General features: G+C 35.0%; 14 protein-coding genes across 16 annotated transcripts in view; 4 read left to right on the top strand and 10 right to left on the bottom strand.

The window, feature by feature from the left end:
* Positions 1–9,866, bottom strand: part of LOC137400216 (monocarboxylate transporter 12-B-like) — a 58,219-nt gene extending 48,353 nt beyond the window's left edge. The window contains exons 1-3 of one of the 2 annotated variants that reach the window (XM_068086544.1): positions 9,584–9,866; positions 9,319–9,483; positions 4,224–4,491 (exon numbers count right to left, since the gene is read on the bottom strand). In XM_068086544.1, coding sequence (XP_067942645.1) covers positions 4,337–4,491; positions 9,319–9,483; positions 9,584–9,719 — 456 coding nt within the window. In that variant the 5' untranslated portion in view covers positions 9,720–9,866 and the 3' untranslated portion in view covers positions 4,224–4,336. Of the gene's footprint in view, positions 1–4,223; positions 4,492–9,318; positions 9,484–9,583 lie in introns of those variants that run through there. The other variant, XM_068086545.1, reaches the window with a different exon arrangement.
* Positions 9,867–10,244: 378 nt separating this feature from the next.
* On the bottom strand, positions 10,245–16,174 carry LOC137400545 (monocarboxylate transporter 9-like). Its single transcript, XM_068086870.1, has 5 exons — positions 16,051–16,174; positions 15,310–15,453; positions 14,857–15,039; positions 13,402–13,544; positions 10,245–10,697 (listed from the first exon to the last, which is right to left on the bottom strand). The coding sequence occupies exons 1-5, from the start codon at positions 16,172–16,174 to the stop codon at positions 10,245–10,247; spliced, it is 1,047 nt and encodes a 348-aa protein (XP_067942971.1).
* Positions 16,175–30,308: 14,134 nt separating this feature from the next.
* Positions 30,309–33,406, bottom strand: LOC137400544 (ATP-dependent DNA helicase PIF1-like). The gene is made up of 4 exons (XM_068086869.1): positions 33,161–33,406; positions 32,826–33,016; positions 31,995–32,543; positions 30,309–31,827 (listed from the first exon to the last, which is right to left on the bottom strand). Exons 1-4 carry the CDS (start codon positions 33,404–33,406, stop codon positions 30,309–30,311), a joined length of 2,505 nt encoding a protein of 834 aa, XP_067942970.1.
* Positions 33,407–38,638: 5,232 nt separating this feature from the next.
* Positions 38,639–53,379, bottom strand: LOC137399880 (monocarboxylate transporter 12-B-like). Its single transcript, XM_068086134.1, has 9 exons — positions 53,170–53,379; positions 51,617–51,763; positions 50,066–50,209; positions 48,053–48,235; positions 45,968–46,122; positions 43,058–43,418; positions 41,863–42,045; positions 40,617–40,781; positions 38,639–39,351 (listed from the first exon to the last, which is right to left on the bottom strand). The coding sequence occupies exons 1-9, from the start codon at positions 53,231–53,233 to the stop codon at positions 39,179–39,181; spliced, it is 1,575 nt and encodes a 524-aa protein (XP_067942235.1). The 5' UTR covers positions 53,234–53,379; the 3' UTR covers positions 38,639–39,178.
* Positions 53,380–59,614: 6,235 nt separating this feature from the next.
* LOC137400080 (monocarboxylate transporter 12-B-like) lies at positions 59,615–84,438 on the bottom strand. Its single transcript, XM_068086391.1, has 9 exons — positions 84,365–84,438; positions 82,852–82,998; positions 80,520–80,663; positions 77,118–77,300; positions 69,158–69,306; positions 67,510–67,852; positions 66,555–66,737; positions 64,717–64,881; positions 59,615–60,577 (listed from the first exon to the last, which is right to left on the bottom strand). The coding sequence occupies exons 1-9, from the start codon at positions 84,417–84,419 to the stop codon at positions 60,420–60,422; spliced, it is 1,527 nt and encodes a 508-aa protein (XP_067942492.1). The 5' UTR covers positions 84,420–84,438; the 3' UTR covers positions 59,615–60,419.
* Positions 84,439–88,265: 3,827 nt separating this feature from the next.
* Positions 88,266–88,833, top strand: LOC137400543 (uncharacterized). The gene is made up of 2 exons (XM_068086867.1): positions 88,266–88,461; positions 88,646–88,833. The coding sequence occupies exons 1-2, from the start codon at positions 88,266–88,268 to the stop codon at positions 88,831–88,833; spliced, it is 384 nt and encodes a 127-aa protein (XP_067942968.1).
* An 8,067-nt stretch (positions 88,834–96,900) lies between these two features.
* Positions 96,901–110,079, bottom strand: LOC137399893 (large ribosomal subunit protein uL11m-like). The gene is made up of 5 exons (XM_068086153.1): positions 109,917–110,079; positions 108,325–108,420; positions 104,153–104,246; positions 100,043–100,217; positions 96,901–97,431 (listed from the first exon to the last, which is right to left on the bottom strand). Exons 1-5 carry the CDS (start codon positions 110,049–110,051, stop codon positions 97,344–97,346), a joined length of 588 nt encoding a protein of 195 aa, XP_067942254.1. The 5' UTR covers positions 110,052–110,079; the 3' UTR covers positions 96,901–97,343.
* A 518-nt stretch (positions 110,080–110,597) lies between these two features.
* LOC137399919 (CAAX prenyl protease 2-like) lies at positions 110,598–125,416 on the top strand. The gene is made up of 9 exons (XM_068086180.1): positions 110,598–110,840; positions 112,326–112,428; positions 114,431–114,511; positions 115,628–115,688; positions 115,974–116,032; positions 120,874–120,982; positions 121,307–121,378; positions 122,567–122,629; positions 124,577–125,416. Exons 1-9 carry the CDS (start codon positions 110,719–110,721, stop codon positions 124,783–124,785), a joined length of 879 nt encoding a protein of 292 aa, XP_067942281.1. The 5' UTR covers positions 110,598–110,718; the 3' UTR covers positions 124,786–125,416.
* Positions 125,417–125,557: 141 nt separating this feature from the next.
* On the bottom strand, positions 125,558–153,111 carry LOC137399918 (neuroendocrine convertase 2-like). Its single transcript, XM_068086179.1, has 13 exons — positions 153,075–153,111; positions 151,008–151,112; positions 150,052–150,204; positions 149,220–149,366; positions 148,803–148,879; positions 145,781–145,866; positions 144,931–145,106; positions 138,381–138,596; positions 136,502–136,602; positions 135,538–135,771; positions 128,850–128,974; positions 126,665–126,805; positions 125,558–125,762 (listed from the first exon to the last, which is right to left on the bottom strand). Exons 4-13 carry the CDS (start codon positions 149,265–149,267, stop codon positions 125,584–125,586), a joined length of 1,383 nt encoding a protein of 460 aa, XP_067942280.1. The 5' UTR covers positions 149,268–149,366; positions 150,052–150,204; positions 151,008–151,112; positions 153,075–153,111; the 3' UTR covers positions 125,558–125,583.
* A 446-nt stretch (positions 153,112–153,557) lies between these two features.
* Positions 153,558–157,256, bottom strand: LOC137399537 (mediator of RNA polymerase II transcription subunit 31-like). 2 transcript variants are annotated; one of them, XM_068085699.1, is made up of 5 exons: positions 157,167–157,256; positions 156,720–156,803; positions 155,510–155,606; positions 154,284–154,495; positions 153,558–153,711 (listed from the first exon to the last, which is right to left on the bottom strand). In XM_068085699.1, the coding sequence occupies exons 1-5, from the start codon at positions 157,249–157,251 to the stop codon at positions 153,701–153,703; spliced, it is 489 nt and encodes a 162-aa protein (XP_067941800.1). In that variant the 5' UTR covers positions 157,252–157,256; the 3' UTR covers positions 153,558–153,700. The 2 variants fall into 2 exon arrangements, with proteins under 2 accessions (XP_067941800.1, XP_067941799.1); XM_068085698.1 differs by having other exon boundaries at positions 153,558–154,495.
* A 6,480-nt stretch (positions 157,257–163,736) lies between these two features.
* Positions 163,737–188,067, top strand: LOC137399470 (phospholipase DDHD1-like). The gene is made up of 17 exons (XM_068085600.1): positions 163,737–163,872; positions 169,150–169,392; positions 171,025–171,236; positions 175,954–176,118; positions 177,191–177,319; positions 178,562–178,706; positions 179,645–179,760; positions 182,525–182,631; positions 183,129–183,317; positions 183,896–183,975; positions 185,433–185,493; positions 185,653–185,802; positions 186,055–186,199; positions 186,316–186,468; positions 186,743–186,895; positions 187,015–187,173; positions 187,624–188,067. The coding sequence occupies exons 2-16, from the start codon at positions 169,157–169,159 to the stop codon at positions 187,167–187,169; spliced, it is 2,196 nt and encodes a 731-aa protein (XP_067941701.1). The 5' UTR covers positions 163,737–163,872; positions 169,150–169,156; the 3' UTR covers positions 187,170–187,173; positions 187,624–188,067.
* A 5,938-nt stretch (positions 188,068–194,005) lies between these two features.
* On the bottom strand, positions 194,006–200,367 carry LOC137400075 (protein phosphatase 1 regulatory subunit 27-like). The gene is made up of 4 exons (XM_068086386.1): positions 200,344–200,367; positions 199,713–199,910; positions 198,396–198,546; positions 194,006–194,851 (listed from the first exon to the last, which is right to left on the bottom strand). Exons 2-4 carry the CDS (start codon positions 199,882–199,884, stop codon positions 194,659–194,661), a joined length of 516 nt encoding a protein of 171 aa, XP_067942487.1. The 5' UTR covers positions 199,885–199,910; positions 200,344–200,367; the 3' UTR covers positions 194,006–194,658.
* A 560-nt stretch (positions 200,368–200,927) lies between these two features.
* LOC137399602 (Golgi resident protein GCP60-like) lies at positions 200,928–241,449 on the bottom strand. The gene is made up of 9 exons (XM_068085780.1): positions 241,278–241,449; positions 235,475–235,616; positions 232,839–232,979; positions 230,519–230,702; positions 226,903–227,037; positions 221,207–221,366; positions 210,699–210,832; positions 206,575–206,743; positions 200,928–201,610 (listed from the first exon to the last, which is right to left on the bottom strand). Exons 1-9 carry the CDS (start codon positions 241,423–241,425, stop codon positions 201,402–201,404), a joined length of 1,422 nt encoding a protein of 473 aa, XP_067941881.1. The 5' UTR covers positions 241,426–241,449; the 3' UTR covers positions 200,928–201,401.
* A 5,012-nt stretch (positions 241,450–246,461) lies between these two features.
* On the top strand, positions 246,462–251,586 carry LOC137400542 (uncharacterized). The gene is made up of 5 exons (XM_068086866.1): positions 246,462–246,469; positions 246,552–246,732; positions 246,821–247,049; positions 249,387–249,572; positions 251,351–251,586. Exons 1-5 carry the CDS (start codon positions 246,462–246,464, stop codon positions 251,584–251,586), a joined length of 840 nt encoding a protein of 279 aa, XP_067942967.1.
* Positions 251,587–288,358: the final 36,772 nt, after the last annotated feature.

Below are 288,358 nucleotides of genomic sequence, written 5' to 3'. Positions count from 1 at the left end.
TTAGAAATTTTTAACCAATTAATGTTAATCCCTAATTAGTAAATTTAATAAATTAATGTAGTAATTAGTAAAGTTAAGTCTCATTGTAAAGTAAACTTAAATATACTAATTACTTTACTTTAGTGTAAATGAGACCATTGCAGTTCTCCTATTGCACTGCAGTGCCATTTGACTGCTAATATTGCATTTTTCAACCAGCAGTATACCCTTTCTTTTTCCATTATCATTTTGGTCGTGGGCTGTATGACAGGAAAATTTCTAGTATAGTATAATTTGGAAATTGCACAGAATGGTAGTTGGTAATGGTCGGAAAGTATAAGCGCGCCAGAAAGTTGTTTCAGCATTTCAAAGGGAACATTATCTATGTTGATGTGAGTTAGTCTCACTAACTCTGGACTGCTTTCAGCAGATGATTGTTGTTACAAAATTAGCTGAGCATCTAGATTGGTACTAAAATTATCTATCTTACGTTTGTAATAAAGTAGGTCTAGTTTTGCCTTCAACTGTTCTAGCCTTTAAAATATGGTAGTGCTACATTTTATTCTACTAGTTAGTTTCAGCAATGATATAAACCCCCCCCCCCCCCCTTACAGGATAGGCGACGGCTATCATCTGGGCGGGGTTTAATGATCGGGCTCTGTTGGTGTGATACCCGAACATGGCACCAGAACAATGAAATATGCTAAATAAAGCCACTTGTAAATTTACAAATATTATGAACAATAGTGGTTATTTTACTGATCTGTTGGTTGCATTTTGTTGTAAAATAAATATAGTTGCCCAATATTGTCATCGTTATGATCAGTCAGTTGCCATTCACAAGCCTTTGTAATATTAATAATCACCATCGTGAAATAGCCCAAATTTAAATTTTAAATTTAGATTTTGAGTCTGAAAACTACACCGCACAGCTTTGCTTGCTGTCCTATCTTATTGGCCAAGTCAAACAATGTGACAACGATGAAAGACTGTCATTTTATATCAGGGGTGGCAACTGATTAATCAAAAACTAGGAAAAAAAGGACGTTATTCGGGTGATTTCGGGTAAATTATATTTAACTTTAAGCATATACTACGACCTCTACCAATCTCAAAATTGGTCCAAATAAATAATTTAAAATGTTTTATTTTCCCTGGATCCTAGTATATTGCTAAAATTGAAGAGGGAAAGAGAGAATTATGTGTTTGCTCGTCACAGGTTTTGTTGTTTTGTACTACTAACCGGAAATCAGGTATTATCCGCCATCGATGCATATAGACGATAAAAATTTAGACCCAAAAACCTAACAAGGCAACGTGATTGCCCTGCGAGAACTGTGTTAGTTCCAAAGGCCAGGCTAGCACAATCCTAACAGAGCTCGATCATTAAACCCCGCCCATATGGCAGCCGTCGCCTATCCTTTGGGGGGTTTATATCATTGATTTCAGGTATAAATAGCTTTACTTTTCCCAGGACCAAACACGAGCGAAGCAATTGTTTGAGAGCCTTATGATAAATTCATATGTGCACACAACTCACAAAAATTATTCATCAATGGCCGTCACAAACCCTTGTACTGAAATCTCATCAACAAATTTAACCATTTTTCAGTGGAGTCGTTTAAGTATAATAAAGATACAAAACACATACTCGTATAAACCTATTTAAATATGTTACCAAGTCTTTGAAATTTGTAGACAATATCCTAAACCTTATCCATCTGATCAGATTATACATAGACAGATTAATTTGACCTAAAATCACTATTAAAACTTTGACAAGCCTTTTTTAATCAAAATTTAGATCGGCCAACGAAATGCCGATAAGGCCGTGCGACAGAAAGTAGAACCATCAAGTCGTGCGCATTTCACGAGAAAAACGTGCACATTTCACCAGTCTATGGCATTGTCCAATTGCCGAAGGATTCTGTAATTAACGTAGAAGTACTGAAAAGTAATCGTTTCTTTTTTGCCGATTTCAAAGTAACTGACATTTCGGACACTTATAACGAGTACTTTGGTATTCCAACTGATGTCCAAAGCAGTGAAAGTAAAGGGAATGACGATGATATTTTTTAGCGATTCTTATAAGATTATTACGTTGTTTAATTATAAGGATAATTATTCGATTTTATAAGATTTAATTATAAGAATAGTCATTCAAATTTACAAGATCAAAGTATATAGTGACCGATGTTGGGTAATATATGTTACTGTTATTATTTTTTTAAATAATTTTGTTAAATAGATTTTCTAAAAATCTAGATAAATAGCACAACTTCTTAATATCAGTTGCTATGACGTTTTGAAATGTAAACAAAATTGTGCATTGGTTTTCTATTATTACTGTATTAGTATATTAATAATATTGGTTATTCTAATAATATCAGTGCATTTTACTTCTAATATTGCATTTCTCCTATTGCAGGGGGAAGATATAAACATATAATCTTTTCCTTTCATTATTGCTGTTTGTTGTACATAATAACACCCAGTACATTACAGCTACCATTGCAGCAACCATTGCATTGCAGTTATCCTATTGCACTGCAGTGCCATTTGACTGCTAATATTGCATTTCTCAACTATCAGTACCCTTTCTTTTTTCCAATATCATTTCGGTCATGGGCTGTATGACAGGAGAATTTCTAGTTACTAGCATAGTCACATTTGTGGTTAGTTGGCAACCTACAACCTGTGTTGAGTCAGTGAAACAGCATCCTCTCTCATTCTAAACAACCTACATATTATTAGCAGCTGTGTTAGCTGCTTGGAATGCCAAATGGCCAATCTGTAGTTGGAGTCCTGCTTGCCTGCTCTTTTGTGGAAGACAACTCTGACAGGTAGCAATGCCCAGTAGTGTATCACTGTAGCGCCCTTCCAACAGCGGGTGGAAAAGCTCAGAACATATCTAACTAAATACTAACTCACATGGGTATGAGATAGTTGAACCAGAGTACAATTAGAAGTACCAGTCAAAATCAGACCAATGGTTAAAATATGAGGGGAAATTTAGATAAATGGTTAAGTGTGCTCACTCAATTAGGCGGCAGAAAATATGAACTTGACTAAGGAATGTTTATCTCACTTTGCAGTCCCATTTGTTCTCACCACTTGTAGCCAAAGTCACGGCGTTGTATGTTAGAGTTAACGGCTACAGGTGCTCAGAGTATACTTGAAACTTAACCTTTTGTAGTATGACAGATGTACATGTAGTTGGTGAATAAAGTGAGTATTTTATTTTATTGATTAAACACCAACCACATAATTCATTGGGACATTCAGTTCAGAACTGAGTACATACAGTAAATAATAACTTAATAAACAATTATATGATAAGGTGTAAAATAATTATATAATATGTAATAATACAAAAAGTGACGATATGATAAAGAATTAAATCTTTAAAGCCATGAAACTTATTCGCCATCAGAGTTTTCTGCTCTTGTAACCTAACAAGGTCTACATAATCTCTGGGCAGCACCCAACAACCTGAATATGCAGGCATCTTTGAGGTGAAGGTAAACACTTGCAGTCTGGTTGATCTTTGCTAGACAAAGGTTCATCCAACTTTTAGACATAAGAACATAACAGCGAATTTATATTCCACATGTTTGCTGTCACCTATAATCAAGTTGCTGTCATTATTAATACAGCAGATAAGCAAGGGTTTAATTTGCTATGACAACTATACTGCAACCAACTCAAGTTCAGGTTGCACAACTGGGCAGTGTGATGAGGCCGTGAATCTAAATTTATTTTATGCAGCATTGCACTTTATTGGAGATGTCATGAGATGGTGAGTTTGACCTATGAACAACAGCCTTGAATATAATCTCTGGAAAGGCCCCTCGTAGTGGCAAGAAGAATGTCCTATCTTTAACTTTTGAATCATCAATTATCAAGATTTGTGAGTGGTCTCTACTGTCATACACCTAGCCCAATAGAAACAAATCCTTAGAGACATCTTATGATCAGCACCAACCAATGTGTAGGAGTAGGTCTACATGCAATCAGTCAACTCACTCAGGCTTTTTTTAGATCATAGAGCACCAACATTGGCAGAGGACGAAAATATTTCCTGCTTCATCAAAAATAACCATAGCCATTACCGATGTTTATTAATATAATTTCTTCGGCTGTAAATACAATATTAAAATAGATTTATATTACATGTGAACTTTTTTGAAAGAAGCAGAAACATTATACAAAAGTAGCAGCATTTCCCACAATTCTCGCTGATAGAATTATATTAATATTAATAATTTGAAAACCTTAATATAGTCAAGCACTAACCTCTACAGCTCTGTTAAACTAACAGTAATTTATAAAGCATACTAGTGATGATAATAGACATCTAGTCAGCACTTTGTGAGAGCTCATTGCTAGGTTTATGAGCCTTTCTTCTGACAGCGAAGGCGATTACAAACATGAGAGCACTTCCTGATATTGCACATGTGGCTATGTAGTAGTAGACATTTCTCCAGTGTAGTGTATACTCATATATGCCACCTAAAATATCATAGATAATTACAAATATATAAATATTACATTAATATATACATCTCAAACAAGGAAGCACAGTTGCACATGAGTATCAAAATATGATAGATATATACAACTCTTTACTATAGCAAAAGCCATGTCTGTCTGCCTGTCTGTCTGCCTGTCTGTCTGTCTGTCCGACACCTAAGGGTTAGCAAAAGAGATTGATTTCAACAGGGTTCAATATCACAACTTTTAGCAATTGGTAGACTGACACTCAGTGAAGTTGCTAGACTGATATTCAGTGCAGGTGGTAGACTGACACTCAGTGCAAGTGGTAGACTGCCACACAGTGCAGGTGGTAGACTGACACTCAGTGCAGTTGGTAGACTGACACTTTACCAACTGCACTGATTGACCACCTTGAAACTTTGCAGACTTATTGTGCAGGTAGTTATTACACTTGAGAATCTTTCATGATATACCAGGCTGTCAGAGTGCTAGCACAGATATGAATATTACATTAATATACCTATAGTATATATTATATGTATTACATATTACTATATATATGCGTATATATAATATATACCATACGTATTATATATACAAATATAGATATAACATATACTATACATATACTATACATATATCTATATATATATATATATATATACAGTCAAACATGGATAACTCGAACTTCACGGAACCGAGCGCAAGTGTTCGAGTTATCAGAGCGTTCAAGTTATCAGAGCACTGTCACAGGTCCATGTATTTATTTATTTATTTTTTAGTAGATACATGTACATATACAAACTATAATATAAATCAAAAGCATAAATGGTTGGTTTCAAATTAAATGCTTCTAATGTAAAGTTTAAAACTTTTTTATCAAAAAGTATAGAAATTTTTCTATCACTTGAGATTGGTTTGTTGTTTGAGGTGATGTTATTGCCAGGACGTGTTTTAGATTAAAATTGGCAAAACTTGATCGTTGTTGAAATGCTCAGAAGAAAAGACATCTTTTTCTTTTGAGCGTTTTAACCGAGATCAATTTTGCCAATTTTTCTTGAAGTTTATGCAAAGGTTACCTCACTTTTCCTTGCTTCCAAAGGGCCATCGCTAAGCGGATGTTTGGTAAAAATTAAATTTCACCAAACCTTTAAAAAGTCGTTGACAAAAATATTTAACCAATGGTAGTAATAACGACCCCTATGAATTATGAAAAGTTGAGGTTTACCTCTCTAGCTTGGAAAAAAGTGATTTCTAAAGCGATAACAACCGTCTCGGTAGCCATTGGGCAAAAAACTGTTCAAATTAACCGAGTTGAGGTCGAGTTATCTAAAGCAATTTATCATTACGTGGGAACAGACCAAAGAAACCGTTCGAGTTAACCATGTGTTCGAGCTATCCGAGGGCGAGTTATCCATGTTTAACTGTATATATATATACAGACATATTTTTTAAAGTATGTCTGTCGTCGTCGTATCTAGATCTGTCTGCATTCTGGCTATAAATCTTAAAATCTTGATATTAAGATTAAAATTAGGTGTACTGATGGGATTGAACTCACGACGAATGCATCACCGAATATCTAATTCGGTTGCTCTATCACTGAGCTAGACCACCATGATAGTGATCAGATAGTTTTTCATATAATGAATACATCATCGACGTGCTAATTATTTTAGCCCTGTGTCCACAAGTTGCGATTCTCCTGTTCAAAAATGTTTTGGCACCTAAGTATATGCAGCACGATGCTTATTCATTTTTTTTTTGTTAGGGCTAATTTATTCAGCCTCGCGATATCGACAATAATTTACCTCAAACTTAAAGTTTAGCTATTTGTGTACTGATTATATACAATGGTACTTCGGTTCTCAAACGTTTCGGTTCTCGACCATCTCGGTTTTCGACCAAAGATTTTGATTTTGTTCGTCTCAGAGCTCGAACATAAATTCGGTTCTCAACCAAACTGGAGCATGCATATTGGAATTAGAACAGCTTCAGAAACAACATGGAAACATTTGTTAAAGCCAATCAATTATATCAGTACTTTTATTTTGTATTTCAGTACTTCAGAGTTTTGACTTTCGAATGTGCCTATATTCAATACACAAAGAGTAATAGAACTATGAAAAACAGGGTATCAAAAGTATGTCCTGCAATAAAAAAATACTTGATTGTGGTTCCCACAATGTGATGTTATAATTATCATTTAGCCTTAGGCCGTCGATCCCTTTCACTGCCATTGAGGTTGCGCTTTTCTGTAACAATCGGTGCTCTTAAACCCAGAGTGCTAATAATAAACTAGGATTCTAGATAATTAGATTTCGGGTGATTGTTAGAGTTAGCTTTTTTTATCCTTTTGTTCATTTTAAACATTTACAGTAATTATTATCACATCGTTTTATATGATGGCATTGTTTGTCCTCTACAGAAATGCAGTAGTAGTAGTAGTATTATTATCTGAAGAATTCGTATCACTTTCCATTTGCTTTCTAAATATGATTACGCTTCAATAAATATACTGTTGTTGATAAAGGAAATGAAATCACATCGATTAAATTGTGACCTGCAGTGGCGTGGCCCTAGGACTATATGTAAATTGCACTCTTGTGAGATCACGCAATGCTTGAAATTAGTTAGCCTCAGTCGTGCCCCTCAACATCACAACAAAAAGAAAGAGCTAGTGCATAATATCATCCGGAAAGTATAGTATGGTGCTTGGAATCTGAGCTACTTATCATAGAAATAATCTGTATATGGAAAGCTAATGACACTGATTCCTTTGTCATTTTCATTGGTTCTCTGGAGTTGTCCTACCTTCACCTACCACTATCGTCATTATCGTAGTAGATAAGTAAGCGGTAAGAGCACACAACACCGAATATGAAAATTGTGATGTCATAATTTGCGAGCCTATACCATTGAACATTTCTGTGATAGAGCTCTGGGAAAATCCAATAGACACCAACCAATGTCTGTCTCGCCATGTCAAACAATGGCTAATTTAAAATCTAAGATATTGAAGAACCTGAATAAGCTGAATCAGTACTGATATAATTGATGGGCTTTAGCAAAAGGAGAAGCATTTTACGCTTCATAAATTCTTTACAAAAAAGGAGGAACCACCTGGGACGACATCTCCTCTACCGAAGAAATTTGCTAGGGAGATAACCTTTCCAGTCGAGTTACCCTAAATTGTTTTGGAGGATTTTCCTTTAAAGATGTGAAGTAAACATACCATTGCTGTTTATATTTTTTTTCCTACAATTTTTGATGTAACTGCTCTGTTGCATTTTTTGCTGTTTCTTTATCAATTTCTTCAATTTTTAGTATTGTATCTTAACCTTTAATGTTTTCGATGTTTTAAGAGCCAAACATACAAAATGTTTACTTTTGTTTTCTTTTACCATCATCATAAATAGAAAAACTTTTATTAAAATTAAACACAATTTATATCTATCGTGTTTATTTATAGTATGCACTATTCAGTACAGTTTATGGTGTAAAATGTTGAAAAAATGCTTTACCGAAGTTGTTTTCTCGACTTGGAACAGATTAAAATTTACATAAATTTATGTAAATTTATTTAAATTTATTCTAATGAGAAAAATTGTTTCAGAACTCGAACAACTTGGTTTTTAAACAACCTTCTGGAACAGATTATGTTCGAGAACCAAGGTTCCACTGTACGTTATTAAAAGATATACATCGCTGAAAGTTATGAAATTTTAAATTTACAGTTGTTTGAAAACTTTTACAGATGTTTTATTTATTTTTAATTTAGTTGTCTTGCACAAAACCTTTTCCTCGTGATATGTAGTTTGAAAGTTAGAATGGCGAATGTCGTTATATGTTAAATACGAATCAATTTTCTGTCCAAAGACTTTTTTATTCTTCGGGCCACGCCGGGTGGCACAGTAGTATATATATATATATATATATATACATGTATATACATGCATATTTAAATTTGTTAAGAACTTATTAAAACTTGACTAAGCATAAAAATTACTAAAAATTTCACATTACACAAAAGGTGTGTGACACTCATCAGATAAAATTCTTAGTGAGGACTATACAAGAAATTCTACACAAGCTGGTAAACTGAAATAGAAGCTCAGGTATCAAAAGCTATTAAAAGCTAGATGGATGTAGTCTATAATAGACTTCATCCATTAAATCATTCTTCATTGTAATCATAGCAAAACAGACTTTGTTTAGCCATTACTTGCTAATTATTTCACATTTACATTTAAATACTTTTACAGTTGTTTTATTTTTTCTCTTAATTTATTTGAACTGCACAAAACACTTTTCTCATGATTTGAAGTTGGAAAGTTAGAATGGTACTTGCTGCTATGTGTTAAAAAAAGAATTTTGTGCAAAGACTTTTTTTTACTTGGGCAAGACCAGATACTCACCTAGTACATGTATATACATATAAATAACTCAGACACAGAATCTATGCTATCATAAATTTACTTAAAAACAAACATTAAACATTCATAAAGTTTTTGTAGATCACCAAAAAATCTGAACTATAAATGACACAAGTTTTACCCACTATTTGTCTAATACCGATCAATATGTTAGTTTGGGCCATGTTCATTGTAATTGTAGCATTCGCCAATTAATTATGCAAGTGATTTGTGGTTACTGAATTACTAAAAATACATTTTTGTATATGTAATGCCTAGTGCACAAAATTTTAACCTAATTTAGATGAAAGTGCTTGAAATTATAATTGTCAGTTTGTTCTAAATTTTTATGTTGCAAACGACTGCATGGCAGGCTATAAAATACTACCCGAAGCAAACGAATGCATAGCAGGCTATAAATTACTACCTGAGGCAAATGTAGATATAATGTTGGATAACCCCATGCAAACGAAATTCATAGCCATTGCACTTTCCACATAGTCGATACCAAAAAGCTCCCTGGCTATGATCGGCATCAAGCCAAACACTGATGTACCAGTTGAACCCATTCCTATCACTGCAGCCACCATTCCTAAAAGAGAAGACAACTTTTAAAATGAGTAATCTGTCAATCTATTGAAGGTTTTTGTCAATAAGCGTGAAGACTGAAAAAAATAACTGCTGAAATTTACCTGCTGTATTGTTGAGCAAGCCACACAGTAATGCCATAAGTCCAGTGAAAGCCATACATAGCCCAACATGAACAGCAACAGGTAAAAGCTTTCTATCGGCTAACCATCCATGAAAGATTCTCATTGGTATCTCCATCACTCCACAGAGTGATAGCACTATACTAACAAACTCCTTACTGATACCTAAAATGACATATTCACTTACATGAACTACTCTTCAAACCAGATAATCAGACAGGGATAGTAACAAATACACATGAGTTACTAGCTAGTGATATAATTCTAGTCTTTCAAGCGTTCTAGACCTGGTTTTACCGCTCGATTTTAGTTTTTTCAAGTACTAGTATATTTCCAAACTGCTGCAAGATGTAAACAACCCTTGAAATCAAAACATACGTGGTGCTACTCTATAGATATAGTGTCCTGACTAGCTATTCTCAGTTGCTCAGGAAAACATATTTCAAAAAGAGAAACTGATTCACTATTCACTTAAGTATTTTATTGTGCAGTAAAATGTCTTTTACCTCCGATTCAAGGCTGCCAATGACTTGTGACAAGCTAGTATTTTGCTAGTAGACATCTGGCATAGTAGCTCCAACGGTCAATATTTATATACCCACTGTCTTAGCTCCCAACCACATGAGCTCCATGTATAACTTGACTATATGTATGTTAAATGTTCATTTACTGAAAGGGCATTAGCTATAAATGAAACCTGTACTCTCTTACCTATCTGTTTGCCCAATGGAGGAATGCACTGCAAAATCATGCCGGTTCCAGAGGAATACGCTAGAACAGAAAACCCCAATATTAAGCACCAAGGGTTGTAAACAATCTTCCATTTAAATGACTTTTTCTTCTTTTTGTTATCTTGAGACGGAATCTCCGATGTATTAGGTGCAGCAATTATTCTGGAACCTTCTAGATGTTGCACACTAATGGCGAGTATCTGAAGAGAAGAAAGGTGATGGTTCTCTTGTTTTCTTACTGCCTGGCGCAAGCTGAGACTATCAATCTTATCGGGAGTTGAAAGGAACATGCTTTTAGAATTATCTATGTCATTCTCCTGCAGGCATTTGGCTCCAAGAGACTGGCTTCTTTTTCGAAATTCATTCTAAATAATTAAATAAATAATATAGTTGAAAATAGTCATATCTGTGCTGAATAAACTCTAAAGGTTGTTTACAAGCCTAACAAACTTTAGAGGTTCACATCACATATTACATTCTGTCCCATTTTGCTTTTTTGGGCAGTGTTTTATTATTCAATAGAATTTTATGCTATATAATTAGAAATTCCCCTGTCATACAGCCCACAACCTGATAATGGAATAAGTGATAATGGAAAAAAGAAAGGGTAGTGCTGGTTGTTGGAAAAGTAGTTGTCAGCAGGAATTGACAGAGTGTATATGGTAGTTGTTCGAGATGATATAAAATAAATTTGAGGGAGCCCGACTTCAAAAAGGAAATTCTAGTAATCTAGGAATTTGACAGGGGAACTTGTTGGCATGTATGACATAGTTGTATTTAAGCATTGTATGTAATGAAATGTTTTTCATTACATCCAGTACACTTGAGCTGTGATATGCTGTTCTCAAGTCTGCCTAGAAAGTTGTTACGCAGTTCTTGAAAATCAGGACAATCTAAAGATTGAAAATGAGGAATGTGATGAAGGGGGGCAGTATTGGGAGAAGCAATATTGTTTTGTGCAATATTTTCATGGTCAATGATGTCCATAAAATCATGATCATCATCTAGAAAAAAAGGGGCTGCCAAGTCCATGTCATTTACATGGACTTGGACATTTACATGGCCTACAACATCTACTAAAGAATCCTCTGAATCAGATGAGTTGTTGTTATTAATTTGAGTCGGGTGTTGTTGAACATTAGCATTTGATGTTGATGGTTGCTGTGAGGACCTTGTATTTATCCTCCTATTGATCTGTAATAATTGAGAGACACGTGGACGGCCAATGCGTCGGCCATGACATGGTGTTCTGGGAAGTTATATGGTAGTTGTCAAGTTGTTTTGAAATTAAATTCAAAAAGTCGATTATGCAAAACAAAAGGTTGTAAAAAATTCACACCTAATCTACTACTATCTCAAACCTATGTTTTACAACAATAAAATGAATATTAATTAAAGCTGTAGGCCTAACCTACTGTAACGTATGTAGTTTAACAACAGCAATAAGGAAATATGTTTATTATATCTTTGAAATGCAAAATTAGAAGTAAATTGGCAAGCTGCTGTGTAATATACACAGTTTGAAAGTTGGTTGTGTTGAATTTAGAATGGTTTTGATAGCGATCTAGCAGAAAGCAAGTATGAGCGTTCACATGTCTGTAAGTTTCTTGCAAACTGGGGCAAAATAAAAAGATGTTTTCGTCATAAAGGGGTGTCGTAGTTTGGCTCTAGCTTGTACATAAGACGTAAAGAATTTTGGCTCACATTTTAAATAATTTAATGAAACCTTCGGTAATTGGGAAAAAACATAGGCTGATAGACTGTGTGCCACAATTTCGCACCTGTAAATCGGTCTATGCCTCAAACGGTCTACGTTTATTACAGAAACCTTCGGACAAATAAATTCGCATAGTTATTCTTATGATAATTTCATAAAATCAAATAATTATTTTTATAATTAAATATTGTTGCAAGATATTAAAAACGGAAAAATGTTAGAAACCTTTGGCAATTGGACAATGCCATAGACTGGTGAAATGAGCACGTTTTTCTCATGAAATGCGCCCTTCCTAATAGTTCTACTATCTGTCACACCGCTTTATTGGCGTATCGTTGGCCGGTCTTAATTTTGATTTAAAACGTTTGTCAAAGTTTTTTATTGTGAATTTCGACCAAATTAATCTGTCTATTTGTGTATAATCCGATCAGATGGGTAAGTTTTAGGATATTATCGACAATTTTCAAAGACTTGGTAACATATTTAAATAGGTTTATATGTGTTATGTATCGCTATTATACTTAACCGACTCCATTGAAAAATGGTTAAATTTGTTGATGAGATTGTGGTACAAGAGTTTGCGACGGTGTTGATGAATAATTTTCATGAGTTGTGTGCACATGCATTTATCATAAAGCTCTCAAACAATCGCTCCGCTCGTGTTTGATCGTGGGATAATGTTTGCTACCTCATATCACTCATATTGTATGATAGTACAGCCTATTATTTTGTACTATGTTTTGTATCGCCCTGCAAAACACTACAACGTGAAGTAGTGTATTGGATTCTGATTTAAAAAACAAAAACTTGGTAATATTTTAGCATATATAGTGTTTTATATTATGTTATATGTACTACTTTACTTTGCTTTATTGTAGTATATTATGTTAAGTTATATTAAAAAATATAGTATGATATTGTATGGTATTGAATGATATTGTAATTGAATTATATTATAATAAAATATAGCATTATATTAAAATTCATGGCATTATATAATGATAAATCACACTATACTGTGTCGTTTTATATAGTTTTGCATGGTATTTTTTATTATGTTGTAAAAATCTATATTATTAAATTCAGTTCATCTATTTTAAAAGGTTATTATTTTACTGTATAAGATGTTTGCGAAGAATGTCTATACATACGTGACACAGTTATGGCACTACTTCATCCAGAGAACATTTTATGGAAACTTTCCAAGCGCACCGAAACATGCTAACTATGCCTTACTAACTACAGAGACCAGCATACGCAACTAACAATAAAAATATCTGTAATAACGAAATGCAGACCGCATGAATACATTTCAAAAAATCATCTTCTTTTCATATTGATTGCAACTTTACCTGATACACAGAATGACTGTTGGAGTTATCTTCCTCTTCTGAAACTTCACCGCCTGATTCGCTGCTTGATTTTACCCATCTAGAGTAATAGCTTAAGGGACGGAGGAGGGCTGCGAGAACCATGGTTTGTATACAGAGCCCAGCTGCAACACAAGCAACTCTCAATATCATTGTTAGAACATCGAAAATCAGTATTTCTGGCTTTCACCTTATATTCTAGGCCAAAAAACTTTGCCAGTAATTGTGTGATTAGTTTTTCCAAGGGAACTTACACATAAAAAACTTTAGTTCTAATATTTTTCGTCTGTTTTATAATCACTTATGTTTTACATAATAAGGATACAAAAATCTGTCTTTAATTTATTTGTAAAAACATAAATTTACAAGTTTATTTTTACATTGAAAGATGCTATTAATATAGTAAAATCCATTTTTGTGCCCGACATCCTAAATGACTAACAGGTGCACTGTTATTAGAAAAACACTCAACACCTAACTTTTATAGTGAATGCTATCAATTATTATTTATAGTATTTTGACACAAAAAGTGTTCTATCAAAATACTAGCTTCTCAACTCAGGCACAGATAACGCTGAGCACTTGAGTTATACTAATAATGTGAGGTTAAAGGTCATGTTGAGAGCAAAATTAGCAGCACGCTGACACAGAATGACAAGTCGGCTATTCAGTGTCAGCTGTTCTTGCACAGTTTAGGTTACGCTTTTGAATTTGAGTGAAATTATAACGTTAATAACCTCCTTTCAACTTTACTATTTTACTAGTTGCAGTGCACCAAGAAACATGCTTAGTTGAAGGAACTTTTACTGTAGTGTATCACAGGCGATTATAACACCCCAGAGTAGCTTATGATTGCTATGAGTTACTATATCCTTAGAGACTAGCATTATATAAATTAGAATCAGTTTTATTACATTTGCACAAAGTTTTAAGATCTTCCACTTTTATTGCTTTCAGATATCAAGTCTTTTATAATCACTTGATGGTCTCTCTCCGCCTTTTCCCTCTCCCCCTCTCTCCCTCTTTCCCTCTCCCCTTTTCTCCCTCTCCTCCTCTCCCCCTCTCTCCTCTTCCCTTCTCTCCCTTTCTCCTTCTCTCCCTCTCTTTTTCTCTCCCTCTCCCCCTCTTTCCCTCTTCCCCTCTGTCCTTCTCTCCCTCTCCCCCTTCTCCCCTCTTCCACTCTCCCCGACTTTCTGTCTCTTTTTCTCACTCGCTCTCCCCTTTTCTCGCTCTCACTGTCTCCCTCTCACTCTCTCTCTCTCTCTCGCCTCTTTTCCGCTCTTTCTCCCTCTCTCTCTCTCTCTCTCTTTCTCTCTCTCTCTCTCACTCTTCAATAATGACATGGGAATTCAAAAACTATGTTCACCTATTCAATCAGCAACCTTTTTTAAAGTTATGGCGGTGTGAAGCCCAAGTAGCACAGCTCATTGTACTTACTGTAGAGCGTTAAGGCACCAGAGAAAGAATAGTTATCAAAAAGTTTTTGAAGAGTTATGGCTGTGACCAGAACTCCGAAACCAGAGCACGCCGTTGTTAGCCCAAGTGATAAGCCTTTTCTTTTATCAAAATAAGGAGCAGAGGCTGTGTATACTATGAGTACCACCATACCATTTCCAATACCTGTAACAAAGAACAATTCATCTAAAGTTTAGGGCTGTCAGATGCAAAAGTTTTACATCTTCCAGTCACAGAATAAAAAAACTTATCAGAACAAATTATTAAGTGTACAAAAAATAAATTTTTTGAAGAAATATTCTATTAAAAGACTTTGCAAGCCAATACCAACAACCATTTTCTAGACTATGCTGCAAAATCCTTTAAAAAAACACAACTATACTTTGTCAAGTGTAAATCTGACACTATATTATGTAACTATAGAAAAGCACTTACCAAGTATGACTCCCCTTGTAAGGTACATACACTCTATAGAAGGTGAGTAAGCGAACGATATCATGCCGATTGTGGATATACCAACTCCTAACATACCAACAAACCTCGCAGATGTTTTCGCTAACAGCAAACCAATAATTGGTGCTGTAAATAGAGATGATATTATTAGGAAACTGCTGTTGATGTGCTGACATTGAATAACAATTATCTAACATCTAACATAATCTTTATTTAATGATTTTGTAACTGATTACCCAGTTGGATGTCTTGCATACCTTTTAACAGAAACGATCAAACTATAATTGCGTCCTAGTGTAAGAATTTTTTTCAAGAGTGTTTACACACATTTATGGTTCAAATAATGTTTTATAAAATTTCTACTGACTAATCAGTTAAAATTAATTAATTAAAATAGATTAATCGCATTTTAGCAGCTAAAATAAAGATGAGGGCTGCTGCTGTTTTTCAATCACAACCTGGAGTATTTCACACTAGAAACATTAAAATGTATATTTACTAGCTTATGTTAATAACACAATAAAATTGTATAAATAGCGCCAGCTACAAAGTAAGATAAATCTAAAAACTAGAGCAAAAAATAATAATTTGCTTCATTGCCCCAGCTTGTCAGAGCTTCTACTGACAAGTAACGGCAGAAATAAGACTTCAAGTAGCTGTCCTATTTTCTTTCAATGTAAATATTTATATTAAATTGACAGGTGAAGCAAGTGATTAACTAACCTGACATATCGCCAACTAGAGTGCTAATATTAAATATCCAAAGAGCAGAAGTGGCTGATTTCTCTGGAAACATTTCCATCACTTCCACTAGAACGATCCCTCGGTTTTTCTCATTTCCAGCCATCCAGAAAAAGAGTCCTCCACAAGCTATGTGTAACACTTGGCATGTTAGCGTCAGATTGCATTTCAAAGTAACATCAACTGAGCACTTCAAACCATTCAAGCAGCTCTATAGTAAAAGCTAAAGGTAATTAAACTACAGGCTAAAGTACACTAGAGACCAGATCTGTTCTTTGCTTTGACACAGCAACTGACAATGAGGGTAACAGCTAGAGTTATGTTATGAGTACTTGATAATTATACTAGCAGCTATATTGTGACTAAATCGATGATCGGCAGCAAAAATGACTTGCTATGTTTATGTTTCTGTGCGTTAGATGATGTACAAGCTTAATTAGAGGAAAATTACAGTTTAAACTGCATTAGAACTTGATCTGTATTTTATTACAATAAAGAGTTCCAGTAAAATAGGAGTGGTGGTTGATAGCAACAACAAATAGAAATAAGGGTAGTAAAAGTTATATAATAAGATGTGTCTCTCCCACCAACCCAAGAAAAAAATAACAGTAAAAACATACGTTTTAGTTTCTGGCGTTACCCCCCTTCTTCTCCCGCCAGTTTCATAAGACCTTTATTTTTCTGGCAACTTAGGCAGTATAGCATTCTTATTTGTGAGTATTATTTGCCTGCAGGTGTGATATTCCTTATAAGGAGATGCTGAATTGCACAGTTCACTTATTTAGGCTTTGGGGAGCGGAGGTTACCGCCTCCGAAGTTCAGCAACCAGAAATCAATTGGCCGCAGAGCCAGTGTACAAATTTTGTTATAGCTGTATATCAGGACTTGACAAAGTTTTAAATTTCTCACAAGCAGCAGCTTTTGTATATCTGCTAAGATGACAAAAATCCTTTCAAAGGTATGTAGTTGAAATTGACCAATAATTGGTCAATTTCAACTACCCTTGATAGGATTTTTGTCGTATTTTGTATTGTAATTATTACAATCCAACCTCAGAAACATATGGCTCAGTGATAAATCTTTTAAAGTTGTCTTCCCATTTGTGAGTATTATTTGCCTGCAGGTGTGGTATTCCTTATAAGGAGATGCTGAATTGCACAGTTCACTTATTTAGGCTTTGGGGAGCGGAGGTTACCACCTTCAAAGTTCAGCAACCAAAAATCAATTGCCCGCAGAGCTAATGTAAAAATGTTGTTATAGTTTTATATTTGTACTTGACAAAATTTTAAATTTTCACAAATAGCAGCTATTATATATTGGCTGAGACGACATACATAATATCAAGGGTAGTTGAAATTGACCAATTACAATCCACTGTCACAGACATATGGCTCAGTGACAAATTCTCAAATTTGTCCTGTATTCTCCTAATGAACCTTCTCAAGACTAAACACTTTATCAAAGACCTGTTAGCTTTATATATTTAAAAATGCAGTGAAAGAAACTATTTTATTCGTAATAAAATCAGAGAATAAAAATTCAAAAGAAGTTTCCTTTTAAATACAGCAACTAAAGGTAAATATTAACAATACGCAGATTTATATTGCAAGTACCATAATTAAAATGGATACGTACGCATTAAAAAATGTGTTCACTTGAAAGCTGACACTAGTACTGGTGATTCAAAACCTCCCTTATTTTGCCCCAGTGTGCTTCAATCTTAAAATTTTCTTTATGTAAATTGTTTTAGTTTTCTTTATGGGTGCTTTCAGACATCTTACGAGTATTAGTATGAGATAAAGTATATCTAAGGTGTTTCATTTCTAGTCATGTACTTTGATTGAGGTAATATGAACGGGTATTTTGAGAGTTTTTTTAGATAGCCCTTCTGGCTAGCCTATGAATTATGACACTTAACAATAGAAAACTAGACAGTATTAATTACAAATATCATAACCTGACGTAAGGCAGAAATATAGATCTTAATTTCTACTTACCAAATGTGATGACCCATGCCCAGCCGCGGTCAATTGGAAGAGCCATTATCAATGATTGCTAGAAACCTGTAATAATCTGTTATTTAGACACCTGTCACCTTCTGTCATAAGGAAGTTGTTCTAGTTTACAAATGTCATCCAAATATCTGCAAAGATGGCTATGTTTTTGAAGATATATTTTTTATAGGACTATTTATTTTGAACAGATAATAGTAGTAGAGCAGGAACATGAACTTATCTTTCAGCTTATTCCTTCAAAGGGTGGGCTACTCAAACAAAGATGTTTCATAGTCAGAAATTTATGCTGAATTTAATTATAATGTTTCTACACCTATGTGTTTGCACATTTCTGAGCTAGAGAGCACTTTCGAAATGGGAGGGGGCAACTCCAAGTTTGCTTGGAAAACCTTACATACCAGACAAAGAAAACTATTTTATAATCTCGAAAATTAATAAATGTTTTTATTTGAGATTAGTTGAGTCAACTCTCAGCACTTCTTAACCCATGCCAAGGATGCAGCAAGACTGCTTGTTTCACTGTCTCGATCAGTTTGTGAATGAAGCCCTAGTCAGAGTGACTAAACTTCAATATGAGACAGCCAAACAGTATTCAAACAGTATTCAAACAGATTGGAAGAAGAGAGCGTTCAATGTGAAATTGCTCAAAAAATGCTAAGCTTTAAGAACTTTGATGAGAGTTCAGACTTGTGATGTCATTACGTCTGTTATAAAAAGTATTGTAACAAACTCATTATGGAAAGAGCTGAGAAAAGACATGAGAAGAGACAGAAAGAATGTGATACAGCAGAAGAGGTGAGACTAGATATTTATTACTTTACAAATTCATGATGATTACTCCATGATGATGGTACTTTGGTGGGAGAAAAAGAAAACATTTTTATTTATGTCTGCACATTTTGTGAGCAGCAAAACTAACTTTTTGCAGTTTCCATGATGTGTTATAGCCTACAATTTGGACATAAATTGATAGATAAATCACATGTATGATCCTTCCTTGGTTTTTTGCATATGATCACACAAACTATGCTAGATATGGCACGCTGTACTATGCAGAGATGACTAATCTGAAAGTATCGCATAGCAAGGTGTATGAGGCTCTTATGAAGAAGGGGTATTTTACTTATCAATCACGACATCACTGTCCATTCAGCTCTATTGCTTATGATCAATCTATTGAGCAAACAGTTAAAAGAGACTCAAAGTCTTACGGTGGAATCATAGGGATTACCAGGAAGTCATTGGCCTCTCAACGCTGAACTCCATCTCACTCGGAACGAACAGCTGTACATACAGACATGAAGGAGATGCCAGTGCTTGGTGATTCGGATGCAGCAAGTTATGAGATGCATGAAAAGGCATGGAAGGCTGATGAGGAAATGAGGGAAGCCATGAAAGACTTAGAACAGCAATAATAAATCCGTTGACGTTTCAAACCACCAAGCTAGTACATATTACCAGTGGTGTAAAAGCCTCCATTGAAGTGAAGCAGGATCTTGAAATGGCAAATGTGATAGGGGAGAAACAGCTATCAGAATTAGTCCAGAAGAGGTTAAGCACCCAAGAGATTGATTTCAATGTATATATCAAGTCAAACAAGCTCAAAACCTTCACCACATTACCATCAACTAAGAAGAAATCAAAATAAAAAGTCCTAGTGTGTTTGCCCAGACTGTTTGAGAGTCATCAGCCAACAGCTTAACTTGGATTTGAGAAAAGTGTTATCATTCTCTTTTGGCAACATCAGCTGGTCTCTGGCTAACTCTGATGGCTCTATATTGAAGACTGCTAAGCTGGCTCTTATGGCTGCTGTTGAGAAAGATGTTGCTGATCAACCATCAATCTATGTTAACCAGGATCAGCTACCAGTCTTTGACGCGGTTGTGGTTGATGCTATGGTCGAAATTCAGACCCTGAAAGCTCCTCCAGCTTTTGCAACAGATAGTTAGTATTGCAAGCGTGTATCACACCTGTGGTGTGAATTTTGTTTGTGACACATATCCTGTTATCAGCATTAAGGGAGGTGAGAGAAGACGTAGAAGTGTGAAAGGAAGGCAAAAGGTTGCTGTGTTTAGTCCCAACTAATCATTGCCAAAATGGTCTGAATTTTTAGCAGATGGCTCAAACAAGACTGCCCTAGAGAGATTTTTGAAGGATACATGAAGCAAGTCAACTGTGAAGCAGAAACTAGGTCTTGTAACAGCTTTTTCTCAAAAATGCCACATGATCAGCTATGACCTTGATGGATCAATCGCTGTAAGCCAAATAGATAATTTGACCGCGAGGAGGCAGATACTCGCATGTTATCACTTATCGCAAAGATAATGGAAGACAAACCCAGCTCAAAAGCTCTAGTCAAGTGCCAGGACACAGGTGTTTTCCTAAGCTGTCTATCTCTATTGGATGAGCTGCTATCACGGAAACTCATTTACTGCTGTGGTAAGGAGCAGTGGAGATATGTAAACATAGGCTGTCTGTCTACTGTCCTCGCACCCGAACGATGCAAAGCACTGCTCGGGCTCCATGCTCTAAGTGGATGCGACAGTGTACGCACATTCTGTTCCAAAGGAAAGATAACTTTCTTCAAGCTGCTAAAGAACCATCCGGAATTCTGTAACACACTGAAATCATTGGGAACAGATTTTTTGAAGTTGATGGTGCAATCAGAGAATCTATTGAGACATTCATATGCAGATTATATGGTGAAGAGACAAATTCCATCAATGAAGCACAGTATAAGATCTTCTGCTCACCGTCTCGCACATCATAATCAAACCTACCACCCACACTAGATGAGTTAAATCTCCATATATCTAGGGCTGCCTATCAGGCCGCGATATGGAGAAGAGCCAACAAACCATCATCAATGTCCCATCCCCCCCAGCAACATGGTTGGTTTATGGAAGGTGGATAGCTTAAAGCTAGATGGATGACACAACAACCAGCACCTCCTGATGTGCTCATGGACATGTTTTGTCGATGCAAAACTGGATGCCAGTCTCGTCGCTGTCAGTGCAACAACACAGAACTCAAGTGTACGGACATGTGCAGATGCAGCTGCTGTAGCAATAAAAATAAAGAGGAAGAAGATGAAAGTAGTGATGCAGAAGACTCAGATGACTGTGAATTAAAAGGTTATTATTTGAGTGGTATTGTAACCAGAGGTGTGCTTCATGTTTGATTAGAATGCATAAGTGTCATACCGTATAAAAGACTGACTAATTGCGATTTCACTTGCATAATAAAGTACACGGTTCAACATAATAAGCATTAATGATGAATATATGTATACTAAAATATTATATATACATGGTCTGAGTCTTTAATAATACTTTTCATTTTGTTTTGTAGATCTGTAATGATATAGGAGTTGCGGAATAACAAGGACAAACTGTAAAGCTGCCACAATGTCAACCAAACTGGGAATACATAATATTATATAATACACTTCTAATATTATTCTAATATTAGAATAATAAATATTTTAGTGTTATTAGAATTGATTTCAACTTAGGTTATTGCTAATTATTTAGTATTTATATGCCATTTTCATAATCACATTGTTGGCAGAAGCACATAAAACGTTACAGACATTTATTTAATTAAAATAATATTATATTAATTATATTGCTCAAAATGAACAATCTGAGAGGTGTAGAAAGTAGATAATTGAAATCAGCTTGCAATTTTGATCTAGATGCCACTCTTATCACATAGCCCACCTTCAAAAGGCATAAATCACTTTTTTGACAGCTTTTTGATGCCCTCCTGCTCTACTATAGTGCTTCAACTGATTATCACTCTGTCTTCATTAATCTTTCATAACCTGTACTCAAGCAACAGCAACATGGAACTTACTACAATGAAAAGAAGAATGATTATTTTAATAACAGTAAAAATATTACAAACATGTACTAAATGATATTACAGAAGGATGAGACTACAGATCCACAAAATAAAAAACACTGCAAAGGAACTGAGAAGAGTATGATAAGGTTGTCACATTTAAAGGGTTAGTAGTTTGTTACCTAAACTATCATCTTCAAAGCTTTTAAGGTGTAAATTAATAAACTCATTGACTGGCTATCCTAAACAGCTTTGTGAGAGTTATAGTCACTACTAACATTTTTAATAGTAGGCTACATTGCGTCATGCAAATTAGTTTGCAGATGAATCTTTATAATAAAGACTTCAGGGTTTTTTTAGAGTTGGGAGTAAAAATAGCCAACAATAATAAGGTTTTAAGATCAGTGAGTATTCTGGTAGATTTCACAAGACAGAAGAGATTGCAAAATTTTTTCATTGCTTTCTCAGTCTCAACTGTGCTAGCTAAATTATACAGTTTTACTTTCAAAGCGTAACTCATCTGCAACACCCAGTTCGGATCTATCAGTGACATGAAGTTGGAGTGTTTTCTGTCTGTTACAAGAAGATCAGATAGGTTTGGCTACTATTAACAGTATAAAGCAGCACAAAAGTACTTCAACCTTCTGCTATGCACTAGCAGAATTGGGTGATTATCTCAACTTACTAAAGCTGTCTCTAGCTACTTTTGTAGTGATAACCTAGAGCCTGGCTAGCTTCCTCCTATGGAGAGAGTTATGTTCTCTTTTCATTGCTTGCTAGTCCCTGCATACATCAAATAAAACTATCCAATGCAGTGTGAAGTATTGTGCCTTGAATATTGCTGATAATAGAGTAGTTTTAACTTGCTCTAGTTCTGGCCTATCAAAGTTGAGTATATCAGCTGATGAGTGATCAATATACTGATTCAACTCTATTTATAGAGGGAAAACCAGTTGAATCTGAAGCAATGTTGAAAATGTATAGTAAAAGTTAACCTTCTTTTTCTCTGTTGGTTGTCTTAAATCCTTAATATGAGAACATCCAAAACAAGTTAAACTGAACAGAACACAACAGTGTAGTTATGTAAGGCAAAAAGAGCATATATTAAAATGTTTCTGGTAGACATTTCTCTTTGATGTCTCTATAAGACTACTAATCTGAGAGAGAACTAAAAATGCTCCAGCTTCTATTATACCTAATCCTATGAAAGTACTAAAAAGCAAGGTGCATGAATTGAATGCCTGAGATCTCCCACTCACTCTCCCATTCCTATGTTCTATTAGAATATGCAAGATAGCAATTAGCAGATGCATTTAAACATTTCCTAACAGTTATATAACTTACACATTGCTCTAGAGGTGTACTTCAAGCCTATTTGATTCACTTTCTAACCCAGCTGTGAATGAACTAAGCTGCATCATATCTCAATGATGGGCTGAACACAGTACGGTAGCTGCTCTTTGATTGGATAATAATCATAAGATTTCCACCAATACTTGCATACGTGTACTTTACCTTTGTGTTTGGGTTTGAATTAGAGCTGTAAGTCATAAGTATGCAATAGTATGATGCTCAGTTAATACTGGTAACCTCAAACTTGTATTGAGAATAATTTTATTGTTGCAATAGCAAATCATAATAAATAATGTTATTTACATTCCTTGTCTCTACTTTGCTTGTTACCCCTCCTGTAACCTTAAAATTTACTGTTTTATGATAGTCAAAATAGTTGTCAATAGTAGTCTACAGATTTTGTCTAAATTAGTGGTTTTTAACCTAAGTTCCAACAAGGGTTCAGGGAGTCAGTCTCAGTGATTTAGTGGAGGTCTCTCAAAGGCAACAACAGAAGTTACAATGATTTGCAAGCCCCTGTCTTTACAAGAATTTATGCAATTTTTGGTAAGTCTACGCATTGCACTAATTTTGTGCTTTGCACACAGTGATGTTAATGCACAGATTATTTTGTGCACCAGTAAAACACATACATATGTATGTATGTATTGTATGTGAAAACAACCATATTTTATTTTTCAGTAAAGAAGAGATTAGTGAAAGCGCATATGGAGCTGGTGGGGTTCAGGACACTCAACAAGGTTAAGAATGGCTGGTCTAAGTTGATGTGTGAGCTGCTATAACTTTAGTTGAAGAGCCCTACTACTTTGATTGACTGCCGAACAGGCTATGACAAAGAACAAAGAGAGTGTAGCTACTATATTACTAGAGTTTGCTTATAAATATTGTGGTTTTCAGCTTACTAAATAATTGTGTTTGAATAACAATATAACTGCCTCATAGAATAGGCACTTACACGTAGTCTACCGCTTAATCAAGATAACACAACTGCTAAAGAAGAAGCCAATTGTAATGTAACTCTTGTATTACCTGCAACCCTAAACAAGCTAGAAATAACATATATGTTTATCACTTTTCTCACTAACAAGTAACAAATATTTTTAAATTCGCAGCTCCATGTTTATTGCCATTATTTTCATGAACACGGTATTATTAATTCACACCAACCAGTCCGAGTCATTTCTTGATTGTTAAAGTAGCACTTTCCATTCCTTAAATGTCTAAAAATTTACCTAGTATTTAATGTCGACAACTGATTTCACCAGTATAACAGACATCTTCATTTTATAGGTTTTGCTTGGTTAGTGCTAGCAAATGTTTGCTTTTGTGTCCTTTTTTCAATTATGTTCTTTGCACATTCTGTAACATAGAGAGCTGCATGCTAAAACCTAAAAACTCTGTCAAAGCCTGCAGCTGGTTACAGCAGAGAGACAGCTTGACTCTTGAGACTCTAGAGACTTGCAACCACTAGCTCTGGTTTACTGCAGAAGTTGTCTTCACCTAGTGTTCCCACAGTGCCTTATGGGACATATATGTAATGAAAGTTGGGTAGAGTTGACATACCATAAATATCTACTTGAGAAAAAGACTTTTACTTAAAGCAGAAAGGGTAATTCTTTAGCTAAATTATGATATCAAATTTAAATGGTTTACAATAAGTTATGTGGTCTCCATTTTTATTGCGTCCATTTTAAATTTCAAGTAATTTTTTAAGCTCACCATAACTATGAGACTCAAAACATCATAATAGGTAATTTAATAATGTAAACTAGTGAAATAATATAAAAAACTAATTTTGTTATTATGTTGTAAAATATAACTGCCAACTGATGTAGATTGAAACAATACATAACAACTGCAGGGTTAACGGCAGCTTTCTTATAGATATTCGGTAGCATGTATCGTCTGCTCTACTACTGAGGATAGCAGTTAAAACTCTCTTTTTTTTACACCTTCCACCTGTTGACTGTTCACATTGCAATGACTTGGCATTTGAAAATGAGGATATTGAAAGTAGAGAATATTTCCTCTTGGCAATGGATAACTCCTGTCATACCAGGCAGTCATTTTAGTTGAGCCGCTCCCTGCTCAGCAATAGAAAGTATGTTACTGCTTTTCGTCATGTAAATAAATAGAGCCAGAGAAAGGGAAGCTGGTGAAGAGCTTTTAAAGCAGATAAAATGAAAAGATGACATAGCTAGATGCCAAGGTCTGGACGAAAGGTTGTTTTCTTGTCAACTGCTGGTCTTATAATTTGTGACTTCAAACAAGTATAATTAATTTGATAGCAATAACAAAACTAAGATTTAAAAAATGATTTTTTTAAAAATACTCAACGGATCTTTTATCAAGTCGTTGCTATATAGCATTGTCGTTGCTATATAGCATTGTCGTTGCTATATAGCATTGTCGTAGCATGGCTTTTTAGTAGAGGCTTTCGGTGATTTAAAGTTCCAAATATCTTTTATATTTTTTGAGTGCAGCTTTTTCAGATGGGATAACTAATATATTTTTAAAGCCTTGACTCTTTTCATTTCATAGCAAAAACAAGTTTGAGTTTTTGGTTCAGCACTGAGCTAAAAAAGACAGCAACAATGGTATGTATTTGCATAAATTAACCTACATCAAGAACTGGATGCAAGTCTTTTAGTGGTAGTGGGCAAAGGCCACCAGACAAAGTGGTTTTTCTAATAGCATTTCTTTCATAGATTCTGAACACAAAAATAAGTTCCATATTTGTAGTTATATAAAAAATAACTTTTTTATGACGAGCGGGTGTCATGCTGATATTTCTTATAGCGGGTGTCATGCTGTTATTGATATAAACAGGATAAATCTAAGTAAAAGAGTTTAAGAAAAAACCCTGTTTTCTTTGTTGTGCTCTTCAATACTAACTTTAGCCAGTAGAAGGTTGTCGAGTCACCAAACAATTAGATTATAATCAACAAACTCTATTTTGGTAGGTAGTAAATTTTAGATTAAAAAAGTACAGTTTGACAGGCTCGTCAGTTTGTCAAACTTGCGTACATCAAAAGTCTATGCTAGTTACCTGAGGAGTTCAATCATAAGGAAAAAACTGTTAATTAAGATGGTCGACACTATAAATTTATCTCAGCATCTTAGCTGCTAACAGTGGTTTTTCAAAAGATGCAATGATGGGATATAAACATTTTAAAGAAAGTTTTCCGAGATGAGATCAGACTATGTATTGAGTGACCATCTATCATTAGCCTCAAGTTAACTAATTGTCCAAGTCCATTACACATAGTAGTATAAAACCAAAGCACTTCATTTCTATTTACTTGCATGCTTGAACATTTTTTAACATTTTAGCCTATTTTAAGCCATTGGTGATGGCTAGCCAATCAGCTACTCAGTTTTCAACTACTTTTTGTTGATTGGTTCAACTTCATGTTTAAAGAATATTCAGCAAACTGCTGCAAATAATCTAAAGGCTGTAGGAATAGCCATGCGCATCCACAAAAAAGTGTCAACTTTTCTCCTTCTGAACTTCAACAGATTGTATAAAATTTATAAAGCATATTTTAGGACTAAAAGTTGAAAGAAAATAGTACTGAAACATTTAGAACCTGAGATCCTGAAGTTAGACTTCGTAAGATCTAAAAAACTTTAAAGACCTTTGATTGAATCAAGATTGTTGATCATGCATATGCTGGTGTGCTTTTATTGACTGCGATGATGTAGGAGTCACCCATGATGATGATGGAGGAGTTATCAATGTTAATCAATCGGACTTTGATTTGCTCAGAACTGTTACATCCTTTGATCTATGGCAATTTGACAAATGCTGTCAAACTGTTTTTCTATTTAAAAATCCATTACTTACCAAAATAGATTTCATTGTTTGCCATCTGAATGATTGGCAACTCAGCAACCCTCTACTGACTAAAACATTTATTGAGGGCACATCAAAGCAAACAGCTTTTCTTTCTTGAATGCCTATGCTGAGATTTATCAGCTCTTGTTTATATCAAAATCAACTGGTGCAGTTTTTGTCCTGTCAGTAAAGAGAGGTGTGATGTAGCATTTACATGACACCGTAGATTGTTTTGCTTTGAAAATCTAAATTTTGTTAAATTTTAACCCCTGTTCATATATCACTTGAGTATGAATGTTATGGATATGAATATTATACTGTATTTAATATATATTATAATTAATATTATGTTATAGTTATAATATAATATCATATAATAACTGTAATTATATTAAAACTATAATATATATAGTTATAAGATATATACATATATTATATAATACTATAGTACCAGTATGTACTTTTAAATTAAGGTTATGTACAAGTATGACCTCTACAAACATTTCTTTTTTCTGTTTTTTTTAGCTTTCTGAATTGTTTTATACTAACAGCGTGCTGATTGTTTGGTTGTGACACGCTAGTACTATGGTCTGCTCTTTTTTAACTAGATAAAGAAGAGCTGTCGACACTTCAGGAAAACTTCACTCCGACGCACAAAGAGAAAGTTTTAGGATGAACATTGCAAAACCATTGAACTTCGTTTACAAGTGTTTGTCTAGCATTAGGTCTACATTTAAAGTAGGGAAGAATTGTGATGTGCTCAGAAGGTGCTTATAAACACGCACTAAACTCTTTAACATTGGTCATGTGACAAATGCAATGAAAATAGATGCTACTTATGAGGGCTTATCTAATGTCATGTCTGCTTTCTGCTGCTGCAGGAAATGTCACTGCCTGCTATTTTGGCTTGACAGCACTTGAAAGTATCAATCAGATCATTCATCAGTTTTCAAATGATAGAGAAATTTTGGACATCAGTAAATGGATGTAATGCATTACCATTGCTTCAACCACAAATAATTAACCCAATACACCAAGTATTATAATAAATACATGCCATGAAACTGCCAGAAGCTGGAGATGAATGAAAAAGATAAGCGCGGTTTTATACTTAACTACTCATATATTACTGCTCTAGAAACTTTTAGAACTGTTCTAGCTCATATATTATATATAATGTATATCTTGGTCAATCAGCCAGACGTTGTGATAGTGGACCAGGAAAGCAAGAGGACTATCTATTATAATAGATATAGCGGGACTCAATGATTGCAACATAGCTAGCAAAGAAAATGAAAAAATATCTCTGACTCGGAGAGGGAATTGGAAAGTACTAGCATAATACTACTGCATAAAACTACTGTATAATCAGTAATCATTGAAGCATTCGGTGCAATAGAACCTGCGCATCAAATATGGCTTGCCAATTTATCTGCAACAAGCAACACAAATTAGTTGCAGAAAAGCATCTTTTCTGCAACTTCTCCAACTTCTGCAACTGCAATATCTTGAGGAGCTCAAACTCTTAGGTTTTTGGTAGGAGACCCGAGCTCGAGTAGACATTACCATCAGTCATGCGAAAGTGCAGATGCACGAAGCAGAACTGTAGTGATTTCAGAAAAGTACATCAAACCGAAAATAGATAAATACAGTTAGTCTATTGCAATACCCGGCTTATTTATAACCGGGCTATTATAAATAGGCAGTGTATTGCAATCGGTAATGGGTATTTATAATGCATTTATTTATAACAGGGTGATAAATAACCCACACTTTTCAGAATGTAGAGTGCTGTTAAGAGTAGACTTGACTACTTGTCAATTATATATATATACTAGATGAATGCCTGGCATTGCCTGGGTAATAAAAAGTCTGCGCAGAAAACCTATTTTTATTTAACATATACAACATATTTACTATTTTAACTCTTAAACTTCATATCATGAGAAAAGTGTTTTTATGCAGTTCAAATAAATTAAGAAAAAAATAAGCAATGTGATTATGGAAGCAAAAGCTCATAGTATTCGATGATGACCATACAAATATATATATATATATATATATATATATATATATATATATATATATATATATATATATATATATATATATATATATATATATATATATATATATATATATATATATATATATATATATACTAGCTGTACTACTCGGCATTGCTCGAGAAACGAAATTTTTTTTTAATATTTTTGAACATAAGTCATTTCCATACCACCCAGGAGGTAGACAAATAGCGCATTACCCATTTTTTAAGGTGGCGGGTTCCCCAGTAGGCATATAAACCACCACAAATGTATACATTTTTATGGTAGCTTTATGAATCTTCATATGCAGCACATAGATGCTACCTAGATGTTGTCTCAGTGATTAGAAATCACTTTTTGCATATTTGACTTTTTATCTAACATGCTTCTGAGTCAATCTTGCTCATAGTGTTCTATTGTTGTATTAATATTTTCCCTTCAATATTACCTTTTCCCTTCACAATTAGGACTTTGTTTTATTTGTTTTTTTATCCGTTATAATAAAAAAGTGTTCGCAAACAGATAAGTGATAAAATTAGAGTTAAAATATGTTAAAACAAAGAGTTAAAAAACATTAACAAAGTTTTAAAATATTCATATAAACAAAGAGAACTTCTTTAAATAGAAATTATTGAAGAAGTAATTTAAATTCAAAGAACTAACGTAAAAACCATGAATGAAATAAAAGTTTTGTAATATTTGTGGACATGTCATTTCCACACCACCCAAGAGGTAGACAAATGGCACATTACCCATTTTTGTAAGGTGGTGGGTTCCCCAGTAGGCATATAGACCACCGAACATGTATACAATGTTTAATATCTCAAGAATTTTATTGTTGAAGTTTATTACACGACCATGGAAATATAAATTCGAAACATATCATGAGCAAGGCAGTTTGTGCTAATCTAAACAATTTAAAGTAAAAATAAGACATCAGTAAAGGTGTTTAAACGTGAAATAATTAGCAAGCAATTGTTAAATGTAGTCTGTTCTACCACAATGATTGCAAAAAAATATGAGTTGATAGAAATATGATATACAAAATGAAAAACCAAAATATCATGAATAATAACAATGGAAAGTTGCTGTTGCTGAGGAAGATATCTTTGAAAATTTGCCGAGCATAATGCTAGTGTATCACTGAAGCGCTCGAGGGTAAACAATGTTCTTTGTCTGACCGAATGGCGAGAGAATGTATAGACCATTTTTACTGCCTACTCGGGATAGCGCAACATACAACTGTCTATGAGAAAAGCATGGTGTAAGGAGGTGAATGCCGACAGTTTTTAGTGTTTGACCTTGGGATTGGTTGATAGTCAAAGCAAATGACAGTCTAACAGGAAACTGAATACGTTTAAATTGAAATGGCACATTTGTCGGAATTAGTGGTATTCTAGGGATAAAAACTTTTTCACCTATCGCAGCTCCGGTAAGCACAGTAGCACAAATAAGATTTGGAGATAGATTTTCGATGATCAATCTTGTTCCATTACAAAGTCTAGGTAAATCCAAATTTTGAAGAAGCATAACTGGGGCACTAACGCATAGTTGAAGATTATGAGGAGGCATACTGGCAGGCTGTAAGGAGTTCAAGAATTCTGTAAGATAATTGACAGAGTCATTCTTTTCAACAACACAGTCTATGCTGAGGAATGAAGTCGTAGTCCCAGGAATTTTTTCAAGAAGTAGTTGATTGATGTGGTCAGCAGTGTCATTTTTAGGTGACAGAATTACCCTTTCTTTCAGCCATTGGTGCTGAAGATAGTTTTCGTGAATATTTGGGTACACTTTTTGTAGTAAATTGTCTTCAGCGTCTACAATAAATCCGCAATTATCAGGTAGAGATATTAGCCCATTGTTAACTGGTAGCTTTCCCTCACCGATATTTAAAAGTTGTGCAGAAAACTCCCCCAAAGCGTCATCCCCTCCCAGATGCACTCTCATATTTGTCGTTAGTTTACAAACTTCTACACAGTGCCATATATAAGAATCCTTTAAGCAAGCTTTGAGTTCATCAGCTGGAGTTCCTCTAAGTAGGGCCGGTAGGATTTGACGAAAATCGCCAGCAAGAAGTACACATACACCACCCATAAGTTTGTCACTGTTATAAAGGTCTTTAAGCGTGCGATCCAGAGCTTCCAATGTTGCTTTATGTGCCATGGTGCATTCATCCCAAACAATTAATTTTGTGGTCTGTAACAATTGAGCCAATCCAGTACCTTTACGGATGTTGCAAACAGGAGTCTCCAGGCATCCTATATCTAATGGTAGTTTAAACATGGAATGAGACGTTCTTCCACCTTCCAGCAACGTAGTGGCTATACCTGAAGATGCGACTGCCAGTGCGACTTGTTGGTTAGATCTGATTTTAGCAAGCAAAAGATTGAGCAAGAAAGTTTTACCAGTTCCACCGGGAGCGTCCAAGAAAAAGATCGCTTCACGCTCATCATCCACAGCTTTTAAAATTTTTCCATAAACTAAATTCTGATCAAATGTGAGGTTTGGTTCGGTGCTGCTAATAAATCTATCTAACTTTGCCATGTCATAGTTGGTTTCTCGTAGCAATTCTGTCTGTGGAAGCAAGTCTAAATCTCTGCATGGCGATGTGAATCCGAGTTGCTCTAGTCTCTTACCAGAAATGTTAATGACTTTTCTTCTAATAAAATCAAAGCTTTGTTGAAAATTTCAGCTGTGAAATCTAAAGAGATTTGTGGTTGAAGTTGATTCAATTGTCTGTGTACATCATCACTCATGCTTTCTCTATGATCTAGCCATAATTGTTTAGGATTAGAAGGATTACAGCTAATAAAAATAACAGCAAACAGATTACGCAACCGAGAAGGTGAATCTGAAACTGAAGCTTCCTGAAGAGTGTTGTGCCACTGTCTGTCATCTTCTAGTAATCCTCGTTTGAGACATGCCTCCTTAAATGTTGAGCAAATGATTCCATCGACAGTTCGAAGCTGCTGAAACGAAGTAGGTCCTGCAACTTTGTGTAGTAAAATGCGCAAGTGAAAACATTCTACATTTGTTGGATGAACGGTATATACTCTTCCCAGTGCATCTGATGCACTTATGTGAGGCCAGTTTTCAACAACTTTTCCTTGTTTTCTAGATTGCCACTTTTTCTGTGCTGTCCATTTGTAGTAAGTAGGCATTTGATGATATAGTAGAGTTTGAGCAAACTCATCGTTTTGGCATGCTTTAAAAAATTCTGTTAAAGTAGTCCTTGGTGGTTCCTGTGCACGTTGTTCGATGTTCTCCTCATTGAAGTATACTCGCTGTCCATTTTCCAGATGTACACTAAGGTGTGTTACTGCAGGATGTCTCTGATGAACTGGCAAATCTAAAATCTTCCAAACAGCCTCATTGCTGGAAATATATCTACCAGTTTAAAAAGTAGTAACTTCATCCCTGTTATTTTCTATAACAAAAGCTGCTTGATCACTACCTTTGTGAATGTATTTGCAAATGTATTTTATGGATTTAACCAAATGACAATATTCCACATTGAGATGGGTGTTGAAAATCTTCGATAGAAGAGGGCAGTATGGCACAATCCATCTGTTGTCAATTTCTATTTCTGTACCACCACGTTGAATTATTGCAAAATGTCCTCCCATCCCTGGCATTCGTCTTCTATACTGTGGATACCCATCATCAGCAGTCAGAGTGTCATGAATTAGCGCTCGCGGATATTGTTTGGTGCATTTTCCGTCTTTCATACAGGGAGAAAGGCGATTGAGGTTGCCACATGGTCCATGTATCATTTGCTTGGTAACGATGCTGTACAGAGTTGGGTCCTCCTCGTTATCTGGAATTTCTGCAGATATTATTGAGTCGACCTGAAATGAGCGTATTTTTTCTACCAGCCATAGAAGAAGATGACAATGAGGCAGACCTCGTTTTTGCTATTCAATTGAATAAAGGAAACATTGAGCATCGCCAAAAAATTTTCCCTTGGTTAGCAAGTTGAGCAGTAGTTTCACTTTCAGCCCAAACACTCTAGCTACAATGTCATGTCTGTCATGAGCTGCTTGCCCATCTAAGAGAGCTTCTTTGATATCCGTCCATTTAGGATTGCACGTTAATGTTATAAATAGGTCTGGCCTTCCATGTTGTCTGACATAGGTCATAGCATCTTGGACATACTCATGCATGTATCGAGGGCTTCCAGTAAAGGAAGAAGGAAGAATGACTAATTGGCCGATATTCTGTGCATCATCGTTTAGCATAGCGTCTCTTAGGTGAATGTAACTGTCAGCTCTAAGTCTTCTTTGGTTATGTCTAATATAAGCCAATCTTTCACTTTCAATTTTTGCGTACATGTCTGTCAGAAATTGATGGAGCAGATGTCTGCATCTGAGTAAGTGGTTTGATCCTGTGTTTCGTATCATTATCCTAAAAGCATAAAAATCCATGGCAGATACTGTCTTCCTTTGTGCTTCATTACATGTGTTTGGGTCCACCTGCCTAATTGTAAGATGATATCCATCTTGTCATTACCAGTATATGATTGGGTACTGTAGCGCATCATAGGATATATGCAATTCAGAAACTCTTGTAAGTCCTGATTGTCGTTTGTGCAACACGATATCTCTCTTATCAAAGTCCTGTCCTACAATAACAATCGCTGGTTTGTCTAATTCGGGTGCATTATATCTTCGTTCATGTTCTCCAGCTGGCCGCCTATCTGCACGAATTACAACTTTCAAACTGTCATCTGTTAGATTTTTCATGGATGTTTTAAATTCCTGAACTGCAGTTATTGTAGCGGTGAAAAAAGTCTTGCAAATCATGGACGATGCTACGCCTGACACCTGAGACATTTTCACATCTTTGATTTACTCCGTCATCAGAATTGCCCATGAAGAAAATTTGCAAGAACTTGTTGTTTTCGTTTTCAGCTGGCAAAAGCGATCCGTGCAAATGATAAATCTGTCCTTGCACTTTGAAAGTGGGCATAAAACCTTGCTCGCGAATTTCTCTTGAAGCTCCAAAAGATGTCATCTGAAAACAATTGTTATATTTGCAAATGTTAGATAGAAAGTGGTGAGAATATGCATTATCTCCAATCATTAAACTTTGCAATGGTTCAGGAGGTGCAGTAATGACTGGTATTTTGACTTTTCCATTAGCGCAACACATGCCTGGAGTTTCATCCTTCCACTTGAGTGCTTGACAATGGTGACAAATTTTATTCATATTTCCTATTAAACAAAAAGAATCACTCTCATAATTAAAAGAGCAGCCGTACAAAAATGCTGCATTAAACTTTTCTCTCCAAGATGTGCATCTTCTTGCAGCAATCCTCTCTCGATCACACGCTTGTCTTTGTGCACGTTGTTTGTCAGTCTTCAAAGATCTTAAAGTTGCAATTCTCTCTCGATCACACGCTTGTCTTTGTGCACGTTGTTTGTCAGTCTTCAAAGATCTTACAGTTTCAATCCTTCCTCGATTACACGCTTGTCTTTGTGCACGTTGTTCGTCAGTCTCCAACGATCTTACAGTTGCAATCCTCTCTCGATCACACGCTTGTCTTTTTGCATGTTGTTCGTCGGTCTCCAAAGATCTTACAGTTGCAATTCGGTCTCGATCATACGCTTGTTTTCGTGCGCGTTGTTCTTCAGTCTGTGATGCTCTCTTTTGTCTAGCCTTTGCTAAGCGTTCATTTCTTTGCTGCTCAGTTTCCAAGGCTTTAGCAGCCGCTTTTCTCAGTCTGTCTTTTCTAAATCTTTCTTCTCTTTCCTGTGATGACTCACTGCAGGTTCTTTTCTTTGGAGGCATTAGACAATGTGTAATTTTTGAGAAAACATGTAATGAATAGATTATTAGAAAACGTAAAGAATGTAATAGGAGAATATAAATCTAGATATATATTTCTCAAAATATATATCTAGATTTACAAATGCGTGTGTAAATATAAAATAGTGAGAAATAACTGATACTTATAATGTTACACGATAAATCTTACAGTAAATCTTACAGATAATCTAACAGATAATCTTACAGTAATCTTACGAATGTTTGTTGTAAAATTAATTACGAATTACTAATATTAATAATAAAAATTGGAAACTCACTAAGTAACAATAGCGGTGTTTGAAAATGAATAATGTTAAAACTTCAAACACGATACTCAATATACGTTTTAAAAAATGCAAGGTGAAATAATAACAATAATGAAACAAACTCTAAAAACTAATATTATAAACTTCAAAAGTTATAAGAAGTTTAAGAATGTAATAGGAGAATGTAAATCTAGATATATATTCCTCAAAATATGTAAATGATAAATCTTACAGATAATCTAACAGATAATCTAACAGATAATCTTACAAATGTTTGTTGTAAAATGTAAAATTAATTACGAATTACTAATATTAATAATAAAGATTGGAAACTGACTAAGTAATAATAGCGGTGTTTGAAAATGAATAATGTTGAAACTTCAAACACAATACTCAAACTATGTTTAAAAAAGGCAAGGTGAAATAATAACAATAATGAAACAAACTTTAAAAACTAATATTATAAACTTATAAACTTAAGAAGTTTAAGAATGTAATAGGAGAATGTAAATCTAGATATATATTTTTCAAAATATGTAAATGTGTGTAAATATAAGATAGCGAGGAATAACTAATACTTGTAATGTTACACGATAAATCTTACAAATAATCTAATAGATAATCTTACAAACGTTTGTTGTAAAATGTAAAATAAATTACGAATTACTAATTGGTTAGGTTTAGAAGGAAAGATGTGTAAGTTAGTACACAAAGCGAGCACTGATAGGAACTTTTGTGATTTTCGTGTGCGTTTGCGAACTTCGTTTTATCCGTCTGTTGAGAAAAGGAAATTGCGCTTGGTAATATACTATATCGCTATTAAAATAAAGGTTTAATAACAAACTGGAAAATATTCATCCAAACAAAGGTGTTTTAATTTAAACTAAAAGAAATAACGTAAAATATTTTTTAAACAAACAATGATTTAGTTCGTATTTAATGATTGTAGAACGCAAGGTACCAAATGAGAAGTCTAAAAACATAAGTCTCCTGAGCAGCGGAAATAAATTACTAACTAAATGTAGATGCAAAATAAATAGCAGGTATGTAAGGTACGAAATTTCGACGAAACGTATATACCCAATTTGGTAACGTATATAATCTGTACAAAAATCATCAAAATTATAGTTCGAGATAATTTACCAAAAAGAGTTTCAAAAAAAGACGAAGAAGCATCGCGTTGCATATACTTAGGTCCCAGAATATTTCCGAATAATAGCATCCTAATTCGTGGACGCAAGGCTAAAATAAATAGCACGCGTGTATCCGTTAAATTCGTCGTGAGTTAAAATGCAGTTTTAATGGCAATGTTTAAATAGCTTTTTTTAGCAAGGCTAATTTATAGTTTGCACGCGCATAGCGTATCTGTTATATGAGAATGTATAAAAAAACACACAGGTTTACTAAGGCGTTATAGCTCAGCGGTAAAGCATACAGAAACGGTATACCGAATAGTTAGAAAAAACCGTTGTGAGTTCGAATCCATCAGATGGCATAAAAATCAAGATTTTAAGATTTATAGTCGGATGTCCGACGAACGAACACACGATACACGGACTTTGAGAAATATATATAGATATATATATATATAGTAACTAAAAGCAGGTGCAAAAACATATAAAAAGAGAACTCTACACTAAAAACCTAAAAAATAGTTAGTGGAGTATGAAATACTTGAAAAAAATATTAAGAAGAAAATAAACTTTTAGTAGTTGCGCTACAAATTTGTTTCGTGCAATGCACTCATCAGACGCGGTTGTACTAAAAATTTTTTAGTACAACCGCGTCTGATGAGTGCATCGCACGAAACAAATTTGTAGCGCAACTACTAAAAGTTTACTTTCTTCTTAATATTTTTTTTTAAATATATATACTATACTATATTTATATCAGACAATAGTATTAAGCTCTCAGCTTTATAAAATAATTTTATAGCTTGTACATTATACATTTTAGTCATTCTACCTGAAGATTGCAACGCGATTGCATGAAACTATTAGTAGTAATGATTTTAATCTGTAGTTTTTAATAAACTTCATATATATATATATATATATATATAAATTGTTTCCTCACCCCGGTTAACCCATATGGGTGGTAGTTTCTGCTCTAACTTGGGTCTCCTACCAGAGACCTGGGAATTTGAGCACTCGCCTCAAGATCTTAGTTGTTCCCAATAGCACACTTTTCTGCAACTCACCTGAGTTGATTGCTGTTGGTATTTGGGCAAGCCACATTTTATGCGCCGGTGTTATTGCGCCCAGTGCCCCAATGACTACTGGGATTACAGTTGTTCTTACATCCCAGCATTTTTCAATCTCTTCTCCAAGAGGGAGATATTTCTCTACCTTTTCTTTTTCTTTGCTGGCTATATTGTAGTCATTGGGTACTGCTATATCTATTATAGTAGCCCTCTTGTATATATATATATATATATATATATATACATTGTATATATATATATATATATATATATATATATATATAATCATATATCGGCATAATCATGTCGCAGGTGTTGTGTATAGAAGTCTATGTGATGAGTATGGCCTTAATAAATCACAACACTGGTGGGAAGCTCCTGGTAAGGTGAATGAAAATGACCGCGCCAGGATCCTCTGGGACTTCTACACCCGAACTGACAAGCATGTCCTAGCAAACCAACCAGATATAGTGGTGGTAGACAAGGAGAACAAGAGGGCTACTATAATAGATATAGCAGTACCCAATGACTACAATATAGCCAGCAAAGAAAAAGAAAAGGTAGAGAAATATCTCCCTCTTGGAGAAGAGATTGAAAAATGCTGGGATGTAAGAACAACTGTAATCCCAGTAGTCATTGGGGCACTGGGCGCAATAACACCGGCACATAAAATGTGGCTTGCCCAAATACCAACAACAATCAACTCAGGTGAGTTGCAGAAAAGTGCGCTATTGGGAACAGCTAAGATCTTGAGGCGAGTGCTCAAACTCCCAGGTCTCTGGTAGGAGACCCGAGTTAGAGCAGAATTTACCACCCATACGGGGTATCCGGGGTGAGGAAACAATTTTTTTTTATATATATATATAGGTCCAGTGAGAGAAGGCCAATGCCCAGCATTAAAAAATGGAAAATAATGAAAGTAGCCAAATAGAACTAGTGGTACAGTGAGTCAATTTTTTCCATATATAAAGCGCAAAAGGATATTCCAAATGCCAGTGTTTTAGACAAACCTATTTACACATACATACAGTTTAAAAGTGTTATAGCAAACAATTACATTTTAACAAAAATATATATCATCTTCAATTTGGAATGCCTTTACACTAAAAGCTTAGATAGTTATTCATCGTGCTAAACATAGATCACTTCCAAAATGTCTTTAAGCAAACAAATTTATTTCTTGAATGACTACTTTTGTTAAAACAATTCAATCATAACTGGCATTTAATGCTTGCTAATAAAATCATTATTGCAATATCAACTATTATTTTTTATCCTTATATTCAGCTATTCATTCTAAAAAAACAAACTATGTTAATAGAATAACTGCAATCTCAACTGGGTAATTTGAATCTTAGCATTAAATCTTGGGTAGAAAAATTGCACCAATTGCATTAATGCTTGTTAAAAATAAACAAAGACAATAATTTTCAGAACCATCTGGAGTCTTTTAAAACAAAGAAAATTACAGTATTATGTACTTTGATGGATATTACAACTAGCATTATGCAGCAAAGTGATCTACTCAATAACAATGTTTCTATAGAAACACATTAAGGTTGTTTTAATAAATGTAATCTACATAAAGCAGGTCCAGTAGCGATACAAAAGTATATTAAAAATTGTAACATACATCATTGCATATTCTCACTCATAGACCCACAGGAAAAATCCTGATAATCGATAAAACAGCACGCATAGATTTAGCATTAGAAACTGTTAAGAACACGAATTTATGTTAGTGGTTTGCCGTTCAGGTCTGTTTTATCTTTAGCTGTCTTGTAGCATTGTGATAAACATTTTGCTGCAATAGCTGTAAGAGTCAGAATAAGTGCTCCACCGAGGTTGCAGCCAGCAAGATAGAAGAAAACTGTCCTCCAACTTGCAGAAGCTTCATAGACTGCACCTGTGGGCATACCATCAGCTAGATTATGTACTTATAATATTTTAAATAATACACTTGAAGTATAATTTTCAGACAACAAGCCTCCAAGTTTTTGCTAGTACCCAAGCTTATACAAAGGCATGGAAGACTGCTGGAGTATAATAAAGGAACTACATCAGGGTAGTCTTCAAGTAGAGTAGCCAAGGGTAGTTTCCCAGTTTGTCTCAATAGGGTACTGATGGGTTCAGTTTTAAAAATTGCAGCAAGCGTGGAAGAGTTGAGGAAAAGAGGAGCGTTGCAGCGATCACACTTTTGACTTCAGTGAAATGGTATAAGGTATTGTGAGACAGACGACTCTTGTCATATCGGTTTCAGTTTAGCCACAAAGTGAAAATAAGACTTCTATGAAATGCAAATAAATTGAATACCAGTTCCAACAGCATAACAGACTAAGTTAAGTTAGTCGGTCTGTTCCGAAAGTTATTGCAAACTAAATACAGTCTGCAATACCTTTGGGACATTCCGACTTGAAAGTAAGCAATGAAATGGGAACATACACCCAAATTTTGACAGTAGCTGCTGATGACAGCAGTAAGTGTAAGAATTGAGTGCAGTTCAACTTTTGCAAGGCACCAGATTTTTACACGTTTTTTTGTTAAAGAAAACAGTGTGCACAAGTTTTGGCAAATGTTGATGGCTGTACTTGTAATAATGTTGGTATAACATTAAATTAAACACAACACTCAAGTTAATTTAGGTCAGTCCAATCTCAAACTCTGGAAATTTAATTACCATTATTAGTATCACTTGAAAAATAATATAAGAATAAATAAAAAATACAAAGTAAGCCAAAATTTCCAACATTTATTTTTAATCCCAGAGTTTTTTTTAATTTTGACTTTGTGTGCCCCTGCTAAGTTCACAAACTGTTAAAGCCATTAACATAGTTCAATTTAGTTGAGTTGAGTTAAGGTAAAGTTAGCTGGGGTGAGTTGAGGTGAGTTGAGCTGGGTCGGGTTTAGGTGGTTTGATGTAATATGGGTGAGTTGAATTAAGTTGAGCTAACTTAGGATGAGTTGAGTTGAGGTAAGTTGATTTGATTTGAGTTGGTTTGAGTTGAGTTGAGCTGCGTTGAGATATATTAAGCTGAGTTGTGGTGAGTAGAGATGAGGTGAGTTGAACTGATAGCTTAAGCGATTAACAAAAATCAGAGTGGGTAAAAATAATTGTTAAAGTTTTAAAAGCTACAAGCCATAATTTGCACAACACATAATACAGGTACTTACTAGTAATAAATGTCGAAACAATCAGAGACAGACCCTGAGTGAAGTAGTTGAACGACATGGCACTGTATAGATTCTGCTTGCCCAGCAACTCCACGCTGACTATCGGCAGCAGACTGATTACAGATGTTCCCATGGTTGAATTACCAAGCAGCATCAGCACAATTCCTGGAAAAGAAAGCAAATACATGAAGAGTTATAAGGTTATTAGGTCGCTATTTTATGATACATAAATTGTTGCATAAGACAATTACCTTTTGATAAACTTTGAATCAGGCTTGTAAAGGATTAGTTTTCAATATGTCAAAGTTACAATATTCTTCTGACAAAGATATTCTTATGTGGTTGCATTGTTTCTATTGGCCTGACGGAATGTATATACTATACAGTCGCATTAGAGTCTCCTTGCAATTGTCAGCCAAGACAATACAACTGCCAAAAATTTGTTGCAACACTTTGACAGACAAAATTATTTAATTGGTTTTAATATAAACCGAATTGTTGATAATACACATAATTTAAAAACATAATTCATAGAAATGTGTCGGCCTATATTACCATGTAATGTCAATCGCTTGTGGTTTAACTTATTTATAACAAAGATTTTGCATTAATTATAATTAGAAAGCTTTTGAAAGTCTATGTAGAATACAGTAAAAACAAATAAAAAACTTTGTATTATTGTATGCATGTAATTTAGTCTAACATGGCAAACTTAGATAAAAACTTTTTTTGTTTGTCATAATGTGGTTCATTACATCTATAAAACTTGCAGCAGCAAATACAAAAATAATTGGAGTATAGATAAAAGCTTTATCAGTAATTCAGGCAACAAACATCCAAATTACCAATATTTAAATGCCGAATATCTTATGCCGAAATTATGAAGAAAAACTTACGAGGGGCTTAACAAACTTAAGTTACGGTTTGAGGTGTTCTCTGAAAGATTTGTTTCAAGTTATTTTCTGTTTTTTGTATTAGTTATAATATAATAATAATGTAAATATTATTAATAATTATAATAATACTATAATTTAATGTAGATATAGCAGCAGTGGAATGGTAACAAATTAAAAAAATAAATAATTTTTTAGTTTACTGATGCTACAAAACGTACTGAAACATAACTTGAAAAAAAGCTCAGCCAAAAAATATACTATAGTAAGCAGCTACAATTTTGTACATAATTTTTTTCAAAAATTCCAAATATTTCACTTTGCTTTCGTTATTATTTGACATATTTACCTACCCGCTTTTCCAGAAAAGGTAGCGCAGAGCGCAGCCATTGCTCCTGTGAAAGTCATGCAGATAGCGATATGGTTGAAGGCTGAGATGATCTTTCTGTCAGCAAACCATCCATTTACTATTCTCATGAATAGTTCAATGCCTCCTGCCCCGGCAATCGCAATAGGAATGAAGGTTTTGCTAACATCTGCAAGAACATGCTATTGCCTGTCATTTCTGTCTGCACTTGCAAAACTGCATGGTAATTATTGATTTTACGACATGCACTGGTCAGCTAAACATCTCTGAGATACCATTTAGGTATGCTGTACACTAAGGGCATGTGGATACAAATAGCTATAGGACTAGTAAGATGTTTAACGAACATGCCCACAAGAAATAGTGCAGTTCTTGAAAACAGATGGTTAACTTCAGGTGCTCTATACGTGCAAGAATGGTCCCTTTTAATTCTGCATCAACATTATCTGAGAATACTTTTGGTTACTGGGGATGCCTGCTAAGGTTTAAAAAACACAATCTCAAACAGCTCTCTAAATATATCATAAGCCAATCATCCTTTATTTATTCATAACACATAGCCTCCTAAAAAAGCCATTGCCACTCCTGGTTTGTGCTTTGTGGTGCGACAGACAATGGTTTGGGCTGGTTACACAATGCAGCGCCGTACTGGGGTGTATATGTCCATGGCTTTGTTTGTGGAAGGAGCCAGCGAGACAAGATTTTCAGAGAATCCGTATTTGTTTATATTAGTAGTGTGAGTCTGGAAATTTTCACATATATTTTAATTTAACACCTGGTCAGATGACATCAAGTTAAGCTAGATAAAGTTAACTGCCATTGCACCTCTGGACACAACTTTACCAACCTCTCTATCAATTGAATTGTGGCACATGTAGCAAGACTAAGAGGAAACTGATATTTTTTCTAATTTATTTTCTTGTAATGATACATGATTGATTTTTTATATAATTATTAATATTTTGTTTCATGTTATATTTTACTTTATTATTTTTTTCTTATAAAGTTTTCACAAGACATTAAAAGAGAATAAAAGTTTATCTTAGCGAAAGCCTTCGTTGAAAACTACTCACCACCCACATAATGTAGTCACTCACACTTTCTTTTCATTTTAGGTAGGCAGTTAGAACGCAATAAACAGCAGAATCAATTCAGATGTCAATAGAATAATCAACACCTACTTGACTCCTTTCCAAGTGATGGGAGGCATGAGTAAGTCATGGCGAGTCCAGCAAAATAGATAAAAAGACCCAAAAGCAGTAAAACATAGCGAGGATTTAAAATTATTTTCCAATTTAGTTTAGACTCTTTCACAGCTTTATTCTCCTCGTCATCGCTGTCAGGTGATTGTGGTTTAGCAAGCAGTTGCGAAGCAGAAACATCCTGCATACTGAAAGCTGCCATTTTGTATGAATCATGTTTAGGGTTGATTTGTGATGCAGGCAATGAAGATATATTTGGCGTTGAAAGAAAATCTCCCATAGAGTTTGGTTGATTGTATAATCTACCATGGAAAGAATTGCTTCTTTCTCTGGGGTGATTCTACAAAATGAATATTATAACACCTTTAGATATCCCTTAACGCCTTTGATAACACATAAAAACTCACAATCTGCTTCTTGAGTTTGACATAGAAGACAAAATGAATACATTTAACATACCTGCTAACATCTATGTTGATGTAATGTTAACCACTATGCTAACTTTTTGTGAACATCTACATTAACATTTCTTTCTCAAATATGTTAAAACATCTTTTAACATCTGTGTTAATGTCCTGTTAACAATTATGATAAAACCACTATTTGAATGTCATGGTGCTCTATTTATTATCGTGCTCTATTTATTCCCTATAGTGGTGTTATGTTACAGATGGCATTCAAATAAAGGTGGTGTTCAAATAAAGGTGGTGTTCAAATAAAGGTGGTGTTCAAATAAAGGTGGTGTTCAAATAAAGGTGGTGTTCAAATAAAGGTGGTGTTCAAATAAAGGTGGTGTTCAAATAAAGGTGGTGTTCAAATAGAGGTTTCACAGTATGTTTAAGTTTTGTAAATACCTATATGTTATTATCTTGTTAGCCTCTACAGTATGTTAGCATCTGTGTTGAAATATTTGTTAATATCAGTTAAAGAACCTATTTTTTTTTATTCATCGTCACAAAATGTATCATATGCAAGTGTAGAAGCTCTTTTTATCTTTAAATTTTGTCGTACAAATACGTTATTAAAATTCAAGCCTAAACACTTTAAAACAGTCCATAACATTTCCGTAGATGCGAATTCATCTCCTATCGTAAAATAGCATTCGTAAAAATTGGACCTCTCAAAATTTTATCACAACCATGTCATTTAGTAGAACAGCTTTTAAGTTTGTTTATAAACTGCACTTGGAATGTGCTGTATGTCTGTTTTTCCCTGACACTTCCAGAAATGTATAACGTAAACACCTGCTTTCACATATCACTCTTATTCACAAAAATGAAGTTTATAGATCTAAAGCTATTATCTTTGCTTATAGTCAAGTGATTTGGTATTCAGGTCTTTGAGATCTAAAAAGTTTCATTCTGAGAGTTTAGGTAATTTACGAATTCAACGTATGATAGAACTTTAGGTCAATGTTAATTTAGTAAACCCAAATGATCAGTTTTGTTAAAGTCTTTTTACTTTATTTTTAAGTGAATAATGCACACTTGGGCAACAAGGCAATGTGGGTGTAGCTCGTTGTAACAATAAGACAGAATGTGAAAAGTTATTCTGTACTCTACAATTTACATGAAATGGTATAATTATCTTAATCTTAGCCACAAATCTTGATATTTCTGTCTGTGCACTTTTGTTTACACTAAAGAATAATGTAAATATTAAGTTGAAATTGTGTGTAGGAGCAATTCCTCAAAGTTCGATTATGATGTCAGCTTAGCGAGCTGTTAGCAAAGGCTGCTCATGTTAAATAGCATGTTTCAAACATCGACTCTCCAACCTTGGCTAGACACATCTGAGCCCACATCCACTGAAAAAGTCCCCATCCACATTTGTCTATGCAGACATGGATTTCACATCCCTATTCGTGTCCACATGTGGACACATGTGGACACAGAGCGGCTTAAGGTTGAATGTGGATCTTGTTACCTTTTTGGGTACTGAACTTCAACCTACTGTTTGCACATTCGGGTTCCAGGCCACTTGGCCACGACTGCTCTGCGAGTTGAAATGATGAGAACATCGATGGCAAGCTAACTTGTCTCTACATCAGTCTGCAGTATCAAGCTAGTCTGGTTCAATTTTATTTACTTTTTCATTCTTCTTTGTTGCCTTTTTCATCCGACGACTGCTAGAAATTTGTATTATCTACATTACTTAAACTCGCACTCTGGGCAGTCCTGTACACCGTGAGTGATCGTAATTAGTATGCTCATAATTATTCAAGGCAGCCAAATGGTGTAGTGGTTAGAACGCCGGTCTGTAAATCAGAGTGACCAAGCCTAATTCCCATGTGAGATGAATTTTTTTGTAATACTCTTAGCGTGGCTTCGAAAAGACGAATGGATGGACAGACAGACACAGATCTTATTATAGTAAATATTGTTTGAATTGTGTTTACCGTTAGATTAAAGAGAATAAGAACGTCTTACAACAGTCTCTTACTTGGTAATACAATGAGCACCTTATCTTCAGCTAGCAATAATTCAATAACAATCCAACGAAATAGCATTAAACAATGAGTCGGCAACTTGCAAATTGCTGAATCATGTGAGTTTAGCTGTTAAGCCTGGATTCACATAACATTTCTCATAACTGATCAAATTAGGGCAGCAGATCATTTTTAGTATATATTCATTACAACCCATCATAAATAAATTACAACTGCCAGATGACCCAGAAGGGCGCATCTTAATATGACAGGGAGTATCACTTTTCTGTTATATAATTAGAAGTAATTACATAACCAGGTAACCCAGTAGCCTTTTGAAGGTATGATACTTTCCAAAGTATTTTTAATTATGGAAAGTAGATATCTAAGATTTTCTTTTGACAGATTTTCATCATGTTATGTGGGTTTGACCTGCACCCTCAATTTGACCTACAAACTACCTCTTCAAGCATGTGAGTGTCCGTTTCCAACTTTTTTTCTTCTCCAGTTGAATATGTAGTCAGTGAGAGTTCAGATGAGGAGTTTCTTCCTCTCTTATAGTAAGATATGGGTCGAAGAAGACAAGCGAGGACAAATATTTGTAGACACACTCCAGCTAAAAGTATTTTCATTAAATTCAGTTGAAATCCTTTGATTCACCATTCCTTTTGACAAATTTGAACACGCTTGCTTCAACTACTGACAGTTACTAGCACATTTTCTTGCTTTTAGTTTTTTGCTTATTTTGGTGCTAGTGAAAGCAATTTGATATAAGTTACATCAAATTCAAAAAAGTGTTTTATAGATAATTTATTGAATACTAAAATCTGTTTAGCTCAGTTGACCAATATATATGTCTTATCACCTTCTATCATAATGTAATGCGCTACATTCTATCCAAAATATGGTTGTTACAAAATATTATATATATAGTACACCATATTATACTGTACTAGGATCAAGCCTAGCACTGCCCAGGAGTTCTTTCATTCTCAATCTGTATAGACCTTCAACAAAACTTACACCACTATACACCGCTTTCACGACAACAATGCATAAAGACAAAACGCATCACGAATGGTAAACATTCAACGATGCTAAACTTGTCTGCTCCAATCTCTTACCAAAAGTTGCTCAAAAAACTCTGAGTCGCATTCGCTCGAACTTGAAGCCATTTTAAAACTACCCTATGTTTTATTTTAAAACTACCCTAAATTCTCTAATGATGAGAATCTTCGAGACCACAGACAACGCTATTTACGAGCGATAACATTTATTATTACCTATATAAAAATTTCGTGCTGATGATTGGCTAATGAAGCGATCTTATATTTATCGATCGTGGTTTTTTTTCAGATTTTTAACTAGTGACATCACGAAAGAAGCACCCGCTGGATTGTGAGCTTTTTAAAAGAGGGCATCATTCAAATGCATATATCTCTGAACAGGGTTGGTCTATAAAAACAAAAATTGCATCAAATTGTAGCTGATGTTTTAGCCTTTTATGGGTTTTCATTTCATTAAATCGAGTTTTTTGACGCAACCACATCTTTAAGGACAATTTTACTAAATGTAAAAGCGCGTTCTTGAGTTTCTAATCAGATGAGCATTAAAGAAGCGCTGAAGAACCAGATGAAGTTTTGAAACCAAATATTAATGGTGATCTGAGACAAGGCACGGAGTTCTATATTCATTTGAATTTTAGACAAAATGATCAAAACATATCGAAATGTGTAGCGCTTACACGGACTAACAGACAGACAAAATGAAAAAGTGTGGTTTATTAATATAGATTATACCATAATATACCATATGACGTTATATCATAATATGTTATGCTATATTATACTTTGTCTCATTGCATTATTCTTTATTATATTATGCAAAGTTATATGTTATATTATAACATATAGCATTGTATCTCACTATATTATATTGCACTACTAGTTGAATGTCAGGCGTTGCAGGAGTATTAAAAACAGGTTATAAACAGGGGCTGGTAATGTAGTTGCCTGCCACTTGCCATTAGCCTGGCACATTGCCAATGGCTAGTTTGAGTAAGCTAGTATTCGTATTGCTAAACTTACTCAAAAGAGCTGTGAGAGCAAGCGTTAATGGCGTTGCGTGTGACACCAAGTGCTATACATATTTTAACATATGCATATTTTAACCTATATAACGACTCATATCACCCAATGAACCCATTGCATCTTGCGTAGATTAATAGGTTAAATTATTGCCCCCCCCTTCGTCGGTGAATCAAATCTGATGCAATACCAATTTCTCATTGCTAGATGCTAATCGTTATAGCTGGACAAACCAAACGACAGGTAACAAACTTTGAGATTTATATATATAGATGTTAGATTGTATCGCATTGCATTACATCATATTAATTCATAGTTGGTAAATTAAATTTTTATCACATTGTATTAAACTATGTTATATCATAGTGTATCACATTAAGCTATGTAATACTATAATATTTTTTCAATATTTTTATACATTGTAGACCTCTGCTACACCAGCATGCATTGCCTACTGACCGTATAGGAGAATAGCACCGGAGAAGGTAAAGTTATCAAAGAGCACTCGAAGAAGATTTGGCAAAATAGCGGAGAAGATTCCAGAACCAGCAGCAGTAAGTCCAAGAGCTAGAGCTTTTTTCTTGTCAAAATAGTCACAGTAGGATGTAAGAGCAACAATAACAGACATTCCACAGCCAAGTCCTACAAGAGAGTAACAGAAACATCAACACCCTACACGTATGTTAATATGCTACATGCTCTATTCTTTAGTGTTACATTGCAGAAATGCTCAGCAAAGCAATGTTATGCATTGCAATAGTGCTCAGCAAAGTAATGTTATGCATTGCAATAGTGCTCAGCAAAGTAATGTTATGCATTGCAATAGTGCTCAGCAAAGTAATGTTATGCATTGCAATAGTGCTAAGCAAAGTAATGTTATGCATTGCAATAGTGCTAAGCAAAGTAATGTTATGCATTGCAATAGTGCTAAGCAAAGTAATGTTATGCATTGCAATAGTGCTCAGCAAAGTAATGTTATGCATTGCAATAGTGCTTAGAAAAGTTTAAAGGACAGCTTTATATGTTGGACTGTATATCTAACCCTTCTATTTAACTTAGTTAATAAAAAATAAAAAAGTCAACTTTGTGACTTTAAATATGTCAACATTTATGCCTTAACGAAGCTAACAATGCTGTGTCAGTGCGTGTGAGTGGTGCAGTGAAACGATCTGTGCGCTTTCGCTGTTGCGATGCGTCCGATCAAGGGGCGGTGCGGTATCGGCCGATAATTTCAATGCCGTTTTCTCAGTGAGTCATGCGGAACGGCTTAGGTTTTTCTACGCTTTTCATCTGGAGCAGATCAGTTGATCACACCGGTCTCTGTATTTTGGTTGTGTTAATATATCGTGTATCGGACAACTATACCACTCTATTCTTAAGTACAAGGTATTTACCATTTAATATTCATCCAGTTTCTGATTTTTTCATTTTCTTTTTAACCAACTTGAACTATTTGTGTATTAATATTTCTTAAAAATCTGTTTTCTTTATTAGTTAGAGACCACTAAAGCGAGACAACTCATACAGTATTTATAAGCAAACATAAACCTAGCCGTACCAGAACAATAAAGGGCAAAAGGTAGTTACTGATCTTTTTTTATAACCGTACTTCTTATTGCATTCTTGCCGATTTTTACGAATTTTACTCATAACATTATGACTTTTATTTTAGCTTTTACTTTAGCATACCAAGAACTGGCACGTATAATAAAACAACCTATTCAACCTCAAAGAATTATGTCTAGTCCTATTGCACCCGTAGACGCATACCCTTACTCATAACCTGGTACAGCTATACAAAGTAATGTCATACATTTCAATAGTGTTCAGCAAAGTAATGTCATACGTTGCAACAGTGTTCAAGAAAGTAATGTCATATATTGCAATAGTTATATTCAATGGTAAAGCGGTTGCAGTTAATGTTTTTGAGCAATTGACAATAGTGAAAATCTGCCTTGATTTGAAATCTTCTATATATGATTACATATTAATTATTTACCTATAATTGCTACCAACAAACAGCAATCATGGCTTCAAATAACTAGTTACTTTTGAATTCGAATATAAACCTTTACTATAATAAGGGTCGTGTTCATCCGCTCCTCCAAAGCCGTGCTTAGAAGTTTTGAAAAAATGCACTACACTAGAATCGAACTCGGTTATTTAGCTTGGCAGCCAGGCATGCTACCAATGCATCACTCCACCACTTCGCAAAATTGAGGAATAATTGTACACATAGCTATTACACCTGACCCTTTTTCACAGCAAGTATTAGTTTAAATAACTCTATATGAAATGTAACTAATATAGTACTGTACTAACTGACAATACGGTACTGTTTTGTCTCATAAAATTTTTGTTTGACGTAACTATCTGTTTAGTATATAAAAATAATGAAGGTACTGGCTAAAATGAATGCAAACGCAAAAGAAGGCTCGGCACAAACCTAAAAAGTGCAGCCCCTTTACTTACCAAAGACTACACCAAAGAATGGATACATGTATTCCAGTTTGGGAAGATAAGCAAAGGCCACCAGACTCAAAGACATCAAACTCACTGCTATCAGCCCGAGGGTTCTGTGAGAGGTCTTTGCTAAGATTATCCCATTCAGTGGAGCTGTTATTAAACACATTCATATCAGCTTTATGGTTTGAGTTACATCACTAGAGCACACGGTTCATGAAAGATATATCTATAGCAGTTGTAGGTCATGCGTTTACTTGACACAAATATGTCATTTGTCAATCAAACGTATTGCACTGCCAATAAATTACTTTTAGGAATATATTTTTGGTTTTTTAAAAATGAGTTACAGCAATTTCTGTTCATTTTATATTGGCATTTCAATTGATTTAGTTATAGAAATATTAAACACAGCGGATGTTTTTAAATGTGCAGTGACACTTATCAATTTGGAGATAAGACTCCTCCACTTAATCCTCCAGAGAAATCTCAACACAAGTTGGAACTGTACTCACTTATTTACACATACAGTTTGTAACGTATTAGGTCTTTGCCTCGGAAACTGGTTGACAAAACTCATTATAAAATAACCAATGTTAGCAACAAAGTGGCATGCCCTTTCCTTTTAAAAATGAATTGTATTGAAATAAAATATGTGTTTTCCACAGTCACGCATAAAGTCTAACTAATGAGAAACATACATGTGTGTCTAAACGCCAATGAAAAATTAAAAAATTTGAATTCCAAGCAATGAATACAAATGCAGTTGGTGTGGCTCTGTATAGACTGTTCATACGCGCAATTTTGGTCAGAGGCAGTTAGAAAATCTGAAGCTTTCTAATGTACACGCACCAAAAATGTTCAATTCGTGACGAAGCTATATAACTATAACCAAAGCAGGATCAGTCATCACTACAGCTGAAAATTTCAACAAATGGAAGAGTTTGAAGTATAGAATGAGGCAGCTGAAGATTTCAACTAATTAAAAGGTTTGTTGTATAGAATGACACAGTTAAAAATCTCAACTAATCAGAGCGCTTGTTGTATAGAATGAGACAGGTGAAAGTGTCAACTATTCAGAGAGTTTGGTACATAGAATGAGACAGGTGAAAGTGTCAACTAATCAGTGAGTTTGGTACATACATGTAGAATGTGACAGGTGAAAGTGTCAACTAATCAGAGAGTTTGGTACATAGAATGAGACAGGTGAAAGTGTCAACTATTCAGAGAGTTTGGTGCATAGATAAGACAGGTGAAAGTGTCAACTAATCAGTGAGTTTGGTACATACATGTAGAATGTGACAGGTGAATGTGTCAACTAATCAGTGAGTTTGCTGCGTAGAATGAGATAGCTGAAGATTTCATCTAACAAGAGTGTTTAGTTGACATAAAATGACACAGCTGAAGATGTCAATTAACCAGAGAGTTTGTTGCATAGAATAAAGCAGCTGAACATCTCAACTAACAGAGATTTTGTTGCATAGATTTGACACAGCTGACGATGTTCACTAATTAGAAAGTTTGTTGCATAGAATGGCACAATAGATGGTGTCAACTAACCAGAGAGTTTATTGCATAGATTGACACAGCTAAAGAGCCATAATATCTTTTGGACTGGTTCTTCAGGAAACTCCTCTTCCATTTCTACCAGAATAATTCCAAAGCACTTTTGCCCTCCAGCTGCCATACCAAACATACCACAGCTTGCTGAAAATAGAAACCGTATAACACAATTCAACAGGATCAATAGCGTAACATCAATCATGATAAACGTGGCAATAATAACTTACAACATTCGTTACTGTCATACACAAACCTATTAACTATAGTTGATAGGTTAACTATAGTTAACTATAGTTAACTAATATATTAACTATAGTTAACTAATATGTTAACTATAGTTAACTAATATGTTAACTAATATGTTAACTATAGTTAACTAACATTTTAACTATAGTTAACTAATATGTTAACTATAGTTAACTAACATGTTAACTATAGTTAACTAATATGTTATCTATAGTTAACAAACATATAGTCAATTATAGTTAACTATAGTTAACTATAGTTAACAAACATACAGTTAATTATAGTTAACTATAGTTAACTAACATGTTAACTATAGTTAACTAATATGTTAACTATAGTTAGCAAACATTTTAACTATATTTAACCAACATGTTAACTATAGTTAATAGGTTTATGCTGTAGTATTAACTTGTTATCATTATTATCATAGTCAACTAAAGCTTTAGGCTCATCACCATTCTCTAAGCCATGAATGTCAGCGCCAGCATTCATTTTGAAGATTATCAAAGTAAATGTCGCTATCAAGAAAGACAAACTTGTTTCATTGCAAACATTGTCGTTATTGCTAGTATGATTTTTTGTCATCGATGTTGGTAGAATTGTCACTATCATGATTGTTGTACTAAAGATAATAACTGTATTGCCACTAACATATTGATTGTTCTATGTATATCCAATAAGTTTATCAAAAACTTCTGACATCATGCACGGCTTTAGTTTTCAGTATTGATTGTGAATACAAGGAGAGATATGTTAGAGCTTGTTAAAGGCATTAGTCCTGATTTTATTTAGTCCTGTCCTTTTATTTAGTTTTTATTCTGTTTTTTATGACTTAGAACACGTATAAACAACAACTAGGTTGAATTTTACTCGTATACTCCTCTTGGTTTAATATTATATACTGTTTATAAATGATCAGCTCATTGCTCTACTTGCCATAGATCTCCACATTCAAAACATGTAGCATAAATATCACAAACTAAATCCATGACCTTAAAACGACACTAGTCTGCTCTATCAGAATCTTTGTAGAGATAAAAGTTGGCTTCTTTTATTTAGGTCGAGGTTATTCTTTTCCTCAACATGTTACTTATTGCAAACTGGTATTCGATAAGAATGTGAGAGATGAGATTGCATTTACATGTAAGTAACCTATTCCATGTATTACTTGTGGAAGAAATACATCTTAGCTTCAATCCTCATCGCAAACAAAACAAACGAATATAGAATCGTCGTATTTAAGAAGCAAAAACAATTCTCGAGGTTCTACCAAAAACTTCAACTCCACGCATATGAAGACTTACCAAATGTTATAACCCAAGCCCATCCTGTATCAATAGGCAGATCTTTATGATTCCTAGCAGCCATGAGAGAAGGACCGCGTGTAACTGTACTTTTCCTGTGACTGTAGGGTCATCCTTCAATAGCTAATCAGTTCTAGACAATTTCATTTGCTGCCAATAACTATTTCAGATCATTACATCAACCTTTTCAGTCTCCAATTACGTTGCGCCTGCTGCCGTCGCTGCATATCAATAAAGCAGCACTAGTAGCAAGAGGGGCGTATTATTGGCCGAGTGGGTATATTTTAAGCGTGAGCGATTGTGTGCGTACGACTAAAACAAAGGTTAGTATGTAGAACGCAGATGTAAGAGTGTACGCTCAAGCAGGCTAGTAAAAAGTACTAAGTGCATTAGCTTAAACAATCAACTAACCGCTGCACGAAGTTATTGAAAAACGCATTTATAAGAGCATTGTTTGTGAGCATTCCATGAATGGAATTTTCCATAACAAACAACCGTTGCAACATTTGGCCCATAACAGAGCAAATACTGACTACTGTTCTATGCTTCAATTGGTCACAATTCGATGAACAGAGAAGCCGAAAACTTTGAAAGAAGTTTTTCTATGATGTCTATTTTATTGAGAGTAGGTCCTAAAGGAGACTCTTTGACAAATAAAAGCGCTAATCTTTGAAGATTTTCACTGTCCTTGGCGTTGCTCAGTTTGTAGCCAAAACTGAGTGTTGTAATTTTGCCAGTGATTATTTACAACAGATTGCTAAAACAAAGCATGAATTTATCCTCATGTTAACATTATGTTACTGCAATTGTAGGCCTAACATTATGTTAACATTATGTTAATGCAATTGTAACATTATGTTCACATTTTGCTAACATAGCATAATAATGGAAGCATAATGTGAGCATTATGTTTTTGTAATGTTAACATAATGGTAATTTTAATTAAAAATTTTGGAAACATTAAACTTTAATATCCTAAAATGAGATGAAACTAAGATGGATATGAAGCTTCATGCTCATTGGCTGTAGTGTTAATTTTTAGCTAAAATATTTTCTACCTTTTTCAATAAATTTAGTACATACTACCAATCATTTAATCATAAAATCTCTAGAACAACTATATTTTATTTAGTGACTCATAAGGAGAATTATGACCAGCCAGAAAATAAGTTCTTGGGTATGATGAATCTCTGTTATCTAAAGTACCTTAACAGACTATCCTCGTATACCCATCAACCCACTTCATAGCTACTCCCCACAAACTTAAACCACTGAGCACACCAGACATAAACAACTTTCTCGTACTGTATCTAGAACATCCTTACATCATAAGCATTTTTTTTAAATTCTATTGAGTTACCATACTTTACTACTTCATTTATGTTTTCCCACACGGCCTCATCTGCTTTTAATGGCCGGTAAAATAAAGTTAAGCCAAAGCAAGTCTCAATTGAACTGCAGAATTTCTAACATTGTTTTCAATAAGCTTTGGTTTTATGCTAAAGCATGTCATTACCTTACTACATTGCAACCTAAAGATAGTTCTCTGGTTGGTGCGAGCTGAGTTTGTTCATGTAAGTTAGGTGTGGCGCGTCAATATACTTTAGTATGTCTGATATGACAAAATAAGCTATAAAATTGGCAAGGTTTAGTATTATTAGTAATATATAATAAAAGTTAAAATATAAAACAAAAATAGTTTTTACAATCGACATGAACAATAAAAGCAGTATAATTAAAACCTCTAATTTAAAAATGTCTTTTATAAACTTTACAAACATGCTCTGTATAATCATGGAAGATAGTTGTTCTCAAAACTGTTTTCCAATTTTGCAAAAATGCCCTAACCACCGGCAGTAAAAACTAAAATACGGTAATAGCAAAATTCTAAATAATGATAGCCTCAGATAACAATATAAATTTTATGATAATCTGCCAAAATGCTCAATAGTTGGACTTTTAGCAAAATCGGAGTTGTGCTTGTTAGAATAAGACAACTCCAGCTTGTTCAACCTTGATCTGAATGTAAAATAAAATTGTGTAATAAAAATAACAACATACTTATTGTTTAAAAAGTAGTGTAATACAAATGAAATTAAAAGGGCATTGAGATCAACTAATGAGAAGTTGTTAAAGATGCAGTTACTTTAGACAGATGTTAGGATATATTCAGTGTTTGAAGAGTTGTTATGGGGGTGACAGGTGACGGGTAGGACAGGCAGTGACAGGTAGGCGAAATGACTCTCAGGCCAGCGGCCCACCTAAGGCGCGGGGAGAGTCCGAGAGGGAAGCCGGAGCGCCCTCTCGGTAGAGGGGGTGCGGGGAGCTCTCCCGCGAAAAATTTTTGTAAGATAGTCTGTCTTATATCTAATTTCTATAGCTTTTCAGTGAGAGAACAAATATTTTGTAATGGTATAATTAATGGTATAATTGGTGTTATTTTATTACACAGTAAATTCATCTTGAGTGCTTAACTTCACAGATATATTCATTAAAATGGAAATGAAATGAGTTTGGAAGAAACAACCAGTGCAACAAAAAAATAAGAAGGGAAATTTCAAGTTGTCCCTAGAAAATCAACTACTCAGGAAAAATGAGAATGGTTTAATTTTTAAGCAAGCACATATGGCCTCAACTTTTAACATAGACACAAAAGGAAACCTAGCAAACAGAGACCACCTTAAATTTCAATAATATCACCCATTAAAGGTGTGCCCCAAATAGCTAAGAAACCCGGGGTCTAAAATTTTAATTTAATGGCCTCAGACTTTCATCATTCCTAATCATCTAAGATAAAGCTTAGGCTTGATGTAGTATTAGCATAGTTTAGGTAATGAGTCAGTTATACATAATACATTAATTTACAAGCATTGCCTTGCACGATATTAAATATTTGGAGTTGTGTGATACACATACACTCCTCATCAGATATTGTGAAAAAAGCTTTGTGATTAATTGAGGTTTTATAATAGCCTGTGCACCTGATGTAAAAATGCTACCCCTTCCACTTGAAAGCTATTCGGGGTACACCTTTAAATAAACTGAGAAATTTAAGTTGGCATCACAATGAAGGTAAATGATCCTATCATTTCTTTGCCATAATTTCATCATTTTTAGTGGCACAGCTGTGATCAGCTATCATTTCTAGTTCAGGTCATGATAAGTAAGGGGTTTATAAGTTTCTAGTGCAAAAGGTATGATCTAATCATTTCTAATGTTGGTAAGGTAAATCAATCATCACATACTCTCACCAATGCTATACAGTCCCCCACAGGGGCTGTATATCATTGCTCTCACTCACCTTTGAAGTAACTATCAATTGGTCCATGACATTTCACTATTAATCAAATAAGAACGATAATGAAGAAACAATTTGCTTTAGAACTTAAATTAGATAAGTTTTCTGAGAAAGTTTATTTTAGTTTAGCAAAAGACCAAAAAAATGCCTGTACATGGAATAATCTCAAGCTATTTGATGATGTTTTTGGACAGGTGACAAGGCCGCCAGTTGATTGTGTTGCTTGAAGAAAAGTTGAAGGAATTTATGCTTTTCACAAAGTAGCATAGTTGATTAGCATTTGAGGTAGCATTCTATTGCATTTTAATAGTATATGAGCAAACTAATGTTAGGGGATACACTTTCCAGAGAGTATCCCCATAATTTCTTTACGCCGTATTCCTGCGTATCCCCCTATTTCGAATACCGGATATATTCCCAAAATGCTGGGTTTGCTGCAGAGAGTCTTTTTTATCATTTGAAGTATTAAAAAAGACTCTCTGCAGTTTTTTTATACTTCAAAGGATAAAAAAGGATACTTCAAAGAATACTTTTTATACTTAAAAAAGACTGCACTGAGTATTTTTTAAACTGCAGTCTTTCAAAAAAGACTGCAGAGCTTTTTAAACAGTGATCCTGGAGAAGGACCGCAGTTACACCTTTATACACAGTTTTCTAGTTTTTGATATTCTATCTAGTTAAATGTGAATTGTAATGATACTAAAATCAAAGATGATTTTACATTAAGCAGTTTCTTTAACTTGGTTGACAACAAATACATCTATATACATGTATTTAACTATCAATGTTTGTCATTTGTGGGTCTTTTGTTTTCTGTCATCGATATGTCCAGCTATAGCGATTAAAACCCCTACAGTATTAGAATTGACCTCGTGACACTTACAGTTGCAAGTATGCAAACAGGCGCATCTGACAACAAGGCTAAGCCTTGTGGTCATTCCTTTTTCTTATTTAGCTCAACTACATTATCCTTATCACGATTAAAGCTAAATATTTACATTTAGGAATTAATATTATCTTTTGCGTTTGTTCTTCTTTGAATTTTTTAAAGTCATTTCAAAATCCGTTATTCATTTTTTTATTTGTAATTTTCATTTGTGCCGTTTCAATTTCAAATTTTCTGTTACAGTGCAACTGTAATGGCAAAATTTCAATCTTCAATTTTCGGTTAATGCAAAGACCAATCACTAGAAATTATAAAACTACAAAATGTTTACATAGACATTCTCAATTAGGAATTGCTTTTAGATTCTCTCTCGGTTCGGTCAGACAAAGTACCCTCGTGCACTTTGCTGATAAATTTAATTTCGATATCTTATCTTTAGGTTGTGTATCAACAGGTATTGAGAAGTACCAATATAGTCAGATTCAATATTTTGATAGATAGTTTCTGCGGAAGCAGTTACCTTTTTTATAGACACACCTCTACATACCCTTTCTTATTTTCAATTCAACATATTCAGGATTTTGATTTTGTTTCACCAGTTCGTTTTAATTGTATCAGTATCAATTCACATTTCATTGTACCCATTGTAACAAATAATACATTATATGGTATAGCTAATTTTGCTAATTATTTCACATTTAAACACCTTTACAATTGTTTTAATTTTTCCCTTATTTTATCTGAACCGCACAAAACACTTTTCTCATGCTATGAAGTTCAAAATCTATGATAGTAAATGTTATACACGTTAAACAAAAATAAACTTCTGTACAAAGACTTTTTTATTACCCCGGCAACACTGGGCAATCACCTAGTACATTTATGAACATACAATATATTGTAAAACTAGAAATACTATAAACCTGATAATAAAATGTTTGACATGCATTAATTAACAAAAAAATATATTCTCATGTCTGCAGTAAGAAAAAGGGAGAGATTTGATCCAGGATGCTTTTGCAGCAGCGAGAGTCTTGTTCTTGGCTGTATACTGTGTAAGTATACTTATATGTATATACTTATATATGTATGTATACTTATATAATTATAAGTATGTGCTTATAAGTATATACTTATATACTTATAAGTATGTACTTGTAAAAATATACCTATATGTATATACTTATAAGTATATACTTATCAGTATATACTTATATACTTATAAGTATATAATTACTGCGTGAGTATACACTTATTTACTATGTAAGCGTAAGCAGTCCCTTGAAGATCAAGTATGCTTAGCTTAGTGCAAGCAAAGGCTGAGCATGTTTTAAGAGCATTGCTGCACAAACAATGACTCTATGATCTGGGCTGGACATGTCTGAGTTCAGTCATAAAAAACATCTTCGACTGGAGACATGCTCATCTGCATAGAGTAAATTAAGATTAAATATCATTCTTGACACTATCAGTGACCTTTTCGGGACTTCAACCTCAACCTGTTGTTTGCAGGTCAGGCATCCTCGACCACGGTTGCTCTATTAATAAGAAGATATGTTGTATATTATACTGGAGATTATACAACAGCCAAAAAGAGAAAGGCTAAGTGATCAACTGTGTCATTAATATAAACAAAGAGAATTGAATTAGCCAACTTGTGACAGCTGTAACTGTTTTGTTGAAATATGTATAATTTATGTTTTATATATGTGTTCCGTTTCTAGTTTTTACAAATGCTCAATCTCTCGAATATACAACTTTACTATAATCATGTAAAATAGAGTTTTGCAGATGGTTGTGCAAATTTATTTACTAGTTGACAAACGTATATTTATTACATGTAAGCATAGCCTGAGCTCTGTATACACCAAGCATCTGTGAGATAGTTACATAGTTTCAGGCAATTTTGTGCTGCTCAATGCACACTTGAGTATTGAAATCCAGCTCTACCAACGATCTGTCGACACTACTCATAGTTCTTCTGAGGTTTCCTAAAATCACTCCGGTTTTTAAAAGGAGAAGAAAAATTAGATAGAGTACTTTTAATGAAGAGTGTTCTCATTTCGACTCTGAAATATTCAAGTCCAAAAGGCTGCTCCATCGAGGTTTAAATAAGTTATCTGAGTTGTGTCTAGAAAGGAGCCACTGAAGTTGCAGAAGCCAAAACCTACTTTCATGAGTTTATATTTGGGTTGTCATGGAAGCAATGGCATAAAAATAGATAAGGATAAAAAATTACAATGCTTTAGTAATGTATAATATTAGCATAAGTTTTCACAATTCAACACATGTCTTAATATTTTCGTCATCCCCAGCACATACCCCAACAAAGACAAAGTTACGGAGTTTATTTGCGGCTCTGCAGCGTAATGTGAAAACAAAAACGTCTTTGCACAAGTTTAAAAACTAAGAACCTGAGAGTAATAATGATAGCAGTTTGGTGGGGTTATCTACCCCTACTTCATAAAAACAGTTTACAAGAAGCACCCAATAAAACTTTCACTAAAATTGTCTTAAAATGAATGCATTGAAAATATAATCACAAATTTTGATAACTAAAAATGCCATCGTAATGAAATACAGTCATACCTCAACATACAAGTCATACCTCAACATACAAGTGCTCAACGTATTAGAAAATCAAGATACGAGCAAAATTCTATATTGATATACGTGAAAACCTTGAGATACAAGCAAACGAGCCAGTTTTCTATGCGGCTACTAAGTGGCTAAGTATGTGAGACGCGGCTTTCGAGAACAGCATCGCTCAGCCTTTTTGATTGAATCTGTGTTTTAAAAATTTTAAAAAGGCCATTCTCATATTTTATTATGATAACGAATTAATTTGTATTTAGTTATTTTATATAAGAAATATTACTTTGAAATACAAGAAAACTGACATACGAGCTCAGCCGCAGAACGCATTAAGCTCGTATGTTGAGGTATGACTGCATTTGCTTCAATAAAAAGTCATTCTTATAATACACTGTTATTGTGGCAATATACTATAACTACCTGGTTCACTGCATATCTTGTATTGTCACATATTGTTATTGCTGTCTTACATTATGCTTTTGGCTTTGATGCCTTCGGCTTTGCTCGATGTCTCCTTATACGTTTACTTTCTAACACTGTTACTAACATTATAAAAGCACCTAGCAGGTTACAGCCTCCGATGAAGAAGAAAACGTTTCCCCATCTCTCAGTAGACTTGTATATCGCACCTACAAACACAATCATTATTTTGTATCGCCAGTCACCAACTACACAGATTGAATATAGAGTGAAACTTCAAAGGGGGTGTGACACAGAAATTTTGACAACTTCGTACTGTGATAATCTTATTATGCTTGCATTTGTATTCCTTGATCTGACCTTCGGCAATGGGAGGTTTAAAAGCTGATGACAACAGGTTCAAACGGGGTTCAAACGGGGTTCAAACGGGGTTCAAACGGGGTTCAAACAGCTGAGTACACTATCTATCCCATTCGCAAATATGGCAGACAGTTGAACTGGAAGATTTTTATGCTGTTTTTTGTTATTTGAATAAATCTGGGAAAAACCAAACGGAACTTCAGCTAAAATGAAAGTTCGCTAGATGTCAATATATTGCAAGAGCGATATAACAAAAGTTAGCATTTAGGCTAACAAAGTGGAATATTAGCTCACTTTTGGTATTTTGATATTATTTAATAATGTAAATTATCAAGTCATTAGCATTCTTTTATCCGTAGTTGATGCATGCGTTTGGGGGTTATGACAGATTAGATGTCGAGCATTCATTGTTTGGCCCGATGATGTTTTTCGAAAAATAACGAGACATCAGTTGTGAATATCTTTTTCTATTTTGCCTGGTATGGTAACAAAAAGCAGCAACAACAAACGAAAAGTATTTTTATAAATATAAAAGCCTTTACTACCCAAGTTTTCTTGCCAGTTACTTGTGCCATGCATCATGTTGAGCGTCCTGTCGTCTTAATTAGTTACTTTTGAAACTTCAGTTCAGACACTCACAGCTAAAGATGTTTCAATCATAGCTCCAGCGTGCACACCCAAAGAGTTATGTTTACAGTGTATACACACTCAAAGAGGTATGTTTACAGTGTATACACACCCAAAGATTTATGTTTACAGCGTATACACACCCAAAGAGTTATGTTTACAGCGTATACACACCCAAAGAGGTATGTTTACAGTGTATACACACTCAAAGAGGTATGTTTACAGTGTATACACACCCAAAGAGTTATGTTTACAGCGTATACACACCCAAAGAGTTATGTTTACAGTGTATACACACTCAAAGAGTTATGTTTATAGCGTATACACACTCAAAGAGGTATGTTTACAGCATATACACACCCAAAGAGTTATGGTTACCGCGTATACACACTCAAAGAAGTATGTTTACAGCGTATACACACCCAAAGAGGTATGTTTACAGCGTATACACACCCAAAAAGGTATGTTTACAGCATATACACACCCAAAGAGTTATGTTTACAGCGTATACACACCCAAAGAGTTATGTTTACAGCGTATACACACTCAAAGAGGTATGTTTACAGCGTATACACACCCAAAATTATGTTTACAGCGTATACACACCCAAAGAGTTATGGTTTCAGCGTATACACACTCAAAGAGGTATGTTTACAGCATATACACACCCAAAGAGGTATGTTTACAGCGTATACACACCCAAAGAGTTATGTTTACAGCGTATAAACACCCAAAGAGTTATGTTTACAGCGTATACACACCCAAAGAGTTATGTTTACAGTGTATACACACTCAAAGAGGTATGTTTACAGTGTATACACACCCAAAGAGTTATGTTTACAGCGTATACGCACCCAAAGATTTATGTTTAAAGCGTATAAACACCCAAAGAGTTATGTTTTCAGCGTATACACACACCCAAAGAGTTATGTTTACAGTGTATACACACCCAAAGAGTTATGTTTACAGCGTATACACACCCAAAGAGTTATGTTTACAGTGTATACACACTCAAAGAGGTATGTTTACAGTGTATATACACCCAAAATTATGTTTACAGCGTATACACACCCAAAGAGTTATGGTTACAGCGTATACACACTCAAAGAGGTATGTTTACAGCATATACACACCCAAAGAGGTATGTCTACAGCGTATACACAGCCAAAGAGTTATGTTTACAGCGTATACACACCCAAAGGGGTATGTTTACAGCATATACACACCCAAAGAGGTATGTTTACAGCGTATACACACACCCAAAGAGGTGTGTGTACATTGCATACACACCCAAAGAGGTGTGTTTACAGCATATAACCACCCAAAGAGGTATGTGTACAGCGTATACACACCCAAAGAGGTATGTTTACAAAAAGGCTTTTATGTAACAGATTCATCTGAAAGTTGTTAATTTGCATTTACAGTCTTTTTAGCGCTTCACGTAATAATGTTTTCATCTTACTCACATTCTGATGTATCTGAATATTCTCTCTTACTTTTAGTTTCTACTAACATTGTATTAGAAAAAATATAAGAATCCGCGCTCTCTGCTAGATGTTCGATACTACATTTAGATTTTCGAAAAATACTGATGAAGCTATAGATATAATAGTGTTCATATTACAAAATAAATACAGTAAAGTCAAATTCCTTAGCAACTGAATATGCAAAAAAGTTGGCCAAAATCTTTACTATTGCAAAAGCTGTGTCCATCTATCCGTCTGGCAAAAAGGTTGTCTCACTTGGGACTTCAACTCCGACCCTCTGTTTTACATACTGGTGTGCTAACCACTACACTACTCAGCCACCTTTCTACATCACAGGATAATTATGCACATACTGATTACTCATGACGATCTCTCACAGTGCATGGGACTGCCAAGGCTACTAGCGTCAATGATAATAATAATAATAGTAATAATAATAATGATAGTGAGAGCACACTCATGGTTTTGTTAATGATAAGATTGGTTTTAAAGAAGGATAATGGATAAAGCCATCTTAAACACAGTTCTTCAAAGGTCTTAGGCAACAAAAGATGATTTGATAATGATGCGTTGCCAAAAGTACAAAGGTTTTTAGTTAGTCGTGTGGAAATGCATCTGTATCACTATAATAATAAGACTACGCTTGCTAATGACTCATGCGAAAGAGTGCTATTTGATGGTGAAATTGCGATTATATCATAAAAAATACTGTTTTTACAAAGCAAAACTATGCTCAGGGTGAGTTTTAAACATATTTTCTATATGCCTCAACGCATGCAGATAATTGTTTCCTTTTGTACAAGTACAAATACAGTAGGCTGATTAATCAACTAACCACTAATTAGAAGCGTTTTGTATGACACCGAATAAAGTTGCATAACGCGGCTCTTGGCCATATGCAAATGCTATGCCAAACTGTACTATGCAGCTCCATGGTAGTGAAAAGATTATTATATTTATAGTGTGAGACTTCATTCATGTAGCTCATGGATGAAGTAATAAAATATTTTATTAATAAGTATTAATTTTGATAAATATTTTAAATAATTTTAATTAATAAGTAATTAATTTTATTAATTATTTACTTTTATAATTAAAGTAATAACTATGTTTTATTAAATTATTAATTTAATAAAACATGGTTATTGTTAAATCATAATCCAGAAGCATCAAGATGTAACTTTTGTTTAAAAAGAATCAGTAGCTACGTTAAGTTAATATATATGCAAATAAGCAAATGATATTAGCTAAATGCTAATGGTTTTTTGAGGTTTTCTTATTTATTTACAGCGATTTGTACAGCGAACTTAATAATAGAAGAGCATAAACTGAATAAACTCTACGAGTTTAACAAAACCAGGTAAGGTCAGTTTTATTGATAACAAATAATATATCCATCTAGAGGTTTGGTCACTTCATGGATACATCTATTTGAAAGCTCATCATCTCTCTAGTTCACTGGTTATTTGAACTTTACCAAGGTATTTGTTATGATATAGAGCCAATATGAAGAGGCTGTAAAAAATGTTGAATTACCATTTTACCAACTAAAAAACAGCAATTAAGTTGTATCTGGAACAATGTTGGTGGTATGGTAATTGAGTGTATGATAATTTGATTGTTAATATGCAGTTTGACATTCTAAAAAAATATTTGTTATAAAAAAGAAAAAAATTACAACAATACTTTATTGTAAACTTTTCTGTAAAATTGTTTTTATAAAAAAGCTACTTTTTTGTAAATTTACAAAAAAGTAGCTGCTATTTTAGAGAATAAAATACTGACCAATGGTGAATGCGGATACAAAGACCACACCGCAATGCACACAATGCGAATACAACAAAAGGAGAAATGGAAAATGCTAAAGTACTAACCAGAGCTAAATGTAGATACAAGAAGGGAAAGTCCTTGATAGAAATAATTGATAGACATGGCACTGTATAGGTTATCCTTTCCCAGCAGCTCCACGCTGACTATCGGCAACAGACTGATTACAGATGTTCCCGTGGTTGAGGTGCCAAGTAGCATGAGTATAATCCCTAAAATATTACAATAATAATAATAATGGGGCTAGACAGAATGTTAATCGGTAGTGTAACAAAGGACAGCTATAATAAAAAAAAATTAAAAAATACCCTACACCTTTTGATACGAGTCTTAATGTTACAGAGGTCTATGAAGTCATGGCAACTACACATGACAATATTTTAAACTCTGTCAATACAGATTTTTTTGCTCGTCCTGATGGAATCAATCCTTGGCTGACACATACACATTGATTTTGCTGCCAAAGCTAAAGTCTTTGTCCTATATCGGTAATCTAAAATTCTTTTAACTAGGCAGAAGATTCTACATAAGAATCAATAATCAATTATACCTAATCATAATATGCATTTAAAGTTTAGAAGCCATGTTCAAGTTTTTTAGTTTAGTAAAACTGGCTGCAACAGAAAACTGGCTGTAAAATTGGTTGGAAATTCTAAGTTTTCACAGTTTGACCAAAAGACAAACCCCAGTTCTATAATATAGAAATACGGCTATCAGAAATATCTGAGGTCCAATGTTGAAGAATTTCACTAGCATGAGCAGCAGAAATACGTTTAGGCCACTGTTGCAATTGTTCTTTTCATCTGTGCTAGATCGAAAGTAAACAAATTTTACGACCTTATGCTGTGAATTTTGAGTAAAAAGAATCTAACTGCTTCTTCTTTTTGCCAGTTGATGAAACAATATCTTAAATTATTGGAGTGAAATTTTGGGTGGATATTATGGTTTTATGATCCTTGATGAGTGTTTTGTATAGGTATTGTAATAGGTATTAAGGCGACCTGGTATGACATTTTTCTGCTAATAGATAATAACAGTTAATGTTTCTGTTAACAACTTTAACAGATGCTTGCTGGAAGACATCGAGAGATGGTGTAGCGGCTGAGCTGTTTTATTTTCATAAAATCATCAGTTTTAATAATTCTACGTTCGTACACTGACCAATGAATCAGTGTTTTGGATGTTTTTTATATTTTTTCTTGTTTGTTAGTCACAAAAAGTTGATCTGCAGACAAGCTTGTCATTCCTGATAGTTTTTCAATAAAATAAAGCAATACAATAAAAGCAATATCAATGAGCTTCAAGCAAACTCTGACATATTGGGGTTTCTATCCAGAGTAAATGTCAAACATATTTGCCCTTGTCCAAAGGCCTTGAGGTCTAGTCAATACCTCCATTTTCAAAAGCCAAGTTTAACAAAGGCAATACCACGGGCTAACCACTAACTCTGTGGCCTTGTCAAACATTCGGAAGCCGAGGGTAGGAAATGTATTTGAATAAAGCAACCACATTTAGAAAAGACAAGTTGAAAGATTTTGATGGCTCGCTCCTGTGTGCAATAATCCATTTGTAAAAAATAATTGACAGAAGGTTTTGAGGCTGTATTTTACATTTGTCACTTCCAAACATAACCAGCTATTTCTAAAATAAAGTTATAAATTAATAATTTATAGCGTTTATATATTTTTGTACAAGTCATAAATTATTTTATAATTTATGATTTTTTATAAGATGTAATTCTTTATTTTCTTGACGCTTATTGCCAAGCAATAACTGTCAATTTAATGGTAAGCTTGTAATAAACATTAGTTGTAAAAATAGATTTGATATTTCTATGTGATGCTGGAAGTAAAAATATATATCTGTTTTGCTAAACAAAACTAACCAGCATGCTTGGACACAATAGCGCAGATGACAGCCATAACTCCAGAAAAGGCCATACAGAGTGTAGCCTGAGTACAAGCTGATATGATCTTTAGGTCGGCAAACATTCCATTGAGTGATCTCATGACAACTTCAAGACCACCAGCACCAATGAGAGCATAGGTTACAAACTTCTTACTAACACCTGCAATAATATATAGATTACTCATCAAAACTCCATTACATTTGATCCATTGGCTTAGGTCATATATGATGAGCAATGTTATATAATAATTTTAATATATCTAATAAGTAATAATTGTAGTATAAAACTTCTACAGTGATTCCTAGCTTTTTTGCGGTTTAGCTTTCAATGCCTGACACCATTATCAAGTCTTATCTGTCTCTTTTATAAGGTCTTATCTGACACTGTTATCATGTCTTATCTGACACTGTTATCATGTCTTATCTGACACTGTTATCATGTTTTATCTGACACTGCTATCATGTCTTATCTGACACTGTTATCAGGTCTTACCTGACACTGTTATCAGGTCTTATCTGACACTGTTATCATGTCTTATCTGACAATGTTATCAGGTCTTACCTGACACTGTTATCAGGTCTTACTTAACACTGTTATCAGGTCTTATCCGACACTGTTATCAGGTCTTATCTGACACTGTTATTAGGTCTTACTTAATACTGTTATCAGGGCTTATCTGACACTGTTATCATGATCTTATCTGACACTGTTATCAGGTCTTATCTGACACTGTTATCAGACACCATTCAGCTGTATTATGCGAGGAAAATAAAGCCTCTTCACTACTTGTAAAATCTCATTGAATACTTCATTTCTGCTAACTCCACTTGACTTACTCATACTTTCTATTTAATTGCTCTCTCTGACTTTTGTTGATTTTTTTGGTAAAATCCGTCAGAGTAAATCAACTGAACAATAAAATTGACTTTACCTGACTCATCGCCCAGCAGAGGAATGCACTGGTAGGTGATACTCAGCCCGGAGACATACATCAGAGTCGCCAGACACACCATAAAGAATTGAGGGTGGTAAACTAGTCTCCAGTTTAATTTGGACTCTTTTTCGTCCTTGGAATCATCATCAGCAGACTTTGGAATTATGGCACAACTGGAAATGTCTTCCAAACTATATTTTATTATTAATGATTTTTTATCTTTTTCAGTAAGTTGGTGAGATGTTTGTGATATATCAGGAGTAGACAGGAATGGAGATGAAGGTGAACTGTTTAGCTCGGTAGGCGTTCCCAATGAATGACTTCGATCTCTAAAGGGTGTCTGAAATGGAAGGTACCAGAATGTTAGGTTTACACTGCACACTATTAGTAGCAGCTTGCTAGCTCCAACATACCACCTGTGAAAGCCTCAGAATTGTCTGTAATTAACTATACCAATAAATAGTTTTTGTTGACTTTTGGCTCAATTAAAAAACAAAAACCTGTTTAACAAGAGAAGCAATTTAATACTTTGCAAGCACTTTACACCTTGTAGACTCTGTAGCCTACTGTTATTTTAGTTTGACACCCAATTTGTGGAACTACTTGAATACTTGCTACTGTAAAATGACAATTGCATGCGTCGATATTCATTGTTAAGTCTAATGGCGAATATCAGTCGAGTACTTTCAGTGTAGATATTTTGGGTAGAAGTTTAACTTATACACAGAAACTTTATTTCATAATGATTTTTATTCTATGACTTCATTTTCGTACTAAACTCTTCAATTGTTTTCTTTTCATCTCATAAAAATATACGATATATAAGCTGTATCTATAGATAGAAATATATAATATATAAAAACATATAGTATATAAAATATATAGCATAGAAAAGTGCATAATATATAAAATATATCTAAAGATAAAACATATAATATATGAAAATAGCTAATGGATAAAAAGACATGAAATAGGGGACCTCCTAAAACATGTTTAAATTTTATAACCTAAATGAGTTTTTAAATTGTTATCCTATCATAACTTACTCTGTCCTTAGAGGTCTGAGTGCTAGTAAATCCATATATTGGCATTAACCATTGTTCAAACACTAGCAATTTTCACTCCTAAGTGTAGGTATATATCTTGAACTGTAATAGTGACCAAGAAATCGTGGCTATTGTATGTGGCTAAAATTATGCAGGGTTAATTTCAATAAGCTTTTATTCCAAGCCGATTTAGGCTATAGAATAAAAATTTTGGTGAGATAAACAGCATACAGTTTGAGTTGTCCAAATTGTTATTGATGTTATGTTTATTATTGTCCAGTCTTACGGCATTATTATGATTTTCACAACTTTTTGCTCTGAAAATTCACTGCTTATCTATTGCACCACAAGGAATATGGCATCAGGAACTGTAAATCTTTCTAGTTTTTCATTATGGTAGAATTTTGGTTTGCAAGCAAGAATGTTCAGCCCAATATCTTGTTCTAATCGCACAGAAAATAATTTCGACAAAATATAAACGCTCCTCTAATCATGGCTAGCCAGCAGTGGTCATGATTCAAATTCCTATATATACACTTGTAAACAGATACATGTACAATAGTGAGTCAGTGGCTATAGGAATAATTATAAACGCTGACCTCTGAAGGAGGTTTAAGAGGTACTGAGAGAACAGCATCGTCGTCGGTGGCAACTTCTGCTTTGCTTTTATAAGACTTGGCTAACCTTTCGTAAAAAGACATTGGTCTTAGCAGAGAGGCTAGTATAAACAGCTGTACACACAATCCACCTAAAACACAAATTCCACAGGTAAAGCTGATAATGAAAAACAAGCTTAATGTCTGTAGGTGTTACTAGTAGTACAAAGGTGCTGCAGCACGCATAGTCAATAAAATTGATTTTGATTTCTTTTTTTATAAAGTATTAATTTCTTACTAAAAAAATTAGTAACATAATAAAAACTTAACTAAGGAAATGTAATTAAAGTCAGTCACTCTATTTTATTTATATATGTTATTTCGGAAAAAAGTTTTTAAGTGATTTTAGACTTTAATATCTAGCATAAAATTTGCATTTACTTTCTTGTAAGCCAAGTTAACTTTATTTACCTTCAATAAGTACGGGGTAAAGCCGTTTTTGGCAGGATTGTGACGCGCGGGACATTTGAACGCTTCCTCGCATACCTCTCAGCTCAGATGCGAAATTCTGGTGGCATTCATACTGTTTTAGAAAGTACTTGACATCAACTACTACTGAATGAGATTTCATCCTTGTCATGAAATGTGTTAACAAATTATGAATCATTGAAGCTGGTGTGACGCGCGGGACCATAATTTGACATGAAAAACTACTCTTTGATCAATTGGAAAAATCTTCTGAATTTTTGAACTCATAACATTATTATTTGACAAGCGCAAAGCTCTTTTGTCCTTCTGCTAGGAATACATACCATTTTGTTTCCAGGCCCAAGTTTAATGACTCTGTGAGGTTTGAAAGAAGACAACCACCTGTGACGCGCGGGACTGTGACGCGCGGGACAAAAATAACATCATGAAAAATTAAACATTTTTCTATGTTTTGTTGTTGTTAGACCACAAATTGCCATGAGTTGTAATTGTAACAGTGAATATATTTGTATTAAACCCACTAGTAATTAATATTATTATATATTGCATTTATTTTATTTAAACATAAAACATATATAACCTAAAGATTGTCAGACTTTCATGCAGTAAACCATTTTTTTTAAATCAGCATGATTCATTTTCCATTTTACACAGTTCTTTTCAGTAGCTGGTGGAGCGTAGTAGGCATTTCCAAAGAACAGACACTAGCTTGCCGCAGTCCCAGTAGAGCTGAATCCGCATTTTCGCAGTATTTGCAAGCACAGACAATTTGACCATACATGTCTAGAAACTGGCTTGCAATTTACTGGGCGCAACTCTTTTTAAATTTACTAAGGCCAACCTTAATATCTGGATATTCCTCCTTGAAAATCTCAAAGATGTCACTTAACGTGTAGTTCAGTGTTTCCGAAGTTTTCATCGCTTACCAGTCTTGTCTTTTACACTGATGGTATCCTTCTGGCTTGGCATTTCTCGACTGATCTTACTGTCCCGGTAGAAAGAAGTTATCTTCTCCACTGTTGATTCAAGTAGCTTGTTCCGTGGCTGAAAATTCATTCGCGCTTTTGGTTTAGGCAGACAAACTGCCTGAAGGGCAATATCCTGTTTGGTCGGGCTCATCATGGACAGCTATTTCTCTCTTTCCTTGGCACGCTTTGCTTCTAAATCTGATGGAGCCATACGAAATTTCTTTCTCTCCCTGTGCTATCTACACCTATATAATCATAAAACTGTACACTAATATTCATTACAGATTAAACCATATTATGTACATATCATATACATGTATATGGCATGAAACCTGTTGAATGTTTACTCAAATTCGTGATTCACCTTACATCATCAAACCACAAGTAGTGTGATTGATAAAATATGTTGTACGTACTTGTGTATACTTGCTCAGAAATGTATAACAGGCATTAAAATATATTTTACCTTTCATTCTCTAGTTTCCTGAATGCTTTAAATCCATGTTGTGCTATGAAAATTTCTCTACTCTTACGCTTACGATCCATCGAATTAGGCATCTTGCAAGCAAATGACATCTAACATAACGCCAAGTATGGCATGACGCTGAGCGTTATGTTGAGTGTGGTGTTATTCTTTCAGCCTTGCCTGACAGGGAGGATGGCATGTTTAGTATGGTGTCATTTTGGCAGTATTACCATACCGAGAGGAAGTGTAGCATGATTTTAACAGCAGTTTGGCAGTCATTGGAACACATGCCAGTTTGAAAGTGTGAAAAAAGCAAACGTACTCTCTTTGAAAAATTCTTAGTGTTTATGAGGGAAACCTACTTTCTCTACTGACTGAAAATTAAATGCATGAGTGGAAAGTAATTTTTGTAACCATACTTTACAAATACACATTTGGTTCAAGGATTACCTCGTGATTTGCATGCTAGGTATGTGTGTGTGTATCAAAAGAGTAATCTTGACAAGCTACATATTTTGAGTTACAAAACTTCATAAAATAATTCTAATTCATTATTTTTCTCAAAGAAACTGGCTTTTAAAACTTGGAATATCCAGCATTACTTTCAAATACCAGAGTATCAAAGAGAACTCCCAAACAAAGGCAGGCATCACCATATTATTAAAAATGTCCCGCGCGTCACAAATACTTCCATGTACCTATAAAACTATAACTTGCAGTATCTTCAGCAAATTGGCGCGTTTGGCTAAGCTATAGCAGCCCAAAATCGAATTATAGATGAGAATTTTTTATCTCAGATAGCTTTGAAAGAACAGGCTGCAACTAAATGCACTTAAATTGTGACGCGCGGGACAAACTAATTTTTGCTTGCCTAAATGGTAAGGAAAAATTTGCATTTGCTAGGAAAAAACACCTGGGCTATAAAATCCACTATAGTATTGATTATAAAATGGAAGAAAAATTTATTTCAGAATGAATTGCAAAGTTTGAGAAGAGATGATCAATTGTCCCGCGTGTCACACACCATACCAGAAAAACCTACTTGCATGCCCAATATCTTCATAAGAGAAGATTTCATTATGAAAACTTTTGTGTTTCCACATGTCTGAACATGTTTGCTTGCCAATTAACTAAAAATTATGGTTGCTAAAGGCAGAAAAAAAATTGCCTTTGTGTGTGACACCATGCTTGGCCTTGCCCTACGTATATTTACAGGTAGTACATTTTATATAAGTGCACCAAACTATTCTCCCGAATACATAGTACTGAGAATAGACCTCTAACAAAAAAATAATATGACAGCTAACACCAGTTACATCAACATATCTGTATGACTGGAAAATGCTACACATTTAATCTGACTGCGGTCCCAGAGAGACTAAGCAACGATATAAAAAGATATAACTATTGTGATCTATTATTTCATTTTACCTGGTAATGAGAGAGACAGAGAATAAACAGGTATACCAGCATTTGGCAAAACGACATCTCGGTCACACGTACCGTACATGGTGCCTTTTGTCATGCTATCACTAGGTTGCTTGGATATGTTAGCAAACATATCAACAAGTTTTTGGTCTAAAAGTCAAATGACTCCAAAAACCTACAAACAGGTTTTTGGTGTCATTGGAAGCTTTTTTCTCAAACCTCAAATGACTCAGTTTCCTGTATACACATAATTCAGAGTACAGAGCTTTGGAGAGAAGCACACATAGTTTCATTATTAAAACAATTTTTTACCACAAACTCAACATTTGGTATTTATAAGCATTTATTTTCAAGAACTGTCATGCAGTTGTACATTGAATGTAGTCTTTTTATTTTTGTATGAATTTGATAGCAAATAAAAAATGCTTTACTTATTTTAATTTAAATGAAAAATTAGATTCATATGAAAATCTCCAAATTTAGAGCTATCTAATATTCTCTCATCTTTGCCATCAGAGCTTGTCTGACCTAGTCTTGCCTGACCTAGTTTTGATTGCAAATTAAAAAGAATGGGAACCCTGATATGCAACGGCAAGCTCTAATGTTCATCAGTTCTAAATGCATTGTTGAATATCAAACTTCTGTAATCAGGTACGTTTAACCCAGTCTGTCTATAACCTGGTCAGTGTAAATCATTCAAGCTGTAATTTGATTGGCCTAAATTAGCACAATTGCAACTAGATAGCCGTGATCTCATCGCAGTTGACATCATTGTTTACTTTATAGAATGCTTCAGATTTCTAGTAACTTTATCCCATGGCACAATGGAGTGTTCCATGGAGTGATCTAAAACTACATGCTTTACAAAATTAGCACAGACTTTCAACTGATGGTGTGGTATTACTTGAGCTGATGGAGTTATTATAAGTCATGTGACATTCTCAATTCTCTTGAAATGTTTAGTTTAAACATTTCAAATAAAATTCACTGCTCCGCCAGTCAGGAACATGCTCCGCAATATACTACATCCACCATCATATGTTACAGTTAGAGAACTTTCTGTTACTCCAATTGTTCAATTCGCTATCCAAACTCATTTGTAATGCTATTAGATTACAAAGTATCAGAACACGTTTGTTCAACTCATTCAATTGATCTTCATTTCTGTCTTCTCATTTTTTGGCATGCAACGATAAACATAATTATATTGATGACTACTATTATGATGTTAATGCCAATAAAAGGTTATACAAACATACCCCGCACTGAAGCACATCAAAACCACTTTAAGTTTTACTAATACTAGCACAACCTGAAAATAATAAAATCTATGCTAAGAAGTTATGTTAATAGGTAAAAATACTTCTTTGTGATAAACCTGCTGCAGGTGGTGACAGGTAGGCAACCAGTTACTCAGCCAAGTGCTATAGACAGCAGTGACTTGTATGGAAGTCAGAGTCTAGTCATATCCTCAGAATAACACTACTAGTACATTTAGAGGTGCCATACATAACTTATTCCTATGTGATTTTAAATATGAGGTGAGCGCAGGTAAACATCTTTATTTGCTAAGTATATTGTATATGGTATATAGTACAATATGAGGTGTGAGCGACAAAAAAAATACGTATATAAATAAAAGCAATAAAATTAGAGTTACCAATTTTAACTAATAAAATAGAAACTTTTCATTTAATTGATTTATAAATCAGCTAAAGACGTTAGAAAAAAATGATCATTTTAATGATGGAATTCTAAAACTTACTCTTGCCATCAGCACCAATTTTAGTTTAAAAACCTTAAACAATGTTAGCAGTTTTCTTTATCACAGACACTGTCGTAAACACAAAAAATTTTCATATTAGAAAAGTTAATTTTTTGCTGCCACAAATGTCTTTCAGTATTCTGGAAGCTTTTATATCATTAGCAAAGTTTATAGTTTTGAACGAATATGTTGCTCTAGCAAAGATATAAGTGGCTAATGCAGTAATAGTTATCTTGATACTCAGGCAGCTATAATGAGGATCACTGCAGTACCTGCGGCAGCGGAGTAATGAGCATAATAACAGACAAAAATTAGGTCATCAATAGAACTAACACTAATTAGCATAGTAAAAGGTGTCACAAATAATGTTATCAATAGAACTAACACTAATTATCATAGTAAAAGGTGTTACAAATTATGCCATCAATAGAGCTAACACTAACTATCATAGTAAAAGGTGTCACAAATAATGTTATCAATAGAGCTAACACTAATTATCATAGTAAAAGGTGTCACAAATAATGTTATCAATAGAACTAACACTAATTATCATAGTAAAAGGTGTTACAAATTATGTCATCAATAGAGCTAACACTAATTATCATAGTAAAAGGTGTCACAAATAATGTTATCAATAGAGCTAAAACTAATTATCATAGTAAAAGGTGTCACAAATTATTTCATCAATAGAACTAACACTAATTAGCATAGTAAAAAGTGTTATACAAATTATGTCATCAATAGAACTAACACTAATTAGCATAGTAAAAGGTGTCACAAATAATGTCATCAATAGAACTAACACTAATTAGCATAGTAAAAGGTGTCACAAATAATGTTATCAATAGAACTAACACTAATTATCATAGTAAAAGGTGTTACAAATTATGCCATCAATAGAGCTAACACTAACTATCATAGTAAAAGGTGTCACAAATAATGTTATCAATAGAGCTAACACTAATTATCATAGTAAAAGGTGTCACAAATAATGTTATCAATAGAACTAACACTAATTATCATAGTAAAAGGTGTTACAAATTATGTCATCAATAGAGCTAACACTAATTATCATAGTAAAAGGTGTCACAAATAATGTTATCAATAGAGCTAAAACTAATTATCATAGTAAAAGGTGTCACAAATTATGTCATCAATAGAACTAACACTAATTAGCATAGTAAAAAGTGTTATACAAATTATGTCATCAATAGAACTAACACTAATTAGCATAGTAAAAGGTGTCACAAATAATGTTATCAATAGAGCTAACACTAATTAGCATAATAAAAGGTGCCGAAAATTAGGCCATCAATAAAACCAACATGAATGACAGACGAATCATGCCATTTCAAAATGCGCTGTAACAGTTTTTGGCCAAGAAACCACAAGATTTTCGATTGCAAGATGGGGTATAATTACCGTAAGACCTCTATTTAAATGCCATGGCACCCTACCTATTATTCAACCTTTCCCTTTCCTTATAGTGGCTCTTTATTAGAGGTGACATTCAAATAAAGGGTGGTGCTGTATTTTTCCAATAGCTCGTCAGAATTTTGGGAAGATAAATTTAACCCTTTTACAGGCAAAGCGTCTGTTGCCTATATTTTGCACTCTCTTTCAGGTGGAGTGACGTTAACCCTTAACTTACTTCTAAATCGTCGTAGATCTCTAAATAAATATGCATTAAGAAGCCGCAAAATATTTTTACCAGTTGCTATCTATAACTGCTTGTAATTAACCTGCGATGATATTATAGCCTGTGCTATGAGTTGAAATTTGTTTAAGATTTCAATTTTTTATTTCATTGTAAACTTGAAAGCATATTTTTATTTTATACCTATATTTAACAATGTTGCATAAAAACTCATTGTACTCATTGATACTTTTTCTACAGTTTGCAGCTAGCACTGGTTTCTCATGTGCATTAGAAGAGGAGTTACGAGCATTGATCCATCGTAACCTTTATATGACCACAATTATGCTATCAAATAATTTGCTATAAATCTGCAAATTTATAAGCTATATAATGATAATCTATCAAATGCTACAAATATATATTCAAGAACAAGTGTCATAAACAAACCATACTTTCAATACATGCAGAAACAAAAATTCACATTTTTGAAATGAAAATATTTGCATCGTTTGCTCAGCCAGTTGCATGCTGATTGTTGCTTTTGTTTAGAGCAACTTTATCTTCTTTTGGCTGTTCAATGCCTTACACAATGTCTTCTGAACCTCCACTTTTCTTCTGTGCTGCTAAGCTAGTAGATATTAGCAGCCAAACAATTTTTTGGCAGAGTAAAACTTGGTAAACATTTAGTTTTAGACCCATGGACGCTAAGCACAACTTTTAGCCTAAAGCTTGTCATTCATATTCTATCATAGATGGAAACCGTTCTCTCACATACTTAAGGTATCAAGACCGCGTTAAACAAGGAACTTACTATTAGCCTGATACAGCTATAATTATTTCTATGGTACGAATTTCAAAGTTTTAATAAAAAAACTGAAAAGCTTTGGAGTTGGAAAACAGACTTTGATCTTTGATACAAACAGAAATGAAAGAATTAATTGTTATTGCTGTAATCGAGTCATTATTAGTATGATTTTGTGGACAATTTTTTATTGATCACTCGCTATTATGGGCTTATAAAGATCAAATAATTTCAAAGTGGCGGTCAAATAGAGGTGGTGTTTAATTAAAGGGTGGCAATCTATTTTTCAAACCTTCTATAGTGGCGCTCAAATAGATGTGGCGTTCAAATGAAGGTGGCGTTGAAATAGAGGTTTTACAGTAATCTAATTTGACTTTGCTATTTGAGTGTGTTTGAGCAAACTTACTAAACAAGAGTATGGCACCAGAGAAAGTGAAGCTATCGAAGAGACAACGGAGGATGGCTGGTATGATCATGGTGAGCACTCCAGATCCGGCAGCTGTCAGCCCTAGTGACAAGGCCCTCCGCTTTTTAAAGTATGGCCCATACGCAGTGAATGTGGTCAAGGTCACCATTCCAGCACCGAGTCCTGCATATAAAAAACCAGCATTAGACTACCCTCAGAAACACTTGAATTTAGAATGGCCTTCATAAATGCTTAACACGCCTCATTCTTACGTGATCCGAGGTAAATAATCAGAAATAATAATAATAAAAATATAGAAAATAATAGAAATATAATAAAAATATCTGCTAAAATCTTGTTTTCTCGTTCAATTAACGTTGTATGATGCATTACCAATCATATAAAACATTCTTAAAATTACATGTTTACTTTCACTTTAAAGTGGCTATACACTAATACACATCAAGCAATCTATGACAGCTAATTACCACCGTCTAATGTGATGCAAATTATACAGACTGTCATGAACGCATGTCAAAATATCAGTAAAGTTTGACAATGTTTTTCGACATATCTGAGCTTTTTTGGCGATGCCATCGGTCTGCATAACACATAGTCGACAAATAATAGCCGTGAGGCCAACGCTGTCATACTGGGATACAGTGTGTACTAGCCTTTAGATTCCTTGACTTTCATGAATGTGTCAGCTTCAAGTCATTCCTTTTAGCCTGGTTCTCATATACGCCGCAAAGCACCGGCGACAGCACCGCAGGCTATTAGCGGTGAAATGGGAACCTATGCGCCGGGTACCGCCGGTAGTTGCCGGCGGCATCGCAATGGTTTAGCGCTGTTCAAATTTCGCAAAAGGCCGGAGGCAAAACCTTCCCGAAATGCACTGTACGGGTGAAGGTCGCCATTATAGAAACGGCATGGCTAGCAAACATTTTATTTGATTACGCGATTATGTTTTGCAATGCAGCTTATATGTGAACATATGCCGTCGAGCCCATCATCACAAACTTTTTGCTGCGCAAGTTACTGCCGGAGTATCGCAATCAATATGGGAACCAGGTTTAACACATCCACGAGTGCCTGCTGAAGTTGCAAATGTTCACTGGCGTCTGATTGGATTTGAGTGTAACTAATAAGAGGCAGACGTTATGACTAAAATCGCTTTCTCATTAGGTTAATATGCTTCGCCGCTGTATTAATAGTCCTTAATAGCCAATATGACGCACTATCCAGACTCACCATTGGCCAATCATAGGTTTTAAAGCTGCTGCAATTAGCCATTATACACTCTGCATGCTCCAAGTTTTCCAGCCATATAACAGAGAACATACAATCACCTGTAAGAACCTGTTCCTTGGTGTTGTGCGACTTTAAACAATCGCTGCGCTTAATATTGCTTGAATCACTTTGTTCAGGCTTGTTTTGGTTTGATCATAACTGTAAAGCAATAGATGCTACAGCCTACGCATGATTTAATTGGTTGACTGAATTCAATAATTGTTCACTAGAACCTTTACTTACTAATCCAGATTACGAAAGTTCCATGTTACAAAATGTCCTTTTGTAGAAATATTGCTGCAAACAACGAAAAATGCTTCTAAATACAAAAGACCAAAAACTTGAAGACGCTGCTGCACAGTTAAGCAGATGAACTCAGTTTAAAAGTGCAGTGCCTGAGCTACTCCGCCATTGGCTGATGCCCAGCAACTTCCTTCCTGCCTAGTCAGCCAATGCCGAAAGTAAACAAACATGCCATGTGTTTATTCATTATTTCTATGTTCTTCCTTCTTTCCATGTGCACATTTTCTATTTATTATGTAGTAATATACATTAGTTCTAATAATTTTTATATCTAATACTAATGTTTGTTCCCAGTTTTAGCTGTTATTTGTAATTTATACAGATACTAGATGAATGCGCGGCATTGCATAGGCAACAACAACATAAAAGGTTTGCGCATAGAAAATCTATATTTAATTGGCTAAGTTTCTTTACCCAATGAATTTGAGTAACTTAGGCTAGAACTATAATAATAGCCGTTATTATAACTTAAGCCAGAGTTAGGAAAAAAGATTGCATCATGATCTTTAAGCGCGCTAGCTGAAGCGAGAGTATTTTAACCAATCAGCATTAAAGACTGGCAGGTGCATAAGTATGCTCACTATTATTCAGTGCTACGGCCAGTTGGACGCATAGTCTAGTGTTTAGCACCCCTGTCTGCAGCATCTGTCTGGAGGTTTCTAATTTAAATCCACTGCAAACCTGATTTTTCATTCCTAAAGCTTTATCGCTATAACTGGACACACGAACAACAGACCAACCAACATACAAACGACAAACACTGAGATGTATATGTATAAGTTATTATTATGTCAGAGTTCCGTGGGGACTTAAAACCAATTAGAGCAGTTAATGAGCAAGAAGGGTTTCTACTTGCAAGATTTTCTGTTTATGAAATGGCTTCCAGAACAAATTAACAATGTAAGTGAAGCCTCTACTGTATAACAGTCACACTGCATCATCCCCTAAAGGCTTGTTTTATCTATGAAAATATTTAGACTGATTTTGGAGCTCTAATCAGCCTATCAGCAATCATCAACCTCCCCCAAGGGGACCAAACTCCTGCATATCCTATAGCTGTGTATTGAGACTGCAAGTGGGTAGGTATAATGACCGACCTTTTGGTCTATAAAAACTAATTGTCTTTGTCAATCAATCCGCATAAGCAAGAGAAAAATCAAGGAAAACTCAACACTGCATAAAAACAAAATGACACACTAATAATGATTTTACAGTAGCTAGGCAAGTGCATAGAATTGTATCTTTTTCTGAATTTCTGGATTTCTAAAAACATTTGATTTAGAACTTATTGAGCTTTACAAATCAAATGAGTATAATAATATTAAAGTTTTAAACTGTCCATAAAACATGTTAATTATAGATGGTACAAAATAAATTCTTGCGTTTCTGTATTTATTTACACTTTGTTATCAATTATGTTATATATCACCAAAAAGGTTTATTTTAAGTAACTTGGTTAATATGAAATTAAATTAATTGCTACCACAAAAATACACATATGAGTGTATAATGAATTATTGCAAACAGAATGCATGTTAATGCTTCCTGAATGACAACAAAACATGCCAAATAGTACCACATTGTGCCAAATTGCTCCAGCACATACCAGCACATGCTGAACTGTGTCAAAAATGCCTTTTTCAAATTTGCCCCTCGAATAATTTTTCAAGTTGAACCTAGAATTTTGAGCCTCACACTGTGTTTATAATGAATGATAAACTGATGCTATTGTCAAATATTACTCTAAAGAAAATGTTGAGATGTCAGAGGTCAAAGGTCGGTACAAATAGTTCTGCCTTATAAACTCACCATAGGTTATGCCATAGATTGGGTACATATACTCTAACCGAGGGACATAAGCAATGGATACAAGGCTTGCAGATAACAGGCTAACTCCAAGTAGGCCGAGAAACCTGTGAGAGGTCTTTGTTAGAATGAGGCCATTCAGGGGAGCTGCAAATAAAATTGTTTGTACCGTGTATGGATAATGAAGTATCAGTACCTGTCACATTAGCAGCTCAAGGTGTACTAACTCTCAGACATGCGCTGAGCATGCTACTAGAGGAGGAAAGATTTACTGAAACATTTGGGTATGCATCAGCTATCTGGAGGGCAGTAGAACAAGTGAGCGGCAAGTAATTCCCCCTGGTGAAAGAGGAAAGTGGAGCACAACTTTACCTGGTAATTCACAAAATATCCTTAATGATTGTTACATATTTAATGATTTAAGCACCAGGAGGCACCCTTAACACCAGATTTCAAATGATCCACAAAATTTGTAAAATCTTCCAAGGGTCCGGCATTGTCAGACCCTTCAAATGTCTGACAAAAACTGTTTATACAATTAGCAGTAAACTATAGACATCTTAAACTATAGACATCTTAAATGCAGTATGTTGTGGTATACTTCAGAATAATTTCTACATGCTAATAAAAGGTTGAATAGCGCTGCTACTTCTACTGTTTCTGGCCCAATAAGCAACTATGAACACTATTAATTACCAATTGATTAAAATATTGATGTTTGATAACAAGTCTGACAGTAAAACTCATATTCAACTTTTGCCAGAGTACTCAGAAAAAGAAATATTTTTCTTAGTTAAATGAGCAGGTTTGAGTTAGATTTTTTAATTTTTTACTCTAATGTTCAAAATGGATTGTGCTACACACAAGTTTGTATACTCACATCTCAAATTGCTTAAGATTCCTAATGATTCGTGTCTAGTTTGAGAGTGAAACTTACCGTTTGTCAAGTATTGGGTATTCTAGTTGGGTAAGTATTAATAGTTGAGTGTATATTTTGTGAGTTATTTAATGTTTTTTACTGTCATACACAAGTTTTTTAATTTGGCTTACAGTCTGATGGAAATGTTTAACCATTTATCAAAGTCTAGGATTAGAACTTGTATTGAGTGCTGTTTGAATAAGTATTATAAAAAAGAATACTAGTTTTTAAGCTATATGAATGAGCTTGCTCGAGTTGCTTGATTTTTATTACAAAGCTAGCAATAACTTTTAATATTGTAGCAATAACTTATAATATTGTAGCAATAACTTATAATATTGTAGCAATAACTTATAATATTGTAGCAATAACTTATAATATTGTAGCAATAACTTATAATATTGTAGCAATAATTTATAATATTGTAGCAATAACTTATAATATTGTAGCAATAACTTATAATATTGTAGCAATAACTTATAAGATTGTAACAATAACTTATAATATTGTAGCATTAACTAATAATATTGTAGCAATAACTTATAATATTGTAGCAATAAGGTATAATAATGTAGCAATAACTTATAATATTGTAGTAATAACTTATAATATTGTAGCACTAACTTATAATATTGTGGCAATAACTTATAATATTGTAGCAATAACTTATAATATTGTAGCAATAACTTTTAATATTGTAGCAATAACTTTTAATATTGTAGCAATAACTTTTAATATTGTAGCAATAACTTATAATATTGTAGCAATAACTTATAATATTGTAGCAATAACTTATAATATTGTAGCATTAACTTATAATATTGTAGCAATAACTTATAATATTGTAGCAATAACTTATAATATTGTAGCAATAACTTATAATATTGTAGCAATAACTTATAATATCCTGCAGGTGGGTGTTTAAGAGGCTGGTTCACAGGAAACACATGGAGTTTTGAAATCAAATATTCTAGTGACCTGGCCACAGGCACGGAGCATATGTGTGGGAAGTTTGGATAAAATTGGCTAAAGAACTTGGAAATGCATAGCGTTTACAAACACACACGCGCACACACGCACGCATGCACGCACACACGTATGCATGTACGCACACACACGCACCTCACACACACGCACGCACGCACACACACATGTACATGCACACACATACTCATAACACACACACCCGCATGCACATATACACATGCATGTACACACCTACACACGGAAACACGCATACACACACGTATCTACATACACGCTATGGTAAGGCGAAAATTATTATTATAACTGTATGCCTACTTCTGGTTGCTAATTGAAATAATTGTGAGAACAACAACTGCTCAGATTCAAAACAGACTCGTCTTGTTATTAGAATTACTTTGAGCATTGCTGGATCAAGGACAAACAACTCACCAGAGAGTCTGTTCATCAATGTTGACATGCTGAAGATCCAGAGGATGTCACTTGGAGAGGTATTTGGATACATTTCTTTTAATTCAACAATAATAACACCTTGACTTTTAAAAGAACCCGTCACAAAGCCAAACATACCACTACAAGCTGCAAAATGAAAATGCTGATTAAACAACTCACAAATCAATGTGTGCTTTGCAAGGTAACGCTAACTTAGAAATGGCCGACAGTCAAAACAGATATTATCGCTGAGAATTGGCTACATGCTTTTATACAGAGTCATTCAATTCAACTCACTCCAAATCATTCGATTCAACTCGTTGAAAATCATTCAACTCATTAGAAATCACTCAATTCAACTCACTAGAAGTAATTCAATTCAACTCACTGAAAAGAATTGTTACTAGTATTTTTTAATCAACCTTTAGCAAACAAACAATGTGAACGCACTGTAGTGATAAAACAAACAATGTGAATGCACTGTAGTGATAAAACAAACAATGTGAACGGACTGTAGTGATAAAACAAACAATGTGAACGCACTGTAGTGATAAAACAAACAATGTGAATGCACTGTAGTGATAAAACAAACAATGTGAACGGACTGTAGTGATAAAACAAACAATGTGAACGCACTGTAGTGATAAAACAAACAATGTGAATGCACTGTAGTGATAAAACAAACAATGTGAACGGACTGTAGTGATAAAACAAACAATGTGAACCCACTGTAGTGATAAAACAAACAATGTGAACACACTGTAGTGATAAAACAAACAATGTGAATGCACTGTAGTGATAAAACAAACAATGTGAACGCACTGTAGTAATAAAATAATGTTAAAATTGCGTTTATTAAAATTATAGGATTCGATCAAACTTGAAATTTGGTCGCGCCAGCTTAAACATAGCTGAACAACTGGTATAATGATTTTTTTCAAATTGTCTGCAATGACTCCTTTTTTAACTAACCCTGCTAAAGTAAAATCTTGGCTTTGGTTGCTATGGGATTATCTACTATTGTGTCAACAGTGAGGATTTTGATAAAAGTTCAATAGATAGTGTACAGTTTGAATGAAGACAGGTTAGTCTGTGATACTTTTAACTGTTTTCGTTAGAGTAGATGAAAACTTGTCCGCAAAATGTCAAAGAGGTATGCAAAATATGACAGCAACAACAATTTCAATTAATGGAAATCATACGATTCAAACTTCAACGCATATATAGTAGCAACTGAGCCATACTTAGGATATACGATTGGTTGAAAAGGTGAATTTTCAACGCTTCCATACCTGTGCCTTAATTAGCCTGCATGTTTTAAGTGTCAATCATTTCGCTTTTGAGGCCATTCAAAAAATTAAACATTTTACTAAGGAATGAAAGCAAAATATTTTTAGGAATTTTAAACTTGTTTTATTTTTAAAAGTAAATAAAACAGCAAGTTTATCTGCACTAAGCAATCGAAGGAAAACATAACAAAACAACAAGGGTTTTTGAACAGAGTATTTCTTACCAAATGTTATGACCCATGCCCAGCCAACATCTATAGGAAGTCTGTGATCCTCCATATTATAATGAACTACAGCTTGTTCTACAAGAAGAAATGTTAGCAGTGTTAGCTTGATCTTCATTCAGAATCAACAATTTCAGAAAATTTATCATTTTGTTTCTATAGTTGGTCCATGATAGCCAAATTCATTGACAAGATCACCATTGCTTTAAGACAAGATCACCCTTGCTTTAAGACAAGATCACCATTGCTTTAAGACAAGATCACCATTGCTTTAAGACAAGATCACCATTGCTTTAAGACAAGATCACCATTGCTTTAAGACAAGATCACCATTGCTTTAAAACAAGATCACTATTGCTTTAAGACAAGATCACCATTGCTTTAAGACAAGATCACCATTGCTTTAAGACAAGATCACTACTGCTTTAAGACAAGATCACCATTGCTTTAAGACAAGATCACCATTGCTTTAAGACAAGATCACCATTGCTTTAAGACAAGATCACCATTGCTTTAAGACAAGATCACCATTGCTTTAAGACAAGATCACCATTGCTTTAAGACAAGATCACCATCGCAGAGCGCTTCCCTAATCGTTTTCATCTCCAAACCCCCTACCACTAATGAAGGCAATCACACATCCCCTTATTATAAAACCAAAAAGGCTCAAAACGTAATAGAACACAGACATATCCGGCATGAATGAAAGCAACATGTTATGGGAAGGTCATTCTAAAAAAAGTAACGTTTTCACACAGAAGTGACATCTGAAAGACAAATCACTTTATTATGACCTTTGATGTTTTTCTGACCATTTATTTGCTAATATCTGATCAAAACATGCTTCCATGTACGTGAAATGTGTAGACCATTTTAAGGATTGATGGTATTGCAGTATTTGTTTTTATATATGTAAGAGCTAAAAATCAGAATTCACATATGCGAGTTGTTGCGATGCCAAATGCACTGTCTTCATCTTCATGATTGATTCTTGCACCGCTGCTGACAACAACTTGCACCTTTTAGAGGTGTCATAGCTGACCACTACAGAATTAATTAACCGCAATGGTTTCAACGGCACCTAACCAAGTCACACCGCTAACACCGATAAGTATATTTATACTTAGCTAAACGATGTTCTTTATACAGAACACTACCAAAAATGGAACGAACAATAGCAAATGGTGTCATATACAATGAGGGCTCTTTACCATCTTAGACTAACTACCACTTTATGCTTACTGTGTTTATCTGCAAGGAGTAAGTAATTTTTTAAAGTAATTGTATGTGATTGTCATTCCAAATCCAAAGTAGGTTCACAACCTATACTCTCGTCAATGTATTCACACATTTTATTTACTTATTCTAGATGTTGATCATCACCAATTAACAATGTCAGTAGCTGTGTTTTTGGAATGTTTAGATTTAATAGTTTTTGCGGGAACGGGTTTTCACGTTATATTTTTAAATTAACATTTGATTCCATTAAGCATGGTTATATCAAATCTATGTTAATAGGCTACAGTAACAGTTCGAACACACAGCCCTAAATAAGAACATATATTGCTGGTTGGAACTAGAATCTTTGAAGATTACCGCCTTTTCTATTCATCTATGTTATCATACTCTGTGACTCTTCTTAAACTCAACTCTTTAATGAAAAAGAATGTGGGAAAGTATTTTGGGTAGTCCAACCTTCATAGCTTTTATTTCCAAGAATTAGAAAACACAAAAAAGCTCAAATGATGATGTGTTGAAAGGCAATGATTATTGACACAATCATCAAGCAAGTTATCAACTACTAGGAAACCTGTAGTTTAGTTGATACTAAAAAATCTCAATTCAAGCCATGATTATTATACCTAGGCAAAGTAATCTAATTAACTTTCTGGAGCAGTATAAGACACCTCAGTAGTAATTGTAACACGTTTGTCTATAAGTATACTACGGGAGTATTTTGGCAACTCGCTGATTGCAACCGATGAGCTAAAAAGCAAATCACTGGTTAGTTGGCGTTTAGCCGACATGCTTTTTAGGCAGCAATAACATGTTTGGCGTGTTGGAAATTCCATAGTTGGTTCAGGGCAAAAAATGGAATACACTCACAAGTGACTATTGAACTATTGAACAGGCGTCTTTAACAGCCACTTATCCAAATCAAAATGTCAATCAAATTGAATAATCTGTCAAGTGAAAGTAAATACAGCCATTAGTACTTGAACTGCACAAAATTCTCCGACCAGGCAGCACTACGTTGTTGTTGATTGTTGGTAAGATCGATAGGCTTTTAACACCCGGGTATTCCACACTAGTATGGTCTCTTTAACGTTTTCAAAAGTAGGGGTTTCACTTACAAAAAATCGCTGTAACGTAGACACCACTTTGTCCTAATTGGTTGCTTGACAGCAGAGAAAATTGTAGGTATGTCATTGCATCAAACAGTGGCTGTTATTATTAACCTTGCTCAGTTCCAACCTTGCTCAGTTCCAAGGAAATCTTTCATAAGCATTTTAAAAACCACTCAAGCTCCTTTCTAAATGAAAGAGCAGCAAAGCCAGTGTAAAAGCTGGCTGTTACAATGATGTGGATGGATGATAAACACGTTAAACGGATGTGCTGTCAAACTTTACGACCTCATGCTACAGGACACTGTATTTTTGTAAGATTACGTAAACTAGGAAATCCTATTCACAGCACTCACTGAGGTAGATGGTAGCATGTCACAAACTCGGGGCTGTCAAGGAAATATAGCTTAATCTCTATGCACTTTCATCAGCGAGTTAGAATTGGAATAGCCACGCTGTGTCAATCTGCAGGTGTGAATGGCAGCTATGAAAACCCAAAAGCGGCAAAGCGTACCTACCTTGACATACTAATCCTTCGTCTCATACTTGAAGGCATCCTAACGCTGGCTCTCACATTCGCAGATAAGTATCAGCATAAGCTAGTAGAAATAACGCTAGGAAAACAATAGGATAAAGCTGCAGAGAAATACGATATCTCGCTGCCTCTAGTTCACCACAGACAATGCTCGAAAGAGGGACTAGGCATCGACGCACTAACATAACTCTGTTGCACACAATAGGACATTATGAAAGGAAAAATCAATAATAAAAGATCAGGCATGCGGCAGCCAGCGTAGATTCATGAGTGCTCAGCGTGAGTGCTATAAGTATGTATTGCACAACTATTTGTTTACTGAGTGAACGTTTTTTATAGATATTTTAAGATGATTGAGGATGTTTTACACACAATCAGCTCAGAAGAGCTCTGATACGCTGATGAGGTGTAATTCCTTTGTCTACTTTCTGTCAATAAAATGTTGTCTATCTAAAAAGGTGTAACTAAATCTAAAGATCAACGCAAAGGGTATGCAAAGTTCCAGAAAGCTTTCAGAATTCAATAGAATCCTGTTTATCATTCACCAAACATATTTCTTACGAGATCCTAGCTTAAAAACACTAACTTTTACAAAGATTAAAGATTCGGAGTCATGATGCCACGATGCATGCTCATATCAAGAGGCTGAAACGCTGACAATGAGACTACTACAAATCAGTTATCACATGCTTTTATCTACCTTTCTCATCACAATACTACCAGAATTCTTCCACAATTGCAATTGCACAATCAATCAGTATCCGAATGCCATAAAGACATAGACAAACCTCTTAAGCGGCCACAGTCTCACCCTTTAATGAATTCTATTAATTTGTAAAATAAATAGGTGGATCAGGTGATGTCCAAAAGTGCCTGAATATCCGCCATCTCTTAAAACATGTTTGATACCTCCTTTGGACTGGATAAAGTCTGAGAAGAATTGTGTGAACTATTTGTGCCCCAGTGAATCATTAGTTGTAGTACAAAAGTAGGTATTTTCTGAAAGTGAAGTAAGCGGCAGATGGAAGATGAAGGAAGGCAGGCAGATGGAAGGTGGAAAAAGGCAGGTGGATGGAAAGTGGAAAAAGGCAGGTGGATAGAAGGTGGAAGAAGGCAGGTGGATGGAAGGTGGAAGAAGGCAGGTGGATGGAAGGCGGAAGAAGGCAGGTGGATGGAAGGCGGAAGAGGGCTAGCGGATGCAAGGTGGAAGAGGGCAGGTAGATGAAGTGAAAAAAGGCAGGTGGACGGAAAGCAGAAGAAGGCAGATGGACGGAAGGCAGAAGAAGGCAGGTGGATGGAAGGTGGAAAAATGCAAGTGGATAGAAAGTGGAAAAAGGCAGGTGGATAGAAGGTGGAAGAAGGCAGGTAGATGGAAGGTGGAAGAGGGCTAGCGGATGCAAGGCGGAAGAGGGCAGGTGGATGAAGTAAAAAAAGGCAGGTGGACTGAAGGCGGAAGAAGGCAGGTGGATGGAAGGTGGAAAAAGGCAGGTGTACGGAAGGTGGAAAAAGGCAGGTGGATGGAAAGTGGAAAAAGGCAGGTGGATAGAAGGGGGAAGAAGGCAGGTAGATGGAAGGTGCAAGAGGGCTAGCGGATGCAAGGGGGAAGAGGGCAGGTGGATGAAGTAAAAAAAGGCAGGTGGGCGAAAGGCGAAAGAAGGCAGGTAGATGAAAGGTGGAAAAAGGCAGGTGTACGGAAAGTGGAAAAAGGCAGGTGGATGGAAAGTGAAAAAGGCGGGTGGATAGGTGGAAGAAGGCAGGTGGATGGAAGGTGGAAGAGGGCTAGCGGATGCAAGGTGGAAGAGGGCAGGTGGATGAAGTGAAAAAAGGCAGGTGGACGGAAGGCAGAAGAAGGCATGTGGACGGAAAGGGGAAAAGGCCGGTGGATGCAAGGTGGAAGAAGGAAGGTGAATAGAAAGTGGAAGAAGCAGGCGGATAGAAGGCAGGTGGATGGAAGGCAGGTGGATGGAAGGCAGGTGGATGGAAGGCAGGTGAATGGAAGGTGAAAAAAGCAGGTGGATGGAAGGTGAAAAAAGCAGGTGGATGGAAGGCAGGCGAATGGATGGTAGATGAAAGGGTAGGCATGCAGAGACAGTTGACGTAAGTTGAATTTGTTATCGTTAGCTGTTCATACATGCGCTTGTTGTATGAGACCAGAATATGTTAACAATAATGACTTTTGATGGTTAATATTTTATACAAACCCGATGAAGTTTTACAATTTGAAATTGGATCAAAAAAGGTACAGTTATATTCTATTGATAGCCTTAGCTTATCTAAAACTAGATAGCTAGGTAGATTAGTTATATTTTCCCAAAGTTTAGTATTAGACACAAGGACTGGCATCTGCAATTTACTAACAGATAAAATATTGATCGCGACAAGAGGTAACCCTTTAAATAAGATTCTTTATTGAGTGTGAGTTTGGAGCAGCTGGTTGTCTTTCATCTACGTCACACCATGTAACCTGGCCAAGAGCTTGTTGAGAGAAGGCCAATCAAGCTATTATAAAACTGCTTGCATCCATTGTTGAGCCAACATCAAAATTTTAGGCATTGCATAAAAACTGACTGTATGACTCATGAAAACGTACCAACATTCATGATGGTGTCCATCTTGGGAAGCAACAACTGACTTCATTAGAAAATCAAAAAAAATTTATGATTAAAAATATAGAAATACTAGGAGAATGCTCGGCGTTGCACGGGTATTAAACTCAGCTTATAAGCAATGAGAGGCAATGTACGTAGTTGCCTGCCACTTGCCATTAGCCTGGCACATTACCGATGGCTAATTTGAGTAAGCTTACTAATAAGAGCTAACTACTTGCTCTCACAGGAGAGCAAGCATAAAATTATATTGCGGCGTAACGGAGAGCGGTTGCGTATTTTCACCCACATAGTGATGACGTAAATCGCCCAATGAATCCATGGATCTCATGTAGCTAAATTGGTAAGGCATTTGTCTGGTGAATGGGACGTTCCGAGATCAAATCTTCTGTGATACGGATTCTGCATTCCAATATTTTAATAGGCTTATAACTGGACACACCGAAGTACAGAATCACAAAGTAGCACACAAACTTTGAAATTTATATAGATGAATTAATTTCCTGATATGCTGACTTTCTGAATAACAGGCAACAGACAAAACTACGCACGACAACTGAGTGTAGTAATATAGTTTTATGTACCAAATCTTTTCTGACTACATGTATAACCAGCGACTGTTTTTTAAATATAGCCGGTGCAATATTTATTATTTATAAATTGAGTCCTTGATTTATGGAAGGCCAAACAAAGTTATAAAAATTATAAAATTTATCTTTGTATTAGCACGAAGGAAACATGAATTTGTGTAGATATATTCAGTGGAATACATTCAGTTCTGTATACAGTATTTTATTGCATTATAACATTCTACTTTGTAAAAAGTATCAGCAATTAAGTAGGATTATACAGTTTTATTTGGTCACCTGATTATTGATTCCGATCATGTGACATCTGATTATGTCAGATCCTGATTTTTAAATAAGAGCACCACCTTTAAGACATATTTCTAACTACTTAACAAAGATAGCAGCGAAGAGTAGAAAGAACTACGATGCAGCATTGATGCTCAATCATATACAGTTTGCCAAAGAACACAGATATGGAGCAACAGGCAGCACTTCAAATTCGACAGATCGCAGGTGAGTTATAGTATCGGCGCGGCTTATATACAGGTGCAGGTAGACGAGTTATACACAGGTGCAGATAGATGGGTTATATACAGGCACAGGCAGATGAGTTATATGCAGGTGCAGGTAGATGGGTTATATACAGGTGCAGATAGATGGGTTATATACAGGTACAGTGAGATGTTATATACAGGTGCAAATAAACGAGTTATACACAGGTGCAGATAGATGGGTTATATACAGGCGCAGGTAGATGAGTTATATACAGGTGCAGGTAGATAGGTTATATACCGGCACAAGTAGATAAGTTATATGCAGGTGCAGGTAGATGAGTTATGTGCAGGTAGATAGGTTATATACAGATACAGGTAGATAAGTTATATGCAGGTGCAGGTAGACGAGTTATATACAGGTGCAGGTAGATAAGTTATATGCAGGTAGATAGGTTATATACAGGTGCAGGTAGACGAGTTATATACAGGTGCAGGTAGAAGAGTTATATACAGGTGCAGGTAGATAATTTATATGCAGGTGTAGGTAGACGAGTTATATACAGGTGCAGGTAGATAATTTATATGCAGGTGCAGGTAGATTGGTTATATACAGGTGCAGGTAGATAAGTTATATACAGGTGCAGGTAGACGAGTTATATACAGGTGCAGGTAGGCGAGTTATATACAGGTGCAGGTAGATAATTTATATGCAGGTGCAAGTAGATAGGTTATATACAGGTGCAGGTAGACGGGTTATATACAGGATTAAAATACAATGATATCCATTAAGTAACCAACTTGATGTCATCTATATATAATATAAGAGAACTGCTGATTTTGAATCGCGATCCCTATACATTATGTGCCAATCTAAGAATGCTATAACATCTCTTTTTAGAGAAGAAAAGAAAATATCTGCTAGCAAACATTATATGACCATAATGATGACACAGGATAGCTGAACAACGCAACGTGGCATGATCAATACATGACAAATACAAGTACACACCGATAAATCCAGCCAGTGATTCTTGCAATCTCTTAGACGTCCTTGTAAATGGCACCTGACAGAGGGCACAGGGCTTGCTGGCACTTTTAAAGTGTCACTGTTCAAGTTGGCTCCACCTCACAGACTGATTGACAATCCCAAAATGATAGTAGTTCTTCAGACAAAATTATGCTTGGCCTTGAAAACCTTGGCCAGCGGCCAACAGAAATATTAGAGTATTTAGTGAAGTATCAAGGTGCAAGTGCTCTGTAGATAGCGCTGATGCAATACTATTTAGCACCGTTTTTGGTTCACAGATGTAGGGTGTCAATTATTTCAACACATCAAACTGTACAATCGGCCTTCGGCCATGGGATGATTGATTTGAGGACCAATGAAATCATTTTTTAACTTGTTTTTCGTGATATTTTTGAATATATTTAATAGCCGAAAATTCATGAACAAATAAGTCTGACAGGAGGGTAGCCGGCCAATTATTTTTACTCATTAGTATGACAGCTGGCATAGCCAAGATGTGGGACAGCTTGTGTAGCCTTAGCAAGGGAAAACCGCCTGCTTTCAATTTTAAAGTTCTTATCATCAATTCTAGTTCTTTGCCTTGCATCTTTTAATCAAACTTATTACCATATCAGTGATGGTGCTGCCAAAACGGAGGCAGCTAACTATTTTTTCCAATTTGTTGTCTGAATAAGCAATCATAGTTTTATCAGAGCTCCATATATTAGTAATGTATACCTCTGCCCTGGTAGCATAATAAAGCAGGTCCTGTTGAACCAATCTGCTTCAATATAAATTTCCACTTAGCCTATGGTCTGCACTTGCTGTATATTCATGCTACTATCAGCTATAAAATCAAACTTCAAATTACAAAGCCAATGCTTTCCAATATTTGATTTGTATGTCAAAACCGTCAAATATTGCAGCGAATATTCTCATAAGAATGTATGAATACTGCTCAATGTGTTCTCCAGAATATCAATACTAATAAAATTAAATAAAGGTTTATAGCAAATGTGTTATATTAAACTATGTACAACAACTGAAGGTTACAACTTATAATATATGTAAAAACTATGCTAATACAATGATAGTCAAAATATTTTTACAGCTACTTTACCTTGAAGAAACCTGAACGGAAAATGCAGGCTTAGCCATTTGTAGAATAGGCAGTTGAGAGACTCATAGAAGGTTGATTTATATATCTGATTTATTATTCTCATGTATGATTTTCAATCTCTACCAGATTTTTCAGTTTTGCCTACAAAACTGTCATGTTTCGACAACCATCAGACATCGCGTGTTGAAAATTCCTTCAAATAGCAAGACAAATATTTTCTCAAATTTCATGTTGTGTGTCAAAAGACTTATACACAGCGATGGTTCTTAGACTAGATATTCATTAATTTATAGCTGGTTTTCTTCATATCTACATGACCTTGATGTCTACACGACCTTGATGTCTACATGACCTTGATGTCTACGTCACCATACCTTCTTCATTTCTCTTCTCAATTCTGACACATGTTATAATTCACCAAAAGATGCTGGAACACACACGATTTAGCAGTAGACAGTTCTTACAGGCAGCTATATGTAAGAAACGCGTAGCTTCTCTCCAGTCTGGCTGAACTTTTGATTGTTGTCGTTATAGATTAGAGAGGCTATCGATTACAAGCCAGTCCACTCTTCACGCGCATATTTAATTCATTTAATAAATATTGACTGTCATTGTGGGGGTGACCTTGCCTCGATCAGACTGGTAAAATCAAATCAGATGCTGTCTAGTCTCATCAAATTTTTTGTGTATCTGATCATACTTATTTTACCTGCATATATCTAATCACACTAATTTTACCTGCATATATATATATATTTGATCACACTTATTTTACCTGCATATATATATATATATATATATATATATAAAATCAATAAAACAGACTATAACTTTAGATAAAACACTTGATTACTATTAGTTTCATGCTTGGTAAGAGTAATCTGAAGATGGCTCTTACATTGCTCTATATACATATATATATAATAGATATATATCTATTATATATCTATATATATATATTTCTCAAAGTATGTCCGTGTGTCGTATATCTGTCTGCATACCGGTTATAGCTATTATTAGAATAACTGCAGCTGGACAACAATGCTGCATGGCGCAGTGTGATTGAGTACGGCCATTAGAAGCCTAACAGCTTACTGGAATTTCCCATTGGCAATGTGCCAGCTGATAGCTTGAAAGTCACAGTTGCTTGACAAAGTTTTGAAACCTTTACAGTTGTTTTCATTTTTCTCTTAATTTATTTCAACTACACAAAAAACTTCTCTCATGATATGTAGTTTGAAAGCTAGAATGGTATATGTTGTTATATGTTAAATATGAATTAATTTTCTGTCCAGACTTTTTTATTACCCAGGCAATGCCAGGTAGCACAGCTAGTATATATATATATATATATATATATATATATATATATATATATATATATATATATATATATATATATATATATATATATATATATATATATATATATATATATATATATATATATATATATGATCATGCTTATTTTATCTGCATATATATTTGATCATACTTATTTTACCTGCATATACTTAGCCATACCTTTTTTACCTCCAAATTTCTAAAGTAGAAATTACAAACAAAAGGTAAAAGTAGATATATACAAATTCATTTAACCTATATATATCTAGTGTAAGTCATAGTGAGTTACGCCACATACTCATGTCACCCACTCTACCACCAAACCTATGTATTCCACATGTTACATTTCTTTTCATGCGCCTTCAAGAAGCCGAAAAACAAAACATATTTTACTGATTATTACTTTATTATTTTAGTTTTACATAAATTTAGGCTTTCATACAGTTTTAAATGATCAATATTTTTAAGGTTACATGTAATTATTTGAAGTACTTATCATTCTTCTTGTGATTTGGAATGAATTAAACGAAACATAATAAATTCTTATACCAATATTTGATCTTACATAAGAACAGTTTTGACATCCCAAAAACACCTAAAGAGGACAACACCATATGTCGCGGTTGACTGTATAGTGCAAAATTGAAACAATTGACTGTTTTCATATCTCAGGAGCAGGTAAAATGAGATACTAGACTTTGTAATATTTAAACAAGTAAAAAACTAAAACTTAAGTAACATTAAACCTGAATGATTCTCGGGCTATTGCGAAAGCGATATACTGTAATATTGTTCATATTAATAGAGAGCATCATGCAAGAGAATTGAATTCCTTAGCAATATTATCTCGATAAATTTGATGTAATAACAATGTAGCCTTTACTATTTTTGTGATCTTTATCAGTAAAGCCCACTTTTTCCTTGTTTGTCTCTGTTAGTTGATGTATGCATGAAATCGGCCAAAGAATGTTTCCACATCCTTTGGCCAATTTCATGCATACTTCACCTGAATATGCTCCGAGCCCTTCACCAATTCGCTAAATATATTCAGTTCTTGGTTGCTCTTCCTGGCGGCTGGTTTTTGAGACCCAGCCACCAAAAACTAGCGATTGGTCCCTGGCACTGGTTCAACTTGAAAACCAGTGCCAGGAACCATGGCTGGTTCCTGAGCAATATCGTTACCATGGCTCTGCTTAAGACGATGGTTCTTGTGAAACAGCCTTCTAAACACCCACCGGCAGGCTCTCTCATACAACATGAAAGAAATCCCAGACATCACCAGGTTTATTGATAATAGGATTTACTCTTCCGGTAAATATCACGCTATCTTATTACACTTATTATAATTACTATAAATATTATAATAATTACATTATAATATTTTATTATTATAATTAATTATTATAACTATATTATACTTTTGATAATTATTATCTATATCTCAACCAGAGTTTCACAAAGGTGTTCTACTCTGTAAGGTTCTACAAAATTCTTTTGTGGGCATTACGTGTTGCGACGAAAAGAAGTGATGTAGTAGTAATGCATTGACCATAACACGAAGATCTTTCAGATGAGTAAATAGTCAGCAATAACTGCCTATTGACCAGCCTTACTGCTTGTGCTCAAGCATGATATATTGTTCCATGAGGAACTTACTCCTAATTAAAATTATGTTGTTTGTGTTGCATTGGGTTGAAAAAAATGAGCAGATTCCAACACTGTCACATCTCTTGGAATACTTGTGCGGCGTGTCACTGGTAGTCAGCAATGAGAAACGACATTTTTGGCATGACTCCCGTGTTGGAACTGTCGACCTTGGGGTAAGGGTAATAATAACAGAACAATGTTGCAATGCTAACAAATATCAAAATCTGTTGTTTTAGATAATAAAAACTTTTAGCCGTGACGCACTAAAGTAGCAAGAACTGATATAATTGTGTTGTTAGGAATGTTGATAGGAAAGACCATTCCAAGAAATACTTTTGGGAGACCAGTTTGGCCAATCAAACACGTGTTTGATATAGTGCACATGTTAAAATGTACTAAACCATCAAGGGATAAATGCTACACATTTTGATGCCTATCTAGTGTGCGTGTCAAAATTTCAGTCATATGGCTAGCGATACATGGGTATGTTAAAGTGTGTAGTTAGTTTATGGGTCACAATTCGTGGTTCGTAGTGGTACGTCTCAAACCAACGCTCCCGGAGAGTCTAATCTACCACAATGTGAAATACTTGACTAGAAATAAGTATCTATATGTAAGCGAATACACAAGTGCTAGTTCTAATTAATGTACATGGAATACAACATTCAAAAACCTGATCTAATACAGAACTCCGTATTTTACATAGATACTGACGCCCGATAAGGGAGCTGGAAGTATGAGCATGTTAGACAGCACTAAACCTGTATCAACTATAACCAACCCTCATTTGAATATAGAATACTTGTAAAAAACCTACATGTATATTTGTGGGATAGTGATAGTATATCATCAAGGGAGCTGCTATTTTAATACTGTTGATCAGAAGCCACAATGCGTAAAACAACCACCACTAGAACAGTAGATGCTTACAACAGAACCACTATAAACACCTACTCTATACGAGTGCAACAAGATATTTGTCTTCTTATATCCTATGATAACACATTTTATTATACTTCGATTAAAATAATTAAGACAAAATTTTATCTTTTCAAAGACAGGCCTTTTCACAAAGATATTAAAAACTAACCCTTAAAAGAACGGATTCGTAGCGGCCGATAAGTCAGCTATGACATCATCAACAGAATGTCTTATTGTCAGTCAAGGCCTTCGCATTCCCCAGCCAACTCAGCCGCAATCGTACGGACACATCCAACTGTCACAGTTTGAGATGGGTTTACGACTAGTGGGCGTCAACAGAAATCTTGACGCCTACCTCCATAAATGGCAGCCCAGAAAGGTTAATCAAGTGTCTACAATCTTAACATCTTGGCTGCCTTCTTCTCTTCTATTTCCTTGTTCTGTTCCTCTATTTCAAGTTTGCGATTTTCCAGGAACTCTCTACAATTCAGCATCGCGTCAATTCTCCAAAGACTAAATGATGGCAAAAGAGCCCAGAAAGATTGAGTGTTGACCATATTAAAGGGAGTGTGGAAAAATGAGAAAATGTAAAAAGAGACAAGCTGAAAGAGAACGGAGAGACAAGCTGAAAGAGAACGGAGAGAAAGCGATTAAAATCTTATGGAAAGAGGAAGAGACCTGAAGAAAGATAACAAATGAAAAGGAGAGTTGAAAAAAAGAAATAGAGTAGGGGGAAGGTAAGTTGGGAGAGAAACAGAATTACTTACTAGCAGAAATCCCAGGCTACGCTGGGATTTCTGCTAGTAAGTAATATGAGAGATGAACATATTTGTATCCCAGGCTACGCTGAGATTTCTGCTAGTAAGTAATGTGAGAGATGAACATATTTGTATCCCAAGCTATGCTGAGATTTCTGCTAATAAGTAATGTGAGAGATGAACATATTTGTATCCCAGGCTACGCTGAGATTTCTGCTAGTAAGTAATGTGAGAGATGAACATATTTGTATCCCAGGCTACGCTGAGATTTCTGCTAGCAAGTAATGTGAGAGATGAACATATTTGTACACATAATAATGCTCTACAGTTTAGATCAGTAGACGTGATTATTTGTGAAGCCAATTTTTCGTCACAAAAATCGGCTAAAGGTTAATAATAGATTATCGACTAGGGTATACAGTAAATCATCATTTGTTCGGACTAATACAGACTGCTAGTACTAACATAGTACTGTACATAACTAGGCTCTACTCCTAGGCTCCCTTATACTCCTACAAAACACTTCTCAGCTATGGTACACTATGCATATACAGCATCCATAAGTAAAATATGGTTATACCAACAATAGGATACAGTATAACATTAAGAGCAGTAAAAATAACAAATAAAATTACGGTACACCACTCTGGCGGAAAACTAAAGCCCATGTGTCAATCGCATCATGCCTCGAGAGCCACCTATCGATCAAAGTTGTTATTCTTCTGACAGACATGGAAGTATTCGACTATCATCTGTACCCCAGGTGGTGTCCGGACAAATGAAAATCCTGGGAAGTAAAGTCCGAAGAAGTGGGTGGTCAACTGTACACAAATTTAAAGAATGTATGAAGAGAAGAACGAGAAAGCACAAAAAGAAAAGGGTAGAAATAGAAGCAGCCATGACGAGCAGTTAGAAGAGCAAAGAGAAATAATTCTACAGAGAAGAAAAGGAGAAGATAGTTATTAGTACGCTTTGGTTAGTAGGAACTTGGTAGTTGGTGTTTCGCAATGTGTACAAGACATGCCATATAAAAGAAGGACGTGACAGTTTTACACTCCACAAAAACAACTTGCCATCCGATAAAAATTTTACAAACTATGGTTAGTGTTACACTATCGTAGTTAGTAAGTTGAAATCCTGGTAATATTTTAAAAAGTTTTTTGGATAAAATTGGTTAATATCTACATGACTGTTAAAAAGTATGCTGCGCTTTCGTAAACAAACACAAAATCTACCTTAATACATTTTTACCTTAGTAAAACCTTTAGCCCAGTTTAAAAGCCATGATTTTTAACTATGTAAAATAATTACATAAAAATTGGCAGTTTTACCCCACACATCACAAAACAAACAAGGAATTGGTTAGGGTGAAAGATAAACAGCACCAATGGCTGTCATTAACATATGAATTATGTGCAACTTGCCTTCTCTCTCTCTTGATTTCAATGCAAAAGTAATCCTTAATTAAAGCTAGTAAAGGGTTGTCATCACTACACATCACCACACAGCACTACTTGTTGAGCATTGCAATTTTAAAAAACTAATTTAGAAGTTTAGAATACAAGGCCTCAGCAACGAATAATTACAGAAAATTGGACAAAATGCAGTGAAAGCCCTTAACTCTACCGGGTTTTAAACTAAACTCATTGCAAGCATATTATTAACATATCCAACATAATTCAATTCACGTGGGGAAAAGCTGCATTAATTAAAAGATATTTAAAATGAAGTATATTGATCGACCTATTTCAAGGGTTAAAATCTGATACCAACATAACAATGTGTGTCATGCCATCACATCACGGATGCTACTAGTGACAAGTAGCTCTAGTGAATCATCCATCTTAAATGTAAATCTCTCTCAATAGATTAATGATATTCTACATCCCTTCGGGTTTGGCAAGTCAGACATGTTAATTTACAAGATAAATGACCTTTCACATAATTATGAAATTCAACATTTTTTAACCCAACAAAATCTAATGAAAAAAGGTTTGAAAGGTAAGTCAACATAATATAAATATTTTGAAAATTTACTGGTGTATGTGTTTTTCATATGAACATATGAAGGAAAGATTCCGATATAATAAAGTTCAAAACTTAAATCAATAAAAACAAATATTGATATATAGTACTTAATCAAAATTGTTACCATTTTTGGGCAAGAATAGTATTATATTTATAGCATTTATAGTATTACAATTGGAAATGCAGAAATTGAAGTTAAGTCAGGATATAAATAAATAGACAAAGTTAATCTATCCAAAACTAAACAGAAGAGATATAGTACAAAATCGCTGTGTCTAGCATTAACACATTTGGAAATATTTCACCTGTAATCCTCAGTATCCAACTGCTTCACAACTTTAATACCCAGTGATCTGCTTTGACCGATTAACATCTTGCATATCGTCTCCATACTAGCACCATCCAAGTTGAGGTCTTGGGCTTTGACCTTCGCTAACTCATAAATATGTTTAACGGATAGCATTCCAGCCGTCTCAGAACCTGCCAAACAGTATTCAGACAGAAATAACCAAGGTTGCTATGTTGCATTTATTATATGGCTGCTTGACATTAATCAAATATGCTAAACTAGAGGTGTGAAAGTAAAATGATTACTAGGTAAAACGAAACTGTGAGACTGGTTGAGTGGTACACAAGTAATAGTAGACTTCAACCATAGCAAACGATTGCTACTGTTACATTGCCTAAGAGCTTCATGTGACGATGGCACTCTTAGGGCAGTACGTAAAGCCCTAAGAGTGTCATGTAACGATGACACTCTTTGGGCAGTACGTACTGCCCTAAGAGTGTCATGTAACGATGGCACTCTTAGGGCAGTACGTACTGCCCTAAGAGTGTCATGTAACGATGGCACTCTTAGGGCAGTACGTACTGCCCTAAGAGTGTCATGTAACGATGGCACTCTTAGGGCAGTACGTACTGCCCTAAGAGTGCCATCGTTACATGACACTCTTACACTATGTTTCCATGATGCGCAATGCTTCGATGCAGCCCCCTCCGAGGTCGAGGGGATTCAACGTTTCCATGCTGCGCAGTGGTTTTCAGCAAATTAGCCAGAGAAGAGAAATTGTATAAATCGAATCACTGGATGGATACATGGAATCGATCATGGATACCGAACGTCAGAAACGGTCTTTTTATGCTTTTGTCATCATTATACTTTTATTTACAATACACATTCACAATGTTTTACAAACCTTAACACAATTTTTAAAAATAATATATTTTTAATAAATATTTATTTAAGTAATAGATTATTTAAATGTTACTTTAGGACTTGCCACCTATTTTTCAAAAAGTGCTGGTATCGATAACAAAGTCCAGGAAAGTAATCACTTCATCATCCTCGTAGGAGCAGACCATAATTAAATTTAAGTGAAAAAAAATATCGGAAGAATAGCAAAAACAAGATAAGCAGGATAACTTTTGTACTAGTTTATGGCACTCGAAGAATCTGTCTCCACGACATGAGAGCTATGCGCAGCAACTGCGCAATTGCTGTCTCCTTGCTGCGAATTTGCACTGGCTTCGCACTGATCAGTGCGCAGTGATTTCAGTGTAAAGACGCCGTTTCCATGATTCGGAGAGAGCGCAACTCCGAAGTACTGCGCATCATGGAAACATAGTGTTGTGGCAGTACGTACTGCTCTAAGAGTGCCATCCTTACATGATACTCTTAGGGCAGTACATACTGCCCTAAGAGTGCCATCGTTACATTGCACTCTTAGGGCAGTACATACTGCCCTAAGAGTGTCATGTAACGATGGCACTCTTCAGGAAGCTCTTACTGCTCTAAGAGTGCCATCGTTACATTGCACTCTTAGGGCAGTACGTACTGCTCTAAGAGTGTCATGTAAGGATGGCGCTTTTAGGGCAGTAAGAGCTTTCCGAAGAGTGCCATGTAACAATTGTTATTGTTACATAGCATCCTTAGTGCAGTGCCAACTACCTGAAAAGTGCCCTGTAACAAGTCTAGGAGCTTTTGGCGCACATTTTCTGGCAAAGAACTTTTTGGCACCAGACTTTTTCGCACTCTTATTTTTACACCAAAGAAATTGTTTATGCGTATATACAGTAGTAAATAAATAATATGATGATAATAGCATACAAATTCAAAAACATTTCATTCATCAAACTTCACACATAAGAACATAAATAAAACATAAACAGAAATTTTATTTTGGTTTGTTGTTTGCACATTTAACGTGAGCAGCTAAAATTAGTGCAGCTGATGATCCGTGGCCATTCCAGTGTAAATCACTTTTTCACTTTCAATCCCTAATTCATTAATTACATGTTTACGCTCACATTGCCGAATTTTATAAATGGACCTCGTGAACTACGTGAACATGTACAATTTGTCTTTTTCATTCTGCTTAAAATATGTTAGCCGTAATAACTCAGAATTAAAAATAGATAAATTCTGAACTCGTAACCTGTGCCCAACTGTCTGCGCCAAAACATGCTGTGCCAGAAATTGCCATGGCAAAAAGTCCCATACTGTCCTGTAACAATGGCACTTTTAGGGCAGGTGGCACTGCTCTACAAGTGCCATTGCTCATAGAGTTATGCTTACTGTAAATGCTAGAAGTTGCTGTGCCATTACTTTACTATTTCTTTCAGGTGTCAGAAAATCAGTTTTTGATGGATTAAACTACAGAGCTGCAGCAGAGAGCACCACTTTTTTTGGCATGCAGCGGCATACTGATGGCGTGTTTGTTCTGGCATGAGCCAGACATCCAGCTAGCTCCAAAAGCACTCTAAAACTGCTCTATCGTGGTACGACCAGTGGCTCATTGCCCACAAGTCCACATAACAAAGATATAGCACTATGCTTCCATGACACGATTAATCTGCAACTTTGCGTCATCTGCAAGATGGGAAGCACCAAAACCCACAAGTCAAGCAAGTTTTATGAATCACAAATTTTTATCACTGCTGACGAAAGATGGAAACAGCACTTGCGAATGATGCTCAAGAAAATGCCACGCCCATTGATGAAAATGTCCCGCCCAACTATGAACATTGCCCATAGTCCTTCGGTCATTCTTATTTCAATTTGTGTAGTTCCGAATAAGCCGTTATGACATCTAGAAATCCTTCCCCTTTATAACAAATAATAATCCGCAACATGTCCATTGAAACCCTTATGGCACAGTGACTCAATGTGTGCACAACTCCAAATCATGTGTGCACAACTCCAAATTTGTATCATCCGAGTCATGAAAACGTAGTGTATGTCTATTAACAGAATTACAACTAGGAGCACAAGTTGTTTCGTAAAGGTTTCCGTGAACAGCACCATAGATATACATATTATTATGACATTCAGCACCTTCTTTATGTTTAGCATCAAATACAACCTGCACTGATAATGCAAAAGCAAATTACCTGTGTGAAAAAAACGATGACATTGTCAGCTGTCAATAAACACGAGTCCATGGTATGTACACTCAATGACATGACTATGATTGCGATTTGTCTCTCTATTGATAAAAAGTATACCAAAGCTATGAAATCTTTCACAGACTACTGCAGCTCGTTACGATGCATGCGGTTGTAGTCTGCACGCAGTTGAACATTTTTAATGCGTATATTTAAAACAACTGCATTCGAAATGTCAAGGTTGGTGATATTCTAACACGTGCTGAAGACGCATATAAATGAACATGTGAAGTCATTAACAGAAGTAAAAGATACAGTTAGGGTCCATAACATGAACAATAGTGAAGAAGACATAAAAAGCATTGTCAGCTTCATCTAAGCTCAAGAGATCCATACGATTGCACAGCAACTTGACATAAAATGATAGCCTATGGTTTTGTTTGTGAAAATATGCTTAAAAATAACTTCGCTGCAATCATTCCAGCTCTAATATATCCTGTTTTAGAAAAGGTTTTTCTAACATTATCGTTGACCAACAAAGTTACCGTCAACTGTTTGGATAAAAAGTGTAACTTTATTTATCTTTAAAATCTCAAATATTGAAAATTTCAAGTCACACAATAAAGAATCACACTGTACTGATGAAACTAATGACCTCCTTGTAACAGTTCATAAGTGTGTTTTGCCAAAAATGACCTTTCTTAGGCAAAACTTACGATGCAAGCTTCGAGCCACAGCTTGAAGCTTGTATAGCAAGTTTTTTTGGTCTCCAAAACTAGTTTTTGATTCTTCTAGCATCAAAATCATAACTGAAAAATAAAATATCATGATTATATTGGTACAAATAAAGATAATCCTAAAATACTGTCAGTTCACCTAGCTATATACAAATGTATATATATATAACACATAGCTATGAAAGCATTCCATAACAAATCAGACGGAAAAAGATCAGCTAGCTAGATCACTGAATCTCGCTGCTGTCTACTCCCTGATGCTCTTAAATCATAAAAGACATGTGGCTGACATACCTGGGTGCATGGCTCCTTTCGGTGCACCAGCGGCCTTTTTTAACAAGAAGCTGGAAGATGGGGTGTGAATGTCAAGAGAGAAGGTTTTGTCAATCTGTGAGATACAAATGTTAGTATAAAAAGACAGCAGAAATATTAGGGTACTATGGTGACCATACAGTAAAATTGGTAACATCGTTCAACATGAATGTACTATCCATAGATATAGTAAACCCTAGATTGGCGAATAGCTATCAATACAATGGAGCAAAAGTGAGGCCTATAATTGGCTGTTGTTTTCACGACGTTACGTCGTAGTGATGTGCTTCACAGCATCAAAGCCTTCAATTGAGCAATAAGTTTAGTAGTGGAAGCACGCTTGGCATGCTAGTTTTCAAGTCATAAACATAACAATAAGACCAAATTCTTAGTGAAATGTCATCAGAAGAGACCACAACAGCTGTTACACCCCAGGTATATCCTGAATTGCCCATAACATAACAGAACTTCAACTCAAAACAAGAAGTTCTCAACATTATCATAAGCTATCTATGCCGATTAAGGACACCAAGCTGAAAGCTGCTAGTGGAAAATAATAGGAAAATCATCATCATTTCGTCATTGGTTTAGAGTCAGCAGCCAAATCTGTACATGACATTACTCAATATCTTTTCAGCAACTACCCTTACATCAACTACTTCCTAACCTTTAAGATCAACCAGGATCACATTGAGATTCTGTTTTCCACAATACGATCTAAGGGTGGCTATAACAATAACCCGGATGTGCAGTGCTTTAGATCTGCACTTCGAGCACTGTTCATAAAAGCAGATATCACACCAAGTTCCAACGTTAACTGTATTGATCTGGATGTGAGCAGGGCTGAAAAAACTGGCCAACTCCTGCTACATTCTCTGGCTAGAAAGAAAAAGAAAGAAGAGACATAAGCTGAGGAAGGTGAAGATGAGGAGTTTGGTGATGAGGATTTTTTTCTAACTCAAATGTGATGAGCGTATCAAGTTCTTGACCGATGTCGAAGTAGTGGGAAGTAGAAATAGTGATGACATAACACTAATCTCAGTTAAAAACAGAGGAGGATTGGTGACCAGATTGATAGGCCGAATATGAATTGCTGCAGAAAAGTGCCTACGTTCACACATGGAGAGCTGTGGTATCACACAGAGATTTTAAACAAGTAACATCACAGACAGTAACATATTTGTCTTATTGCATAACCTCCATCAAGGTTTTACATGTTTAGTGCATGCCAACAGTCTACTCAAAACTATAGTAAATCGCTATACTAAAATCAGAAAACACTATGCCGCTTCAAAGCAGGAATCTAGTTCAACCAACCTTAGACAAAAACTATCTCGTCTAGTTATTTTCAGTCATGTCTAATGGGTGTTTAATACAGTGGTCCAGCGTAACTGCTTCTAAACCTCATTCGATTCAATAGTTTGTTATTAGTTTAATTTCTATTTGGTCACTCTTTGTATTGTCAATAATATAGAAGCTTCTAAATCATTGGTATTATTCATTACCATGTGTGTAAGATTCTTGCCTTTCTCATCCAAAGTCATTACAGTCATACTTCGACTTACGAGCTTAATGCGTTCAGAGACTGAGCTCGTATGTCAATTTACTCGCATGTTGGTGCAATTTATTTATATATAGAACAATTAAATATATATTGATAGGTTTTCATACTCTGAAAATGCAAATAAAACACTCAAAACAATATAATGTAACAGAAAGAACATGTTGGTTGTTGTCCTAACTTACCACATGCTTTCAAAAAGCAACAAATAAAAATAATGCAAGGAAATGTGATTAATTAAAATGTAAAATTAAATACATACAATAGCGGCTAACGCTAGCATTTGCCAGAGAGGGAGAGATAAGTTATCCTTCATTACAACAGTTGACTTTGATAAATTTAGATTTTATCCAAGTCTTAAAAGACAAAATTAAAAGCAAACCTAAAAGCAAACTTTAATCTTTAACTTAACGTAATTAAAGTTTCTTCGGCGTTCATAGTTTCAAGTTTCTCGCTGGTTAGCTAATTTTTTTTCTGTTTCGCTCTCGCGACCAGCCTGCCGTTTTAAGAGAAACCTATCTAAAGACGTTTGCCTTTGTCGCCCTTTCAACGTGTTGCGATCAGGACGAACACAGTTGTTGTCACCAAGAGTTAATGCACGATCGCTAGCCAACTTGTCCGAATGTCTATTTTTTATAGTCTTGATAGATAGCACCGGCCATTTTACGTAGCATCGTTTCAGTTACGCAGTCACCGGCCAATTGTTTGTCTTTTATCCAAAACCTGAGCAGTCTCTCTCTCGTGAAGATCGCTGCATCGTTTAGAAACTATGGTTAGTCCTTTTGCAAACTAAATGCCTTGAATATAATCCTTGTGTTTGATAATTGTGGATGTATTTTTGTCATATTGTTGAGCAAGCTCAATCACGCATACATCTTTTGCATATTTTTCAATAATTTTCCATTTAATATCAATTGTTATCATTCGCTTTTTCTTTGCATTATCTATCCTTTTACTGGCAAACTTTCGGTCTACGCACGGTACTTTTAATTCACATAATTCTGCACTGAAAATCGCGCACAAAAAACATGGTACAAAAGTATAATCTGAGCAGTTGAAAAATACAGAGTGATGCTGTTCTCATAAAACACCTCCGACATACTTGGCAACTGTCTCATGTGCTCGTATCTCAAACATGGCTCGTATTTTAGTGCTAAAACTTGCTTAAAAGCTGGCTCGTACCTCAAGTCTCTCGTACGTTAGGGCACTCGTAAGTTGAAGTATTACCGCATATAAGTTTTACATATTTTCAATAAAATATGCAGTCTCAGATGCACAAACTATGGAAAAATTGAGCAGTTTTTACTGCTAAGTCAATAGGAGTTAATAGATCAGCTGATTCGCTTTGCACATCACCATGACGTTGCGTCATGCTAATTATAGGCCTCACTTGTTTTGATTATTCGCATATCTAGGGTTTACTATATCTATGGTACTATCAATTACACGGAGTTATCCTCCCGCACAGCCTACAGCTGACACGATAACATCCATAACTAGGTAATGCTTGACCAGGATAAAGGAGAATTGTCTTCTCCACAAATAGAAAAGGCAATTCTATATAATAGATAGACAATTAGAATTAAATCAAAAACTTTAGAATTTTAATATATCATTATAAATACAGTTTAGCACTTCTAAATATTATAGCATCTTTATCCAAACTTGCAAAATTCTTGATTTTATTGGTTAGTGGCAAAAGCAAAATGTTACAATATATTAATTTTTGTTATATTGAAATTTTTGTTTAATGTGTGCATATAAAATACAGATATACCAGCAAACTTCCAAAACATTTATATCACATACATATATGCATTTTAATGTTTTTACAAAATGATTTCATGGGCTAAGAACTCAAGGTCACTTGATACTTCTATTATTGTGCAGGTTTTCCACAAAGACAATTGGTTAATATCATCAAAATCCATTTTCTAATAATTACAAACCCAACATTGTAGTTGGAAGTTTCCTTAGCTCATTAACAAACTACTTCCGTGTTTCATTAATAACATAAAACATGGTATCATTAATCTTTTTATCTTTTTTTCTTAAACTTATTAATATATATTTCTCAATGTTGGTCATCCGTCGTTGTATATGTCCACATAGAGCCATTAAAATCTTGGAATAAAGAATCCGTAAAGCAGATGATTTGATCTTGGTAACTCCAGTTCGCCAATTCGACACCTAACTGAACCACGCGAGCTTCATAGATTTGCCAGGTATAGCATATAATATGCCTAGCAAAATATATCGTTATATGGAAGCAAATAAGCTAACACTTTCGGTAACAACGTAAAGTCATGGCGGAACATCATGAGGTAGCTCAGATTATTAGTAAGCTTACAAAAATTATATATTGGCAATGTGCCAGGCTGATAGCAAGTAACAGGCAACTCTCATTACCTCTCATTGTTCATAAGCTGATTTTTAATATCTCGGCATTGCCAGGTAGCACAGCTAGTATGTATCCTTAGAAGGCTTTTATGAGCTATATATAGCTCATAAAAGCCTTCTGACAAGGCCATCCGGACAAAAGGGACGACTGTGTGAATAGTACATTTATAATACATAGTGACCAGATACTAACGTTGATATGAATTCCAGTAGGAATTGGGTAATCATCCTTAATGTGTGCAGTTTTGGCATTGAACTCTTTGCAGAATTGTGGTAGGTTGATGCCTCTCTAAAAGCAATATGGGATTAAGGAATGTTGTCTGCGCTTGTCAAACACTTAACAGAAACATATCTAAATTAATTCGTAAACATGGTTTAAGCATAAATCTTGAGCATGAGTAAGACTGAAAGCATATATTTCCTAACATAGCGCACACAAAGTGCATGTATTCTCAAAAAAATAATGATGGAAAAGAAAAATTTTAGCATTCAATGTCACAGAACTGATTGATTCTTCAAACTGATGATCTAAAAATTAGAGATAACAACGACAACACTTTTCAGAAATGATGTCATTAGTTTATCACATTGTGCGCAGGTACATAAAAATCGCTAGTCTGTCGTGACCTACTGCCTGTTAGCAATTCATAGGCTACATCAGAGCATTTTTTCAACTATGTTTGTGTTACTGGGTTCCAATTCCTAAATTACCCTTGCAAACCTATATCATTATAAAAGAGCACAACTAGACATCCACATCAGTTTTAAAAATATTGCATGTTATGTCAATACATGTATACTAATAGCGTAATCATGTGTACATATGTGAGAGAGATGGCTATACATATGTCGTTTTCTCTCTTAAGTGCGGTGAGCAGAGAAAGTGATATTTTTAACGCTAACTATGAGACTCTCATTATTTAAATTGAATTTGAGAACTTCTACTGACTTGATGCTTTACGTTATTTGGAACTTCTTACGTAATATGAAGCAAAAGCTGCCGATGAGTGAGCTTCGTAAAGACTGACCTTGATAGGGTAGACGACGCTGAAGATTGCATCTGATTTATTGTCAGACCTTACTTGTTAAACAGCTTTGCAGACTGTAGATTGTTAAAAGATGAAAGTTTTTTCTCTTTTTAGCTAACAGGAAGACAAAAAGCTCTCAGGTACCAGCTGTTGATAAAATGCTCATAGCCACTGATTTTATGTTCTCTCTATGAACCAATTAAGTGCTTGTTTATGTAATAGCATAATTAGTGTACATTGACTGAATTTATCATCTGTATTTATAATACTTACAGCAAACCATTAGAAAATAAGCATATGAGCACACTAATAAACAGTTACAGGCCTGCCAACCCAAGGGTGGGGCAATGTGTGAGATTTGGTTTTGGGGGAATTGATGTATCAATGATGGTATATATAAAATTGTGAAAATTGGGGTAAAAATCTCACGCATTTCTCACACATTTTCATTTTTTCTTTGGGGTGATTGCGTGAGTCTCACGCCCAATGCGTGAGAGTTGGCAGGTATGAACAGTTACCACTCTATTATTTAAAATGTGTCAAGTTAACAGCCATAACCAAACAAATAGTTGTGCTAGAGTAATGGGGGTGGTGTGCAACCAGGGCTGTTGAGTGAGAGCTGCATTCGTAGTAGGTCCGTTGAAACCTAAGTAAGGTGTAAGTTAATACCCTGCAGGCAAGCTAACCAGAGAGTTTGGTGCAGGTAGAACGCAAGTAGCCTACTTTACTTTTGCTGAAGTAATGTCATATCGTGTACCTGTCCTAGTTGAGGACCAAGTGGTGGTGCTGGTTTAGCTCCGTTCGCAGGGATAGTAACTTTTAAATATGGGGTGTGGACGATCTTGGTCTTTTTTCCAGCTTTAGCTAATTTCCCAGCAATTTTCGACGCCATCGTGCGATGGCAAAAATTTGCGGCAGCGATTCACTGGTTAATAGTCGAAACGAACTGTTAGCGCCCCGCACTGACAAAGTAAAGTCTTAAACTGTACTCTTGTCGTATAAAGGCTGGAATAAATTTAGTTTTGTACAATGATCTCTTTTTGTAGGCAACATTGTTCGACCATTATACATATACTTGTGGAAAGTTTCGAATGTTTTAGTTGCAGCCCTAGAAAGTGTTATGGGCGTGTTTTAATGGTGCTATCGTGAAGGACTTTGTTGTACTAGTAGCGAAGGGGGATTCTTACGGGACCAATAAAATCAAAGTTATAAATACGGTTTACTAGCATGATGAAAATTATATTCTTGTGTTGATAAAAAAAAACATTTTAGTTTTAAAAATATTACACATTGTATCATCGTAACGTCAAAATAATGCCTAGGCTGTTTCTGTTTGAATTTGGATAAATATTAAACGCATCCTAGAATATTTATTTTCAGTTTACGGGACGGTCTCGATATAAATAATGTGCCAATGTAGAAATTTGGGCCACGCGATGCCGCATCTAAGACAGTTTTACTCCAGAAGCCATAAGACAAACGCAAAAATCCTTGTAAAAATAGATCAAATAATTTATTTAGATACTATCAATTTATAGTGCTTATTTCGGTTCTAAACAATGTCAGAGTTGACCTCTTCAACGATAAATTTTGATCTGAATCCTCTTTTCGCCTTGTTCTCATCATTTCTATTGGCATTTAGCTATGTATCAAGTTTGTACATCAAATCAACCAAAGAAGGGTAAGTTGATGTAGCTTGAATAAATGTAAACTGTTTGTTGATCATCAATGACAAAAGTGTAATTAGAGTTATATATTTAGAATATGTATGTCTATTGATATACAGTTGTTATTAATACCCATTTGTTTAAGTATTGCGTAAAAACTGTCCAGTTAATCTCACCACTTGATTGCTTGGTGTAATTTATTCGAGGGAAATGTCTCTGGAGAACTTATAAAAATATATTTCTATTTAAAAGAGCGTATGGTGCTTAAGCTTTCTGGGTTATGTGAATGTATGTTACATTTCACTGTTTATTAATACACTCATAGGCGTGTTTGAAAAGCATCAACTGGTTTCCTTTTATATTTTACAGTATATAAAAGCTCTATTGACAGGATAGTTTGGTATGGTAAACTTTAACTAGTCAAATCTGATTCATGACTATTAACATTTGTATATGTTCCATTAGACATCTCAATCACTATATCAAGCTTTGTGCCATAGCCCGTTTTGACATTTTTAGAAACTAAGTTGTTTTCAGGTCCTCCAAGTTTTCTGATAATAAACAGTTTTCTAGCAGCATTATCTGTTATATATCTTAATTTTATTTATATAGCCTGACATCTGCATAGCGCCACGAAGTAAGTGATCTAATAAAGGCCACTTTTTGTACATGTCATTTGTAAGATTGTTACTTTGTAATTGTTACTTGTTTGCAGGTAAGTGAATTAACCCTTACCAAATTTTAGCTTTAAATTAGTTTGCTATCTTATGAACTTGTCAACTGTTATTACCGTAATAGCTGAGCAGCAATAGAAAAGTAGTAGTACGTACATATGCTATTAATTTTGATTTTTATATTATTTCATGTTGCTAATTATCACTCGTGTTTTTTTTACTGCAGCTGAAAACATTTCAAAAAGTTTACTTAGATCTGTTACAATATTTGAAATACACAAGCAAAAGGTTGTATTGTATGATGGCTGAATTAGATGAGACAATTTTCCTTTCAATTTATACTAACAACTCAATCGTCGAGAATGCCACAAATGTATTTATGGATATTGTTGACACAAAGACGCATCATAACTGATTTCTTTTTAGGAATTTCTATAACATTTGACATTAGGCATGTTTAAATTAAAAACGTTCTTATTGTTATGCTATACTCTAAATTCGTCACTTGTTAAATCTCTAGAAAGGAATTCGTGGTTAAAAAAGTAAATGCATGGGTTATAAATTTGTGTGCAACTGTTTAGTTTTTGCAGCATAAAGCAATAAGAAAGATTTTAAAAAATTACTTCAATATCTTATATTATTCAAAAGGTACGAACAAAAGGCTTGCTTGCATTGGGCTAAATGTGTAAATACATGGATTATAACTGCATGTGTAAATGCAAAAGTTAAAGTAAAACTTGCATAGATAGCGATTCATGTCTATAGCATAATAGCATACTCCTGGGAGGACTGTTTTTGGTACAGCCATGCTCTACGGTATTGTAGAAGGAATCATCCAATGACTATTAAAATCAGATTCTTGGCAGTTACTACTTCTTGCGTTCTGGCAACTCCATTTCTCTATCTACTCTCTAACTCTGATCCTAAGGTGAGCTATGCCCGTGCTTGCAATATCTGGGAGCATACAGTCATGAAATTACTTCTTAGTGTTGTTGTTGCTATCATTGTTGCTATCATATTATTACCATACAATAGTTCCTTTCTGCTTTGCGATTCACCTTTTACGGCTTCAATACTTTGCGGGAGTGAAAATTTTTCGTTAAAAATTAAAGGAAATAACAAAGATAAACAAAAATAAAAACTGAAATATATAAAATACATAAATCATTCTCACACTCTGACTCAGTGCGTTCAAATACATATAAGTATTTATGATGAATCCGTCCTATGTATTCATATTTAGAACGATCTATTGTTAGTAGTTTATATGACCTCCTAAAGGGTGAAGCACATGCAAGGTTAAATTAGAGGTTTTGCAAGACCCTAATCCTAGCATTAGCCCTGCAATGATTATCTTGTGAAACACACAGGAGGTGTTGGACCTGACCGAAATTTTTTGTTGGCGTTTATGACTGACAACTTTTATTATGTTGCTTGTAATGTAAATTGTATCTACTGTTATTATGAGCTTTTAATAATTTTATTCGCAAAACAATTTTTTATTCTGAATAGTATTACCGTATATATTACCTGCATATAAGCCAATTCTAGAATGCAAAATCTTTTTTTCAAAACTCAAGTTCTGGCTTATACACAAGTAACTCTGATTGAAAGCGAATGAAATGACATTATGCCAACTTAATTGTAACAGCTGCAACTCGAACTTTTATTAACTCAATCTTATCGACAAAAGTAGCACATAACAATAATAGGTACCACTATAATTAGCTATTTCAATACCACATAAATTTTTATGAAGACAAATATTCGGTAAACCAAATATTTAACATTGGCGCATATAAGTTGTCGTAAAATTTCACTAAATTAATTAGCATAAAATTTTACATCATTTGATGCAATAAAAAGGCCACAAATGTGTTGCTGCTTCAGTTCGGACACTTTTCGTCCTCTTCAAGTTGGTCATGTTCCGAGTCAGATGAGTTACCACTATTACTATGGCTTACAGTATTATTATTACTGTTGAAAATAAATACTCTTTCACTACTAATATTGTCCAATAGATAATCATCAAAGGTCCATTCATCTACGATTTATGAAACCTTCATAGCTGTAATGTTTCTGAGCATGGCGAAGAACAAATATGTAGCTATAAAATGCGCTTTTGAAAAGTGGAACTAAGGTCAAAGTTAGATGCAAATATGTTTTTCATTGGCTCAACACAAACAGATTATTGTTTCCTTTCGATTAAACGGAGACACGATAAACTAATGATACAACTAATTTGTACTGTGCCTGCAAAAGTCGCTGCATTTCCGCAACCTTTTGCTCCGATAAATTCAGGACGTGTGATAATTCGTTGAGTCGGCTTGTATGCAAGATAGGCTTATATGCGGAACTGCGGAAGTATACGGTATATTATTTTCGTCAGACTGAGTTTTGGTTATGAGTCCATCTGATCTCTTTTGATGACTTTCGGGTTGTTTTAAACCATGTTATATGATGGTCAATTAGCCAATCATGACAAGTATATCAAGCGCTCCTTAAACATGCGAATGCCCTGGCGTTTATTGCTAATGTCCTCTGCAGTGTCAATTCTCGCAATTTTTTTACATATTCAATCAGTTTTCTCCAAAGGTCTTCAACCTTGAAACATTTCATTGAAGCTTCGCTGTTTTCTCATTCTGATCATTGTTAACTATAAACCCATGTTAACCCAGTCAAGTTAGAATCACAAAACATAGACTGAGCGTAATAATAGGAAAATCAGTGTCAGTCAGGGACCCTGTGCTTTCTGAGTGACAGACTGTTGTAGCCTCTATGAAATGGCGGTGTTTGCATACTATCGTGAGAGAAAGATAATGGACTCATGGAGTATCCTGCAGGGTTTAGTCTCCATGGCTCCACTGGTATTCTATATGGAATGTGTCGGAATTGTACTATCTTTGATAGTCGCTATTTATCTGTTGTAGGGTCACACGCTCTGGGAGTGGCTTGGCCTCAGATCAAGGGGATTAGTGCTAGGTGGAACGTTACCTTTGCTTCTCACAATGGTAAGGACAGTTCCTTTGTCACACCATTTTGACATGTCTTTGTTGGAGAGAGATGCAGCTGATTTACTTTCATGAAGCTAGATTTGTATTCTCATGCTGTTTCCATGCATTGTCACCACTTCTTTGGCAGGGTTATGGCAGCTGATAATAATTTTTAATGCAGCCTCGTGTTGGTTTTTTATTATGTTGCTGTATTATTGCTGACTGGGTTAAGCAGCACATTTTAAGAATTTTGACAAACTTTTTTGTTTACATGGGTAGCTATGCTAAGCAATTCTTCACACTGCTGACTGCAGACTGTCTGTGAAAGCACTTGCTTCTGATGGCATCAGGGCTAGATACATGTTAGTGTCTACGCCATCAGCCAGTTCTTTATAGACGCCTTTGGGTTGTCTATGTACAAAGGGTTCATACTTGGGTACTCATGAGGTATTTAGATTTTGCTCGCTTATTCCTCACGATTTTTGGAGAAATACGGTCGTTTTGGCCTAGATTAAGCTATACAATAACTGAGTTGGTTCCTTGACTGTGGATCAGCGCATGTGTGGCATTGCATTAACAAAAGTTTTGGCACATTTTTAAGGACCTCTTAATGTTTTTTGTGTATTTTAATGTAACCATGCTTAATAATGCATGGTTACATACATGGTTGCATACAATGCATAATTGTATTGTTTACAACTTGAGACAGGACCAGCAGCGTAAGATGAGCTTGTCTCTTAGTTGTATGGTAGAGCGTGGGCTACTCAGGCAATTCACAGCTGAGAATGTCATATTCATGGATCATTTTTATTGAGACTTCCCTATAGATAATTTTACACTTTGTCACCATCATTTCTTTTCCATACACTGTATTTTTACATGTTTATTGTGTTTTTAAATAATATTATTTTTGTACCAGATTTTTTATTTGAATCTCATCCTGTGTGAAGTTAGACATAAGCAGACTCGCTCTACCATTTTATTTTGTTATTAAATTAGAATGGTTGTTTCACTCATTTGTGATTTATCACGCTCTCACATCTCTAATTTGCCATATGTGGTTTTTACTGTGCCCTTCATTATTCTACTCAAACTAATACCTGTTTCGCGACTACCAAATTATTGGCTTTTTAGATATTATTCTGTGGACCATTGGTGCAGCGGTACGACGCTGGAGTGTTTGAGATATACAGAGGTATGTTCTTCTTTTGTCTTCCTTGCTTAACGTGTTTGATTTGTTGGCTCGGTCATTTTCTACTAACGACTGTCCAACAGGCCTAAGGCTGATTCACACTATATCGCCGTAGTCCATCTTTTCCTTTCGGCATTCATCGTCGATTATGTAAACCATAAATCGATGGCATTGACGAAGCGACGTGGGCACGTCGGGAAAGTTTGCAGCTGTCAAACTTTCCTGATATTTGTATTAAGTATTAAGTATTTGTATTAAGTATTGTCATGAGTAATTTATTATTTTCAGATATGAACTATTGGAAAACGAGCTTATCCAATATATATTGGATAAGGAATCATATTATGGTAAGTCACAACATGTTTGTTATTAAAGATGTGGTTGCGTCAAATTTGAGTTGATTTTTAAAAAAAGTATTTTTCTTTGTCTATCAGTTGATATGTTGTTTGTTGTGTTAGGCGATCTCATTTTCAAAATATTTGAAGATTAAAATAAAAAAAAATTGATCGCGGTAAAAACGCTCAGGCCAAAAAACATGCCCAGACTTGCCTAAAATGATGTAATGCGTGATACAACCTGTCTCCATATCTCGTATTCACATCGGCTATTGCGATAAAAGTTTAGTATTACACGGCTCTATTGGCATATATTTTATTTTGTATTTGCTCGTGTTGGCTAGAATAAAATTTTAAATCCAGCTACAGATACATTATTACCAATGTATCAACGCCTCCAACAAGGAAAATTAAAAACTTGTCATATTAGCTTCTTCTAAATGCTGTGTAAACATCTTAGTACGGACTACCAATTCTTCCAGTCTACGGTAATTCTGTCAAGCAAACTATGTAGAATAAGGTGTTTGTATCGGCACAGTTCCGTCGCTACCCAAACTAATGATATACAGCCTCCCAAAAGCCCCACCCACATTATGCCTGTTGCCTATCCTGGGAGGTGGGGCTGTATATCATTGCCCACACCGAAAACTAGTTTCTTACTAACGTAAGTAAAATAAGCAAGCTGCGTCTTTGAAAAGAATATGTGGCGAAACCAACTACATCCCTAAAATCTATGTACATTGTGTAGTCAATTGTCAACGTTATCGAGTCATTATTGGTATCAATTTGTAGAAAAAAATTCACTGGTCACATTTGATTAGTTGATTCAAGTACTAAACAAATGGTCGAGCTATGCAAAAGTGCCTGTCCATGCACCTCTGATTGCACTTCATAAATCCATCTATCAGAAAAGATTTCAGCACAGGTGTCAACGGGGCTATGATATATTCAATGTTCTGCAAATCATGTTTTGCATTATTTTCAACAATATTTTATTATATAATTTTTACAAGCAAAAAAATTTTCATCTCGGCATAAAGCTTTTATTCAAAATCTCCATCAAGTCGTGGCCACTCACATAGTTTCAGCTGATACAATAAGACAAATTCATCTACTGCAGCAAACTCAAACAAAACATCAAGGTTTATGGAGCACACATTCAAGTCTCTCTTTCCCATTTATGACAGTTTCCACACTGACAAAGCTGCTTCAGCTGGTGGGACCACATAAACATTCTGTAATCAATAAAACAAAGGCAATTAATATATGTCATTCATAGGTATGTCATTCTAACGCTTATCTACTGAAAGCTTTCAAATTGGGAGTTAGATAGATTGCGAGTGTAATTGAAATGTAAATGAATAAATGTTTAATCAACAAAAGCATAAGTACACCAAGCCAACGATTCGAAGCTTTGGTTCTGGAAGTTAAAGATGTGCATTGATCAATCGATTTTCTACAAGTGAGAAGTGAACATCTAAAGTCAAATCATAAATCTAATTTACTAGATAAAACTGCCTATGAAACTTTGAAGCAAATTTAGCTAGGTGAAATGATAAAAAATTGTAAAACGGTGATTGGTGATAGCAAAAAGTTATAATTTTATTAATTAGTACATGTATTAATGAGTACTAAAATTATTACCTTTAGTATATTCATCAATCTAAGCCATTGTATTGCTAGATGCTATGGATTAAAAAGAAGCCATCAAGAACTCACCGTGTATATGTATCTCGCACCCGCAGGAAATTACATTATAACCTCAAACAGGGAAATATAATCTGAATGTAAACTCAACAGTATATCGATAGGAGACCCAAAGTAAAAGATAAATTTACCTCCATTTTCCTATCTTCCTCTGTAGCACTTTAACCACCTGATGCCCAGAAAACTCGGAGTCACCTTTGCAGTAACTTTACAGTAATTTTTACAATTTTATTGTTCGTCAATAAAACGTGTCGGTCGAGTAATTCATTAAAGTAACGATGTTTATTAATTCCGTAAATATCGATGTCCATGCGATTTAATATTAGAGTAAAATCCCCAAATTTGAGATCACAGACAACGCGTTTTACGAGTGATAACATTTATTACGACCTATATAAAAATTTCGCGCTGATGATTGGCTAATGAAGCGACTTTATATTTATCGCTCGTCGACTCTTTTCAGATATATCACTAGTTATGTCACGAATGAAGCACCCGCTGGAATGTGAGCTTTTTAAAAGATGGTCTCATTCAAACGCATACCGTACAGGATGAAAATATTCGTTGGTAATAAAAATTCGCAATTTCGCGAACGGGCAACTCCGCGAATTATAAAATTCCGTGAATAATTAGTTCTATTTTTAATCACAAGGGAGAATAACTACTGCATCAAATTAGAAACAAGCCGCTAGGCTGGTTTTCAATAAATTACTAAACGTAGTTGAGTTTCAAAACATTTTTAAAATCATTGCCTGGGCTTTGAGCTAACACCATTGCCAATGCATCACATTTCTTTAAAAAATTATTCAAGGTTGTCACAAGATATGCAGAATGGCGTCATCGCAAAAATAGCCACTAGGCAGAAGTACTAAACGTAGCCGAGTTCCAAAATTTATTTAAAATCATCGCCGGGCTTCGAGCTTTATTGCCATTGCATCAAACTTTACAAAATTATTCAAGGTTTTCACAAGTTATTCGGCGTGGCTTCGTCATCGCAAAAAATCTCTCCTAGTCTTTTTACATTGAAATCAACTCCATCAATCTCTAATACCGAAGTTGAGGACGATCATGATTCTTATCTGGACATTATGGTATGTATTTGCTTTGCAGATACGTTTTTCCATAATTAACTGCATTAGTTAATTCTTTCGTATAAAAACTGCTCGCTTTCATTAAATACTTCAGCTATTGTTTTTGTACTTCCTTAACACTTATTAATATTTTTCTTTTTTGTGTTTACTGCAGATTGACAATGAAACAACCTACTCCGATTACGAAAACTAAAGACAAGTAGTAATATTCACCGTGGCAGAAATATTGGCAGAGAAGCAACCAGTCAACCTAGACCCCTTCATCGACAACAACTCCTTGATATCGCTGCAGCAAACATGATTAAATTATATATTTTATTTCATGTATAGATATATTATAATTTATAACAAACTTGAGTGTACAAATAAAATGTTTCAAATAACATTTTACAAACGATGAATGGAGTAAATATAAACAGTTTAGTCCATATGGCGGTTGTCTAGAGCAATAAAATTAAACTGATACTCTTGATAAGTGAATACTAGCGTGTAATGGTGCTCTCTGACTAGTTATTTTGGTAATAGCAGCTCTATATCGCGGTCACTGTCTTGGGCAGATGTTAAAGGCAATTCTCTCACTACTACGTGGCTGGTAAGTCAGTTATCAGAAATCTCTTCGTGGCTTACTATTGCAACGTTCTGCTGGTTGGCCAAAAGTTTGTGATGGTAAAGGCATTCTTGTTCCTTTTTTAAAACAGATATATTCTCCTCGTTAGCAGCTGCGGTCACTTCAATTTCAAGACATCCCTGAATGATTGTTTATCTTCTAGGAATAACATCCACCACCCTTGCAGTCATTGTACCTCCGGATATGATGAAAAAGCTGCTTACTATACTTATTTCACGGGGTAGATGACCAACCGTTGCGCAGTCTGCGTTTATTAGCTTTACTGCCAATGGTTCGTGTAGATTATTGGGCTCTTTCTCACACTAAAACGAATAACAAAGCGGTAGGGATGGAAAAAATAAATATTGCGTTTTACTGAAGTAAAACTCAATTATTAATTTAGTAAATGGTTTAAAAAAAAACTCATTACTTACCACAAGTTGTTGGCTTATCAAAGGCCTCCAAAACGATGAATATTCGTGAAAACCACTGGGCGCGGCAAAAATTGTGTACCGTAGCTTAGCAAGATCGCCTCGCAGTTATAAGCTAAATATAAACCGGAACACGCGGTGTGCGCATGCGTGAGAATAACTCTATTACTAGCCGCAATAGAATTAACTTTTCCTAGAGAGTGGCAGTTTTTAGCCGCGAATAAATTCATCCGCGAATATGCATGAAAAGACAATTTTCGCGAAATATAACTCCGCGAATGAATTCATCCTGTACGGTATATCTCTTGACAGGATTGGTCTACAAAGACAAAAATGACATCAAATTGTAGGTGATGTTTCAGCCTTTTATTGGTCTTAATTTCATCAAATCGACCTTTTTGACGCAACCATATCTTTAAGGGTGATCATCTGTCAATCTAGTTAGGCCAAAACCTAGCATGGTAAGGCAAGAGGAACCAGTTCAGCTTCCAGCATATATTGAAAAAATTAAATTATGAAAATTGTGTTACTGATCTGCATAAGTTTTTTTGTAGCCATAGGCAATATATTTTATTATTTTCTGATTGAGCCATGTTGTTTCAGCCACTATCTCTGTCTTTTCTTCTTTGTATTTTCAATCAAAATGTACATGGGGATGCTTGAGGTAAAGAATGTTGCTACTACACACATTTTAGCTAGCCTGTCATTCTCTATTTGCCTATGTTCATTATTGACAAATGCAGAAATAACTTTTGAGGTATTTACAAACTGATGCGTAGAAGTGCTGCAAAAACAACTTGAGTGAGTTTTTTAAATATCTTCCCACTCGTTATGATATTAGTGAGTGTCTAATTATAGTTACAATTTAGTGAACAGTTGGTACAAGCTGAATTTATATATACCGTATATCTTTTGACAAAATACCCTTTGACACCTTTTCAAGAGAAGCAGTGTAAAGAGGTGAACATTGACCTGTGAATTTAACTGTAGGGCTTTTGTACTGCGTTTATCCAACAGGGCCCGGTTAGCGAGGAGTTTCTATTTCGAGCTTGCCTCATGCCTTTGATGGTACCAACTTTCGGCTGGAAGGCTGCTGTCTGCTTCTGTCCAATATTCTTTGGACTTGGTAAGAGTTATTTCTGTTCGCTCTTTGGATATTGCTGTTGGTCTCTGACTAGCTCATGCATCTTTCTATGGGAATCTCTAGCTCTTGCATTACATTGAAGTCTATCATAACAATTGGCTTTTGGAGATACAACTCATATGGTTAGCGATTACACTTCATTGTAACTTTCATAAATGTGTAGACAACTTCTGTTTGGTTTTCAATCGATTAATTGGCAACTGGGTGTCTTAGAAGGTTTGTATTAAGTTTCTGTACCTTTTTATAAACTAGCAGATGTAAGGACCATTATTGTGTTCTTACTGTTTTGCTATATTACCTTTGCAGCACATTTTCATCATATGTTACAAAAGATTCAGTTTGAAGGGCTGGAATTCAAGACAGCATTCTTTCAATCAGGTATCACTGTATCGCTCATTTGTTTCCTTGCAAATGCATTACATGGTTATGAAGTGCAGTCTTACCTCGACATACGAGCTTAACGCGGTCTGGAACTGGGCTCATATGTCAATGCGCTTGTATGTCAATGCAATATTTCCTATATAAAGTAACTAAATACAACTTAATCTGTTCCCATACTAAAAACCATCTAAAAATACAATGAAAATATGTGTTTTTAATTGTTTTCATTCAGTACCTACACTTACAAACTTGCGAAACAGTTTCCTATTTAGTGGTTATAATCAGCAATAAAATGTAACGTTACTACTACGATGTACCGTACTGTATGGAATTCTCCCATTTGAGGCAGACATAGTGGCTAATGGCGAGAGAGACTTGACAGCAACGCGTTCGGTCTACGAGAACTTTTGTGACTCTACGTAACATAAACTTAGAGTTTAACTTAAATGAAATTAGCATATTAAATACTCACACCTAAGCTAAGTTTTAATCTTTTACTAAAATTAATGTAACTTCAACTTTATCATCGTCTAAATTTTTTACCATCTTTTTCTTGCTTGGCGCTTTTTTGCCTCGTTTTCACTGTAACTTCTAGCTGACCTTGTTAAAACTTTTTTCAAACTGATGCGATGAGAAAGACCAATTGATGCTGTTCTCAAAGTCGGCCTCTCGCATGCTTGGCCATTTACTGGCCATCGTAAACTGGCTTGTATGTTCATATCTCAAAGGTTTCTCGTATCTCAAGGCAGTACCTTGCTCGAAATTCTGCTTGTATCTGGATTTTATCGTATGTCAAAGCATGACTGTAATTGTCAATACATATACCTTTACTCTTATGCTATTTGTTAGTTGTCTCCTCTTTCCTTTATATCTTCATGGTGCTCTGGTAGATTTTGAAAGGTGATACATGTAGAGAGAGATGAGTATAGGTACAGAATGACAGCACATGACTTGAAGTGAGATCTACCTTTTCAGTAGCTGTCTGTTTGATGGTCATTCAACCTTCAAGTTTAATATGTTGTTTTAGTATTTGATTTTAGTTAATTTTAGGCTCCAAAACTTAAATTTTTGTAATATTTGTGCATTAATAATATTTTTCTCGCTAAAGTTGCTGTTTTTTCTATCTGACTAAACTTCTGCAGACCATATTATAATTATATTATAATTACTCTTGTTCTTTTTTAGCTTTTCAATTCTGCTATACTACAACATTTGGAGCCTACTGCGCCTATATCTTTGTGAGGACAGGTAAGAGAGACAACTCTAATCATACTATAATATCCGTCTGTGTAACAACCTCACTACGGTAAAATTCAGTGTCACCATTTCTATTTCATAATAAGAGAAACTAGCAGAGATTCCTCTATTGTGCAAATATTTATATGCTTACTTACGGTCACCTCCTCGAAGGAGCACTCCCTTCTGTGTGTAGAGTAACAGTTCACAAGAAGTCATTTATAACCTTTGATTGAAATTGCATAAAACTCACTCAAAAGTTTCAAGGCAGCTCTCTCCCTCTCTCTCACTCTCCCAATTGCATTGATAAAAAGAACTTGCTAAGTTTTTTATATGTATAATGAACATCACACCAATCAACTGCTCGCTGACTGTCTTCCTCCTTCAAAACATAGTCAATCATAATCAAATAGGTTCAATTTGACCAGATTCAACTTTACTGTAAATTTTTACTTTATTTGTAATTAGCTTGGTCTTTTTTCATACATTCATACTACATATTTAGTAAACATTTTAGTTGACAAAAAACTATTGCAAGTCTCAAAACTATCAGTTTTCCTTCGATGATGAGTATTTATTTTTTTGCATTATGAAAAGAGGACTAGAAGTTATTACTAGAACAGACTATGGAGTGTCACGTAGTTGTTGCAATCATCATGGCAAAACTGAGTCTTACAGGCAGTAAAATGTGAACTTTGGAAGCTTAGGCTAATCTAATAGAATTTCTGCTTGAGATGGTATAGCATAGCTCTTCGAATGCCGAAGGTCATTGCCTTTGACCAATGTCTGCTATTCAAATGCTGTTTAAATTACTTTTGTGTGTACGAATACTTAACGACCTAATTATCGGTACTTGCAGTATCAGCAGCATAAATTTTTGCTTTTTCAAACAAAAAATGTCTGGGTTTATCTTAAACTCCCCTAAAAATAGTTAACACTAGAAAGACATGTTCAAACCTGTCAAAGATCCTACCAAATCCAAATTCCAGTGGTTCCACAGCAGGATTGGATCATCTGCACATGTGTACTTATAGTCAGCACCTAGTGCAGTGGCAGTCCTCCGGGGGATTGTTAGGTGTAATAGGTATGTGCACAATTGTTCATGGTTGTGGTACGGTTGTTGAGTGGCACAGATAGTAGCGTGCTTGCCTCAAAATATTCAAGTTCGGTTCGCATACTGCGAGATTATTTTTTCCTAACGCTCCAAGCGGGATCTCAGATAAACACGGCTCTTATTATAGTAAAGACTAGCTGAATGCCTGGCAATGCACAACTAGTAAAAAACAGCTTATAAACAGCCGCAGGTAATGTAGTTGCCATGGGCTAAGTTCTATCATGTGCTCTCAGATTAGCAAATATGAGTAAATTAAGCTAGTACATTTCTAAACTTACTACAAGAGCTGCGAAGCCAGCTCTAGTATGTGCATTTTAACCAATATAATGACTATGAGCATGATGTATCACAGCTCTAGTATGCGTATGTTAACCAATATAATGACTATGAGCACGATTAATTCATTGTATCGCAAGTAGCCAGTGTGGCTTTATAGGTTAGCTTGCCTGGCTCCAGAACTAGAGGTGCCGAGTTCAAACCCAGTACAAAGCACATTTTTCGTTGCTAAAACGTTATCGCTAAAAACTGAATACTCAACAGACAGAAAAATGGCAAACACTGATATTCATTTATACTAATGATTAGATGCTTCAAGTCGGTTTAGAGCTACAAGCCTCTGGGACTAAAAGTATTAAAGTTCATAACTAAAGGAGTGAGATGAAGTGAATCATGTCATGCTAGCTATCTTGTGAACAAAATTACAACAAACATGTTGACATTAGAGTAGGTGAATAATTATTTATATACCATCAATAGGATATGATGCAATATTAGACAGTCATTAGCTAGTGTAACCGATAGTTGCATTATTGATTAATGTTTCAACAGTAACATGTCTTTTGCAGGTCATTTGCTTGGGCCAATTCTCTGCCACTCTTTCTGCAATCATATGGGCCTTCCTGACATCAATGAGGTGCTCAATGAAGATGACTTTGACAAAAAAGCAAGAGCTATTTGTTTTTATTTGCTGGGGCCTGTGCTCTTCTTCATGCTCCTAAAACCTCTTACAACACCAGTGCTTTTTAGTAATGACGTTTACTACCAATATCTTTAGCTTCGTAATCCGCTTACAGTCGACAGCATATTTAGAAAGTCAGCCACTCTGTGGTTGTGTGCGCCTCTATAGTATTGCAGCAGTTTCATAAAATCGGAAAAAAAATGTCCACAACAAAATCAATGCTCAAGATTCTCTTAATAACAAGTCGTCAATAACTTCAAGTGCAACAGACGCTCGTATTGGATAACTTCAACTGAAACAGATGCTCGTATTGGATAACTTCAACTAAAACAGACGTCCGTATTGGATAACTTCAAGTGCAACAGACATTTGTATTGGATAACTTTAACTGAAGCAGATATTCGTATTGGCTCATTAGGTAATATAACGGGTTTTCTCAACTTGCTTTCACCAAAGCTTTTTAACTGGTGCAGATAAAGTGTCATAAATAGTTGCAATTCACAAAAATATTCATCTGAAAGTCTAAATGATAAATAAATCTCCAAATGCGTAATCCAAAGGTTACCATATTTCACTCGAATATTGTCATTCCAAAAATATTTCTCTCCAGTTATGGCTATGGAATAGTAAAATGGTTTGTTGGGTATTGTGTTTACAAACAGATATACATGTAGAATCTCACTGTTTTATATAGCAAAGCGGTGACTAGATTCGGTGACTTGTAATAAATGCCAACTACAGTATTTATGCATTTTATGTGAGTTTTTGACGCTGCTGAATCAGGTGAATGGTTCAACACTAGCGGACTAGTTCATTGGCCTTCGTATAATTCTTCAGGTGGGTGAAATATGATTCTTCTGTTATCTCGTCTAATGGCAGGCATTTTCTATATTTCTACATTTCTTGTTTTCGGTGTAAACTCTTTGCAACTTGAAGCTTCATGTTGTCTTGTCCACCGGTTTGGGGCAGGTAGGGCGAGGTTGCGCTACCATGTAGCACTAAAGAAAAATCTCTCAATATGCCAGACTCCTGAGATTCATCTGCTGACAACATAACCTGGAGGCTCCAAGTACCTGGGAACATAATATCATGTATTCATACTCAAAATAGAATTTAAAAGAACAGGATTTAAAGCCTATTGATAGTCATTATATGTCAAAAGGCTTCATGTACTCCATAAAGCAGATGAGCTAGTAGCTAGGTCTAGATCCGCAAGACCCAGCAATTTAGGGTTGAAAGCTGGCTGAGAGCTTTTTGTCAGATTGGCATTTAGCAGGGCTCGAACCTCCATTTAAGCTACTTATTTTAAGCTGTGAGCATAAAAATAAGTAGCTTAAAAAATACCTATCAATTTAAAATGAACCAAGAACTTGCAAATTTTATGACAATATTCCTATGAAAAAGTGAAGTGCAATGCGCCTTATTAGGTAACCCTTAAGGCATGATTTGGCAGAAAGATAAAACTGTGTAGAAAAATTGTATATAACTGGCAGGAAACCTGCTTGCTAGGGAATTGATTTGTCAAATGATGTACATTGCTAGTAATCATTCGAAAGAACTAGCATGCAACACAATATTCGCGGATGTATCATGATTTTTATATGACAGAAAATGTTGCTCCAGCTACCTTGTGTTGAGGATTCTCTGAGCACCAGCAGGTAAAACCATTAGTTTCACTTACCAAGTAGAGAAGCCTACTTACTGGCAACCGTAAAACTGGTGATTGACCTCAATCTACAACCTGGTAGATTGTTGATATTTTCTGTCCGATCAACTTACATGTATTGCTAACCAGCCATGGTTTTATAGATATCACTGGCCATTAATATAGTAGAACACAATTGATAACTTACTCATTGGTAAATGACCGAGCCTAGGTCTTATAAGCATGAAATCAATAAGCCAAATGCTTTCGCTGTCGAAACCTAACAGACATCAAACCTCATAAAACAAAGCTGCTATAATGCACACGTACCCTTGGGCTTTTCTGCCCAGGAGTGGGTAGTCATAAATGGCCATTTTGTAAATCCTTCCAGAGAGTCATCATCTTTTGGGCGCTTGCTCAGTATCATGGACCGGGTTCCCATTGGTGAGGTTAAAAACATGACAATGTTTCCTGCAATACAAGTTTTATGCCATGCGTGCTGTAATACAGGCTGTTGTGGCCATAGCTGATAACTGCTACACTATGCAAATTTAATAAGGACTTATTGCAGATTTTAATGTGGGTGTGTATGGTTACTGCTGGTCGTTGGTTTAGAGACATGCACATCATTATATCCTTAAGTCAATCATAGTTCAAGAGCCTCTCAAATTTCAAGGATGCATGTAGGAGCTTGGTGAAGCCAAGTAAACTTCAAACTATGTATCAAAATTAAACAAGATTTCATACAGCTGCTTGTTTGCAGTCTTCTATACCAATGATATACTGTAAATTTCGGCATATAAGTCAAATGTTTGACACCGGATTTCAAGCTAAAAATCCATCCTCGGCTTTTCTGGCAGTAACATTTTTCATGACACGAATTCTGGTAGAATTCAACTTCAAAAACCCATCACAAATCAAGACGAAATGATTTGACATACAGGCATTTATTTATAAAATAGTAAAATACTAGTAATCCTACTCGACATGAGATGGATCAAACACAAAGTTCTATTCTTCACCATTTAAATTATCATCCCTAGGATTTTATTCTAGAATAACGTATTTTTTCAAATTTAATACTTTTTTCGTAGCATCTGCCTACAAGCCCACACTTCTGTAATTCATTTGAATCTGTATATAAACCATGGCTCTTGACCGAAATCTGTCTTGCAGCATGGCTTTTCTGTTATAAACGTACATAGTATCAAAGGTGGCAGTAAGATGGTGAAGTACGCATTGTTTTTCGAACCTTGTAGTCTTCACTAAAACTGGTGTCTCTCATTCTTTTATTAATTGTATGTATTGTCGATGGCACACAAAAAATGGGCACTTTGGCTGATGGGGTTTTGGAATGCCATTTCTTCAGTTACACAATGCCCATCTCTGGTGTTAACTGAACTATTAGCGATCAAACGGTTTGAGCCAGAGAAGGTGGTCGAATTATACGGCATGTACATTAGTTTACTGTTTAGTGTACTATAGTACACATCTAGTGTACTATACATGAGTGTACTATACTAAAAGTGTACTATACTAAAAGTGTACTATACATGAAGTAACTTCCTAGGTTTTCTTCAGATGGCCTTAAATAATTAGCCAAAGACTAGAATAATGAAAATGGTAAGAAAAACATTATTGCTTTCCATTTATATTTCAGCATAGGTACATGTATTCAGTGTTCATTGCAGCGATCAGCTGTTAGCTGCTAGTATTCGTGGAGTTACATTAACTTGATGTTTGCACAAAATTTTATGAAAACATCAACTCAAAGTCACTCCACAAATCATTGCGCATAAAAGGCACAACAAATTTGATGAATACCACATACATGCGCGCACAGATACATGTATATACATTCACTAGCGGAATGTCCGGCGTTACACGGGTATTCAAAATCAAAAATGAGAGGTAATGTAACTGCCTGCCACTTGCCATTAGCCTGGCACATTGCCAATGGCTAATTTGAGTGAGCTTGCTAACAACAGACGTGTGAGCAAGCATAAAATTGCGTTGCGCTGTAATGGACAGCGGTAGCATAGTTTCACCCACACGGTGACATATAAATTTAAGAAATCCATCAATCCCGCTTAGCTTAAATGGTAAGGTATTCGCCTGGTGACGGGGAAGTTTTGAGTCCAAATCTTCTGCGATACAGATTCTTAATTCCAATATCTTAATAGCTATAGCTAGACAAACCGAACTACACACGTACACAAACTTTGAGATATACATGTATATAATGATAAAAGGAAAAAGTACAAATTCCTTTTTGTGTAACCACGCTGTTCAGGTGACAAGTGGCCTTTTACTAATATCTACGTATGAGTGTATTTCGATACAGCACCGCTGCCATGCTCTTTTACGCTTGCATTGTTGATCATCACAAAACGCAGCCCTCACTTAACTAGGTATATACAGGAGCTTTAGAATGACGTGTAGAAAAGCTCCCTAAAAAGTAAATGTTCAAGTAAGCGAATAGACTGAGGGACCAAAGGCTACAAGTTTTACCTACCTCGGCGGCTAGCATTTACAGTGACAAACACTTGAACATGCTCCAGATAATTGACCTGATTGTCTTGACCTTCACATCCACTTGTGCTCACCTCCACTAAGACAGGGTTGTTACCATCAAACTCCCTGAAGAAGCGCACATTTGTATAAACATACTTGTTGCAAGTTATCTGCATGCCACCGCTTGTACTAATACGATACATACTTCGCACCCCTATGCTTATCAAACTATTCTCACACCAAACCACAGCAGCAGGGCTCCTGTAGCCATTACTATCATATGCTCCGATCATTTGTCTTCAGTTGTAGATAAACTCAAATAGTTATAAAAGAGGGCAGATGTCACATATTAATGTATCCCAGCAATCAGTTTTCTATGATTTAGGGAGAGTAAAAGTTTTCACAAATATAAAATCAGTTACTCTGGAAGTATCAAACTTATTCAAATTTTTCAGCAACATCATCTGCAGGTGCCAGTCGTACTTAATTAATAACAGCCTTAGTGTCAGTTTTTATTAATATACTAGTGACATCCCTGGAAGGTGCTAGCATTTACTAATTTTCTAGCTGACATCCACCAAATAAGCAAGTCTCAGTGTATGTTGCTAACACAATCACTGACTCAACTTTTGTCCAATCATAAAATAAGTTAGGGAGGTAAAGAGCTCCCGCCAGCCATTCACTTATGTCTCTCAAGTTGAGTCCAGGCTAATAGAGCAATCAGTGACACATTCAGGCAATTTAACTATTTCATACAGCACTAAAACTATGAGTGCATTCAACTCTACCCAGCCTGCAGCCTGTCTACCATTTCCTTTGCTTGTCCGGCCTTAATTCAGCTCCCGTTTGAACAAGTTAGATGCCAGCTAAACCTCCACATACAGGCTCATTCTTTCCAATGTCCACTTTATAAGTGCCTCATGTTAGAGCATCTGTTCTTATAAAAATACACTGTATGCAAGTTGTTCCTTAGCCCTAACTCCGTGATACTTCCCTACTACTTATATACTGAGGGGGGCATTGCATAAGGCGTTTAAACTAATGCATCATATACATCTATGTGAGATCTCAATAATATTTAATAAACTAAATAAATAATATAATCAAAAAGGGAAGTTTTTATTGTTACGACAAGGAAACGAAAAAGATGGTTTCGTAGTTTATAGGTTTAGGAGAAGGATAGAGCTGTACAGCACAACTCACTCTAAACTGAAATAGGTAAATGTCAAACTAACATGTATATTTTTTATTATTTGAATACGTTCTTTTTTAATTTTGCTGATTTCTTAACTATCACTTACAAATGAGTTGTTTTGAAAAAAATTCTCAAAATTACCCATGGTGTAGAGTAAAACATTTTGTTAAATTGTATTAGTCTAGTTGGTAGAGGGGGTCTGCGTGCACCCCCCGGAAATCAATTTCTAATTGATGTCTTCCTATGGGGAAAAATGTGTAGAAAACAGTTTGCTATGTTAAAAATTTGAAATATTGTCCCACGTGCCTATTTTATGCAAATTAAGCCGCCATTACATGAAAATACTAAAATCGCTATAACTCCGCCAATACAACAGATAACTGCAAAAATAAGGTGTCTAGACCCAGGTTTTGAGGGTCTAGCATCAATATAAGACTAGTCTCATAGTGACCACATGTGTTCCTGACATGTAAGATATGCAAATTAGTGCCGCCATTACTGAAAAATCTATTTTTACCATATCTTTGCAAATGTTATAGCAATCAAAAAGGACATGTTGTCTGTACCCTTGTTTTATGGGTTGATGTTTATTATTAGACTATATTTGAATGTGCCTTTTGCTTATTTGTTTTATTATAATGAGATATAGTCAGGTAATGAGAGATTCTGAGGGTACTTACCAATTAGTGTTTATTAAGCAGTGAAATATTTTTTATCATTTCATCATAGGTGGCAACACTTTACTGAATAGGAGAGGATGTGATTCATTGAATCCGTGTCATTTATATTGGATGAAGCAGTGTGTTTTTCAGCAATTTTTGAATAATTCTAGGTTTATCTTTTCTAGGTTTATCATAATTTAGTCTGCTTATAGTCAGATAGGTAAAAGGTGTTTATATAATCTCTCAAGCTCTATTTGATAAGACAATTAATGCAATTACTTGCATGACTTAGTGTCATTGGTAGTAATATTTCAAAACACTTCATCATGTTGGTTATAGGCCTATACTTCTCATTTCAGAGTAATAGTTTTGGTATAAGTTCGCCATCATGCCAAAGCGAAGGAATGCTAAATCTGCCAGCACTGAACGCACCAGCCTGAGCAAAAAGCCTGCTTCACCTGCACCTGTATGCATGCTTCATATGTTATCCATCTCTGATCATGGGCTTTTTACCCCACTCAGTAGAATCAAAGGAACTGCATTTGATAAACTAAAGCACCTTCATGAAATCCGGGACCTGCGGCTCTGTCAGCCACATGCATCTCCCTATCGTATGCAGTCTGTATGCGACCAGATTCCTGAGACTGTCCCCAAGGACCTTGAAAATAATGGGTATCACCGTCAGTGTTATCAGCGGTTCTCTGGCAATCTGCATCTTATAGAAAATAAGACAACTGAGCAACCACAGGCATCCACCTCGCTATTGCATTCACCTCGTAGACATTCAACTGGACCTGTCTTTTCAGAGGAGTGCATTTTTTGTGAGAAAGTAGAGATCAAAGGTGCTGATCGAAAAACTGTACGACCTGTCCATTTCTCATCTTGGAGAAACAAGGAAAATGCATGGGAACAAATTGAATTGAGAGCTGAAAAAATGGGCATGTTTCGGCTTCATAGACGTGTGAAAAATGTAGACCTCTTTGCTGTAGAAGCAAAACATCATCCATCATGTTTGAGATCATTCCACACCGCATTTGCTAACTTTGAACGCGGGGTTAACAGAGCAAATGACTCAAAGCGTACTGAACACGCGAAGATTTAGGCCGCTTATGAGAAGGCACTGAATTTTGTACGGGAGCACATTCGAACTCATGTCATCCAACGGAATGAAGTCCTGCATCTATCATCATTGCGCCTGCTCTATATTGAAGAACTGAAACGCAATGGGCAGGAGAATGAAAACTACCGCTCAGAGAAACTCCTGAAACGTCTACAAAATGATTCAATCAAGGAGCATGTGTCCTTTCTGAAGGTTGATCATGACAAACTTGATGCAATTTCATTTTGGCTTGTGTACAATTCCAATATTTCGGTTAACGATGCTTTAGCACAAGCTTACACGCTTGGTAGCAAAGACAAATACCAAAACGCTGCTTCTTCGCAGTAATATTCTACAGGCTTACAAAGACTCCAAAGTCCTCCCATGGCCGCCAACATTAGATGATATGGACCTCAGCTGTGATGATCTACTACCATCTGATCTCATTCGTTTTCTAAGCATGGTGATGTCAGGAAAAGAAGACATAGATACAAGTGAAAAGATGAAGCGACTGGTATTCTCCATTGGGCAAGACATTTGCCGTGCAGTGTCAGATGGAAAATGGAAATTACCAAAGCACATGCTACTGTGTGTGACTGTTCGACACTTTTTTCGTAGCAAGCAGCTCACCAAGATATTGCACCGACTTGGTCACTCCGAGACATATGATTTTGGTTTAGAGATGGAAACTGTACTGGCCAAGGTCCTGGATGAGGTATCAACCTATCTCACACCCCAGATTGTGACAGGAGAGGGCAACATGGTATTTCATTGTGAGTGGGACAACCTCAACAAAACTACAACGAATGTTCATGGCAGCAATATTGTCAACAGTGCTGGGGGAATCATGGTACAGGAGGTCAAGCCCGGGATCCAAAATTCAAATGTCCGAATGCTTCCAATGATGGATAAATCCAAACAGCGTAGCTTGAAAGTTGATACACCAGAAACCCTCCCACCCCTGCACTCCACTCGTATTGGACCAGGGTTTCCAGATAGCTCTTCATTCACACCACCTGTTAAAAATGAAACAGTTTATACTATCAAGAAAGAAGAGTACTACGTCTGGCTCTTCAGCAGGTATATTGGAAGCAGTGGTGAACAGCCTGTGCCTGGACTAGGGGGGTTCATCTCTGCAACTGAAACTCCGCCACCAAGGAAATCAACTGTTGACTACTTTACACCTATTCATCAACCAATAACTGACAACACAGTCGTTCGTGAGCTACTGAAGCGGTCTGAGGCAGCCACAGCCGAGGTGGGTCAGAAATGGGTCCTCAATACATTTGACCTTGGCGTTTGTATGAAGGCACTCTCCATTATTTGGCGTTGGCCAGAAGAGTTTGCCAAACATGTAATGATTGGCCCCTTTCACACATCCATGAACTTCATCGGCATGCTCACAGGCCACAAAATGAAGGGTTCAGGATACACTGAGATTCTCTTAGAGGCACAGCTTGTGACAAGTGGATCCATAAAAGGTGTTCTTAGCGGAAAAGCATATGCTCCAAAATCCAAAATATGCTCAATGACCTTTTTTGTTTCAGGTCGAGGTGCTTGAGATGCCCACTATATACAGTAACCAGGAAGAGACAGATACGAGAGTGGTGTTGTACCTACATCATGCTGCTGCTCTTGGTTACAAGAATGCTGTGGTTAGAACCCCTGACACGGATATCTTCGCGATTCTACTCTACCATGCCCATGCTATCAAACTGACTGTGTACCTTGATACAGGATCAGGAAAACAACGTCAGCTCATCAATGTATCTGAGCTTGCACAATCATTAGGGGAGGACTACTGTGCTACCCTTCTTGGCTTCTATGTCTCCACTGGGGAAGATTGTACCAGTGCTTTCAAAGGAAAAGGGAAGGTCGGTCCACTAAAAAAGCTTGAGAAGAACCCGAGATTCCACAAGGTGTTCAGAGAACTTGGGAATGACTGGAGCATAAATGGCCTAATGTTGAACCAGTTAGAACAATTCACTTGTTTGATGTACAGCCAAAGTCGTGATTTGTCTGCGGATGCCGTCCGATCTAAGATGCTTCGAAAGATGGTAGGAGAAAATGAAAAATTAACATTAAAATCTAAGGTGGACTTTGCTCGCCTCCCTCCATGTCTTTCAGCATTGAAGCCCCATGTCCAGCGTGTGAACCACCGGGTTTGTTTGTACAAACGAGCTAACGAATCCATTTGTGAAAAGTCAAACCCCTACGGCGAGGGCCAGGGATGGATAAAGACAGAAGAAGGCATGCTGGAACCATTGTGGTCATGTGGTCCAGTACTACCTACCTCACTAGTTGATCTCTTTGAAACTATTGATGATCAAGAGGAAGCAGAAGATAATTGCGAAGACGAAGAAACAGATTCATTTGACTTCGACAGCAATGAAAGCGATGACGATTGTAGCTTGTGATGACAGGGAACATTTAGATGATTTCCAGAAGCATCTATATCTTAATTTTTTTTCTTCCTAATGTGCAAATGACACTTGTGATGAAAAAACGACTGGTCTTATTATGTTCTTTCACCCTTAAAATACGAGTACAGGCAGATTGCTATAACATTTGCAAAGATATAGTAAAAATAGGTTTTTCAGTAATGGCGGCACTAATTTGCATATCTTACATGTCAGGAACACATGTGGTCACTATGAGACTGGTCTTATATTGATGCTAGACCCTCAAAACCTGGGTCTAGACCCCTTATTTTTGCAGTTATCTGTTGTATTGGCGGAGTTATAGCGATTTTAGTATTTTCATGTAATGGCGGCTTAATTTGCATAAAAAAGGCACGTGGGACAATATTTCAAATTTTTAACATAGCAAACCGTTTTCTACACATTTTTCCCCATAGGAAGACACCAATTAGAAATTGATTTCCGGGGGGTGCACGCAGACCCCCTCTACCAACTGTACTATATGCCATGTTTGAAACTTTATACATTAGGCCGATAGTAAGTATAGTTTAATTGCATCTGATCTACATCTACAGTTCTACATATAAATTATTGTTCAAACCTCAAATTTGATTGGCTAGTAAGCAATAATATTCAAAAGAGCATGCTCCATGGCTATGGCAGACACCAGCAGCCTCCTCAACAGTTGGTTGTGTGATTCTACGATTACTTTCGCTTTACTAAGACTACGTGTTGATGACATTAGGTGAAAGGGAAACTACAGAAAGTAGCTTCCGCTTTATGCGGCTTTTATTCTGAATGTGCATTATCTTAAATATACACAAGATTTGAGTAGATGTTATCAGAAAATATTGGCATTTTTCTATCATTTGCGATTGTTGTTTATGTTTGGAGTGATCTGACTGTCAGGCTTTTTCAAGATTAAATCGATAAAACTTGATTGCATTAAAACGCTCAGAAGAAAAATAAATGTGAAATAGCGTCACTAGTTGCTATCATTATAGTAGTTAGTAGCGGCTATTGCGTTGAAGTTGCAGCGTTACGCGTCTCCATTCTGTCTGTCTGTTTGCAACTACAGTATATATGTACTAATCGCACTTTCGCTTGAGCTGAGCATGTTATCAACGATCAAGTCTTGTCGATTTTAATCTTGAAACAATCAGATCACCTTAAACAAAAACAATTACAAATATTAGAAAAATATCAATAATTTCTGATTGAAGTCTACTAAAATTTTGTGTAAGTTCATCTTTAAGCAGAATTGTATTTGATTTCAGATAAATAAGCATGTATTATATTTATACGAGTCTTACTTGTTTATATTTTCTGTTGTAATTTCGCAGTGGAATCTTTCCGGAACAGTCTGCCAGTCGATAGCGAGATCAACCATAGCACCAGCATCTAACACTCCATAACCAAACAAGTGGTTGAACTCCAGGCCTGCTCCATTCAGCTGCCAAGGGTGCTTAAGGGTGTTATCATGTAACTGGTTTCTCTTGGAGGTCAATACGACAATATGCTGCATGTCTCTCCATGTAAGATCAGGACTATATAGAGGAAGGAAATTGTGATGAGTGGCAGTAAGTAGATAAGAGCTTACTAGAACACTCCATTCAAGAAATGTAATTTTAAACTGTAACAGGGGTAGCAGCTTTAGATGTACTGACTAAGTAGGTAGTTAATTATTACTATTACCTAGTTACTAGTTAATAGGGTAGTAACTACTAACTAGTTACTGGTTACTAACTTGTTACTAGTAACTTGTTACTACTAACTAGTTACTGGTTACTAACTTGTTACTAGTAACTTGTTACTAGTAACAAGTTACTAGTTACTAGTTAGTAGTAACTAGTTACTAATGGCACATAACTAGTTACTGTCTGTAGGCTATATACAATATTTACTAAAATAAAAGGAGGTTGGAAAAAATTGCATTAAACGAGGTTCAAACTCGTGAAATTCATCACGGTAGGCCAGCACTTCCAAAACTGCATCAATCAACCACTGAGTAGTACTCAAGAATAATTGTGCGTGTAGTTATTGCATCGGAAGATTTCTCACAGAGCAGTAGACTGCCTGGCAACTAGTAATAATAACTACTAGCATGATTGAGTGAGTTAATGTCTTCGAAGAGCCAAAGTTCTTTAAAAATCACATATAGAGAGTTCTTTACTACTAAATGTGACAGAAGTAGGATACTGAATAATAGTATTACTAAACTCATAGATATACTAAAAGGCATCTAATTGAAATCCAAAGAAGATTATAATGGCTTACTTTGCTTCCAATGCTAAAGCGAACACGCCAGCAGCTTCTGGTGCAGCCGCTGATGTGCCTGAGTGCTTAGTGGTGACATTCCCAAACAGGTCTGTTGTTGCCTGCAAAGCGAACCCAAGGTTATTCAGAACACATGACACTGATATAAAGTATTTCAAACTTTAATGCAAAGTTGCTATGCCATTATACAGTCAAATTCTTCAAACATTTCAAATCAATACAGCCTTCGATTTCAATACTTTTAAAATCTTTCTACTTTAATAATAATCTATGTATATCTATCGCAAAATTTGTTTGTCTGTCATTTGTGTGTCCAGTTATAGCAATAAAGTTTTAGGCGCGAAAAATCTGCTTCGCACTGAAATTTAACTCGGAATCTCCAGTACTGCAGACGGCGTACTATCCGTTACAACATGTGTCCAACTGGCCATACTATAGAATAATTACTTATTACACTGGCCAATCTTTAATGCCAATTGGTTAATTACGCTTCAGCTAAAACGCTTGAAGATCAAGACTGCGCGAGAGATCATGACACAATCGTGTTCTCTTAACGTTGGGGCTCTTAACGAGGGCTCACACGGCTCTTATTATTGTAAAGATTTGGACTAGCTTAAGTTACTCAAATTCTTTGGGTAAAGAAATTTACCAATTAAAAATAAATTTTCTTTGCAAAATATTTTTTTATTACCCGTACAACAGTGGAAATTCGGCTAAACTTGTTAAAAAGTACACAAATTAATTTTATTAGCTTATGACTTATGACATTTGTTATTTACTAAAAGAAGAGAGAGTTCTCATCAGAGGGTAAGTCATAGAGAGCAGGTCATAGGCAGGAAGTATAATGGGAAGCTACCAGTTCAATTGCTTTATCATAAGAGTAGAATTTTTAATCTATGGCAAACACAAATTAAACCGTAGATGTTTTTCATAACAATCAACACGTATTTAGTGTATGTTTGAACTTCCTTGTGTTCTGGAGGTGAACAACAGGAAGTCTCTGGTAGTCACTAGCATTCTAATCAACAATTGATTATCTTTCAAGGATAAACATGCCTTCTTTACTCAAGGGAATATTGCACTCTCTTTCCCTATTCTCATCGCCTTTGACAGTCATACCTACCTAGAAGTGGCTAGTCAACAGCACAATATTATATTGATTTTGTGCTTCCCACGCTATTTCTATAACTTGACAAATCTTCATAGGAGCTTAAGGTGTGACACTGCAAACACTCAAAGGCAGCGTTGGGAAGGAAGAAGCCAATAAAGTTACGGGTAGTTCAGTTTGTTGACCACGACGGAGAGTATTTTTTCTGGTTGCTCACATTTATAAAAAATATTGAAGATAACAATGATGAGGCGTATGTTGGAAACTCGCTTAAAACTGAAAAATATTATCCATATCTAACGGAATAGCGCATTTATTGGAGGTTACTGAAAGAGATATTGAACATGTTTCAGAACAGGAAACCTAGACCCAACATGAAGTGGAACAAATATGTACTTGAGGTTTGTACATGCCATTTCTGCCTCGAATCTTGTAATTAAGATGAGAATACTTGTCGTTTCAAAAATACTACTACAAAGTTTCGCTGCTACAAGGCATGTTTCCTCTTTAACTAAATCATGTTTGTTCCATTCAATTAAAATTCAATCTAAAAACATATTTACCAACAGTTGTTGATCAAATCACAACAGCAGCAAAAAACAACAAAGCGCTGCTGAATTCGCAAAAACTGCACTTGCTGCCTCCGCTACAATTTCTGCTGCATTGCTAGTGCACAGGAATTCATGAACTTGTTCGATACAAATAACAAAATTATAGGTAAAAACTGCACATGGCTAATGAGTAGCATAAAAACGACCTTGACACACTTACCACCCCAGCGTCCTCATAGCCTGCCTTGCCATTGCTAAAGGTAGACGCAAGAGTGGAGCTGCATGATTCATCGTATCCTGCTGTCTCTCCATCGTTAGTCACTGAATTTATGGATATGGTCCACATAGAGGCAGCGTATCCATCACAGTTACAGTCGTCAGCAGGGCCACCATCTCCAGATGCCCACACATAAATGCTTCCCTTTCCTCTTCTCCCCTGACATGAGGTCATAAGGCATTCAGTGGCAAATACAAAAACTATTTCAACATTATCTAACCAGTTTACATAATGATATATCCAGTGTAAATCTATTTATATATATAAAATGTGTTTTGCTTCCACAAGGGAGAACAACCCTAATAACCTGGTATCTACAGAAATTAAAATGGAGAGAATAATGGAGTGTCATAGTTAGTGAAAAAGACAAAATTGAACTTTTTTAAATTATGAGAGGCAAAACAGGGGCATCGAACAAGTGGCTTACCTACAACAGTGGCGAAATAAACTGAACTCCTTTGTTGGAAAACTAAAACTCTCATTTGCGATATTGTTACTCATTGTGAATTTAGTCACTAGCTATAAATTATATATTAAATTAATCTTTATTTTGTTCCGACTTCAAATGTGTACACCAAACAGCTGTAAAATGATGTTTTTGAATGCTTATTTTACTCAAAATTCTGAACAATACATTTTAATGGTCAAAGATAACAATCTGTACAGATATAATCACACTACATACATTTTTATTCGCTTATTTCAAGTCATGTATAGTTATTCATGACTTGCTTTAGAACTGCAAAGCCTATAAATTAGAACAAAGAACTATAAGGCCAACTCATATGTGCTGCCGGTTATGCCAATATCTGCTTATAGCTATTCTACCTATGCCTATGGAGAAGCCAATGATAGCTGTATTTCTGATGGGTAAGTCAATTTAACCACTTCCTAAAAACCCCTCCTACTCTTTTCCATAGCAGCAAAGATGAGACTAATAGAAGTTAGAATGAACAAGAATAAGACAGGTGTACTTTTCCTGCATGGCATACTGTATCTGGGACTTACAGCCATAGTGCTCAATGGCTCTGCTAACTATGCCACTTCGACTAACAGATAATTACAATATAACTACATTACAACTGCAATTAATATTCGATCCAGCTAAGAAGTTTAAAAGCAAAACTACGCAGAGAGCTCCAAAGATAATACTATTAAATTATATGACCGATGACACTTAACGTACCAAACGTATTTTGCTTATTTTCATATACAAACTTTATTAAAAATACTAATTATTTTTGTACTGACTAGGCAGGTGGTTAATAGTTACTAACGGCACATAACTATTTACCGTCTGTAGGCTGTATAGAACAATAATTACTAGTACAGATGACCATGTTTACCAAAATGTTAATTATTTTTGGTAGATGAAATAAAATGAATATCAAACAGCCCTGCAGTCTTCAATCTCTTAAAGCAGAGGTCTGGACTAAGACGGCTAACCTTTGAAGGACTCTTGAACCTTCTGGACTCTAAGGTAAGTTTTTATTGGGTAATTCATATTAGGCAAGTTTTTTCTGTCAGATAAAGTTTTTAAAGACTTATACTGAGTTATTGCTGATTGAGAACAGATTGGCAAAGAAGTAAAGTCCTTTTAACAGACAATCAGAGAAGGAAAGGCGCTGAGTGCAATGATTAGAGACTAGAAACTCTAACTGAAAGATGAGAGATGACTAGACATAACTTTCATGCTACTTTCATGCTATTGGTACTTGTGAACACCTTTTTAACACAAGGAGTGGACGAATGACTGGGTAGATCGCCATAAATAGAAGAGTTTTATAAGGTGGCAGCCAGCCAGGCACTAATGCGGAGTGTTCCACTGGCTGGAAGGCCACGAAGTAGTGGCATGCATTATAAGCCTAGCAATTGCTGTAATAGCCAAACTAACAGAAACAAGTCAGCATGACTAGGAAGTCCCAGTTGTTATGGACAAAGAAGTCTGCTCAGCTATCAAGACTATACTCGGCTGAACTCGGCTGAACTGACCACATTATGACTTAAATACTGAGCCGAGTCACGGATGCAAGACCAACTAAGCGTCAAGGAGGTGGAGCCCAGCAAGAGAAGAAGCATACATAATGAGGCCAGATTAGCCAAGTAAGTCAGGGATCGCTGGCAGTCTATTGTATGCAGTTCTTTGTGATGCACACACATTAAATACATGTATTTATATATATTTATGCAAAATATATCTCTATTCTATTGCCTAAACACTCAGTGTGTTTGTTTGCCCTTGTTTGGTCTTGTGGAAAGTAAAGGGCCGAACAGTCTTTAACTAAGTCATTTAGTCAACCAATTATGCTCGTTTAACCATTTTCCTGGAGAAACGACATAAATGTTTTATCTTTTCTGAGAGCAAACGACAAGTATGTAATTTTTAGCACAAGTTCATAAAGCTGTTGCTCAGTAACCACTGGAAAAGGATATCAATGTCATCAAACCATAAAAATGTCATCAAATCATAAATATTGTGGGTAATGTATTCATCTACGAGCTATCATGTAAAATGATTATCTGAGAGTGCTTTTCGTAATGCTAGAATTTAAAGAAGTACAAAAATACAATCCTCACTAAAAATGGATAGAGTAGAAACAAGTTGGTGTGTAACTCAAAGTTCCAAATAAAAATCTATAACTTTCTTTGATCTAGTCGTGATCATTGATCATTTGACTGAACATTATGATAGTGATTCAGATGATGGTTATGATGTAAACACTGAAGACATCATTGATCATTTGACTGCACATTATGATAATGATTCAGATGATGGTTATGATGTAAACACTGAAGAATTCTAATACAATGAGAAAAGTGATGGTTCGACAATGATAAAGAAACCCGCATAACAAGATGGTGCAAGGGCTTTGGCGTTGGTTTGTGCCAAAAGGAATGTTTAAAGTCATACCATGCATAGATAGTTGTTGTAATACAAAGGTGAATGGATGTTCATGTACCAGAGAACTTGCTAATACAAATAAATTTGAGGGCAAGCTATGTATGTTCATAGAATAGCGAGTTTATTGAATTTTCAACAAAAGTTTTTTTAGCTAAATTACTGACAGAAAACAAAATCCCATCATTCAATTGTGTGAAATTTGAGTGGAAGAAACATTGTACTTTTGTTAGTTGTTATGCAATAAGTTTTTGCCTCATGAAGGTCAACTGACAGATAAGATTTATTGTCCAACGATGACTTTGGGCGCTGATTAACCCTTTGTGAGGTTAAAATCTCCCAAAAACAACCGACACCTAGGTTGTTCATAGATGGTTGGTCTCGTTTAGTTAAGTCATGTCCTCAACTAGTTGAAAACTCGCCAAAACTAGTTGGAAAATTTGCCTCATTTAGTTGAGACTTGGCCTCACCTAGTTGGAGAACTCAAAGCAAGAATCTCTGCTAAGTAGTCCAGTGCATGTGATGCTGAATTGTAAAATATCAGAAAACGGCCAGCAGAAGTTTTTTTGATAATTTTAAAATGGTTAATGTAACATAAATTAACTAAAATAAAGTTCTTGGAATCTGAAAACTTGCCATTTCTAATAAAAATGTTACAAAATACAGTTGCACTATTTCACAACGCGCGGTCATGATTTTATAATTACTACGCCATATTAAGCAATGCGCTTTACTATGAGTAATCCGGTTTGTTATTATTAAAAAAGTAGTGCGTAAGCCGCATGCATGTTTGCAAGTTGAAATGGAGAAAAAGGCTGCTACCTCATGTGCTTTTCACTGTCTGAAATCAGAAAATGACAACTGTAACGTGATTGTTTTATCATCAAAGCGGCTCGGCACTGCCGAGTCATATGCTCAGAAATATATTAACTATTATCTTGAGCCACAAAGGAGTTTATCCAGACTCTATTTGCAACATCTTCCAAGGGACTAGAAGTATCATCATCTTCTACCACTACCAACACCTCTCAAGATATCACTAGCAGCTGCCATGAGAAATGCTACAGCCATTTCACTCACAAGAACACATTACAATCAGCTCAAAAGAGAACTGAAGTGAGTTGAGTAATGCTATCTCAAACAACGATCTCCTTTGCTTATAGCCTTCGGAAGACGCCACGAGAGTAAATAAAGTTGTGCCACTCTGGAGAAAACATTCAGAAAGCAGAAACAAAAGCACAAACAAGCTACAAACAGAATTTCCAATTTTATTTAAATATATTTTTATTTCTGATTATTCGTTCGTTCACTGTTACAAAAACGATCGTTTTTGAAACGATCGTTTTTGTTTCTCAAAACGGCTTTTTTTGTTGCTAGTAGAAACCAATCTATTGTAGTTTACTATTAGTAAAAAAATTGAATAAAAAAGACAATACGCTAACCAGAAATCAGTTTATAAAAAACGTTCGCGTGGTGACATAATAGCTCTGCCAACCAGCGTCAGTATCGCAAAGGGTTAAGGCTATGTATATATGAGATGCAACTGTTTTACGCAGAGTACACAAAAGTCTAGTGTGTATGTGTAAAATGGTCTGACTCAGGGTTGTCAAGTTACATGGTTGAGAACCCGCCACCCCAGCTTAGCCTTTCATTCCATCATAATATAAACATATTCTTTGCAAAAATGAAAGTAAGCTTGCACATTTTGCGTAAAATCACCACAGCCAGAGACAGACCCAGCTGTCAATATTAATGAATCTCAATTGGAAAATAAGGGTATAGGGGAGACACCTAAGCCTGCTAAGAGAAAACGAGTGGCAAACCAGCGACCAATCTTACCTCCAATATGTATTCTGTGTCAGAAGGAACGCAAGTGCAAGACTGGATGTGTAACCACTACTATTGATAAACTCCGAAAAACCCAGTCCAACACTGCAGGTAAGTCAGTGAAGAATGTTTAAATAATCTATGACGGCTGGTTTGATCTACACTGTAGTTGGTTTTATGGCATAGTATTATTATGGCGATATCATCCGATTTTGACCTACTAAAGGTAACCTGTAATTTATGGTATATGTTTGAGTTGTGCTATTGGTTTTGCTATTTTTCAAAGATAAACTCTAGGACTGTGCAGAGATCCTTGGAGATGAACGTATTTTGCGGGAGTTTAGCTGGAGTGATGCTGTCGCTCGAGAGCTGAAATACCATAAATTCTGCTATGATAAATATGTATATGACGCCGAGAGGTAAATTTCCTATTCTATTTCTTTTTAAGAATATTATTGTTGTTAGTGCTTTATAGTCTCTGTGTGAACAGGTATTCTATCTTTGATATTTGTTTGTCATGTGAAACACTCAGCACTGCAAAGCATGATTTTATTTAACAGATTACGCAGGAAAGATGTGGTATGTATAGAGTGTGTAGAATAATAGGTATAAAAGGTGTATGGTATATGTTGTAATTTGTGTGCCCTTCCACTATAGAGATTGACAATCTGTTTCAGTTGTAGTTTGAGGCAAAACAACAACCCCAAACATAGTGGCGCTGAACTAGATTATTAATAAATCTCAACTTGAGACTCTTTAATATGGTTAAGGATCATAATTATTCGGCAGGGGGAAATAACTCACCTCAAACATAAACCTATCAGTGCAATGTAATCTTAGTAGAAAAAAACAGTTGATTTGTGTTATATAATTCTTCTTCAACATGGCTACATTATTATCCTGCTAACATCTACACACCCTAGGACTGCTAATAAAGAGCTTTCACATGCTTGTCTAACAATTTGATATAATGCCATTGCTGTTTATGGTATGAATTAACATTGCACATATATAGACTTTATTTCTTTCAAGCCCAACATTCCTCCACCTCAAGGTAATGGCTGGCACATGACTAAAGAAGACACACAAGAAATAACTTGGTATCAGAAATCTGTCATACCACCACAAGTTCTGAAGACGGTACATTGCAAGTGCGACAAAAATGGCTGCCGTCAAAGATGCTCATGTAAGATGGCCAACTTACCACGCATGCCACGCATGCTGCGACCTTTGTGGCTGCACTAATACAGAATGCACTAACAGGGGTGTGGAAGAGGATGAGGAGGATGATGATGAGGAAGATGAGAGCTAAATCCTATTATTAAGTTATCAATATGTGTGTATTGTTATTTATCAAATCTCAATAAAAACCACAATTATTTGTTGAAGTTGTCTCCCTTGTGTCTGTAGAAAATACATTTAATAGCATAATGCATCTATTCACTTGTGTAATAGTTCAGTGAATAGGTATGAAATACATTGATATAATCACCTTGTATATAAAACAAAGTTAAATAGTTGTTTAAAAGCTTTTAGGTCACCGTAGACTGCCACGCACACAGTACATGTGTAAATGGCAAATGTCGCTGCCAATAAATTTGACGCTGATTGAGTATTGGCAAGGTTGGCCATTCCGACAAAATGAATTTCTAAAGACATACATTACAGCTATCTTTTCAAACAGTCAAATCTCGCTCTGCTTTTGGTTTCCTAAACTAAAAAAAATTTAACAATTCAGCATCACATGCACTGGACTAAAGTACATACCTCATTCACTCCTTGAACAATAGCTCTCATGGTCAGTTTCCTTGGTCCGTCACATGTTTTCCCATCATCTGTCGGGCCCCATGATGCGCTGTATATGTCAACCAAGTCTTGTCTGTAGCCCATAGACTGAGCTTCAATTATATCTGTCATATAAGGCTGGTCCAGCATTCTCAAGCCTGCATAAATCATGAACACAGTGTAAACATGCATGGATAAATATCATATGTCTTGGTGTATACTGTAGCAAGCTTGTTTAATCTGTCATTTTTGCTTGGTCAGTCACCTTGACAATTTAGCTTAAAAGGTAGTAGAATCAGAGAAGAGTTTCAATAGAACAATTTTTGTGTTATTAAAACAGTACATTTGAAAATGTACACAAATGTTATCTCTGAATCGTAAAATCAGCCAGATGAACAACAGGAATAGAATTTGGCAATTTTTTCAAAATAAGTGATTTTGCTTTATGTATAAACATAAATTTTTTAAGTTAATTTGCATAAACTTGAAACAAAATTTATATCTAAAATAAACTTATTATTTAACAGCGCTATCTGTATGTTTATAGCTACAATATATATATAAAATAAACTAATATATGAATAAAAATAATTGACAAAAAAAGCATCAAACTCCTCATATGTTGCTACAAATATTGACATGAAAACTAATAACTGATGACCTAATTACTGATGACCCAATTACTGATGACTTAATTACTCATGACCTAATTAATTATTGTCTCCTCTAACCGAAATTAATTAAAATATGCACTGTATTGTCAAAAACGTAGAAACCCAATCGAAAAGACAGAAACAAAAATGAACAAGAAAACAACTTGTACCAAACCCACCTGCTATTTTAGAGTTGTAAGCTACACCGACAGCTCCTTTACCATCTCGAGCGGCAGCAATTTCACCTGCACACCTTGTTCCATGGCTGAAAACATATATATTAGTATGACTAGACATGCAGTCAAATATTTGGTACCAAATTTTAAGACTACATGTGTAGTGAGAGATTTTTGTTCGATGTTTTAGGGCTCACCAGCATTTTACACAAACTCAGCTCCTCTTCTTGAATAGTTCGTGTGAGGGAGAAGTCATCAGTTACTACATGTATGTATATTTTTAATTTTAATGTAATAATTATGGAATGACTCCCTTTTTTGTTAGATAAAATGATTAAAGGAAGGTGAGTACAAGTAATTAAAGTGCTTTATATCCAGAGCAAGTGATGTATCCTGTTGCTACTAACTTATTGAACGTGATATCTAAAGCCTGATAATTAAGGTTAAACAGAGAAGGTTCCGGTAAAGTCTGTTACTTACACATAATCTTTGTAGATTTTTTCAGAAAGTATCAGTATTTTTCTATCATTTGCGATTGATTTTTATGTTTGAAATGATCTGATTGTCAGGATGCTTCTAGATTAAAATCGATAAAACTTGATCGCGATTAAAACGTGCAGAAGAAAAACGGTGTGTAAAATGACGTCACTAGTTGTTATCGTTGCTACAGTTGATATCGGCTATTGCGTTCAAGTTGAAGCATTATGAGTATCTATTTTTTTGATCTTGTGGCAATTATAGACTTCGTAATCGTATTTTCAACTGATCAAAGCGTTTTAATCACGATCAAGTTTTGTTGAGTTTAATCTTGAAACATCCTGGCAATCAGACCACCTCAAACCTTAAAAACAATCACAAATAATAAAAAATACTGACACTTTCTGATAAAATCTGCAAAAGATTTGTGTATGTTCATTTTTAAGTCTACAAATTTCTGGTAAATAATATTAATTAAACTTAAATTAAATTACACAAAATTTTTTGCTTATAGATTAGAATTGGAATCAAAACATTGTTTTGAAAAAACTAAGTGTACTCAGAAACTACAGTTTGCAAAATAACATTGCATCAAAGTTTTCATTTGCGTCAGAAAAGGTCTGTGACTATTAATATACTCTAAAGAGTAAGATTGCAAGGTAACACTGGCTGATACTGAACAGTATAACATGACTGAGGTCTGTTTTTAGCAATAGTTCCATAACTCTACGCCTTAATCGTGTAGAAAACAGGTGTTCTAAACTCTCCAAAATGTTTGGTTTTTAAAAAAAATAAGCAGGTGTTGGAACAATTTTTTTTGAACTCACCATAAAACTGTACCAGAAAAGTTTTATGTTGGTAATATCAATATATCAAAGTTTGATAGTTTTATTAGAGCAAATGTTTTTCTATTAATTTTCTCTCATGTCCACAGGAAGAACCTTCCACCTTGCTAAATGTCCAACAACGCAGGCTGTTGGAGAATCGATTATTACTGTCTGGAATCTTTCAAACAATCCTTGACACGTGCAAGGACACAATATGATAGCTAGACCGGAGTCAGCAACTGACTGAGTGCTATTACAAAGAATTAGCCATATAATGACATTTTCTATAAATAACTTCAAGTCGCTAGAGAGTCTTGCAGCTACCAGTGTGAATGTCACTTAGCACTTTCTCATCTGAAGCTGTTGAACAATAACACTTGAAACGTGATCTAGTAAAATAAAAAAGCAATGTTTGTAACTACTCAAATATCTACTGATGCTACAGAAAAATGTCACCAACTTCTCAGTGGTGTGAAATACATAAGACAGGTTAGCATGTATGGCCCACAGAGAATGGCGCCATACAGTAATGATTTAAACTGTTGATCAATGAGCCATTTGTGGCAAATTAACATGAAGGAAAAGATAAAAACATCGTAGAGAATGTTTCTAGCGTTAGGAAGGATGAGGTGCAAAAATTGTGGTATCAACCACATATTAAATTTGGATAAATTTGAATCTAAAATATGACGTGAAGTTTTAATTTTACATAGTTTTGGAGTCCTTTAGTACAAAGAATTACTCGCCTCACTATCAATAGGTGCTGTTTATCATCTGTACGTCTGTAGAATGTGAAAACCACAATCATGTATATTCTATAGAGAAGCCTTATGTTACATAATTTCCTGTTACTCTTGTCTATAAAGAGCACTATTTCATAGTTGGTAAATATATAACAACATAACTAGACATTCTGTCTGTCTCTTTGCAACTATAGACATTATAATTGCACTTTCGATTGATCTGAGCATTTTAATAACGATCCAGTTTTGTTGATTTTAAACTTGAAACCTCAAACATCAAAAATAATTGCCAACGATAGAAAAATACCGATACCTTTTGACAAAAGTCTACAAACTTATAAAACGCTATGATTAAACATACAGGGAAACAAACAGGAGACTGAATAGCACTTCCATAAACAGCTCTCAAAGGACGGGCTATGATAAAAACATGTCAAGTTGTTAAACAGATATTTATGTTTAGACTAACATAGAGCTACTACCTATGTCTATGCATAGAGCTACTACCTATACCTATATATAGAGCTATTATCTATGTCTATGTATAGAGCTACTACTTATGTTTATGTATAGAGCTACTACTTTTGTCTATGTATAGAGCTACCGCCTATGTCTATGCATAGAGCTACTACCTATGTCTATGTATAGAGCTACTACCTATGTCTATGCGTAGTGCTACTTCATATGTCTATGTAGTGAGATACTACCTATGTCTATAGCTACTACCTATGTCTATGTATAGAGCTACTACCTATGTCTATGTAAAGAGCTACTACCTACGCCTATGTTACAAGTTATATAAATTTAAGGTGAGAGCTGTCGCTTCACATAGAAGAAACTATTAAACATTGTAGACCCTTTCTGACTGTATAACACAGCTAATAACATGGAGATATAGGATATAAAACACAGGCTAAATTAATAGTACCGATGTTTTTTTATGTTTGAGTTAGATATGGCAATACTAAAAATGCTCACCTGTTGAACCAGTCATCAGTGTATCTTGGGTATGGATAGGCATCATTACTGCTGAAATCAAAGCTTGCATCTGCATTCTACAAACATATTGCAATTGAGTCAAATGATTCAATCTACAAAAGTAGGAAGATTCAGTTATTTAGTGATTTTAGGAGCAGAAGAATTGATGACCTTGAACTTGCAACTTTGTAGCTGTTGAAAGATAAAGCTGTAAAAGGAGTATTTTACGTAGCTTCCAGCCTTACACAGCCGAATGAATCAATCAGCTAAGTTAAAAAAATATATCAAACTGCTAACAGACATATCCATACTTTGTAAAGAACAAACACAATGGTGAGTTGTTAACTAATAATGATTTATATAACGAAATTTCCTTAAAAGAGTGTTTTTCCGAGTTTATACAGTTCTGTTACTCACAAAGTTGTTGAAAAGGTCAGGGTGTAGATAGTCTATTCCGTCATCCATGATAGCCGTGGTAACACCCTCCCCGGTAAATCCTCTCCTCCAAGCTTCCTCTACATTTAAATCCAGCCCTGGCTTCCCACCAGCCTGCCCTTCATTTTTCTATAGACAGTAATCAAGATTATAAAAGAGATCTTCAAAATGGCTCTTTTTTATTTCAGAGCAAATCTCATAACAATTGGATCATCAGGACCGGAAGTAGATTTGAGTCAATTGAGCTAAGCCTGATCCTCATTGTTAAATATCCTGATAGTGAACTTCATTTGAGGCCCTTTTTGCATATCGGTGTCCTCAATAAAATATAAAGCTTCATGATAAGAAATATAAGGCATTATAATGACAAATATTGAACACTATGTTACAAAACAAGGTAATCATATGTAAAATCCTGGTGATAACATGTTCGATATACACATTTGGCTCAGCCTGACAAAAGAGTACTGATATTATTTCCTTATGTTACATCTTCTACATTTCTTTGCATTTATCAACAAAATTGGCATAGATGAAAGAAGCTTGAAATGGTTCTACAAACTGTGCACATTCTTCCGATTACCTTATCTAGCAATATGAGCTTAATATGTAGTTTATTAAACTTAATTATTAAAAAATTTCAATTTAATTTTCTTCAACTGTCACAGAAGCGCAGCAACTCAAGCTAAAACTTTTAAGTTGGGAACTTGGGCTACCAGTAAAGCATAATGACAAAAATCTCTAAATTTCACAATTTCTCACAGAAATCCTAACTGAGGGTGGATAACAATCAAACTACTTGTAGGACCCTCACCAAGTACCATTCTTTATGAAAGAGTGGATCGCTGGGTTCCTCCTTAGACCTCTTCAGGTCTGTGACTTGCTTCTTAAAGTTAGAGCTGATGGGAAGAAGTTTATAGCCTCTTTTCGACCTCTTGTATCCAGTTAATTGGACAGCTTTGTCTATCTACAAGCCAGTCAATCAATGAAATAAGTGATTGAGACTATTTTTAGATCCGGATGTTAAGAGAGAGATTTCTGATTAAACCAATGAAGCACTATGATTACACATACAGGGAACCAAACAGATGATTGAATAACATTTCCATAAACAGCTCTCAAAGGACGGACTAGATAAAAACATGTATTTGTATACATAACAAAACACGGTGCTTTTGTAGTCAAAGAGATATCCAAATTCTTTGCCAATTTCATCTTTGGGCAAAGATCTGCTTAAAATTTTCAAAAGAATGGCTGATATTGGATATTTAGAATAACAAATACATGTATTCATATCCTGTTGCTGTCATGCTGATTAGATTTATTGATGTTTGCTATACTTTCAGTCAGTGTCAACTAAGAGAACTCTTCTGAACTGACTGTAAGATATTAAAAGCTGATATATGTTTCAGCTCTGGTTATTTTAGCTGTGGTAAAGAGAGTAGCATAAATATGAGAAGAGGATAAGATCATCTAAAAATTTTTCATCACTGTTTTACTTTATCAGCTAAACGCAATACCTGCAGTAGCTAAGGCCAGGCTGTGTTTAGTGTCGACAAAGAATGAAAATTAATTTTTTTGCCAATGATTTAAGAATGAAGACAGATCTGCTCCATTTAGCAAAAATAAAATTATAAGATACACAAAATATTGCATTAAATCTTCAATAGTGTTTAAAATAAAAATACGAAATTTCATTTCTTCATTCGACAAATAAGTTTCAAATACTTTTTTTCAATGCGTAACTATAATTGTTGTTTTTCTACTTACAAATGCATTTGCTTTGAGGACTTTGGTATGCGAAAGACTGCGTCTCTTCCTAGTAGCCTGCAGTCCATTGTGAACAAGATGGTACTCCGTGTCAGAGTCCAACACCTAGCAGCATATAGAATGAGAAATGCACAGCAATGACATGCTGCTGCGGTAATTTGATATAATTTATTCCTATGTTATATCTTCTGTAGAAACGGTCACCCACATAGGCACCCAACCTGTTCACCAAGTTCCTAGGCTATATCATGACTAAGTGATCATGTTGACTAGATGGCAGTTAAAATATCTAGTAGACTCCTAGTAGAAATACTTTCAGCCCTGCTACTACATGTGCTGTTATTAACAGTAACTTGCTGAACTACCTTTGAGTGTTCTCAGCGTAGCGCATTCATTCTTATTTGCAACAACATTATGGTTTGTTTCTTTTTACTCACTGTATATAAATTCATATTTTGAAAGAATTCACTACAGTTAAGCAAGCAAAAAATATGCGGATAGCATTTTAATAACCAGGTTAAAAAAAAATTTTTCAAACCATGAGTGCATGTATAATTTTTGTATTTGTCAAAATAGCAATTCAGAGATTAGCCATTTAACTTATATTTTAACAAAAAGTAGAAATTGAGTTTACATCTTCTTGAACAGTGTGATTATACCTGACTGGTCTTGTTTCTACAGATATGTAAATGCTGAATACAGAAATGAAATGTTGAATAGCACAGTTTATGTCATTTTAAAATACTCCATGTTAGCATTCACTTCACTTTAATTCAAAAACTGATTGGTTTAATTTCAAGCAAATAAACATTAGGAAACCAAATAATCTTAAACAAGTAAATAATTTAGGTCTTGTAGTTTCTGAATAATTGTAATAATGTATGTCCATCAATGAAACCTTAAATAGAACATTAAAGCTTTGTTCAAGTACAAGAACAAACAGAAATGTAACTTTGATGCCAGAGTGATATGCTAAGTGCCCCACATATCCCATGATCATTGATTTTTAATAATTTACCTTCATGGTTAATGAACTAAAGCCTACTTACGCATTTACTTATATAACCGAGAAGTACTCAGCAAACTTTCTAGCTCTTCCATCTACTCGAGTAGTCACTATTTGACAGCACTGCTACACAGTGTCATTAAACCAGTTTAACAGCATTACAGTTCTCCATACTACCTTTTAAATATTGACTGAAATTCTACCAACTGGTCTTGAATATTGACTTATTACCCAATGCTCGAGATACGAAAAGGATGATACCATAGTGTTCAAATAGGTCATGCTCATGTAAATAATTGCCTTTTCTATGAGACTAGTAATAAAGGTGTGTTTACAGTAGGTGATCGCATATGTGACAAAATGCAGTATCCTCTTCTGAGAAAATTGGAAAAAACGTTTCGTGCATTAATCTTGTACTTACACCTATGTTCTCTTTTGACATTTGTGAATATAATTCATTATGAAGCAGCCAATAGAATTCAAGAAATGTTATTATTAGGTGCATTCACTTTATTTGAAAAATTAGGCATTGTCGAGTCAAATTATGTTTGACAAAACCAGCGAACCATTAGCACTAATACACAAGGCATGTAATCGGTGACAAGAAACAGCAAACTTGTAACAAATTACCAGTGATGATGGAACGCTGACAAATATCGCAACTGTATTCTGCGCGAATTTACACACCTGAATTTTGTGATTGGCTATTGAAACTGTAAATCCTCTATTTTAAACAAACCTTGGGGTGCTCGCTGCTGTGGTATTTATTGTAACCAATGTGACCTTGGCCAAGGTCAACTATTAAACCAAATGGAATAATATATATCTGAATTGCTATTCAAGACTCCAGAAAACCACCAAAGCGTATCTACTTACAAAATACTATTATACACTAATCACTCACAAAATAAATTGTTTGATTTTACTAAACATAGTCTATTCAACTAACACAACCAGTCAAGCTTAGTTGTGTGATGAACACTGATGTAACATGTTAGTCACATCATGACGCCTTGTGACCTATTGATAACCATCAGTTATAAAGAGAGTAGATAACTTACCTTGTTTACCACAGAAAATCCACTCCTCCGCACGAGATCCCTAACTTGATGAATTTCAAGGGGTTTCTTAAGTGAAACGTACCAATGGTTTGTAACTACATCACTGGTACCAGCCCAGGTGATAGCTATACTAGAGGCAACAAATAAACTATAGACTATACAGAGGTTACTCATGGGCATACTTGCCACGTTGAATAGATGAAGTTTATCTGGAAGGCTAGCTACTCCGGCTGAGCGCAAAATCAATATAGTATGTGGTAGATGACATGACGTTGTTTCTATCTATAGTCGCGAGTCCCTAAGGCCTACGTAGTTCCTAGGTAATTACAAAGGATATTATTTATTGACTGCTAAGACAGCATCCAGATGCCAAGTTATTAATAAATGTTCACTCTTGGAAAAAGGAGGTTGGTGAAATGATTGGTAATAAAATTGTTTATCTTTTAGCAAAATAAAACAGATTGGAAATTATTTGATTGTATTTAAATAGATGGGTTGTATGCAAAACAATATGGCAAGTAAATAACATTGTATGTAGCACTATCCGTGAACAGGAAATGTCTTCATGGTGACGAAAACATTCTGTATCAGGATGCTGGTCTAGTAATGCATACTGAGCAATATCATCAGTACACTCCTAGAATACAATGTCAAACATCTGGTCAAACTGATAATAAAATTATCATACTTTTACTTTCCAGAAATACAGATAAATGCATTATAAACATAAGCTGCCAACAGAACTGCCCACGAATTCTTCAATCTGGAATTGGACAGTTTATCAGGAATAGTCTAATTCCAGATACAGTTGAATAATTCATCTGGAAATGCCCAGATGAATTTGAAAATTCATCTGGACGATTCCAAAACTGTCCAGATTAACTATGTTTAACGATTAACCTGGACGATCTGAAATTATCCAGATTAACATAGTTTAAGCTGGATAATTCCGGATTGAACTGGAATTGTCTGGAAAGACAACTCCGGTTTAAACACTGAGCAATGAAGGTCACAGACAAGTGGAAACTTGCTATCAACAGACTTTCATCAAGCAGTTGTTATGTCAACTAGACATGTACAGGCCCAGAGAGTAACATTCAATGCTCACACGTATGTTACGCTGTCTAAACACTACAATGCAGTGGAATAATCACTTAGGCACTCCGGGCGGCACTGTCGACATTGGTACAGGTTGTTGAGCTAGCTGACCTTGACTCTGTTGGTTTTGACTTTGTCCTTGACCTTGCTGAGTTTGATTCTTTTCATGTTCACCGTTGATCAACCTAGTCCTTTTCCGCTGATAGTGTTGCCAATGGAGCAACTGCTGGTCATCAATAAATTTGGCGCATTGCGTATTGACAAGCTCTTTTCGAAACGCTTCATACTGCAGTAAGTCGAGGAGGTAGAGGCATTGTGGGTATCTGCAACGAAAGCTCTAAATAGCTCATATGATCTTGCTGCAAAATCTATCAGTACTCGTTTCACTAGCCTTATATGTTGCTGAGATGACAGCAAGAGTAAATTCAAAGGGTAACTAAAAACAATATAACACTCTGAATCTGTAGTGTTCTTAACACCCAGCAACCCTGAGATCTCAGGCTAGTAGTTCAGAGAGTTTTGGTTAAGAAACATGGACTTATCTTACATTAAGTTTGCTGTTCATTTTTAAGCTAGCTGCAGTTTTTATACACTATTTACCTGTGAAAGAAAAATAAATAATAATAAGTCATAAAAATAATTAAATAACATAATTACGATTTGTAAGTAAAAATGAACAAAAACTTTAACGAAAACTTTCAATACGTTTTTTCGCCACTCTGAGTAAAAATAACTGAACAACAGTTAGTTATAAGTATAGTATCTTAGGGAATGCTATAGCCTGGCTATTTCTGTAAGATTGAAATAAATTATTTAAAACTTGAATAAAAATATATCATCTAGAAATGAGTAAAGATTAAGGAAACCAGTAAACTAAAGAGCTGCACGAGTTAGCGAGAGATGAGTGCATCAGTATTATCAATGTTTTACATTATGGGCGTCTAATCATTTTCTCAACAATAATACACTTCAGTTCATCCAGAGAAACGCTGTCATGCACTGTGAATGACCAACTTACTGATTACAGCTGACTGACTGCAAAAACTAATATCTAGTGTGTTATAGCAGTATGCACCTCCACTCGTACTCCTTAAAGTTTTTTACAAAGTGAAACTTTTTTCTAAATGCTTTTAGAGTAGATGCAAATATGTATTTAAAAATACTAAAAAACTAAAAGTTTAAGATCTGAATGAATTATTTAACTACATTGTGTGTAGTTTAGCCCTTAAATTGTTCATGTATGCATTTTTAGGATTTCATTATGCCATATAGGGATAAGTAAAGGCGGAGGTAGAAAACACGTTGTTGAAAAATTATGTAAAGGAAAGACAACTCACTTAAGGCATTTAGCATACTGCGCCTGCTTCCAGTACTGAAGGTAGCTGAGGTAGTTGACAAACTTCTTGTCCTTGAAGTAGCCTCTTTGGGCTAAAACTAAAGGACTTGACAAATAGCTTATCAATCATCTAATATCGGGTGCTGAATGTTGGATTGAACAAGATCTACAGTGTTTGGGTCTATTTGAACTAACAGTAGTTGCTGTTGATCAGATGCGCGATCTAACTGAACTAGCTTCCTGAACATGGTTAAGCATAAGACAGAAGCTAGCACTATATTAAATCATTATGCTTCTTGCAGTCCCACCTGATCTTAATGGAATCTAATTAAATATATCGAAACAATATACCATAAATTCTGAGGCCAATGTAGTGCATCTCACAAAAGCTCACATGTAAGGAAATCGTGAATTCTGTGAGAACACAAAAAAATTTAGTAAAAAACAAGTTGATTGCTTTAGAATTTTAATGAATGTAGGTGAAACGTAAAAACTGAATAAATATATGGTTGAAAAAAGGAGAAAGCTAAAAAAGGAGAAAAAAGAAAGAAAGATGCAAAAGAGAGATTATGGAAACAAGTGCAAGAAAGTATGAAGATGGATGATACATGAAAGCGAGAAAAAGAAAAATATAGGAGAACGATTACACGAGGGGAGAGCAAAATAAAAAAGGGAGAAAAGAAGAATAAAAAAGATAAGATGAAAAAGAAAAAAAGGCCAGAAGAGGGAGATTAAAAAAGAGCGAAAAAAAGCAGGGCAAGATAGAAAGGTAAGAGAAATTAACAGAGAGTTGAGAGAAATGAAGAGAGAAGAGCAAGGTAATAAGACTACAAAATTAAAAAAGTGAGAATGGGAAAAATTGAGCTGAGTAAAAAAGGTATGAATGAAGAGAGGAGAGAATGGAAGTCAAACAAAAAAATAACAGAAATAGGAAAAAACATCAAAACTGTTAAAAAGAGAAAGAGAGGGAGGGGAAAAGAAAAAACCAGCAAAAAGGGTGTTAAATGTGTGTGATGAGAAAAAAGAGGTGAGGCTAGATAGCAATAAAAATAGAAAGAGAAAAGGAGAAAGAAAGAAGAATACAAGACAATTTAGCTACTGATAAAATAAATCAATCTAATGGAAAAGAAATGAAGGTGCTTCAAGGCGGGTGCTTCAAGTGTTCAGAATGAGTAAATAAACAATGTATATGATGCATTTTAAAGTCATACAATTTAAATAGTGTGGATTTCCTAAACTCTGTACGAACTCCAGCTCAATCTGAAATCGCAGATTATCTTCTGCCTTTTTCTTTTCTGTAAAAACCATCAAAATAAAATATTACACACGCTATAAAGATGCATAAGTGCTGACAAATATTGACATGCATACAAGAAGCTAATATTGTTTGCAGAGACAGTGGCTCAAAATGTAGAGTTATTGAAGGACCAAGTAAAATCGTACAAAATCTGTAGTTATTCATGCCAGACATTACAGGGAAGTTCCTCGCGCTGCAGCTTTGACATACAGTGAATAAAACATTGACAGAATATTAAAAACTACCTTCAGTACTATTATCATTATTACCTTATCATTATTGTTACGTATAACAAACATGGCAGAGGAAAGATTAATAAATTCATACACATGTTTAGTAGTAAAAACAAAGTTAAACTAACCGTGAGATTTGCCAGTAAGTGCAGAAGAGAGAGTAGCGTGTGGGTGCGAGGATGTTCCACTAACTGGGTTCTGCCAAGATGCCATAACTCTTCAATTACACTAAAAGAAAGCAATGTGAACTAAACTTCAAGGGTTGATTAAGCAAACATAATACACAAAAACTTGATCTGTTTGTCAACTTTTTTATGTATTGTGATATACATTCCAAAGTGATCTTAAATATATCATTATTTCTGTACGAACAGATTCCCCAACAATTTTTACAGCTCGTTATATAAATCAGTAAGTATATGTAGCTATTGTTTTCAAATATGAATAAGAATACTGATCATTACTACAACGCTGTTTCAAATGGATCAAGTGTCCGTCCACAGGCCTACTCCTCACTCATGAGGTAACAAATATTGATGAGGTCAAAGTATGTGGCTTGCTACTAGGCTCTAACATAACAGCACTGCAGTAACGATAAGTACCAACATCTTGAAAAGTGCTGGAAGTTGACTGATTTGGTTGATATCACGACTTTACAATGATGATTTACCGCTGCAGGCTTTGTTTCTCAGCATTCATGATAACCACCTAAGGCAAAATTATTTAGTTATACAAATGGTGATGATGGATATGGGCTTGCAAAAACTATCAAGAAATCATAATTGTCAAAATTTCCAAGAATGATAAGGTAGCAACACTAGTCTGTTCAATCAGTAATTTTTTAAGGAAAGAAAGTCAAAATTCCAAATTTAGAGAAAGATGATGAAGACGATGTCCAGGTCATAGCCATCGTGCTTGCAAAAGTAAAGTCACACAATGAAAGTGTGTAGGACAAAATAACAAGCCTTTCAAGAAAATAATGATAGGTCAGAGAAATAAATGTCATTTGTTCAAGTGAGAAAAAACAAGAAAAATTGATCGTCTCACTAAAAAGTAAAAACCTAGGTAAGCTGATAAAAGTTAGATGGTTATAAAATTTCAACTGAGTACTGAAACATTTTGCAATATCCTGTACTACCATGAACACGCAAATTTAGTCACACCAGCATTTGATGTCACTTGGAGACCAAACAGCCAGTTTCCTAGATGGACTGGCAAAGCTCGAAGAGACTGTAAACTTATAGTTATTAAAATGGCTTTTTATGCTAGTTCTGGAACACCTGTTAGAAGTTACACCTGATACTAGCGATTGATGAATGGGTGAGTTGAGTGAGTAATGGCAACGCCAGTTAAAATGTAAAAAACAGCTACAATGGCGTAATAAAGACATAGTATGCTTGCCAATAAAGAACAATAATAAATCCATTTTTGACGCAGTGCCTGGCAGTGTCATGAAAGGTACTACTGATCAGTAGAGCGGATCTGACCATGAAAGCAAAAAGCTAGAACGTTACACAGAGCAAGACATAAAGTGTTTTATAAAAAAGTGTCTCATAGCTTTTCAACAAACCAAACAAAATTTCAAAGGAAAATATTTGGGTCACGGAAGATCAGAGCTGTAGCAGCATTTTGATATTTTGCAAAAGGAGCATCATATAAGAAGACATTTTAGAATCATGATCAAAAGCTAATAAAATAATTGATTTAATTCTGTAGAGTCAATTTGAACCTCTACAAAGATAAATGCAAGTTTCTTCAAGTCAAACTACCATGTATTGATAATTTAATCGCCAAAGATGATGCTAAAGCTGATCCACAAAAAAATTCAGGTTATAACAAACATGTCGACGCCTATAACTCTGATGCAATTTGAAATACCTTTTAAAAATTATTCCAGATTGTTCAGCTAAATGTAAACTATGATGATGCACATATCAATGCAGATGATTAAAATTTGGACGGGACATTAGAATCAAGAACATGATTAGCATTGAGTAACTGAAAAAGCTGATGTTCTGAGTCATAGCACCGAAATGCTTGAGAGAGAAAGTAATAATTCAGACTGTGACCAGCACTGAAGACCTACTGACACTTGTCTTTCATAACAGACAGTCCATATGTTATGAAACAAGAAATCTTTAAGCCAGGGAGACAAACTTTACACCTACTAATCTAATAAATGCGATTAAATGCAAAAGTGTCAAAAAGCGTTTTGGTGTTATTGATGTATTGATTTTATTGTGAATAATCCTTAAAATCTTCAAAAAACTTTTCCACAGTGCACATAAGCAACTGCAATCGATGCTCTTGGCTGTTAATGATATCCAAATAAAGTTGGGTGCAAATAACTTATAATAGTAACTAAAATACGAATGAATATTTAGTTTGACTCGCAAGAAATACAACTTATTTGCGATCATGTGAAATAGTTGACAAATCTTCCTCGTGTCCATACTTGGTTTCCATCATTACAAATATTGCTTCTAATAACAAAATGCTGTTCAATAATTATATTATTGTGTGTAGATGTTGCACCGTCTGTGTATATTATATGACATGCTTTAGCCATAATAAACAAACAATTCTACAATTTTTGTTAGGATAGAAAAAATGATAGCAAGTCTTGATGCCAAAGTCTCAACACTGCAACTTCAGACGTCTGAGGAGATAAAAAATGCCGGAAAATCTTGGGCTGAGATTGCAAGCCCTGGGTTAGAAATCTCCAAGGACATTAAAAAGACTATCCAACTACAGTCTACAACTCAAGCAATGCTAAGCAAAGATCTAGAGAAAAAAGAGTCAGAATTTCGCAAAAACAATGCCATTTTATATGGTCTTCCTGAAGGAGAAAACACTGCTATGGAAGACATCAAAGAGCTCATGAACAAGGAATATTTCAAGAACTTTAATATTCCAGATCAGGCAATAAGACTGGGCAGCAAAGGAAAAAGCAACAGACCAATAAAACTGAGATTTTCTGATGAAAAATCTAAGTGGGACTTTATCAAAAGAGCCAACTCCAAATTAAGGGAAGATAAGGTGTTTTGTAAACTAGATGTCAGTGCTCAAGTACGAGACCAAGAATATAAGCTTCGAGAAACTAAGAACTCTTAAACAAAGTGGTGACGATGAATACAGAATTCGCAATCTAAATATTGAACAAAAAAGTAAGTCTTCGGGAGAATGGCAACGGATGAAGCCAGACGAACTGAAACTTATTACAACAGTTTAAAAATATTTGCTGTTAACACAAGATCTGTCAAAGGGAAAACCACTGATCTTGCGACAATGTCCCACAACTTTGATATTATCTGCTTGACAAAAACACATTTAGACTACACTATTGACTCTAAAGCAATCATAGATATACCTGATGTGGACATTTTTCGTCATGATAGAACAATAAATGGTGGTGGTGTGCTTATCTGTACAAAAACTGCTCTTCAATTGACACTAAACAAGAAGAAATTATTATTGTAAAAGTATTCCCTAGTTTAATCGTATGCTGTTATTACCGGCCAAATATATCATGCCCCAACATAGAAAATATAGAACATATTCTGAACACTATTCAAACTCGATATCCAGGCAATAACATCTTGCTAGTAGGAGATATGAATCTTCCCCATATAGATTGGAAAATGAATCGAACAGTTCCCTCAACACCCTATCGGAATCTACATCAAGCGTTCCTAGATGTCCTCTCTTTCCACGACATGACACAACTTATTACTGAACCCACACATATACTTGGCAGCACTTTAGACCTTGTCTGCATAAACAATACAAGCCTAGTAACCTCTACTGAAGTTATAACACCAGGATTGAGTGATCACTCTATCATTACAGCTGAACTACAAATAAAAACTATTGTGCCAACAAATGTAACCTCAAAAGGAAACAAACAAACAAAAGCGATTCGCATACATCGTGAGGCAGATATCGACATTTTCGTGGAGCATATGAGCAAAGTCGAACACTTCTATGACTGATGTTGAAGCTATGTGGTCCATCTTTACAACAAATTTCAGAAAAGCAATTGAGGCTTCCGTTCCAACTAAGAACATATACCTACCTCAACCTGACCAGCCTCTTTGGTTTAACAATCGCTCAAAGAAGCTTATCAGTAAACAGCGTAAAATGTACCGACAATACAAAAACAGTGGTGACCCATTTCACTTAGACAAATATAGGCAGCAAAGAAGAGATAATCAGAGAACGTTCAAGACAATGAAGAAGAAGTTTATTGTTGAAAAGGTGTGTAAACCTTTATCCAAAGGAAACAGCAAACCCTTTTACAAATATTTGCGTACGAAAAAGAAAGAGCAACACCCAGTTATTACCCTTAGACAAGAAGATGGCAACACCACTTCTGACAGCAACCAATGTGCTGAGCTGCTAAACTCCTACTTCCATCAACAATTTTGTCAGGGTGTAAATGCTAACGAATTATCCACAATAGTGTGGACAACCAGTTCTATAGAAATAAATGCTGAAGGGATAGAGAAACTTATCTATGATCTTAAAAACAATAAGTCACCTGGTTCTGATGGCATTCGTAAATGTGAATTGTTAGTTTATCCTGCGTTAACTGCACGGTGCCTTAAATACATATTCCAAGCATCTCTCAACTCCGGAAAATTACCTTCCATGTGGAAATGTGCGATCATAACTCCTATTCATAAAAAGGGGCCAAAGGATCTGGCTTCCAACTACAGACCCATATCACTTACAAGCGTTCCTGGAAAGATTATGGAACATATAGTCCTACATTATTTAAATAAGAAACTTGACTCTGTACTTTATAACAGGCAACATGGCTTTAGGAAAGGACTGTCATGTGAGACACAGTTATGTGCAACGTACCATGAACTTGTCAAGGCCACTGAAAACTCAAAAACTATTCATGCAGTGATCCTGGACTTTCAAAAGGCCTTCGACAAAGTTCCACACAAGCTTTTACTCATCAAACTACGTCAAATCAAAGATTTAGATCTTGCCATTGTTAACTGGATACAGGACTTTCTAACTAACAGATCCCAAAGAGTGGCAATAAAAAACACGCTATCAGATGAGCTACCAGTTACATCAGGAGTACCTCAAGGTTCGGTTCTTGGACCAACACTCTTTTTGGTGTATATTAACGACTTACCCCAATGTATCACCTGTAATATGAGCTTATATGCCGATGACACACTACTATACTCCACTGTTAATAATAACCAAGACATAGAGAAATTTCAGACAAACATTGATGCTCTCCACAAATGGTCAACTGAAAACATGATGCCATTTAACACCACAAAATGTGAAGTTGTTGTTTTTAATAACAGACTACAACAGCTACCATCTTATACTATTGGAGGAAACCTACTCAACTGCGTGCAAGAAATTAAATATCTTGGGGTTACTATACAGTCTGACTTGAAATTTTCAAATCATATAGCCTCTAAAATAGCCTCAGCAAGTCGAACACTTGGCTCCATTAAATACACCTTACATCAAGCACCTCAACGTGCCAAGCTTCTTGTCTACCTAAGTCTGTGCTGTCCCATATTAGAATACGCAGATGTCCTCTGTGACCCTGCAGACAAGGTATCTTGTCACAGACTGGAACTTGTTCAAAACAAGGCTATAAGATTTATCAAAGGAATAAAAGGTCGCCATGGTGTAACAGAGGGAAGGAATGATTTGGGACTACAGTCCCTTGAACATAGAAGAAAAACCCACAGAATTTCTCTCCTGATGAGAATTCTTTCAAACGAGGAAAGACACAAAAAACTATCATCAGCATATGACGAAATAACAAACAATAGAACTTTAACTACAATGCACACAAGATCTGCGGAGAGAGGAGAACCTGCCTCAATATATGCCTCTAAACAGTTGTACTACAACAGCTTTCTACCCAGAAGTATCCGAGACCTAAAAATAGGGCAGTAATCTCATGATGCCCAAATCCTAAAATAAATGATTTCAAATAAATGTTGTAATTAAAACAGCCAAATGCTGGAATATTGATAGTGCATAAAGTATTCATGACCAAATCTATCAACAATGAGGCACTCAAAACCCTTATACCACTAGGTAGTTTTTCAGAGTGTTCTAAATTATCTGAGGTAAGATCTAAAGTAAGATACTAACGTACTTTGCATTTTTTTCAAATATTGCAAAAGAAATGTTGATGTCACCAATTCCTGTTCGTAATTAATGTAATCATTTGACTACACTAAGTAAACATTCTTTTTAATTTGTAGTAATTAGTGTAAACCTTTGATACAGTAAACTAATATTACTAAACAATCTAACACCTACATTAATTGATGTAGGCAGCAGGCTCAATTATTTAGGCCTAATTTCAATAAGTTTAAATACATAAAAACGTTCACGTTTAGCTAACACGTAAAAATTATAATCAATAATTCACAAAGTTAAAGTTTTTTGTAGTTAAATTTACTATTGTGTTAAAAAGCGAACAGCTTCAATTTGCTTCTAAAGAAAAGATTGAGACAGTTTTTGGGTGAGCGATTGGGAGACTGATCCACACAAATGAGTACAGCTTGACTCGCCTGCACTTATCTTTAGCGCATTACTTTTGTTGTCAAAGTTAAAGTACATCGACGGCGTTTTCTGCTTATACGAATGTAAGCATTATTAGCGAGCCCATTCTTGTTATCTAATTTCAACAGCAAGTTTCCGTCTCACTGGTCGCCCGCTGGGACTTGTTTCAGTAAACGTCGCTGGTCGAGCCAATCATATATTCTACATCGAGTAAAGAATGTATTTTCTGCCCGTTTTAACAGCATTTCAACTACTTGCTTAACATTTTTGTAGGTTAGTGTTACCTTTAAAGGCTTCAAACACTTTTGAATCCTAAACCGTGAGGGGAGTGCACCATTTGATTAACGGTGCGTGATTAGAGCTTTTACTAAGTGCTTAAGTAGATCATAGCTTGTTGGTTTTAATGCCGCGGTGCAGATTTGTCAGTAGTAAGATTATCGCCTTTTGTCGACTTTTTTGTCCAGTTTGTGTGTAGCTCCCATCAGATCCGTATGTCCGTGAGGATATTTGACAAAACCATTGTTTTATATTTCCTATTGTAGCAAACCTTGTTGTGGTTGGTGTGTTACTATGGTTTTGTAATATCTCGTTACATGTTTTAGCTAGCTTATGGTGGCGCTCTTCATTATGAAGGACTTTTATCCGTAATACCATTCTAGGACAGAGCTACCTTTTCCCTGAATTTAGAGACCAAGTTGTGTTGGTGCTTTTGTGATACGCTCCTTTTTTATGAGTCGGCTCTTATAAATCTCACTGCTTTGTTTATGGTTTAGTTTAAATATAAATTTTGGATGTAATAAAGAGTTAATGGTAAATAAGATAGCAATGATACATGTACACATATATTTGAGGCTCTGTTGCTGTCTGATCGATGTTCTAGCCTGTGAAGTTTTACAGCTGTAAATAATCAAACACTAGAGTTTGTTACATTCATTGCCCACTCCAGCTTTCATAAATTGTCACTGTTATTAATTTGTTCTTCTTGACCTATATATCATTATGTCATTGTTGTTATCAAATATGCTCACACACCATATTTTCTAGGAACTAGCCAATTTTTGTGCTTTTGTTTTGTTCAGTAGAGCCAAATGCCAGTTTTAGGTTTTTGGTCCCGGGCAGCCATCATAAAAATCTCAGTGCATTCTTTTTGTGCGCTGTGATTAATTAGCATCAGCTGTTCACATATGTTATTAATTTAACTGAACTGTGAAAGAGGGGAGCTGAAATGATTTAAGAATTATTTATTTCAAACATCTCAACAAGGCTGTCGCTCTTCTGCTAGTTTTCTACATTGAGGGCTCACTCAGACTTATGCTGTCAACATGAAAAATGATGGTTTTGAAAGCTAATAATAACAATAAGCATAAAAATGAAAAGTCTTTTCAACACACCCCGATACCATGTTAGGTGAGCAATCCTTCGGAGATTTAGTATGCTCTCTCCTTAGCTTATTGCAAGCAGAGGCGGTCAGTGTGTGTGTTCTTATAACATTGTTGCATAAACAATCTCTCTGTGATTTTGGCTGGGCTTGTCTGAGCTCAATGGCAAGAATACATCGACGACTGGAGACATGCATCATTGCAGAGTGCAATTTAAGGTTGGATGCCATTCCTGTTACCACCAGTTGCCATTTTGGATGTTGAACTCCAATCTGTTGTTTGTAGGTTGGTGTTTGGGTTGGTCTTTCTAAGCAGATTCAAAGGTTGCTCAAAAGTAAAGCCAATTTTAAAGCTAATTTCTACTTTTAAAGCTTTGATAAGAATGTAACAAAAAAATTAGAAGAATGAATTTTTGTGAGCCTGCTCAATGTGTAAAATATTTGTTTAATAATATTTTATAATCTATATAATCTCAAAGTTTGTTTGTCTTTCGTCTGTCCAGTTATAATAAAAAATTATTAGCAACAAAAAATTACCTTCATACTAGATTTGAACTTTCAACATTCGAATGGAAAGTCTACTAATAAGCGTGCGTAACCACAAGATTAAGCCATTCTTATCACATCAATCGATCTTATCATATACTGTATATCCTTTTCATGATTGCACATGCTAAATTATTAACTAGTACAGTGTGACCTCGAGTTACAATGCCTCTGTTATAAGATTTTTCTGTTTTGTTCTATGGAACACGATGCTTTTTCGTCCTCGCCATCCAAGGATGAAATTTTTTCAACTTTTCTGGCTATACGATATCAAAAAACTTCCTCTCGAAATTAAAATTTAGCAGTCGGTGTACAGATTATGGCGAGATAATGAAAATGTCGACATGCTACTCGCCGAAACTTCTCTCACAACGCTTGGAAGTGATACGATGCTTGTTATCTCAATTCAGCATTATTCATTATTAGTTGTATTAAAAACGAAACCGAAAACAGATAAGTGATAGAATTTAAGCTAATGAAAGAGTTGAAGTTTGGTTCATTAAAAATACTAAAATGTAGCTTCAAGTATGTGTTTAGTAAGCTAAATTTGTTTAAGTTAAATTCAACGTTTATGTTATACGGCTGTCTCGAAGGTAAGAACTTTCCACAGCACGCGCTGCATGTAATACCCTACAGGATGAATTTATTCGCGGAGTTAAATTTCGCAAAAATTGCCTTTTCGTGCATATCCACGGATTAATTTATTCGCGGCTGAACACTGTCACTTTCTATGAAAAGTTAACTCTATTGCAGATAGTAATAGAGTTAACCCTACGCATGCGCACACCGCATGTTTCGCTCTGCGAATACAGCCCACCGCAGCTTGCAACTACGAGTCGATCATGCTAAGCTATAAATTTTTTGCTGCGTTCAGAGGTTTTCACTAATATTTATCGATTTAGAGGCTTTTGATGAACCAACAATTTGTGGTAAGTAATGAGTTTTCACAAAACCATTTACTAAATTAGTTGAATTTTACTTTAGTTCTTCGATAAAACGCAATATTTATTTTTTCCATCCCTACCGCTTCATTATTTGTTTTAGTGTGAGAGAGAGAGATTTTTCATCATACACGAAAGCACAATGACTGCAAGGGTGGTAGATGTCATTGTTAGAAGATCACCAATCATTCAGGGAGGTCTTGAAATTGAGGTAGAAGTGACTGCAGCTGCTAACGAGGAGAATATATCTGTTTTAAAAAAGGAACAAAAACGCCTTTACGAGCACAAATTTTTGGCCAACTAGCAGAACTTTGCAATAGTAAGCCACGAGGAGAGTTCTGATGATAACTTTCTTACCAGTCATGTAGTAGCGAGAAAATCGCTTTTAACTTCTACCCAAGACAGTGACAGCGACAGAGCTGCTATTACCAAAATAACTAGTCAGAGAGCACCATTACACACTAGTATTCACTTATCAAGAGTACCAGTTTAATTTTATTGCTAGACAACCGCCATATGAACTAAACTGTTTATATTTACTCTATTCATCGTTTGTAAAATTTTATTTGTATTTGAAATATTTTATTTGTACACTCAAGTTTGTAATAAATTATAATGTATCTATACATGAAATAAAATATATAATATAATCATGTTTGCTGCAGCGATATCAAGGAGTTGTTGTCGATGAAGGGGTCTAGGTTGACTGGTTGCTTTTCTGCCAATATTCCTGCCTTGATGAATATTACTACTTGTCTCTAGTTTTCATAATCGGAGTAGGTTGTTTTATTCTCAATCTGCGGTAAACACAAAAAAGAAAAAATATTGATAAGTGCAAAAACGTGCTGTGGTGCAGAAGTGCAAAAAATAGCTGAAGTATTTAATGAAAGTGATCAGTTTTTAAACTAAAGAATTAACTAATGCAGTTAATTATGGAAAAACGTATCTGCACTGCAAATCAAATACATACCATAATGTTCAGATCAGAATCATGATCGTCCTCAACTTCGGTATTAGAGATTGATGGAGTTGATTTCAATGTAAAAAGACTAGGAGAGATTTTTTGCGATGACGAAGCCATGCCGAATAACTTGTGAAAACCTTGAATAATTTTGTAAAGTTTGATGCAATGGCAATGAAACTCGAAGCCCCGGCGATGATTTTAAAGAAGTTTTGGAAATCAGCTACGTTTAGTACATCTGCCTAGCGGCTATTTTTGCGATGACGTCATTCTTCATATCTTGTGACAACCTTGAATAATTTTGTAAAGAAATGCCAGGAATGTGATGCATTGGCAATGGTGTTAGCTCAAAGTCCAAGCAATGATTTTAAAAATGTTTTTGGAACTCAACTACGTTTAGTATTTATGCCTAGCGGCTGGTTTTTAATTTGATGCAGTAGTTATTTTCCCTTGTGATTAAAAATAGAACTAATTCACAGAATTTAATAATTCGCGGAATTGACTGTTCGCGAAATCGCGAATTTTTATAACTAACGAATATTTTCATCTTGTAGGGTACATTGTAATGTTACGTTTTCTTGCAAATCATAACCACTAAATACACTCAAGTTACTGTAGGTAAATATAATTACTAAAGTTAACATATTATTTTGTTACTAATTTTTAATATGTACAGTACGTATTTAAAATGTTGATGATTTTCGCCAGAGGGCGTTTGCATTAGATAACTACTATGGGTTTCTATACCACTCTATCCGACATTTTCGCCTTGCAATGCAAACACTAAAATGAATTAAAATCAGATAATTGTATACCAAATCATTTTTCATCGTAATTTAGCAAAACAGATTTATTTAGCCATTACTTGCTAATTATTTCTCATTTACATTCTAACACCTTTGCAGCTGTTTTATTTCTTCTCTTAATTTCTTTCAACTGCACAAAACACTTTTTTCATGATATAAAATTTAAAAGTTGCAGTTGTTCGATAGTTTGAAACCTTTGAAGTTCTTTTTTTTAATTTAAACTGCTCAAACCTTTTTATCATGATATTAAGTTTGAAAGTTAGAATAGTAACTGTTGTTATATGTTATATAAAAATAAAGTTTTATGCAAATAACTTTTTATTACCCAGGCATTCACCTAATTGTTGTAATGTTTGCTCCAAAAAAGGCAAAATCAAATCTTTGGAAAGCTAGTCATAAGCTGGAACATTTTGAATAGGCCAGGTTTGTGCTATTACATGTATCAGGAAGTATGCACCTGAATATATTACTATAATAAGCCTTGTAGTTAGTCGGGTTTATATCATTACATACTTTCTTACCTTTGTACCTGAATATAGCTCATGCATAAAATATAAGGTCATTAAAAGGTCAGACAAAAGCATTGAGAGCCAATGCCATTCAGTTACGAGTCAAAGAAAATGAAATGTTGAGGTGGAGCAACTCACTCACCATACACATTGTTATTTACTTCTCATAGATGCCTTGTTGTCCTATTGTTCTGTGAGCGAAGATATAATAGAACTATTTACAAATCAGTTTGGTTAAAAAACGATTGCTTTAAGGGTAACGCAAACATAAATGAATTTCAAAATTGTATTCATAAAGTTGTGTTTTATTTGAATGAATACATTCAATCATTCAGGCTGATAAAGCTAGTCTAGTATCGCTTTTAACACAGCCATAGTTGTATTCAAGTCTGTCCATTATCTTACATAGGGTGAAAATGTTCAAGACTGTCGGAGAGGCTAGTGAATTTGATGGGAAATCGTTTGAAGATGACTCCAAAGATTTTTCAATGGATGGGTTCGAGGAAGGAGCTCAAGGAAATATGCCGACATCGTCTGCTGCCTGCAACTTTGACAGCTTTGAAAGTTCTGATTCACCTAAGGTCACTAGGAAAATGTTCTGGCATGCTGCCAGGATAGACGTAGTACAAGATTTGGTACCAGAGCAAGTAAGGTAGGCACAACTACTCTGGAAGGATTATCCCTAGACAGGCATGTACATGTAGTAAAACGTATTCTTACGATCACGTCAACATGTTAGATTTCCAACGCGTGACAAACAATTTATACAAACATTTGACTGCACACACCGATTATTTTTTAACAGACATCTTTTAGATTTTTAACACATTTCAGTTTTACTAGTGAAAATGAATGAGCTGTTAAAAATTGAAATTGAACAAAAAAAATTTAAAACATTAAAAATATAATTAAAGGTAGTTTAGACTTTCCCTAATCTAAATTACGAGCAAGTCATGCCGAGTGTGTCTATTGCTACTTGTATCTATGAGCCTTTGCATTGCTAAATCCACACTTCTATTTCTGTGCCTCTGGTCGAGTAACAAGGAAAACTTTGTTTTATTGTTTATTATGACTAGTTATTTTGATTTTTACATAAATATTATTTTTGCGTCTCGTTGTCTTTCACAATTTTATATATGCAATGGTTTTAAGTGTTTTATTATCTAAATAGTTTATTGTCAGTTTTTGCTGTGGAATCTTGAAAAGCATAATAAGAAAGCAGTTTTCAAAATAATGCTTAGATCTTTAGCCTACATACTTGGTTCTGCTTATCTTTCTAAATTGTTTTTCACTGTTGCTCTTGATTGTGAAACACAGATGGGAAAATCTGTTTTATTCCAGTTGATTAATGCTGAAGATCAAATCAATTACAGTGTATAACAAAGAGCACAAGTAATCTACTTGCCTTTACCTGAAGGTTGTCGGCAGTTAATTTCTTTTAGTAAACTAGACGTCATGTTTGTCATTATAACATATGTGACACTGATTTGGAACTGTCAAGGCAGTCATACCTTGCGCTAGTGTGAAGAATACATCTTTTGTATTGAGATGAGAAGTTTCACTGTGATTCAACTTGCGAGCTAGTTAGCTTTTATACAGTGATGATCGTAATTGTAGGACCGCTCAAGCAGTTGTTTGCCTTTTTAGCATAGAATTGGTGTAACATACATATACTGTAGCAGTATTCGTGCGTTGTGACAAAAATCCAATAAAAACTAAGTTTAAATTTGTTGACAGAAATGGCCGAATTTAGTATGCTTTTTGAACATATGTATACATGCTACTATATGAAAGTAAATGTGGTAGTTGCGTCTTAATATTTAGTTAACAAGCCCTTATTGTTAATCGTGACATCGGGTAAAATGGGGGCCAATAAATAGATTACATTTTTTTAGAATATTTTTGTGGCAGACGGACTGTTAACAAAGCTTTTTTCTCAAATATATATATATTATGTATGGTCGGAGAGTATAAAGAAAGTTAGTCTATGCCATAAATGGCACGGAAACACTTACTCGGTGCTCCCATAATCATGATTATCACTGTACAGCAATCACTTTTATGGTATTCAGAGACAAAAATTATCAATCACGCTAGGTGAACCTGTGGTCAGTTCTTCTCAGGTACTTGAATTTTCAGATGTTATTTCTGAGTTACTAGCGATCCAGAACATTTAACTAAAGTTTTAGATGTATGAAAACGTGACTGGATTAGGTTTGATGACAGATCCGCCACAAGCTTCGTGCCAAATTATTCGGTGTTTGTCAACTTACTGACACTTTAGGTGGTTTTACAAAGAGGATCCTAAGGCTAAATGGGTCCCGTTTCTTGGCTACGATTCTCTGAGGATAGAATGTAGGTACAGGGCACTAGAGTATGCAAGGGACAGAAGCAACAGCCTAGACGAAGAAGATGTTGACTCTCGTATCCATGTGAGAGGCGGACTCTATGAGGTGGATATTAACAACAATGTCCTCCTTCCTATCTACTGGAAAGGTTAGATATTAGTCAATTCAGAGAGATTACACCGTTCACTGTCCGTGATGTTTGTTTCTTATGTATATAATGTGTATATGTATGTACATAACAGTGCGAGTAGATTCATGTATATTTATGTACATGACAGTGTGAGTGGAAGTATATAATCTATATATAAATAACGGTGTTCGTGCGTTTTCTGTGATTCTGTACTTTGGTGTGACCAGCTACAGCTATTAAAATCTTGGAACCATAAGCCTTGCATCATGCTGGATTTGAACTCACGAAGATTGCATCTGCATGTTTGTAAATCGATCATTCTAAGCATTGTTTTAAGCATGTGTTTAGTAAGCTAAATTCGTTTAAATTAAATTCAACGTTTCTGTTGCATAGCATCACAAATGTTTAGTATACCGAGCCTTGTTGTCAAGTCTCTCTCACAACACTGTTAGCCACTACTGTCTCGAAGGTAAAAACTCACAATGGTATACATAGCAATGTTACATTTTATTGCAGATTTTTAACAGTTAAGTAAATATTTGTGAACTTTGTTAGTGTAGTTACCACATTACAACAGTTAAAAACATGTTGTTCTACGGTAATATCCTGTTTTATGTTGTTTTTTCAAAGTGTAGTAACGGACTAATTTGTACTTAGATATTTTATATAAGAAATAGTGTTTTGAGACATGAGTAAATTGACATAGGAGCTCATTCTCAGAACAAATTAAGCTCGATGTTGAGGTATGGCTGTATTTTTCAATCGTTTGCGATTATTTTTTATCGTTGAGGTGATCTGATTGCCTGGATTTTTCAAGATTAAAATTGATAAAACTTGATTGCGGTTAAAACACTCAGAAGAAAAGTATGTGCAAAATGACATCACTAGTTGTTATCGTTACTATAGTTGATATCGGCTATTGCATGCTGGTTGAAATGTCTCTATTCTGTCGGTCTTTTAACAACATATGCTGGCAGTTTCATTTGATCTGAGCATTTTAATCGCCAATGTTTTATCAATTTTAATCTTAAAACATCCTGGCAATCAGATCACCTCAAGCATCAAAAACCATCGCAAATGATTAAAAAGTATCGATACTTTCCAATAAAATTTACTAAAAATGTGCTGTAGCGCTGGTTTTACCGTGAATAGAGCATTCCTACTTGGAGCATGCTCAATGTTTTACATACAGTGCACCATAGTTTACTTCAAGTTGGCTCAGTGACAACCTGCTGACTTCATGCTTCTTATGAGACAAGGTCTGGCGTTGGATAAAGACAAAGCAAATGTTCCTTTCTCCGCATTGTCTCTTAGTCACCGTTAATACCAGAAAGTATATTTTGTTGTCATTTTATCGAGTGCTTTTGTCCCACAATTTACTACTGGGAGCGCAATTCCCAATTAACATCCTATGGGAACAGCGTTTCATCACCTTTCTTGTCGTTAGCGCCTGAAGTCATTTCTGAGAAGGGATATAAATAGACTGCTCTAGGAGATTAGCTAGTGCATTAGTTGAGGGGCGCTGTTGACCTGCCCTTGACTCTTATCTTAGATAGTTAACAGCTAGAATATCTGTATGTATTACCGCAGGCTGTAATCAAAGTGAATACGCTGTTGCTGCCTATGTGATTATAAATATCATTGTCTGAGTACTAGTGTAATGTAACCTTCCACAGCTGACTGGATAAAGTTGAAAAGTTGATCAGTTGTACTAGTTTGTCTGCCAGCCCATGATGGGTGCAGGTACATCAGGTTGATGAGTAATACATAGACTCCACATTTGCTGTCCATTTTATAACTATTAAATCTGATACTAAACACTACTGAAGTTTTATAACACAAATTGTACGTATCATTTTTAAAAATTAATTTAATTAGATATAAAATTTGCGATAGGTTTTGCTGTATTTGATTTTTTGACAATCAGTAACCTGAATTCTGGTTTTTGTTTGAATTATTATAGCAATTTCATAGAACACTAGCTTGAAGCCAGTATTGCCTGAGATTTCTTCCATGTTTGATGCGATAGCCCGCAGATTGGTGTTTAAGTGACTGGTGCTCAGGAACCATATGGAGTTTCGAAACCAAATATTTTTACCAACCTGGTGGAACGTATGAAGCATGTCATATCTATATGGCATGACATGTATGTCAAGTTTGGACAAAATATGCGAAAAAATTTGGAATCGTTTACACATGCTCACACACAATGATAGTATGATTTACTAGTATAGATATACTGATCTGTTTTTTGGTGATGCATAAACATTTGTATTTCCATATAATTTGATTGATGAATACAACAAATAATTGCTTCGGTAAGTTAAATAAAGCAAGAATCGTGTCTATAAAGCAGTGGTTCTCAACCAGGAATCTTCCTGGGGAGACTTTGGAAATTTTTGGTGGGAATGGAGCATTCATTATTTTGCTATTTCTTTTATATTAAAGTTTATTACGAGAGAAAACGCAGACGGATGTGTCATGCTGTCTCTTATCTCATTGCTAAAGACCGCAAGCCACACCTTATTGAAGAATCATGAATTGAACCATGCATGCTGGAATGGGTAAAACTAGTACTACTAACAGCTGCTAAGAAAATGGCCAAAAACTAGCTCTCGAATGACACTTTTCGCTCTTGAACTGATGACATCTCTTCACACGTACTCTTTACAAACACATGTCACCGAGAAAATCAAGCAGTCTCCCTGTTTACCATTCAGCTTGGTGAAACAACTGAAGTGGGAAATCTTTCTCTGTTAATGGTATTTGCTTGAGACATTTAGAAAAAGGTATTGAAGAGAAATTTCTCTCTTCTCACCCACTACAAACAAAAAATGTTACTAATGATGTCATGCGAGTAGTAGCTGAGTATTTCAAAAAAGACGAGTTAGGTTGACAAGAGCTTGTTGGAGTCTGCACAGATGGAGCTCTAGACATGAGACACGCTATGTTTCTATTCTGGATTTGTGCAAGTGGTAAAACGGAAGAGCCCTCTGTTACAAAACACTCATTGCTTCATACACACAAAAAATCACTCGCATCAAAAACACTTTCATAAACTGGTTCATGACCATCTTAAAACTGTAATTGAAGCGGTAAATTTTATGACATGATTTGCATTGAGCCTGAGACTCTTTAATGGCTTCATGAAGATTTGGATGCCACACACTCCTCTTCCATACAGAGGTACGATTTGGATGCCACACACTCCTCTTCCATACAGAGGTATGATTTGGATGCCACACACTCCTCTTCCATACAGAGGTATGATTTGGATGCCACACACTCCTCTTCCATACAGAGGTACGATTTGGATGCCACACACTCCTCTTCCATACAGAGGTATGATTTGGATGCCACACACTCTTCTTCCATACAGAGGTACAATTTGGATGCCACACACTCCTCTTCCATACAGAGGTACAATTTGGATGCCACACACTCCTCTTCCATACAGAGGTATGATTTGGATGCCACACATTCCTCTTCCATGCAGAGGTACGATTTGGATGCCACACACTCCTCTTCCATACAGAGGTACGATTTGGATGCCACACACTCCTCTTCCATACAGAGGTATGATTTGGATGCCACACACTCCCCTTCCATACAGAGGTACGATTTGGATGCCACACAGTCCTATTCCATACAGAGGTACAATTTGGATGCCACACACTCCTTTTCCATACAGAGGTACAATTGCTCCCAAAAGGCGATATGCTAGCTAGGTTTTTTGAGCTGAAGAATGAAGCTATGGAGTTTTTAGCCTCTCAAAAAGGCAGAAACTATGGCTGCAATGTCGCTGGATGAAATAAAACAAGTATTTTTTACTTAGCTGACATTTTAATGCTCTGAATGAAATTAACCGAAAGCTTCAAGGCTGAAATAAAAACATGCTGACAGCACGTGATAACACGAGTGCTTGTGAAAACAAGTTGAAGTTGTGGCGGAGCCGGTTGCAAAGCAGGAAACGTGTACTCATTTCCATATTTGAAGGAGCTACGTGAGGAACAGGAAATGCTGTCTGAAGTTCCTTGCTAAAGAGAATAGCAACTCAATTAGCTGCTTTGTAAGAGGAACTGAATAGATACTTACCCCCCTCAGTAAGCAGTGATCGAGGAGCTTTGATTAAATTAATCAGAGATCTATTCAAGAGGTGTGCGGATAACCTCCAAAAAAATTTGCAAGTTTCATGAACTGATCAATGATTTTGCCATGAAAGATTAGTTCAGAAACTAGTCTATTAATAATTTCGGGGTCCTTGCAGGATGTGTGTATCCACAAACGAGTGATTGTGTATCCACAAACGAGTGATTGTGTATTACGAGTTTTAATACCATTTTCTATTACTTATCTTACAATAGCAAACCATCATTATACACAAATCTTTCCATTTTAACATTGAGTCAATATACATTCAGTTGAAGGAAGCCATTGCAAAAATTACAAAATAGAAAGGGAAATGTCTGAGGGAGCCGTTAAAAAGGGAATGAGTAGAAAAAGGTTAAGAAACACTGCTATAGAGCTTCAGAAAATTCAATCAAACAAAGAGAGAATAATTCAAGTGAAACTTGGCAAGGACAACCCTTATCCCATAACAATTCATGACTTATGGCTATAGTGTTAGAGTACACTGTCTACTTGAGTTTTCATAAGGTACGTGTATAATCAGTGAAAATAGAAACATTCCTTCACAGGTTTCAGCTGCTACAGTAGCCTTGTGGATATCTTATAGGACAGTCCTTGCCGATTCTGCGGGGAACTTGGTTCATTGATGGAACTTTCCAGCCTCTTGAATATGACTACAGCCTGCAGCTAGAGTCTGATCATTTGGCCAAGTTCAAAGGTCAATCAATTCCAGAGCCTGTTTCTGCAGAACGAAAAACAGGGCTACCTCGGGGTAAAGAATACCATTCAATTTTTAATCAATCTCAACAAAATACTGTTAAACATATAAGTTGTTTCGGTGGAGCAATGATCCGCATTTATTGGCAAATGGATGTAACCTTTTTTATATGGCTAAATGGGTTTTAACACTTTGAAGCTAGTTTTACTGTCAACTTTTGTTGCTGAGGAGCTTTCTAGCTTTGGTTATTTCTGATCCATCATTACCAAGAATATCAATCAGTGTGTCATTAGAAACTAACGTTCTGTCAGCAGCCATTTTTACATTTATCAGTTGGTTAGAAATGCTCTCAGTATTTTGGTGATATCTCAGAGACTGATAGTTTAATCAACTTGAAACATCAGAATTATACTAAGCTTATCATATTATATTTGACTTATCATATTATATTTAACTTATATTATATTTAACTTACCATATTATATTTAACTTATCATATTGTATTTAACTTATCATATTATATTTAACTTATCATATTATATTTAACTTATCATATTATATTTAACTTGTCATATTATATTTAACTTATCATATTATATTTAACTTATCATATTATATTTAACTTATCATATTATATTTAACTTGTCATATTATATTTAACTTATCATATTATATTTAACTTATATTATATTTAACTTATCATATTATATTTAACTTATCATATTATATTTAACTTATCATATTATATTTAATTTATCATATTATATTTAACTTATATTATATTTAACTTATATTATATGTAACTTATCATATTATATTTAACTCGCAGTCGAGTTTCCTCGGCCGAAGGATAATATGGGAAAAACTGCCCTGAATTGTCTCGGGTCCAGACTCGAGTGTTGAGTGTCCAAAAACTTTTTTCATGCCACAAGTGTTTTCATACTACAGCAATTCTCTCCTGGCAATGTTATGTTGCTTTTCTTTTGTATTGCATTACTTTCTTGTCTGTTTCATCATCTTTCCTTTAGTAGAGTACAAGTACCGCTGCTTGGTACATGATAACTAAATGTTGAAGAATTTCACAGGTAAGGATAATCATCAGTAGGTATGATATATGTGATTGTAGTTCTGCATAATGTGCGATTCCCAGAGTTCCATGTTGACTGGTACGATGTTGATGAGTTCTACATGTTCAGTGAGGCTGCGAGCTCAAGAATGTATCGCTATGTCACCAATAAGCTCAGCATACAAAAACGTATGTATGAAGCAGCAAGTTTTAAGGTGTTATAGGATTTCAAATGCGTACTTTATAGAAGTACGCAAGAAAAATTATTGACGAAGTATTTAAATGTATTGTAGAATGGGTTCACAATAAGCATTCATTTAGTTTCGCATGTACTTGCATCTAGAAAAAATTTAAAGGTTTCTTATATATAATGCTTTTAGTGATCCGTGTCTTGCTCATCATTTTATTGATGACCCATGAATGACTTCTATAAAGCATTTTCAGCATATACCAGCATATACAAATGGCCTAAAAGTATTAAAATCTTTATAAAGATCTCGAGCTATGTATTTTAATGACTTTTCTCCATACATGGCGATACGTACCGTTGACGGACCATCATTTAGTTGGTTATCGTGTAACAATAACCAATAAATAAATAATTACAATAAAGTTAACAACTACTGTATTTGCACTAAATATAAAAAGGATATCATAATACTACTAGCAATCCCGTGTGTCAAGAGAGATCGTCATGTGTAAATCAATACAGTATATGCATAATTATTTTGTGGAGAAGCAAGGTGATCAAGTGGTGTAGTGGTAGTGCGCTTGCCTTCGAATTTGAGGTCCCGAGTTTAATTCCCGTGCAAGGTAATCATTTTTCCTAACGCTGTTAGCGTGTCTTTGGATGGACAGACACAGCTCTTATTATAGTAATGATGCGCATGCCTCCTGTGTATCCCGACTGCCCACTCCTTACGTTAATGGGGAATCACTGCTATTTACTGTCAGCAGATTTTGTGAGCTTCGTGGACTGCTTCGTGTATTCTACAATTGGTTTTTATCAGTGTGGTAAGAAAATTAACTTCATGATGGTCAGAGGTGGAAAAGGCACTTGCTCATCGCTACTATTCACAGCAGTGCTAGTTCAAATCTCTTTTGTTAGGAAATCAGGTCAGGTGAATAAAATTTTCTCAAAGTGGCTTATGTATATTGGACATCTAACGCTATTGCTTGCATAAAAACGTCATAAATGTATGATGGTGTAGCATTATTACGACCAGGTACAGTTAATTTGCAATGCCAGACCTTCAACATGGTCCTTCTCAAAATTGTGTCTCACCTGTTCAATGACTGATAAAATGTTTTTTTTTATTTGCAGTTTGGCCTATATTTCAGGGTTGGTTTGACCTACATCTACATGTAGTGCCCAGATATTGGCTATGTAACATACATTACCATAGGTTTCAGCACCGACTTTTTTTACAGCTGGTACTGGTACACGGCTGTATAGGGGTTACGCAGAAGAAGCAAAAATGGAAGAGAAACAGCCTGATGTTACGCAGCTAGTCTTTGTTGTTCATGGAATGGGACAGAAATACAATCAAAATAAGATAATCTCTTGTTGTAATGAGTGAGTACCACGAATAAATCTTTATCACTCTAGCTCACTTGCACCACCTGCCACACCTTTCAATCTTGTCACTAGCTATTGCTTTGACACTCACAATTGTCTTGTCACTTTCCATTCTCTTTCTCACTTTCTCTTGTCTTGTCACTCGCCATTGTCTTGGTACTCTCCATCGTTTAGTCACCTGCCACTGTCTTGTCACATGTTGTGGTGTTGTCACTTGTCATTGGTGTGATATTTTCTATTTTCTTATCCCTCTCCATTGTCTTGTCACTTTCTATTGTTTTATCAGCTGCCAGTGTCTTGTCACTTGCTGTGTGTTGTCACTTGTCATTCTCTTGTCACTTTCCATTGTCTTATCACATACTATTGCTCTGTCGCTTGTCAATTCCATTAAAACTGTGTTTCGGACAGTTAACTTTAACGGTTACTTTTATAATTGGGTATTTTTAAGCCTAATTTTTCCGTTCATACTGCTAAAAGGGTCAAGTTTATTTTATGTCTCTGTTTGTACATATGAAGCCTGTTAAATCACTATTGCGAGACTTTAAAAGGTAGAAAAGTTGATTAGTCTTAGAAAAATTTTTAAAATCAAAGTTATTTTGGTATTGTGAAAGTCAAATTTTTGTTATACACATATATATAAAACTTATTATGCAAGCAAATATAAAACTGTGTAGGAAGTAGTGTTTGAATATATATATATATATATATATATATATATATATATTATGTTTAAACGCAGCAGTGTTTGAATGTACTATTGAAGTGAAGGCTGGCCAAATGAGACATGTCTAAAGTTATTTTGATTTTATACAAAATATCAATATGTTGCTACCTCTTAAAGATTATATAACTCTCAATTGTTTTTTTAAAAGCAGGTACCCTAGGTCTGTCTGAATTCCAACTAGTTTGGTTACACTGTTACTAACATATTGTAGTCTCAGAAATAAGGCAGATAAACTCCTTCCGAAGTATTTCCCAGACCTCACCGCTGCCAATCAAAGGATAGAGTTTCTTCCAGTCGAGTGGAGGTCAGATCTGCAGCTTGATGGAGGTGAGTGATTGGTGTTTAAATAATGTACAATCTATAATTTTATATAGTAGATTTAGTGACAGGTCAATTCATGAACTGTCTTTGAGGTGAAGTTTACCAAAGATTGTTAACCAGGTTATTAAAGTGCAATATTAAGGTGCGTTTCTGAAAGGACTTTACTAGCCAGATACTAAAAAATTAATTACTGCTTGTCTGGGTACTATATATGCGAGTTTGAATCCCGCACACTGGAATCTTTTTTTCAACGTCCGACCATGGCTTCAGAGAGACGAACAGACACAACTATTATTATAGTTGACTAGCTGTGCTACCCGGCGTTGCCCGGGTAATAAAAAAGTATTTGGTCAGAAAATTGATTTGTATTTAACATATAACAACATTTGCCATTGTATTGTTCAAACTACATATCATGAAAGATGTGTTTTGTGTAATTGAAAAAAATTATGAGAGAAAATAAAAGCAACTGTAAAGGTTTTCAAACGTTGTCAAACAACTTTTAAACTTCATATCATGAGGAAAATGTTTCGTGCAGGTTAAATAAATTTAAAAAATAAAACGACTATAAAAACGTTTAAATATAGGGTATAAATGTGAAATAACTAGCAAGTAATAGCTAAATGAAGTCGGTTTTGCGACGATTACAATAGAAGATGGTTCTGTAATGATACAATTAATACGAACTGAGAAAACGAAATATAATTCCTGAATATGTAGAATTAATAATAGCAATTCGTGCATAGAAGTGTATGTGTGTATAACAAAGGTTACTGTTCCACCAGAAGCTATTCATTAAAACTTGGAATACGACGATACCAGTAACTCTCGATACCGGTACAAATGTAAAAATGAGATATGGTACTGTATTTGTCTGACCAAACGAAGAGATAATGTGAAGGCTTTCCCGCGGAGATGATATAATTGTCCGCGTGAGAAGAATTTGCTTTGACCCCAGATATAGTAATTGAACCTTACGAAAAATATTTCTTAACAGAGGAATCGTAACGCGTGGCCGCATTGTTAAAATAATCAGCGTGTGCTATAGCTATACCCGGAATGACAGACAGACAGACATACTTAGAGAAATATATATATATATAGATTATATATATTTGCTCAAATGTGAGAACATTCTCTCAAGAGCATCTGGGTGTCACATTGCGATTCTACAAGAATAAGTATCCTGTCAGAGAGGATAAATATATACCTGAATCATAAGTGGTATATTTTCTCATGACTATCATAACCATCCAATGACGTTTCCATGAATAATTGTCATTAAACAATCTGGCCGTTTAGATTAACTAAGTTAGGGAAAAAATTATAATCAAAGGGCTTAAATTCAAAGGAAAATCAGCTTTCTAATGTTATGAAACTCGCCTTTCTGACATAATTCTCACTCAATGATATTTAAAAATCACAGAACATCAACTCATGAGAACTCTCTGAATATTTTGTTATCGTCCATGGTAATTTTTTTGTGCGAAGTGATCACAGAATTCCCTTATGTAATGATCATGGTATCCCCCTAGGTAATGATCATGGTAATTCCATTATGTAATGATTACGGTAAGTCCCTTATGTAATGGTCATGGTATTCTCTCATGTAATGATCACGGTAATTCCTTTATGTGATGATCGCTATGATTCCCTTATGTAATGACCACAGTATTCCCATATGTAATTTTCTTGGGAATTCCATTATGTACTGATCACAGTAATTCTCTTATGTAATGATCACGGTATCACAGTAAGTCCCATATGTAATGATCACGATCACGGTAAGTCCTATATGTAATGATCATGGTAGTTCCTCATGTAATGATCACTGTAATTCTCTTATGTAATGATCACAGTATTCCCTTATGTAATGACCTTGGTAATTTCATTATGTAATGATCACAGTAATTTTTTTATGTAAAGATCACGGTAATTCCTTTACGTAATGATAATGGTGATTCCTTTGTAGTGAGTAATGTACTATTCAAAGATTAACAGTTTATACAAACTCTTTGATTATGATTGATTGTTGAATTAATGAGTCACCCATCACTTTAGCTGTCTTCAAAACAGTCATAATAGGTAAATGTTCTTGCAATCATTTATATACATGAAAGCAAGAACCTTTCACAATAATTATCCAAACGGGTTGACAGAAGCACTAAAAACTTATTTTGGATCACAGAGTTAATGCATTGGTAAATAGCCACTCATTGTATATATGATCGCTTTGCTAGAGTTAAATCAGTTTAAAATAATCTATGAATTATTAAAAATAAAGGTTTGCATTTTCAAAGTTGAATTATAATTTTGCTAATTATTTTCTTAAATAAATATTTTGTCTTTCGATTAACAATTGTAAAAATAGCTGCTGTTTGTTGGAATTATTTATATTTACTATTTATAGTATTCCTCAATTCCTCAAGTTTAGTATCACTACTGCTCCTGAGAAATGATTTGTAGTGACTTCGGGTGCAGTAATGGCGATGAAGTGTGACAGCACTACTTATTATCTGTTATACGACAAGGGGTTACTAGACATGGTTTGAAATCCTCTACTACCATCAGTAAAACCGTTTATTATATGTTTATCGTGTACCAGGAAATGGAGACAGCACAATACCACTGAGGGTTTGACAAAACGCTTTCTAGAGAGCAGTTTTAGAATCTGGGGAGTGTGACTTATTTTTTGTTACCAGAAATGCGTTAGATACATCTTCCCCAAAAAGTGTAAAGGGTGAGATCTCTTGCTTTCTTTTCTTGTTAGATCTTGTGGAGTCGATAACTCCAGAGATGCTAAGGAACTTGAGAGTGATTCTCAATTCAACTGCTATGGACATCCTCTACTATACTAGCCCTCTCTACAGGGGCGAGGTATGCTTCATTCCTGTCTTTGATACTCTGTCCCTCCCCTATTTTTCTCTCTTTCTCTTCTCTCTCTCTTCACTCTCGCTCTCTCAATCTCTCTTTCTCCTCTTTCTTGTCCCCTCTCTCTCCTTGCTCTTCTCTCTCTGTTCTTTCTCTCTCTTCTCTCCTCTCTCTCTTCTCTCCTCTCTCTTCTCTCCTCTCTTTCTCTCTCTTCTCTTTCTCTCTCCCTTTTCTCTCTCTCTCCTCTCTCTTGTCTCTTTCTTTCTCTTTATCTCCTCTTGCTTTTTTCTTTCCCCTGTCTCTTTCCTTTGTTGCCCCTTTCCTTTCTCCCCTGATAGCATTGACTATGGTATTATAATTTTTTAGTTGAATTCTTCTGGTAACTGTCGGAGTGCTGGACACTCTGATACCTTTCAAGTTGGTCCACCCCTCTGTACATATTTGTGCTAAATCGGTGATTACCAGTTTATGGGTACTAGCAGGGGTCATCTTTTGTTTTTCAGATCATCAATGGCCTCATCAGTGAATTGACTAGACTGTACATGTTATTCTTAGTCAGACATCCATACTTTGAGGCAAACAATGGTCAGGTCTCGATATGCGCTCACTCGCTTGGTTCAGTTATACTCTATGATATCCTTACTGGCTGGGATCCCATTGAGCTCTATGATCAATACGTCTGCAAAACCCTTGTAAGTCATTTCATAACCATCTAGAGCTTCTTATTCCTCTCACTGAAGGAACAAAAATATTTTCTTACTGGCCATTCTTTTATTTTAAAAAAAGTTGCTGGAATTTTATCTAGTGACTAATTTGTTTTGTGAAATCAGCAGATGTGTAACAATATATGAAAACAGCTGGCTGAGCAATGTTCATTGTCTATTATTTTATTACGCCTAATTCAGGTGATCGTATCTTCTTTCCAGTTAGAATTACCAGAATGGTTTTAGGAAGCAGAAATGATTGTAGATTATTGGTTGCCGTAGTGGAACGATTTCATGTCAGTCTGTTTACATGAAATTAGATTTACTCATTTGATGCTCACCATTGTAAGAATTCGTTCCTCTTAGTATTAAGTTTTTCAGTTGTGACAAATGTTCACAAATCTAGTTACATGTTCGCAGTGTAGTTATTTCGTGCAAACTTTTGACTCACAACAGAAGTTGTTCTTTTTTGTTAATTAGTACAAACAACTCCCCATCGCTGTGTTGGTTGCTAAGAGTGAACAACTCGTTTTAATTTAAATGTATATAACAACATTGATTTGTAGCAGAGAGAGAAGTCTCATGTAAATATACAAGAGAATGAGTCTACACAAAACAGTATGACAAGTGGAGAGAGAAGCAAAAGGTAGCTTTCCATTCTTTCCTGAGCAAATCTTTGTTTGGCTAGTAGTGATTGTGTGTCTACTAGTAGTGATTGTGTGTCTACTAGTAGTGATTGTGTGTCTAGGGTGTTCCTTTGAGGTCTACAAGAACTTAAATAAACTTCAAACATACCACACGGTTTTTCAGTAGTGGAAGCCATAGATCAATATGAGTGAGTAAGTATAGTTGTGTATTATAATGCAGCTGAAAAGAGGGTGATTTTACTGCCTTTCTGTAATAAAATTCTCTGAGCTTTATATAAACAAAGTGTAAACGCAAAAATCAAAATTTATTAGGATTTATATATTGAATAATAACGATTTCTCATAGAAATATGGCAGAGTTAGTATTTGGCAAAAGCTTTGCTTTACAATTTCATATTGTGTCTATCCATGTTTTTTATGATTTTACAGCCTAGCTTTGCCTACAACCAGCATTACGAATAACAACAAAAAACTTAACATGTAGGGCTGTTGTAACTATGGAATTGCCTTTCCTCCTTTTGTGGATGAATAGAGCCAACCGCGTAACCCTTTGGCTGGGTAAAAGCCCGGCAAAAACACCCAAAAGTCTTGTAATTAATTTTTCAAAGTTCAATAAAATCGATATTTTATGAACATGCATAGCTCAAATCTTAAATTTATTTCTATGAACAAAATCTTTTGTACATAAACATTCATTTACATATCTACTACTACAAAAAATACAACCCTGTGCAATTGTCCCTGTATGAAATGCTTGGAAGTATTTCTTTTGGTAGAGTCCAACGTTATAACGTAGCCGTGCATGCTACCATAACGATCATTTTTTTCTGTATATTCCAAGTATATTAAAAGTTCAAAAAGTTTACATCATTTCTATCATCTGAATTATTTTTATTCGGATCAGACGAAAAATCACTAACGATCGCAGGATCAAATAATCTTTTATTTTACCGTTTTGAAAGTCAAGCCGATGTTGACTGGTTTTTCCAGCTTTTATTCTTTTCCAAGGAAGTTCGATTTGTTTATCTTTTAGCACAAAGCAACGCCTCTCAGATAATCGTTTCATATTGTAAATCATCGACTAATATCTTGCCGGTGGTATTTAAAACTTACTAGTGTTCATATCCTTTGTTTAACGCTACTAGGCGACAGCTTTATAAACATCTACCGAAAGCGACATAAATATCGTTTCTCCATGCAACTGATAAACGACATTTTGGTCGTTTCCCCAGCCAAAGGGTTAAAAATATGTGCTCTAAGTAAGATAACTGCATCTTGTGAGTTTGTCAGCCAATCATGTTTACCTATTCTAAATTTGGGAGTTATTTTCTCATGCTGATACCACTTAGTATTTGTCCAATGACATTCCTTCACAAACAATTTTTTAAACCTGACCAAATTGGCTATTTCAGCATCATCCTAGTGAAATATTTAAAACATTTTCTTTATTTTGCAGGCTACATGACTTCTATATCAACTCTATAGTGCAGAAGGAGAAAACTCCTCTTCCATTCAAGGTGAGTAGAATGTTGGCACTGAATCCAATTAAATTTTTTTTTAATAATTTTTATATATTTTTTTTTTTAATTTATCTGTTTTATAGTATTTGTCCGACTGGTAGTCACCTGAGTCAATATTTTAGCTTTCATTATATCTGATGAACTTATTATTTTTAGGTGTCAAATGTGTTTAGCTTGGGATCGCCTCTTGGCGTATTCCTTACATTGAGAGGTATTAGACCAAAAGCTAATGGACTGATGGATCATATTTTGCCAAAGCGGTTATGCAAGCGGTTTTATAATGTGTATCATCCTAGTGACCCTGTGGTAAGTATTTATTTTAAAATCGTTTGTTTTGTTAGAAGTTTCTCTGGCAACAACAGGGCTACCCCAAAGATCTATTATTTTCCTGGTAAAGATACTGCTGTCAAGTTCATAAACTGGTCAAATGCAGCACCGTTACTAGTAGAAAACTTTGCTATGGGAACTCTTTAAAATTAAAACCAAAGGCTTTGTGTTGTTTTTAAAGAGAAGTAAGAATGAGCGATGTTGGAAATGACTAAATGTTATCTCTTGCAGGCATACCGTATTGAGCCACTTATCTTAAAGCATTACAGCTCTATCGCCCCTCTGAAAATCCACAAAATAAGTGAACCTAAGAAGACGCCTTATGGACAGATGAAAGCTATGGCATACACCTCGATCCGAAAGGCGACAACTCCAAGTACATAGTCTAAACTATTGTTTAGTTTTTTAAACATGAATCTATTCCGCTAGAAACTGTTCCTGGTCTGGAAAAAATCTCAAATATTCAGCTAATATTTTTATGGAATGTTTTAGGGAAAAGAGCCAAGAATGAGCAGCATGCATCTCCTGAAAAAAGCAGAGATAGTGACCTCAGAGAAACAGAAAGTGGTGAGATCCCTGCAGCCACTTCTAGTCTGCCAACTGCTTCTCTTGAGCATGATAATAGAAAAGCCTCAGGTCTTACAGGTGAAATCACTTATTAATTTTAAAAAGAAACTGACGCATATAGATAACTTAATTGTAGTGGGAAGTGCAACGAAATGCTGGCAGCGAAGTCAGCATTGAAATGTCTTTTAAAGTTTAAAGTAAAATGTAACCTTTGCCAAGGGTCACACAAATAACATCTGAGCAAGCCAGTGGGAAGTGTGTGCGACAATCTACCAGGCTTATTGAATGACAAATCCTTTATTCACTGCTTATAAATTGCAGTTCGTTAATTGTAAGGTTGTATCTTTTACAGGCGCTGTAAAGGGGTTTTTCAACAGGTTTGGAGGAAAGAGACAGCCGGCTGAGGTGAAACTTGCCGCTGAGCTCGAAGACTACGCATTAGTGACAAGTGAGGATGAAATGGAAGAACGTGGCCGGGTTGATGCAGCCACTGTGGAGCAAACAGGTTTGTTGCTACTTTGTGATGCAGACCACACTTATACAAATACTTCTGCATCTTGATTGACTGAAGGATGCTGTCTAAAGTAAACTTGTAACTAATATATTTCATGATTCTCTTTTTAGATCTAGAGTACAGGCTGGACTTTGTCCTGCCCAGTGGCAGCATGACCAATAACTATGTCAGCGCCATATTCTCCCATACATCCTATTGGTCTAACCCGGAGATCGCACTCTTCTTACTCACCCATATATTTCCAGATTACGGACCTGTTAAATAATTCTGTGAGTCAAAGCTTGTCTTATCTACATACAGTATTCTCCTATTCAGCAGTTTGCTGTAGATTTACTAGCTGCATTTGCTGTCCTAGTTGTCTGTGTGATACACTAGCTGCATTTGCTGGGTCATAGCTGTCTGTATGCTATCACATTGATATTAATATATTAAAAGCTGAGGATTTATTTAAATTCCAATTTTATATTCTCATCAAGAATGGCAATTACAAAGAACTATGTTGTTGAAAATCATTGATAAAGACTCGATGTGTACAATAGCTTGGCTAATCAAGGTGCAGAGCCTAGTTGGCAGGCAGTGCGCAGGTTGTAACTCACATGGATGAAAAATCGCCACAATTTAAAAAAACCATTTGGAATATATTTTTGCTACGTTTCCATCTGTTTTGCTGTCGTCCTTTTCTAGCTTTATGCACATTATTTCTCAAATGAAATTTGTAGGTCTCAAATTGATACTATTCTGGGAGTCATCTGCTCGTGTCTCTCTGGAGATGGGTGAACTACTCCTACACAATATCACTTACGTTGCAACTTCTCACAAAACTTACACATTATTTATATTCTCTATCAGGCTAGATCATGGTGCTAATGTACTTTTCCTCTGCACACTCGTGTCCTGTTTTATTGCCGGTGATTTGCTTTTTTTCCGAGCTTATTTTGTTATTAAATATTTGTTTCATTTACTCTCTTATCCCTACTGTGTTATGATGTTTTCTCTGATTACTCACCAAATTTATTCTCAAGTATTATACATATTTATTTACAGAGAATTGTTTATGAATTGTTAAACTTTGCTCCCTGCACCAATCCTGTTTTTCTTGTCGACACTTTAACTTCCGCTAAATTATTTTTCTTACATTCCTTAGCTAAATTCTTGCCACAATAAAATTTAACACGAACCTTTGGAGCTCGGGCTACTCATTATATACAAATATGCAGAACTGCAATAAAACGCGCATTTATAGTTTAATACCCCTGTGAAAAAGTTACATTAGACATATCTATAATCGGGTTCGTGTCAGCAGTAGAGATGATGTTATTAATAAAACTCCCAGACTGATTATAGTCTGATAACCTTTTGAGAAAGCTTTCTGGGGCTTTTTATTTCTGGTCTACAGACTCTGGACTGATGTAGAACCGGCAATTGTAGTTGGATGTCCTTCATAACACCATCAGTGGTCATTGTGTGACTCAAACCACTGACCTACTGCTCATAATTTAGGGCTCTTACCTCTGAACCACGGCAAAGTATGCAGAACTAAAATAATGCTTTTAAATGTTTCAAATTCCGGACACTGATTGCTTATTCAATCTAGTAATAAACTTTCATCTTTTCAGGGACTGATTTGCGAATCTAATATCAGTGATATTGTCATGTTTGACGAGTTTTAGCTAATCAGATCATACAAGCTCCTGGTAAATTGTTAAACTGTTGTAGGCTATGCTAATCACCTTATTGCACTGTCTAGCCTTAGGCCATTCAATCTAAACTATAGCAGTATTCTAACACTTCTGCTATTGAATGGTTACATCATTCATATTGTCATCAGTTTAAAAAGTCTAATAATAAGAGTAACTCATCTAAACATATATTTGTTTTAGCAAATTATTGACCTCTTTGGCTATATATTTTGTGGATGGATGTTAAGCCATCCCCCATGTTCGGTGCTGCATATGCTCTGAGTATAATTCATGAAGTTGGATTAAGGTTGAGTGAAGTTATAAGCGAAATAAGCTAACATACACGTTAGGCTATAAGAACCAGCAACACCTCAGAGCTGGAATGATGCTAGTAGTGTTGCGCATTAGTTGAACTTTTTTGTCACTTTTCTTTCCGATGATAAAACTAGAACATGACAAAATGCCTGATTCATAAATGATTCTACACATAGAATTATTTGGATTACCAGGAGTATCACCCGCTGGCAGCGGAGTCTAATCCTCACCCACTGGCAGCAAACAGAGTCTAATCCAAACATCTCTTTGCCACCTTGCTGTGCAGGTTTAGAAGTGTGTCTAATCAACGCTGTACTCTTTGGTAGCAGGTAGTTTTCTCTCTGAAGATTTTTATGTGTCTTATCTATCTAATTGGATTTATAGCATTGCAGCAGTGTTGGCTCATCATTCATATATGAACGCCATTCAGCAAAAGAAAGCGCTAATATGAGTGGTATACTGATGTTAGTTGTAATTGAAATGTTGCACATGATATTCACAGTTAGATTGTTTTTCAGGTGTTTCATATAATTATTAGAATACCTATTACACACTTACGCAAACTGTAAATAAATACTGTAAAACCTTGTAAAAAAATGTAGCAGATTTCATTTCCTAAGCATAAAGTATCTGGTAAAACAATCAAAAACTTGTTAAACGGTGTCTACTCTATATGGGCAATCAATAAAGCATGTATATACTGGTTTAATGCCCGGCATTGTATAGGTAAAAAAATAATAACCCAATGAATTTGAGTAACTTACCTAGTAGGCTAGTAAAATCTTTACTATAGCAAGGGCCGCGTCTAAAGCTAGTCTAATAAACGGTGCGCGTAATGATCAAGCATTTTAGTAACCCCAAGCTCTTTAAGCACATGTATTTTACACGATGTAATGCCTATGAGTACAAGTATTCCATTGTATTGCAAGTAGCTCGTGTGGCTTAATGGTAAGCTTGCTGGCCCCAAAACTGCAGATACCAAGTTCAAATCCAACTCGAGGCGCATTTTTCATTCCTAAAACTATTATGGCTATAATTCAACAGAGGAACAACCAACATTGAGATTTATATAATACGATCTGTGCTACCCGGCGTTGCACTGGGTATTAAAAATCAGCTTATAAACAATGAGAGGTAATGAGAGTTGCCTGCCACTTGTGATTAGCCTGGCACATTGCCAATGGATAATTTGAATAAGCTCACTAACAAGAGCTACTAGCTTCTCACGATGTCACGCCATAACTTTGCATCTTGACCGAAATCGGTGGCCTATTTGCTCCCATTTAGCTACATATATCGCTTTAAGAATTAATCAAGCTTGTGTATCTGAATTGGTAAGGCGTTGAACTGGTGAACCGGAGGGTCTGAGATCAAATCTTGGCGCTATGGACTTTTTATTCCAAAATTTTAATAACTATAGCTGGAACTACACATACGGCGAACTTTGCGAAATATATAGATATACCATAAGAATGCCCAGCATTGCGTGGGTACTAAAAACCAATTTATAAACAGTGGAAGGTAATGTAGTTGCCATTGGCTAAGTTGACTAATTACCCAATTGCAAAATTAGCAACTAGTAACTTAAGCTTGCTTATATTGCTAAACTTCCAATAATATGAGACGTGAAGCCAGCCTGTGTGATGTTACCTATTAAACAAGGTCGTTATAGATATTTTAACCGATATAATAAGTATGTGCAAAATTATTCCATTGTATCACAAGTAGCCCGTGGGGCCTAGCGGGTTAGCTCGCTTGTCTCCAGAACTGGAGGTGCCAAGTTCAAATCCAGTGTGCAGTGGATTTTTCATTCCTAAAACTTTATCACTATATCTTGGCACACGAACGACAGACAAACAAACACTGAGATGTATATATAGATGAAAATGTCAATATTATTGAACATATAACCATGAATAAAAATTCAAAATTTGACATGTATTAATGGGAATGGTACATATTTATACCAATAAAGTTTTTTTTAAAATTGATGCTCCTTCTCATATTATATTGAGAAAAAGAAATGTCAATTTTAAAAAACTATAACACGCTTATATGAGACGAAATGTGAATCAGTAATTTCAAAAAGAACTTTTAAAGTTTCAACCTGTACAGTCTGGCGCAGAATATGTATTATAATGATCAAGTTACTATGTCTAGCTTTTATATACAGTGTACAATGCTTTCAAGCTCATCTGTGGTTTGTGCTTATCCAACCTACCGTGAAGTATGCTAACAGAGTGTTCTGCATTCCACAGAAGATGTGACAAGGTTTTGTGGGATATTTTGTGAACATCCGAGAGAGTTAACTAATTATTGCCAAGCCTATCTTTCCTGTGACCAACATGTAATACAAAATCTGACATACAGAGAAAGTCAGGGGACTGGCTAGCAGGACTCGCTATATCAGAGTTGCAGTGAATGCTGTGAATCGGTGTTGAGGGAGAAGCCTGGTGAAAAAAAATGAACAGCCTGTGAACTGTGCTACTGAGTTGCCGTGTTTCTTTTTTTGTTGACAAGAAATCTTCAATGTGTGGTGGTTTGAACATGCAAGACCATTGTGTAGCAGCGAGGATGCTAAGCACTTATTGGTTTGCACACAAGTGTTGGCAGTAGGGACATTCGTATTTCCGAGAGGTTAGTCGCAGCTATCATGATATGGGCGTGTAATGCAGTGGGGGTGAAGGCTAGTGGCACAGAAGAGGTTGGTGTGCCACGGTTGCAGTTGCCGCTGCGTAACAACATTTTGTTGTTATTCTCACAGGTTCCTTAAAGCCATTGAAGAGAACAACTTGGTGGAGACAGTTTTTGAAAACAGTCGGATGATTTCTAATACATTTGGACAAAAGCATACGCATAGGCTGTTAATCTGGTAAAGCAAAAAGTACGGTTTCTCTTTTCAGCCGCAATTCAACAAAATGCAAATGTCTCTCTACATATACTGCTAAGTAAAATATATTAGCAAATGATGATAGGTCTAGAGCTCATGTTTGACTTTTGTCTTATCTAGTATTCATCATATTCCTCTAGTTCTCAGATAGCACTTTTAGCTCCATTCTCATACTCCAGATCCGTCAAATATTTACAAAAATCCATACGTATTGCTGGCCTAATATTATTCATATATATAACAGTGCACTAGATATTAAGTTGATGTAGCCACAGGGTTTGTAGTTTTTATTCCAAAATTCCCAGTCGAAGTTTAATCTTGTGTTGATATTTGGAAAACTTCCAAAAGTTAATTCTAAAATATCGCAGTCTCCACAGAAGTTGTGGAACTACTAGTGTTGAGATTCTCAATGAGTTACCCTAGGTCTTTTTTGCAATTGAGGGTTTGGACATATAAAACATTTTATCGGATTTTCTCAAGTTTTTGTGCAGACAACTCCAGCACAATGGCAGCGTAATCCCTGTTAATACCCACTCTGTGCTTTAGAATGTGAATTTTCAAATAATAACTTATACACAACAATAACTAGTATCTATAACAAAGCCCTTATGGCACCGCTATCAATTTCTTACCCTACATTTCCTGCAATGCTGCTATTGTGTTAATATCATTTGTTTATTGTGATGTTAGATTCGATTACATATTAGATTATCATACCTATACTATTCATACTAATGTAAATAGATCTACTTTTGCTTTTCCATGACTAGGGTACTTATAGATGGGAGAGTAAAAGATGGGTACCTATTTTCTCAAGTTATCATACCTTACATTATTTAGACTAACACAAAAGTGAATGGTTTTTAATCTCTCATCTATAAACTACAATTGTATCTTTTCCAATTTTCTAGAGATCCTTTAATCATACTTATGTAAAAGTTGTTGTATTTGAGCATAATTTAATATGTTCTTAAAATACCTCATCATCAACATTGTTTACACATGAACATTTCCTCCCTTATCGCTGAATTCTTGTTACAACTCCTCAAATTACAAAACAAGCTTATTACGTACCGATTGAACTCATAACCTTTGAGTAAGCAGAACCTCAAGTGTAGTCTGCAATCAGTTGGAGAGATTAAAAACCATTCATATGATAAGTTGAGTACCAACCATGACTAATAGCGTACTGAGTAAGCTCTCAGACAGCATTTTAATGTACTTGCTTTCTAAAACTCTTCAGAATGATTGAGGTATTATTTGCAAAGGTTGTACGTCACTCCTATGATTAGGGGGAACAGCACGAGCATGTTTCTAATCGGTTAATAATGAAGCGCAGTGTTTGCTCTGAATGAAGTTCAGCTGATGGGGTAAAGATTGGAGCAAAAAACAGAGAAAGACTATAGTTACATGTTCTGGCTCTTCAAACAACATTTTATAAAATAGTTCCACCTTTCATGAATTACAGCTTTTCTGTGACTGCTGAAATACCGATCATCTATCAAAGGAACTCTTGGGTTGTAGGGGGTGACGACAAAACTGCTAGTAGGTACTGGATTGTCGAAACTTTGCTATTATCAACTTTGCATTTTCTGACTTCTCTATAGATCTAGCAAAATTCTACTATTACATATAAATATACCACAAATTTTAGAGTTTTGTTGTTAAGTGTGGAGGATTCGTAACTTCGCAAGTGTGAGGTAATTACCATCATATTTAGCAGAGCTTGAAGCAGCTTTCCATCCCCTACCACAGCTGTATTACAGAAGTTATGCCATTCACATTTGAACACAAGTGATCAGGATATGAAAAAAATTATATTTTTTATACACAGTAAAAGTATAACTGGATCAGTGAATAAAACGATTTATTATAACATTAATACTCTTGTCACTTACAGCTGACTAATTGATAAGAGAGTTTAGTCAAGTCATCTATGGGAATAGCATGTAATTAGTATTAGATTTTCAAAGTTATCCACAATAAGATTACCAGAAAGTGAAAGCAAGAAATAACACAATTGTTAACAAACATCATGGATAAAATTAAACTTTATCAGATCTAGCGTTACAAATATTCAGTACTGAAAGAGAATAATTTGCAATTATAAAACTGTATAATCGCAACTTTTCAGCGTATAATCAGAGATTACAATATGAGAATTAAATGATATGCTATAACCACACTATCTAATACATAATCAATAATCTAATGATAATCTACTAAAAATCAATAACCAATAGTAATAGAAAAGTGAGTCAGCTGATTTAGCAGCAGAACATACAATTCAACGATGATAGAAATAAGGTGCACAATGAGCTATTCTGCAGTTGATGACCAACTTATTACTGTTAAAAATGTTCCTTGGAAATAGGTCGTTCATATTTGGTACCTAGATTTGCTGATGACTTCAACCGTTTCCAGAAAACGACGCGCTATCAACTCATTCACATACTAGAATTTGCTGCGGATACCATAGTTAAAGCATTTATACATGTGCAACAATCTCCATGGCTGTAGAGGTTTTGCTTTTAACACATTCATGAGTTTTAAAAACTTCATTGTCAGTGGAACCTCACAGCACTAACCATGCTGATTTGAAGTCTTAGCATCGAGTAGTTACTTAGATTGTTAAGCATATGCACAAAAGTATCTATTGCATGCACAGTGAACTGGTCAAACCGTAGCGGCAGCTGTGTGAGAGTTTATAGAAGAAACAATCAGCATAAACTTGCCACGGAGGAAGTTGATAGCCATGAACCCATTGTGTACTAGTTGCCGTGACGACTATATGCTTGATGAGTGTGTATAGAACCATTTCTCACTTTTCACAGCAGTTAACTTAATCAATATGACGGAGAAGTAAATATTTACACCGTTTCATCAGCCTCGTGTATCGTGCCATCATTTTCATACTCTTTCGACTCTGACATCGACTTGGATGCTTGTTGGTGGTTCAATAAAACACTGATAGTCGCAAAATCCGTAGCATCGCACAGATCGATTGGACGCTCCCCGTCTGTTGTCTGAATTGTTGGATCCGCTCCGCGCTTCAGTAAATACCTATTGAAAAGATGAAAACCCATGATAATAGCTCATGAAGTTTAACAATCCCTGTTGTATGAAAAGCACTGGTTTCATCTCGAAATTAAAAGCTTCCGTTCAATGAGCCAGCTCCAGCTTGTGTCACACACATTAAGGCAAGATGCTTCTAAGACCTTTCTATTAGTAATGCCAATGAACTCTGAAAATTGCCATGCTGAGGCATTTTAAAGTTATATACACGTATCAGCTCTAGAAACTACCTACGTCTACGGCCATTCTGTTCCGATGGCTACCAGATATCTATGTATATTTATGTCGGCAATGCTATTCATCAACAAAATGATGCTTATCATTACATGCCAAAAAAACAGGAAAAAATATGAAAATACAGAAATCAAGATTTATTGAGTGAGTTGAACAGACGTGCCTTAAAAGTTGCTAATCTAATAGTATTACAGAGGAGTTGGGACAGTGAATTGAGGGTTTTAGTAATAGAAAGTTTATAAACTAAAACTTAAAATATAACGCAGAACGTGCAAGCAGACGGCGAAGCTTACAACAAACTCTAACATAACTAGCCACGCTTGTCTTTGACTAAGGCCATGATGGTTTTGCAAGGTTCAAGGTAACATGACTATAATTCAATAAGCAGATTGCGCCTGCCACATAATCATACACTTCAGACTACTAAAACATCTTAAATTACGGTTGAACAAAGAGGCTATCAGCTCGGATAGGCTTGTCAGGTATACTTATGGCATACAGCTGATAAGGATTTGTCAAATTACAATTACTTACGATAAATGTATTTGTCAAGGAATACGTTTCCTATAGTCTACATTTGCTGAGTTCTACACAGCGTGCTTGAAAGAAGGTCAAAAACCTCTGCATAGGAACTCAAATAAACCAAATTAAACTACCTGCTAAAAGAGCTAGCTCAAAAACCGATGGACGGTTTAGTTTGGTCATCATTTTCAAGGGAGAAATAATAATAGAACAATCTATTTTTCTTGTGTATACATATATAGAATATGTATATATTATATACTATATATAGTATTTACACTATATATTATATATAGTATATATATTATATATAGTATATATATTATATATAGTATATACATTGTATATATTTTGATATATATATAGTATATATACTATATATATAGTATACATAATATATAGTATATACATTGTATATATTATATGATATATATAGTATATAAATATATTATACATAATAAATATAAACTAGTATATATATTATATATACTATAGTATACTGTATGTAGTTTACACTGTAAAGTAAAGTGCTCAATAATTGAGTCCATTAGAGCTGTGTATGAAGTTTATTAAAAACTACAGGTTAAAATCATTACTACTAATAGTTTCATGCAATCGCGTTGCAATCTTCAGGTAGAGCTGTATGTATATACTATAGTATATATATAGTATATACATACAGTATATATATAGTATATACACTGTATGTATATACTATATATAATTTTTATCTACTCTAAATACAGAATGTATTGAATATTTAACTTGGAGGTTTGTAGAAATAGTGTTACAGTATGCCTTCCTGCTCGTACTATAATTTGATATAACATCATTGAAAAGCCATTTTATGAGCTCAAACTAGCCTTGACTAAGCAATATTGGCTTTATGATAATGAGTACATTTCAAACAAGTTTGCAAACCCATTTAAAGTACTCAACAGAAAGACGTAGTTTGGAGTCTTCTCATAAAAATATCAGCTTTTTGTGTACTAATTGTGGCAACTACTACATGCTCGTTGAGTGCCTGTAGAACTAGTTGTAGTGACTACTACATGCTCGTTGAGTGCCTGTAGAACTAGTTGTAGTGACTACTATATGCTCGTTGAGTGCCTGTAGAACTAGTTGTAGTGGCGACTATATGCTCATTGAGTGCCTGTAGAACTAGTTGTAGTGACTACTATATGCTCGTTGAGTGCCTGTAGAACTAGTTGTAGCGACTACTATATGCTCGTTGAGTGCCTGTAGAACTAGTTGTAGTGACTACTATATACTCGTTGAGTGCCTGTAGAACTAGTTGTAGCGACTACTATATGCTCGTTGAGTGCCTGTAGAACTAGTTGTAGTGACTACTATATGCTTGTTGAGTGCCTGTAGAACTAGTTGTAGTGACTACTATATGCTCGTTGAGTGCCTGTAGAACTAGTTGTAGTGACTACTATATGCTTGTTGAGTGCCTGTAGAACTAGTTGTAGTGACTACTATATGCTTGTTGAGTGCCTGTAGAACTAGTTGTGGCGACTACTATATGCTCGTTGAGTGCCTGTAGAACTAGTTGTAGTGACTACTATATGCTTGTTGAGTGCCTGTAGAACTAGTTGTAGTGACTACTATATGCTCGTTGAGTGCCTGTAGAACTAGTTGTAGCGACTACTATATACTCGTTGAGTGCCTGTAGAACTAGTTGTAGTGACTACTATATGCTCTTTGAGTGCCTGTAGAACTAGTTGTAGCAACTACTATATGCTCGTTGAGTGCCTGTAGAACTAGTTGTGGCGACTACTATATGCTCATTGAGTGCCTGTAGAACTAGTTGTAGCGACTACTATATGCTCGTTGAGTGCCTGTAGAACTAGTTGTGGCGACTGCTATATGCTCGTTGAGTGCCTGTAGAACTAGTTGTGGCGACTACTATATGCTCGTTGAGTGCCTGTAGAACTAGTTGTGGCGACTACTATATACTACTTTTTAGGAATTTCTTTCATCAGTAGTTGACTTTTGATTCAGAGGGAATTACTTTGACAAAGATATATCTTTAACAAAAAAATCAGACACATCTTTCTAAAAAAAGATACGCAATGCTAGATCTCCTAATCTTAAACATTATATCTATAATAATTTATTTTAAGCCAGTAATAACTAATTGTTTTAAACCTCAGGCAAAGATGGATAACAAATTAACAATTGTTCTTGTTGACAGGCCGATGAAGTGGCCTTACCAAGACGGAAAGAAGACCAATAAAAACACAGAACAATATTACGTTTGAATCACTAGCATCCGACAGAGCTTATCTTGAGATTAGTTCTGTTGCGTCACTTGATACACAGGCTAACGCAATTTTTTATTCATTTTATAAATGACTGAGTATAAACGTATAAGAAACTTATTTAAGTATTTATTACCTCTGGTGACGTTGAGGGATGCCACAGCTGAAATGCTGCCTGTGCAGCTTCATTTAGGCTAATCATTTGTACTAGGTTATAATTCCAGCAATAATACTAACACAAAGTCTTAAACAAAAGTCAATTGCAATTAAAATAGTTTAATTCTGTTATCTTGTTTCTGATGCTGTCTAAGCAAGACAGTTAGTAATACAAACAGGTTGTGCTGTTTACCGTATTGCACTTGTGCTGGTGTACATCTATCATAATAGAGTCATAACTGTTTGTGGAATAGCATATAGTTATATTACAATTATTTTATATATTATATTTATGAACTCTTTTCATCCAAAAAATTTAACAGGTTAAAAAGTTAATAGGTTATTTAAATGTTTACCGGGCAATGTCAGCGTTTCCCTCACAACAGGCAGCGTGCAGAGGAGTCCAGCTATCCTCGTCCTGCATGTTCACTTTAGCCCCGTACTTTAAGATAATTCGCACAGCAGAGAAGCTGTTATCGAGCACGGCTTGGTGGAGGGCTGTCAGCCCTGAGGAATGAGAGTAGAGGCAACACATTTCTCAGTATACCACTTGTTGAGCAAAATGCAAACTTCTATATTGATAACGCCAAATTTGTCATTGTGTTTGTCTGTTAGTCTACGTAAACAATGCTTTTCCACGGTTTTGAACCGATTTTGGCTAAACTTCACACGCATATGATTCATGCATTCCTCCTGGTCCCAAAACTATTTTGTCTGATAACTTCATCTGGTTAATGAGAACTAGCCTTTTAAACACCCACCTCCAAAACATTTCATTGATAATAAAAGAATGCCTGGGCATCACTAGACTTAACGCTAGTTATATGTAAAACAGTGGTTTTACATATAAAAGCTAGTTATATGTAAAACCACTGAAAAAATATGGTGTTGCACCGAATTTTTTTCGGTGAAGCACCTTTCAAAATTCTTTAGTGTAGAAATGAGCTACAAGCTATATAATAACACATTTCAAAATTCTTTAGTGTAGAAATGAGCTACAAGCTATATAATAACACATTTCGTGCATGCTGATTTGCCCTTTACTGATAAAATGAGCAGTACGCATACAATGCTAGTAAACTATATATGTACATGTAGATTGTAGTCAAATGCTCTCACAGAATCTCAGTCTATAATGTGTGTCAACAACTGTATTTTTTAATAAGAGCCTTTTTATAAGATAACTTATATATAATATAAGGCATCAATGGTCTAATCTGTTTGTATGATATGCACACAGCGTATAAAATGCTATTATACATGATGAGTGAATTTACATACTCATTCCACTCTTTCAGTCATATTTAAGTTAGACACATTTTAAAATGCCCGCAGAAGCGCAAAAACTAAACGATGTAATATTGTATATAGAATAGGCGATGGTATCATAGCTGACAAAAACACATTTGTGTAATATTACAACATGGTTTGAGGTGATAGGAGAATTTTACCATCAGCCTTCCACGGACCATCATTGCGACTGGACAATATACATGCATCTTGTCGTCCATTGACAACCCAGGTACACAGCATATAGACAACCCAGGTACACATATCATATAGTTTAAATAGATGCAATATTACATTAAATAAATATTAAAATCAGTATATTAAAATTAGATAAATGCAAGATCATTGTCGAGATCTACAGAAGCAACAATCACAAATTTCACCTCTAGAGTTGATAGCATTGATATCAACTTGAAGACTGGCTCTGCGGAGCATGTGGTTCAGTTGTTCCGTGTCATTTTCTTCTACCACGTCTTGGAATACAAGTTCATCTGGAAATCTCACTCTTCGCTTTCCAGGATTCTGCTTTTTAAAAACACTTGCCCGCCGACTCATTGTTGTGATGTTAACCTTCTGAGAGTCTATGGAGTCATGAAAAGTTATGATCTCGCATGAATTTAATCGAGGCAGCTGGAATATTTGTTAATGATTGGTCGGCGCTACAGACTGTACAGTCAACTATTTATCGATAACATTAATGATTATCTATTTATAGCATATTCAACTGTAGCTTTATTGTAAACCAGCCAATCGCACAACGGAAGATAACTTACCCAGTCAAATGGCCAAACGATGACCATATTAGAAGCAGCAAAGAAAGAACATTAAAACAAAACCCGGCTCACTGCGATTATGAGTGAATAACTTGTACTAACTCTGGGCAAATTGCAAACGTTTAAAAACTATTAAAAACATCACACAGTGAATTTGTACATTTCACCAGAACAGTTGATCATATAAATTACCTAGAAGCATACTCACATTTGTTTTGGTAACAAATATATCAATACTTACATTGGATAAGCTGCTGTCTCTCAATCACCCTTGCGGAGTGTAAGCCAAGTGAGAAATGACGATGTATCATTAACCTTTCCAGCTTGCGTGCTGATTATGTCCTTTACATTTACAGAGTGGTATCATGCATGTTTATTGCCTTGAAATCTTATCACAATACAAAACACGTCTCGTAATACTTACACGCCAGCAGACAATATTCAAACGACTGTATGGACAAGTGTACAATAGAGCCATAAAATTCTCGCCATATTCCATGCGCCTTTCAAAACATTAATTAGAACTCATAAAATGACATAAGCAGATGAGGGTGTTTTTTAATCTATGATTGGCCCAAGACAAGAGCAGCATGAACTCATTCATTTACCTTGACAAGTGCTTGTCAACTTGGCAGAAGTGAGATGACAGATTCAACAGCTTACTATAGATACTACACAATGCCTGGGCTCAATAATCAGCGAAGAAAACTCGAGAGACACTTTTCATTGTGCAATAAATCTCTCATTCAATATGTTATGTGGCACAATATTGCCTTCCAATCAACACTGAGCACTCATTTGTACAATAATATATAAAACATCAACTCTTGGAACATATTTATTGAGTTTATGCCATATATAGGCTGTGTATAAACCTTGAAGTTAGATGATCATATTGAAATAAATAACATGAAAAGGAGGAATTTTCAGAAGCAACACTTTTCACTTTGCCTCAATAAAACAATATATGACAAAAATATTCTCACTTATGTGACGTTTCAAAAATGTGCAAGAGTTATTCCCTCAATTAAGACGAGCTGACAACACATAAATATGTTGCACACGTGTAGCGCATTGCACAACAGCATTACAGGTTTGATGGTATGCCAAAGCATGGCAACGAACTTCTGCCTAAATGTCTTAAAGTTACCATAAAAATGTTCTGCTTTGACCTTTTTAGCTTTGAACCACAAAATATTGAGCAACATAATCTAACATACTAATAATGTATTGTTCTGTTCGCACACCGAGAACATATTATGCTGCCTTGCATTTGCTTACATTGCAGCTAGGTATTTTTCATCGTGAATAGTAAACCCTGTAATATAATGTTTTGCTGCGCCATAAAGAATAGGAGTTGTCAAACTTTAGCAGATAAACGCCACGGCCTGGGTAAACATGGCTTCCGCAGTAGACCTCCTCATGACTATCCCTTCGATATATCGGTATAATTTCGTCAATAGGGGGACCACGTGGTTTTGTATCCTCACCTCCACCCTTCTCCTTATCTGTGTGAAAAAGGACAGCAACTTTTTATAGACAGTTATCAAGATTTACAACATTTACTAAGTTACCAAATTGTCACCAAACACAAGTTCAAATTACATCTCAACAAATACAGATGTTTGTGGTAAACCACTACAAATCAGATTGAACTCAGCACTAAACCACAACTATAAAGCCTTTTTAGATTTTAAAGTATATCTATAAGCCTTTCTAGATGTAAACGACCTTCGAGTGTGATGCGACGGAGTGCAATGTCAGCTGGCATTGCAGACTACCGTGCATGGAATCAAGTCATCCTAACGAGTCTTTAATCAACAACCAGAGACAAAGATGGGCACTCATGGGAATCGTTAAATGCATTCAACATTCTCTTCCAAATAATAGCCTGAGTTTGATAAGACCTTGACACTAAAGCTGTTATGCCAACAATCATTAGATGTGTTGTCATTGTTTGAGACTAATCCCGAGGTTAGAATATTTCCATGTAGGCCAGACACAGCACCTTAAAAGTTGACTTGCAACAAAATTCACATTACAGCTATTTGGTATCAAAAGATTCACCATGTCTTAAGGTCCAAACACACTAGGCGATTTTATCGCGAGCGTCACGAGGGCAGAGATATCGCTGGCATGTGCATAAACACACTTGAGCGATTCACAAGCAAACGATATAATGGACACGCCCACAAACTGCCAATAAAATTCCGTATCATTAGTTTCTTCGGAGTTGTTAATAAATTCAGGTTAGTCAATATGGCACCGTCTAGGCGACACGTAAACAACTTACGCATTTGTTATTAAACCTATCTCACTTTCACAGATTGTACACTGCCTACACTACAAGTTTACATAATAAAAATGATTATTGTATTTTTAACTAATATTTTTCACTATTTTTATACATATTTTATTTTGTGGTGGTTTTTATACTTAATATATTAAATATTTACTGTTCTCCAGATGGTCAACCTGCGCAACGATTGACTCCAAATGTTGGTTGTCAACTCGGATTTTTTGTAACTTTTGTTTATTATGGTGCACAGGACTGGTAGTGCTATTATTAAATTTATGAACAACTCAGTGTTCGTTCTGAACAAGCTTCAATCGTAACAAAATAGCCAATTGTAGCTGCTGTACATTGGTGAACATCGATAAGAAATAATTACCCGCCATAAAATTGCATTCTGGTAAAAGCCAACCAATCGAAATGCATCTCGCTAGCGATAAAGTTGTGTAGAGAAAGTCTAGCGTTATCGCTCTGCATGAGCATGCTGAGTGAATTCTAGCGCAGATTAGCGCCACGCGGCGCGATATCGCTCTCAATATCGCCTAGTGCGTTTTCACCTTTAGGGCCTACTCAGCTGTGTTGTAGGTGCAAAATACGTGGAAGTGTGATTACAAGCTCTTAAAAGCTCAAAAACTAACATATAATCGCAGCCATCACGAAAACGCCAAAGGTTGGAATTCCTTTATTTCGAAGACGTACTCAACTTGGTTATTGTTTTGACAATTGATGTTATCACGTGAAATGAAAGGCCAATAAGAGGCTCAATATAAAACTTCTCGTAGCACTAGTTTATGACAAACACTTCGGGTTCTATCGGAAAGCCCGTATCAAATATAGATGCTCGTTATTTTAAAGTTTTGTTTCAGCTTGGTCTAATCATCTAGTCGTAATCTGATCATGTGACCCATACTTCCCACCAAATGGCGCGAACAATTTCTGCAGTATTTTTCGACTATCACAGGTGACCAACAGGCTCGTCATGTTTGGCAGAGGATGATATGCACTCCTTCGAGCCAATGTTAAAAAATTAAACAGATTTTTACGGTAGGTTTTGAGATATCGGTGCCCAAAGTGACAGCATTACAATGATGATGAAATAGAGGCGTAAGGACAATAGACATGGTTTTATTGAATGCGTGAAATATATTTGTGAAATATTTTGATGAATGAGGTTGCATGAAAGTGTAAATAGAAGCCATCTTGTACAACTACGTCCCATTTGAGTGGTTTTGGAAAGGGATTCCAACCAACGGCGTTTTCGTGATGGCTGCGATTAACTGTTCGTTTTTGAGCTTTTAAGAGCTTGTAATCACATTTCCACATATTTTAAACCTACAACACAGCAGAGTAAAACATGGTGAACCTCTTGATACCAAATAACTGTAATGTGAATTTTGTTGCAAATCAACGTTTAAGGTATCTTCATCCATGTGTCATAACTTAATAGAAATAAAGTGGTAAATGCGTAGGGCTGCGGGGTAAAGATGTGGGTATTACTAACCGGCCCAAGGCAGCGCTGTCTTAAGATGAAGCACTGAAAAAGACTGAGAAATATGAGGAAGACCTTGGACTGAACATCAACCAGAAACATGATAGAGGCTGCTACTTAAGAAACAACGTAGGAAATGTACCACTGAATCCTAACGTAATTAGCAAATTACTAGATGAATGGTTTTCTTGACACACTTATGTGTATGTTTGCATTTAGAGTTGTCTGAACACGCCAAGACAGCTGCCAGAACAACCATTAGTAAAACAAAATTTTCCAACAATTTTTAACTTCCGATGAAAATTACTGAATAGAAAGTGCAATATATGTAGAACATTAATAAATAATTTAAATTCTGTATAATTATCCAGATGTTATAAATCAAAAACACCGTCCATTGCGCATATATACATATAGCATATGATGACACGTGCACACTGTCTCCATGACGAATTCCGATTTAGAAAAAAGATATGATTTGAGACTCACTATTGTGACAGCTAGCAGCTCACTATCACACTACTGTTGGGACAGATAGTCATTGTGCTAGGAGATAATATAAGTACAGTGGAACCTCGGTTCTCAAACGCTTCGGCTCTCGACCAATTTGAGATTTGTTCGTCTCGGCTCTCGACCAAACTGGAGCATGCGCATTAAAATTAAACGTTCGGAACAGCTCCGGAAACAGCATGGAAACATTCGTTAACAAAGGGAGAAGCAAGTTACGTTTCATGAATTCTTTACAAAAAGAAAGGAACCATCTGGGACGACGTCCCTCTACCGAATAGGATTCTCCTTCAAATATGTGAAGTAAACGTGCCATTGCTGTTTATATTTTTTTTCACACGATTTTTGATGTAACTGATCTGTTGCATTCTTTGCTGTTTCATTATCAATTTTTGGTGCTGTAATCTTAACCTAGAATGCTATCGATGTTTTAGGAGCAAAGCATACGAAATGTTTACTTTTTGTTTTCTGTTTTCAACATCATAGATAGAAAATCTTTTATTAAAAATAAACACGATCTATATCTACCAGTTTTTATTTATAGTATGTAGTATACAGTACAGTTTATGGTGTAAAATGTTTAAAAAATACTTTACCGAAGTTGTTTTCTCGACTTGGAACTGTTTAAAATTTACATACATTAATTCTAATGGGAATAATTGTTTTGGATCTCGAACAACTCGGTTTTCGAACAACCTTCTGGATTGGATTATTCTCGAGAACCGAGGTTCCACTGTAATAAGTTTCTTGCTGCAAGTCAAAGTTGAACGCAACACTTACACAGTAGACTGACAAGTAATCAACTGCACTCAGATTGTACTAAGACATGCCAGAGAAAGTTTGTGGGCCCGCCTAGCCAATGCTCTTGGGATCCCTGCTATGGTCCATCAACTGCATGTAGCTTTACTAGGACTTTAGATGATACCTATATCTGTGTGCAATGCAGAATGGCTTCAAACGTGTTTCTTACACTTGACTCTTTCATTACTGAAAGCGTTTATAGCGGCTCGGGTGAACGGTTCTTTCTATCGGTAAGCCTTTTCAAAAACATTTGTCAAAGATCACAGCGTTAACTGATCCACCACAAATGTTGCCACAATAAATTTAGGATATCGGGTTATCATTTCGCCAGAACAAAATGAAGCAGTTAGTTTCTTTTATACTTAAAATTCACAAAAAAATCTCGTGGTCTCCAAATTTTGATTTCCCATCATGGATGGATGAAAACAATTGTAAACAGCGATCCAAACGTGTTTCTGCTGCTCATGCTAGTAAAATTCTACAAGATTAAGCCTCAGATATTTCTGATAACCTACTACGTTTCTATGTTTCCATGTTTCTACTTTTATACATTTCTACGTTTCAGATAGTGATATTTCTGGTAACTATGCTTCTATATTTCGGATAGTGATATTTCTGATAACTGTTTTTATGTTTCGGATAGTGATATTTGGTTAGAAATGATGGTCTGCCTTTTGATCAAACCGCAAAAATCATGGAATTTTTCTTTTACAACCAGTTTTATTAAACTAGCGAAAATATTAAACATGGTATCTGTACTTCAAATGCGTAGACAGTTGTGCAGAACTTTCTGCTGATTTCAAGAACTTTATATGGAAGTTCTTGGATGGACAAAAACTTTAGCTGCTAAAACAAAAATACTGAGTGTACATCCGCCAAGAAATATTTCTGTCAGAACAAGCGGAACAATTCCATTGCGAAAGAATTTAAATATTTAGCACATGGATGCAGGGCAGACGCATGGCACGAGTTATGCAGATGCGGGTAGTATGAGACATGCAGACAAATGAAATATGCAGGTGGCGTGAGACACACCCGTGTATAATATGAGATGCGCAAGTCAAGAACATGAGACACACATGGTATGAGACACAGATATGGTATGAGACACAGATATGATGCACAAAGATGAACGATACGAGATATACGCAAGCGATATGAAATACTAGGCCAGTTGCTAGCTCCCAGAAAAGACAAGTTACACGGTGTTTAACCCTTGTATGCTGCAGTCCAGACACATCTAGTGACTGACAAGTCACATTAATCAGGCCAGGAAAGGTCTTGTTATTTTATGAAATATCACAACCAGCTTGTATCAAGCGCAAAGAAATATGACTTATCTCAATAGCTAAAGGTTTCGCATGGAACAGAACAAGACTAACCATCAGAATTAGGTTCTTCCTCATCTTCTGAGCTATCAGAGACGTGTAGATGTATGCCATCCTCTGGAGAGTTATTCCATTCAAAATATGTACCAAATGCAATATCGTAATGATCAGTGGCAAACTCCCAGAATAGGCAATTACCATTCTCATGTGTAGGCACTCGTATCTGCAATAACACAAAGACACTGTTAATATTACGATAGTACAGAAAGTATATCCTAGACTTGTATAATTTATACAATCCAAGCTTCGTTTATGATCACCTCTTCGTACCAAAGTTTCATTACCCATCTTTAAATTCAAGCAAAAAAATTTTCATGGCATACAAACTGATTTCCAATATAATTACGATGTTTAGAACATTTTGCAACAGCTCTGTAAGAAACAGTAAAAAATGAGGCCGAAATAAAGAAAAAACAGAAAGACATAAGAATGAAGAGAAATTAGACCAGTTGAACTATACATGTATCTAATATAAGTTAAAGGAAGGTACATTTGCTATTTTATCACTCATTCTAGCAACAAACTTACGTCTTACCTACAGTTACATTTTCGTCTCTCCGGTAAAGTCACAATAAAAAACCTGTTTTAACTGACTACCACTTCATTAATGTAGTTTTTACATACAACATAAATGTTTATATTTATTTGATGTAGTTTTGTATAATGCATTTGCTGAAATGTTATATATGTGTCGCGGTCACAGAAACCATGGGTAAGTCGCAAATCACGAAGTTGAGTTATCTGACTTAGAAGTTGCACCAACTGAATTTATAATATTGGTAACGATTTTCGTAATACGTGCATCTACACCAATCAAGGAGTGATCTTTCTGAATTTGAAGTCAGTTTAGCCAATAGAAGTCTTTACCCTCGGAAAAAAAAACCCTTAAAACAGTTGCTATGCTAAACTGAAAAATGGCTTCCGATAAATATAATCTTTTCTTTTTTGTCGATTTTAAAGATAACTCTGACATTTTGGACACTTATGAGTACTTTGGTATTCCAACTTATGTTAAAAGCAGTGAAAGCAAAGGGAATTATGATGATATTTTCCTAACGATTCTTACAAGATTATTACAATATTCAATTATAAGAATAATTATTCGATTTTATAAGACTATTATCAGATTTAACTATGAGAATAATTATTCGAATTTCCAAGATCGAAGTATATAGTGACCGATGGTTTGCAATATGTTACTGTTATTTTTATAAAAATTTTGTTGATGATTTAGCTGTGCCCGATATCGCGATACTGCCAAGCCGTTTTTAATATCTGCAAATTTAAGTAATACATTTTTTTTATAGATATACAGCTATTTCTATGACAACCAGCTAAAATCTGTTAAGATTTTTAAATTCAGCATAATTTTTTGGATATAAATACAGAAATTTAGATAAATATAACAACTTCTTGATATTGGTTGCTATAACGTTTTGAAATGTAAACAAAATTGTGCATTGGTTTTCGTTTCTCAAACTTTAACACCAGTTTTTTCAGAACTATGTTTTCGCACAAATGGTAAACGTGCATTCAGTTTATTGACCATAAAATCTGCTGTAATTAAGCTAGAATCAAAACTTTTTTTGCAAAATAATTGAGAATTTTCTCCTTTTGCTAATGTAGATAACTACAAATCTTACAATCCCGGCTTATCCATGGTTTCTGTGATCATGACCCATATATTTACTTGATTATTTATTGCTGTTTATGGTGCGCTGAAATGATTTAAACAAAGCATTATGCATTCTAGCGAGGATATTTACTCCAACATATGATGGGTCTCAATACAGGAAGTAAATGGCTAAACTTGCCATGTAGAGGTTTGAGTGTGTATCGAAAAACTTACTAACAGGAAGAGAAACAGCATTGCAAAACTCACGGGTGCTACACGGAACTCTTCGGGGAGTGCTAATAGATTTCTGATTGAGACACCGATTAAAAAAGCTTTGATGGTGAGAGCCTTCATTAACTTTTAGGAATAACAGCTATTTTTATCGCAAAGTACTGCGAGTTGACGCAGATGAGCTTGTTTACTGTTGCAATGAAGTAGTGTGTTGTTTCTAGTATTTATGCGAGAGTCATTCTGTAAAATCTCTATTTGAACGCCACTTCTCATAGAAGGCCATCATAGTAAATGGGTTGAAACATACAGTGCCGGCCTTTAATTGAATGCCACTCCTGTTTGACCGCCACTTTGCCATTCTTTGATCTTTACGAACCCGTAATAGAAAGTGATCCAGTAGAAGTGTCAACAAACTGGTAATAATATTGACTCTGTTACATTATTAACGATTAATTCTTTTGTCATTGTTGTAGTGGCTGTCTTGGTTTTAGTGACGGTGCACCTGAGAAGATCAATCGTAACAATCATCCGAACTAAACGCTGATACGAAGTCACCAAGGTCCAAATCCAATCTATTGTCTTGAGATTCGTTTGTAATGTGGTTCACAATCCGTCCTGAAGACTTTAAAGCCCTTGCACGGTGAGAATAGTCTTCAGGAACAGCGTATGATGTTATAGCAGCCATTGTTATAGCGTATCAAAATCTATTTTCTAACTCCAAAGCTCCATGGTTTTTTGTTTAAAACTTTGAAAACAACGCCATTGAAATAATAAATACCTATACGTTATAGTCAAAGTAGTACTCTGTTTGTACTTTTGTATTACCCCTGTTTAACTCAGTCTGATACTTTAATGTGTATGAAAAATGGTTTAGGAAAAACTCTGAGGCCGACAGCAATAATGTCACTCAGCCCAAAGGAAAGTGCAAAATATAGGTGACATTAGCATCGCTTCGCAAAAGGGTTAAATTTATCTTAATTAAAATTCTGACGAACTAGTCGAAAAATACAGTGCCACCCTCTATTAGACTGTCACTTGTAATAAAATGCAACTATTAATAAAGGAAAGTTTGAAAAATACAGCGACATGGCATTCAAACAGAGGTTTTACGGTATATGCCTTGCGACATAATTAACAACTCGCAGCCACAAGCGGTTTGCCTTTTCTAGCGCAAGAGCAAAGAGTGTTCCAGAAGATTTTCTCTAATGGCACACTCAGCGATAACCACTAGCTATAAAGCTGGCTTGTCCTTTGGTTCTGCGTAATACTGATAATTGTAAAAGGAATGCTATCAAGAAATATAACTACTAACATAAAACAAACATAGCTCCATCAGTGTCCTAGCCCAAATAGGTCCAATATCTTCTTTATTCATACATCTATGCAATACAGCCTAAGTGGAGGGTGCCAAAACAGAGACAATAGCAAGCAAATGTCGGATAGGAGCTTTCACAAGTGTCAGATAGAAGCTGTCACAAGTGTCAGATAATAGCTGTCACAAGTGTCAGATAGGAGTCGTCACAAGTGTCAGATAGGAGCCGTCACAAGTGTCAGACATGAACTGTCAAAAGTGGCAAGTAGGAGCTGTCACAAGTGTCAGATAGGAGCTGTCACAAGTGTCAGATAGGAGCTGTCACAAGTGTCAGATAGGAGCCGTCACAAGTGTCAGATAGGAACTGTAACAAGTGTTAGATAGGAGCTGTCAACTGAGCAGTTTGCTTAATTGCAAATAGTAAGAAGAATACATGTAATGTTAATTCTAAGAACAAACTAGGCAACATCCATTATACAGTAGTACACTGCTATTGCAGGAGCAACCATGCTGTAAATAGCACAATACGAATATATACCATATCAAAGTTCTACTGCAACTACATGGGCAACTGAAACATAATCCACACTTTAGGCAATGAAAAGAGACAATCCCACAAAATATGATTCAACTCGTGAGAATATGAGGAGCACGTGTGATTTCATGTTACAGAATATGAGGAACATGTGTAATTTCATGTTACAGAATATGAGGAGCATGTGAGATTTCATGTTACAGAATATGAGGAGCATACGTGATTTCATGTTACAGAATATGGGAGCATGTGTGATTTCTTGTTACAGAATATGGGAGCATGTGTGATTTCATGTTACAGAATATGAGGAGCATGCGTGATTTCACGCTACAGAATATGAGGAGCATGTGTGATTTCACGTCACGTATATGACTAGCATGTGTGATTTCATGTTACAGAATATGGGGAGCACACCTGATACTCACCGTTACGGTTTCCCCTGAGCCAACTTTAATTATACAATCTGTATGATTCTCCATCTTGGATTCTTTCTTTATGGCGTTCTTGAAGGATGCGATATCCTTCTGTGTCCACATATTGGCCTCTTGAAGAGTTACTTCTACAAGACATCAATGAATTTGTAAAAGCAAAAATAATTGATTAGAGCCATTAGCTACCACTCCAGCTATTCATGCAAGGCACCTATGTCCAATTTACCAATATATGTTTAATATGTTTAACCAACCACAGCATAGAGTATGTAATAACACTCATCTAATGGTAGTGACCACTATGGAGCACAGAGTATGTAATAACACTCATCTAATGGTAGTGACTACTATGGAGCACAGAGTAAATATTACCACTCATCTAATGGTAGTGACTACTATGGAGCACAGAGTATGTAATAACACTTATCTAATGGTAGTGACTACTATGGAGCACAGAGTATGTAATAACACTCATCTAATGGTAGTGACTACTATGGAGCACAGAGTATGTAATAACACTCATCTAATGGTAGTGACTACTATGGAGCACTGAGTATTTAATAACACTCATCTAATGGTAGTGACCACTATGGAGCACAGAGTATGTAATAACACTTATCTAATGGTAGTGACTACTATGGAGCACAGAGTATGTATTAACACTCATCTAATGGTAGTGACCACTATGGAGCACAGAGTATGTATTAACACTCATCTAATGGTAGTTACTACTATGGAGCACAGAGTATTTAATAACACTCATCTAATGGTAGTGACTACTATGGAGCACAGAGTATGTAATAACACTTATCTAATGGTAGTGACTACTATGGAGCACAGAGTATGCAATAATACTCATCTAATGGTAGTGACTACTATGGAGCATAGAGTATGTAATAACACTCATCTAATGGTAGTGACTACTATGGAGCACTGAGTATTTAATAACACTCATCTAATGGTAGTGACCACTATGGAGCACAGAGTATGAAATAACACTTATCTAATGGTAGTGACTACTATGGAGCACAGAGTATGTATTAGCACTCATCTAATGGTAGTGACCACTATGGAGCACAGAGTATGTATTAACACTCATCTAATGGTAGTGACTACTATGGAGCACAGAGTATGTAATAACACTTATCTAATGGTAGTGACTACTATGGAGCACAGAGTATGTATTAACACTCATCTAATGGTAGTGACTACTATGGAGCACAGAGTATGTAATAACACTTATCTAATGGTAGTGACTACTATGGAGCACAGAGTATGTATTAATACTCATCTAATGGTAGTGACCACTATGGAGCACAGAGTATGTAATAACACTCATCTAATGGTAGTGACTACTATGGAGCACAGAGTATGTATTAACACTCATCTAATGGTAGTGACCACTATGGAGCACAGAGTATGTAATAACACTCATCTAATGGTAGTGACTACTATGGAGCGCAGAGTATGTATTAACACTCATCTAATGGTAGTGACCACTATGGAGCGCAGAGTATGTATTAACACTCATCTAATGGTAGTGACTACTATGGAGCACAGAGTATGTAATAACACTCATCTAATGGTAGTGACCACTATGGAGCACAGAGTATGTAATAACACTTATCTAATGGTAGTGACTACTATGGAGCACAGAGTATGTAATAACACTCATCTAATGGTAGTGACTACTATGGAGCACAGAGTATGTAATAACACTCATCTAATGGTAGTGACTACTATGGAGCACAGAGTATGTATTAACACTCATCTAATGGTAGTGACTACTATGGAGTACAGAGTATGTAATAACACTCATCTAATGGTAGTGACCACTATGGAGCGCAGAGTATGTATTAACACTCATCAAATGGTAGTGACTACTATGGAGTACAGAGTATGTAATAACACTCATCTAATGGTAGTGACTACTATGGAGCACAGAGTATGTAATAACACTCATCTAATGGTAGTGACTACTATGGAGCACAGAGTATGTATTAACACTCATCTAATGGTAGTGACTACTATGGAGTACAGAGTATGTAATAACACTCATCTAATGGTAGTGACTACTATGGAGCACAGAGTATGTAATAACACTCATCTAATGGTAGTGACTACTATGGAGTACAGAGTATGTAATAACACTCATCTAATGGTAGTGACTACTATGGAGCACAGAGTATGTAATAACACTCATCTAATGGTAGTGACTACTATGGAGCACAGAGTATGTAATAACACTCATCTAATGGTAGTGACTACTATGGAGCACAGAGTATGTAATAACACTCATCTAATGGTAGTGACCACTATGGAGCACAGAGTATGTAATAACACTCATCTAATGGTAGTGACCACTATGGAGCACAGAGTATGTATTAACACTCATCTAATGGTAGTGACTACTATGGAGCACAGAGTATGTAATAACACTCATCTAATGGTAGTGACTACTATGGAGCACAGAGTATGTATTAACACTCATCTAATGGTAGTGACTACTATGGAGCACAGAGTATGTAATAACACTCATCTAATGGTAGTGACTACTATGGAGCACAGAGTATGTAATAACACTCATCTAATGGTAGTGACCACTATGGAGCACAGAGTATGTAATAACACTCATCTAATGGTAGTGACTACTATGGAGCACAGAGTATGTAATAACACTCATCTAATGGTAGTGACCACTATGGAGCACAGAGTATGTAATAACACTCATCTAATGGTAGTGACTACTATGGAGCACAGAGTATGTATTAACACTCATCTAATGGTAGTGACTACTATGGAGCACAGAGTATGTAATAACACTCATCTAATGGTAGTGACTACTATGGAGCACAGAGTATGTAATAACACTCATCTAATGGTAGTGACCACTATGGAGCACAGAGTATGTAATAACACTCATCTAATGGTAGTGACTACTATGGAGCACAGAGTATGTAATAACACTCATCTAATGGTAGTGACTACTATGGAGCACAGAGTATGTAATAACACTCATCTAATGGTAGTGACTACTATGGAGCACAGAGTATGTAATAACACTCATCTAATGGTAGTGACTACTATGGAGTACAGAGTATGTAATAACACTCATCTAATGGTAGTGACTACTATGGAGCACAGAGTATGTAATAACACTCATCTAATGGTAGTGACCACTATGGAGCGCAGAGTATGTATTAACACTCATCTAATGGTAGTGACCACTATGGAGCACAGAGTATGTAATAACACTTATCTAATGGTAGTGACCACTATGGAGCACAGAGTATGTAATAACACTCATCTAATGGTAGTGACCACTATGGAGCACAGAGTATGTATTAACACTCATCTAATGGTAGTGACCACTATGGAGCACAGAGTATGTAATAACACTCATCTAATGGTAGTGACCACTATGGAGCACAGAGTATGTAATAACACTTATCTAATGGTAGTGACCACTATGGAGCACAGAGTATGTAATAACACTTATCTAATGGTAGTGACCACTATGGAGCACAGAGTATGTAATAACACTCATCTAATGGTAGTGACTACTATGGAGCACAGAGTATGTATTAACACTCATCTAATGGTAGTGACTACTATGGAGCACAGAGTATGTATTAACACTCATCTAATGGTAGTGACCACTATGGAGTACAGAGTATGTAATAACACTCATCTAATGGTAGTGACCACTATGGAGCACAGAGTATGTATTAACACTCATCTAATGGTAGTGACCACTATGGAGCACAGAGTATGTAATAACACTCATCTAATGGTAGTGACCACTATGGAGCACAGAGTATGTAATAACACTTATCTAATGGTAGTGACCACTATGGAGCACAGAGTATGTATTAACACTCATCTAATGGTAGTGACCACTATGGAGCACAGAGTATGTATTAACACTTATCTAATGGTAGTGACTACTATGGAGCACAGAGTATGTATTAACACTCATCTAATGGTAGTGACTACTATGGAGCACAGAGTATGTATTAACACTCATCTAATGGTAGTGACTACTATGGAGCACAGAGTATGTATTAACACTTATCTAATGGTAGTGACCACTATGGAGCACAGAGTATGTAATAACACTCATCTAATGGTAGTGACTACTATGGAGCACAGAGTATGTAATAACACTCATCTAATGGTAGTGACTACTATGGAGCACAGAGTATGTAATAACACTCATCTAATGGTAGTGACTACTATGGAGCACAGAGTATGTATTAACACTTATCTAATGGTAGTGACCACTATGGAGCACAGAGTATGTAATAACACTCATCTAATGGTAGTGACTACTATGGAGCACAGAGTATGTAATAACACTCATCTAATGGTAGTGACTACTATGGAGCACAGAGTATGTATTAACACTCATCTAATGGTAGTGACTACTATGGAGCACAGAGTATGTATTAACACTCATCTAATGGTAGTGACCACTATGGAGTACAGAGTATGTAATAACACTCATCTAATGGTAGTGACCACTATGGAGCACAGAGTATGTAATAACACTCATCTAATGGTAGTGACCACTATGGAGCACAGAGTATGTAATAACACTTATCTAATGGTAGTGACCACTATGGAGCACAGAGTATGTAATAACACTTATCTAATGGTAGTGACTACTATGGAGCACAGAGTATGTAATAACACTCATCTAATGGTAGTGACCACTATGGAGCACAGAGTATGTAATAACACTCATCTAATGGTAGTGACCACTATGGAGCACAGAGTATGTATTAACACTCATCTAATGGTAGTGACTACTATGGAGCACAGAGTATGTAATAACACTCATCTAATGGTAGTGACTACTATGGAGCACAGAGTATGTATTAACACTCATCTAATGGTAGTGACCACTATGGAGCACAGAGTATGTATTAACACTCATCTAATGGTAGTGACTACTATGGAGCACAGAGTATGTAATAACACTCATCTAATGGTAGTGACCACTATGGAGCGCAGAGTATGTATTAACACTTATCTAATGGTAGTGACCACTATGGAGCACAGAGTATGTAATAACACTCATCTAATGGTAGTGACTACTATGGAGCACAGAGTATGTATTAACACTCATCTAATGGTAGTGACCACTATGGAGCACAGAGTATGTAATAACACTCATCTAATGGTAGTGACCACTATGGAGCACAGAGTATGTAATAACACTCATCTAATGGTAGTGACTACTATGGAGCACAGAGTATGTAATAACACTTATCTAATGGTAGTGACTACTATGGAGCACAGAGTATGTATTAACACTCATCTAATGGTAGTGACCACTATGGAGTACAGAGTATGTAATAACACTCATCTAATGGTAGTGACCACTATGGAGCACAGAGTATGTATTAACACTCATCTAATGGTAGTGACCACTATGGAGCACAGAGTATGTAATAACACTCATCTAATGGTAGTGACCACTATGGAGCACAGAGTATGTATTAACACTCATCTAATGGTAGTGACCACTATGGAGCACAGAGTATGTAATAACACTCATCTAATGGTAGTGACCACTATGGAGCACAGAGTATGTAATAACACTCATCTAATGGTAGTGACCACTATGGAGCACAGAGTATGTAATAACACTCATCTAATGGTAGTGACCACTATGGAGCACAGAGTATGTAATAACACTCATCTAATGGTAGTGACCACTATGGAGCACAGAGTATGTAATAACACTCATCTAATGGTAGTGACTACTATGGAGCACAGAGTATGTAATAACACTCATCTAATGGTAGTGACCACTATGGAGCACAGAGTATGTAATAACACTCATCTAATGGTAGTGACCACTATGGAGCACAGAGTATGTAATAACACTCATCTAATGGTAGTGACTACTATGGAGCACAGAGTATGTATTAACACTCATCTAATGGTAGTGACCACTATGGAGCGCAGAGTATGTATTAACACTTATCTAATGGTAGTGACCACTATGGAGCACAGAGTATGTAATAATACTCATCTAATGGTAGTGACCACTATGGAGCACAGAGTATGTAATAACACTCATCTAATGGTAGTGACTACTATGGAGCGCAGAGTATGTAATAACACTCATCTAATGGTAGTGACCACTATGGAGCACAGAGTATGTAATAACACTCATCTAATGGTAGTGACTACTATGGAGCACAGAGTATGTATTAACACTCATCTAATGGTAGTGACCACTATGGAGCACAGAGTATGTATTAACACTCATCTAATGGTAGTGACTACTATGGAGCACAGAGTATGTAATAACACTCATCTAATGGTAGTGACCACTATGGAGCACAGAGTATGTAATAACACTCATCTAATGGTAGTGACTACTATGGAGCGCAGAGTATGTAATAACACTCATCTAATGGTAGTGACCACTATGGAGCACAGAGTATGTAATAACACTTATCTAATGGTAGTGACCACTATGGAGCACAGAGTATGTAATAACACTCATCTAATGGTAGTGACTACTATGGAGCGCAGAGTATGTATTAACACTTATCTAATGGTAGTGACCACTATGGAGCACAGAGTATGTATTAACACTCATCTAATGGTAGTGACTACTATGGAGCACAGAGTATGTAATAACACTCATCTAATGGTAGTGACCACTATGGAGCACAGAGTATGTAATAACACTTATCTAATGGTAGTGACTACTATGGAGCACAGAGTATGTATTAACACTCATCTAATGGTAGTGACTACTATGGAGCACAGAGTATGTAATAACACTCATCTAATGGTAGTGACCACTATGGAGCACAGAGTATGTAATAACACTTATCTAATGGTAGTGACTACTATGGAGCGCAGAGTATGTATTAACACTTATCTAATGGTAGTGACCACTATGGAGCACAGAGTATGTATTAACACTCATCTAATGGTAGTGACTACTATGGAGCACAGAGTATGTAATAACACTCATCTAATGGTAGTGACCACTATGGAGCATAGAGTATGTAATAACACTCATCTAATGGTAGTGACTACTATGGAGCACAGAGTATGTATTAACACTCATCTAATGGTAGTGACTACTATGGAGCGCAGAGTATGTATTAACACTTATCTAATGGTAGTGACCACTATGGAGCACAGAGTATGTATTAACACTCATCTAATGGTAGTGACTACTATGGAGCACAGAGTATGTAATAACACTCATCTAATGGTAGTGACCACTATGGAGCACAGAGTATGTAATAACACTCATCTAATGGTAGTGACTACTATGGAGCACAGAGTATGTATTAACACTTATCTAATGGTAGTGACTACTATGGAGCACAGAGTATGTATTAACACTCATCTAATGGTAGTGACTACTATGGAGCACAGAGTATGTAATAACACTCATCTAATGGTAGTGACCACTATGGAGCACAGAGTATGTATTAACACTTATCTAATGGTAGTGACCACTATGGAGCACAGAGTATGTAATAACACTTATCTAATGGTAGTGACTACTATGGAGCACAGAGTATGTAATAACACTCATCTAATGGTAGTGACCACTATGGAGCACAGAGTATGTAATAACACTCATCTAATGGTAGTGACCACTATGGAGCACAGAGTATGTATTAACACTCATCTAATGGTAGTGACTACTATGGAGCACAGAGTATGTAATAACACTCATCTAATGGTAGTGACCACTATGGAGCACAGAGTATGTAATAACACTCATCTAATGGTAGTGACCACTATGGAGCACAGAGTATGTAATAACACTCATCTAATGGTAGTGACTACTATGGAGCACAGAGTATGTAATAACACTCATCTAATGGTAGTGACCACTATGGAGCACAGAGTATGTAATAACACTCATCTAATGGTAGTGACCACTATGGAGCACAGAGTATGTAATAACACTCATCTAATGGTAGTGACTACTATGGAGCACAGAGCATGTATTAACACTCATCTAATGGTAGTGACTACTATGGAGCACTGAGTATTTAATAACACTCATCTAATGGTAGTGACCACTATGGAGCACAGAGTATGTAATAACACTCATCTAATGGTAGTGACTACTATGGAGCACAGAGTATGTATTAACACTCATCTAATGGTAGTGACCACTATGGAGCACAGAGTATGTAATAACACTCATCTAATGGTAGTGACTACTATGGAGCGCAGAGTATGTAATAACACTCATCTAATGGTAGTGACTACTATGGAGTACAGAGTATGTAATAACACTCATCTAATGGTAGTGACTACTATGGAGCACAGAGTATGTATTAACACTCATCTAATGGTAGTGACCACTATGGAGCACAGAGTATGTAATAACACTCATCTAATGGTAGTGACTACTATGGAGCACAGAGTATGTAATAACACTCATCTAATGGTAGTGACTACTATGGAGCACAGAGTATGTAATAACACTCATCTAATGGTAGTGACTACTATGGAGCACAGAGTATGTATTAACACTCATCTAATGGTAGTGACCACTATGGAGCACAGAGTATGTAATAACACTCATCTAATGGTAGTGACTACTATGGAGCACAGAGTATGTATTAACACTCATCTAATGGTAGTGACTACTATGGAGCACAGAGTATGTATTAATACTCATCTAATGGTAGTGACTACTATGGAGCACAGAGTATGTATTAACACTCATCTAATGGTAGTGACCACTATGGAGCACAGAGTATGTAATAACACTCATCTAATGGTAGTGACTACTATGGAGCACTGAGTATCTAATAACACTCATCTAATGGTAGTGACCACTATGGAGCACAGAGTATGTAATAACACTCATCTAATGGTAGTGACTACTATGGAGCACAGAGTATGTATTAACACTCATCTAATGGTAGTGACCACTATGGAGCACAGAGTATGTAATAACACTCATCTAATGGTAGTGACTACTATGGAGCGCAGAGTATGTAATAACACTCATCTAATGGTAGTGACTACTATGGAGCACAGAGTATGTAATAACACTCATCTAATGGTAGTGACTACTATGGAGCACAGAGTATGTATTAACACTCATCTAATGGTAGTGACCACTATGGAGCACAGAGTATGTAATAACACTCATCTAATGGTAGTGACTACTATGGAGCACAGAGTATGTAATAACACTTATCTAATGGTAGTGACTACTATGGAGCACAGAGTATGTAATAACACTCATCTAATGGTAGTGACTACTATGGAGCACTGAGTATGTATTAACACTCATCTAATGGTAGTGACCACTATGGAGCACAGAGTATGTAATAACACTCATCTAATGGTAGTGACTACTATGGAGCGCAGAGTATGTAATAACACTCATCTAATGGTAGTGACTACTATGGAGCACAGAGTATGTAATAACACTTATCTAATGGTAGTGACTACTATGGAGCACAGAGTATGTAATAACACTCATCTAATGGTAGTGACTACTATGGAGTACAGAGTATGTATTAATACTCATCTAATGGTAGTGACTACTATGGAGTACAGAGTATGTAATAACACTCATCTAATGGTAGTGACTACTATGGAGCACAGAGTATGTATTAACACTCATCTAATGGTAGTGACCACTATGGAGCACAGAGTATGTAATAACACTCATCTAATGGTAGTGACTACTATGGAGCACAGAGTATGTAATAACACTCATCTAATGGTAGTGACTACTATGGAGCACAGAGTATGTAATAACACTCATCTAATGGTAGTGACCACTATGGAGCACAGAGTATGTAATAACACTCATCTAATGGTAGCGAGCACAGAGTATAGTTTATAATCAGTCATGGAAAATTGATGTGGAACGTATAAATAGGGTATTAACGGAATCTGCTTCAGCCATGCCAACTCGAGCAGAAGATTCACCTCACCGAGCCGGTAGCCTAACCACTAGACATTCAACTACAGAACTTATAGCTTATAACAGTGCTCAAAAAGTATTACCGGTGTCAGTCTTATTTCTCCAGTGAGCTTTTATTACTTGGTCTATTCATACACTTATAAAATGATTCTAGTGATGCGTTATGTAAAACAAGGGAAAGTAGGGGAAAGTTCATTGTTTAGTATCCAATGACTGACTCAACAATGCAAATGATGTAAACATCTTTGGTATTGTTGAGTCATATATTTATGTTTTGCTGCAAAAAATGTCTAATTTGAATGATAGCAAAGAGCTTGCTATGTGAGCATTTCTGGCTAACCAAAACTGGTTTTTACTGAGCTAAAATCAAAATCATTCCTGAAAATGAATAAAATTGCTTTAAATAAATTTAATTTTAAAATGCGGTCAGTCAGCCTTCAAAAGTGCAAGGAACTCGTTCTATCGCATGATGTCGGCTGCAATTCATTCATACAGCGAGAGCCCAACTATAACAGCACGAAGTAAACTTGAGCTATTTTTTGTAATAACCAACCATTCTGGGAAGGAGGGTCAGACGCTCCATTAATCTGCTCATTGTGTGTAGCACCAGGGTTGGTAAGAGCACTTGACGCACCAGAAGAACTAACAGACTGCTGCTGGAATTGAGGCCCTGGGGCAGCGGCAAAAGGCGCTGACGCCTGAGGTGTCACTCCCTGAAATACAAGCAGATTACGATCTTTATTAAAAGCCTAGGAATCAGTCCCACTCCACATAGTAATTGTACTAACACCAATATCTATGATTAAACAAGTGTTTTACTCTAGTCAACATGCAAATTAAACAGTTAAAGGATTTGAATTCCATGCAAAATCCCCTAGTGCTAGAACGGGGTAGCAATATTCAACAATCATTCAATTTAACCTTTATTCCAAAACTCCTCGCCTCTTAACAAATTATACAGCACATTAACCAGTCAAGTACTTTTGCAAAACTATCACTATGCAGTGCAGCACCAGCAACCAGAACACATCAAAGTCCATAGATACATACTCTATCAGTTTGACTGTAATATTCCAAGAGAGTAGCTGCGCACGAGCTGTGACTAGCCATAGATACTATTCTAGCCAGTGGCAACACACTCAATGACCAGTAGTACGATTCGAACGACCCGCGGCTGGTATATTACGATAGATAAGTGAGCGTTCTTCAAGCGTTACCCATCTCAAACTTCATGAGAGTATGTATACGAGTAAATGAGATCATCTGGAGATGGCAAAGAATGAAAAAAAAACAGAAAAATCAATTGTCTCGCACACAACCGACCATTGGATCTACTGAGAAGCAAAATGAACCACTTCAACTCCAGCCACAGAATCAATAGTTTCAAACCAGGCAAGTATTCTTGATACCAAACCGTATGACATGACATTGAATGAACGTATCGACAAAACGTATTTTGAGACATGACATTTAATCGAAGGTTGTGTCAAGGGAGTTCATTAAGCAAAGACTAGCTGGCAAATATCGCGCCACCTCGAGCAATTACTATTGACCACGTTGGTGTAATTGACCTAAACATTTCAAGAAACTCGTCTCTTCGTGTTTCAAAGTGTTTTGTTTAATGAGAAATGAATGTCGTTAGTTTAGCCACTTGTATTGCTTCTATCAGATAACAAGCTCCATTGGTTTTCTAAATGCTTTATTGAAAAAGCTCCCTAGCTTAGTAAAATTTCTTTAGTTATCAAATAATCAGAGCACACTGTATCACCTCTGGATCTACACTGTTTTTCAACGTCGACTGCTTTCACATTGCAAAAATCTGCAGGTCTAGATGAAAAAATCTTTTTTCTAAATTGGTTACCATTTTAATAAACTATTCCTTCTGTCGTTTGGATGGGTTAACTATGACTGATAGTATAGGATCTGACAATTCCAAAAACAGATCTTCTTTAGATGCTTGTGGATTGACGCTTCTATAGAACATGGCAATCTTTATGTAGCAGTATAAAAAAGCAAAGTCATCAATATTCAAATAAATTCTAGTATAAATGACAATGATAAACGCAAGGACAGTGTAAACACGATGGTTGATGAACATAAATTTGTCCATGTTTACGTGATAGTAACCATTAACATACAGGAGAACCCCTACATAAGAAAGACTCTACATAGGAAATTTTCAAGTTACGAAATATCTTTTGAAAGAAATTTTGCTTCAACTTACAAAAGACGTTTCTAGATATGAAAGGCCAAAAAGCCTTTTGCATTTTGTTAGTTTCGTATCTTGGCCCATTTGCTTGTCATAGGAATGAAATGACGTACAACGCACCTCACTAAGTTTCATTTGTTGAGGAAACTCAGTAAACTACATGTGTTTTGTTTTCATTCATTATATAATGTGGAGTTATCATATATCACGTACAGCATAACCCAACTTTTATTCCCGGCAATTCAAGTTCTGGGTTTCCTCTATGACAGTTTTTCAGATCGTACTAATGTAAATATTTCTACTTATGTTCTTAAAAACATTCCTTCTGAGCAAAACAATACTAAGAAAACAATATAGCACCCATCTCTTGTGACCTGCCATACTACCACATTTGGCGATCTCGTAGCCTAGTCAGCCACCGCCGAAGGCAAGCAAACAAACCATAAAACCTGTATTTGAATGCTACTTCTATTTGAGCGCAACTATGGGAGAAGGATTGAAAAATTGAGCGCCACCCTTCAATTGAACACCACTTCTATTTGAAAACCACTTCTATTTGAACGTCACTTCTATTTGAACGTCACTTCCATTTGAACGCCACTCCATTTGACCACCACTATTTGACTCTATTGATCTTTACGAAGCCATAATAGTACTCGATCAGTAGAAAAGTCTGCAATACAGTAGTAATAATGGCCCGATTACACCAATAACAATTAATGCGTTCGTTGTTTCTGTTCGCATCGAAGTAAGTTTTCCAATTCCAAATCTTTACAGTTGTTTCATTAAAACTGTAACATGTAACAAAATGAAAATAATTAATAACTGTATCAAGCTAATAGTAGTCTTTTTCAACACGTTTCTGATACTTTTATGTATGTGAAAATTTTTTTACATTTATGATGGAATCTTTGCTGCTACGCACTTTGAAGCTAAATCTTTGAGGCTATTTTGATTACACGTGATTTCTCTTTAGTTGTATAAGACGTGTGTGAGACGTGTATGAAAGTAAAACTTGCATCGCGTAAAAGTTTTTCCATGCTCAAACATTATTTGGAAGCTAATCTCGACTAGCTCAGCTAGGCAAAAGAGGAATTGAGGTCAGAAGACACTGTGGGAGGCATTGATCAGCCAGAAGAATATGAAATTGTTATAAACAGAGGCAACAATCAGAACACAACTGGCCGAGCAAGCGAAGCCAATAATTTTGTTTTAAAAATGTAAATTTTTGTTTTGAAATGCTAATTTTGGTCTCTGCATATATTATCAATATGGTTCATTTGTCACTTGTTCTTAAATATATATTTGTAGTATTTGATAGATTATTGTATAACTTATAAATTTGCAGATTTATAGCATATTATTTGAAAGAATCATTGTGGTGATCTGAACACGCATTACAATGATAGACACATGCAACTCCTCTTCTATTGCACATAAAACCCTGTTTTGGCTGCAAACTATAGCACACATATCAATGAGTGCAATGAGACTTTATACAACCTTGTTAAATATAGTTATAAATTGTTTTCAAATTTAAAATGAAATAAAAAAACTTGAAAACTCCAATAAATTGCAATGCAGACTATAAGATCATCGTAGGTTAATAGCAAGCAATATATATAAGCTGGTAGAGACATGTATCCACTTCCCCGTGCATATTTATTTAGAGATCTATGACAAGTTGTAAATAAGTTAGCAAATTCTTGTGTCCGAAAGGGTTTATGTGGCACCGCCCGAAAAAGAGTTCAAAATATAGGCGACACTTGATTCGCCCGTGAAGGAGTTAAACTTATCTTTTCAATATTCTGACGAGGTGTTTGAAAAATATGACACCACCCTTTATTTGAAAGTCACCTCTAATAAAGCACCACTCTAAAGGAAGGGTTTAAAAAATAGAGAGCCATGGCATTCAAATAAAGGTTTAATGGTATCTTGGGCAGTTTTTATTCATTATTTGGTTGTTCTTTTTTCTTTCCATGTGTTCTTTTTCTATTTCTCATGTAGTAATACAACTATAACATGTATTTGCTACATGTTCTAACCAGTGCATGTATCTATAATCGTCCAAATGTTATGATTGAGTTCTGTGGCGGCTTGGAGCCGATTTGGGCATTTACGTGATAAAAAGGGTTTCTACCTATTTTCCGTTGATGAAACAGCTTATAGAATGAGCAAACTTCGTAAGAATATGTTCCACTGTATATGTAATTTTGCTTTAATACAAAGCACTAACCGACCAGACAATGAGAGATGGCAACTTGAGCGAAATTTTCAAATAGCTTAGATATATAGACTAGATTTTGTCACTTTATAATTGAAACAATCAGTAGAATTACATTGTTAACATGTTACCAGAAAACTGTAACATGAATGCGAAAGTAAAATGCAACAATATATGAGGAGTTCGTTTCCAAAACCAGTTATTTCCATTTTTTGCACTTTTTGACTTTTTAATCTTAAACTATACTCTAATAATATGAGTACATTGATCAATGGATTGTTTGTTCCTAAACCAGTTATTTCTCATACATTGCACCCACTAAAATCTTTGTTTTGTTCCAAAACCAGATTCTTATTGGGTTTCATTCCAAAAGCAGTTATTTTTGTGCTTGCTTTTCAATTGGTTGTTGTAAAACTAGGTCAGCTTTTTGATTCGTTGACTTAGTTTTGTTAGCTATCTCTCCACTTCCTGTGCTTTCATGATGGATGCATCTTCAACAAGTAATTCTACTGTAGCAACATTAAATGACTTTGTGTAAGAACCTGTGCAAATAACTCGACCTGGTAAAAGTAAAAAGAACAAAGAGAATGTAGAAGGTAATTAATTTAAACCTTTTACTGCTAAATTGGCTTGAAACCAAAATTTAACTAAATTGCAGAAGGCAAAGAAAAAGGAAACAATCACATCAAACACAATGCATGTTTGTTTGTGTTTAGTACAAAAGTTAACTAGTGCTAGTAGTAGTAATCTACTACTATTTTTGCTATTAACTCTTTCGCAAGCCAACGTATCGGCTTGCGCAGTAATATAAGTACAGACAGTAAGGCGATGGATCGCCTTATCAATAGGGTGTCACTTTTCTTTTCATTACAAGACCCAAACATTAGCTAGACTAATCAAATGATATCTGAAACAACCTTACTGCCAATCACATGCAACCAATAAAAAAATTTTGGCTTACCAATTTCATTTTCAATTATTTTTCAAAACGGCAAACCAGATTGTTACTTTCATAGATATAAGAAACACACCCCATTTGTTCAACGCAAAAAAAGTTGCGAGTGTGAGATTTACAAAACAATTTTATACATATCTTGTAGAGAATTTCTTTCTAAATAAGATGCATTTTACAGTAAAACGATATACGGTATGTTTTTATTTTCGAGATATTATTGTATATAACATGTTGGTTCACCGCTTGTAGCTAGTCCGCATAAATTATTAGTTCACCTAAAGCTGTGGTTAAAGTCAGGCTATTATCTAAGACTTATTGTTTAAATTACTGGTTGCTGATTCTTTCATGTCAAAAGCAGTTATTTCTGGAAATAACTGCTTTTGAAAAAAAATGCAGAAATCTATTGGCTGTTTACCATGCTTCTTGACAAAACTGTTGAACAAAAAGAAAGTATAAGCTTGCTTGGTCATTTGTCTTGAGTATTAGCTAAAAACTATGCCAATTATATTGAACAATATTGAGTATACAAAATTTTCTTGTTTGTGAAAAATGCTAAAATCGGAAATAACTGGTTTTGGAAATGAACTCCTCATATGTAGAATTTATCCGTCAGTAAACGTCGTCAACTAGATCTTCCGTTAAAAAAATTATTTGCTTTGCAATGTGGCAGATATGATTTCAATTGTTCATTCATTTATACAACATTCCCTATCCCCTTATATATACCAATCCATCTCATTAGCAATAGACAACATCACAGAGAAACTAGCTGAGTATGTAGGCGCTGACTCTTGGTGTTATGTGATCTTCATCTGTGCATCACTCATAGCTTTCAAGATGTTGAGAAAGCTTTGCACCTACCTGAGAAGAGACAGCAGGGGCTGTCAGTCCTAATGTAGGCATCTGTGCCGATTGCTGTTTCAACTGGGCTTCATAAACCTGTCGCACGTACTGCTGAAAGTGCTGCTCCCGTAGCTGCTTTACCAGAGTCTCTTGCTGAAACAAAATGCAAGCGCTTATTGCACAAAAGATTGTTACAGATTGCGTGAGAATCTGCAATCGGCCAAAAGAACAGTAAAATAATAAATTATCCTACTAGTGCTGCCGCTACAGCTAATTAAAAGCTTGCAACTAGTTTTAAGTTACAAGTAATTGGCAGGATAGAAATGTGGAGAAACAAACACACTAGCCAAGTAACGCCTGGCAATACGCGATGAGCCTTTAAGAGGCAACCTAAGGAGCAAATAGTTCTAATTTTGGTGAGTCTTATTTATTAGGGAAGATCCTCATGCCCTGCGATGCACAGTCTGGAGGAGGCAGTAGAGAGATCTTTTTAACAGGATTTTAACATGAAAGCATACAGGGTAGTAACCATATGAAGAGAATAGAGAGGCGTTATTCACATTTAAGTAAAAATACTGTTTAGCGCGAGGAAAGGAAGAAAATTGCTGACTTGAAATCACTTAATCAAGTCAACAGCCTTGGCATTCAGCCACTGTCCCTGACCAAAGCTTTATCGGTTTACTAAAAGCAAGTAGTGATGTTTGTTGTTTGGTTCATCACGATTAAATGGCATGTTGATGAATATGAATATGAAAGTGATAACAGTGGTAGCCAAGTAAACGGTGTCCAAGTTGGTAGCTTGAATGGTATCACTTTTATCACTAATTGAAACAAGTTTTCACTAGAAATATCTTGTAATAGCAAATTGTCCACCATATTTGGCGTTTTGCAACACTACAGCTACTGTTCGCTATATGTATCATCTTTCAGAACAAACTTCTTTTTTGGTGCAATATTTTCTTGAATGCATTGATCTTTTATGTTGTATTGATCCTATTTTTTCAATCAATGTTGGCACATAAGAAAATGACTGGAAATGCTAAAATAGGGAACTGAATAGGACTGACCGAAGAGCTCATTGAAAGCTCCTCTGGTGATGCAGAACAGGGCTACCGCTGTGTTCTATGTGACAAAATTTGCCAATCTCGGACTGGACCCACAAGTTATCGGAGAATGCATTAATAATTGCTAGCAAAGATCATACTCCAAAATCAAGGGATTGCAAACCGACATTTTGAATATAGATGTTTTAAGTATTGCGCGAGCATGGAGATCATGAATACGATAGAAAGGAAATATTTTTAATAGTGTTAGAAAGACAAAGACTAGATGTTTTTTTGTAGCAAACAGAAAATTTTAACTATAGAAGTTTTTGTTACAGTTGGAATAGTAGTGTCTACAACTGCCATAGTAGTGTCTACAACTGCCATAGTAGTGTCTACAACTGCCATAGTAGTGTCTACAACTGCCATAGTAGTGTCTACAACTGCCATAGTAGTGTCTACAACTGGACGAAGCTTCCTACTAATTAATTGAGTGGATTTACTGCAACATAGTGCGACACGAAATGGTAGGACCAAATATTCTCTACAGCTTGAACTGAGTGAGTATGAGCTAGCGTATCCTAAATTCTTGGAATATTTAATTTGACACTCCCCGGATAATGCGTTTCAGATCTTAACCTTATGCTCTAATCAAATTTTAATTAAATCAACAATATAAAAACTTGCAGAAAAAATTTAAAGCTAGGCTCACTTCAAAATTGGGAAAAAAAGCTAAATCTATTGTGATGCCAGGTTGTTAGAAAAAAAACACCGATAAACAGCCAAAGCGATGTACAGTATATCGCATGGTACTGCCCAATGGTTCAGACATCACCCTTGTGAGAGGTACATACAACTTAAGGAAGACATGCCAGTTGCACAACTACCTTTATTAAAGAGAAATTCTATACAATGACAGAATGGTTATTATTCTTACATGTGACTGCTTGACGAGATGATGTTGAAAACGGTAAACATTTAAATTGTAGTTTGGTGTTCATCACAAAGTATTAAGTCTGTTATCACAATCTATGATCATATCACAAAGGTAACTCAATTCTGCCATCTCATATCCAAATCTTGCACAACAGAAAACCCTTTCAGCTCATTTCCAGTTTAAACCAACTCGTTCTGAGCATAGCATTGCAATTTAAGCCATTGTAATGCTTATTTATGGATTAGCGTGAACGCCTTGCAGTGTTCCTATTGAATGTCCATAACATTTGGGACAAATTTTTGACACTTTTCAGTTATATTGCATAGTTTGGCTATAGTTATAATGATCAATTGTCTTTTTTGTTAGCAAACAAACATACTAATCTGTTGGTTGTACCATTGGATTGTGAGGGACTATCAGGACAGACATATACTTGTTATGATCATAAACTAATCTTTTTGCACCAAGACATCATCTATATATATATTTCTCAAAGTCTGTCTGTATGCCGTATATCTGTCTGTTGTTTTTCCGGCTATAGCTATTATTAGAACACCTGAGCTGGACAACAATGCAGACTCAAAGTCATGGCTTACCGTCATTGGAAGCCTAACCTTATTAACTAGCTTAGTGGAATTTATGCCAGGCTACTAGCTTGAAAGGTACAGTTGTTTGACAAAGTTTTAAAACCTTTACAGTTGTTTTTATTTTTCTCTTAATTTATTTCAACTACACGACACATTTCTCTCATGATATGTAGTTTGAAAGTTAGAATGGGAAATGTTGTTATATGTTAAATACAAATCAATTTTCTATCTAAAGACTTTTCTATTACACGGGCAACGCCGGGTGGCACAGCTAGTTTTAGATAATTGTAAGATTCAACAGCACAAACACATTTATTTATATATATCTATTATATATATAATATATGTATCTATTATATATATAATATATGTATCTATTATATATAATACATATAGATAATTAACAGACTACTTTGATTTTAAACATTTTATAACTAAATAGTTTTGTACATGTATATATAAGACACACACTTAATATTTATAAACATGTACAAAACTATTGAGTAGTAAAATGTTTCAAATCAAAGAAATATTATTTTAACTTCTAGCACACCATTTTAGACGTTGATTATTGTGGAAACTACAAGTTCTATTGATTTATTAAACGCCTAGAGTGAGGCTACAATTGTTACTGAACTTCTATAGCTCTTATAGTGCATTTGTACCATGTTTATTTCTATTTATTAATAGAGATAACAAAAAATTTTGTGTGATCGCCATTTCAACCAAAACTTTAATTAGTCCAATAAATTTTCCAACCGTCAGATTTATACTAACAATGAATTAATTAGATTGGATCACAGCTAGAACGATTGCTAAGTCATTGCAGACCAAGAGTTGAATGAACTAGCGGAGTACAGATTAAACATCTGTTCTACATAAGAAATTCAAAGTACCTCGGTATGTATCTACAACGTAAACATGACTGTTAAACTTTCTTCATGTCTATCGATAGATTTTTACTCGTATACTAGAAATGCAACAACTAAAGGCTTTGTGTGATATATTATCAAAAACGCAACTACATTCATGGAATGACATATTATCGTAACGGCGTTGCAACGAACCTGAGCAGGGTCATTAGGGAACTGCGACTGGGCATAATTGCGGAACTGAACTTCTGTTTGCTGATTGAGCACCCGCCGTACTTGCTCTTCTTGAAGGTGCTGAGCTTGCTGACCGTTTGCTGCTGCCTCACGCTGCCGCTCAGCTTCCTTTTCCTCCTCCCTCCTTTTCTCTTCTTCCAACTTCCTAATGTGACAAAAAGCTATATAAATTCCAATTTGCACAGCCATTCCTAACAGTTACCTAGGAATATTCTGCTATTTGTTTGGTACTGAAGGACACTTATTTTAAAATTATCGTTCAGAATTTGTATCCGAGGGGTTTGGTATAAATAAAACAGTTCTTAGTGCTGATGATCGATGATGGTGTTTACCAAAGTGCTAGTTTCTTTAAAGCCCAGTGTTAAGATGGAAATTTGATAGCTATAAATCCAGCGTTGGCATTCATCAAAGTGGCAGGGCAGTTGAGTGATGTGCATACTAATGCTTGTAGCCACCGTTTTGAGGTTTGATATATGATAGGCACAGATTTTATTGTTGGTATTCGGAGACGCAGTACCTAAAGCTAGTACTTAGAAGTTATACACCCTTGTGTTGGTACTTCATTGGTGCAAATCTTATTCCTGGTAAATGTTTGCTCATATTGAAGTGTTCATATTTTGTCTAGCCATAATGAAGTGAATGTGTAGCAGTGTGGGGGAAGATGGACTGACGAAAGACATGCTGGAATGCTGGAAAGACAATCATGTTTTTTGCTACAAAATTATCATTAAATGATCGTTTAGAAAATGTATCTGAAGAAATGCTGTACCAAACTACATCACCAAATGAATACTCAAGGAAATTAGAATGTGTAAATCTGTTTGAATGGCTGTTTGGCAATTCACTTAAATTTGTACCAGTATTTTATAGTATCGCACGCTATTTTGGTCCTGCTTTTGACATGATTACAAGTGATGTGGCTACTTATTTGTATACATAAACATAACCAAGTTAGCTTCTAAAACGGTGCGTATTAATGTGATGGAGCATTATCGTAGCGCAAAGAAACAAAATATGATAGCAAATAGTTAAATGGTGACAAATCATTAATATTTTACGTAATTAAACATGAGCACGGTTGATTAGCGATTATGACAAATTCTAATTTTAAATTAAAGTTGAGATGCTTAAGCCCATTTGCTATAGAAGATATCCGTTTTGCCGGATTTCACTAATTTTTTTAAAAGACTAGAAAATGGCGGACTTTCTAATCCAAAATCTGGCATTATCAAAGGCAGACATTTACAGTGTTCTGCAATTAAGTTGAGTCTCAAAACATTTCCATAACACTATTATCAATTTTAATGGATTTTATTTCATCAAACCACAAAATTGCATTCGCGCCGTCCACTGTATCCCTCAGAAAAGAAACTATATTTATCCTTTGCATGCACAATACCCCAAGGTATTTTCTGGTAAAGTAGTGTAACCTACGAATTATCTTCCTAGCACATAAGCAGCAGATGACTAGAAGGAGATAAGACAGTGGTAAAGTCTACACATTTTTCCCAACTCATTACAGAACAGACAATTTTATATGAGGAGAAAAATCCTCATCGATCAATTCATGATCACTCACACGCTCAGAGACCAATATATAATTGTTCTTCATAATTTAACAAGAGGAGTAATGCAGGTTGGTGACAAATGCGAGTGATTGTCATATACATATGTAGTTATGTAGGTGACCATCTACTCACCTAACTACAAGAATTTGAGCTATGGTCAACATATTATTACTGAATTGTTTTATTTTATCAACGGATTTTGTAAAACTTCATTTAAAATAGTCTAATATTTGTAACAACTAAGAAGAGTACTATAAAAAACAGTTGAAGATGCATTCTTCTATTTGTTTTTTTTTTGGGAATGTATTGCTAAGGAATTCCAGTCCATTGAATGTATATCAATGCAAGCAAATGTGAAGGGTCAAATGTCTAATAAATGTTTGATAATACTGACACTTTTTAGTTTTGATTCAAACTTGTTTTAAGACTACAAAAGCAGCAAAAATCTCCTTATTTTAGTTTTCAAAGAACTATGAAGATAACCAAACCTTTTCAAAACTTCAAATATATCTGAAGCAATGCGTAAGTAGAAATATAAATGCATAGTCGGCAACATTTGAATGCATCATCAAATATAGGGCAGACCAAGAGAGGAAAATCTGAAACTGGCTGAAACAAAAATTTAAATACAAAATTATTATGGTGTCAAGTTCGTAAAATTTATATATTCTGATTAACTGTCCATATGCTGGCTTGATTTTTCTAAAACTCACCTCTGTTTGGCTTGGTCTTCTAGTTGTACCATGTGTGTAACAACGTGTTCCTTAACACTCGGGCAACATTTATATAACAATTTGATGAAGTCTTTCATTGCATCCTCCTTGCTCAACTCTCCAAGTGCCTGCCAAGCTTGTCTGCAACAAATTTTTAGATAGAATTGTAAAGCATTGCATTGTATTATTAGTGGGCAGCATTTGGTTAGCCATGCAGGTAAAAACCTACATATGTCAGAATCTTTTGGATTGTACAATTGTTGGTTAGAGTGAATCAGCTGTAATTTGAACAACTGTAAAACCTTCATTTGAACGGCACCTCTATTTGAACAGCACCTCTATTTGAACGGCACCTCTATTTGAAAGCCACCTTTGTTTGAACGCCACCTTTGTTTGAAAGCCACCTTTGTTTGAATGCCACCTCTATTTGGATGCCACCTCTATTTGAACGCCATCTCTATTTGAACGCCACCTCTATTTGAACATCACCTCTATCGGAACGCCACTATGGGAGAAAGGTTGAAAAATAGAGCGCCACCCTTCAATTGAAAGCCACTTCTATTCGATCGCCATTATTTGACATTCTTGATCTTTACAAACCCTTAACAGTAAGTGATCAAAAAAGTGTCCACAAAACCGTGCAAATAATGACTCGATTACATCAAAAAACAATTGTTTCTGTTCGTTTCGAAGTTCGTTTTCTAACTACAAAGCTTTACATTATTTTTGTTAAAACTTTGAATGCAACGTCATAGAAATAATTAGTAACTGTATTAGGCTAATAGTAGTGCCTTGTTTACAGGAAAAAATTGAATAGGGTATTCAGTCTTTTCAACACGGTATTCAGCAGTAGATCACCCTACTGTTGAATAAATGACTTTCCTGTTGGAAAGACGCGGTATTCCACAGAAGGGTGCCCCACTTACATGCATATTTTCTGACATACATGTACGGCAACCACTCGGAGTAAATCCAGCTGACGGCACCCTTGGTGAGCATCACACAAAAATTGATTTTAGCATTGGACACTCTGAGAAGTGCACCAATCTGGAACTCAAATGCAGTAGACAACACTATACTATTACCATCACATTATAGGTGTAAAATGTAGGTACTGGGCAAATTTGGCTAAAACTGGGTAAACCAATAATGCAAAACATCTAAATATTTATTGATTAAAAACTTACCAAACAATCTGTCAAACTTCAAATCACTGATATTTAATTTTCTGATGATTTTTCAGCCCCCATAGCCAATCATAAACCACACCAACTTACAGAGAGGATTCGACTAAACATGACTAGCAATCCTGTTTCAATTTTGAAAATACTCCACCATAATTATTTTCAGTGTTCAGATTCTCATAGTGTCAAGTGCCCAATGACTGGTTAGGGAAATTGTAACAAAACTCAATGTAGTAATAGGTCTTCAGAGGCCATCAGATGGCAAACCTAAGATTCCCAATAACGAGGGCAAAAGTTGAGTTAATTGACAAGACTTGATGCTTGTCAGCCTTACTGATAACCCCTATAATGAGGTGTCAGCCATTTATGTAGAAAATACACAATACTGGGTATACCAGACCATCATGGTTAGTTATTGCATATAAGGGTGGTTGGTGACAGACTCAATGTCACCAACCACCTGCATTCCTACCAGCATAGTTTGATACGCTGCAGTGATTACTATAATTCCTGGTCTGTGTCACCATAAACATATTATTTACTAGAGCCTTTCCCCCTTAATTGATCTCATTGCTCAAAGCATTATTAGCTGAATTGCTATAAATATCAACAATATAACCATGGGTCCACTATTGACTGCAAGATTCTCTTGTGGTCCCAATCGCTACATTAATAAATGCAGTATTTGCAATCTGCCGGAAACTGCAAGAGACTGTCTTTATATCCAGCAAGATCAATTTGAGTGATTTTCAGAAAAGCCTAGTTGTTTATTAATAATACTCCCAATAACTTACATTCTGAAGGAAAAGCATAGTTTCTTAGAGTAAGGAACTTAGCTAACTAAAAAGGAAATTTAACAGTAAGTTTGTGAACTAAACTAGATTATAAAGCGGGTTTCAATGAATGGCAAGTACCTCATGACACAACTATGAATACACAATGCCATTATATTGAACATCTAAACGAAAAACATTATAATGGCCCGAACCGTGAAACATCGAGTAATTGTAATTACTATCGAATAATCATCTTATTACTAGCCTTGTGAGAGAAATATTTTAGGATATTAGAGCATGCATTACATTTTAAAGCTTTAACACCAGTGATATGCATGACTTCTACTTCGAGAAAAACAATTCAGAAATAAAATGTTTGCGGCTTGTCAAAGCATAGAGAGAGTCGGAGAATTTGAGAGTCTCACCAATAGCACAAATTTTGCTAGACAGTTACTGGGTTTAACATGAGTGAGTCAGCCCGATGCTACAAAATATTTATATGGTTAAAAGAGGGTTATGAAAATATGGTTAAAAAAAATTGAATTCTAAAACCAATAGAAACAATATGCAAAATGTTTGTGATATCAGTTATGGTACAAGAGAGGCTGTACATACTTGTGGAACAACAACTTTCAATATATTCTACGGAAACTTGAAAACCTGATGAACAACTTACTTTCTATCATTGCCAACAACATCAAGAAAACCAGGTTCTTGGCCAGCACCTGGAGTGTATTTTCCACAGGTGACCTGCTTGTGTAAAGCCAGTAGCTTCATCTTGTCCTGATACGGTATAGACAAACCTCCACTAACATTTTCTGTAAATCACAAGTCTAGATAGTAGGTACAGATGCACATTCTCCAATATACATGTAGATCTACTATAATAGCAATTGTGGTTATCAAGTGACACTCATTGAGCCTTGGCATGGCAAAAGGCAAGATAAGTTGGTACAAAAAATATTTTTGTATAATAACACCATTGATGCTAGACTGAAAATACTATCTTCTTCGATCCAAATGCGTCAAACAGGACATCAGACAGATTGACTGTCTGACATGTTAAACTACATAAGGGAACTTATGTAGTTTTTCAAGTAATTCTCAAGTCGACCCAATTTGCAGCGCAAGTAACGGTTTCAACGTAGCTTTGTTTCTACCAGGTTTAGAAAGGTTCATTAGATTGTGGGAAATGTGGTGAATTTCATTAAGGCACAAGGATTTACCAACTTTATGGTGACAACTTTCACATATTTTGACAAGCATATTTCAAAATATGTGAAATTTGTCAATCAATAGTTCATCTACATGTATATATACATTATGTTGAAGCCAAATTTAGATTTGTCTCCCATGGCTTGCCTTTTAAGTGACAGTGCGTTCAAATGAGCTTGACTAGGCGTTTCCAAAGCGTTGATATTTGAATATTGATGAAGTTTCATACTGAATATGCATGTTTCATTTTTAAATATTGCACAACAGTATTAAATAATATTAAAAAAGCTTTTTAATGCTGACCGGAAGCTTGCTAGCAAGAAAACATGGTGTACGAGCGCTCCCAACAAGTGTATACCAATGTTACCTCAAACTGACAGGCTTTGTTATATAAATATTAGCCTGATTTAGTTGGACTATTAAACTATAGCCATATGTACTTCTATGAAAACATGAACATGTTTTAGATGCACATGTAGTTAGTGGAGGATATATTGAGTGCAACAAAATCTACCATACTTTTCGGACTATTAACCGCACCCTTATATAAGCCTCATATGCTTCATTTTCAAAAAAACGATAATAAAACAATACATAGACCGCACCTTTGCATAGGCCGCAGAAGTCAGGACGGTGATTTTTAACACGGCAGCAACTTTGCTAGTTAAAACGGAACAGTGCCGTCAGGCACTGTTCCATATTAACCGACCCTTTTTAACCCAGTGCCTAACGGAACAGTACCGTTAGGCATTGTTTCATTGTTTTTTTCTCCACTAAAGGCGCACTTACCGGAGATTCCGGTTGGTGCGCCCTAGCGGTGAAACAAAATCTAAAGAATAGCCGCACCCTTATATAAGCCGCATGAACTCAAAACATCAGAAAAAAGTAGCGGCTCATAGTCCGAAAAGTACAGTACACTCTTTACTGTGATCATTGAAACAAACCTTCAAATGAAACTAGTACTGATTCGTCCTTATTTCGCCAGCTATCCAACTATAACAGTTATTCTATATTGCCTCAAGACTAACAAAACACAATCCCAGGGTAAAAAAATCGTAGTCTACCAACAATGATGCTCAGAGAATTTACCTTTTAGTTTAGTCTAAAACGAGGAATGATTGAGGTCATAATGAGAATAAGTTTGTGGCCACCTACGATAATACGTTACCCAGGCTGATCAAGAAAATATGTTGAGTTAAGATTGGGTGGCAAGCCTGAATTGCAGAATGGTAGTGGTCAACAATGATGTGGCATAAGCATTATGCTCCAAAGGGTGACTGCCTTCAGTAACAGACAGCAAAACTTATATATGTAATTCAATAAACAAGACTCAGATGTGACGAAAGCATAATCACTAATGCTATGACACGTTATGTGGGTTCTTTACTGTATGTAGACAGTATATCTAATTGTGTTAGAGGACAATTGATTTTCTGCAGAGAAGCAATAAACCTACAGTACTACCGACTAATTGGATTTCCAATGAGCCGCCTATTATTATGCAAGTTCGACCTTCTCAAAATAACTTTTTAGTTGACTAGCTCGGGTATTCAAGTTTGTAATCTTAGAGTAAAATAACTCATGAACATAACCAAATAATGGCAACACTTAAATTAGTTTCAGAGTTCAGAGATTCAGAGCTGAAATCACTTACGCCTTTTGTTTCACAGCCACAGTAATGGTGGTATAGAAAGATTTATTAGCACTTTTTATTTCAAGCGATTAACATACATATTACTGACACCGAAACCATACAATTTACTCTCGTAGCATATTAACATGCGCATAGATGGAAATAAAATTTATTTAACATAATGGAAAAGCAAAGCTGCACCAGAAGCATGATAACTATCAAAACAGCCCACACGCAATAATGCTTCCAAATAATGATAACTTTCTCAACTTCAAGTATAATACAGAAGTCAGTTTACAAACATTCGCAAAATTTACAAAACAAACAAGGAAACAGTCTTTATTGAATCTCTCTATACAAGTAAATAGCACTTGAACTATATTTGCACGACCAAAACTGAGTCAAGGACATATTAATCAAAGAACCACTAATTCCACTTTTCCAAACTTTTACCCAACTCTCGTTTAATTAGGTTCTTTGTCAGTTTTATGAAAACAGCTAATCAAATTGAAGTGTGATTTAATAAAGCAGCACCTTATTACTAGCTCATGTTATTACTAGCTCGTGTTATTACTAGCTGTTCTAAAATAGAATAATTAACTGCAGCATTGCAACTATAACTACTAGGTACCAAGGCTGCTGCACACAACTTAGTAACTTAACAGATAGAGATATTGCTCTATCTTTGATTACTTGATTTCTATTATAAGCAGTGTTCCATGAGTCCAGTACAAGACACTGTTGCAATGCACTTTCAAAAATAAGTTTCAGCTCATTTAAACTGCTTGTTAACACCCACAACTATTTTCAATCCAAAACAGACTACACATTACTATTACATAGAGGTTCTTAAATTGTTTTCCAACGGAAATATAATATGCAATATGAAGCTTGGAAAAATCAATAATATTCTAATATTTAAAAATAAGATTTTAGGCTAACTTGTTAATCAATACATTAGTTGTTCATAAAAAAAACTTGTACAATAGAATGCAATCAATACCTACATCTTTTATAATAGTATGAACATTTATCAAAAATAGGAATTATGAGATTTACTGGAATGAAGCATTCAGCTTATAACAATATGCATCAGCCCTTTTACGATAGATCCCAAAAACCTTTGGTCTGCCTACCGACGCATTGAAGACAGAACTCAAAAATCTTGGGATTAGATAGACACTTTTAAATCCTTTGAATATTTTACAAGTTTGGATTATAACAGCCATTTTCCAGGGTGTATTAAACACAAAATAATCAGTACTACTATTATGAAGCTAATCTTTGTGCTTAGCAGGCGTGTGCAAACAGTGTTCATATATAAAAGATCCTCTTCCTTTTGGTAAAAACTATTCAAAATGGCTACACATAAAAATACTAGCTAAAAAAGTTCCTTCAGATGCTGATGTCGGCTAGTTCAGCGGTTAAGAAGATTTGACGTTGAAAGACAGAGAAGATAAAATTGGAAACCTAAAAGACGGTGAAGCGAGTAAACGCGACACTGAAACTAAAATAGGTAGCAGCAGCAGAGAAGTTAACCATGCTAAATAAATTTATTCAAGCTCTTTTATTTTAGTTTCTGAAATTATTATAAACATTGTTTGTATTTCACTTGCTTTGATATATTTTTTTAAATATTTGATCGAGTATTATGTACATTATAAATTTGCAGATTTACAGTGTACGGTTTGATAACCCAGAGGCCCTTTTTAGGGCATAGCCAGATTTGTATACAGAGCTCAGTTCTCATATTTGTTTCCAAATTGAATGCCCTATGAATTGATGTTTCTGCTAATAATACTTGTTATTTCATTTCACTGCTTTACCAAACGTCTGCATTGTGTTTTTAATCATTTTTCAAAGTTCAAATTACTATAATACTGAATTCATGCTGAACTTAATCTAGATGGTCAATTCTTTAAAAATGAAGAGCACACGTTCACAGCTATTGATTGCCTCATAGTAGCATTGAATGCCTGAAATAGATGCCTTCTGCATCTACAAACTAGTAATAATTGTTGGTGGCTTCAATGGTGATTATCTAAACAGGGTTTGCAATGAACAGGCACTTATTACCTAATTTTCATTGCCCATAAAAACCCAGGTTTTGCTGCAAACTAGCAAGCCTATAAATCAATGCAAATATATTGATAAAATTTAAACATTTAAATTTAGTGCTTACATTTAAACATTTAAATTTAATAAATTCAAAAAAAATTTATGATAGCTCCAACTAATTGCAACTCAGATTAGAAAACCTCCATATGTTAACTGCAAGCAAAATATAACAGCATAGAGAAAAATTTCCCATTTTTCCAATGCACATTCAATTAGTGGTTGACTGGCATTTAGAGGCAAGATATAGCAGCCTCTTGCAGCAACGTCCAAAGTTGTGTCGCTGAATTGAGTCATCTTTGAGGCACATCCAAAGATTGTTAAAACACACATTAGTGAACATTTCATAAGAATTTAACAATTACCTTGATCATCGTAAAATTTAAACAATTTTGTTACCAAATCCTAGCAAATGATGCAGTTTCTATTTTACCGCAAATGATGAAATTTATTTTTAACAATGTGCCTGTAATAGTCAAGTTGCACAAATTTCATTTAGATACACAGTATAAATAGTTCTACATATTTGAGCAATGCTTTAATATATTAATAATGTAATACATGCTTTGTAGGTGGCAAAATTTGAGAAAATGTTGACATTAACTGCTTAAAAACCAGCAAATAAGGTTATGGGTGCTACAGCTGTTTAAACCTTCCATAATTTATCCGAATTGAAGCTTAAGACTGACCAGCCATTGTTTTAAGCATGTTTAACGCAACATGAGGGAAACATCTGTATATAGGTTAGAAATAGCTTAATATATATTATATTGGTATGTAGTGAATCATAACAAACCTTTTTAAACTTTTACAGACTTTCTTAGCAACTATCATTGCCATACAAATTTTACCTGTTACTAGCATCATCTCAAAACCTAACCTTAGTATTCATAGTTGCTCAGCACCGTAGGCAACTTGAGGGGTTGACAGTGACTTGCAGTTATCAAAGATTTCAGTCTTTGATAACTGCAAATAATCTTCAGATAAAAGCTCCTAATTTCAGAAGAAAAAAAACAGACTAAAAAATTAATACACTAATAAGACCTGCCACTGCGTTTTGCAAATATTCGTCTTTTTAGGGTCCATAAAAGGTACGTTAACTACTTCAACAATATTAAACGGTATGGCTATATACGCATGACTATATAAATATATTTCATTTGATTCGAGTGGAACATATCGGAAACAAGTATTTAAATCAAATCTTTTGATCAGATTGATTTCGAATAGTGTTTAGCTAGCATCTGCATTCTTTACTCCTTAATTTATATCCCAAAGCTTAATAAGCAAAATGTTGAGAATACGAGTGTTTATTTAATTATAGTTGAAAGCACCAGTTCAAAATGTTAAGCAGAAAATTGTTCATACTTTCGTTAGTAACTCGATAACATTTTGAAACATAATCTAACATAACCAGATCCACTACTGGAACAATAAAGCACATAATTTCAGGCTGCGTGTCCAATTCATGTTCATTTCGATTATTTGTTGAAGTTCAATAACAAGCTCAATATACCTTTATAATATCGCATGCATAGCTTATATAGAGAATCTAAAGGTAGCAGATCGTTCCCAAATTCATGTGATGACTGAGATGAGATAGGTAAGTCGGAATCGTTCAAGCTCATATTGCCAACAGCAGCTTCTAAAGATTTTGCTTCCATGTTGGAAGGTTTCAATGGTTGAAAAAGTTTATCCACGTAATTGATACTCGCGCATGCTCTCGAGATTTTCTAGCAATCCCATTAAATGTCTTTTATATAGCTTTCGGGTACACTGAGTACATGCGCCATCATTTAAACAAGGAGCAGACAACTTGCACATAAAAGAAACGTTATGTGCATTCTTGACAAATCAAGCAACTACATTTTCTGACTGTCACCGATGTTCGTCTAAATAATGACTTAGAAAGACTTTTGCTCAACCTGTCTTAAATAGACCACATTTAACCAAACTTCAATAAGCTTTTGTGGCCAATTTAATTTCATAGAATAGTTCAGTGTTTTAAGTTTATGATATATTATTTAGGAACTACTTGACTATTGTTATTGCTAGTAACTATCTAACTAGGGTTAAAAATAATCAATTAAATTAATCAATTAATCAATTAACTTTTATCAATTAAAGTTGAATTTGTGTAATAAATTACACTATCACTCAAAAGTGTTTTATGAAGCTTTGTTATGTTGAAAACACAGTAAAATATTGATGACTAATTAGTGAAAGTTTTTATGCATTTCATACAAAATTGTACAGTAATAAGAAAAATGATCTTAAGATTGTTAACATAACACCTTGAGTTAAATAAATTCCTTTTGCTAAAATGAAAAAAGAATAAATCTGATGATTTCATCTGTTTATCGTAAGTGTATGTTGTGAACATAATTAGTTTTCCTGCTAACAATGCCTTTTGTAACTTCTCAGAGCTTCAAACATTGTTAGTAGATCCGGGGGGGGGGGGGGTAGATGCATGCAGTATGAGATCAGATACAAATTGGCTAGATGAATATCTTAATCGTTGTCTAATCTCTCACCACCCTTGCTTTCTTTCTGTACAATTAGTAGCACGGTTATTAGTGGTGTTTGCCTTAATGATTTAGGTACAAAACAGCCTGAAGGCAAAAACCTAAGGAAATGCCAAGCTGAAAATATTACAATGATGAGACAATCTGAAACCAACTTTGTTTGTCAAAGATCTGCTGTAGCGCTGTCACTCTAAAACAAACTTAATTAATTTGCTAAAATTATTTGGATGAGCAATTATCATCAAAGGCTAATTGCACTTTTAATTAAATATTCTAAAATCTGCTGACCAGCATTAAAGAAACATTAAGACGCACATGCTACACAAACTGACATCATATTGTGTACGCTTAGACTCAATTAAAAGGTTATTTGGTTAATTCTCTTAATCCAGTACTGTAAAGATGGCTATTAGTTTTAAATGTGTTAGGAGAGCTACTAGTAACAAAAATGTATTATACCAGATATATTTTTATATATTATAATATATAATAACATAATATATAAGAAATATATGATATAAATGATATAATACATATCATAAATAAAAAATATATGATGTAATATAATTATGTAATATAATAACATAATATTATTTTATATATTATTATACATCATATGCATACACATTTAGAAACAGAATAGTTAATAATAATGAATAATAATAATAAAAAAGCTTTTTAGTTATTCTAAAAACCATATTTCAAACGTAAAAAGGCAGGTAGAAAAGAAATGACGCTATAACTTCTATGTTTAATGTATCATTGCTACATTTGAGAAGATTATTCTGCCAACCAGTTTGGTTAAGTTGGCAATAATACCTTGAGTTAGTTGTATATGAACATATCAAAAACTACTGGTTGATTTTGAATGGCAATAGTATATACTTGTATTGATCAATGACTTTATAATTTTTGTAGTTTTTAAGTTGAGTTAGTGTTAATAATAAACTTTGGCCCAATTTGTCTCTTTGTTGTCTCTTTCACCATCAAAATCTTCAGCTTTAACTAGTTTAGTGTGTACCTCATGTTACTATTGTGTACTGACAATCTACACAAATCAGCCAAGCTTGTTCATAGCCCAAGTAATATGAAATGTTTTCTTCTAAATGCTTTGTAACTATATGAGTGCAAAAAGCAGGCGAGGCTGTATATCATTTATAACCAAAATGCACGACTAGTGACATCATTTTTGGAAAAATCTGCACACATATTTTTTTTCTGAGCATCGTTACTGCAATAAACTTTTGTCGATTTTAATCTTGAACTATTCTGTCTTTGAACCAAAAACGATGAAACAAATTTCAAAAAGTAAAAATATTTCTATAGTTTCTGGTAAAACATATATAGACATTGTATATTCTCATATATATATACATGTATGTATATATATATATAAATATGTATATTCACCTATATACATGTATATGTATATATATAAATATTTATATATATATGTATATGTATATTTATATATATAACTATACATATAACCATGTATATATATAAATATATATATGTATATATATTTATATATATGTATATATATATATCTATATATATATATACATATATATATATATATATATATATATATATATATATATATATATATATATATATATATATATATATATATATATATATATATATATATATATATATATATGTAGAACTTTGTCTTCATATATATATATATATATATATATATACATGTATATATATATATATATATATATATATATATATATATATATATATATATATATATATATATATATATATATATATATATATATGAAGACAAAGTTCTATTCATATGGCTTAGAATCTTTGTTCCTAAAGTGCCTGTCAGATGAGGCTAGTTCCTGCTAATCATAAAGATCTTGTATGTGCTGCTGGATATTATACCTGCTGATACTGATTACTTTGCTGGTTTGTGCAAATAACAGCTAAAGGTCAACTATTATGTACAATTGGCAATACAATAGCGGCAATCAGCCAATGCATTTGTATAGCAATCAGTACAGGGTTGCTTTTGTGTAAATTACGGTCAATCAAACATATCCTGGACATTGTTCCTATGCCTTTGTATTGATTAATCAAGTATGTCCTTGCTCAGTTGCTGACTGGCTGTGTGCAGCAGCATAGATTGTTTTAGTAAAATTCTAGTATACTCATTTAGTTGCATAATTGAATAAAGTAACCGCATTTCTGCAATGCTAGTGCTACTTGGTTGAGAGCTGTTGAGGTCTCTAGACCTTTTCTTCATGGGGCACACAAGTTACAATCATCGTGGGGAGCCTATGGTCGACCTCAATGAAATTCCACGATGTCCAAGTCCTGAAGCAAGAAGTAACTACCTCAGAAATCGAACAGGTATTGATGATTATTTTTACAAAAAGTAGATATTAATTTATGTCGCTGTATTAGGTTTGTGCAAAGATGAAACATTCCAGTTATCACAGATCATCTTAACAAGTTAGCTGTTCAACGAGCCAGTCAACACCGTAGATGTAGACGGGTTTTTCAGTGTTTATTGATCTGATCTACTAGGTTTATTTAACAGTTTTCTCTTACCCTGTTTATTTGTTAAATATATTATTAGAAATAAACAATGATTCGTTTACTATATTAACCAAGATATTTGATTTGCACATTGTTTGTTTATAGCAACGCTTGTAAGATCAGTCAAAACCTAAATCAAAGGAAAAAAACAGGTGAAACTCAATTACAAGCATTTTTATCCTGAGTGGTATATCAACGCCTTATTGAGAGGGACCTAGCTGACTACTACTACTACTGACTGTTTTACATCAAGTGCATTAATAAATGCTTTGCCTTGTTCTTGGTTAATATAAATTTATTACTATTACTTAGAATAAACTTGGTAAGTCACCGGTTGTGTTTACAGCCTTGTTTGCTTGCAAGTTGCACTATTATATTTCATTATATTTTACACTTCACGTTAGTAGCTACTGTTAATTAGGTAATTGATTAGTTGATTAGTTGGTTAGTTGATTAGATAGTTAGTTGATTAGTTGGTTAGTTTGTTAGTTCATTAGTTGATTAGTTGGTTTGGTTGGTTAGTTGTTAGTTTATTAGTTGATTAGTTGGTGAGTTGATTGGTTGATTAGTTAGCTAGTTGATTTGTTAGTTAGTTAGTTAGTTGTTAGTTCATTAGTTGATTAGTTGGTGAGTTGATCAGTTTGTTAGTTGGATAGTCGATTAGTTTGTTAGTTGATTAGTTGGTTTGGTTGATTAGTTGTTAGTTTGTTAGTTGACGCAAAGATAAAATTAGTAAAATTAGTGATACTTGAAAGCTAATTATTTTAAAAATAGACTTTGTCCATGGTATGCTTACACAACTCATACCCAATTGGTTTGCTAAGAAATTACATAGTGCGCTATATGAGTGCCATTGCTATATGAGTGCCATTGCTATATGAGTGCCATTGCTAGCAGTGCTAATCTATATATAGAAATCTCAGTGTTTGTCGGCTGGTCTTTTTGTTGGTCTGTCGTCTATGTGTAAGTTATAGCGATGAAGTTTAAAAAACGAAAAATCGGATTTTGAGCTCAGACCTTCCAGGTCTGCAGAGAGGCGAGCTAACCTACTATGTCACATGGCTTACTTGTGATACAATAGAATAGTTGTATTTATGACATCGGTTAAAATATGTATAACGGTGTTGCGTATCGCATACCATCACTAGAGCTGGCTTCACGGCTCTTATTATAGTAAGTTTAGCAATATAACCAACTTTAAGTTACTAGCTTAAGTTATTCAAATTAGCCAGTTTGCTAATTTTGCCATTGGCCAATTAGTCAACTTAGCCAAAAACAACCAAATTACCTGTCACTGTTTATAAGCTGTTTAATTACCCATGTAATGCCGGGCATTTAGCTAGTAAAGAATTATAAATACCCTTTTACGTACCTATTACATTAATAATTAAATCTATAGAATTGGTTTTCTACAAGCCATTGGTCATCTCAATTTGCCCAATGATCATAGCGGCCAAAATTCATGCGGCACTAATTCCTACAGTATATATGTAGGTTCAATGCAGCTGATTTTATCCTGGACAGCCCGTAAAGATGAGATGGATTATGCCCAGGCACCCAGAATCAAAACAGAAGCTGAGGAGTGCTACGAGCCACACAAGGGGAGACGAATGGAGAAGTGGGTTGAAATTTTTGGGCTGTTGCATTGATATGTAACATTGATACATAATTTGTACATACTCATACATCACTTTTTGTAGACTGCTGACAAGAACAGGATATGGCAGCGGGCGTGGCAATAGCAACTTAACAGCGAGAGAGCCTGAGGTGCCAAGAGTTAAACGGGAGGGAGAGCCTAATTACGCTCTGGACAGAGGAAAAAGAATGGAGACACTCATTAATAGAAACAGTTTACCCATGTCATCGAGGATGCAACCGAGGGTATGCTTTTAAGGACATCAAAATGACTTTTCTACGATATTGTTTTTTAATCAATGCATTTCTACAGACCATTATTTCTCACTGCCAGGTGAAACCAGAAGGAGAGTCAAATGCAACGTTAGCTAAAGGAAGCCGAGCAAAAAGGCTCGTATCAGAATATGGACTACTAACTCCTTCACCACGCCAGGCCGCTAGGGTTAAACCGGAAGGAGAAGACAACGCTAATCTCGACAGAGGGAAAAGGATGAACCATTTAGTACATGATTCTACAAAGCTACTTAAATCAGCAAGAGCAGGCCCGCGAGTGAAGTCCGAAGGCGACCCTAACTACACACTTGACCAGGGTATGTTAGGAAGGTGCTAGAGAGTAGTTGACAATTACTGCAGCATATGTCATCTCTTGTAGTAAGAAGAAAAAATGGTGTACATTGAACTGAAATAAACTTAAAATAAACTTTGTGTATCTTAATGAAGTAAAAAACACAACGTCATTGCCAAGTTAATATCTTTAAACACGAAAGTCTCTCTAGATTGTGTATTCATGCTATTTAGGTGCATATTTTTTGGAGAAATTAAAAAAAAAATTACATTACAAACATTAAGTTATTAAGTGTAATTTTTTTTTGGTTTTAGTTGCATTCGCAAAGCATATTTTATATATGACGAGCGATAAGAATGGCTGGGATTTCTTTCTTTTTAATCAGATTGTCTGCAGGTTTACAGGAACTAGATGGGGTTTTGAAATCAAATATTTTATAGTGACTTGACAGAAGGCACGGAGAATATGTGTGTAAAGTTTGGATGAAATCAGCTCAGAAATGTGAAAACACAAAACGTTTTCACATTTTTGGGCCGATTTCATCCATTGGTCTCAAAAATATTGGCATAATGTTTACACAGATTCACAGACTCACAGACCGACGTAATGACAGAATGGAATTTATCAATATAGATTTCAAATTTTTTTTAATTTTTTAAATCAAATTTTATACCAATAACTTTGGTATTGCAATAAAAATATTTTAGAGTTATTTCAGGGAAAGCTGCTGAAGGGTTTAAACTGTAATCAATTTGGAGAATTTTACTATTTCTGCGCGTGGTTTTTTTTGTTAAAAAGTATGCAATGAGAAGTTTGTAATCTTTTGCGAAAAAGATAAAAGATAATATTTTGAAATTCAATTCTGGCCATTTTAAGTTTTCCTTGCAGCAGAGAAACAAACCAGAACTCGCTACCATAATTTGACATGTAATTACACAATTCAGTAGCCAATCACAGTACTACGCAACCTTCTCCTCTGTGGATATGTTAATAGCACTACTGCTTTGGTTAACTTGTACACTTATAGTGTTCTACGGATCTCCTGCTATATAAGTCAGCAACTTGTTTCATGTCATAGAACCAGGACAAGTCTTGTTCTTGTTCAAATCTAACAAACAGTATCCAGCCATTTTTAATGCTTAGTTATTGTTTGTTTTTTAAGTAATTTATTAGCGCAAATGTTAACTTTCAATAACGCATAAATATTATTTTACCATTTTGCGTTTACATTCAAAGCTTTGTGTTCCTTGTTTAGTCATTCGCTCTTGCACACATGTTTACTCTTGTGTAGCACTTCCTGTTGGTAATAACACAGCTAGATAATTGTGAAATCTATATCATTTATCTTCGTAGACATAGACATAAAAATTAATATTAACATCATATGTACATAAAATATCAGACTGATTCACCTATTTAATGACAGAGGATCAGATATTACTTTTTACACTGGTTTATTTTATAAATAACAGCCACAACATGTTCAAAACTATTATTTATCGATGTAATTTTGAGAGTTATCTTCCCCTCATACATGGCATTCGGTTGTTGAGGTGTTACAATGAAATGCTGACATTTAGTTTATCATATAATAAGGAGCTTATTATATCCTTATTAGCGAGAGGAGCTATGAGGATATAATTATTATTTATTTTAATTATACATTTATATAATTTTATTATTTTAATACTAATGAAATCAGAAAACACTATTCGTTTAGTATCTGCATTACCCACAACTCCGAATCTGCAGTCAAACAAACTGTAGGCCAGTTTTATTTCTCCTAAGATAAAAAACCAATGCCAAGGAATGTGTTTGAACAGATCTACAGTTAAAAGAAAAGTTCAGTATAGTTTATTAAAGTTAGCAAAAACACATATTTACATGTTTCTTATTTAGTTCTTTACTAAGTTTCCATAGAGTGATAGCGTAGTGACACAACTCCATATGGTGCTGCAATGCCATCATGGGAGCAGTTGTGTCACTCTAATTCTGTCATAATTCAGTGTCGCTGTTTGGAAACGAAACACCCGTGTGATGCACCATCTTTGTGCCAAAGAAACGGTCTTAGCGACTAATGGAATCACACTTGTGATTTTGCATAGGTCTTGCTTTCCTGTTGCATCACACAACCATCGCTCTACTAAATCACTCTATGGAAACATAAAGTGCTTGTCGTCCTAACATAGTGCTTTGGCACTGGCACACCCAGGTGTCTCTACACTATCACTGTATGAAATCTTAGTGCTTCTTACTCATTAGAAAACTTAAAATGCTGACTTTAAACATCTGTTGCATAGTTTGTTGTGTAAAACAACTATTATTACATTTTTAGGTAAAAGAATGGACCGACTCATGCATAACCATGGAAACTTAACTCCGTCAGCCAGAAATGGTCCAAGAGTAAAGATGGAAGGAGAAGACAATGCTACCCTTGATAAAGGAAAGAGGATGGAACGCCTTATACACGAATACAGGAAACAGCCGGCAAGCGCGAGACCAGCACCAAGGGTCAAGCCAGGTGAGTTGGCCAAACAGTGATTCACATCTTTTATCACTTGCTATTTTATTTAGAGGTCAGCCAGCTTTTATTTACAGTAGTAAAATGCTTGTTACGGACACTGCTGCTATCCATCTGCTTTTATGCTTCTATTAATGACAAGAGTCGTCATATTATAAGTTGTCCTTCCTTGCAAACTATAACTAATAATATAGTCTAGCCTTCATGGCCCCTTGGCATTCAAGTTAAATAGGTTGTTTTAGCAGGTCAGACAGACTACCATTACAACAGTGTATTCAATTCATTTTTCTTGAGTAGCTGGTTAGGACTAGACCACATACTATAGACTGAGAGTATCTACAAGTACCTTAATCCCAGTATACCAATTGTTTAGAGATACACTTGCTTCTTGTTCATTGTACCTATCTCATTGCTGAAACTCATCAACTGAGTTCAACATTTTCAAGATAAAAACAAGTCTCTAGATATGTACTAATTAGCTGAATGTCTGGCGTTGCATGGGTAATAGAATAATTACGTAATGCATTTGAGTAACTTACCTGGAAAGCTAGATCTTTACCAAAATCTTTACTATAATAATACTCGCGTTTTGGGCCAGTTTAACGATTGTTACACGTAACGGTCAACAAAGCTAGCTATTAACCCCAAGAAAAAGCTTTAAGTGTGGGTATCTTAACTAATGTAATGACTATTTGCCTTTAGAATTCTTTGTATTCCGTGTAGCTTAATGGTTAAGTTCTCAACCTCTAAATCTGGAGGTCCTGAGATCAAATCCAGTATGGTGCAAATTTTTCATTAATACATTTGAGTTGCTATAACTAGGCACAGGGTTTAACAAAAAAACAAACACAGAGATTAATCTATATATATTTCTCAAAGTATGTCTGTCGTCGTCATCATATGTATATCTGTATGCATTCCGGCTATAGATCTTAAAACCATGGAATAAAATATCCATACCAACGAAGGTTTGATCTCGGACCCACCCATTAACAAGTGCGGCGCTGTACTATTAAGGCCACAGAGATTGATTTCTATGCATGCTGATATATGTCGCTATATGGTAGCAACATAGACCTATTAACTAGTTAATAGTATAGTATACTATAGTATAGTTAATAGGTCTATGGGTAGCAAATACCAAACGGCTTTGCGTACGACGCAGGCTCATAGCATCACGACATGAAAACTGTTGGCTGTCATTATTAAGTGTAATCAAAACTTCCATTGGCAATGTACCAGGCTAATAGCAAGTGGGACAGGCAACCCTCATTACTTCTCATTGTTTAAAAGCTGATTTTTATTACCTGGGCAATGCTGGGTAGCTCAACTAGTATATAATTAGATGAAATAGATGAAGAATTTTCTTTGAAAACATGTATTTTTCAATAGTATTGCCTACTACTAACTAGTGTTAGTATGCAGTAGTTTATCAGTAGCTTGCAGTTGTAAAATGGGAAATACTAAATTACCTGCAGACAGTAAAATAACCATTGAGGTAACATTTTCACTATTTTCATAAGGAGAACACAGTCTGATTAGACCTATATAAATATTATTACTCTTGAGAATTGGTTTGCAAGATAATATATAAATATTACTAACCAGCATGGAAGCACCCATCACCCCAAATTTTTTCTATAGCTTTAGTAGTTGTGACTGTAATTCCATGGTTCATAAGATGGAACAACTCCTTGTATAAACATGTACATATATGTAAAAACCAAACCTTTAAATCAATTGAAAATCTTTAGACAAAACTTTCATTTTTGTTGCAGAAGCTGAGAGCATTGCATCGCATGGTAAAAATGGACTCGCACATATGCTACTAAACTATTATGGAAAAGTGGGTTCATCACCTAGACAACCAGCAAGAGTAAAGACCGAGGCAAAGGGAACTGCGTATAAATCCCAAGGATCTATAGCAAGACGGCTTTCAGATATTGGTAAAAAGCAGATGATATATGAACCAGGGAGACAATCAATGAAATATGAGAGAACTAAAACGATGTAATGTATAGCTGTTAGTATTGATTTGCATGACTAGGAATAGAAATGGGTGTAATTGCTGTGAAATATAGTGTAATGTCCGATTAGAATAGCAAGAAAACTTTACAAAAGTGAACAAACTTACCAAAACTTGCTAAATCACTAGCACAAAAGGCTTTTGAAACATTGCACTTCACTAACAATATCTTGAGAAATTCTCAGCTCATGATTTGTGTAGCTAACATGAAATGTCTTTGCTATTTGATGTTTAGAACAATATGTTTTTATTGATTTATTTATTTTATATGATTCGTGTTTATATATGGTTCAAAAATATGAAGTTACTGTCTAAGCCTATAAGCAACCAAAGCAACCAAAAGCTATTGACAGCAGTGCATCAACACCTTTAATGTCATTTGTACCTTGACATACTGCACAAGCAAAGCTAACAGACACAAAAGCTGATATTAATTTGCATTGTTCATATAATCACCGAACCTTGAAGCTATAGGAGAAGTAATTTAGTTGTCAGTTTTGCTAGCCTTAGCTTTTCTAGAGTCCTCTGTGAAAGTGTGGGTCTTCAAGGGAATTGTATGAAACTTCCTATACTGCTGGTGTTATAACTAGCAAAATGAACTAAGGTACTTGAAGAAAATTATTCCCTCAATACCCCATGTGATGTATGCGTAAAAACGGTTTTTGGACTTGCCCTACCATAAACATGCATATAAGTGGAAAAACTTCAATCACGCCAGAAAGGGTATAATTGGAGTTTTACTGAAAGGTATCATACGGAAAGGGAATTTTTTATCTCCGCAATGTTCCCAAACTGGATTGGTTCACAGCAAGTCTTGTCACCTAGTGAGCCATTCTTATTTATTTGCTTCCAGTTTGAACCAGAATTATCAAGCTGAAAGCATCATAATAGGTAACAACGTAGTAGTAGAAACTATTGTAATAATATAAAATGCTAATTTTGTTTTTAGATGTATGTCACAAAGTTCAGGTGTAAATTGATGTGAGTTTACGTGAAGCTTGAAATATCTTTCTTAAGTTTCAGTCTGAGTACTAGAATGACTAAAATGACTAGAATGACCTTTTTTGACTGATAGAAACAAAATTTCTAAAATTTTAAAAAACTTAATTAGATTAAGTGTATATATTAGCAAATTTTGGTTTCTATCAGCTCAAACAAGTCTTTTCATTCTAGTTCATACAATTTTTTGTTATACAATACTAATAAAGTTGTTAGAAATATGAGCTCAAAGTGCTACTAGAACAAACAATTTCAAAAGCCTTGTTGCTGACAATTGCTAAGGAATTATGCTTTTTTAAAGAGATGATAACTCTTACAGTTTAACACCAATACAGCCCCCCATAAAGAAAACATTACTATAAGTTTATTATCATGTACCAACAAATAGTTTTATATTCCGTACAAATTCTCTTTGAGGTAGTCACTGAGAATCGAGAAAAAAAGAGAGAAGGAAAGAAAATGACAAAGAGAAAAAGCAAGAAAGAGAGAGAGAGAGATATTTTTTGTTGTGAAGTTTATGTCAATTAAAGGCCAACTCACAATTGAACGTTTTTTACAAACAGCATTGTAGATCTTCACAATAATACTTGAAGTCACAAAAAATAAACAAGATTATTTTTAATTTTATAAAAGTTGTTCATAATGATAATTTAATAGTTTACTAAATCGGCTAACCACATCAGCAACAATGCTTATTGACTGGCAGTTTTGAGTGAAATACACATATATCTATGATATCTATGATATCTATACATTTATATCTATGAGCTCAAAGTCAGCGATTGTAGAACAGTAAACTTAAAGCCTACAGCAGTCGTTACTATGTTGAACTTGTATCTTCATCCATAAATACGTAAAAGAGAAGATGACAATTGAATAAAGCGAGGGTTTCATATGGCGATGGAGTTGTGTTCTCTACTCAAAACAAGTGTGGCAAAAGAATATGATAATTGCTTTTTCACATAATTTGCCTTCAACACTAATGACAAGGTGCTTTAATTATGATAAGAAAAAGTTGCGTATTTTATGTAAAGAGTATCAATGAAGAGCTAAATTCTAACTTTTTTATTAATTCTTTTAAAATTGACTAAACTAGTCGTTAATATAAATAATTTTCAGTTTTGAAATAAGAGCCCGTTATGTTCAGTTCGATATTTAGTTCAAAGACAAAAACCGCATTAGAGTGTGTAAATCATGTTATACTGTTGTAAAGAGCCGACAACATGAAAGTATAATTAATTTAATTTAATGTAAAAAAATTCAAGGTTATGTAATTATATAGTTATAGTTTAGAAAAATCATATTTGTATTGCAACTAAAAATATTGTATTCATGCCATGTTAACTTTAGTATTATAATATTCTTGAGTGTTCATGTTGAAGGTTGTTTACTGCGCACTGTTTTGCAAAAGTTAAAAGTAAAAACTAAATCTCTCAAGCCAATTAAAACAAAGTAATGATATGATCAAACTCTATAAAAATTGTAGTAACTACACATCTATAATTATTAATTGTATTAGCACCTTATTGTTAACGTACCTGTAATCTTCTCCAATTTCCGTGTTGATGATAGCTTCCTAACATCCTTTAATACTGATCAGGTGTTTAATCATTTAGCATTTACCAATTACCATTCTATTAATCATCACCTGAATTATTCATAGACTACTCAAGATATTAATGAAGGCTAATGTAGGATTCTCTTATGAATCAATCATAGATGGCCTCGTTGTAAGGTAAGGATCACTTGTCTCTGTGTGTCAGCTCAGTGGTCAGTCTTTTTATAAAGTATTTGTGACTTCTACTAGAGAGGTCTCTATATTCCGGTGTGGTATTTTCAATGTCTAAGTGTGGCTTTGCTTGTGAATGTTTAAATTTGTCACGGACATAAAAGATGCTTACATTTATTGAATAATTGATTGGCTTTGAGAGTTCTCCGGCTAAAATCATTTTTCTGCTTTGTATACCTTTTTATACTCTTTGCTTTTATTTTTCTAACTGTATGATTATAGATACTTCATGTAGAATGAGCCAGCTTAAAGTGTATTAATGCACCATAAATCGGCAACTTTGTATGTAGTTATTTTTAATCATCCTAGTCTACTCTTTGAGCCAAGAACTTTTTTATACCAGCTTTTATATTTAAAAGTTGATCTTTGGCCTGGTATTTAGACATTTTTAAACAAAAAAGGTTTCTACATCTTTCTGTATATGCAATCGTGTAAACAGCGTGGTAACAGTCATCATTGTAGTCACAAAGGGAGTCGTCATCAAAGTCATCTTGGCGCTCACAATGACGTTTTTGCCTGTTGTGATGACAGATATCAGTTGCACTAGCTTAAAAAACATGTCATTGTATGCAGCTAAGAGAAGTTATGTTAAGAAAAACTCGTGTGGAGCATTCACTCTGCCAATTTAATCTGACTAGCATAGACAAGAGTTGAGGGTAAATTTCTATTTGTTTTCATTACAACAATAATTGTCATCAAAATTATTGTAGTTGAATTGTGCTACAGCAGCGAGTGTACAACCAGTACACAAATACCGTCACTCAGAGTGGAGTTTGATATATGAATGGATAACAAATAAGCGAATAATCTATACCATAATAAGAACATGTCTGTCTGTCCATCTGTCCATCTGTCTGTTTATCTGTGCAAAGCCACGGTTGGAGGCAGGGACAAAAGATTGTATTATACAAGATTCAAACTTCTAACAGTCAGCATAGCAGCCCAACACTTTTACACGTGGCTAATCATCCATCTTGTAGCATGTCTGAACAGCTCTGCTTATTCTTACTCTTTGTGTTTTATCAGCACACCTGACAATCCCTAACCGCACTCAAGGCTGTCAGACTACTAGTGTAGACAATTGTGTTGATACTCAAAACAATATCCATCTCAAGACTTAAGTTCAGTCACATAGCTTCGGGACTAATGTAGCGTTAGCCAGCTGAGCTAGTGATCACCTGATTTACTTCTTGAAGATGTTTTCTTACTTCTTCTGGCAAGGGGATTAATGCGGTCTAAATTTAGCCAGTGACACAGCTGATAGTTTTGTGGGCTTCAAAAGAAAAGCTAGTATTCTCATCTCGTAACTATGAGAGCCTTATTCAAATTTTTTCTTTTATGAAAATGGTCACACGATTTAGCATTCATTGTATTTTGGTTTTTACCTTGTTTAGATAAGGTTGCTTTTATAGTTTGTATAAAAGGCTACAGCTGAACAGAAATTTTTTTTTTTTAAGAACATTTTTCCAAGTTCTTAGATAAAAACAGAGAAATTTTTTTTATAAGAACTTGGAATATGTTTGTCAGGAGAATAAAAATAAAATTATAAAAAATATATTATAGATAACACATCTTTTAAAAGTAGACACAAAAAACAGGCAAAAACTAATACAGTTCAATGTTTTTGTGAGTCATTATTGGTCAAGTCATTACAAACCAGCAGTCAAATTCATTAAGGTTTTCATCGTTTGATCATCAAATATCTTAATATACCATTAATAAGAATATTCATTTCTTAGTTAAATTTTATGCATTAAAAGATGTTCTGCTTTTGGGTAGGGCCACTGCAATACTACAGTCAATCCATTAGTTTAAGAGCCTAAGTAAGGCTAGGGTGAGCACTATATATACTCAAGTTTACCCATATTTTAAACAGGCCACAAAGCTATTTTAATCTACAAACAAAAGTTTGATGCATGTAAGCGTTTCTGAAGGAGGAAACCAAATTAGTAGCTAACACAAGGATCTTGGTTTCTTTTGCCATTTTAGAAATGGGTGAAATGAGATAAGTGAATAATTTATCAATTAGTTTTTGCTATATTGATAAGCAATGTTAAAGCATTTTTGGCAGGTTCTTGTTATATACTGTAAGAATGCATCATCGAGAACCGCACCTTGCCACTACTATAAATTCGTGAAGTTATTCTTATTAAATCATTTGTAGCAAGTGTGGTACCAGCGCGTGGTATGGTATGGCGTGTGGTAAGTGTGGTATGAACTTCAGCTGTATGGGTAAAGTTCATTGAATAGGAACAATATCTAGAGCTTTTTAGCACCATAGCTCATATTTTGACAGCTGCGGTGCAAGTCACTGCTCAACCGTGGCAAAGTTACGTCCATATGCCATTCATCGTGACCTACAAAGCTTTTTGACGTTCTTGTTAGCAAAAACACACAGACAACAAATAATTTTACTAGCATTAAACAGTTTTTATTAAATTAATCAACAAGCTTGCAAAACTGAAGTTTGCTAAACATATTTTGAGATACAGCATAAGGTTACCATAAACTATCATGCCAGCGAATAAGGTGTTTGACGCATGAGTGTGCATGCTTAAAACAAATGCAGTTAAATGATACAGGAAAAATCACTGGGGAATTTAAAAACAGTTTACTGAATCAGAACAGCTCACCTATCTCAAATAAAAGACACGCACAAAAAATGCAGTATAAGTAATGAGAAGTGATGAAACTAACAGAGGACTATGTCGCTCTAACAGTAATAAGGGATTCAGAATCATTTTCTTTTCTTCTAATGCAAAAGTGGTAGAGCAAAAAACCAATTTTATCTAATCAACTTGAACTGAATAAAACATGAAAACTTTTCAAGTACATAATCTGTTACTGTTACTTATAATCACTGAGAAAACATGGTAATGGTTTTGGTGGTAGCATAGCAGTCTATAATATTACTGTACATGCTAATAACATCTTATTCTAGTGTATCTACTACCAACATCTTATTCTAGTCTATCTACTACCAACATCTTATTCTAGTGTATCTACTACCAACATCTTATTCTAGTGTATCTACTACCAACATCTTATTCTAGTGTATCTACTACCAACATCTTATTCTAGTGTATCTTCTACCAACATCTTATTCTAGTGTATCCACTACCAACATCTTATTCTAGTGTATCTACTACCAACATCTTATTCTAGTCTATCTACTACCAACATCTTATTCTAGTCTATCTACTACCAACATCTTATTCTAATGTATCTACTACCAGCATCTTATTCTAGTGTATCTACTACCAACATCTTATTCTAGTGTATCTACTACCAACATCTTATTCTAGTCTATCTACTACCAACATCTTATTCTAGTCTATCTACTACCAACATCTTATTCTAGTCTATCTACTACCAACATCTTATTCTAGTGTATCTACTACCAGCATCTTATTCTAGTGTATCTACTACCAACATCTTATTCTAGTGTATCTAATAACAACATCTTATTCTAGTGTATCTACTACCAACATCTTATTCTAGTGTATCTACTCCCAGCATCTTATTCTAGTGTATCCACTACCAACATCTTATTCTAGTCTATCTTCTACCAACATCTTATTCTAGTGTATCTACTTCCAACATCATATTCTAGTCTATCTTCTACCAACATTTTATTCTAGTCTATCTACTACCAACATCTTATTCTAGTGTATCTACTCACAACATCTTAATCTAGTGTATCTACTACCAACTTCTTATTCTAGTGTATCTACTCCCAACATCTTATTCTAGTGTATCTACTACAAACATCTTATTCTAGTGTATCTACTACCAACATCTTATTCTAGTGTATCTACTACCAACATCTTATTCTAGTGTATCTTCTACCAACATCTTATTCTAGTGTATCTACTACCAACATCTTATTCTAGTGTATCTAGTACCAACATCTTATTCTAGTGTATCTACTACCAACATCTTATTCTAGTGTATTTACTCCCAACATCTTATTCTAGTGTATCTACTTCCAACATCATATTCTAGTCTATCTTCTACCAGCATCTTATTCTAGTGTATCTACTACCAACATCTTATTCTAGTGTATCTACTTCCAACATCATATTCTAGTGTATCTACTTCCAACATCATATTCTAGTCTATCTTCTACCAACATTTTATTCTAGTCTATCTACTACCAACATCTTATTCTAGTGTATCTTCTACCAACATTTTATTCTAGTGTATCTACTACCAACATCTTATTCTAGTGTATCCACTACCAACATCTTATTCTAGTGTATCTACTTCCAACATCATATTCTAGTCTATCTTCTACCAACATTTTATTCTAGTCTATCTACTACCAACATCTTATTCTAGTGTATCTACTACCAACATCTTATTCTAGTGTATCTACTACCAACATCTTATTCTAGTGTATCTACTACCAACATCTTATTCTAGTGTATCCACTACCAACATCTTATTCTAGTGTATTTACTCCCAACATCTTATTCTAGTGTATCTACTACCAACATCTTATTCTAGTGTATCCACTACCAACATCTTATTCTAGTGTATCTACTAACAACATCTTATTCTAGTCTATCTACTCCCAACATCTTATTCTAGTGTATCTACTACCAACATCTTATTCTAGTGTATCTACTACCAACATCTTATTCTAGTGTATCTACTACCAACATCTTATTCTAGTGTATCTACTAACAACATCTTATTCTAGTCTATCTACTCCCAACATCTTATTCTAGTGTATCTACTACCAACATCTTATTCTAGTGTATCTACTACCAACATCTTATTCTAGTGTATCTACTACCAACATCTTATTCTAGTGCATCTACTACCAACATCTTATTCTAGTGTAGCTACTACCAACATCTTATTCTAGTGTATCTACTACCAACATCTTATTCTAGTCTATCTACTCCCAACATCTTATTCTAGTGTATCTACTACCAACATCTTATTCTAGTGTATCTACTACCAACATCTTATTCTAGTGTATCTACTAACAACATCTTATTCTAGTCTATCTACTCCCAACATCTTATTCTAGTGTATCTACTACCAACATCTTATTCTAGTGTATCTACTACCAACATCTTATTTTAGTGTATCTACTACCAACATCTTATTCTAGTGTATCTACTACCAACATCTTATTCTAGTGTATCTACTAACAACATCTTATTCTAGTCTATCTACTCTCAACATCTTATTCTAGTGTATCTACTACAAACATCTTATTCTAGTGTATCTAGTACCAACATCTTATTCTAGTGTATCTACTACCAACATCTTATTCTAGTGTATCTATTACCAACATCTTATTCTAGTGTATCTACTACCAACATCTTATTCTAGTGTATCTACTACCAACATCTTATTCTAGTGTATCTACTACCAACATCTTATTCTAGTGTATCTACTCCCAACATCTTATTCTAGTGTATCTACTACCAACATCTTATTCTAGTGTATCTACTACCAACATCTTATTCTAGTGTATTTACTACCAACATTTTATTCTAGTCTATCTACTCCCAACATCTTATTCTAGTGTATCTACTACCAGCATCTTATTCTAGTGTATCTACTACCAACATCTTATTCTAGTGTATCTTCTACCAACATCTTATTCTAGTGTATCTACTTCGAACATCATATTCTAGTCTATCTTCTACCAACATTTTATTCTAGTCTATCTACTACCAACATCTTATTCTAGTGTATCTACTACCAACATCTTATTCTAGTGTATCTACTACCAACATCTTATTCTAGTGTATCTACTACCAACATCTTATTCTAGTGTATCTACTACCAACATCTTATTCTAGTGTATCTTCTACCAACATCTTATTCTAGTGTATCTACTACCAACATCTTATTCTAGTGTATCTACTACCAACATCTTATTCTAGTGTATCTACTACCAACATCTTATTCTAGTGTATCCACTACCAACATCTTATTCTAGTGTATCTACTACCAACATCTTATTCTAGTGTATCTACTACCAACATCTTATTCTAGTGTATCTACTACCAACATCTTATTCTAGTGTATCTACTACCAACATCTTATTCTAGTGTATCTACTACCAACATCTTATTCTAGTGTATCTACTACCAACATCTTATTCTAGTGTATCTACTACCAACATCTTATTCTAGTGTATCTACTACCAGCATCTTATTCTAGTGTATCTACTCCCCAATCTTATTCTAGTGCACTTACTACCAACATCTTATTCTAGTGTATCTACTCCCAACATCTTATTCTAGTGTATCTACTACCAACATCTTATTCTAGTGTATCTACTCCCAACATCTTATTCTAGTGTATCTACTCCCAACATCTTATTCTAGTGTATCTACTACCAACATCTTATTCTAGTGTATCTACTACCAACATCTTATTCTAGTGCATCTACTACCAACATCTTATTCTAGTGTATCTACTACCAACATCTTATTCTAGTGTATCTACTACCAACATCTTATTCTAGTGTATCTACTACCAGCATCTTATTCTAGTGTATCTACTACCAACATCTTATTCTAGTGTATCTACTAACAACATCTTATTCTAGTGTATCTACTACCAGCATCTTATTCTAGTCTATCTACTAGCAACATCTTATTCTAGTGTATCTACTACCAACATCTTATTCTTGTGTATCTACTACCAAAATCTTATTCTAGTGCATCTACTCCCAACATTTTATTCTAGTGTATCTACTACCAACATGTTATTCTAGTGTATCTACTCCCAACATCTTATTCTAGTGTATCTACTACCAACATCTTATTTTAGTGTATCTACTACCAACATCTTATTCTAGTGTATCTTCTACCAACATCTTATTCTAGTGTATCTACTACCAACATCTTATTCTAGTGTATCTACTCCCAACATCTTATTCTAGTGTATTTACTCCCAACATCTTATTCTAGTGTATCTACTACCAACATCTTATTCTAGTGTATCTACTCCCAACATCCTATTCTAGTGTATCTACTACCAACATCTTATTCTAGTGTATCTACTCCCAACATCTTATTCTAGTGTATCTACTACCAACATCTTATTCTAGTGTATCTACTAACAACATTCTATTCTAGTGTATCTACTACCAACATCTTATTTTAGTCTATCTACTACCAACATCTTATTCTAGTGTTTGTACTAACAAGATCTTATTCTAATATATATACTAACTTGTTGTAGACACAAATTCGGGTATAAATTTTTCAAGGCCAGTTTCATGTCAGATCTCAACAAAAATGTCAGAGCATTAAACAAGACTGTAATCATATCATTCCTATTTTTTTAATTCATTGTAAATTCACAATAATCAAAGAAACTCACGTAATAGGATACCTCATTTATTTTCGCTCAGGAATGTTCTTATGAGTTTTAGCCGGTTTGATTAATTCTCACCATTAAATGAAGATTGCCTAATCTACGTCACACGGACGTTGATGTAGTTGTCTAGACCGGTCAAAAGGTTTAATGAATAAGAGATGATTTATCATCCTGAAATGTGCCAAGCATATGTGATTAATCAGTTACTACAAGCTAGCTAAGAGATGTTACTACTAGCTTCATTTTTGATGATCGCAATGATAGGAAGTTAAGACTCAAATAGTCAGCAAAATTATGTTTTTGTTCCTATGGTTAAATGAAAAGATAAAGAAAATACAAAAGTTTCTATTGAAATTTCTGATGTTTTTATATATAGTCTTATATACGTCAAATGTGTTATTAGCATTTTCAGGTGACTCACTCTTGAATTTGCTTTGCTAGTTGTTTAGAAACAATTTTGTGCAACTTCTGTTGTTCCCTCTATTACCCATTTTGAAGAAGTATTGTGGAAAAGTTTTGCACAACACTTGGCTTAATTTCCTAGAATATTTGATGAGTTTTTTTTCAAACTATAATGCGTTTATAAACGTTAATGTGTTATATTTGTAGAAGATAACAAAAACAACAATAAATAGAAAAAATTTGAAAAACAGACTGTGATTGCATCAATGCATGAAAAAAACTAAAAAATGAAAAAATAACCTCAATTGGTTCTTGAGCAACGTGTATAAAAAGATTGTTAAACTCAGCAGCTGCCAATGAGCTTTTACAGAGTATATTAAGAACATTAAAACTGTTTGACTAAAGACAGCTTTCACCAACATCTCCAAAATAAATTACAAATGTAAATACATAAGAAATACAGAAACCTATTTCCCGTCCTAAACATACATGTACATGCTTTTCTGTTAGACCCCCAAAGTGTTCATCTGACCTGGGTGGTCATCTTTGAGCTGTAAACCATACTAGTGGTCGTCTGGTTGCCACTGATTATATATGTTGGCATTTTGCTTGTAACATTAGAATGGTTCTTCATTGTTGTTAGCGTCTATAATCTGGGATCTTCTGTTAGGAGTGGGAGCGACTTTGACAGGGATTCCTTTGTATATAAGAACTTGTACTAACTCCCCATTGACTTTTCGAAATACCTTTTTACAATCTTCCGGAGTTATTTCTCTTGCTTCAATTTGACTGGTGCTTTTTCTTGAAGGCATTCTCTTTGTTCTGTAAAGTAGTAGAGCTAGTAGTTGTAGATGGCTGAACATAAACTGCAGATATTTTGTTTATTATCTTATTAATACACAAACTTGGTATTAAATTAACATAATAGTCTTACCTTTGGTATTTGAGTTGAATCTCCCTTTACTTCTTTGCTTATGGAAATTTATCAGTTCCAGAGCCAGAAAGGTTTCTGTTTACAGTTGAGCTTACTTCAACAAGCTGAAGTGAACTGAATAATCCCTGGCATGTTTTTCTTTTTTATGCAAAAATCACTCATCCACAACAACCGGTAAACATCACGCAATCAGTTGAGCAATGGTTAATAGACCAACATGTCTAACATGATGCTCAATCAACCAGTTATTTTCTATCCATTAATTTCCAACCAGGAAATTCCCCATGGCTAAAAGACCACCATATTGTACATTGGACACACCCATTACATAATTATACAAAGCAGTGAATGAGTCACTCGCTAGTAAAGCTAACTTGTCTGATATCATTTATACCTGAGTTCGCTTTTGGAGTTATTTGCTCTCTATCAACCAGCAGAACTCTTCTAATCACTTTCTTGTTTTTTCTTTGGTTTTTTTATCATTTTAAAATTGCTCGTGTTCCTTCTTAAAAGTGCAGTTTTTTCTTTGTGGCAATGTTAGCTGTTAATAAATAGACACTAGAAAAGGGCATAAAACTATTTCCAATATACAACTTGCTAGAAACACATATACGTAAACACATAATTACAGCATATCCGTTTCCATCATTGACATTTGTGGTACAAATATGCTTCCAATTATTTTAGATTTTTTGGTGTTTGTATCATTGCTACAAAACAGTCATTTTATTAAAGTATTATATATCTACCCTATAACTATCAATTCCAACAGGTCTTAACACAAGTTATATGAGCTTTTTAACAATCAATAACCCATTTTGTACAGTAATAGACAGGGATCCTGGGTTGGAGCGTGCTTAAAAGAGCTTTGTCAATTTATAGAAGTTTAATAGCGTTAGAAACAAATACTTATACCGCATAAAAAACTTTATCAGGACATAACTAATCTATTTCCAGCCTCATGTGATGTAATGACTCGTGAAAAAACCAGCCTAACATGTATGGCAATCTTGTGAGTGTTTCATTTCCAGCCACGTCAGAAAGTGGAAATTCCATTACCAAACAAAGCGGTTTGAAGCTGTGATGCATTTTAAAATAGTGATGTAATCTATGAATCACATGATGGTATACTGTACAACCCCTATTTGAATGCGCGCCTAAAAAAAGAAAAGTTGAAAGTTGAAAAGTAGAGCGCCATTGCGTTCAAATAGAGGCTTTACGGTATATCGATTACGAATGAAAAAAGATTCAGGAACAAAACTCAGAGTTCTTGAACGAGATCTAACGGCTTACAGTTAAAAAAATGATTATGCATCTGCTTCAAAGTTCATCTGTAGTCTCTACTAAGCTCCAAGCTCTGAATACAGGTTTACACCGAGAGATCAGGTGTTGATTGCCTCTTATTAAATACAAGTGCAGTTACACGGGCCCAGGTTTGGCACCAATACAAGAAGCTATGTCAGCACTGACACCGATGCTTGTACCAAATTTGGTGCATCATTCTCATACCACTAGATCCTTTCCATCTTTTAGATTGTAAAAATTAACTGAAAGCCAAAAGACTCGCAATAAAACCAAAGCCAATTGAGGAAAAGTAGTCGTGAACAATTAACGCTATTGGCTGATATATTGCCAGCTTTAATATTACTAGAATAATATCAATCTATTAATATAACTCCCACAATAATTCTGTAATTCTCTATAATATATAACTCTAATAATTCTCTATAATATATAATTCTATAACTCTAATAGTTCTCTATAATATATAACTCTATAACTCTAATAATTCTCTATAATATATAACTCTAATAATTCTCTATAATATATAACTCTATAACTCTAATAATTCTCTATAATATATAACTCTATAACTCTAATAATTCTCTATAATATATAACTCTATAACTCTAATAATTCTCTATAATATATAACTCTATAACTCTAATAATTCTCTATAACATATAACTCTATAACTCTAATAATTCTCTATAATATATAACTCTATAACTCTAATAATTCTCTATAATATATAACTCTATAACTCTAATAATTCTCTATAATATATAACTCTATAACCCTAATAATTCTCTATAATATATAACTCTATAACTCTACCATAAAACTCTAATCTTGTTGTGCTCTTGTTTAAAACTGTTGCACTGGAGTAACATCATAGCAGGTATTCAAAGTGCTTCATAAAATATTGGCACTAAAATTCATGACATTCAGCTTTGAATACTGACACATCACCAACCGTGCTAATCCAACCACCATCCAGAGTCACAGAATAATCTTTATTTACTATGATAAGACTGGTGTCCATGATGTTAAAAAATAGCTCCACGAGTTATGGATTATCCAATGTTAAAGGTTGACTTGCAACAAAATTCACATTACAGTTATTTGGTATCAAAAGATTCACCATGTCTTACTCTGTTGTGTTGTAAGTGCCAAATATGTGGAAATGTGATTACAAGCTCTGAAAAGCTCAAAAACGAAAAGCCGCCGTAGATTGGAATCTGTTTATTTCTCTGACGTAGTCATTACAGTTTGGTTATTGTCTTGTCATGTGATGTGATGTTCTCACGTGTCTTTAAAGGCCAATAAAAAGCTCAATATAAAACTTATCGTAGCACTAGTTTATGACAAACATTTTGGGTTTTACCGAAGACCCCGTATCAAATATAGATGCTCGCTACTTTACAGTTTTGTTTCGGCTTGATCTAATCGTCAAGTCGTAATCTGATCATGTGACCTAATACTTCGCAATTATTTTCTGCAGCACTTTTCGATTATCATAGGTGACCAACAGGCTTGTCTTGATTATCAGACAATGATATGTACTCCTTCGAGCTAAGGTTAAAAAATTAAACGAATTTTTATGGTAAGTTATAAGATATCAGTGCTAAAAGTGACAACATTACAATGACGATAAAACAGACGCGTAAGAACAATAGACAAGGTTTTATTGAATGCGTGAAGTATATTTGTAAAAATATTTCGATGAATGAGGTTGCATGAAAGTGTAAACAGAAACCATCTCTCACAACTACATCCCATTTGAGCCGTTTTGGAAAGAGAATCCAAACTACGGCGGTCTCGCGTGGCTGCGATTAACTGTTCGTTTTTTAGCTTTTAAGAGCCTGTAATCACATTTCCACATATTTGGCACTTACAACACAACAGAGTAAGACATGGTGAATCTTTTCATATCAAATAACTGTAACGTGAATTTCGTTGCAAGTCAACCTTTAAAAAGCATGGCTACTCCAAGCAATTCTGTGCTCAGTTCACAAACTTATAACTTTTGTTTCACATTTCAATGGGCGACGGTCTATCTTATTAGACACTCAAGGATGCGTCTTTGCATGCATTAAAGACACAACTCCTTCAATTTGTGTTGAAAATGCAAAACATTCCTTAGCAATGTCAGTTTTGTATAAAACATCACACAAAAACGGACACACAGGATCAATCTGCATGATCATAAGCCATACAGACTTGGTCTTATGTCAGTAAAAAAGACACTAGCAAATCTATGGTAGCATCTTTACGGTCTACACGAGCAAGATGTTCCAGGGGATAATATCAGGCTAATATAATACTTCATGCGATTAGGTAAAACTGACTGCACCTTGTACTTATGCTGAAATGTGTAAGCAATGAGAACCATGCAAGATCGAATTGAGGTACAAAGCGCGAGGCTCGAAGCACTTAGCAGCAAGCGTTCTAACGATTCAACTTGTTTAGTAATCTAGCACAGTTGCAGTGAGTTCATGTTGCACTATTTATTAGCCTTGAAAGACTGTCCATGTTTTACACTGACTTACAACAACTATTTATCAGTTTTGTAAGCCGTTGGTTTTGTAGGAATAATTCAACAAAAATTCATTATTCACTTCACATGGACATTGCGGTAGTTGCCTAGACCATTCAAAGTTTCTATGGTATGAGGTGGAGACTCGCATAATCAATAAAATTATATTTGTTGTCTCCATGGTTTAGTGAATATTAAAAACAATTCAAGACACTAGTCATTAGTGTCTTGAATTTTTTTCTACTTCAAAACTACTTCAAAAGATTACTATTTTTGTCTAAACTTTGAGGTGTTATATTTGTAAACAATAACAGAAACAATAATAAAACACAACAATAAATAGAAACAATAAATAAGAATAAACAAAAACTGTGATTGCATCAGTGCATGAAAAATAACTTCAATTGGATCTTCAGCAGTGGTAACTTGTAAAACAATAGTCAAGCGCAGTAGTCTACAAGGAGCTTTTACAGAGTAATAATAAGGCTGTCTTTTACAGAGGCTTTCTGTCAGAAACCGACAATGACTTGCATCTTAGCGATGCATGCTAGATGGTAGAGAGCGTGGTAGAGCAGTGTGGTAGAAAAGAGGTGATCCAGTGCTTAGTATATCTACCACTTCCGGAGCTGTCAGATTAATCTGAAGGGAAGCCTTTGCGACACGTTCAGTCTGACAGAGCCTGCTAGCTATTTCCCTTGCCCAATGTGCGAAGGACAGAGGTAGATTTTTAACACCTCTACGTTGTCAGTGGGGTGCACAGGGCCTCCAAGTTATGGTCTAGATCCGAAAGACCCAGCAATTTAAGGTGGAAAGCTCGCTGAGAGGTTTTTGTCAGATCAGCATCAAGCAGGACTCGAATGACCAACCCCTTAGTTGATAAGTCAAAGGCGCTACCACTAGGCCACCCTGACACCCTTTTCACAGAGTATATTACAACATTAAAGCTGTTTGACTAGTGGCAGCTGTCAGTGACCTCTCCATTTAAGTAAAATATACATACATGTATAAGTACATAAAAATACAGAAATCGAGCTCTCTTCCTAAATACACATGCCTTACTGAACACTTTGGCTCTCCCAAAGTGCTCATCCGACCTGAGTGGTCATTTTTGAACTTTATGCCATACTAGCAGTCTTCTGACTCTCACTGATTATCTATGTTGAGTTAAACATCAGAATGGTTCTTCATTGTTGTTTGCGTCTATAATCTGGGATCTTCTGTTAGGAGTGGGAGCGACTTTGACAGGAATTCCTTTGTATATAAGAACTTGTACTAACTCTCCACTGACTCTTCTAAATACCTTCTTACAATCTTCAGGAGTTATTTCTCTTGCTTCAATTTGACTGGTGCTCTTCCTTGAAGGCATTCTCTTTTCTCTGTAAAATAGTAGAACTGGCAGTTGTTAATGACCGAACATAAACTGCAGATTTTTTTTCAATAGTTTATTAATACACATACTAGGTATTAAATTAAGCTAATAGTCGATAGCTAGCTATAGTTTAGCTAGCTATAGCTAACTAAACTAAGCTATAATATTACCTTTGATTTATAGATTTGAATATTTTTTGGTTTTTTGCGTCAGGAAACTTCTTCAGAAAATTCTCGTTACGGTTGAGCTTACTTCAAGAAACTCAAGTGAACTGAATAACTGCTGACATGTTTTTCTCTTTTATACAAAAACTACTCACCTGAAACAAACCAGTAAACATCCCGCAATCCGTTGAGCAATAGTTTATAGACAAACATGTCCAACACGCCCACCAAACTTTCCATTACTTTAACCCGTTTCCAATGGAAATTCCATGACTCACAACACACGCTCTTCAAGCGTGATGATTAATTGAATATTCAAAGCAGTGAGACACTTGATAGTAGCATAGGCTTATTTGGTCTCATACATCTTCTACAAAGCTGTTAGTATAAATTTGACGTGATGTGTTATGAAATGTATCAACTACTTCTTACTTTAGCTCGAAACCTTATCAAATGCTATATCTTTAGACAAAAGCACCTGGATATACTGTAACACAAATTAACACAGCTGAGTCAATGGCAAATGCTATAAAGTTGATGAATTGAAAAAAAATCTTGAAACATAACATTTTTGACTAGCATTTATTATTCAAAACAAAATGAAAGTAGGTAAAGTTGTTTAAGATTGGATCCTTGCCCAAATCAATTAGCTGTGACAGAGTTCGACATGTTCTTTTCTAACATAGTTGATTACTACTGCTAGTTGATTACCATTACTGTCACTAGTAATATTACTGCTACTATTACTATTGCTAACACTATTACTGTTACTATTACTGTTACTATTACTGTTACTATTACTAGCCCTATTACTGTTACTAACACTATTAATGTTACTATTACTGTTACTATTACTGTTACCATTACTATTACTGTTACTATTACTGTTACCATTACTATTACTGTTACTATTACTAACCCTATTTCTGTTACTGTTACTAACACTATTACTGTTCCTATTATTAATACTGTTACTGGTACACTACTAATACTATTACTGTTACCATTACCATTCCCATTACTATCCTCATTACCGTCACCGTTACTATCACAATATGGTTCTCTAAACTGGTATTAAAGAAAATCTTTTTATAGATTTTAGCAGAGAATTAAGTTAGCCATTAGTTTTTGTGTTTTGACTTTATGGTAAGTATATTAATACGCATTATTATTCTTATGCTGTTGATAAATTCAGTCTACCGGCATTAACATTCAGCCAGTCCTTTCTGAACTCTGCTATCAGATAGCTACCGTAGCTGGAAATATCTTATATACAATTAGTCAATAACAGTAACTCTTCTATCAGATAGCTACCGTAGCTGGAAATATCTTATATACAATTAGTCAATAACAGTAACTCTTCTATCAGATAGCTACCGTAGCTGGAAATATCTTATATACAATTAGTCAATAACCGTAACTCAGCTATCAGATAGCTACCATAGCTGGAAATATCTTATATACAATTAGTCAATAACAGTAACTCAGCTATCAGATAGCTACCGTAGCTGGAAATATCTTATATACAATTAGTCAATAACAGTAACTCTTCTATCAGATAGCTACCATAGCTGGAAATATCTTATATACAATTAGTCAATAACAGTAACTCAGCTATCAGATAGCTACCATAGCTGGAAATATCTTATATACAATTAGTAAATAACAGTAACTCTTCTATCAGATAGCTACCATAGCTGGAAATATCTTATATACAATTAGTCAATAACAGTAACTCAGCTATCAGATAGCTACCATAGCTGGAAATATCTTATATACAATTAGTAAATAACAGTAACTCTTCTATCAGATAGCTACCATAGCTGGAAATATCTTATATACAATTAGTAAATAACAGTAACTCTTCTATCAGATAGCTACCGTAGCTGTAAATATCTTATATACAATTAGTAAATAACAGTAACTCTTCTATCAGATAGCTACCGTAGCTGTAAATATCTTATATACAATTAGTAAATAACAGTAACTCTTCTATCAGATAGCTACCGTAGCTGTAAATATCTTATATACAATTAGTCAATAACAGTAACTCAGCTATCAGATAGCTACCATAGCTGGAAATATCTTATATACAATTAGTCAATAACAGTAACTCTTCTATCAGATAGCTACCATAGCTGGAAATATCTTATATACAATTAGTCAATAACAGTAACTCAGCTATCAGATACATATCGTAGCTGGAAATATCTTATATACAATTAGTAAATAACAGTAACTCTTCTATCAGATAGCTACCATAGCTGGAAATATCTTATATACAATTAGTCAATAACAGTAACTCAGCTATCAGATAGCTACCGTAGCTGGAAATATCTTATATACAATTAGTAAATAACAGTAACTCAGCTATCAGATAGCTACCGTAGCTGGAAATATCTTATATACAATTAGTCAATAACAGTAACTCTGCTATCAGATAGCTACCGTAGCTGGAAATATCTTATATACAATTAGTCAATAACAGTAACTCAGCTATCAGATAGCTACCATAGCTGGAAATATCTTATATACAATTAGTCAATAACAGTAACTCAGCTATCAGATAGCTACCGTAGCTGGAAATATCTTATATACAATTAGTAAATAACAGTAACTCAGCTATCAGATAGCTACCGTAGCTGGAAATATCTTATATACAATTAGTCAATAACAGTAACTCTGCTATCAGATAGCTACCGTAGCTGGAAATATCTTATATACAATTAGTCAATAACAGTAACTCAGCTATCAGATAGCTACCATAGCTGGAAATATCTTATATACAATTAGTCAATAACAGTAACTCAGCTATCAGATACATATCGTAGCTGGAAATATCTTATATACAATTAGTAAATAACAGTAACTCTTCTATCAGATAGCTACCGTAGCTGGAAATATCTTATATACAATTAGTCAATAACAGTAACTCTTCTATCAGATAGCTACCGTAGCTGGAAATATCTTATATACAATTAGTCAATAACCGTAACTCAGCTATCAGATAGCTACCATAGCTGGAAATATCTTATATACAATTAGTCAATAACAGTAACTCAGCTATCAGATAGCTACCGTAGCTGGAAATATCTTATATACAATTAGTCAATAACAGTAACTCTTCTATCAGATAGCTACCATAGCTGGAAATATCTTATATACAATTAGTCAATAACAGTAACTCAGCTATCAGATAGCTACCATAGCTGGAAATATCTTATATACAATTAGTAAATAACAGTAACTCTTCTATCAGATAGCTACCATAGCTGGAAATATCTTATATACAATTAGTCAATAACAGTAACTCAGCTATCAGATAGCTACCATAGCTGGAAATATCTTATATACAATTAGTAAATAACAGTAACTCTTCTATCAGATAGCTACCATAGCTGGAAATATCTTATATACAATTAGTAAATAACAGTAACTCTTCTATCAGATAGCTACCGTAGCTGTAAATATCTTATATACAATTAGTAAATAACAGTAACTCTTCTATCAGATAGCTACCGTAGCTGTAAATATCTTATATACAATTAGTAAATAACAGTAACTCTTCTATCAGATAGCTACCGTAGCTGTAAATATCTTATATACAATTAGTCAATAACAGTAACTCAGCTATCAGATAGCTACCATAGCTGGAAATATCTTATATACAATTAGTCAATAACAGTAACTCTTCTATCAGATAGCTACCATAGCTGGAAATATCTTATATACAATTAGTCAATAACAGTAACTCAGCTATCAGATACATATCGTAGCTGGAAATATCTTATATACAATTAGTAAATAACAGTAACTCTTCTATCAGATAGCTACCATAGCTGGAAATATCTTATATACAATTAGTCAATAACAGTAACTCTTCTATCAGATAGCTACCGTAGCTGGAAATATCTTATATACAATTAGTCAATAACAGTAACTCTTCTATCAGATAGCTACCATAGCTGGAAATATCTTATATACAATTAGTCAATAACAGTAACTCAGCTATCAGATAGCTACCGTAGCTGGAAATATCTTATATACAATTAGTCAATAACAGTAACTCAGCTATCAGATAGCTACCATAGCTGGAAATATCTTATATACAATTAGTCAATAACAGTAACTCTTCTATCAGATAGCTACCATAGCTGGAAATATCTTATATACAATTAGTCAATAACAGTAACTCAGCTATCAGATACATATCGTAGCTGGAAATATCTTATATACAATTAGTAAATAACAGTAACTCTTCTATCAGATAGCTACCGTAGCTGGAAATATCTTATATACAATTAGTCAATAACAGTAACTCTTCTATCAGATAGCTACCGTAGCTGGAAATATCTTATATACAATTAGTCAATAACAGTAACTCAGCTATCAGATAGCTACCATAGCTGGAAATATCTTATATACAATTAGTCAATAACAGTAACTCAGCTATCAGATAGCTACCGTAGCTGGAAATATCTTATATACAATTAGTAAATAACAGTAACTCTTCTATCAGATAGCTACCGTAGCTGGAAATATCTTATATACAATTAGTCAATAACAGTAACTCTGCTATCAGATAGCTACCGTAGCTGGAAATATCTTATATACAATTAGTCAATAACAGTAACTCAGCTATCAGATAGCTACCATAGCTGGAAATATCTTATATACAATTAGTCAATAACAGTAACTCAGCTATCAGATACATATCGTAGCTGGAAATATCTTATATACAATTAGTAAATAACAGTAACTCTTCTATCAGATAGCTACCGTAGCTGGAAATATCTTATATACAATTAGTCAATAACAGTAACTCTTCTATCAGATAGCTACCATAGCTGGAAATATCTTATATACAATTAGTCAATAACAGTAACTCTTCTATCAGATAGCTACCGTAGCTGGAAATATCTTATATACAATTAGTCAATAACAGTAACTCAGCTATCAGATAGCTACCATAGCTGGAAATATCTTATATACAATTAGTCAATAACAGTAACTCAGCTATCAGATAGCTACCGTAGCTGGAAATATCTTATATACAATTAGTAAATAACAGTAACTCAGCTATCAGATAGCTACCGTAGCTGGAAATATCTTATATACAATTAGTAAATAACTGTAACTCTTCTATCAGATAGCTACCGTAGCTGGAAATATCTTATATACAATTAGTCAATAACAGTAACTCTTCTATCAGATAGCTACCATAGCTGGAAATATCTTATATACAATTAGTAAATAACAGTAACTCAGCTATCAGATAGCTACCGTAGCTGGAAATATCTTATATACAATTAGTAAATAACTGTAACTCTTCTATCAGATAGCTACCGTAGCTGGAAATATCTTATATACAATTAGTCAATAACAGTAACTCTTCTATCAGATAGCTACCGTAGCTGGAAATATCTTATATACAATTAGTCAATAACAGTAACTCAGCTATCAGATAGCTACCGTAGCTGGAAATATCTTATATACAATTAGTCAATAACAGTAACTCTGCTATCAGATAGCTACCGTAGCTGGAAATATCTTATATACAATTAGTCAATAACAGTAACTCAGCTATCAGATAGCTACCATAGCTGGAAATATCTTATATACAATTAATCAATAACAGTAACTCAGCTATCAGATAGCTACCGTAGCTGGAAATATCTTATATACAATTAGTAAATAACAGTAACTCAGCTATCAGATAGCTACCGTAGCTGGAAATATCTTATATACAATTAGTCAATAACAGTAACTCTGCTATCAGATAGCTACCGTAGCTGGAAATATCTTATATACAATTAGTCAATAACAGTAACTCAGCTATCAGATAGCTACCATAGCTGGAAATATTTTATATACAATTAGTCAATAACAGTAACTCAGCTATCAGATACATATCGTAGCTGGAAATATCTTATATACAATTAGTAAATAACAGTAACTCTTCTATCAGATAGCTACCGTAGCTGGAAATATCTTATATACAATTAGTCAATAACAGTAACTCTTCTATCAGATAGCTACCATAGCTGGAAATATCTTATATACAATTAGTCAATAACAGTAACTCTTCTATCAGATAGCTACCGTAGCTGGAAATATCTTATATACAATTAGTCAATAACAGTAACTCAGCTATCAGATAGCTACCATAGCTGGAAATATCTTATATACAATTAGTCAATAACAGTAACTCAGCTATCAGATAGCTACCGTAGCTGGAAATATCTTATATACAATTAGTAAATAACAGTAACTCAGCTATCAGATAGCTACCGTAGCTGGAAATATCTTATATACAATTAGTAAATAACTGTAACTCTTCTATCAGATAGCTACCGTAGCTGGAAATATCTTATATACAATTAGTCAATAACAGTAACTCTTCTATCAGATAGCTACCATAGCTGGAAATATCTTATATACAATTAGTAAATAACAGTAACTCAGCTATCAGATAGCTACCGTAGCTGGAAATATCTTATATACAATTAGTAAATAACTGTAACTCTTCTATCAGATAGCTACCGTAGCTGGAAATATCTTATATACAATTAGTCAATAACAGTAACTCTTCTATCAGATAGCTACCGTAGCTGGAAATATCTTATATACAATTAGTCAATAACAGTAACTCAGCTATCAGATAGCTACCATAGCTGGAAATATCTTATATACAATTAGTCAATAACAGTAACTCTGCTATCAGATAGCTACCGTAGCTGGAAATATCTTATATACAATTAGTCAATAACAGTAACTCAGCTATCAGATAGCTACCATAGCTGGAAATATCTTATATACAATTAGTCAATAACAGTAACTCAGCTATCAGATAGCTACCGTAGCTGGAAATATCTTATATACAATTAGTAAATAACAGTAACTCAGCTATCAGATAGCTACCGTAGCTGGAAATATCTTATATACAATTAGTCAATAACAGTAACTCTGCTATCAGATAGCTACCGTAGCTGGAAATATCTTATATACAATTAGTCAATAACAGTAACTCAGCTATCAGATAGCTACCATAGCTGGAAATATCTTATATACAATTAGTCAATAACAGTAACTCAGCTATCAGATACATATCGTAGCTGGAAATATCTTATATACAATTAGTAAATAACAGTAACTCTTCTATCAGATAGCTACCGTAGCTGGAAATATCTTATATACAATTAGTCAATAACAGTAACTCTTCTATCAGATAGCTACCATAGCTGGAAATATCTTATATACAATTAGTCAATAACAGTAACTCTTCTATCAGATAGCTACCGTAGCTGGAAATATCTTATATACAATTAGTCAATAACAGTAACTCAGCTATCAGATAGCTACCATAGCTGGAAATATCTTATATACAATTAGTCAATAACAGTAACTCAGCTATCAGATAGCTACCGTAGCTGGAAATATCTTATATACAATTAGTAAATAACAGTAACTCAGCTATCAGATAGCTACCGTAGCTGGAAATATCTTATATACAATTAGTAAATAACTGTAACTCTTCTATCAGATAGCTACCGTAGCTGGAAATATCTTATATACAATTAGTCAATAACAGTAACTCTTCTATCAGATAGCTACCGTAGCTGGAAATATCTTATATACAATTAGTAAATAACAGTAACTCAGCTATCAGATAGCTACCGTAGCTGGAAATATCTTATATACAATTAGTAAATAACTGTAACTCTTCTATCAGATAGCTACCGTAGCTGGAAATATCTTATATACAATTAGTCAATAACAGTAACTCTTCTATCAGATAGCTACCGTAGCTGGAAATATCTTATATACAATTAGTCAATAACAGTAACTCTGCTATCAGATAGCTACCGTAGCTGGAAATATCTTATATACAATTAGTCAATAACAGTAACTCAGCTATCAGATAGCTACCATAGCTGGAAATATCTTATATACAATTAGTCAATAACAGTAACTCTTCTATCAGATAGCTACCGTAGCTGGAAATATCTTATATACAATTAGTCAATAACAGTAACTCAGCTATCAGATAGCTACCATAGCTGGAAATATCTTATATACAATTAGTCAATAACAGTAACTCAGCTATCAGATAGCTACCGTAGCTGGAAATATCTTATATACAATTAGTAAATAACAGTAACTCAGCTATCAGATAGCTACCGTAGCTGGAAATATCTTATATACAATTAGTCAATAACAGTAACTCTGCTATCAGATAGCTACCGTAGCTGGAAATATCTTATATACAATTAGTCAATAACAGTAACTCAGCTATCAGATAGCTACCATAGCTGGAAATATCTTATATACAATTAGTCAATAACAGTAACTCAGCTATCAGATAGCTACCGTAGCTGGAAATATCTTATATACAATTAGTCAATAACAGTAACTCTTCTATCAGATAGCTACCGTAGCTGGAAATATCTTATATACAATTAGTCAATAACAGTAACTCTTCTATCAGATAGCTACCGTAGCTGGAAATATCTTATATACAATTAGTCAATAACAGTAGCTCAGCTATCAGATAGCTACCATAGCTGGAAATATCTTATATACAATTAGTCAATAACAGTAACTCAGCTATCAGATAGCTACCGTAGCTGGAAATATCTTATATACAATTAGTCAATAACAGTAACTCAGCTATCAGATAGCTACCGTAGCTGGAAATATCTTATATACAATTAGTCGACAACAGTAACTCAGCTATCAGATAGCTATCGTAGCTGGAAATATCTTATATACAATTAGTCAATAACAGTAACTCAGCTATCAGATAGCTACCGTAGCTGGAAATATCTTATATACAATTAGTAAATAACTGTAACTCAGCTATCAGATAGCTACCGTAGCTGGAAATATCTTATATACAATTAGTCAACAACAGTCACTTTGCTACTCGTATTCATCTTTGATTTGGTGAAACTTTAGCAGAGAAAATATTCTAACCTTGCAAACAGTTTTGTATTTATTTGGTTGTCTGAACACTTCCTCACAATCTTTACGAGTTGTTGCTTTTTTAACATGGTTAGTGTTCTTACTTGAATGCTAGCTGTTAAAAATACACATTGAAAAAAAAGCTTGAAACCAAAGTCAGAATATGATTTGCTAGCTTACACTATGTGTAATTATGATTTTTTTCATTGACAATGATAATAGATAATATATAGATATAATATATAGATATATATATATATATATTTATATATATAGATAGTATGTAGATATTTTTAAAGCTAATTCAGTTTTTTATTTTAGTCTTTTGGTAGCAAAAGAGTCATTTTATTAAAGCATTATATTTATCTACTGACTCCTTTGGTCACATGAATCAGAGTCAACAACTCTCATCATGAACTTTACAACTATCTCACTATCAATAAACTACCCTTGATCATAGTAGCTATTTGAGAACCCAATAAACAGTCATGTTTGAAAATAAGACCATATATGAGATCATCTAGTGTGCTGATAAAACGCAGGAACTAAGTATGTTCTGAGATGTTTAGGTTGGACAATTAGCTCAGGTATTACAGTGTCAGGCTGTGAATTTTAATGTCCTGAGTTCAAATCTCCTCTGATGCAATGTTTCATCCAAATCTTTAACTGTGGCTTCGGAAGGAGAAACATGGCTTTTGTTATTAATAGTAAAAATTATACCTATCTCCAGCTGTCCCAGCCAATACTTCTCAACACAGTTAAGGGTGTATGGGTTTCTTGACAGTCAATGAACCATTCTGTATAGTAATAAGTTATGAACAGGGTGTCAGGGTGGCCTAGCGGGTAGTGTCTGACTTTCAACCAAGGGGTTGGTGATTTGAGTCCTGCTTAATACTGATCTGACAAAAAGCTCTCAGCAAGTTTTCCCCCTAAACTGCTGGGTCTTTCGGATCTAGACTGTAACTTAGAGGCTCTGTGTACCACGCTGACATTATGGGCATGTCAAAGATCCACTTCTATCCTTATCACATCGAGCAAGTTAAATGGCTACCAGTCTCTACCGACAACATAAGCACATTAAAGATCCACCTCTGTCCTCCGCACATTGGAAAAGTGAAATGGCTATCTGGCTCTGTTAGACTGGACGCGTTGCAGAATGCATTCCTTTGGATTAATCTGACAGTTCCAGAAGAAGCCCTTGATAAGTGGTAGGACCACTCAAGGTAGCTATTCTAGCTATCGCCACACTAGTTTTTTATAAGCTAGTGAGGCTAGTTTTATAAAAAAAACTAGTGTCGTCATATGAAGAAAAGTGATATGAAAATAGACATACTAAACTGTCATGTTTAGCTGTTAGTACAAGAAATGAATCTATATTTTTTTCCTTAAACTTTAATCTGTCATAAGATTAACAGCTTATGCTAAGAGGTCTGTAGATCATGTGAATCTGACTCAACACGGGTTACTAAATACAAAATCATTTATCATTTACTGTCAGATAATTAATCACTAAACCTAGTTGAGACTAAGTGGTGAAATATACGGATACTGAAACGTTTCACCAAGCCATCAATCCTCGGCAATGTTTTTGGTTGTCAGTAGCTACCAAAATTTACCTTTAACGCTAAGTATCATGAACTGCCCGTCTATGCTTTTAGACTTACGATTATATCACAAACATTAGATATACATGTATATTTCGACAACGCTAGTCTGATCATTCCTGCATTATGATCTGGTTAGTGTGTTGCTTGTCAATAAGTCTAAAAAAACATTTGCGAAAGCCTGGCAGTTGCATTGAAACAAAACCTATTCATCAGTTTTCCATGTTTCTCCGGAATCCAAGATTAAAGTTTTGTTGAATGCATGAAGTATATTTGTGAAAATATTTCGACGAATAAGGTTACATGAAAGTGTAAACAGAAACCATCTACCACAACTACGTCACATTTGAGTCGTTTTGGAAAGAGAATCCAAACTACGGCGGTCTCGTGTTTCTGCGATTAACTGTTCGTTTTTTAGCTTTTAAGAGCCTGTAATCACATTCCCACATATTTTGCACCTACAACACAACAGAGTAAGACATGGTGAATCTTTTTATATCAAATAACTGTAATGTGAATTTTGTTGCAAGTCAACCTTTAAACAGACCAACTTGCAGACAGACAGACAAACAGACAGACAAACAGACAGGTCTTACACAGTTATGCCTCAGTTACCAGCTACTTGGCTAATATGAAAGATGAACTTACACACAATTTTAGTAGATTTTATCAGAAAATATCTGTTGAAATAACTAATTGTATCATAAAACAAGCTGTGGGGGCCAAAAAAAGCCCGGTGAATACCAACAATAGGTTTTTGAATGTTATAAATGACTTAAGCTCAAATAGCAATCACATCTAACATATTCACCATCAACTAATACTTTTATACTAAAGCTATTTTAAAGATCAACTTACAAAACATTTTAATCGATTTTATCCGAAATTATCATTATTTTTCTATTATTTGCGGTTGTTTTTGATGTTAGAGGTGATCTGACTGCCAGCATGTTTCAAGATTAAAATTGACAAAATTTGTTCGGTGTTTAACCACTCAGGTTCCAGGGGACACAATTACCACTCAGGGGACACAATTATGAAGTTTCAAGTTTTAAAAAGACTGACAGAATAAAGACATGTAACAACTAGCAACTAAAACTTGATAGCTGATATCAGCAATAGCAACAATAGCAACTAGCAACACCGTTTCGCATGTATTTTTCTTCTGAGTGTTTTAAGCGCAATCAAAAATTATTGATTTTAATCTTAAAGCATCCTGGAAGTCAGATCCCCTTAAACAAATTGCAAATGATGAAAAATGCCAATAATTTCTGACAAAATCTACAAAAATTTTGTATAAGTTCATTTTTATGTTGATCCTATCTAGTTTTACTCAGTTGGTCCTTAGTAGCTTAACTGTGATCTACTGTAGATTACCTATATATAGGTGATCTATATATAGGTTACCTATATATAGGTTACCTATGTATAGGTTACCTATATATAGGTTACCTATATATAGGTAATCTATATATAGGTAACCTATACATAGGTAATCTATATATAGGTTACCTATATATAGGTTACCTATGTATAGGTTATATACCTACTTTTTAGTTGTGTGATGCTAAAGTTAAAGGCGAGAAGAATAAAATGGAAAATACTAACACTGAAGACAGAGTAACAACGAAACAAAAAAATGGTTATAAATAATCAAAATTGTTGCGACTGTCATAATTATGCAAGGTTTGCATCAGCAACGTGTTGGACATGTCTTAGCATATGTTTTACAATATGTCATAGATGGAAGTAAGCTAAAAAAATACAATAAAGCACAATATAGAAACAAAACGCAAAAATGGGTAACATTTAAAAATATTCCAACTTTGAGTGGCTGTCATAATTATGCAAGATTTGCATCAGTGACATGTTGGGCAGGTTACAGCGTATGCTTGTGTCCTGTGATGATTGAAAGCTACTGAAATAGACTGAAACATAACGCAAAGACAACCCAAAATAACAGTGGATTAGAACGGCCAACTTGCAGAGACTGTCATAATTATGGTAAGTTTATATCAGTGGTATTTTGATGTTTTGTATTGTACAATGAAAACAAATTTGAAAAACAGTCTGTAACTTCTATGCAATAGAGTTTCCAGAAGGTTTAAGCTGCTTGTATTCTGCATCCATTCGCTTAATACAGCAGCTGGTATTGTAATATTTTTATTATAAAGTATATGTAAGTAAGAGCTTATATATATATATATATATATATATATATATATATATATATATATATATATATATATATGTTAACTAAAAGCAAGTGCAAAAGCATATAAATAGAGAACTCTACACTAAAAACCTAAAAGATTATTAGTGGAGTATGAAATATTTGAAAAGTTATTGCGAAAAAAGTAAACTTTTAGTATTTGCGTTACAAATCTGTTTCGTGCGAAGCACTCCTCAGACGCAATTGCGTCTGACGGAATTGCGTCTGAGGAGTGCTTCGCACGAAACAGATTTGTAACGCAAATACTAAAAGTTTACTTTTTTCGCAATAACTTTTCAAATATATATATATATATATATATATATATATATATATATATATATATATATATATATATATATATATATATATATATATAAGGCTTATGACTCAATTCCCCATAGTTGGATACTTGAGTGCCTCAGTATGTACAATGTTCACCCTGCTCTTGTGGCATTCATCAAGATGTCAATGACCAAATGGAAGACGGAACTGGAGGCTAATGGCAAAAAGCTGGCGAGTGTACAAATTAAGCGAGGCATCTATCAAGGTGACTCCTTATCACCGCTGCTCTTCTGCATATGCCTAAACCCTCTAAGCAATATGCTGGAGGAGACTCAATATGGGTACCAGTTTAAGAGTGGCACCAAGATAAACCACCTCTTCTACATGGATGACATCAAGCTGTACGCTAACAAAGAAAGGGACATTGATTCGCTAATACACCTCACTCAGGTATACAACAAGGACATCGGAATGACCTTCGGTATTGAGAATGTGGAAGGCTAATTCTTAAGAAAGGCCATTCTATGCTCACAGATGGCCTAAGAATGCCAAATGGTACCATCAAAGATATAGAAGAAGGGTACAAGTACTTGGGGATTATGCAAAGCAACATACACCATGAAGCCGAGGTACGTCACAAAGCCATTACCGAATACAAGAAACGCCTTTGGCAGGTCTTACGGAGCCAGCTCAATGCCAAGAACCAAATCATGGCTATAAATACCTACGCACTGCCAGTAATAAGATATCCAGCAGGCATAATAAAGTGGACTGAGGAAGCCATCAAAGAAACAGATATAGCAACTCGTAAACTGCTGACCATGCATGGAGCGCTCCACCCAAAATCTGATACTACTAGATTGTATCTTGATAGGAAAGATGGCGGTAGGGGACTCAAAAGTGTACAGCAGACAGTGAAAAAGGAGGAGCAAAGCATCAAAGCATATGCAGCCTCCATGGCCATCTCAGATAAGTTGCTAGCTGAATTTCAATCGGCTGCTCTTACAACGGACCTACGCCCTGATGATGAGGAAATTGACTGGCACACAAAACCTCTTCATGGTGCTTACCACCAACAAATATCTAAGGTTGGCGATCTTCACCAGACATATATGTGGCTGAACAAAGGAAACCTAACGGCCAATACAGAGTCGCTAATCATGGCAGCCCAGGAGCAAGTGCTCCCAACAAGGCAACTCCAAACGAAAATCTATCACACTAGAGACGATCCTAGATGCAGACTGTGCAAAGATGCACCTGAGACCATCCAACACATCATCAGTGGATGCAGGCAGATAGCAGGGAACGCATACACTGAGCGGCATAATCATGTCGCAGGTATTGTGTATAGAAGTCTATGTGATGAGTATGGCCTTAATAAACCACAACACTGGTGGGAAGCTCCTGGTAAGGTGAATGAAAATGACCGCGCTAAGATCCTCTGGGACTTCTACATCCAAACTGACAAGCATGTTCTAGCAAACCAACCAGATATAGTGGTGGTAGACAAGGAGAACAAGAGGGCTACTATAATAGATATAGCAGTACCCAATGACTACAATATAGCCAGCAAAGAAAAAGAAAAGGTAGAGAAATATCTCCCTCTTGGAGAAGAAATTGAAAAATGCTGGAATGTAAGAACAACTGTAATCCCAGTAGTCATTGGGGCACTGGGCGCAATAACACCGGCGCATAAAATGTGGCTTGCCCAAATACCAACAACAATCAACTCAGGTGAGTTGCAGAAAAGTGCGCTATTGGGAACAGCAAAGATCTTGAGGTGAGTGCTCAAACTCCCAGGTCTCTGGTAGGAGACCCGAGTTAGAGCAGAATTTACCACCCATACGGGGTATCCAGGGTGAGGAAACAATTTATATATATATATATATATATACTTATATATACATTTATACATGTATATATAAGTTTATACATATATACTTTATATATATACTTATATATAAAGTATATATATAATATATACTTTATAATAGACTTCACTAAACATTCATCCTGATCATATGTTAGTGATGATCAGGATGGATGTGATGGATGAACTGAGTAAGCTTGTGACGGACATGCAGTTTATAAAGATCTCTAGACTCAATCATCCCACCATGACCACCACCACCTTTAAATAGCTCTTCATCCTTGCTAGATCCTTCAATTTCCTGTTTTATTAAATTGGTCATCGAACAGCTGGCACCACTCACAGCACCAGTCCCGTTTATTAAGGTTTAGTTATATGACTACCAAACCATTCTAATAACCTTATGCAGTAAGATTAATTCTATGTTAATCTACAATAGGTCTACAAGCTGTATGTTCGCAGCTGAGACTTTAAAACAACTATTATTATTATGCAATTGTTATTACTTGATTATGTGTCTCCATGAAAAGAATGCAGAACTTACTTTAACACGGGACACCTTAAAGATAAACTGACACAAAATTTTACCAAATCTGATCAGAAAGAATTAGTATTTTTTCATCATTTTCAATTGTTTTTGATGGTTGAGGTGATCTGACTGTCAGGATGTTTCAAGATTGAAATAAACACAACTTGCTCTTAGTTAAAACGCTGGAGAAAAATACTTGCAAAATGATGTCACTAAAAAGTACCGTTGCTATAGTTGACATCGGCTATTGCGTTTATGTTGCAGATAATCGCAAATAATAAGAAAATACCGATATGTTTTGATAAAATTTACTGAAACATTGTGTGAGTTCATCTTTTAAAAGCTTAGGTAAATGGACAGTAAATGAGCAAGGTATAGTTGATCAAGTTTTTAATTTTTATCATCTGAGAATGACTAAACAAATGTTTTTCATCAGAGATATTTAGCCTGCCCTTGTAGTTTTTTCCTCAAGTCAAAGGTACCAATCACACAAGGAACTTCTCAGGTTCAAAGCATAAAATTACCATCAGCCAAATTTTCCTCGTAAAACCTCTCCTTTTTACCTCAACTCAGATTTTAATTGGCTAGTACAAAGCCAGGCTTGAGCACTATTCAGGTTTGCAATCATCTCAATAAAACTTATGGCTAACAGTTAAACTGGTATCTTTGATGTCACAACACATTAGTATTTCTTATAACGTATATTATATTATTTATTCAGCCATATTTTATAGCTTCCTGATTAAGCATGCGAGCTGTTGTTCATGCGTTTACAAGAATCAATCGTTAAGACTGGTTATCTAACCCTCTTGAAAAGAGCATAAAAAGTTCTTATTCCATTGCAAAGACTTGGCTATGTGAATCTGCATTTTCATCTCTTCTATATATCCAGAATAAATATTGTGATGTCATCAATCCTGAAAATTAGCTGCGCATTTCTCCCGTTCACAAGGAACCACATACGATCAGATTATAGCAGAAAAGATGCAGGAAAAAACGTAATTAATAAACTCTATTACTCAGATGTAATAAAAACATTTGAGATTTTAACACACGGTATTAATATTCTGGTTTACAAATGTTTAGCTAATGCTTGTAGGTTAATATCGCATGATATGATTCAAAAGCATGCTTAGTAGAGTTCATTTTTATATTAGTGAACTTAGAAAAAATATATAACTATATAAAACTCTCAACAGAAAATAACAAATATAACAAAAACAACAAAAAAGAGATTTTAGACATGCATAAATAAATCAAATAAATAAATAACATGTTTCTTAGCAACCATCTATGAATTTAAGATAGATGGTTGACTAATAATGCTTTATAAACACCCATGTACTGCTGTTGTGAGAGTCTGCAGTTGGTATCTAGATGTCTATACATCAGCATATTAGTTCAATCAAATGTCGAGACCTTATTTTGGCAATTCTTCATTGTTATTTGTGTCGATAGCCTGAGATCTCTTGTGCGGAGCGGAGATGATTTTGAATGTTAGACCTTTGTATAAGAGAACTTGTACTATCTCTCCGTCGATCATTTGAAATAGCTTCTTGCAATCTTCAGGAGCCACATCCTGTGGTTCAGCTGGTTGTTGTTTCTTCTTTGAAAACATGTTCAGTTCTGCAAGATGTAGATAGATATAATAATTGATACTGCATTAAATAACATGATTTTATCTACCATCTAATAGTTTGCAAAGCAAACATGTCAATTTCGGTAAAGAAAAAATATACAAAACATAAAAGGAACATATTATGTTCAGTGGTATGAATTGTCTGTCATTCATTATGAATGTGAACTTAAATAAATGTTATATCGTACCTTTACTATGAGATGTCGACAGGTTCTACAAATTGAAAGAAACTGAAAGCTGAATAGGGTTGTATTCGTTTGCAGCGTTTGAGTCATTTGAATAAAACTGGAAACACATGTTCCCTTTATATAGAAATTTTTATCCAAAAATGGTAATGACTTGCGAGAATCATATGATGTAATACTTTTTGTATCAACAAGCCCAACTCGCTTCTAACCTCATGACTGTTTTATTTTCAACCTAGAGGGAAAATGGGAAATCCATCACCCTATTTGTAATGCAAAGTGGAAGCAGTGTTGCAAGCAATGACACCAGACAGATTGGGTAAAGTCACACCGGCATAGTGAATGAGTCATATTGTGTTACACATAAGAATTACTCAGAGAGCAAAGCATATTGCTAACAGTGTAAACGATTTACTGGCTGTGCATTATAACTGAAGGCTGAGACTCATACAGACATAAGATTGATTTGTTTAAAGCTGAACTTAAACAAAATTTAGATTTTAGATGTAGATTTTATTGGAAAGTGTTGATATTTTTCTGTCATTTGTGATTGTTTTTGATTGTTTGAAATGATCTGACTGCCAGGATGTTTCAAGATTAAAATTGACAAAACTTGATTTTGGTTAAAATGCTCATATACAAAAAAGCGCGATAATGATGTCTATAGTTGTAAAGAGACTGACAGAATAGAAACGCATAACACTTCAACTTGAATGAAATAGCTGATATCAACTATAGCAATGATAACAACTAGTGACGTGATTTCGCATGTATTTTTCTTCTGAGAGTTTTAATTGCAAACCAGAATTGTTGATTTTAATCTTGAAACATCCCGCCAGTCCGATCATCACAAACATCAAAAACAATTGCAAATGCTAGAAAAATACCGACATCTTTTGATAAAGTTTACTGAAATATTGTGTAAGCTCATTTTTGAAAAACTTAAGTAAATGGACGGTAAAAGAGCAAAGTATAGTCAATCAAGTTTTAAATTTTTATCATTTGAGAATGACTAAACAAATGTTTTACATCAGAGAGATATTTAGCCCGCTTTTGTAGTTTTTTCCTCAAGTCAAAGGTACCAATCACACAAGGAACTTCTCAGTTTCAACGTATAAAATTACCATCAGCCAAATTTCCCTTGTGAAGCCTCTCCTATTTATCTCGTCTCAGATTTCAATTGGCTAGTACAAAGCCAAGCTTGAGCATTATTCAGGTTTTCAATCATCTCAATAAAATTTATGGCCAACAGTTAAAGTGACATATTTGATGTCACAACACATTATTGTTTCTTATAATGTAAGTTATATTATTTATTCAGCCATTATTACATATCTTACCGATTAGGCATGCGAGCTGTTGTTCATGCGTTTACAAGAATCAATCATTAAGACTGGTTATCCAACTCTCTCAAAAAGAGCATAGAAACAATTTTTATTCCAATTGCAAAGATTTGGCTATGTAAATCTGGATTTTCATCTCTTCTATATATCCAAAATAAATATTGTGATGTCATCAGTCCTGAAAATGAGCTGCGCATTTCACTCGTTCACAAGGAACGACATTTCGATCAGATACTATAGCAGAAAAGATGCAAGGCAAACGTCAAAGATCAAAAAGTGAGTTTTTTATATGATGCTGCTGTGTGAAAACTTCAGACTCTTCATGGAATGACCTTCAAAAAATGGATTGTTTTCATATATTCCGAATATGTCTATCTTTCATTATGTTTTGAGCCTTTTTTTCTTTTATAACAAAGGGATGCGAGATGGCCTTCATCAGTAGAAGGGGCTCAGCAATAACAGCGAATACAGAAGTGGTGCACTACCATAAGCAACCAGGTAGTCCGAAATGGTAGCGAAATGTGTATTTTGTGAATAAAATGACTCAACAACACAATACACCTTAAATATGGAGTATACCTAACAAGACTAATTTCATGGTTATTCAAAATCCACAAAATCAATTTCGATTAACAAAAAACATTTCCATGAATGGACAAAACATACAAATGACGGATAGCATAAAAATTTTAGGCTTTACAATAGATAGTACACTAAACTGGTCAAGACACATAGAACTATTGAAAAAACAACTGCAACACAGCTTGGGACTTATTTACAAGGCTTCATTGATCTTATCAAAAATGCCTCTTTTGCTTTTATATAATACACTAGCTAACAGTAATATAGTTTATTGCTTGGAATCATGGGAAAATGCTCCAATGAGCTACTTGAACAAAATTTTGGTCATCCAGAAGTGATTGCTTAAAATAATATATCACAAAAACTCTTATTTTCCATCAACTCCTTTGTTTAAAAGATCTCGTGTTTTGCCTATACAACAACTATACCAACTAAGAATATGTCTTTTAGCCTTAACACAATTTAAATCTCAAACTAATTTGTCAACAGATTATAACACTCGTCATTCCTTGTTTTCATTACCTCTTCCACCCTCCTCCTCTACTGGTGGCCATAGACAGGTTGCCTATCATGTGTCATCAGCATAGAGTTCCTTGCCAGTTTGGCTAAGGAAAATTGATAGTCATGATGGTTTTAGGGCTGCTTTGAAGCAGTACTTGCTGGATTCTTTGGAATAGATTTGTTCTCCTTTCTTTTGCTTGGACAACGATGTTT

Source organism: Watersipora subatra, chromosome 7 (assembly GCF_963576615.1).
Source record: "Watersipora subatra chromosome 7, tzWatSuba1.1, whole genome shotgun sequence".
Classification (NCBI taxonomy): Eukaryota; Metazoa; Bryozoa; class Gymnolaemata; order Cheilostomatida; family Watersiporidae; genus Watersipora; species Watersipora subatra.
Note: the sequence above shows the minus strand (reverse complement) of the source record. Positions and strands in the feature narration are given on the sequence as shown.

Bases quoted from the DNA above. Each gene is read 5' to 3' on its own strand.
- LOC137400545 (XM_068086870.1), bottom strand. From the start codon at position 16,174: ATGGCTGGAAATGAGAAAAACCGAGGGATCGTTCTAGTGGAAGTGATG. The intron at 15,040-15,309 runs GTAAGTGCTTTT...TCTTTGTTACAG, and splicing joins TACAAGGGGAGTCATACTTG to GTATTGGAAATGGTATGGTG. The intron at 10,698-13,401 runs GTAAAGTTGCAA...TTAATTATTTAG, and splicing joins ACAGTCATTCTGTGTATCAG to AATGAATTTCGAAAAAGAAG.
- LOC137400544 (XM_068086869.1), bottom strand. From the start codon at position 33,406: ATGCTAAACGATGATGCACAGAATATCGGCCAATTAGTCATTCTTCCT. The intron at 32,544-32,825 runs GTATCCACAGTA...ATATATTTCCAG, and splicing joins ACTCTGACTGCTGATGATGG to CAATGAGGCTGTTTGGAAGA. The intron at 31,828-31,994 runs GTTTGCTGTTAT...TGATTTTATTAG, and splicing joins CCTTCTCGGTTGCGTAATCT to AAGAAAAGTCATTAACATTT.
- LOC137399880 (XM_068086134.1), bottom strand. From the start codon at position 53,233: ATGGCTGCTAGGAATCATAAAGATCTGCCTATTGATACAGGATGGGCT. The intron at 51,764-53,169 runs GTAAGTCTTCAT...TTCTATTTTCAG, and splicing joins GGCTTGGGTTATAACATTTG to CAAGCTGTGGTATGTTTGGT. The intron at 50,210-51,616 runs GTTAGTTGACAC...GTTTAATAACAG, and splicing joins TCTATGCAATAAACTCTCTG to CTCCACTGAATGGGATAATC.
- LOC137400080 (XM_068086391.1), bottom strand. From the start codon at position 84,419: ATGGAGGATCACAGACTTCCTATAGATGTTGGCTGGGCATGGGTCATA. The intron at 82,999-84,364 runs GTAAGAAATACT...TTCATTTTGCAG, and splicing joins GGCATGGGTCATAACATTTG to CTTGTAGTGGTATGTTTGGC. The intron at 80,664-82,851 runs GTGAGTTGTTTG...TTTTATTTGCAG, and splicing joins ATTGATGAACAGACTCTCTG to CTCCCCTGAATGGCCTCATT.
- LOC137400543 (XM_068086867.1), top strand. From the start codon at position 88,266: ATGGAAGATGAAGGAAGGCAGGCAGATGGAAGGTGGAAAAAGGCAGGT. The intron at 88,462-88,645 runs GTAGATGAAGTG...AGCGGATGCAAG, and splicing joins TGCAAGGTGGAAGAGGGCAG to GCGGAAGAGGGCAGGTGGAT.
- LOC137399893 (XM_068086153.1), bottom strand. From the start codon at position 110,051: ATGGCGTCGAAAATTGCTGGGAAATTAGCTAAAGCTGGAAAAAAGACC. The intron at 108,421-109,916 runs GTACACGATATG...TATTGCTTTTAG, and splicing joins TTGGTCCTCAACTAGGACAG to AGAGGCATCAACCTACCACA. The intron at 97,432-100,042 runs GTGAAATATTTC...GCTGAATTGTAG, and splicing joins TTGGATACTGAGGATTACAG to AGAGTTCCTGGAAAATCGCA.
- LOC137399919 (XM_068086180.1), top strand. From the start codon at position 110,719: ATGTCAGAGTTGACCTCTTCAACGATAAATTTTGATCTGAATCCTCTT. The intron at 112,429-114,430 runs GTGAGCTATGCC...TATCTGTTGTAG, and splicing joins TCTCTAACTCTGATCCTAAG to GGTCACACGCTCTGGGAGTG. The intron at 122,630-124,576 runs GTAAGAGAGACA...TGTCTTTTGCAG, and splicing joins CTATATCTTTGTGAGGACAG to GTCATTTGCTTGGGCCAATT.
- LOC137399918 (XM_068086179.1), bottom strand. From the start codon at position 149,267: ATGGATGACGGAATAGACTATCTACACCCTGACCTTTTCAACAACTTT. The intron at 138,597-144,930 runs GTATGTACTTTA...ACCTCATGTCAG, and splicing joins TTGTTCAAGGAGTGAATGAG to GGGAGAAGAGGAAAGGGAAG. The intron at 128,975-135,537 runs GTAAGACTCGTA...GCGCTTCTTCAG, and splicing joins ACAACAGAAAATATAAACAA to GGAGTTTGATGGTAACAACC.
- LOC137399537 (XM_068085698.1), bottom strand. From the start codon at position 157,251: ATGGCATCTTGGCAGAACCCAGTTAGTGGAACATCCTCGCACCCACAC. The intron at 155,607-156,719 runs GTATGACTTTAA...CAAGTCCTTTAG, and splicing joins AAATCCACACTATTTAAATT to TTTTAGCCCAAAGAGGCTAC. The intron at 154,496-155,509 runs GTGAGTTGTCTT...CTTTCGTTGCAG, and splicing joins CAGTATGCTAAATGCCTTAA to ATACCCACAATGCCTCTACC.
- LOC137399470 (XM_068085600.1), top strand. From the start codon at position 169,157: ATGTTCAAGACTGTCGGAGAGGCTAGTGAATTTGATGGGAAATCGTTT. The intron at 178,707-179,644 runs GTGAGTACCACG...AACATATTGTAG, and splicing joins ATAATCTCTTGTTGTAATGA to TCTCAGAAATAAGGCAGATA. The intron at 183,976-185,432 runs GTAGCTTTCCAT...TTTATTTTGCAG, and splicing joins AGTGGAGAGAGAAGCAAAAG to GCTACATGACTTCTATATCA.
- LOC137400075 (XM_068086386.1), bottom strand. From the start codon at position 199,884: ATGAGTCGGCGGGCAAGTGTTTTTAAAAAGCAGAATCCTGGAAAGCGA. The intron at 198,547-199,712 runs GTGAAATTTGTG...CTCATTCCTCAG, and splicing joins CAATGCTATCAACTCTAGAG to GGCTGACAGCCCTCCACCAA. The intron at 194,852-198,395 runs GTAAACATTTAA...TCTTTTCAATAG, and splicing joins GGAAACGCTGACATTGCCCG to GTATTTACTGAAGCGCGGAG.
- LOC137399602 (XM_068085780.1), bottom strand. From the start codon at position 241,425: ATGGAAGCAAAATCTTTAGAAGCTGCTGTTGGCAATATGAGCTTGAAC. The intron at 227,038-230,518 runs GTTCGTTGCAAC...ATTTTGTTTCAG, and splicing joins TCCCTAATGACCCTGCTCAG to CAAGAGACTCTGGTAAAGCA. The intron at 210,833-221,206 runs GTTGGTTATTAC...GATGTCTTGTAG, and splicing joins TGACCCTCCTTCCCAGAATG to AAGTAACTCTTCAAGAGGCC.
- LOC137400542 (XM_068086866.1), top strand. The intron at 247,050-249,386 runs GCGACCCTAACT...TTACATTTTTAG, and splicing joins CCCGCGAGTGAAGTCCGAAG to GTAAAAGAATGGACCGACTC. The intron at 249,573-251,350 runs GTGAGTTGGCCA...TTTTTGTTGCAG, and splicing joins AGCACCAAGGGTCAAGCCAG to AAGCTGAGAGCATTGCATCG.